The sequence below is a fragment of the Ursus americanus genome, chromosome 26 (genome assembly GCF_024610735.1).
Source record: "Ursus americanus isolate L20-20 chromosome 26, mUrsAme1.1.p, whole genome shotgun sequence".
In the NCBI taxonomy this organism is placed as follows: domain Eukaryota; kingdom Metazoa; phylum Chordata; class Mammalia; order Carnivora; family Ursidae; genus Ursus; species Ursus americanus.
In genome coordinates, this window is record NC_142152.1 from 4142692 (window position 1) to 4398195 (window position 255504).

Sequence of the window (255504 nt, forward strand, 5' to 3'; positions counted from 1 at the left end):
TCTTATTCATGGGCCTCAGTTCGAGTAACATTTACTGAGGTTTCTTTCTTCCCTCCAGGTCTTCCTTGATTCTGTTTCTTGGCTTGGTTGTTTATCCATGGTTCAGCTTTTAGTGAAAATTAATCAATTCTCTACTGGTCAGTTCAGTACAAGAACCATTCATGGGGGCGCCTGGGTGGCACAGCGGTTAAGCGTCTGCCTTAGGCTCAGGGCGTGATCCCGGCGTTATGGGATCGAGCCCCACATCAGGCTCCTCCGCTATGAGCCTGCTTCTTCCTCTCCCACTCCCCCTGCTTGTGTTCCCTCTCTCGCTGGCTGTCTCTATCTCTGTCGAATAAATAAATAAAATCTTTAAAAAAAAAAAAAAAGAACCATTCATGAAAAGCCTACCTTATTTAAGACACTATGCTAGGCACCCAAGATCATCTTTAGAGGGATTAACTAGTGTCTCTATCCTTTAGGAGGAGATGGAAAATTCTACAATAATGCATACAGGTCAGATTGGGAGAAATATTGTAACAAAAGGTTATATGTGCTCTAAGGAGGGAACGATTTATTTTGCCTTGGAATCGAGTAGGGCTTCCTGGAGGTGGTAACATTTGAATTAGTCTTTAGAGCAGAAGCAGGATTTGAAGAGATAAAGCTAGAGGAGAAGTGCAATGTTTTGGACATGTGAAAGCCCATGACATGATTCAGAAAAGGAGAAGACTCTGTTCTGGGTAGAGCGTTAACTGTGTGTGAGGAGAAATGACAGGTAAGTGTTGAAGTTTAGAACACTTTCCATTTATTAGCGGCCTTGAATGCCATGTTCAGACATTTGGACTTTATTCTAAAAGAAAACAGAAAACTGGTAAAAGCTTTTGGACTCCATTTATTAGTGGCCTTGAATGCCATGTTCAGACATTTGGACTTTATTCTAAAAGAAAACAGAAAACTGGTAAAAGCTTTTGGACTGAGAGGGTGCTCCACAATTGTAACTGTACCTTAGGAAGGTAACTGTCAGGGATATGACAAATAACTTGGAGTTGAGAAAGCAGGTGGTGACGGGGGACCCATTGGGGGCTATTCTAACAATCCAGGTATAGATGACATGATGTAGGACAGTGATAGTAGAAGCAGAAGTAAGAGAAGAATCCAAGAGACCTACTAAGTCTAGAATTGAATGTGGTGGGTTACATAAATCACAGAAATTTCTACTTTAGGGTGGTTGGTAAATGGAGAAACCATGGACTGAGATAAGGAAATTTAAGAGAGGAAGGTTGAAAGAGAAGACATTAGTGCTTAAATTGGCATTTTAAATACACTTTGAATATACACACGATTTCTTTAGTTTCTTGAAGAACAAACTTGTTATAGCCATTTACTCTCAATTCCCTTGTTAGAAATACACCCTATGTTGCTTTTGCTTTAAGGCCTTAACGCTCTCTGACTCTTCCAAGGAAGAGAAGAAAAGGTATATTTTCTCTCTCTCACTTCTGAATGTATTTCTATTTTCCCTAATCTCAAGGTATTTCTGAAGAGTATCTTGAGCTTTACTCAAGATGGACTCTTTGACCTAACTCCTCTTTCTCTGGCCATACTCTTGAGGATGAGGCAATTTGAAATCCTTGCTAATGCTTATAAGGATTCTCGGAGGTAGACAGAACTGGCTTTTACAAGGCTAGAACTGGAGCCAAACTGGATTCTTGGATCATGCATCTCCTGCCGGTTATGAAGCTGCCAGCTCCATCCCAGTGGGTGGAAATGGACACCAGCCCCCGAGGAAGTGATGGCTGCGCATGGGCGTCTGCTACCTCTGCTGCTCCCTCCCCTCCATGAGGAAGGAAACCGTGGGCTTTCCTGGGCATTTTTCTTGTCCTCTTAACGCAGGGGGGCTGAAGAGTCTTGGACTTTGGAGTTTGGATAGTGAACCTAAGCCTGGAGGGACTTCCAGAGAGCAAACGGTTCCCATCTCTGAGCAGTTGTTACTTTCTTTCTCCACCCCCCTTCCAGTGCTGTACAGTTCATTCCATCTCCAGAATTTCAGAGCACGGTGGAGTACCTGGAGTTCAAAGCCCATGGAAGGCTTTAAGGTGGAGATGCTGAAATGGGAGGGAGTGTACCACTGAGCTTTCTGCCTGCGAACAAAATATGATTTATATAAATATTCAGACTCTTTCCTAAGTTATTTCTTTATCAGATTTGCATGCCACATATCCAATGACTAGTCCTCTTGAAAGGTGGTGAGGAAGAGTGTTACCGAAATTATAAATATCTACTTCTCATTGATAAAGCTCTTCCAAAGTTTGCAGTATGAATTTGGTTTGCAGTTAAAATTGCCCAAATCCAATATTTAAAAATTCTGGGCAGCAGATTCAGCTCTGAATCTCTAGAAAATAGTGTGTAAAGGGTAGGTCTCTCTAACTAGACTGTGAAGTTAAGGGACCATGTGCTTTATGTGCTTAACAACTTCTTCAGGCCATTTTAGGTCCCATTTTCCCATCCAAGAAAACTGAGAGTGTTATGCTTTTTTTTTTTTTTTTTTGGTTATGTTGTGGCACAAAATTGCTTCTCTAGTTTCAATTCCCTTGATTATTTCAACAAGAATGGCTAAGATAAAAGAAATCTTCAAAAAGGACATAAATATGAGCCTTTCCTGCTGCTTCTAGCCCAAAAGCATGCATGAAACAGTTCCCATATACCCAGCACACTGAAGGGTGCTGTGTGAAATCAAAAAAAGAAGAGCCCGTAGGAGCTCACTGCAAAGTTTCTGAGTGAGGGAAGAGAGGGCTGGAGCAGAGGAAGGGGGAGGCCTCCTCATCAGAATCTCAGGGCTCTGATCCCTTAAAGCCCCATGGGGGAAATGCTCAGAGTAAAAGCCCAGCCTCAGCCCTCCTCAGTCTTTTAGAGATGGAGTAGCAGGGGGGAAGGATGGAGATGAAGTGGCAGACTGGTTTATTTGTGATAGACTGACTGGTTTTAATTCTCCACAGTAGTGGGTTTGAGGGCAGCGATGCAAAGGGCAGCTTCTTCTGATTTTTTTTCTTTTAAATGTTAGCTTCTGAGCAGCTTTCGTGGCAAAATCCTCATCCTTTTCGTGTTTTATAATTCTTCGTGGTATTCCCCCTAAAGGCAGCAGGTAAGTGCTGGGGTCTAGCTCTCCAAGAGGCTGATATTCTCCAGACATGTCCATAGACACTTGTAAGTTGAGAGCCGAGTCCTCTGTCAGACACATTTTCCTTGTCAAATCAAGCCTGCCCCACCTCGCTGACACTGATAGTCCTGGGAGCCAGTTCTGATGCCAACCCGCATTGAACTCCTAGATGTGAGTACACTTTTTTGAAGGGCAGCTTGGGCTAAAACTTGACCTTTCCGAGCTTTGGGAGGTGGGCAGGGGAGCAGAATGTTGCCGGGGAGAGAGAGATTTCCCGGTTATTCCTGCAGGGAGTCTGTTTACTTGCCTTCAAGGGTCACGGCCATCTGAATGGGCTTCTCTGGCTCTGCTCTTGGGTTTGGTTTCAGAGGACCCGGTCCTGTGGAATTCCGCTCCCCATCGCCCTCCCCTTACTCTGTTAGGTATGGGACTTTTCTCCCACAGTACAGTTCAAGATTTCCCCAGGAACACAGCAGCGTGCTTGCAAGAACAGCAGTTGGAAAGGCTGTTTTAAGTGGAGTTTACTGTTGTTGTATAAACCTTCATTTAAAATTGACTATAAAATGTTTCGGAACCTGCCAAACACGCATTAAAATATTTTGCTCCATTTATGCCTATGTGTAACATTTGGTTTCTAAAGAGCTTTAATCAAGTAATCTTCCAAGTAGGAAGTTATTCATCTTTATTGCCAGTCGGTTCTCAGTGGTGGTCGTGGCAACAATCTTTTTATTGCTTCTGTGTTTAGTTGTTCTTTGACATGATAGAAGTCAGCTGCAGTTCAATGAGCTCACTATTTGTGCAACTTAATTGCTTGCTTCCTTCAATACATACTCAATTTTTCCTTTTATGAGCAGGGCTGTTGGAAAAATTAAGCTTAAGGATATAGCCATCCACTGTTAATTAACCTCCTTCCCAAACACATTAGTAAAATAGGTCACATAACTGCTGAGTGCTAAGTGTACTGTTCCTAAGGTCCTCCTCAGCTGAGAAGTGAATCCTGTACTAAGTGAACAAAAGTTGGAACTTTGAGCGTTTTCTGGAAGCGGTGACGACATAAGAATAATGCTTTGTAACACAGCATTCCCTGCCGCACCAACTCCTTGAAGTTGATATATCGTTTGACTTTGTCTGGCTCTATCATGGGTTTAGTTTGTTTTATGTTATATCAACTTTAAAAGAAATAAAAGCCCCCTTCTTTTTTTTTTCTTTCTTTCTAGGTATTGCTTGCTTTCAAAAGAGGATCCCAAATTCAGCTTCCCTTTTAGACAGTGACCGCTGCTGTCATTTTGACTCGCAATTCCGAAAACAATCTGAGTATTTGTGAGGATGTATACGTGTTTGTGAGGAGTATAACAATATGCTCAGTGAGGGAACTTCTCAATTAAAATAGATTTATATAGCGCTCTTATAATGTCTCTCTTGTCAGGGTTATATTCAGATGGAAAATCACTTTAATTGCAGTGGCGAAAGGCTGATTGGAGCTTTGCCAACTTGGCAGAAAATATTTTGAAGTTTATAGACTTAGAAAGAAAAAAAAAGAAAATGTGATAGTTCCTGAATTTGGTAGAAGACAGGAAAATGTTAGGGTCCAGTTTATACTTTTAAAAAGAGCACAGCAAATACAGACAAAATTAAAATGGAATCCTGTACCGGAGCTCAAGTTTGAAGATCCCACTTGTGATACTTACCCTCTCTCTCTAGTTTCCATACTTAGCTTTTAATTAGGAATGAGTAGGGGAGAAAAAAAGAAACCCGCCAACTCTTCACATCAATCTTAAACTGATAAATGCAGAAATTTCTTTTCTTTAAAATTATTACTCAGTTGCAATCTAATTCTTATAGCTATATTTTCTTTAGGTAGAGATCTACATTTCTAAAACCGTCTGCTCTGATAAGATCATTACCAAATAATGGTTGGTTCCAGTACTCTTCCAAGCTTTCAGGGCCTCCCGATTTGGGCGTATTTCTTGCTTTGCACTTACAGTCAGTGAGAAGCATCTTGCAGCACCTTTTTTTTCCATGTGATTTCAGGATATCTATGACACAGAATGATGTCGAAATGTTAACCTTTGGGCGTCTTGTTTTGCCTACCTGCTGGAGGGATAATGATCCTTTGCCAGTCTAGACCCCAGGGGATTGTTAGGAAACTTGATGAGCTAATGCTTTCGGGAGCCTTGAAACAAAAAATGTTTTCCCTGTGTGTTACTTTGTCCCCCTGTAAAGCTTGCAAGAATGACCTCATTCATATTCATTAGTTGTGGGTGCTAAAGGTTATCCTCTCTTATCTTTTGCCCTGCTAAGTCCTGAGATGCAAATGGCAGATTGTTGACACAGGGGAAATAGTCGAACCATCTGAAAGGTTGAGTGTGGGAGGAGGGGCATTGCATTCACACATGCATGTAGGTACTTTAGTCTCTATCATTTGTGTGGATGGCTCACAGATTCCAAATTGCGGGGGGGGGGGTGCTGTAACTTTTGGTGGAGATGGAACTGCTATGAATCAAAGTCAAGGGACTGAGTTTAATCTTTTATTCCTATCTGACCAATTATGATGGCAAATCTCGTATCTTTTAAAAGTAGAAGATACTCTTCTGTAAGAAAGGGAGAAAGTCGAAGTCCAGAATTGGTGGCTACAAGAAAGTATAGAATCTTGAAAAATTCTGAGGCCTTTGGTCTAATATTCTAAAAAACATTCTCACGCAGAGCCCTGTCATCAATCTGCATGAAGCAAATTTGCAAATACTAGGTTTAACTTTTTAAATATTGCCTTTAGAAGAGCAGACCTTTGCCTCAGGAGAACATGTTGGGTCATGTTAAGCTTCTGTGAATTGGTATCTTGCTCATCTTATAGATTCTTTTATTATTTCTTAAGGGTATGTTCCTTATTTCTTAAGGGTATGTTTTGTAGCCATCGTTGATTGACTAGAATTAAGCAAATCCCTGAAGGGAGAGCGGGGAGCCATCGAGATACTTCCTACAATCGGCAGGTGGCGCTGTGGACACTACAGTGGTGAAGAAATTGGCATTTAGGAGGCAAAGATGCAAGGGGGAAAGCCTGGATGATGAGACGATTTGAGCTCCTCTTCGGCTCTTAGGGAGGTTCACAGGGCATCTCAGAAAGCCATAAACCAGTTCTGAATGTGGGAAGCTGCATGGATTAGCTTATAAGAACACTCTCTCTGATTTTTAAAGTCTGCTTTCAACCTGCATCAGTTGATACCTGTTTCAATTCTACATATACGTAGAAACTTGAAGGGAGGATTTTTAAGGAATTTAGAAATCAATATTTACTCATATTCTAAAACTGCTGAATGTGAACTAGGATCTCAAGCCTGGTGTGTTTATAATACAAAACTACATTTCATGCTCACAATATTATCCATTAGGGAAACATGATGATGATGATTAGTGTGATTTATTTAGTTATATTAAAGAGGTAGTGAGGACATTTTCCTGCCATCCATTATCTTCTGCATTCTCAGTTATCTATGACTCTTCTTTTCTTTAAAAGTTTATTTGAAAGAGATTTCTGTAAAAGACACTTTGTGGGTAAATTTTTGCTTCTCTGGAAGTGCTGCATTTAGATGGTCAAGTTGAATAAAGAGATAGCAACAATTACCTCCAAGTGAAGCGTTCCTGAGATAGCAGGAACTTTCTAAGGCTCTCTTGTGAAGGTTGGCACTTGTCTCTTTTTTTCCTGAGACATCAGGAGGGAACTTCTTTTGTAGATCAGAACAGAGACAGATGGAGGTCCTGGGGAGGATATGTAATTTCTCTCAATAAACGTTTCCTAAGCTGAGGCCTCTTGGGAACACTGCCTTTTTACCAGAAATGTGGACTTTTCTCCCTGATGAATTTCTGCTCTCTGGAGCAGCTATTTGGAAGACTTTTCCTCTCTGCCTCCAGGGCTAGAAAGCATGGATGTCCTAATGGTGACAGAGCCCATCTTCCAAAGGCGACGGCTGAGGGAGCTGTAAATGTATGGACGCCAGTCCAGAAGTCAGTGTTAGATGGATCACCACGTCCTACTTGAGGACAAGAAACCAGGGGTGGAGGTGGGGAGAGGAACAAGAAAGTTGATTTAGGACAACATAGCAGCAATCAGGATCTGAGAGTGGGAGGACAGGATTTTAGGGGCGAGCTTCAGTCGTCTCCCAACTCTCACCCAAGTCTAGAACCTCACATGTCCCAGTCTACCCAATCCAATGGGAGCTGAGGCAGGCAGCTGGCTGAGTTGCCAAGGGAGGATGCTGAGAGTGGTCTCTCCACGTGACTGGAAAGTCTGACCAACTAAGGGGACCTGGGAATGGAAACCAGTTTACTGTACATTCAGAAACAGGGATATTTCTGATTCATCAGGGCAGGCTCCTCTCTTATTTCTTGGAACAGATTGCTCTCCTCTGAGCCTGAGCCTGGGCAGTGCTTGAGCAGCAATGAGGAGCATAAGTTTCCTGTCACTTCCTCTTTGGCAGGTTGTGTCTGCAGACACTGGCTCCCATACCCCATAATTACTTTTTCACATTTTTTAATATAGTAACACATGGTTGGGCTTGTGGTGGGGGAACCAAGTGATGCCTCCGGGCCATGAACACTATAAATAACTTCAGGGATTGTTTTATATGGTTAGGGAAGGAAGCAGTTTCTTTCTTAAGAAATAGCTCCAAGCAAAGAAGCAGGGTTTAGGAACAAATAACTTTTCTTTTCGGGAGCCCCTTTGCCTTTCGTATTTCTCTATAGATCAGAAATCTTCTTGGTAATTTGTTTTCTCACCGGGTTGTGACACCAGTTTTTGATCTGAGTGGTTATTGCAGCCATCTTGTCGTTTAGGGAAACGTGCATTTGTTTTGTTTGTGAATGTGACACTGAAAGCGATCAAGTCCATTCTCTAGGGTTAGCTTCTGACTGTGAACTCCCTGACAGGCAGCCCCATGCAGGTGTGTGTGCTGAGTGAAGACCTGTGTTGTTGGAAGGGACTACAGTAAGCAATCTAAGATAATTCTTCATGACTGCAACAAAATTTCTAAATCATCCAAGGCAGAGCAAACTTAGAGCTTCCTGGGAATAGAAATGTTGGACATTTGTTGTGGAGTTTAGTTATTGATCATTTTTCATTGGCAAGAAGTTCTTCCTTTCATTTAATCTTTCAATGTATTTTAAATTTTTTGCTTCTTATTTATTGCATGGAAGTTGACAACAGCTGATTAAGATTGCCTTTCAATAACTGCCCTTTATACGTTTCAATGGCCTGGTCTCTAAACTTGCACATAATTTAATAATTAACACTTAAATAAGGTAAACCTTATTTTTATTAAGTGAAAATCTAATAGAAAAATTTCTACGTATAGAAGAAATATTCCAAAAACACTCTGTAGATTTCACTACAGTGTCTATGCTTTAGCTCAACTTATATTTGTATAAATTTGATTTGTACAATTCCCTTCTAAAGCAGAGCAAGTACTTTGGATTATCTTTGCATTATACATAATGTCTTTTTGTAATATATTTACATTACAGAGAGGCAAAGATAGTAGCCCAGTAGAGGAGATATAGAAGCTACAACTGGGGTGCTTGGCGGGCTCAGTCCATAGAGTATGGGACTCTTGATCTCAGGGTCGTGAGTTCAAGCCCCATGTTGGGCGTGGAGCCTACTTAAAAAACAAAACAAAACGAAACAAACCCACAAGTGTCTTAGGCATTAAAATAGTTTGTTTTACAAATTCATTCACTGAAGTAAAACTATATGGGCAAATGGAGTTGCTTTTCCCTCTTGGATCCTGCATCAGTATTGTATAGTCAGTCTGGGAGCAGGGACAAATATTGCAGTGAGAGGCAAGTCTGTGGGACGGGGCAAGGGGCAATGGGACCCATTCCCAGGGGGAAGCATGAGGAAAACCAAAGTCCATATCCTTCACTCTTTTGGGACAGTATTTGCTAAGCTCTATGGCACTGTGCTCCAGCTTTGCAGTGTGACAAGCAAAAATGGAAATTTCGCCTTCTTGCAAAAAGAAACTTCGTTTGACTTCTCTCCTGAAAAGGTATTCTTCGAGACGGTGGTTCCCTCATCAGAGGGCTCGACCTGGAGGGCCCCTGGCTGGTGTGCACACCTAGTGCTGTGGTGTTTGCATGTGTGATGAGTCACAGAGACTGTGGTTGGATTGTCGTCTTCAGTAAATGATGCTGTTTGATGCTTTTCTTTTCCAGACTTCTCTAGTGCTGCGAATCTGACAGAGCGCACATTTTGACGTGGTGCGCTGACCGCCACAGTATCTATCAAAAGGAACTATGATGAATCAGATAGTGGAGTGCTTATCTGTCACGGTGTAGCAGCACTTAGGAGGGCAAAGGCCGTATTGTTTCCTGGGCCCTATCCCCTGAAACCCTACGTAAGGTCCTACCGGATTAACGGGGCTCGCACCAGAACTGCAAGTGTTTGTTAACTATACAGGCCAGAAAGGCCCTAGCACAAACAATCCCTGTTATCAAGTCAGCCCTTTACAAACAGTATTTCCAGAAAGTACTTGTACCTGTTCTCTGCCATGTTACATTCTTGGAGATGATTACACGCTTATGCTAGGGAATGGCATGTCGCCAAAAGCAGAGCCTGCCTGCTGGACTTTCAATAGTGCTCATTATGAAGGAGAAGAAGTTTCTATTCCTACCCTTGGAAGGAAAAAGGCAGCCACAGATAAAGTGTATGATATGATTACCGTTGCTTTAGATAACCACAAGTATTACTTCCGACATGATAAGGGATTGTTTTCTGTCTTGATCATACAGAGCTTGGCTGAGCCCTTTAAAAAAGAAGGAGGGGGGCATTTTTAAAGGCCGCTTGATCAGTTTGGAACCTGTGGGAGCATGAGGTTGCCACGTAGATAAAAATCAACACTGGTTTTAGCTACCACAGCAATTGCAGTGAGGGTGGGGGAGCCCTGGGAGGAGGTTTGGAAAGGGAGGAGCACCTGGCCCTAGCAACTCCAGCAGAGTGATTTAGAGGCCTAGTGAGGAAGTCCATCAGAATCTGCTAGATGGTTCTTTTTGTTGTGCTAACCTCGTTCAGATTAGGTTCTTGGGGAGAGCTAGAATGTTCAGCTCCTCAGAAGGGTGTATATTACTGAGGAAGATTTACTTTTAAATAGGCAGGCAGGAGTGTTAGCCCTCAATACCTGATTTGCTGGAGCAGATATGAACAGGGAAGTTATGGGAGCGAGGAGAATTTAATGAATTCAGTTACAGAAGGGAATTCTGAGTCCGCTCTTGACAGCCGGGGTGCTACTCTGGCGAAAATTGTTTCAGACTTTCAGTAGCCTTTGGTAGGAAAACCAGACAAGAGGATAAAAGTCTTAAGTTAAGGGAAATTGGAATTATCAAGAGGGAAGAAATGGTATTTTCTCCTTTCTGATACTTAATCAAGTGGCCAATGGATGGATTATTGATTACAACATAAAATCCAGAGGGGAAAAATCAGAATAGGATCTGAGGATTTAAAATAAATGTATATGCATAGTTTGTATGCATGTAAGCATGTATGTATGTGTGTATGTAGTTAAAAAGAAAAACTCCTATTTGAATATTAGTCATTTCCGTGAAGTATCCAAGATATCAAAAGAGGCCAAATGTATAGAGCAGGCTCCTTAAAATGTAACGGGATGTGTTTTGATGCTTTTTGTCCCTCGAGACTGGTAACAGTGTTAAGTATAAGAAAAAAAGAACAGAGGATTCAGTTTCTCCAACTTTTCCACTCCTGTTCCTATGGTTGTTGATACTGCGCTCTGTGGGATTGCATTTTTACCACCTCCTGGTACAACCATTGACAGACAGGGTGGTGAAGGTGGCGGGATTTTTGCCTGTATGAACACTTGTCCTGGCTCAGTTTTAATACTCAGAATGGCACTCAAGGCTGTAGTTCTCCAGGAAGAGACCACTTCTCTGTTTTGAATGGTAATGAGGAAAAAGTTATACATCCCCCTTGACTTGCTGTTTTCAGTTTTCTGTCCTTAATGAGAGATGCAATTAAGCTTGGGAACTTCCCTTTTTGCTTAGCAGGGATGTGATTACCCAACTTTTGGCAAAGTGCTTGGGATTATCCAGATGGAAATGCTATTTAAGAGCCAGGTATTAGGGTTTAGCCTTTTAAAAATTAAAATATCCTCAGATGAGCTTTATTTGTATTTCCCTTACAGTCCTTCATATGGGAATGGCCAGTGATGGAAATGCAGGCTCAGAAGTTTCTGAGTACCAAGAGTAGCTCTCCAGACAGTTTAGATAGTTTCTAGCCAGGGGCTTGGCCAACGAACTGATAAGTACCTTTTTCCACTGTTAGCCCTCTCTTTGGTCTCCAGAACTGAACCCCTGTATCCCTGAATTGCTAGGTTTGTATTAGAGATAGGGCTCCCCCAGCACCCTGCCTGCCTGCCTGCCTGCCCCTGAGTTTCCGGAGGGCTTTTGTATTGGAGAGACCGTCTGACCTTAGGGAGTCAGGGTATTGAGAAGCCACTTGGCTGTGCGGCTGCCTCCATGCCATTATGAGCTGGGTGTAACCTCCATGGAATTCATTTTACTAGTCAGCTCTCAAGTTCTTTATAAATTATATTTCATCTGTCCCTTTATAAAAAGGTTTCTTGCGGACATAATGCTCGTCACTTCCCATTCTTTCTTTACACTTCAGCTCCTGGAGTTCTCCTTGCTAGAGACAGGGATTGGCTCCCTTTCTTGGGAGGGGTTCGAGCGCTCCTGCTGCTCAGGGGTTATGGCAGATTTGCTGTTGTTGCCTTGCTGCCTTCTTTTCAAAGCGCCGCAGGTCACATGATGACTTCCAGGCCCAGATGGGGAGACGATGTGGATAAAAGTATTTAGCAAGAGATCAAAAACTGGGCTGCACTTCTAAATGGCTTGCCTTTTAGAAAAAGCACATTAGCCTCTCACCCAGATGCGGTTGTGGGTAACTGTCAATACGGCACACAGGTGGCACGGTTATCTGGCCATTTACTGCCTGATGCCTTGGTGACTGCTGCCAGCCCTTCAGAAATAGGAAATGACTAATGATGTGGTGGAAATTATGAACCAGGATTAATAAAACTTGAAAAGGAACAGTCTTCAGTGTTTGATCCTCCTTAGAGGAAGTTAAGTCTGAGTCCTAGATTCTTTTCCCTGAGGTGTTCTTCTCATTTCTTCTGATTACTCGGCTGTAGTGGGAATCTAGGCTGGAGCTGGGAACAGTGAACCAGATGGTGCAGGAAGCAAAGCCCTGCTCCCCATCCCTAAAGGTCCAGACGCATGCATGGCTCTGCAGTCCATCTGTGAGGAGCAGTGAGAGGAGGCACAAGTGCAGAATAGTTTTTAAGGATTGAAGCTGTGTGCCTGCTCACGAAGAACTTTCTGGAAAGACTTCATTCACTACCTGAGTGCTATCTCTACTTTCTCATTAAAGACAACTGTGGGACTCTTACTATGTTTTAGGGATTTGACATTCTTCTTTTTAGTTTGGGAATCAAAATGCCTTTTCCTTAAGACCCATGGTCAAGCATTTTTTAACAATACTACAGGCCTATCGTCTCTCCTTTTTCCTTCTTTGGCTCACATTCTCAGCTCCTCTATTCCACATGGAAAAATGCTAAGTAGGCAAAGGGAGAAACGTACATTTTGAGGAAGTAGGTGAAGCCAGTGTGAGGCATAGTGAAAAGAAAACCGAACTCTGGATAGAGAGATCTCAGCTCCAGGCCCCTCTGGGAAGCCCCTTCAAGCTCTGTGAGCCCCAAGATGTCATCTTGATGACGATGGGTCTTGACCAGGTGTCTGCTAAGGACCCCTTCTGCACTCATTAAAACACATCTGTGTGTGATGTTCTGCTCTCAGCCAGTCTCAGTTCCCTTGTCTGAAAATACTCCTGTCTGCCCAGGAGCCCACCCTGTCAGCCCCGAAGAGAGCACAACGGGCAGGTCTGGAACAGTGGGGGAGCACACCCAGTTGCTGCAGCAGGGCGTTAATACTTGGGTGACGCCTGTAGTTTTAAGCCTCACTATTGCTACAGATCATCAGGCTAAGGAAAACCCCAGAGAGTGTTTCTAAACCCTCTAAAGTCAAAATAGCTCTTGAGTTGGCTCGTTAAGGCCAGCCAGGCCACAGAAGAATCAAGCTAACCTGGCCACCTACAGTTTCTGGTGAATCAAAGTAGCCCTAAGTCTTGAGCTAGGTTACGGTTGCCAGAATGTCTCTGTGGCTTGGCAGGATAGGGGCATATATGTTGAGCTTGGGTGCGTGTATATGAGAAAGGGTGTGTGTGTGTGTGCTGGAGAAATAGGAGAGAGACTTAGTAAAGAAGGCAACTGGCTTATAGCAAATTTATGTGAGAACTGGGAACTAAGGAATGAAGCTAAGAAGAGACAAAGTAGCATATAATCTTGTGTATCCACTCAGCATCTCCTCCTGGCCTGCTCAAGGCAGTGAAATCCTTAGTGCTGGTAACAATAGCTGACGTTTGTTGAGTAATTACTAAATGCCAGGCCATCTTTTAATGAGGTACTTAATCTCTCTGTGCCTCAGTTTCTTCATCTGTAAAATGGGGATAATCATAGAACCTACCTCCTGGGGTTGTTGTGAAGAGCAAATGGGCTAATATGGAAGAAAGACTTAGGATTGTTAATAAAGATGGATGAGTTGAAATAGGAGAAGTTGAGAACAGAGCCTGGCACAGAGTATGTGCTCAGTGATAGCTGTTAGCATCTCCATTTTATGCAGAGGAAAGTGGAAGCTTTGACGGGTTCGGTAACTTCCCTGAACTCCGCAGCAGGAGGGAGTTGAATGCAGCAGCCTGACTCTGGAGATCCAAACCTCCGTCTTCCCATTCTGGACCTTCATCAGGGATCATGTCCCTGTTGCTGAACTTTGTCAAGTTAATGCCAGCTGGATCCTCGAGGGCATTTTGGAAAACAAGTTCCTTTAGAACCCAGGACTCTAGGAGGATGAATTTAAAAAAAAAAAATCTTCACTCCATTGCTATCTCCTGGCCTTTTCTCTTGTGCCACCCTAGGACTGCAGTGGGCCCATAACAGTTGTCCCTCCCTGGGTCCTAGGGCCAAGTCTGAGAGAAAGGCTTTATGTTTAAAATAAATCTTTATGCTTCTTTTGGCTCTTACTCCCAGCACATTCCTGTCAATTGGCTTTGTACAGTAATGAAAACAGATGATTTTAAGCAGATTTAATGGACATACAGTAGTTAAAATAAAGAATATCTTTTCCTTTCGCCTTGTTACCTTAGCTATTCCCTTACAAAATAAGGTTAAAAAACACTGGTAGCACAGAAACTGAGATCCCCAAATCCCAGTGAAAATACAATATCTCTTTGAAAAAATGCTTTGATTCGTTCTCTAATGGATGAGTCTTTACACTAGAAAAGCAAATGGATAGACCTGTAAGAGTTTCCTCAAATTGAAGCCCCTCTCCCTGGCTCCTGGGAAATGCTGGCCATGAGGCTAGGGCTTCCTACATTGATCAGTAATGAGAGATGGGAAGACAGTAAGGGCCAGTCTCTGAGCATCCCTCATAGTGGGAAGGAGGATTGGGTCTCACATGGCTGCTCAGAGGGGAGTCCAGGATCCCCTTTCCAGGCTGAGGGGGGACCGTGACCAGGGTCGGGGCCCGACACAAGTGATATGCTGGACAGCATTGTGGTCCATCTCTCCTTTTCTCACTCTCCTTGCCTCCCCAGGAAATCCTGAGAAATTTTACTCAGGGGAAACGGGGAAGTGCGCCCTGAAGATGACCTTGAAAAGGAAAGGATGTATGGGCTGGAAGAGGGAGCTTAGATGGCCACTCGCTGCTAGCCACCAGACCTTGGCCTTCTGCTGTGCGGGTGTGTGCACCAGCCAAGGGTCCTCTTCACGGCCCCCTTGCGGGGCTGCCTCCAGTTCTCCTGGCCAAGACTTGTGATTTTCTCAGCAGCCCCCAACGACTGGGCTCACTTGCTGAAGCTTCTGCCCACTTCTGTGCTGAGGCCTTGCATTGCTCTGGCTCTGCCCTTGGGTGCTTGTCCACCCTGCCCTTGGTTCTGGCATCCTGCTTCCACAGTTAGCCAAAAGGCCAGCCACTGGGCTTGTGCAGCTGGACCTGCTGTGGCCCTTGTCTGGTGCTTTGCAGAGGTTTGCTTTCTTCCTTTTTGCATTGTTGTCTCCAGGCTGGCACTTGACTGAGCCCAACAGGCCATTACAGCCACACAGTCAAACAAAGGTCTTTTAAGAGAACAATTGTCATTTGTTTCCCAGTTGGCATTTCTGGAGATTTAGCAGGATAATCTTGGATGTACGTCAGCAAGCATGAGCAGGAATCATCTTAATCCCTAACAAGGCATACAAATGAATTGGGACTTCATGAGAAGTGTACAAAGAATTTCTCTTTCTCCTTTCTGCTTCTCAGTTCCAGCTGTAGTGGGGTGTTGGGGGGAGGGGAAGTTTCCTTTTGATTCAGCTACCTGCTGCAGAGATGGGGGCTTGGCTTTGGGGTGGTTCTGACCGAATGTACGCTCCTCATTCCTGAAGAGAGCTTCTGCCCCACACCCGTCACAAGTAAATCCCCTGAGGTCTTGGCTGGGAAACATAGCTTAGACTCTTCCAGCCCTTCTTTTAAAGTCCTGCCTTGGGTTAACCTCAAAGAGGTGACTGCTGGATTCCTGATCCCCTTTGGTTTTACAACGGCAAGTGAACTGCACAAGTAGAAGACACGTCCAGCTTTCCTCTAAAAGGGGAGAGAATGGGGAGGGTGTTCAGGAGTCTCCTCTCCGTAGCTCCTCCCCATGACTCCTTCCTCCTCCAGCCGCGCTAGTTGTGTCAGACCTGTCTGGGGAGAGGGGCGTTCCAGGGGGCAGGTTACCTCCTTCACCCACAGAGTGAGGCTCCATGGTGCCCGTGGTGTTAACAGATCTCTCCTTGAGGTTGGGCCAGAAAGGAAGGGTGTGCATGAAACAGCATTTTCCTCTCAACAGTGTAAGAGTTGTTGGGAACCTTTCCTTTTCTTGTTTGTTATGTGATCCACTGTGCTGGTTGTTACTGTTACATCCAGTTTTCCTAGTTTTATCTATATGGAAGATTTCTACCTAATTTGCACTCTCTAAGGTTTTTTTCCCTTCCCATCTATAGGCAAATTGTTTTATCAAATAGAATGAAAGCTTTTAAGAGATGCTTACCTCAAATCAGTTATTCTTTGAAAACTTGCTTTTCTCCCTTTTCCTTTTTTTTTAAAGATTTTATTTATTTTAGAGAGAGAGAGATAGTGAGAGAGAGCACCAGTTGGGGGTGGGGAATGACAGAGGGGAACGGAGAAGCACACTTCCCACTGAGCACAGAGCCCCAAAGCAGGCCTCAATCCCAGGACCCTGGGATCCTGACCTGAGCCGAAGGCAGACACGTAACTGACTGAGCCACCCAGGCACCCCTCTCCCTTTTTCAAAGAATTAAATGAATATTAAATCTGAACGTTTGCATGATTAGTAAAATCTGTGAAAATCATTTGCATGATTAGTTAAATCTGTGATAATCATTTTTAATCCCTATATTTGAACTCACCATAGGTCTCGTTATGGGTTCTATGGATTTCAGCCCACGCACTGCCTCAGGTGGCAAGTCTATGGTATTTTGTATGGATGAAGTTAAGACCCTAGAGAGAGTCCTCATTCTGTAATTCTTCCTCTACACTGTTGCTGAGTGGAAAGTGAGAAACTATACAAACAACATCTCTTTTCTTCTGTATTTCGTCTAACCCTTCTCAACTCATAGTGTGACTTCTGCTACTACTCTTAATGCTAGATGAAAAAGTGAATGTTTCCAATTAGCTTTAATAACTTAGATGACTTTCGTTTCATCTTCTAACCAGAATCACATGGAATTTTAGAAGTGGAAGGCACTATAACACCTAGTCCTAGGATGTCAAAAATGTTTAAACTCGTTTGCTAACTCTAATCTGTTGGTTAGGACTAACTGTCTAGAGTGCTGTCTTGAGAAGACTCTGAGGCTAGGTCTGGGCTGAGGGGGAAAGATCTCTATGATTAGTTAAGAAAACAGTCAATAATGCCTAAAATGGGTAAATCAAGAAATATTTGCATAGCCTTTTATTTAGAAATATGGAGTTGAACTAGCATTTCCAGCTAAGATGTAATAACAGGAATCAGATTTATCCTCCTGCTAAAGCAAAAAACAAAACAAAACCCTAACAACCAAAAAACCCCCCCAAACCCCAAAACAAAACAGACACAATATATGAAAACATACGTTTCAAAACAGTGGGAATTGGGCAGAGAAGGACAGTGATCTCTAAGAAACAGGAATCAATGAGATGAGCCCTATGATTGCTCTACCTTCTTGCCTTGAGAGAGATGTGAAGTCATGGTGCAGAGAAGGAGAACCCAAGCGGAATCTGGTGGAGTCTCTGAACTGAGGAAATGTTGCTGGGAACGGAGACCAGGAGAATATTTAAAGTTCTCAGGGCAGAGTATCGGAGAGAAGAAAGCTGCACAGAGGAAAGCTCCAGGGATCTGCGGAGAGTCCCCATTGAGTCTTCAGCTGAGTACTAATAAGCATTTGCATGTGAGAAAACTAACCAAGGTTGGGGAATGAACTTTTGGAAAGGAAAAGAGGGAGCTCATGCGGGGCCAAGAATCATGTCACTCCCCTGCTGAAGACCCACTGTCTTCAGGACAGGTCTGCACTGGGTGGTCAACCTTGTTGATCATCTCCCATCCCTTCCCACTGGACTCTGATCCAACTTTATTGAGCTATTTTCAGCACTCTAATTGGTTTCAGACTTTTCAAACTTTGCATTGCACGGGTTGTTTCCTCTTCATGAAAATTTCTCTCCTTCAATCTCTTCACACCCATCTTCTTTCCCTGGTTAATATGCTTGCCTTCCAAGTACAGTGTGCGCCCATGATAACTAGTGTTTATGTCACGCATGGCTCTTCTGTATACTGTAATCGTTAGTTTATATCATTGTCTCTCGAAGCGGTGCTCCTTAGAATTCTAGGTATTTGGTAAACATGAACCTCTTTTGGCCCCACTCTTATACCTACAAATATGAATTTTTGGGTGGAGGAGTTTGGTATAGGAATCTTCATTTAACCTGGTGCTTTAGCTATTTTTTTAAGCAGAGCAAAATCTGAGCAGAACTGGTTTCTCTGAAGTCATGAATCTTGCCTCTTTCTATTTCATCATCAGAGCCTACCACAGTGGCTGGCATAGAGAGGGTTCCCAGTAAATAAGGAATGAATGAATGAGCAGGGTATTAAAGAAAGGGTAGGGCATGAAAAAGGGGGAAGACCTTAACAAGAGAATGTGATGATGTATCTAGAGTCTGTGATGGGCAGCTGCAGGAAGTGAGGACAGATCAGCAGTTTTATCTCCCTGAGTGCCAGAGTGAGGAGTAGGAAATAAACTCTTTAGGCAATAGGGATTCACCACAATAACAGTTTAAAGGTAGTGTTTAAGGAAATCTTTCCAGAAGCGGCATTCAGTGGCTATGCGTTGAGAGAGGCTGCAAGCATGTCACCTAAGACAGGGCAGAAATGTAGTCAGAGGGTGGTGTGGACTTGGTCTGGTGGGAACAGAGAGTCTTTCTCAGGAACAAACTCTTACACTTTGGTAGTTGATTTTCCTTCGGGAATAAAGGCAGAGATGCTATCCAAGAAGAGTCCAAGATTTGAGCACTATGTCGCTGAGAGAAATGGTGAGGTCTACGTTAGGGACGTGGGTGCTGGAGAGAGGGGCTGGATGAAGGGTGACTGTGACTTTCACTTTGGACATGTGGAGTTTGAGGAGCTTAGGACATAGGTCCAAGTGAATCACTCATGGGACAAACACTTAATGAGTGCCAAGTAAGTAGGGTCTCCATCTTTGAGACACATACAGGCTGGTGGAGAAGAAATAAATGTAAAATGAAACACTCTAATAATTGAATAAATGTGTATAATATAGATAAGACAGCCTGGGGGAATAGAAGAGGGTCTGACTAACTGGGAATACATAGACTTTGATCTGGACCACGAAGAGTGACTAGAACGTTACCTGCAGGAAAAGAGAAGGAATGGCATTTTAGGGACAGGGAAGAAAGGACATGATGTATTTATGGCAACTACCCTGAGTGGTTGTTGGAACACAAGCTACAAGTGGATAGACTGCTGGAAAATAAGATGAAGCTCTAGGTTGAGGACAGGTGCTAAGCAAAGGAATTGGATTTCTTCTCATGGATAATAGAGTGGAAGTTTCTAAACAGGGTTAGGCATAATTAGGTTTTATTTGAAAAGGAAGCTAGATTGTTCTAGTAGAATAGTGGAGGCTAGATTGAATGTGGGCTGGCTGGTTGCCAGAAAAGAAGGCTTGGAGTTGTTCCAATAATCTAAAAGGATGATGGGTGTCTCTGGCCATGCCAGTGATGATGGAAACATGGAGGCTACATTTGGCGAACAGGTGTATGGACATGGGGCACGGGGACAGAAGCCAACTTCTGTCAGGTAACTTCAGAAGATAACTCTGGGGCTTCTATCTCTGGATCCTGGATCACTGTTTCTGTGACAGATAAATACAAGAGGAAAAGCCTGTTTGCTGTTTGCAATGGAAATGAGTTCTATTTTGGACATCAGGATGGGCTGAATTGTGTTCCCCCTCAAATTCATATGTTGAAATCATAATCTCCATAACCTCAGAATGTGACTATATGTAGAAACAGGACTTTTAAAGAAGTGATTAAGTTAAAATGAGACCATTAGGGTGGGACCCTAATCCAATGTGAATGGAGTCCCCAGAAGAGGGAGGGATACTAGGGATGTGCATGTACGGTGAAAAGGTCGTGTGAGGGCAAGTCAAGGAGAGAGGCCTCAGGAGAAACCAAACTTGCCGAAAATCTTGATCTTGATCTTTCAACCTCCAGAACTTTGAGAAAATAAATTTTTATTGTTAAGGCCACCTGGTCTGTAGTATTCTGTTATGGCAGTCCTGGCAGACTAATAAAGACATGACAAGCCTGAAGTACCTTGAGGTAAACTTGGTGGAGTTGTTGGAAATAGGAGGCTGAGGTTAGGAAGACAAATCTGGGCTGGAAATCAAGATTTGAAAGTCATCAGCAGATGATGAAAGCAGTCCAGTTTACTCTTGTGAAATCTGAATGTGAAAGGAGTTGTCTGTCAGGTAGAGGAGAAGCGTGGGGGGGAAGAGATTTGAGGAAGGGACTAAAGATACAGAAGCAAGTAGCTATAATGATGGGCAGCTACTGGAGAAGGCAGGAGAGGGTGAAGGGTTGGCTTTAGTGAAGAGATAGGGAAGAACTAAGACAAGAACTACTGCTGTGTGTAATTTCAGATGTCAAGGTAGGAACACTTGAGAGGTCAGGTTTCCATGACATTGACAAAAGACAGCTGATTTGGGAGGATAGAAACAGATGCTTGAATATACAACCATAGAGCATTTGTTTTCTCTCCTCCTTTCTGGCCACTGAGCTATGCCCTAATAGAATTAGCATTTCTACAGCATTTGTCAAATAGATTATTTTCAAAATTACATCTATATGCATAAATGCAGTTTAAAGTATGTGTATAAATGTGAGGGTATTACACACATATTTTTGTGGATATGTTCCTTTTTACGATTTTTTTCCCTTTTTTACTCATACCCCTCTTTTCCCCAGTCACCAGTCCTTGGGCTGTAATCCGCAATGATAACCTGGCTTATAATCTCCCATATTTTTTTCTCCATGCTTTTACAACTAAATGAAAATGTATATATGCACAGAGAGAAATATATGTGTTTATTCTTATGTAGTTTTAATGGCTAAAAACAAAACTAGGAATATATTCTATCCAATTTTCTGTGTCCTGCTTCTCTCAGAATACTTTTTAGAAACCCCTGTAAGTCATCTGTTTAATTCATGATGTCCACATACCATAATTTATTTAATACTTACTGATGGAAATTCATTTGTTTTGCTTATTTGTTTTATCTGTTCCAAAAAATACTACAACATTCAGCCTCATATTTTCCTTTTGTTTTTGTGCTTTTCATAGGTTCCAAGGAATGGAATTACTCAGCCAAATGGATATATGTCTATTTAGTTTCAGTAGATTTTGCCAGACTGCTCTAAGGGCCATAATAACATTTTCACCAGCAAAGTAGGAACATGTTATTTTCTTCATTGATCTTGGGCATGGTAGGTTACCCCTCTATTAAAGTTCTTCTGAGAAGTATAACTGACGCTCCATTGCTACTTTAATTGAATTTCCCTGACTACTGTTGAATGTGAGAATTTTATTACATTTGTTAACCGTTTAGATTTGCTTTTCTTTTTTTTTTAATGATTTTGTATTATATTATGTTAGTCACCATACAGTACATCCCCGGTTTCCGATGTAAGGCTCGATGCTTCATTAGTTGCGTATAACACCCAGTGCGCCATGCAATACGTGCCCTCCTTACTACCCATTTGCTTTTCTATAACTCTTGTCTTTTAAGTCTATAGTATTTTTTGCCATACAGAATATACATCTATTTTCTCTTTTGTGGCATTGGGGTTTCCAGTGTTGATTAAGGCCTCCCTAACCATAAGTTGTGCATGGGGTCTCCTGGATATTATTGCTTATTTTTTTTCATTTAAGTCTTCAATATATCTGGAATTCGTTTTTGTGTATCTATGGAGTAATATATAAGTCCAGTGTATTTTTCTTTCCAGATACCGAGCCGGTCGTACCAGCACTATTGGCAAAATAATTCATCTGTGCCCACTGAGTTGAAATACCATTGCCCTCTATTAAATCTTCTAATGCATAGGGATTCGTTTCTTGATCTCAATTCAGATCTGTTTATCTATCCCTGCACCCATATCATGTTGACTTGATTATAGGAGCCTTATATTAAGTTCTGGTATCTGAGGAGTCATGTACTTCCTTTTCATACTTTTCTTGGTTATTCTTGGGTATATATTCTTCCACTTATTTTGTTTTTACAAGCGTCTTTACTGAGATATGATTTATATACCATGCAATTCACCCCACCAGTGGGGGTGGTAGATAGAAGATGAGAACTCCCACCTCTTGTTTGCATTCTCCCAGAACTTAGCCTTGGCAGCAGGCAACGGGACAAAAAGATGAGAAATGCTGACAACCTGTACCTCTGGGGAGGATATCCCTATGACTTGGAGCTCAGGGGGAAGGGGAGCCCTGTGTTCTTGGCTGCACCAGTCTGTTTCTGTTTTGCTGAGCTTTGGAGGGTGAAAGGAAAGTGCAGTCTTGGTTCAAATACTACAGACTCTCTAAGTTCTTACTAAATTTTACTAGATTTGCTTGAGTAGATGTTTCTTCATTTGCTATATGTCCTTAGGCCCATTTCCAGGGAATTAAAATTTTTAAAAAACAATCTTCACCAGTTTTTTCTGGGAGCAGGTCCATGGTACTCTACATGCTATCATGCCAGAAGTTGATTTTCCATTATTTATTTATTTATTTATTTATTTATTTGAGAGAGAGCGAGAGAGAGAGAGAGCATGAGTGAGGGGAGAGGAGGGGCAGAAGAGGAGGGAGAGGGAGACAGAGAGAATCTCAAGTAGACTCCACCCTGAGCATGGAGCCCAAAGCAGGGCTTGATCTCAGGACCCTGAGACCATGACCTAAGCCAAAACCAAGAGTGGGTCGCTGAACTGACGGAGCCACCCAGGCGCCCCTTCCATCTATTCTTAAAGATGATTTTATCCAATTAAAATAAAAAGGCAGTTAAGGTTTTAATTTGATTTGATTATATATTAATTTGGGAGAGAAGTTATATTTTTGTGACGTTAAGTCTTTGCACTTGAAAACATTGTCTTTCCAGTTGCACAGATCCTATTTATATTCTTCAGTGAGACTTCATAGCTTTGTATTTGTTGGTCCTGAGACATTCTTTATAACTTATTCTTTAGTTATTTAAAATTTTTGTCACTGCTGTAAACAGAATATTTTTCTATATTTTCTTTTCTAGGGATTTACTGCTAGTTATAAATAAAAGCTATTGATTTTACATAGTTATATTCGACCACCCTATGGAAGTCTCTTATTAATTCCAGCAGTTTTTAAGCTAGAATTTTTTTTTGCAAGAGAAAGATTTTTAAATGTAATTCAGCTTTAAAACAGTAAATGTGAAAAAAGTGCCCCAAATTTAATAAGCAGAATTAGAAAAGTGTTTTAATCTAAGTTTATTTTTAAGTGTCAGTTAGTATTTCCAATATTAATTAAGAGAGGTGCCTAAATGCCCGTGGAAGCCAGTGGGGCTTTCATGACCAGATCATATTTTTTTGCTCCTATTACAAAGTGCTTCTCCAATGAAGTGGAAGTTTTGCTGTAAAGACCATTTTTACTCACAACTGACAGTAAATATTTCACATAGGGATGAAGGAGCCCTGATGACTGAAATAAAATGGGCATAAGCTCAGTTTACACACTGTCACCAACTTTCCTTTAATGGATTTATAGAGAGGTGAAACTTCCTCACATTGATTTGAATGAAAACATAAAATTGAGATTTCAGTGGTTTAACAGGCATTCTCCCAGCCTTGGAGATAGTCAAGATGCATTAGCCATACAGATCATACACCAAGTGGTGGCAGTGGAGGCTATTCCACTGCTGTCCCTTCTCTGCCTGTCTTGTCTTCTCTCTCCAGTTCTCGTTCTCTCCTTGCACCTACCCCAGCACACTCCTACCTCAGGGATGAATTAGAAGCACAACCACTGAACAGAGTGCAGTCTTCACTTTCTGTAGGCATGCCCAGTGTTCCGCTGATTCTCAGGAACTGCCTCAGTTCCCTTTGGGATAAGGATGAAGAGAGACAGCCTTGAGGGAGAGAGGAGAATCACCTCACCATGAACACTGAACTCCCCACAGACTTGACCCTTTCTGTACTCGTTTCTCATTTCCAGTCTTCTTCTATAGACTGGGAAAGAAGGGGGTGGGTTTTGAGGATTTATTTCCCAACTCCCAAATTTCCTGGTAAGCCTGAGAGGAAGGACCCTGCTGTGGATAGCTTTTTTTAGTTTGTGGGGTTCTTTGGTTTAAGGAGATCTGTAGGTTTAAATGATAGTTCCAGGGCAAGAGGGAATATTCCATCCAGACTAACCAAATGGGAAGTCCTTCAAAAGATTCATGGGAGAGGTGACTTTGACATTGAAGTTGATTGATGTTCTGGTTCATATTCAGTTCAAAAGTCACTGGGAAAGCGACAGTTTAATCAGGATCACTCATTTCTCACAAACCAGAACTATAATTTGAGTAATGACAACAATTACCATATACCAAAAACCAGTATTATTTGTGACCCATGTTTCTAATTTACAAAGTGCTTTCAAGTATGTGTTCTCATTGGATCTTCTCAGATCAATCTATGATTAGGGCTGGGAAAGGTGTGATTATTATAAATTTTTACAGATATAAAACCATGGCCAAATTGAGTGACTTGTCTGAGATCTTGGAGCTAGTATGAGGCAGAGTAGAGCCAGAAGTCATTTTTTTCTGACTTCTAGTCTCGCATGCTTTCCACATTCAAAATCCCAACTCAGAGTCAATGCCTACCAGTGACCTAGTTTTTCTTCAACAGCATCTCCAATTATTAGCTGATTTAGTGAAAACTGTGGGAATTAAGTGTTTTCACTCATGGGATTGACTTTTATTAGTCCTTTGTATTCATATAATATCTTGTTGTGCTGAATATCTTTCAGTGGTCCCTCTAAATTCACTTACTGCCGTTCTCTAATGTGGCCTGTGTCATGGGAAGATGGCTTTTATGGACATAATCTTATGGATTACTTGTCCTCTGAGTCATGCTTGGGTTCCTCCAAAGAGGATCACTTGCAAGAGATCAGAGAATGGAAGTAGAATGAGTTTAAGTATTTATCCTAACCTCCTCTGAAGCTAGGAAGGTTCATTGCCTGAATTCTGGCCAATGGAATGAGGGTTGAAGTTAGATACTCTGCTTCCAGGATACTCACCCTTACTCTCTTCCTCCATGTTCATGATGTTCAGAGCAACCTCAGAAACCATGGGTCAAAGATGGTGGAGCCTAGCCCATCTGGGTCTCTGAAGGATTGTGTGGAATATAACTGCCACCCCTTGCCCTGCCAAATAAATCTTATGTGAGTGAGAAATAACATATTAGCCACTAAGATTTGGAGGTCAGCTGTTTAGCAGTTAGTATTATCCTTACGACTGTACTGCATCTGGTTCGTTTTGAGTGAGTTCCATCTATCACTCCTTAAAAAAAAAACCCAGCCATTTCCTTTAAAATACTGAAATTCACAGCTCATACAACAATGGCTCCACATCAGAAGCAGCTTTCACACTTTTCTGATTGTTGACTCATGACCCTTTAATAGGTTGTGACCGATAGTTTTAAAACATTCCCATTGCTCTATGTGTATTTCATACCCATGTGTAAATACAGATTTGCCCACTGTCAACTCAAAGGCAGCAACTGGAAAAACAATTAATATTACTTATATCATGATTTGATGAACTCTTGATTAAAACTGCCATCAAACTCATCTGAATAGATTGATTATACCATCTAGCTTGTCCTCCCTGCTTTTTATAATATTCATATCCTTCTTGAAGAGGTATAGGGACTGGGACATACATCTTGGCCTGTGACCTTGTGAGGGGTGAATCCATGTATCTTTTTCCTTGCTTTGTTAGTTTTTTTTTCTTTCTTTCTTTCTCTTTCTTTCTTTCTTTCTTTCTTCTTTCTTCTTTCTTCTTTCTTCTTTCTTTCTTTCCACCAGGTTGAGTCCCTTTCTGGCATTAAAAGTACCTACACCAATTTAACTCTAATCCTTCAGCTAGAGTTAAATATTTAAATAAAATATTTAAAGCTCTCATTAGAGATTCTGGCATACAGTAAGTACTTGTTATATGTGTGTGTATATCTCTCTGTGTGTAGTTATTTAACCATTTATCCATCCATCCATGTCTTGAGGCAGAGTCACATTCTCCACTATCCCATAGACTGCTGATTCTTAAGGGAAGAACTGTATCCAAACTTCACAGTGTACTCAGTGGATGGGAGAAGTGAAATGTGGGATCTTAGCTATTTGAGCTGTCATCTCTCTTGTAGACGTTTTCTACTGCTGTGTAACAAGTTACCACAAACTTCAGCAGCTTCAAACACACCCATTTATTATCCCATGGTTCGTACAGATCCATAGTCTGGGCATGGCTTAGCTGGATTCTCTGCTCAAGGTCTCACAAGGCGAAAATTAAAATGTAAAGCAGTCTGTGTTCCTATCTGGAGTCAAGAACCTGCTTCTAAGCTCATTTGGTTTATTTACATCTGTTTATTTGCATCTCATTTCCTTGTGTTTGTATAGTTGATGTACCTGTTTTCTTGCTGGTTGTTGGTCAGGGACCATTCTCAGCTCCTAGAGGCTGCCCTCAGTTCCTTGCTATGTGGCCCTCTTGTAAGCCCTCTCACAACATGGCATCTTATTTCTTCTAAGCCAGAAAGAGATCTCTCTGGCTTGGGTTCTCTGTTCTAGACCCTCTTTTTTAAAAGGCTCACCTGATTAGGTTAGGTATAGTCCAGATGACCTCCTTTTGTTAACTTTAAGTCAGCTGATCTGTGAGCTCAATTATATCTGCAAAAGTCCCTTCATCTTTGTCATATAGCATAACATAATCGTGGAAGTGATATCCTATCACCCTTGCCATGTTCTACCGATTAGAAGCAAGTCACAAATTCCATATACACTCAGGAGAGGGACTTATACAAGGGTGTGGGTCGTTGGGGGTCATCTTCGAATTCTGCCTACCACCCCACTTCACACTGGTTTGTGCAGTGCTCATCTCCCTGCCCTTGTTGACCACTTGGACAGCAGAGTTTTCATGAAGATGAATGAATGAGAGGATGGTGGATTGTAAGCTCTTTGGAAAGAGATGACAAATAGCAATATGGTAAATATTACAAAGATCCTCATGAATACCTTGCCTGTACCAAACGCCTGAGGAGATTGAAAAGATTTCTACTTCTCTGTTGGTGGTTATATACATGTTGCTGCCTACTGGTGACAATAAGAGGAGATCTTGAGACATAATGTTAGAGATCAAAAAATCTTCATCAAGTTGGAACAAATAATTCTTATCGATCTGCTTACTACTTTTGAAAGCTTTTTAGGAATCTTGGGGACAGATCCTTAATTTTAAAAGACACCATTGTCCAAATGTAGGCTATCTGAATTTCCACTTTAGTTCACAAGATTCCTTGAAGTTTTCTCTAGGCCCAATTGAGAGGAGCTGTTTATTGAGTTACAAAGTATGTGGTCATCTGTGTGCATGGAGGGTGAGGGGATGGGAGGGGAGAGAGGGCTTGCTTTTCTCAGCAACAGATTCTATTCTCTATTACTTCGAAGTTTCAAGAGAGACAACCCTGAATGGAAAGAAAGACACACATAAAGAAATTACTTAAAATGAAGTATAGATTTGTCCGGCTCGAACTGCTAGATTATTTAAAGTACAACTTCAAAAAAATACCAAGGACTTGATATTTTCCTCCACTCCCTACCTCTAGGTATTTCTTTATACAAGAACTTCTGGGGTTTTATATTCCAAGATTGCCTCCAGATGCTCTGAAGTGTTCTCTCTCAGCCATTTCCCAGTGGCATTTCTTTTCTTACCTGGGGAGAGGTACCACAGAGATCAATGCCAGAGGGCATTATTGAAAACACTGACCCAGAAGGCACACTCCAGGCCACTGGGAGCATCTGCTTCACAAATGTCAAGCTGGGGGACATCACCAGATGTTAGTGTTGAAATACCATTTAGAAGACAAACATTGACTCCAGGGGCCAAAGGTCACTTAAACAAAGAGCCAGACTGGCAATGAGGCTCAAAGTGAGGGTACAAAAACTAGATTCATGTGACCATGACTCTTTCTGTGTTCTAGCTTACAGCTCATTAGACTTTTCAGGACCATGGAAATTTCTGCATTGTTTTCTGAGGCTTGGATTCCAAGTTCTATCTGGCATAATATCGTCTGGGAGGAGAGAACCGGTGAGGCAGGAAATGATAGGATAAGCACAAATTTAATGTGCAGATATGAAAATAATTTCTTCTTTATATGGAATCTGGGGGATCCATGATACATAATTTAAAAACCATTACACTAGAGGCTTTTTAGGATGCCTCACCAATGCTATAGGATTAAGCGAGATCATTCCTCTTCTTTGTGCAGAGGAAAATATCCAAAAAGTCTTTATGAGAGTAAAAGGATGAGCCTTCTTTTGCCCACTTTGTTTATGGCCCTTGTCCATATTCTTAGTTCTTTCCATTTTGAAGACAATGCTCACAGGTGATATAACACTATGTAACAGTTATCTGCATTGGTTCAGATTGAGGGTCGACGTTGGGTCAAGCTGGGTGCTACAGATAGAAAGAGAGGAATGAAGAAGGGACTGGCTTCTTACTTCTTCAACTACATACATCTAGACACCTATGAAAGACCAACAAGATGCTGGCTTGACTATTTCATACCTTGACCACAAAGCTGTGAATTTGGAGAGTTTTTTTAATTACATCCCCAAATACTTTATTATACCAGGAATAGTGAAGATCAATCAGAGTATCTCAGCTTAAATATTCTGTTCTGTATCTGGGCAACACCCTCCCCCCAAAATAATCATTGATATAGAACAGACTTGTAGAGAATTATTAAAAAAATTACTCACTCCTTAAACATTTTTCACAGACCTGAAAAGAGTATGAGGTGGTAAAATCAATAAAATGGCATTTTTCTTTTTTACTCATCTGGCATACATTGTTAGTTGGCCCAGGTGAGAAGGCTTATAAGAGTGATGACAGTATATTTGAAATGTTTTTCATTTCAATAGAATGTCTTTTTGAACAATCTTGGACTTTCAATCTTTTTTTTTTCTTTTTTCTTTGTTTTTTGTGGGGAGGGGGTGGTGGAGAAACCTGAAGGATTTAACACTTGTTTAACTTTCCAGGCACATAGCATCAAGCCAGCAGAAGAGCTGAGACTAAGCACCCTCGAGTTTTGACTGATTACAATTGGTCTCCCTATTCTGGGCCTTTGAGGATGAGGTTGATGGAGCATTGATGACCAGCATTGATGGGTGCTGGGGAAGGATCCAGAACTGTTTATCATGAAGGATATAGAGCTGCTCTTCATGGGCTCCATCAGGCCTGCAGGGCCTACAGTCACTACTTCAAAACACAGAACTGCTTCTTCAAAAATGAATGAGTGCTCTCCCAGTATTCTGCTTTAAACTGCAGAGGGGATTTGCCTGGATGATGTCCCTTCACCCTATATCTGGTAAAAACAGTCTGATTTTTCATGGGGAAGCTGCCCCTCTTCCTCGGTGAGATCTTATCACTTGGGCGGAGCTCCAGGGTTGGCCACCCAGGAAATTACATTCTTCTAGCCACAGTGACTGGCTCAGGGATGGGCATGTGACCTGATCGGAGTGAAGGAAACTCAGTTCTTGGAAATAGTTGGAAAAAGAGAAACTCTGTAGAGGGTTGTTGAGAGGATAGAAAAATGACCTGGAGCTTCCGGCTTCCATCATGCCACTATATTGGGGGATCCTGCCAGAGAGTGGAGCCAGCAGAGAGGAAAGCTGAGAAGACACAGAGAAGCAGCTTCATGAAGAATTGAGCACCTGGATTCAGCCACGGCTGAGGCCAGAATACCCTTAGACTTTTGTTTTAATGAGCCAATAAACTCCCCATTTATGCTTAAGGTAGTTTGAACTGTTTTCATTTACTTGGAACAAAGAGAGCTTTGAATAACATATGTCCAAGCAGGGATGAGAAATGAAATATCCCTTTACTCTTTCCCATGTTTTCAGACATTCATCTATTTCATTTTTAAGGAAACTCTTTTTCTCCCTTAATAAAGCCAAACCCAGATTCTCTAAAATTATCACTGGGAGAAAGTCTTCACATTGGAAGGAAGCCTTGACCCTGGAAATTCACCTTTCCCTTGGAGATTTCTTGCGCATGCTACTGCTGCAACCACACATAAAACCCCCTTCTCTTAACAAACACATGTCCAGGTTCTGCAAGGTTGGCAATGGCGGGGGGAGAATCTCTCTGTTGGAGGGACCAGCTGGACCTCATAGCCTCAATGCCTGTTCCCCTGATGTTTGTCTTTCATTGATATTATTAAAAGAGTCAGCGTGTTTCCTCACAGGCTTATGTTGAGCAGATGAGGAAAATGGGCCACCCCTGCCTCTTGCTTCTCCTGACCTGTCTCATCCTCACCCAGGATTTATATATCCAATTACACAACCGCCCCTGTCCTCTGACCATAATGCAGCCAGGGCAGACAGAGGAGCAGTTGTTGCAAAGATACACTCCATGCTTCCTTTGCTCCTTTGCTCTTGTTAGGGAACCTCTCCCTTCGAATTCTTATTTGAGGATTATGTGCTCAGCTTGACCTTGAAAACATTTTGGTGGTTAAAGTGTTTAAAGTTGACATTTTTTTCCCCAACAAGGGTTTAGAAACAAATTCCAACCCTGCTTCATTTTCTTAAAGAGTCCCTGAGCACAGTACTGCTCCATAAAATAGACGGATTACAACAGATTCTTGATGAGATGCCGTTCTCTGTGTAGAAGGTGGATGGAAGGTCATATGCGATATTGTCCACTTTGAAACAACTGGTCATGTCAGTGCAGACTCTTCTGGCAGTTCTAACATTAGGGCCACACCAGTGGAACTTTTTTACACCAAAAAAGTTCCTGGTTCTACTGATTAGTCTGGTGGTGTATTCTGTGTGGGTATATTCTTAAAACCAACCTCTTCGATTTCGCTTCATTTGTTCAAATGCTGTCTTCTCCATAAGATCATCCTTAATCATTTATCATTCTCAAACTGGAAGCATCTTTCTTTCTTAAATATTTAGTATTTGTAGCTTTCTCTTTGGCATTTTTCATTATTGCTTTTGTGTTAGAATTGGTAATTCTTTATATTTACTTCTATATTTGATGGCAAAATTCTTGTCCAAACCATCTTTCCCTTTTCTTAACATAGTACCCTACCTCTAGTAGGACCTCAGTTAACGTTGGGTGAATGGAGGATGGGGGCTTGGGGGGGTATGGATGCATAAGTTGCAACACTAATAACCATGTGTCTGCAGATCCTTTTTAGTGGCTGTCTGAAGTTCTCAGGAAGACAAGACACAGACCCCTCCAAGCAAATGGGTGCTATTTATTCTTAGCTGGAAACTTTGCCTAAATTTTTCTTAGGTTTTCTACTCTATGGAGGAAAAATAGACAAAGTAGAAACCTCAGGAACTCTCTTTACCTTTCCCTCCCCCTGTTGAAGACAGAACAGGCTGAAATGGTCTCTCTCCATGTTCTCTTTCTTACACTGGCCCCTCACTCAGAGCTCTCTCCTCAAAGCATTAAGTACCATTAATCTCTATTTCGTAAGCCTCAGCCACGGTAGAGGAAAGAGAAATCATCTCGATAAAGGAACTGTCACTTTGTCGTTTACAACAAAGGCTTTAACCTTGGTAAGAGATTTCTTGGCTTCTTTGGCCGTATGTGTATTCCTGTGTAAGTGTGTGTTTGCATGTGTTGTGAGGTGGAGAGTGATAATTGTATTTCTAGAGTTCTTTAGTACATTATTTATGGTTTTCAAGGAACATTAGTATACATCTTTTATGTACATATATACATGCATAAGCCACAAGAACTCTTTTGGATGGTTGCCTGAACTGCCCATTGCCCAGTCTCATTCTTAGTACCCAACAATCTTCAGGATGAAAGTTGTCATCTGTTTCATTATACAGTGGACATGTGGGAATATTATGATGCCTGAAGCTTTTTAGCTTAAGGAGACTTTGGGCCAAATCCATTCCTAGGGCATTCATGTGTAGATCCTATATATTGGCCCATACTGAGTAACCTGTTTACAATTTCTTTGTAAAAAGCATATGGCAGCCAGTTGTGTTTTGCCTTTTTCAGTTAGAAAGACATATGGCAACTAACTCTCTGGATTTACAGATGTGGGTTAGCTGAAATAGTAATATACAGAGGTGGTATTTTCCTGTACACACTATTGCATGGTAGTTCTCATGTACAATGATTTTTTTTAAACTTATCTCTATTCAGACTAATTACTATTATTTGTATATTATTTATCCAGGACAAAGGTCTAAAGAGGCTTCTATTCTGTAAAATGATTTTGACATACTATTTATTAAAGGTATTAAGGGAACTTTGTTTTAGGGCATTAAAAAGAGTAATTCTACAAGGAAACTTCATAACTGAGAAATTTGTCTATTTGTCTATTTTTTTAAAAGATAATGAGGGCCCAAATATCTATGAACTTAATTGAGTCAAGAAACACACCAGTTGTTAGTTAGTGGTCTTCAATAGCAAGTTAGCTATTCCAGAACTAATATCTAGGTAGCTGGCCAATCAAAAGTTGGCAGTCTTGAAGCCTGTAAGCCAGTGGTTTAGGCTTTCTACTGGCTGGTATCCAGGTTGTACTAATTTCTGTCTTGTAACTCATTAAATACTTCTTTACCCAACTGATATATCACTCACACTATCAAAAATATCTTTAAAGATGCAATTTTTAAAAAAATAGAGACTCGTGAATTAATGCAAAATCTAAAGCAATAGTGAAATAATAGAAACTGGGTGACAGCCTATTATTTTGTTGCCCCCTTTTTGGAAAAAAGGAGCAAATCTAATGGCAAAAGTAAATTGGAACATTATAAAATTTAGATTATTACAGGTTTGTGTCTACAAATTGCCAATCTAGGGGAACTTTATTGTCTGGGCTTTATTCCATTCCTAAATAATATTTAATTAATGAAAGAAAAGGTAAACAACTATAGTGATATATAAGCATTAAACTCTGTCCCAAAGATAATCAGCTTAGTTTCTTTATCTTGAATAAATCAAATGTCAGAATAATATTTTGGCCTTTTTTTCAGATTACAAAAATAGTCATGAGTGTGAAAACAATTAAACTAATGTCTGAAGGTATTCATTAACACATTTGTGTTAAACAGATATGGTTACTTCTCTGTAAGTTCTGTTCGCCTGAAATGAATAACACAGATGCAAACAAACAATGGAACAGAAACAGCAGCAGACAAGTTGAAGAGAGTTTTATATTTTGTTTAAGAATGGAAATGAGTTCAATTTATAGACACAATGAAATGTAAAATTAGGGAATGGAGAAAACCATCACTTTACTAGTTGGATAAAGAAAGCTGGACTTTTATACACTGATTCTGGGGGAAAAAAAACATTTTCCAGGCCCTCTTATTGCCTATTTTATTCTGTAGAAGAGGTATACATACACACACACCCACACATATATACACACACATATACACACATACATACCTTATATGTATTACACATAATTTCTACATAATGTTTATATGTAAATTATATATAAATATATATTTGAACTAGGCTATTGAATTAGTTATAGACTATTGAACTAGACTATGTTGCACCCATTCTCTGCTTTTACTTACATTTATATATAAATATATGTGTTCTGCTGAAACTATAGATGTTTCCTGGTGAAAATCTCCCTCTTTATTCTTAGGTCATCTGGTACTACTTCTTCCCTCTGGCAGTTACCACTGCCAGAATAGAGCCTGGACTAATACAGAGGAGAGGAACACCAGATTTTATCTCGTATCAATTTTTCAGAGGCTACAAAAAGGTTAGCAAAAGGCAGTAACCTGATGTGTAGTGTCAGAATTCATTAATTCATCTAGGGTGAACTGGCTCTCCCATAATAACCCATGTTGGGTGTACCTGGAAATAATGTGATCATTCTGCAGAACACTGGGAAATGATCCAGTGGTCTGGCAGACTTCCAGAACAATCCTTCAAGGCTAGATCTTGGTTCTTCTTCTCACTAGTGATATAGAACACCCAGATTCCAGGGTGCAAAGAAGGTGATGGATGGATGGACATTTGCTACCTGAGAAAAGGAATGGAGGGAACTACTTTCTGGGCAGCCTTTACCCCTAAAAAGGAAGACAGTACTTGCTGATGGGAGACTGGTCTAGTCTGCACTTTATTATGAAGTCGCTTTCTGGAACATTTACTTCAAAGCTCACTGTTGTTATGCTTGCATTCTTTGTAGGTAACAAATTTATACCATCTCCGGGGTAATTCTTTTGTTCACTCAGCTAATGGTTTGGCATATCATTTGACTGTATTTGGGGACAAAATTGTCTTGGGGCGCCTGGGTGGCTCAGTTGTTAAGCGTCTGCCTTCAGCTCAGGGCGTGATCCCAGCGTTACGGGATCGAGCCCCACATCAGGCTCCTCCGCTGGGAGCCTGCTTCTTCCTCTCCCACTCCCCCTGCCTGTGTTCCCTCTCTCGCCAGCTGTCTATCTCTCTGTCAAATAAATAAATAAAATCTTTAAAAAAAATTGTCTTTTTCCTTGATGGTGGAAAGGCTAGGATCTAATGTACATTTGACTTTCTTGACTCATCTCCTTTCACTTTTCCCATGTTCACTATGCTCCAGCCACTTGGGCAAGACCACGCTTGTTTCCACCTCAGGTCCTTGGTACTCACCATTTTCTCTTTCTGGAACACTGTGCCCTAGATCTACAGAAGGTGGCTGTTCTTTGCCATTCTTGCCTCTGTTCACACATCATGTACACATATCATCCGCTCTAAATTAGCCTCCTCCCTCTCCTCTACCAGTCACTTTCTATCAGAGCACCCTATTTTTTTTTATCACTTTCTAAAATCAACCTGCTTCCCGCTTTGATTACGCATTTATTAGCTGTCTTTACTGAAAAGGGATGTCCACCATGCATACCTCTGTATTTGCAGTGACTAGACAGTGAATAGCATACAGTGGTGCTAAATAAATACCAGTGACTAATCTGGATTTTATTTTATTTTTTTTCTTCCAGCTTTATTGAGACACAGTTATTGTGTAAGACTAAACTGGATTTTAGATCCGTGTCCCGCTCACAGAGTTCATCTCTTTCAGAGCAAACTGCTTCCGTCTAGCTGGGGCCTGACTGTTAAGCATTCCAGATTAAAATATTGGTGGTGGAACACATAAAACAATATTTTGGTTGATTTTTCAATAATTTTGAAGATGGTTGCTGAAAGACTAGGAAAGGGATAAAAGAAAAAAAGTGTACTTAAGTGTGAGGTGCTAGGGATTTTCTTGGTTCCACCTCCCTGGCTGGCCTAGGACAGATGTTCGTTGGAGTAGAAATTGCCTTATTTATTTCCAAGCTGTTTGGTCTTTTCTTTTATCATGAGTGGGCCTTTGTGTTGGGAAGGAACTGTTAAGACTTCCTGCTTACTCCAGCATAGACATCTGTTAGTCAAACAGACATTTCTTCATAGACTTCAAATGACTACTTTCTTCTTGTATGAACGGAAATATGCTGACTATAAGAGGGCCAAGGAGAAAAAAAATTTTCCATCGGATATCCTTATAAGGAAAACCGGAGACACGTGCTTATAATGTGCAAACAGCTATTACTCTGAAATAGAATTATTAACATGTATTAACTTTGATAAAAATAAAAACTAAATCACTTCCATTGATATAAACCATTTGTTTTTCAAATGGGATATTCATAAACTTCAATTATAAAATTAATGACAGATGCACAAGAAGTAATAGATCTGGCGTCCACATGCATGCACTGGAATTTGCCCTTTTAAATGTCCATTTCAAAACTTCCTTTTTTATAGGACTGAAGTAATTTAGAAATGATAAGCTTATTCTTTTTGCCTATGCTGTTTTATAATAATTTAGGTCCTCATTTAATCTGAACTGTTTGCTCTTTGCCTTTTCACTTGTACGCCTTATACCTGCCCCCATATATTTTATTTTCCTAGTGACACGAGAGCTGAGGTCATGAAGCACCCTTTTATAAAAAATGAGGAGAGGCTTCTCCTTCCCCAAGATCATGTTTTCATAAACAGTGCAATTCCGGAAGATCTGCATAGTGGAATAAGAAAAATACTCACACTTAGTTCTCTAGTTTATTGTTGTTTTTGTTAGCAAAAACCTGAAAATTACCTTTAAAATAATGTTTCTCTTCCTTTATCAAGTTAAATAGAATTTCTGGTTTGGAAAGAACTTGAAAATTGAGTGAGAGTCCAACTGAGGGAAGATAAACTTTGAGGTGTGGCAGAAACAGCAGGAGTTACGACTTCTTTCCAGTATACATACCAAAGAATAGCATTAAGGCATATCCAGAGGGAACTGTGTCAAACTCATACATCCCATGCAATAAGAAAGATTTATGCCTCCATCTTATGACCATTGGGGGAATGTAAGAATATAGAGAAAATTATTCAGAAATTTGGATTATCTAGGACAGGGATGTATCACCTGGGGTCCAGGAAAACCTGAATGTCATGGATGAGTCACCTGTGACCCCCTGAAGTTATGTGCAAAAATCAGTGTGCATGTATGTATGCTCATTTTTCATTGTTGGTGAGGGGAGTGTCTAGTAGATTTTGTCTGGTTCTCAAAGGTGTGTGACCCCCAAAAAGGAGAAGAATCAAAGCAACAGAGCTAGACTACCATTACCCCAACTCTGTTTCATGGGACTGAATGGACCACGCAATGTGGTTCTCATGTGATCAGGTGAGCTGGGAAACATTGTTCAATGTATCTTACCTGCTGGAGATTCATAAAACGTTAAGTCGTTAAAGGCTCTAGGATGTCCTGAGGTAAAGGAGCCTGTTTTGCTTTGTTTAAACTAGCATTTTATTTGACAATGAAGCCCTCCTTTTGTAAAATACCCGTAAACAGCCCATGGGCACTAGAGTTCCACACACAGAGTCTGACAAATGTTGAACAAGCATGTGTCACCTAGATTCCCTGCCTCTCAGTGTTAAGAGATCTTCCTCGGGGCTTCTTGTTGGAAAATTCTTTCTTGTGTATTCTAAGATAGGACTTGACTGATGAGAAAAATCATATGATCGGAGGGTTGGAAGGCCAACTGATTACAGGTCTACATGTAAAAACAGGTCATCTAATTAATCCTCCACAGGATACTCAAATTATCTCTATGACTATCACGTAAAATGGTATGTCCACAATTTGGCAATCCCTTCCTTCACAGAGAACTCACTAACTCCAGGGCCATTGCAGCATTTCCAATCTGTTACATCCCTGGTCTGGTTCTTTCTCCTGGAGAGGCATCTGTCTTCTTGAGAGCCTGTGTGGTATCTGAAGAGAGGCGGCAGGAGCAGAGCTTCCTGAAGTCTTTGCTTCTGTAGGAAAGCAGCTGCAGTTCCTTCCATTGTTCTCACGTTTGGGGCCCTCACACCTCTGGCACCGATGTTTGGTTTCTTCTTCACCGAGCCTCACACAGGCATTCTGCCCACCCGGGCTGCATTGCCAAGGTGACTGGGACATTTCATTGGAAGAGTGCATCCTTTTCAGTTCCCTTCTCAGGAAACTTCACACATGCACATTTCCATCCGGTGTCTGTTGCACACCCACGTATTCTCTCATAATGAGCCCACCTACCCACAACCGGATGTAGAGCCACTTTTGCGTTACTTAGCCCTGACTGCTCCAAGGTTGATGGAGTTATCTGTCCTGGTGATTGGAATTAGGTTATGTGGACCCTACCTACTCTCTCCTGGGATGAGGGGCCTGTATGGTCAGGAGCTGTGGGGACAGCCACGTGCGTGGAGAAGCTGAGAAACCACTGTAAAGGAAAGATGAGTTAGATGGGCCGGGATAAGCAGAGGAGTGTGTGGTGTGGGGGGAGGGAAAGAGAGAGAACAGCCATTTCCTTCCTTCCTTCCTTCCTTCCTTCCTTCCTTCCTTCCTTCCTTCCTCCCTCCCTCCCTCCCTCCCTCCCTCCCTCCCTTCCTTCCTCCCTTCCTTCCTTCCTTCCTTCCTTCCTTCCTTCCTTCCTTCCTTCCGGCTCACTGGAATACTCCTGATTCTTTGTCATAAATTTTCCTTTATTGCACGAGCAAAAATGTAGGTTTCTATTGCTTACAATGAAAAGATCCTTGACAAAAGGTAACTGAAGGTCTTGGAAGAAAATGAACAGTCTCCAGGGAAGAGTTGGATTATTGCAAAGTTCTCCTAACTTGTCTTTCTTCTTCCATTTTACAACTCATCCCACCCTCATTCGATTTATTAATCTGCCCTACTTCTGTGCCTCTCCCTTTGCTATTCCCTCTCCTACAGTGCCATCCCTTGCAGCCTGCTTAAATCCTTCCTCTTCTTTAAAGATGCAATTATTCCTCTTTTCTGAAGATTTGCCTGACCATTTAATAAATATTTGTTGAATAAGAATAGTCAATCTGATTAAAGGAATAAGAGCATGGTCCCATAAATAAAGACAAAAGTATTACAGACTTTTTTGAGCAAGATAAGAAAGGGAATTGAATGCCAAGGAGTAAACAGAGGACCGTTCCACAAATTACGCTGAAGCTGTCACTCTCTCCATTCAAGCCAAGGAGTTAGGACTTGCTTCAAGAAGAGTTTTGGGCCATAGAAAGAATTTCTCAATCTTCGTAGGATTCACTTCTAGAGCAGTTGTTCCAGAGCGTGTAGAATTTCTTGTAGATTTTAAATAGCAAGCATCTTTCTTGGACCCTTCTGAAGAGGGGGCTCCTGGGGGCCCTTTCTTCTAGAGTCTCTTCTTTAGCATGTGGCAATAAGAGATGTTAATAAAGATTTATTGGAGAAGGAAGGGAATGAATGAATACAGCTTCTATCCCTGAAGTTCAATCACTAGACAAGCAAAAGGCCAGTAGCTTGTTTTGAAGAAATGCTTTATCCGGTGGTTGGAAAAGAAACCAAATATAATCTGACACATATAGAAATGCACAGAATTCTTTAATTTCCGGAGTTAGGCAACTAAAGCAGTTTTAGGGTTGATATAGGGACAAGCAGGCCTAATGCTTAAATGTATGAGCCACTAAAAACAGCCACTACATTCCTGAATTCTTGTGCTCCTTGGCTAGGGAACCAGCATTCCAAAATCCCCAAAACACATCTCCACCATTGGCCAGGGAGCCAGAGTCTGTGCTATCCATGGCGGTATCATGTCATGCTGAATATTTGAAAGGAGGAATGACTACCTATTTATCTTTCTAGCTCATTTGGGGCCACTGGCACAGTGCAGAGACCAGGCGGCCCACCTGAGAATTAGCAAGAATCCAGCCCTGTCGCCAAATCTCTTAAGGGAGTAATACAGAAGGAAATGGAAGCTCACTTTCATTCATCAGTTAAGAGGCGCTTTATCTGTAGAAAGTGAGAGGAAAATGCCAACAACAGCAAAACTCCTCTTGGAGTGTGAAGTGGTGCAGACCCCAAGGTTGTGGGAAGAATGCTAGTCCAGAGCCCCAGGCTCCTCAAGTCTGCCCTGTGGGCAGGAGAGAACCTGCATCGCTGGGCGGTGTGTTCAAGTCAGCAGCTGGGAGCAGGAAGCTACAGAGGGTGGGGTCCACCTTCCCCTCCTCCATTTCTATGGGAACGAAGATCGACAGCCATGCTTTAATTGGGTTCTCAATGGCTGAACATCCTGTAGTGAGATAAGCAGCAGAATCGGACAGTTAGGCCAGCAGACCAAGCTGATTTTCATGAGAGGAAAGGATTTTTTCCCATCTCAACTGGTGTTCATGCCTAGTCATTTTAACCAAGTTAAATCCTGGCAAAGTGATGGAGTACACAGTTGAGTGATTTATGTGTGACTTGGGAAAGGACATGATTGCAAAGCTATTTCTGATCTTTAGTTATAAAATAAACTTCATTTCTTTTACTCCCTTCACTCAGGGGTACTCCTGTCTGAGCAATTATACAAATTTCCAAAGTGACGATAGGGAGTCGGGATGATTAAAATCCTTCCCGTTGGGGCGCGCCTGGGTGGCACAGCGGTTAAGCGTCTGCCTTCGGCTCAGGGCGTGACCCCGGCTTTATGGGATCGAGCCCCACATCAGGCTCTTCTGCTGGGAGCCTGCTTCTTCCTCTCCCACTCCCCTTGCTTGTGTTCCCTCTCCCGCTGGCTGTCTCTATCTCTGTCACATAAATAAATAAAATCTTAAAAAAAAAAAAAATCCTTCCCGTTGGGATTCTCTTCAGACTCGGCTCAGATCCTGCAGGCCTTCCCAGCCTCCCTCTGTACGAATTTGCTCTGCAGCCTCTCTTCTTCCATTTGCACTGTGGTCTCTACCATTGTCACGTTACGACTTTCTGTTCTGTTTCCTATTTGGACAATGAATTTCTGTCAATGCTAATGAGAAACTTCGGTTTTAATGGTTTAGAAGCATGATTCTTATTCTTCTTTGGTTAGGGGTTTATTTAATTCTGTCAACTGAAGTGCATTGGAAGTACAGTCTGGCTTCTTAGTTAGGTCAAGTGCATGAAATTAATCAAATACCAAAGAAGAGGTTGATGCCCAGACACAGCAGGAATGCTCCTGACAATTGAAAAGAGAAAAAACCCATTCAGAGGGATGATTTATCAAGGGGACATAATGGAAAATGGAGATGGGGGAAGGAAAGATTGAATTTCAAAGATGTTGTCTTTAACACTGCAAGAGAACGTGAACAATAAAGTTTTTGTTTTGTTTTTCTTTTTTGTTTGAAGAGCCAGGACTTCTTCCTATGGGTCATCTCTCTGAGTGTCATGGAAACCTCTTGTATAAAGCTGTAAGTAGTGTCCTCAGTATAGAGGACCAAAACTGAGATATCCAAGGACATGAGAGTTGTAGGTGACTTTCAGAGTCGCCTGAATTTTGGCTCTCTGTTTTCTTAAAAAGGAAAGTATTCTGTGATTATTTTCGTGGATAGAAAATTGTGGGAAAAAATTATGCTTACCACCCTCAGAATTCTAAGTCCTATGAAGGCAGGGAAAATGCCTGTTTAGTTTGGAATTAGATCTTCAGGGCCTAGTATAATGTCTGGCCTTGGTGTATATTTGTTAAAAATAATGTCTGAATCAGTAAGTTTCATAAAAATGTAAGCACTTTCAGATTAAAGACACCACACAGAATTTTTATTGCTCGTTACTAAGAGATATTTGATAGCTTTAGTCCTATATGGTGACTATATATGGTATCCACATTGGTTTTAGTGTATGTTCTTAAGAATTTATTACAAGAATAACAGGAAAACCTAACCAACAGCTAGCTGCTTTTGTCATTTCAAAAGATTCTCTTTATTGCAAAACCTATAGAAGTAATAGCAAAGTAATATTTCTTTGAAATAAAAATGTAATCAACTCCTACCTATGATAATTTTAAGGGTCAATCTGTAAAATCTGTCTATACGAATGAAAGAGAGTTTGGATATTGATCATAAAGTACATGGTAAAAGGCCACTAGTATTTGCATTCAGATTTCCTGGAGTCTGTGTTGAGACCAAGAATAATCCTTTTTATTTCTAATGGATCAGCACCCCATTGTGCAAAGTGCAAACATTGTCTTTCTAGCAAGATTTTATTAGTAGGTCTTGATTTGAGTCATTCCCTGACAACATTAGGATGGTAGTTCTTTCTTATATATTTACTGACTGACTGAATGAATGAGTGAATATTAAACAAGTCAACAAATCAGAGAATGCACTGATTGGCTGGCTCCTCAATGCTCCCAGAAGGCAAAGAGCTTTTTAAACCAAATTTATATATTTAATATAAATGACAAGAAAAAAAAAATCCCCCTTCTTTCAAGTTTCAGTTATTTCTGAGGGTGAGGCTAGTCACTTCTGTTAATTACCAGTATAGCATTAAGTACCAAGAAATAGTAATTTTAAGCACCGAGGACTACCTGAACATGCTTAGCAAAGTCATTCCTAGAAGGGAAATCGAATGGAAAATTAAAGTGCCACACTAAGCCTCAAATGAAATCCATAAGCCTGGGCCAATACTTTTGCTTGGAACTCTATTATTAATGCCATTGCAATTATAATTGTGGGCCCACTTGCTGGGGCAGGCATTTGCAAAAAGGGCTGACCTTCTGGGGGGCAACATGCTAATAAGAGAACATCTCAGTTTTCTGGATATAAAGCTGCAGTGCAAAAAGTATATAAAGGACAGAGTTTTCTTTCAAAAGAAAGATAAGCCAGCTCAAAACCACGCCCAGGCACGCAGAGGGGAAACACTGCCTGCTCATGGTGCCATGGCGATTCTTAACAGTGCCTCCAGATTGCCCAGCATCCCTGCTGGGGTTCAAATTCAGGTTCAGGTGGAAGAAGTGGTATTCAGCAATGATTAGTGCTCAGACAAGCTATGCACGAACCATTATTCAATTTGCACGTTCTTGGAAGAGAGGTAGCCACATGCATTACAGGCAAAAGAAAGTGAACATACATTGTTAACCTCTCAAGTCAGGTTTTTATATTATAATTCATTTCTATCACTGGCAATTACTGAGATATTTACTTTAAAAATATTTCCCTTTGAATTAGGTTTCTTTTGAGCAAAGGTCAGAAATCAGTCATTTTAGACTTTTTTTTCTTTTGTTGTAAGATAGTTTGTGATATGGAACATTGCTTTCTTGATGCTTACATTTCTAAACACGCTTTTTTACCTGTGACTCCAAGTTGAACTTGTATTGGGAAATGGGTCATTTGCAGGGCTTTTGACTTTCTGACCACAGAAATAGCCACAAAATTCTACAGAGCTGGAACCCATGGCCATGGTCTTTTCCCATAAGCTCCACCAATAGGGGAAGCCAGTGTTTATTTAGAAATGGCAGTGACACTGAAAAGTGACATGCATTCTGATAAAGGGATAGGATTTGGTGCCTAGAATTCTTTATTGTTCCCACTATTGGGATTTGTAGGGCCCTTGACCTACCCTCTCCACCCTCCCCAACGCTACCCCTGCCAAAACCAGCTCTGAACACTTTCATTAGTCTGAGATTGATAATCAAAACTCAAAGCCAGTGTCCTTTGAGCGCACAGGCAAGGCAAGAATGGCTTTCCCAAGCAATGGCTGGGAAAACAAATATTCAAATAATTTCTGTTTTTTCATAATTTATTTGTTTCTCTTACCACTCTGGTCCAGACTTGCTAATCCCCAGCATTTCTACTTTCCTGTAATGGACAATCATAAATTTCCAGAGAAGTAAGCGTTTGTGGGTCTGCGGCACAGTGACGTTGTTTGTTCAAGATATTTGGAGACGGTGCCAAATGAATAACAAAACATGGTTTATGGCTTCATTTGGCATTGATTTGTGCTAGAAAACGCAGAGTATCATTTCCTCCAGAAGGTTTTGCATTTTTGATGAGAGAAAATATTTTCAACAACAGAATTCTTGAAGAACTTTACAATGTTTAATTTTGGAAATCCTTCAAAATAAAGCAGCTTTAAATTTTTCTTGTAATCTTAAATTGTTGCTTTCTTTTTAATTGTTGCTTTTAAATGGAATCTTCAAAGTGATCTTTCCAAAGAGTATTCCTTTACAAGTAGTCACCTGTGTACCCTGGGGGACACAAACTGACTTGAAGCTCTGGCCATGTTGTTATAAGTATATACTTTACAAGAAACTGGTGGCAAAAAACAGCATTACTTACTGGTATGTGCCCTGCATCTGGGACTGAGCCAGAATTCTTCCAGTGGCCTCAGAGCCTCTGGAGAGATGAATGATCCATATTTGCAACAAAGATAGCTTTCACCAAGGCAGAACTCAAGTGTGAGCCGATCAGAGGACTCATCATGTCCAATAGAGAGGTGGTATAATGTTTTGAGGAATCTACTGCAAATGAATTAGAAGGAAAAATAAATTAAAAAACAAGTCCATTTCTCAGATAAGAATAGAAAGGCCTGTTACCCACCAGAATAGAAAGGGTGAAACAAAGCGTCTGTTGACCTCCTCTCTAGTAATGACTTTACTCTGGTTTCCTGTTTGTACACTGCCTGGAAAAAAACCGTGTAAGGAAATGGAGAGTGTGAATGGGCATGGAGTCTTCTAGAGAAACGGGTTCCAAGATATGTCCTTTTCATATCTCTGGTGTCTGTGGGAAAGGTCACAGGCAGTCTGACGATAAGTTTATGATGCATTATTACATCAAGCCTGAACGAACCAAAAAAGTGCCTCCAAATTGTCTTCAGGCTGGTCTCTAATTAGGAAGACCCTAGAAAATGCCACAGAAGAGCCTCAGAATCTCCGGGGGCGATGCTGGAGCAAGTGATAAGTATTTTATCTCACAAAACTGCACAATGACAAGGAATAAAAATAATCTTAGTGTTAACTTAAACCAAGTCTTGTTTAATGCCAGTTTAGAGTTCTTAGCTCCTAATCTATTTTGCCTGCATTTCCAATCTTTGTTTTGTAGGCCTACCTAAGTCTTTCCTTTGGACATTGCTTGTATTTGTCTTAGTTATAATACCAATGAGACTATAATTGAGTGACCCTGAAATTCTAGAACATATAATAATTCTTTAAAATCAGCTGCTCATCTGCAAAATAAAACCCTTGTGAATGCTCTTTAAAATTCACAACCAGGGGGGCGCCTGGGTGGCACAGCGGTTAAGCGTCTGCCTTTGGCTCAGGGCGTGATCCCGGTGTTACGGGATCGAGCCCCACATCAGGCTCCTCCGCTATGAGCCTGCTTCTTCCTCTCCCACTCCCCCTGCTTGTGTTCCCTCTCTCGCTGGCTGTCTCTATCTCTGTGGAAGAAATAAATAAAATCTTTAAAAAAAAAATAAAATAAAATTCACAACAAGGGGTGCCTGGGTGGCTTAATTGGTCAAGCAGCTGCCTTTAGCTCAGGTTATGATCTCAGGGTCCTGGGATCCAGCCCCGCATTGGGCTCCGTGCTTAGCAGGGACTCTGCTTCTCCCCTCCCTTAACCCCTCTCCCCCACCCTTGCTCTCTCTTTCTCAAATAAATAAATAAATAAATAAATAAATAAATAAATAAAATCTTTAAAAGAATGAAAATTAAAAATAAAATCCACAACCAAATGTAAAAGTGTGGGTCTCCTGTTGGTGGCAGTTGGCAGCTTTTAGAATCATATGTTACAACTCCTGAAACAGACTTCCAAAGCGGGTCCTTCAGGTGGGGTGTCAGGTGTTCAGTTTAATCACATGGGCAAGGGACCACTCTGTAGTGCTTATTATGATTCTGATGCTTTTTGAGTCAAGTTTCTGACACTTGCATCTAAGAGACCTATGATCACAGGATCCTTTTGGATTGTAAGGGTAGGAGAGAAAGCTCAGTATCACTGAGACTTCTCCAAACAGAAATAACACCCAGTCAGAATTAAGGCTTTGGATCCAACCAATGCTGACCTGACTTGTCCTCTCTACATTTTTAGATAAGTTTAATGAACTTCACCATTCTGAGCTTTAGACATACCCTACCTCACCCTTGGGTCTCTCCCTATGAGTATGACTCAGTAAGAAAGCACTGTTCTCTTTGCATTATTTTGCTGCTGGGAAACTCAGGTCATGGGGCCACTTGGGAATTCACGTTAAAAAGCAGAAGTTCTCCTTTGCTTTGGCAAATCCAGATGAATGGATAATCAGAGGCAACCAGAAGATACATTTGGAAAAATCTCCAAAGGTAGACTCCTGTAAATTCAGAAAGTTGAAGAAGTTTGCCATCAGCACATGCCCAGTTTCCCTTTTGGTGCGCTCCTCTCTCTTCAAGATGTACCTAAAGTCCTCGAACTGTTCTGGTCTCCAGTAGGCCTGCGGGTCTACTTTGAAGGTGTAGGGAGTGTCCTAGACTCAGGATCTAGCTCTCAAACCATCCTCTGCTTCAGACCTTTCTGTCACTTCAGTGTATGGAGACGATATGGTCCAAGCTACAAACAGGTTTGCCTAAAGTCGCAAGTAAAAGTGTGCTGAAGAGGACAACAGGGCAAAGTATATAAAATTGAAAGGATCCCAGAGAACCACACTGGAAGATATGCTCTATGAGGGAAAGGATCTTGTCTGTTCATGCCACAATCCCCAGCACCTGCCTGATACGTGGCACATAGTAGGTGCTTTGTAAATATTTGTAGACTTCGTGAACGAACATATTGTCAAGATGTATGGTCCAGTATCAATGCCATTCAGCTAGGCACCCGCTCTTATCCAGCAGGCTGTGAATTAGCAAAGAGCAGATCACCTAATGCAGATTTGCTTTTAGTGACCGATAAGAACTGAGTTTCCTCAGACCAGACCAGGAGGAACTCAAGCCACTGATGGAGAAGGAGAGGACTTAGGGCTTTAAGTTAAAGAAAGGAAAATACATGTTTATTGAATGCCTGTGCTTTGCCCACATTATTACTTTTGTTTGGTGCAGTAGCCCTGAAAAGTAAGTCTTATTAGTCTGTGTGTTTTATTAATGAGGAAACAGAGATCAGATAGGCATGCTAGTAAGAAGCTGAGCTAGGATTTCTACCCAGATCTTTTCCATCCAAAGCTCATCCCGATTAGATAAATTGGTGATGGAAAAAGAGTGGTAGGGGCTCTTTCTCCAAAAATTTGACTAGGTCATAGAATGGATTTATTTATTTATTTAAAAGAAAGAGAGAGAGAACATGTGTGCATGCATGAGCGGGAGGCGCAGAGGGAGAGGGAGAGAGAATCTCAAGCCAACTGTGTCCTAAGTGTGGAGCCAAACGTAGGGCTTGATCCCACGACCCTGAGATCAGGAACTGAGCAGAAATCAAGAGTTAGATGCTCAACTGCCTGAGCCACTGAAGCGCCCCAGAACAAGATTCTTTTAAATGAGAGTGGTTATGGGAAGACAGTTATCAGTATTTCCAGGGTAAACAGGTGTGGCCAGCATTTGCCAGCAACCCTCTTCCTCCTTTTGTTCTTCCATGAATGTCTGTCCATATTCCCCTGCCAAGATGAGATGCTTTTACTCTTTTTACTTCTTGCCGCTGCACAAGGTACATTGTATTTGACTCTGTTGCCAACTAAGTCGTAGGTAACTGACTAAATATCACATATATAAACTGTGCTAACATCTGCTGCCAGAACTGATACCTTGTGGCAGGTACTGATCAAACAAGACAGACTGTTTCTTCATTCGTCTGGCCCTTGACAGAAACAAACGCCGCTGGCTTTGAATGAGGGGACCTAAGCTCTGGAGTTGGCCTTTGCGTTTACTATAGTTGTGTGAGATCCTTCATTGCAGGTACTGTGGCAAAGGTAAAGGAGATGTACAGGAGAGCCTCACACAGATTTCCCTTGGGGAGACCCTGCTACAAGGAGCACAGTGGACTGGGCAAAGGGATTCCCAGACAGACAACTTTGCCATGGCTTCTCCCATGAGATGTGAAGCTGCTTCTGTTTCCTGCCCACTCGTAGCTAAGACAGTGGGAAGAGGAAAGCCAGTGTTCTGTTAAATGGTGGAGTTTGGTTTGAAATAATCTGGCTTAGTCATTTCATTGGGGAATACCCAACTGTCAGAATTTTAGGGTCTTTCCTCTTGGGATGGTGTCCTAGTACATTCACAGTAATGTAGGCTCTTTCTAGCATGCACCTCAAAATTCTTCCAGCCTCTACCCATTACCCACTTTTAAGGCCACTTCACATTTTTAGGACTTTGTTATAGTAGCACCCTACTTCTCAGTACCAATTTCTGTCTTAGTCTGTTCGGGCTGCTACAATAAAAATACCGTAGATTGGGTGGCTTATAAACAACAGAAATTTATTTCTCACAGTTGTGGAGGCTGGGAGGTCCAAGAACAAGGTGCTGGCAGATTGTTTGTTTGGTAAGGGCCCATTTCATAGATGGCTGTCTTCTCATTGTGTTCTCACATGGTGGAAGGGGTGAGGGAGCTCTGGGGTTTCTCTAATAAGAGCACTAATCCCATTTGTGAAGACTCTGCCCTTATGACCTAATCACCCTGGAATATTCTACCTACAAATACCATCTCACTGGGTTTAGGATTTCAACAAATGAATTATAGAGGGACACATTTAGTCTGTGGCAGATGGTCTGTTTTCCCAAAGATGAATCTCATCTTTTTACTGGGGTGAATAAGCCTGGCTCTCAAGGTTCTGAGGCACACAGGGAGAGAGGGCGTATGTTTGAGTATGTGGAGGTGGGGGGAAATTTTCACCATTCAGTATTTAGCCTTTCACTTCATCCCCCTATTTTCAATATAGCACAGCCTCCTTCGCTTTGTCTGCCATTCCTGAATCTGCATCTCTCTGGTCCATTTTCTTAACAGTGTAAAGAAAGTTCTCTGTTCTAGTTTTCTGTTCAGATGGGAAAGAGCCTGCTTGCTGCCTGCAACAAAGAATGGGAAAAGGAGATCTATGTCTGACTTTTCATGCAACCTTTCAGTGAATTCTCTTTTCGAATCTGTCTTCCACCTCTAATTTCAGAGATACTGGTACCTCTCATTTCTTCTAAAATTTTGTTGCAGTCGTCTCCCCTGTATTCTCTTTGCCTTGATTTATGCCTCCCCCTTCGCCATTTTATTTTGATGAGGCTTGAGATAGACTAGGAGGTAAATGCATGTGTTCGGTCTTTCATGTTTAACTAGAAGGCTCCTCCCATGAGCTCTGGAGGGTTCGCTTGGCAGCACTTATTCCTACTGGGGAGGCAGGTGAGGGGTGGTTACAGAGGAGTGAGCTTTTAAACTTTAAACTACATTAAGCTTGGGGGATCATACGTAACTCCATGATTTGACCCTGAAGAGAATGCAGGAACCGCTGCGTGTGAGTAGCCTTAGCCCCACACAGCTCAGACCGTAAAGCACTTCACTTTTTGCCTTGTCACTGAGTTAACTTTTTGAGTTGCCTAGGACGAGACTATGGTTAGGAGATATTGGGATAGGACGATCAAGAAGCCACCAAAAAATGCTAGCTTGATTTTCTTTGGGTATGTAAAAATCTCCTGAAAATTCAATTATTCTTCAATAATTCGTAACCTAGTGATCTGGTTGAGTAGGGAGATTGGTTATATACAGGGGATTCATCAAATAAGTAAGAAATGTTGAGAATTATGAAGGAAGTTAAAAATATAAAGAGAAGGAAGGCTGGATTGAATCCTGTGATGTTGGATTAGATTAGGAGATGGGTTCATCATTCTCAATATATAGAGCTAAATATGGATACATAGATGCAAACCTGGGTACATTTTGATAATATAAATAAAGAACTAAATTTAGATGTAATTCTGTGGCGTGTCTGTGTCTGTGTCTGTACAAATATTTCCTAATTCTGTCTGTTGACAGGACCTGGGAGCAGTAGCACCCCAAGAGTAAGGGATATATCGTAGACCTAGACCTTGGCTTTTAAATACTATTCTCCATTAAAAGTAATCAAGTCTCTTTGAGTAAATAAATGATCAATTACAGGTCTGGGCAGAGGAAACTGGAATATTTTGACATTAGAAAGTAAAGAACGTTCAAGAAATGCTGAGACATATAGAAAGGATATGGAAGCCAGCTTGAAAGGGCTCCCACCGGCCAGCTCTGGGGCAATTTGAATATAAGAATAAAAAATAATAATGGATTACAACCCATTAAATCAAACAGGAATTCACAAGTCCATACTGATGAATAATGAATACGTAAGTAGACAGAAGAGAAAATTCTTACGGTAAAACAGCAACTAATAAATACAGAAAGAATGACAGAATTAGAAAAACACCATTTGGTGTTTGTCGTGGCAAAAGTCGTGGTAATAATCAATTCAGGCAAGAAACATCAGTGGATGCTAGAAATAATGGATTAAAATTTTGGATGAAAGACAGGATATTTATTTAGTGTCAAAGTATCTCCCCACAAAGTAATTTTTAATTACAAAAGGAAAAAGAATAACTTTACAGTGGAGAGTCCTGGCAAGCACCACCTTAAACAAGTAATCAAAGTTAATAACACCAGTAATGAGACAATTTAAATTATGTACCCCCAAAGGGATGCAATAAGATGGAAATTTTTGTGTTCTATTCTCGCAAAAAATTGTAACCTGAATCTGATCATGAAGAAACATGGGGGAAACCATATTGAGAGATAGTCTACAGAATAACTGGGCTGTACTCTTCCAAAATGTCAAGATCATGTAAGTCAAGGAACAACTGAGAAGTAGTCTCTATTTTAAAGAAGACCAAACAGAAATGATAATTAAATACCACATGTGGTTTTGGATGGCCTTTTTTTTCTAGAAAGCAGTGGTTATCAAAGCATAATTCCAAGAACAGAACTTCACCACCACCTGGAAACTTGGTTAGAAATATGAAACTTTGGCTTCCATGCAAAACCTACTGAATCAGCAAGCCTGGGTTTGGGACCCAGTGATCTAGGTTTAACAGGACCTTCCATTGATTCAGATACTCATTACAGCTTGAGATGCACTGCTATAATTGTTGGGGGCAATTGTTAATACTGAGGAGATGCTAATAATATATCAGTGTTAATTTCCTGCTTTCCATGTCATTGTTTTTAGAAGCACATACTAAATTATTCAGGGGTAATGAAAAGTTATGCCAGCAATTACCTCTAAGTGAATCAGAAATAAAAAGTTCTTTATAATATATATATATATATATGCAACTTTTCTGTATGCCTTAAAAATGCCTCAAATAAAATAAAATAAATAGGAGGGGTTAAGTTATATATTTGTCATATTAGGAAAAAAAGTCTGACTCATATTTGTTCCAACTGCTTTAATGTAATCAAATGTGGCACTAAATACAAAGGATATATATTCCATTACATGTATGGTTAAATCTGCAGTGGAAAATAGTTTGTTCTCCCAAGAATGAACCATCTGTGTTTATTTTCAGGTTGAACCAACCCTAAGGTTGCTAACATTCTTTAAAACCATGTTGATGAATGACACAATCTCTGAATCACATCAAAGCCAATATGGTTTCTTTGGGGATTCCGTATCAGAGAGAAAACATTTCTGCTGAATAGCATCTGTCTATCCATATGCAGAAAGAGTCAACACATGAAACTGAAAGATAATTGTTTTCAAATAATTGGCTAGATGACACACACAGCCTCTCATTCTCAACTGCATTACTAATTGTCTGAACACAATCCATGAGCTGATCTTTTTTCTATCACCGTAGATTCTTTGCAAGACTTTCCATTGCACACAACTAAAACACAGCAAGAGCAAAATATAGCCTGAGACAAGTACATATGTTGGATTAGATTCAAATATGCAGGGTTTTATCTAGAAGGAAAAATCCTTTTTGAGTTAGAGAGGAAGTGAATCAGGCCCACGGACCTTGGCTAACTGACCGAGTCACAAACATTGGTGGTTGGTGGTTGTTTTTCTACTTTTGGTTGTCTACTTCGAAGCCATTGTACAGCATCCAGATCCCTAGCTCCATTCTTCCTGGTGTTTCGGCGGTGATGCATTGGTTCTGATACTGTGAATAGAGAGCTCCCTTCCAGTTAGCAAGTGTCCCTTCCCCAGCCATAATCCCCCAGAAGAACTGAATCTGATCAGTTACGTCACAACTGAAGAAGACTACATTTGTCTTAACAAAGTTTATTTACAACATCCTGCTGCTCATGTCAGCACCCAGATTGGGCAAGTTCCACCAAAATAACTTTCAGACTATTTGTACTCAATTAAATGTTTATTTAAAATTTCCTTTGGGTTTTTACTGCTGTAAATGTATTGTTCATTTTTCACATACCAGGCACTGTTGTTTAGTCTCAAGGGCATTACTTGTTACAAATTTAACAACTGTGACATATTAAAAACAACATTTAGGGAAGAAATTAGGGTTGAGAGGATATGACCAGATGTTTCCGTGGTGTTTCACCAAAATGTCACTTAAATGCCAACAGGATTTTAAAAGGAATTTTTTCCCAAAGTCTCTCTACCCACTTGACTGGCCCCCAAATACGCTGCTATCATAGTCGTATTAGAAAACCCATTTAATTTTCATTTTAAGCACAGTTTTCTTGAAGATACTTAAAATCTTTTCACTGTCATTTTTTACAATTCACTATGGCAATAAAAATAATCATGGCTATGCCACATGCTACTTTTGTGACCCAAATTTTCTTATGATTAAAGTAAGGATATTCGTCCTTACCTCCTATGATTGCTATAGACGTTACGTGATATAACGTATGTGACACTCTTAGCCCAGTACTTGGTATGCAATACTAACATATTAAATAATGTTTATGTTATGACAAACAGTGCTAATTATTGATACAAGCAAAGAAACCCACTAAGTGTCCTGGTATATATTTCCTTAGAAAAAATGCAGACTTCCCTGCAAGTCTCTGTTGAATTTCAGTCTTTTGTTGAGATTGTCATTTAGCAGTAGAAGAAGGGCCTATCAAGAAGCAACTTCAGAAGTAAGTCATTATTACTTTTAAATAAATCTGGTGGTAATTAGATGAGACCTCTCTGAGAGGACTTCCAAATTCAAGAGCAATTAGAAAACGAGCCCGCAGGTAAATACAACAGAACAGAGAGACTGTCTGCACCCAAGTGGAGGATTCCATGTTTGCTCTGCTTCTGTGGGAATTCTATTGTTGTCAGAGGGTTAATAGAGCTTTTTAACAGTAGACTGGGGCCCTGGAGTTTTCATGATTTGGCCCACATTCAAAAATATACAAAAATATAAAAGTCAGTGAAGCAAATGCTGTTCAACAGAGGTTTTTCAGGGAAAAGGGATAAGCTTGATCCAAAAATATTTTGGAGGGTGGAGACATTCCAAGCATACCATTCCATGCCTGTGCCAATGGAATGTGGGCACAGCACAGGAACAATGTCCAAGGCTGGAGAGCTTTAGAGGACCAGGGAAATTTTGAGTGAAAAACATAAAGCAGTGAGGAACCTGCCCCCACAAAAGACCGAGTGCCCCTATTTACAGATTGAATAGTGAATTCAAAGTAAAGTTTAGGTCCAGGAACTACAAATTCCAAAATTTGATGCCAAATAATTGTAGTTGCATTTTGCAAATGTACAGCTCTATTCTGGTCACACACACACACACACACACACACACACACACACACACTCTGAATTGGAAGGAGAGATTGAGCAAGTTCCAATTATTACATTTAAATCCCAGACTGGAAATAACATTTTGTCTCTTTCCATTATCTTTGACTCTAGGCTGGTAAAGCTGCCATAATGAAAATTAAAAATAAGCACAAATATGGACTGCTTTTCTATATTCATCATGAAAAGGAAGTAACTTCTAGACATTCCAAAACTTTTTGAAAAAAGTTTATTTGCTTGTTAATGATTGTTGTATTTTTCTTATCAGTGTTTGTGATTCTTCAAGACATGAGAGGATTTTGATTTTGAAAGATCCCCATTATTCGCAAGAACTATATTGGCCCATAGTTTGTGGATATGGTTGTGTCTGTTTGCAGTAGTTCATCTTCATTCCTCTATTGGTAAACTGAGGAAATAAGGAGACACGTGGCTGTCCAAAAATGACTTAGAATTTTTTAATTGAAAAGTTCAGTCAAATGTCTTTCAAAAAATGTTTTGCAAAAACAAACAAACAAACTTGGCAGACTGCTTTACTAAAGAGGCATTTCCTCTTTTTCCTTGACCTGCAAATCTCTTTAACTTGAAGAAGAGCAACTCAGTCTACGGCAAAGAACCATTCAGGAGGTTGCCTGGAAGTGGGACGACTAAGTGTTTCTCGAAGGTGCTCACCTCAGTCAGAATCCCCTAGGGAGCTCTTACAACTTCAGATTCCTGGGTCCCACTGCAGCCCTATGGAGTCCAGATTTCTATGGGCGGGGACTGGGAAGCTGCATATTTAATGGACTCTGCAGGTGATTCTTAGGCATCTTTAAATGCAGGAAGGAGTCTTTTCAAAGTGGAAATTAGTAGTTATATCATAAAAGCCGCTAGTGCTTTCTGTCCTGGCACTCTTCTAGCTTCGAAGAGAGGGTCAGTGGTGCATTGCTTTTGAAAACATTCCAATTTGATCCATAGAGCAAGTCATTTTCCCTCCTCTTAATATTTTCTACATCTGATTTTCTCCATGGGCTCAATCATCCAGTCTTCACACAAAAGCATTTGGAGCTGAGCAGTTGTTATCGTTGGCCATTGTTTTATTCCTAACGCCTCTGCATTACTGGTCAGTGACCGTGATCTGCATTTTCAGGCAAGAAAAGGAATATATACTATCAACTGAGTCACCTGACCCTCGCCAGATACGGAGTGTAGTCTCTTACAACATCTTCTCTAGGGCAGTGGTTCTCGACCTTGTTTGCATATTAGATTTGCTTGGGAAGGTTTAAAACTCCCAACACTCAGGCCACACCCCAGACCAGTGTCATCACAATCCGCAGGGGTCGGCCCCAGGCATCTATGTTTGTAAAGCTCCTCTGGTGACTCCACGGTGCAACTCAGACCAAGAACCATTGTCCTGGAGCATCTGTGGAAAGTGCATGGAAGCCTTTAGGACACCCAAGGGAGATCATCAGTGTTTTTCTTTACAGACATAATTTCTGCTATCTGCAGGACACTCGAACAGGAGGAGAAAGTTTAGGAGGTATTTCTTATAGAAATGTGTTCTTGGGAGAGAATTTTTAAGCTTCTTTAGAACGTTCAACTACTTTTTCAGGAGATCCAGTGTGAAATGCTACAGTGTGAATGTTGAAGTTGTTTCAAGTACATAGACTTACCCATGGTGTGAACCATCCCTGCCTACCTGCAAAACGCCCCTACACCGACCTATCACTGTGTCTGTTTCAGAGAATCTATGAAATTTATCAGTCTCTGGCTATCTTCTCAAGAGCCAGTAACAGATCTCCAGTGAGCTGAAACAGGAAAAGTTGTTTTAAACCATTGACTGCTTAATAAATTAGCACTAGACGGCTCTTAGCCTAATTTATCTCTGAAAACCAGTTTCCCAGGGTATCAGAGCAATACCACAAGAAAAATTATTTCCATTAAACACCACAAAAATGTCTTTCCTGTGATACTTCACTGAAAGGGTGACATGTACGAGATTCTCAGTCACAAAACAGGAAAGAAATGTTTGAAGGTTAAATTAAAAAGTAAAGCACAGTTAAGATTTTATTGAGCTTAAACCCCATGCCTACCCCCTAAACATATAAATCTGTTCTGTGTTCTGTGTCTCCCACTCAGATGGGTGATAAATTTTGGATGCTGAATTCTTCTGTCTCTAAAAATAACGTTTACCTAAAGTGAAGTGCAACATCTGGGTCCACTGGGGGAGCATGAAGTGGCCTTTCAGGTTAATTATTTGTGTGGTCAGGTTAGATTTCCCAACCCTGAAAATGATACCAGTTTTGTTTCTTTGGGCCCCAGCCCACCACAGGTAAAGAGTCCTCTCCCAGTGACTTTCTCATAGATCTGCTCCTTCATGCAGAAGGTTGCCATCAATGCCCCAACATCGAGGACGCAGAGTATTTTCCATCTGCTCTCTGACCTGAAGGACATGCTGTGCACGGAAGTCCCTCTGTTACTGTGGTTAGGAACAGAGTGAAGAGTCACCCAGTGCTGACATAGTGGATACCACCAGAACAGATCCAGATTATTCTCCCTCTAATATTCTCAAAGGAATGTCTCTCTGCCATCTCCATCAAAGGGTATGTCTGCTTGTCCAGACCAGAGAGTAGATTGAGATGGTCCATGTGCATTTTTAGACACGACCCAAGTAGGGGAGGTAAAAAGGCTGGCATTAGATTGATCATGAGAAGACTCTTCCCCTGCCCTTTCTAATATTCTAGTCCATATTCCAAAAGAGGCTAATACCGTGGAAAAAGAAGCCTTATGAAGGAATGTAGTGAGAGCAACCAGCTGTCCAGGGTGACCCTAGGAAATGATGGTCTTTATTTATTATTTTTTAAAATATGGATAAAATCACAGCTGGAAATAAATTTTTAAAATCTCTAGATCTTTGTATAAATTTGAGCCCAAATATTTTCATCCATAACATAAATTTTTCCAGGCAGTGACTCGAGACCTGGGAATTATCTTCTCATTTTTCCCTTTTGCTACCAAATTCTATTAATTCCTTCTCTTCTTTTCCATTTTCTTGACTTCCTCTCTTTAAGCCTGATTGTTTCCTTTTGGTGTATTGTAAAAGGATCCTTTAACCTTTCAGAATTCAAGGTCATTCTGTACACCACAACCAGAGCAAGCTTCTTGGATTACTGCTTTACTCAAATCACTCCTTTCTTTAAACTCCTGCGGCGGCTCTCCTACTGACTACTGAATAAAATGATGGCAATTTACCCTGGAGTTCAAGGCCTTTTACAGTTTGGTTCCAGATCATGCTTCCTAGCTTATGCTGATGCCCGTGTTCCAGCCAAATGACACCTCCACAGCCCCTCATTTCTTTACCTCATCTTGCCCTTTCTTACCTCTGGCTCATATCTTTCTCTCATATCTTTCTCTCTTGCTTGCTTTTCCTCCAAAACCCACTCAGGAGCTCCCTCTTTCTTTCGTTAAGTCTTTTCTGGCCACATTAGTCACAAATTTTCTTTGCCTCCCTGTCCTCAAGCATTTGATTAGAGCTAACTTCAAGACTCTTAACATGCATTGTCTTGTACTATAGTTATTTGGGTACCTTGTTTAGCCTTCTCATTGGAATTTCTGGAAGGCATAAACCACATCCTTACTCTTTAACATGCCTTTTACATGTTGGAGGATGAATGAGTAAATGAAAGAATAAAGTTAAACGCTACCTCCTTCCCTTCTTAATCCTTACACTGAAAAAGTATGGTGTGGAGAACAGGCCCTGGAAAATTCTCTAGTATGTCTTATTTGAGGGTAATCAGGAGAACTTGGCATATCTGAGTTCAGATCAGTTTCCCAGGACCATCTATGTATGCAGAGGCTTATCTCAATGAATGGATACTCCCAAGTCTTTGGAATTTCAGGGATGGAAGGGGGCAGAGGTGTGGGGCTGTAGTCATAAAACATGTATTTTTAAAAATTTAACCAGAGGTTGCATAACTTCCTGAAAATTTGAGGCTCAAAGCTGGCAAGTTTGTGGTGCAGGTGGCTTGGGAGCTGCTCAGCGGGTTCACCTGTGGCATGCTTATTGTGGAAACCTGGCTGCAAGACTTGGCAGATAATTAATTTATAGGCCAAAAGGCAGAAGACACTTAAAAGAAAAAAAAAATACTTCAAAGGATTGAAGTACAAGATGGCTTAATATATGGGAATAGTAGGCCTTTGCAAACTAACTTCTCTTTACTTGAGTTATTTTTGCTAGCAGAGATTCCGGGTAGATATGAGCCTTCACACTTTATACGTAACAATTATGCGTAACAGGATATAAATCTGGTCCTCTGTTTCTCTTACTTGCCATAGTACCACGACCCTGTTAGCATTAACGAAGTGAAGAAATTGTTCAAAGAATGAAGGTGAAAGTGAATTAAGTGAATAATTCAGGGCCTTGAGTCTTTCCTTTTTAAATTTTTGTTTATTTATTATTTATTTGTTTATTTATTTATTTAAGATTTTATTTATTATTTAACAGAGAGAAAGAAAGAACAAGCAGGGGAGGCGGCAGGCAGAGGAAGAAGCAGGCTCCCTACTGAGCAGGGAGCCCAAAGTTTTTCCTTTTTTAAAATTTCAGTTGTCGAGACCTGAACTTGTCAATAATACCTGTATCATCTCTTAATGCCACTTTGCTTAGGTAGCCTCAGATTTTTGACTTGTAACACAAGAGTAATAGTAATTTTGCCTATCCCATGGGATTATAATGAGGATTAAATAACAAACGTGAGAAGTATATTTAAAAAGGATTTTGTACTTCTGAAGCACTGTGCATGTGTTTGCGTGTTATAGGTATGTGTGTGTTATTAATGTAATGCAGCTGATTACTCTCTGGCTTATGTTAATCCTTGGAGACACGCTCCTCTTCAGACTACTTTCAGTTTACGTAGATAGGTAGACGGATGACGATAGATAGATAGATAGATAACAGATGGATGAATGGATAGATGAATGGGTCAAGTGTAATTGTACAAATAGTTATATTTCTACTTTAAATATATATAATTTAATTAGCAGTTATACTTTATCAGATAAAAAAAAATTTGGAAGTGAATCCAAACTAGGAGATTAGGTTGAATGGATTTTACACATATTGTTTGTGTGGCTTTAAATATAATTTTAGGTTCTTTCAATAGTTGGGTAATGTCCTCCAGTGCAGTGCTTTCTAAATGTGGTCCATAGGCCCATGCTGGTCCATAAACTATTTGTTCCCAGGAGCAATAATAATGAGCACATGGCCTCGTTCACTACTTTTATTCCCCCATAAAATTTGCTTGGCTTCTATTCTGGCACAAGCTCTTTAAGTTCTCATGAGCTGGCAAACAATAGTTTGTCAACTATAGTAGCACTGCTCTAATAATACCTTACCATTTGGGCATTCATTCATTCATTCATTCAACAAACATGTATTAAGCAACATTATTAGTTAAGGTAATCCTAGACATTGTAACAAATAAGTGCTGACCTTAATGTGATAAAAACTATTTCTCAGAAGCATCATAGTCTATGCAGGTACTCTTCACCTGGTGCCTTTCTCTGTGGTTCTTGGGAAAATGGCTCCTTCTCTCTTAGGGTTCACTCTTTTCTAGTCCATAGAATCCTCTGCATTTGAATGGCAACGGGAAAAGATATGGTGGGGAAGATGCAGCCATTAGCCATTAACTTTAACTGTTAACCATTTCAACACATCACTTCTCACGTTCTCTTTCTGAGGACAAGTGCCCTCCCTTATCCCCATGCAAAGGGACTAGAAAATATAATCCCTGGCTTTGTAGACACTTCTATGGGTTTTTTGTTTTGTTTTGTTTTTAGAGAGAAAGAGCGTGGGTGCACGTGTGCATGGTGGGGGGTGCAGAGGGGCAGAGGGAGAGGAAGAGAGTCTTAAGCAGGCCCCACACCCAGCACAGCACCTGACTTGGGTCTTGATCTCAAGGTCCTGAGATCATGACCTGAGCCGAAACCAAGAGTCCGACGCTTAACCGACTGAGCCACTCAGGCATCCTGGCTTTGTAGACACTTCTGAGCATTGCTGTTTCATTAGGGGAGGGGAGCAAAATATTTTGGTGGTTACTTAAACCAGTGCTTCTCAAACCATCTGTGGTGAAGGACCAGTTATGTTTTAAAAAATTTTAAATCTATCATAGACCAATGTTTGAAAAAAATCCTATAAAAATGAATTTCTAGAAAAAAAACCAAGGATATATAAAATAAAGTTCGTTTTTTTTATTATTAGATTCAAAATTGCTACGGTTTCTCTCCTTAGCTCATTGAGGACTGAGTGGTAGCCTCACACACAGCACCATTTATGAACCGCACTTGGGTTGCATAGTTCTAGATTCCTGAGGATAAAACTAAGAGTGTACATGGAATTATTTTTCATGTAGGGAAACAGATAATAAACAAGTTAATAAGTAAGATAATCTTCTGTAGCAATAAGCGTTATGAAGACGTATGACCCGGTGTCTTCTGGAAAGGCCTTCTTGAGGAGGGTCTTTGTTACGATCAAGATAGAAAAGCAGATTCAGAAAAATGTATTTAGAACAAAAAGATATAACCATGTTTAAATTTATTTGTTATGTTTCATTTAATTTCTGACTTCAAAATTTTCATAAGGATTTAGAAGGTCGCCCCTTACAAAAACAGAAGGTAAAATAAAAATATTTTAAAATCTTTTTCTCTTTTCCTAAAATAAAATACATATTGTTTTTATAACAGCTTTATTGAAATATTTTTCGGAAACCTTATAATTAACTAATTAAGGTGTACAATTTAACAGTTTATAATATACTCACAGATATGCACAACCATCACCACACCAATTTTAAAATGTTATCATTATCTTAAAAAAAAAACAACACAACACTAAAACAACTCTGTACCCTTTAGCTATCAAATCCCTATCACCCATTGCCACCAGCCCTAAGCAACCACAAATCTACTTTCTGTCTTTTGCCTATTCTTGACATTTTCTATAATTGGAATCAGGTAATATGTGGTCTTTTATGACTGACTTCTTTCACTTAATGTTTTCAGGGTTCAGCTCTGTTGTAACATGTGTCAGTACTACTTTCCTTTTTATGTCAGAATAATATTCCATTATATGGATATACCACATGTTGTTCATGCATTCACCAGTTAATGGACATTTGGGTTGTTTCCATTTTGGGGATATTATAAATAATGCTGCTATAAACATTTGTTTGAGTCCTCCAGCTGTGTTCTTTTAAGATTATTTTGGTTATTCTGGGTCCCTTGCAATCCCATATGAATTTTAGGAGCAGCTTATCAATTTCTATAAAGAACTCAGCAGGGATTCTGATAGAGATTGTGTTAAATGTATAGATTAATTTGAGGAGTATTAGTGTGATAACACTAATAAGTCTTCTGATCCATGAACATGGAATATTTCCATTTACTCATATCTTCTTCAACAACGGTTTCTTTTACTAATTATTTCTAATTTTCGGAGTATTAAGTTTTGCACTTTTGTTTATTTATTCCTAAATATTTTATTCTTTTTGATGCTATTGTAAATGAAATTGTTTTCTTAATTTCATTTTTGGATTATTCATTATTAGTGTACAGAAATAAAATTGATTTTTGTATATTGCTCTTGTATTTTATGACCTTGCTGAAGATATTTATTATTCTGATAGATTTTTAGTGGATTCCTTAGGATTTTCTGTATACAAGTTCATATCATCTGCCAATAGAGATAGTTTTACTTTTTCCTTTCCAGTCTAGATGATTTTTATTTATTTTTCTTGCCTGATTACCCTTGTTCAGACCTCCAGTATAATGTTGTATGGAAGTGGCAAGAGTGAACATGCTTGACTTTTTCCTGAAGTTAGAGAGAAAGCATCCAGTCTTTTACCATTAGGTATGATGTGTGCATTTTTGTGCATGCCCTTTATCAAGGTGAGAAAGTTTCCTTCTATTGCTAGTTTGTTAAATATTTTTATCATGAAAGGGTTTTGGATTTTGTGAGATGCTTTTACTTTATCTTTTGAGATGATCATGTGGTTTTTGTTTTGTATCCTATCAATATATGGTATATTATATTAATTGATTTCCAGATGTTAAAACGACCTTGCATTCTGGGAAGAAATCCCAATTGATCACGCTTTATAATTCTTTATATGTGGTGGTGAATTCAGTTTGTTAGTATTTTGTTTAGGATTTTTGTATACATATTCATAAGAGATATTGGTTTGTAGTTTTCTATGAAATTTATGTCTCATTTTGGTTTCAGGGTAATACTGGCTTCACAGAGTGAGTGGGAAAGTATTACCACCTCTTGTATTTTTTGGAATAGTTTTTGAATAATTGATATTAATTCTTTAAATGGTTTGTAGAATTCACCAGTGATAGTTGATTTATAGTGTTGATTAAATCATCTATTTCTTAGTTGAACTTCTGCTTTTGTTTTATCTATCCATTATTGAAGTGGAGTACTGAAGTATCCAACTACTGTTGTTGAATTGTTTATTTCTCCCTTCATTGTCTTTGCTTTATGTATTTTAGTACTCAGTTTTCAGGGTCATATATGTTTATAATTGTAATATCTTCCTGGTGGATTTATCTTCTTCTTATAAAATCTCTCTCTCTATTGCTAGTAATGTTTTCTATTTTAAAGTCTATCTTACCTATTAGTGTAGCCATTCCAGATTTCTTGCTGTTGCTGTTTGTTTGATACATCATTTTCCATCCTTCTACATTCAATTTATTTGTATCTTTGAATATAACATGTGTCTCCTATAAAAGCATATAGTTGCATCCTGTTGTTTTTTTTTTTTAATCCAGTATTTTTAAATCCAGCCTTTTGCTTGGGCTGTTACACCATTCACATTTAATGTTATTGATATAGTTGGATTTATGTCTGCCATTCTACTCTTTGTTCTCTGTGTGTCTCATATCTTTTTTTCCTTTGTTTCTCCTATACTGCCTTGTTTTGCATGAAGTGAATATTTTCTAATATAGCATTTTTATGATTTTCACTATTTTTTGAGTCATTTCCTTAGAGTTGCTCTAATGCTAATCATATATATGTTATCATATATATATGCTTATCAGAATCAACTTCAGATTTATGCTAACTTAATTGAGTGAGATATAGAAACATTATTTCTGTAGAGCTATATTCTGTTTTCTCCTTTTTGCTATGTATTTGTTATATATATATATATATATATATATTATTGTTATACATATTACTTCTGTAAATATTACAAACCCAATAAAACATTGTTATAACTCTTACTTTACATAACTTTATGACTTTTTAAAGATTTTATTTTTTTAAGTAATCTCTGTAACTCACATTTCAGGGTTCACATTGAACTCTGAGATCAAAATTTGCATCCTATAACAACTGAGCCAGGCAGGTGCCCCAATTTTATGATTTTTAAGAAAGCTGAGAGGAGAAAGGAGAGCAAGTATATAATTATAGCTTTTGTTATATTAACCTTATGTATCATTTTTGCTTCTCTTCATTTATTTCTATGGATCTGAGTTCACATCTGGAGTAATTTCCTTGGGCCAATAAGGTTTTGCTCTCACCCACCTCCTTTGTGCTGTTATTGACAAATACGCTACATTTATGTATGGTTTGGTCCAACAATTAAAAGAAAGAAAAAATGCATTTGCACTATCTTTTGTAATTACATAATTACCTTTACTGGTGCTTTTTGGTTTTGTTTTTTTGTGGGGTGTTTTTGTTTTTGTTTTTTGTCTTTTGTTTTTTTGGTGTGTGGGGCTTTCAGCCTGAAGAACTTTCTTTGGTATTTCTTTTTTTTTTTAATTGAAGTATAATTAACATATAATGTTGTATTCGTTTCAGGGGTACAACACATTGATTCAACAAGTCTATACATTACTCAGTGCTCACCATGATAAGTGTACTCACCATACATCATTAACATTATTATTGACTGTATTCCCTATGCTGTACTTTTCAGCTCTGTAACTTATTTATTTATAACTGGAAGTTTATACCTCCTAATACCCTTCATCTATTTTACCTATCCCTTCACCCACCTCCCATTGGGCAACTACCAGTTTGTTTGCTGTATTTAAGAGTCTGGTTTGTGTGTGTGTGTTATTTTTGTTTATTTATTTTTTAGATTCCACATATACATAAAATCATGTGGTATTTGTGTCTGACTTATTTCACTTAGCATAATATACTCTAGGTCCATGCATGTTATTGTAAGTGGTAAGATCTAATTCTTTTTTATGTCTGAGTAATATTCCATTGTATATATATGCGTCACATTTTTTTTACCATTCATATATTGATGGACACTTGGACTGCTTCCATAGCTTGGCTATTGTAAATAATGCTGCAATAAACATAGGGGTGCATATGTCTTTTCAAATTAGTGTTTTCATTTCCTTTGGGTAAATACCCAGTAGTGGAATTACTGGATCATATGGTATTTCTATTTTTAATTTTTTAAGAAACCTCTATATTGTTTTCCACAGTGGCTGCATCAGTTTACATTCCCAGCAGCAGTGTTCAAGTGTTCCTTTTTCTTTACATCCTCACCAAACTTGTTTGTCTTTCTGATTCTAGCCATTCAGACAGGTGTAAGGTGATATTTCGTTGCAGTTTTGATTTTTCATTTCTCTGATGATTAGTGGATGTTGAGAATCTTTTCCTGTGTCTGTTGGCCTTTTGTATGACTTCTTTGGAAAGAGTTTTTTTTGTTTTTTTTTTTTGGTGTTTTTTTTTGTTTGTTTGTTTTTATGGAAACAGGACATTTTAGATAATATATTGTAGGAACGCTGAGTATTGGTTCCCCACTCTGGGCTTGTTTTTCTTATTTGCTTATTTGTTTAGTGACTATCTGGATTACCTTGGTGAAATCTGTTTCCTCCTTACAGTTTGAAGTCTCTGATGTTGCTACTTAAGGAGCACAGCCTTATGTGTGCCCATAGTCACCCCGAGTGGTTTTCAGGGCTCTCTTGGATGGTCTCTTTTTCTGACTACATTTAGCTATCAAGTGCTACTAGTTGTCAGACGATTGCCGGATTGTTTTCAACGATGCTAGTGCATAAATTGCTTTATTAAAGTAATCAATCCAATTCTGGCTCCTTTGAAGATATAGTTGTAGAGGTAAGTGTTTGAGATTTGCTCTGACTCCAGGTGTTCTTCCCATCTGTCTCTTTTCCCAGTTCTTTTCAGCAAATTAGTCAGCCTGTAGCTTAGCATATATCTCTCATGAGTCTATCAGTCCTCTCCCAGTTTCCTTTTACCACAGCTTCTGTTTTTGGGAGTACCCTTAGGGTTGAACTTCTCTACATTCTATTGTGAATGAAGTCAATTCCTTGGGGAGACATTTGGAACTGTGTGTTCTGTGGACTACTTCTCCCAGGCAAAATCTCTGAGCCATGGCTCTGTGCTGGAGGTGAGGACAATGGCACACTTCTAAGTGACATCCCTACTTTGGAGCTGAGTGCTCAGTGGATGGGGTAGCAGCCCTAGATTTTCTTGGTTTGCCTCTCTTGTCATGGAATCCTTGCTCCCACACACTGTAGCAAGGGCATTTAGGGTCCCAGTATTCTCAGTGGCACCAGGCTCAAGATGAAGCCTTTTTTTCCCCAAAGATTTTATTTTTTTATTTGACAGAGAAAGACACAGCGAGAGAGGGAACACAAGCAGGGGGAGTGGGAGAGGAAGGAGCAGGCTCCCAGCGGAGCAGGGATACCGATGCGGGGCTTGATCCCAGGACCCCGGGATCACGCCCTGAGCCGAAGGCAGATGCTTAACGACTGAGCCACCAAGGCGCCCCTCAAGATGAAGCCTTTATCCCATTCATGGAGGCTGGGCAGAAGCTGAGAGCCCCCTCTATTGGATGCATTCTCCTAGAACTTAGCCTCAGCAACAAGTAGCTGAGGTAGGATGAAAACTGCTAACATTCTGCCACTCTTGGGAAGATAGTCCTCTAACTGGGAACTCGGGGGGAAGGGTTCCCTGTATTCTTGGCCATATCAGCCTGAAGTGCAGTTTCTGTCTCAGTGCTGGGGCTGCAGAGATGATGTAGTTCTTCATTTAAATCCCACAGATGCTTACAGTTCTTATCGGGGTTTAGTAGATATTTTTGAATAAATGTTTCTTTATTTGCTCTATGCTCTTAGGACTATGGACCATTTCCAGAGATTTTAAGTGGGTTTTTTTTTCCTAATTATAATTTTCACCATTTTCATGGGGAACTGATTCTGAGGAGCTTCTTGTGCTGTCATTGCCAGAAGTGAAAACCTTATATGTTAATTTTTTCATTTTCTCATTCGTTCACTCAGTTTTATTGAGTGGTCTGGTGCTGTGGTAGGAGCTGAAGATACAATGGTGAATAAAACATCCTGGAGCTTGCTATAGTGGACAAGATAAAACAAACCAAAAAAGGATTAGAAACAACTTCGGCAGAGGGACCTGTTACATTTTTAATTAATGATGAACGAACAAGTGAATTATATGAGAAAATCTTAAGGAAATTATGGAACTAGGAAAGGCCTGTTGGATTTTACTATAAATAGATTATTAGGACTTTTTTAAAAAGTGGTTTTAATAGAGTACCATAGACAGAAGCTCATGTCAGCTGGCTAAAGAGTGAATGAGAAGTAAACAAGTAGGCAAAAGACGTGTAGCTATTCTTTGAGGAGCTCAGTTTTATTTATTTTTATTTTTTTACAATAATTTTTTATTATGTTATGTTAGTCACCATACAGTATGTCCTTAGTTTTTGATGCAATGTTCCATGATTCATTATTTGCGTATAACACCCAGTGCACCATGCAATACGTGCCCTCCTTACTACCCATCACCGGGCCAGCCCATCCCCCCACCCCCCTCCGCTCTGAAGCCCTCAGTTTGTTTCCCAGAGTCCATAGTCTCTCATGGTTCATTCCCCCTTCTGTTTACCCCCCCTTCATTCTTCCCTTCCTTCTCCTACCGATCTTCCTGCTATTTCTTATGTTCCATAAATGAGTGAAACCATATGATAATTGTCTTTCTCTGCTTGACTTATGTCACTTAGCATAATCTCCTCCAGTGCCGTCCATGTTGCTGCAAATGTTGTGTAATCATTCTTTCTGATGGCTGAGTAACATTCCATTGTATATATGGATCACATCTTCTTTATCCATTCGTCTGTTGAAGGGCATCTCGGCTCCTTCCAGAGTTTGGCTATTGTGGACAATGCTGCTCTGAACATTGGGGTGCATATGGCCCTTCTCTTTACTATGTCTGTATCTTTGGGGTAAATACCCAGTAGGAGCTCAGTTTTAAAGGAAAGGAAGGGAACATTAGCTAGAGAGTTAACAGATTTTTTCTTTCACCAATTCTACCCAACACTGTACACCAGAATTTTCAAGAGAAAGGGATATTTCTTGCATCCAACCAATTTCTCTTGCTTTAATTCTGTGCTGAACAAGTAAGCAGATGATTTAGCTTCTCATATGTAACTGCCTACAGACAAAACCAAATGAAATGGACTAATTAGAAAAATTGAGAATTCATTCTGTTGAGAATTTGTAATTCTCATTAAAAAGGAAGTAATTGGCATATGACACCTGTGGGTTTGATTAGAATGAACTGACCTCCCTTGGTCTTATCACTTCTAGACATCATGACAAACTGATCTGGTCTGTAGGGCAAAGCTCAGACCTACAGCAAGGGTTCTCCTTGCACCTGTCTGTACCAAACCTGAGCCACACTTCATGTTCTGAATTCATAAGACTTGCTCACTGAAGTATTTACATTGTGTTTTATTCACATAACTTAACAGCAAATTCAGGTTCATTTGAGTTCTGCCTCATATTATATAATAGGATCATCTGGTATCTCTCTGGCAGACATTTTTAGATAAAAGAAGAATGGAACTTCTCTGGCAGTTGTTGTTGAGAATGAACTCTGCTAAAGTTGAAATGAAATGTAAAAAGAAGTTAAAAAGGTAATGAAGGATGGAAATAATTAGACATGTGAAGGCCAGAAGATAAAGTTACTATCTTGGCTATTAGGCAGTGGGTGAAAGGTAGCTTAAGACAGTAACGGCTGAAGAAGTATAGAGATCCTAAGGAGAAGAAAGGGATAAATGGGGGTGGAGAGATATTAAAAAAGAAAAGGCAGAGTCAATGAGTTGTAATGGTACCTACTTTCCCCCAGCTACAAAGTCTGTTCTGTGTGTCCTGACAAATACTGAAAATCAGTTTTGACAAAGGGGCACTTCTAAAGGCATCCTACTAGGTCATATAGCTAGAGTACTTTTTTCTCATTTGACTTGTGTTTTTAATCCAGCATGAAATAAGATTCCATTTATTCATTCAAATGAATATTCATTCATTCATTCATTCATTCATTCATTCATTTATTCTTGACCCTACCAGATGTCAGTCAGGTTGTTAGGGACCAGGGACATAAGCAAGAGCACGATAGAGAGGTAGCTGATATCAAGTTAACGGTCACGTATTATTCAGTGTGATAATGTGAGCAAGTGCTTATGGTGTTATGGTAGCAAAGGGGCGCCTAACCCAGACTTGGCAGATAAATGAAGGTCCCCCAAAGGAAGGTTCCCTATTAAGCTGGAATCTCTAAGACAAGAGGATCTTATCTCGTTCACTCTAATGTCCCCAGAACCTAGCACAGTGACCAGCAAGTACTAGAAGCTCAGTAAGAATAAGATGAATGATTGAATTATTCAAAACTCATCTTTACTTCATTTGCTTGATATGGAAATAATCCCAAAAGGAGAAGCGGTCCCAAATCCTGTTCTTTAATTCTTAGTGTTTTCTTATGAGAAGAGAACAAACATATTTGGGACTACTGATGAATTAATCTGTCGTTTATTGGCCCTCGAAGTTTCACGAATATCAGAGTTTTAGTACAAACTCCCAAGCAATTACTGTGGCAACTGAAGTCAATGAAATGTCAAGGAAGTATTGAATAGATCTTTTAAAAGTCGGGGCAAAAGCAATATGTAATAGCAACATTGCAGTGCAAAATACTTTGGGTCTTAACAATTCAGCGAAGCAAGAATATGCTCCTCGTTGAGCTCTTTCAGAATGTGGTTGTAGTGTTTTCACTGGATATTTACAGATAGTTGAAATAGCTAAGAATCACCTGATTATTATTTGCAGCTACTTCCGTGCACCACATAGAAACCACATAGAAACTAGCTGCCAACCCTTTTATTCTAGTGGCTAACATTCAGAAAACAGACAAAACTAACAGCTATCCTCATAGTAAAACTCCCACAAATAGTGAGATATGAGGCAAGGAAAATGAATTTCAAATGAGAAGGTTTACTGCTTAGTAGCTTTTGCGATCTGGGATAAGTCAGTTAATCTTCCTGAGCCTGGTTCCTAATCTATGAAATGCGGATATCATGACGTTGCCTAACCTCGTGTCATTGCTGTGAAGATCAAAGGAGATCATATAAGTGAGGGAACTTTGAGAACTGTAAAAAGCAATGTGATTGTTAATTATTCAAATAATATTATGAATAGAGAATGGAATTCAAATTGTTGGCCATGAGTGTAGTCCATGATGAACCATATTTAATATTCCATAACCCTTCCAGAGCCCTTGACCCTTTAACAGTTCATCACATAAGATACAGAAAGAACCTCATGCTGGGTGAAAGATTTCACACTGGGTAAAACAGTTTCATTTTTTTTTTAAAGGCTAGTCCTCTGATCGATCCAACAACCCAAACTGTGAGCATGTGCTATGTCCTTTAAGAAGGCTACCCCTTTAATCAGTTAGGACGCTTCTCAGGCTCTCTGCAGTTCCCGCAGAAGCTGATATGGAAAACTCACTTACCCAAGCAGCTTCAGTGACTAATTAGACAATCTGCACCAATCTGATAGCTCCAGCTGTTCAAATAAACCCGCCTTGGTGGTGGAAGGCTCAGAGAGAAAGACTGGCAAGGACAGGGTTGGGGACAAGAATCACGTCCAGGGAAGACAGCCGCGCCAGCTGCTTTCCCTAAGCAAGCATCTGAGAAACAGCATCTTTATAAGACTGAAAGAGTTTATTTTTACTATAAGTAAAAGAAACTAAGTACCAGTCACCACTAGCAAGGGTGATCTTTATCTGCCTTTGTTGGCCTGCGAGAAAGAAAAGGAATCTTAAAAGGCTTCAGCAGCTGCAGGCTCCTCACAGAGGACATCTCCCGCACATTGCTGACATGTCTTGGATTTTTCCGACCTTACCTTGTGTTGGAAGAAATTACCGCGGGAGTCAAATGTCCTCCTACACACGTGACCCCACGTGGGTGTTATCAACTACCCCTCACGCAGCAGAATCAGCCTTCCCCGGTCTGGTTCTCGTAAAGGCCAGTGATTGCTTTGTGAAGGGCTTTCTGATCCCCTCCTGGCTTGGAAGCCTCTCTCCCAGCACCTGTGAGCCCTCACCCTGAGAGATGGCTAATGTGCTAATTACTCCGAACCCAAAAATGTAAGCTGTAAACAAATGAGAGCTGTGTTTATAATCAATCAGTTTTATGACCTTCTGATGGTGATGATATCAGTGGCGTTTACACTGGAAGACCGCACAGCGTTCTCCAGCAGCTGGCCGCTTCTGTTGCTTGAGAGCAGAGAATGCTGTGGCCCATTAATTGTAGTCTTTGCACTGAAGGGCATGTTGCCTTGGCCAAATGGCCAATCTGGCTCTTGGAATTGCCAAATAAATTATTTTCAAAAATCTCAAAGTCAGCTTGGATGGTTTTCAAATAATCTGTGGTTTGGGGCCTACACTCCTCCCCCTCCTCATGAAAAACTAAAAATGCATTCTTTCTGAGCTGTAACTTGATATATACATGATTTGAAGACAGCGGGGAGACACCCTAATCCCAAAGAGAGAGAGAGAGAGAGGCTTGGCCTGGATGCGCAAAGAGCTCGCCCCCTCCGATTGCGGACTGACCTTCGCTACGTCATTCTCCCCGCCCTTAAGCCGGTTCTCCACCTGAAGGCGGAGGTGGGGGCGACCCCGCAGCAGATGCCGGCGCAGCACTTTGTTATCAGCAGAGCCAAGAGGATCCATGCAAAGCGTAAATACCATAAAACGTGGCAAGAGAAATGTTTACACCAATCTGTGGTTTCTGATCAAAGCCAAAATTGCTGGGTTCTTGAATGAAAACTTCTGGCCGCACATGTGAGATTTGCAGCTGCCTTTGGCACCTATAAAATATGATTTGTGAGGTGCTGAACAATGTCCTGGGGGTCTCCAAAGGCTGCTCCTTTGGCACCAAGATCCTTTCATATTGAGTCCTGCCAGTGTGTGGATATGCCGGTTCGAGAACTTTGGCTGCATTTTGGGCTTGTTAACAGTGTAAAAGATTTGCCAGAGAAACCCCACATGCATTTTGCCCCCAAGCACCTTGCCCTCCATTTATAGACCCCTGGGAAAACCGAGCCCATCTGTTTCTCATTCATTTACACTTTACTCATCAAAATGTTGGTTTTGGTTGGATTCCTTTGTTTTCATTTCAAGAAAGCTTTAAGAATGTAGAGTGGGGAAAAGATGGGTAATTAGCCAGAAGTGCTGCTGACCTTAAGCTCTCTGTCCTGTTTCTGACATTACCGTTCGGCCGTTGTACAGTCACGCGCAGTATTTTTCCCCATTTTTCCCACTTACTAGTCTTCCTAAATTAAAAAGAAAAGAAAGGAAACGGAAAGAAAGGAAAAGGAATATAGTGCTTCGCTTCTGCTCCGCGACCAGAGATTTGAAAACAATCTAGAATCTGCGGAGGTTTCATGAGGGGACGCTCATGGGAGCTCACATTTTGCCGTTTCTTTTCTCTTTTGTTTTTAGAGAGCCAACTGCTTTTTCTTACATTCATGAACGTGAATGAGTGGCTGGGAATTGTTTATCCCATGGGCTTAGGGAATAGGGAAAAAGAGTCTTTTTTTTTCTTTTCTTTCTTTGTCAAGTACTCACGAAACTATGAATATTTGTGAGCTGCAAGAAAAATACATGCAGTCTATTTTCTGGTCTTATGGTTTTTTAAAAAATCCTCTCAAAGCACTTTTTTTCTTAGCTCTTAGTCAAAATCAGTAGTTGTAGGCATCTTAAGTGGACCTAAATTCCTGCCTTGCTTACAGTTGTAAACTTGCTGATCTTTGGAAGTAGAAATAAAGTTAGTTTACATCCTGTCCCCACCACCAGAAAAAGGATAGATAACTCCCTCCCCAGTTCTTAGTTTACACATTCCTGAATAACAACCATAATCTAAATTGTGTAGGAACATGATGAGAAATATCTCATTTAAAGGGGGCATTACAGATGATTAGGTATTGTATCTGTTATATAACCTTAAACAAGGTTCTTGTGTTAAGTTACCAAGTTTTAATAGTGGTGAACCTATGGCACTATTATGAAGTATCTCAATAACATCTTATGTATTGGTTTTAATGATGTGACAATCAGATACCCATATAATTTGGCAAATTCCTTTTCCATTTTATGTAGTAATGGCTTTACTTTTTGTCATGTGTGCCAGATGGTAGGAGATCGATATAATCCGCAAAACTGAAGTAATTGGACAAAGGAGACCCAACTGCTCTTATGGGACTTAAGAAGTTCTAGAATTACCACTGCAGATATGGCTTTCTGTTAAATACCATTTAAGTGGTGACAACCTAAGACAGGCACTGAGAACCTGTGCTGTGAGAACTGGATAAACCCCAGCGGAAATCGGAAATCTGCTGCTTTGTACTGGCGGTAGCAAGCTACTGAGCCTCCCTCTTTCCTCCTTGATATGGAAGAGTAATAGTGCTCAGTCCAGTTGGTAATAGCCAATTCCCAAGGTGTAAATATCCCACTGTGGTTGGTGTCAGGTCGCCAGATGGAGTTAGGAGAGGCCAGCACTATCAGTTACTCCTAAGCTGGTGCAAGCATTGCCACATTCCACTGACAGTACCCAAACCTTGGGGTTGTTGGGGGTATTAGGTGAGATACAGATGTGAAGTGCTTAATATCCCGCTTGCATATGCTTGATTTCCCTGATTCTAAGGTGCCATCAGTTGTAAGAAAAACCACCATTTAAAGATCGATTTTAATGAAAAATGTTTACTGTTTGTATGTATCCTGTATCAGAAATGAAAAAATTAACAGTTTGTGTTATAACTGAGGCAAGAGCGTTTACCCTGCACTAGGCACCATGCTAAGCAGTGGTCGTATGTAAGAAGCCTATACCACACATGCTTTCAGCTTGTGGCTCTATTTGTTTGCTTATTAAATTAGAAGTACTCCATCAAATGTTAATGCCCTGGGTCTTCTGGCTGTTTCATCAGACATCTGAGCTGTTGAAGGTCTCTCTGTCATACCTTCTGTTAGTCTACTAGGGCTACGACCATAAAATACCACACTGTGGATAGCTTAAACAACAGAAATTTATTTCTTACAGTTCTGGAGGCTGCGAGTCTAGATCAAGGTATTAGTCGGTTTGGTTTCTCCTGAAGTCTCTTTCCTTGGCTTGCAGATGGCTGTCTTCTTGCCGTTTCCTCATATGGCATTTTCTCTGAGCACATGGATCCCTGGTGTCTCTTCCTCTTCTTACAAGGATACAAGTCGTATTCAGTTAGGGCTTCGACATATGAATTTGGGGGGGAGGGAACACAGTTCAGTTCATTACACATGTCTTTAGGCTGTGTTTTAATTTTCTAGAGTTGCCGGAACAAATGACCACAAACTGGGTAACTTAAAACAACAGAAATGTATTCTCTGGAGTCCAGAAGTCCAAAACCAAGATGTCAGAAAGGCCATGTTTTATTCTGAAGGCTTTAGGAGAGGATCCTTTTTTGGCTCTTCTAGCACGTAGTGGCTCCAGGCGTTCCTTGGCTTATGGTGGCGTCACTCCAATTTCCGCCTCCATTTTCACATGGCTTTCTTTTCTTCTCTCTTCTTCACCTGTGTCTTATAATGACAGGTGTCATTGGAGTTAGGGTATACCCAGTTAATTCAGGATGATCTCATCTCAAGATTCTTAACTCAATTATATCTGTAAAGACCCTTTTTCAAATAAGGCCACAGTTACAGGTTCCAGGTAGACATGCCTTTTTATTGGGGGAGGGGGGACCACTCATCCCACTACAGGTTGATTAATTCATCCAATCAAATGCATGGGACAACATCTTGATTTGTACCATAACTAGGTATAGCAATAGTGTCCAGTAAAGAAACTGTTTGAGAAATCTTGCTTTTCATAAGCTTTTGACAAGCCCAAACTAGCTGACACCATCTGAGGCAGAAAGACCTACCTGATCACCCAAAAGCCCAAGATCCCCTTCTACAAGGTAGAACAACGTAGAGTTTGGGCCAAGTTGCAGCTTAGCAACTTAGGGAACTCTGTTTTCTAGCTTCTTTGAATTTTACTGTACTTATGTGACAAGTTTTGGCCACCAGACTAAGGCGGTTAAGGATTCCTTGCCCACATTTTCTTTGCCTTTCATGGTGCTTTTGCAAGGCTAAAGTCGGCTGGACACCTGAATCATCACCTGGGGGGATAGCTGCTCAGGAGAGATGCCCATCAAGGAATATCCTCGCAAAAATATTCGTGAGTAAGAAATAAACTTGTCCTATATTAAACCACTGAGATTTGGGAATTATTTGTTCTAGCAGTTAGTTATCTTAATACTCCAGGTGATGCTACACTATTTATGCATGATAAAGTGCATTTTGTAACGAAATTGTACCATTGGTTCATAAGACAGCTACCACATTATGCTCACATGCTAGGAATTAGTCACAAAGTAACATTGGTTAGGAAAAAGGTTTTGCTGTCTGAAATCAGTTCTGATCTGGAAATGCTATCAAGAAATGTTAAACATTCCATACAACTTACCCTAACTTTCCAAATTCATTTGTTTTACCTTGGAGATGACCGAGAATTGGTAGTAATATTGAAGGATTATTTCATAGGGAAGAACACCATAATCTGGGGAGTAATTATGATATCATGGGAAAGAACCCAGCTTTTAGAGTCAGATGAATTTGTGTTTAGAGGCAAAATACGGGGGTGCCTGGGTGGCTCAGTCTTAAGCGTCTGCCTTCAGCTCAGGGCGTGATCCCGGCGTTCTGGGATCGAGCCCCGCATCAGGCTCCTCCACTGGGAGCCTGCTTCTTCCTCTCCCACTTCCCCTGCTTGTGTTCCCTCTCTCGCTGGCTGTCTCTCTCTGTCAAATAAATAAATAAAATCTTTAAAAAAAATAAATGCAAAATACACCACCTCTACTTCGTGAATTGGGAAGATAATGTAATATTTCTATGCCTTACCTTTATTTATAAAAATGAGAAAATGATGCCTATTTCACACATATATTTATTGTGAGGATTAGATAAAATAATGAAATATTTTAAGTGTGTTTAGCACACAGCTCAATTAATGATTATGACTTTTCTTTTTTTTCTTTTTGCTAATATTGCTCTCATTGTTATCGATTGTGGTCTATAGTTTCTGAATGCCAGACACGATCACTTCCACTAGTGTGTTGGTTGAGTTTAAACCATCTGGAAGTAGCTCGTCAGCTTAGTGACCATCCCCAAGTCTTTCCACCCTCAGGCAAAAAAGATCATCGATATGGTATAGATACCTAGTCATGTTCTGAAATGGATAGAGGAAGAGATCGACCAGTAAGACCTTCCAGGGTTCTTAGAACTTGGTATATTAGAACAGATAAAAACATGAGAATCAGCTGACTTTCTAATTAGGGAATATTTTAGATTTGTCTTCATCATCTCTATTTTGACTTTAATTGAAACTTTGAGACCAACAAGCCACCTGTATGGATCCTAAATGGTGATCAAATGATTGCAAACTGCATGAGGACAGAGACTGTGCATATTTTGTCTACTACTTTGTATCTCCAAAGCCAGCCCTGGTGTCTGGCACATAGTAGGTGTGCAGTGAAAATCTGAAGAATGAATAGATAACCATAGAGAATATAGAGCTGAACCAAAGGCTGCCACAAGGAGTTCTTAGGACCTCTATAATATATGTTAGAGCCCACATGGGCCTGATATGGCCCCGCCATGTTAATTAACTGAACTATATTCCTCCTAGCACGACTTGATACCCCCAGAACTATGCAAAGCACCTTTCCCCAGTGTTACCTGTCATTGTTTTTCAACTCTATTTCATGAGAACTCACTCAAGTAAATAATTCTTGTCTGGCCACCAAAATTACTGAAATGGAGTCACCAGTTATGTCTATTATATTATTAAAGAATCCAAAGCCTAACATAAAGTTATCCCTGCTCTAGTAAAATGGTGAATTAGATTCAACAGCTATTTTTTGAATAACTATAATTCAGGAAGAGGCAAGTGATATGCAGTAGGATATTAAAAAGGGAGAATTGCTACATAGAGAGTGCTGTATTTTAGGGATTTTGAGGTTGTTGTTTGTACTACAGAGATCTCAGGGAAGAGAGAGCATTTTTCTAAGTTAGGATTAAATAGGATAAGACACATGAAGAAATAGTCCTGGGCCTGGCACAATATAATGCCCAGAGAATGTTAGCTAGCTGTGTTTATATTCTTATTAGAGATATTAATATCATCACTGCAGTGAATGTGGTGGTACTCCCCCCAGATCTTCCCTTAGAGCTGAAGACACTAATTCTTCCAGGTGCCAACAGTGTTGACCGATGATGGCTCAGAGCTGAATCTGCCTCCCGAAGTAGCCCTTGGCTGAAAGGAACTTGCTATGTACTGAATTGTGTCTCTCCAAAATTTAGATGTCGAAACCTTAACCCCCATAACCTCCGAATGTGATTGTATTTGGAGATAGGGCTGTTATAAGAGGTAGTGAAGTTAAAATGAGGCCGTTAGGGTGGGCTTTAACCCAATCTGACTGGTGTCTTTATCAAAAGAGATTAGGGTATATATAAAGACAGCACAGGTGTGCATGCACAGAGGGACAGAAGAGTTGCCTGGGCCTGGATCCTGAGGGTGCTGTGAAGAGGCAGTAAGAGGACAACCCTCTGGAAGCCAAGGAGAGAGACCTCAGGAGAAACCAACCCTGACAGCACCTTGATCTTGGATTTCTAGTTTCCAGAATATGAGAAAATAAATTTGTGTTGTTCAAGCCACCTAGTCTGGTATTTTGTTGTGACAGTCCCAGCAAAATCATGTAGAGGTGCTCCACTGAAAATTACACCCCAGGTAGGGGCAATCTGCATTCAACAACTGGTCAGTGAGAGGGGCACAGTGTCCAGAACACTAGCCTCAGTCTGGGACATCTCTAAAGGGCTATCCCAGCTCAGAGCACTCCTGCAGTATTTGCTGAGGCCTTTGGGGTTCCAGTTCTTTCTGTGGCCAATCCTCACTCCCCTTGAGGACTTGTCACTAAGAGTATTCTGCAGTAGGCTTCCTGCCCAAAAATCTCTATCTCAGGATCCATTTTCTAGGGAACTTGGTATATGACCTTTAGTATCAGGAATGGCCTTAGGAAGCAAATTCTAAAATGGGATTTGGGAATGAGATCACCACTGGCTGGCTAGCACTGAAGGCTGATTCATTGGCAGTAGGTGGAGTATGCATAGCCCCTGGCATGTTGTTGCAATATAATTACTAAAACTTCTACTGGTGGTAAACAGCCATGAAACACTGATGAAAAGGAAAGCAATGGTAGTGTGATGTCCTAATTGTTTAAAAGGTTTGGAGAATATAGTAATTATAACAGCATTGGAACTATATGTCTCTTACTGAGGGCCATCAACACACTAGAGAAAAACAATGAGTGGCTGAGGGGTATTAGCTATCAATTTAAGTGCAAAAGTCAGAGGCCCTCTTCAGTAGAACGTAAAGAGGCTCATCTGTTGCAGCCAAAGTATAGAAAAATCGGAGGATGAAGCTCAAGACTTAATTTTCAGGACAACAGACCTCTATAAAAAGGTTGAATTTTCAGCCTTGACAAGTCTTTTATCCGAGGTCAGTGCTCTGGCTGGGAGCAAGTGCGATTCTAGGTTGATACACTTGAGAATCTTGAAAACAGAGATCTCCTTGAGCCCTCTGGGCCTGCAGAAGTGGCCAACTCTGTTCTTTTAACTTAGAACCATCCCATTGCTTAAAGCTGAGGCAGAGGTCTCTGCCTGAAAAGACTTGTATCCTCCTCATGATCTATACCTACCTCCACTGTTGGCTACTAGATTACCACTGTGATTAGGTCACAGTCCAGTCCAGCCCAGAAAGTGCTGGGCTTGCTAAGGAAGGGAACATCTGTAGGAACTAATCAACATGCACTGATCAGTCCAGGAGCCTGGAGAGTTGCCTGGGAGTGGATCCTGAGGAAGGAGGGGAGCGGAACAAAAAGTTGTACATGGGAGAGCTTATCAATATGGGAGCACTCTCCATGATACAGGACTCAACACTCTGGCGAGGATTCCAGGAAATGGTACTAACATGTTATTAATTTAGCTCTTGGAAGCTTGGAGAAAATGATGGCCTCACTAGGTAGAGTAGAAAAAAGAAACGGTCAAGGGCTTAGAGTAGGTTATTCTAGAATAGATATAATACCCATCAGCAAGTTTTTTTACACAAGAGGGACAAAAAAGCCCTCTATACACCAAAGTGAAATGGATAATGCTGGTAAGAGGATACCAGCCGTCGAGTTCAGTGGTGGCTGTCCTTCACAGATGAGGTCTGACAGTAGAAGTTGTCATTCCAGAATAGGGCTCACTGATAGCAGTGGGGAGGATAGGGCCCTTAGACAAATTGAGACTAGGTGGTGGTACTTACCTGTCAGAACCAGGCGAGTACAATGGCCATAACAAGTGTCTGCCAAAGGAAACTGACCCGTAGAGGACTATGGAGCATCCCTTAGAGGGGATTGGGCAGTTAAAAAGCATGTTGCTCAATTTACACAAATAAATAAGAGGTAGAGAATCAGAAAGTTGAGAGTAGCCACCTCAATAAAAAGTCACAATCCTTTTTAAAGAAATGGCGCTGAAATAATCGAATAGCCATAAGAAAATTAAAATGACACTTGACCCTTATAACATATAAAAAATTAACCTGAAATGGATCATAGACCTACACATAAAAGCAAAAACTACCAAACTTCTAGTCAAAAAACATAGAAGAAAATCCGTGTGCCCTTGAATTAGGCAAAGATTTTTCAGATAGAACACAAAAAGCATGAATCATAAAAGAAAAACATTGTTATTGACTTTATCAAATTAAAAGCTCTTGCTCTTCAAAAAAAATACTGTTGAGAAAGAAATACTGTAAAGAAAGCCAGACTGGGAGAAAATATTTGCAAAACCCGTATCTGATAAAGGACTTGTATCTAAAATATATAAAGTACTCCTTACAACTCAGTAAGAAGACAAAAAAATGCAATGTAAAAAATGGACAAGAAATTTGTCTACACACTTGCACAAAGAACATATTTAAATGGCAAATAGAAATAAAAATGTGGTCAGCATCAGCAGCCATTAGGACAACAGATTAGAAGCATAATAGATAGCCAGGATACGTGATTAAAATATGAAAAGTTTTGAAAAGATTAACCATATGAAGTCATGGATGTGGTGCAACTGGAACTCTCGTGCATCTGCTGGCAGGAAAAGTAAACCAGCACGAACACTTTGGAAAATAGTTGGCAATTTCTTATACAGTTAAACATATACTAGTGAAAAACTCAGTAATCCCACTGGTAAGTATTTAACAAACAGAAATAAAAACATCTGTATGCAATGATCATAGAAAGTATATTCATAATAACCCCAGATTGAAAACACCCCAAATGCCTACCAGCTGGAGAATTGGTAAATATATTGTGGTATATCCATATACAGAACACTACTCTTCAATAAAAAAGAATGAGGTGCTGATACATGCAACAACATGGAATCATTATGCTAAGAGAAAGATACAAAAGATTACTGTATACTACATAATTCCATTTATATGGCATTCTAGAAAAGGCAAAGCTATAGTAACAGCAGAGAAGTGGTTGCCAGGAGCTGGGAATGAGGGAGAATTGACTGCAAAGATCACAAGGGACTGTTTTGGGATGAGAGAAATGTTCCATATTTTCATCGCCATAATAGTTATATGGCTGTCTACCTTTATTATAACTCAGTGACTTGTACACTGAAAATGGGTGAACGTTATTGTGTACATTCTTCTCAAAGTAATTAAAAATGCTACATTAAAAAATGTAAAATTTATAAAGTCATGCTCCTTCTCCCAGTGTCCAGATCGGAGTTAGTGTGTAGACTTGGAATTCATAGTCAGAAGGATATATGCTAATGATTCCAGTAGTCCTTCTCCACAGAGATCTATGGCTATTTCTCTGAGTAACCATACAATGAGGAAAGGACAGTTTATGGACATTGGAGAACTGTTGAACACAGGATTCAAACTGAAATTGATGGCTGGGACCTGAAGGTCATCACTGTCCCTCTGTTGGAGAGGTCACAGAGGGAGACCAGGTGATCATTGGGGCCCTGGCCCACATTTGGCTCACAGTGGGTCCACTGGGACCTCGGTCTCACCTGGTAGCCATTTCTCTAACCCTTCGATGCATAATTGGAGTGGACACACATGGTAGTTGGCCAAACCCCGTATTGGTTCCTGGACCTCTGGTAAGAACTACTGCAGTAGGAGAAGACCAAGTGGAAACCTTTGAAACCCCTGCTCCCAGCCCTGGCAGTAAGTAAAAACACTATTGCATACCAGAGGGAATAGTAGAGATAAGTGCCAATCTTAAAGATCTGAAGGATGCAGGGGTCATGGTCTTTACATATCTTTGTTCTTTAGTTTCCCAGTTTGGCTCCTACAAAACCAGACTGACCCTGGAAGATAAAGGTAAACTATCACAAGCTCAACCACGTAGTAGTCCTTGTTATAGCTGCTGTGCCAGACGTGCTATCTTTGCTAGAACAGATTAACATGGACTCAAGTACCTGGCATAAAGCCACTGATCTGGCAGATATATTTGTTTCATCTTCATCAGGAAGGACGACCAGAAGCAGTTTGCGTTCACATAGGATTAACAATAGCATACACTTACAGTCTTGTCCCATGGCTGTGTCATCTGTCACCATATAGCCTGCAGAGACCCGGACTCTCTAGATATGCCACAGGACATTCCATGGTATTGTTGACATCGCGCTAATCAGACTGGATGATTTTGAAGTGGCAAATACATTGAAGCACTTGGTATGGCACATAGTCTATAAAGGGTAAGAGATAAACCTCATAAATATTCATGGACCTCGTATATCAGTAGAGTTTTCAGGAATCCATTGATCTTGACAATTTGTTGCATTTTTCACTTCCTAACACTAATAAGGAAGAATGCTTGGTGGGCTCTTTAGACCCTGGAGGTAGCATATTCCATGACTGGGAACAAGGTGACATGAAAGGTTTCCAGCTTTGAATGGGGCCCAGGGCAAGAACTGGACATATGTGGCACATCCAAGCTGTGGTGCAGACAGACCCCGCCGACTTGGCCACGTGATCTGGCCCCCCCGTGGTATTGCCTGCGGTGAGGAGGGGAGTGATGTTATGTGGAGCTTAGAGCATGTACTGATAGGAGAATCACAATGTAAATACCTCGGGTTCTGAAGCAATGTCATGCCTCCACCATGGAGAATTGTATGTTCATTGAAAACTAGGTCCCAGTATGCTTTGGGTTTCTGATGGAGACAGAGCACCTACCCACGGAAACTTGAGTGGCTGGCAGAAGTGTCCACCATTACCTGGGTTCTGTCGGACCCACCAAGGTGTACATTAGGGTATCCCAGCAGCGAGCCATCGTAAGATAAAAGTGGTACATCTGAGAGCGGGTGCAGCTAGACTGCATGAGCAAGTGGCCCAGACTCCCATGCCGCCCGCTGCTGCTGCGTAGCTTCTTCCCTCATCTCGCCCTGTGGTCACATACATAGTCTCCCACTGGCAGCCGGCAAAGGAAGCCAAAGGCCAAGCGTGGTCATGGATGTGCTGGTCTGGTACGTGGATGTACGAGGAGAAATTCTCTCAGTGAACACGCCTTTGGGCAGCGCAGCACATCATCCCTTTGTGTGGCGGAAGTGGCCAAAGGGGGAGCACACACCAACAGGTGGGCGGTTGCACACCTCCTGGCTGATTGGTCAGGGGTCTGACTGAGAACAGTTAGAATATTGGAGATAAGCAGATATAGGGAAGAGTAATGCGGATGGGCACTGTAAGGTTTGTAAAGTGAACACTGTAAGGTTTGGTTTATTGGGGGGATTTTATTCCTAATCGTTCATTCAGCATATGGGTATACCAAGGTATGTGGACTTCTTTCCATTTTTTAATTGTTTTAATCAGGGGAAGGGATTTAATAGCCATCCCTTTGCAACATATGTTAACTCCTGGTCCCCATCAATGCCCTTTACCTCTGTATTTAAACCATTTCTAAATTCAAAAAGAATTGCCTGGAACCATACCACTGTTCCCCAGAAGGGACAATTGTGAGTCATTAAAGAGTGGAGAGGACACACTCAGCCAGAGGCAGAACCCTCGTTCCAATTAATGAACTTCTTGGAGGAGAGCATAAGTAATTGGTTTTGAGGTTGTTTCCACTGCCTTTGAAGGGCAATTGAAGTGCTCATCAAGACGTGCCAAATGTTTATAGAGTGCCTCTTGGATGAGTATCTGTTTTAAATAAGTGAATTTAAAGGGGCCTGTAACTCACTTAAATTACACCAAGATGGGAGACTGGAGACAGGATATAGCTTCCAGTTGAAATTCCTTGATCTCTGGTTTAGTCTTAATTTTATAGATAACAAAAGCCATCATTGGAAGAACTTTAACCAGTTGTGTTCAAATGGTATTCAGATGGGACACAGGCTGCAGGCTATCCCCAAGCTGGTTGGTTCAGATCCGTTTTCTTCTTAATGCAGTAGCTTGGCATTTGTTGGTCCAATGAACACATGCAGTTTATAGCTTGAAAAGTCTCTTGAGCTCCTGCCTGGACAGAAGAAAAGCAGGACTAAGAGAATGCCATACCCTTATCCCTGGTACCTGAAAACCATGGTGGATCTGGTGAGTCCAGGGAAATCAGCTGCAGGATTTCAGCGAGGCTCATCCTAGGTTTCCCCTTTCTTCCTCCCGGGTGAATGCCAGTTCCTGGTTTTCTGAGACTGTGCTCTTGACCAGCATGACACACCCATTTGAAAGCTTCAGCCCACATTTGGCTGAGGCCTGGGGGGGCTGGGTGACTCCGAGAGACAGCAGGGGAGCTTTACTATAGAAAATGGGGATGATGGAACGGGGCTTGGAAACATTAAGATAAAGAAGGGCCTGGATGTGCAATAAGAAAAGGGACCAGCCTGAAATTTGACTGTATCCTGTCAGTAAATGAAGGGAGAAAGACTAGTCGATAAAGATGGAGGAGGACTGACATGCAGACTTGTCTCTGCCACTAAGTAGCTATGTGGTCTTGGGCGAGTGATTTAATTTTCTAGGGCTTTGGTTTTCACACATGAAGGATTCAGAGAACATCACTAAGGTTATTTTCATTTGAAGTTCTAAAGTTCTCTGATTTTATTTCTAAGAATGTTCAAATTATATCTAATTGTCTTTGAGATTTCAGTCACTTCATAATTGAACTGTGGAGCTGTGTTTGCTCTTATATCTTAAATCTTCACGACTCAGCTTGCTTTAGAAGTAGGGCACATTGCATCTCTCCCCCACTTTCCTCTTTACTCTGAACACCTGTGGACATCACCTTCTTTGTCACCACAGTGCTCAAAACACACAGCAGGAAGATGACCCCTGACCTCATGGAGGCCCTTAGTGCTGCCCATGGGTCCAGTTGCATTGCTCTATTCCAGTCTTTCCCCTACTTTCCTAGGCAACTATTTCACATCTTTTCAGCTTTCTTCAGACCATCCAGACCTTTCTCCTCATCCTCACTCACAGCTGATGAATATGCATCCTGTTCTCCTGAGAAAATAGAAGCAGCCAGAAGAGGATTTACACCAAATCCCATTGCCTCATTTACCCACCTGTCTGCATCTTTGTCTTTATACTCTGCCTCCACTCCCGTTACAGGGGGCGAGTGATCTGTCTGTTAATCGAAGGCTAATGCCCATGCTTGTGCATTAGACCTCATCTCCTCCTGACTACTCAGGAACACCCCTCCAGCAATTGTCCCTTCTTCCCACTTGCTTCATCAATTTTTCCCTCTGTAAGGGATCATTTCCATAGCACACAAACATACTGAAATACTGTCCAGCTTCAATGAAAATTCTCTTTTGTTCCCACATTTCTCCCAACTATTGCTCCATTTCTCTATCACTGTATGCTATAAAATCCTCAAAAAATTTGTTTCTATTCACTGTTAACAATTTATTCTCTGCTATTCTTTTTTTTTTGACCCCACTCTAGTGACTTCTTTGTAGCTATATTCAATAGTCAAACATTAGTCCTGATTTTCATGACCTATCTCAGCATTTGATCCAATTAATCACTCTTTCTTTCCTGAAATGGGTGTTATTTTTTTTCCATTTAGATTCCATGACATCTTTCAGTTTTCATCCTACCTTCCTACTGCTCACTTCACTCACTTTTGCTGGTTGGTTCCTTCTCATCTCCTCAACCCTTACGCAATGGGCTGCTCAAGATTAGTTGTCCTTAACCTCTTCTATTCGGTATGAACCCACTGCCTCGGTGATCTCATCTAGCCTCATGACTTTAAATTCATCTGTACTCTGATGACTCCCAAGTATTTGTCTCCAGCCCAGAAATTTCCCCTCACTTTCAGATTCATATAGCTAGCTATCTTTTCTACATGGGTATCTGATAGGCATCTAAACTTAAGATGTCTAAAACCACACTCCTGATTCTTACCCGCTTTCTTAATCTCTGGCTCTCGTGTAGCCGTCGCATCAAAGTAACTGACGTCTTCATCTCTCTAGTGGCTCAGACCAAAACCCTTGCGGACATTTATGAAAACTTCGGCTTATGTTCCATTATGTTGGTGGTTCTTCAAAATATATCCAGAGTTCAGTCACTCCTTAGACTTCCACTCCTATTTTCATGGTCTCTCTTATTGGTCTCCTTGCTTCTGTTCTTACCACCAGTTTTATTCTCCTCACAGCAGGCAGAGTGGTCTTTAAAACTTTAAATCAGATTATGTGACTCTTTTGCTCATAACCATCCATGGGTTTCTTATCTGCCTGATAATAAAATCTGAAGTTCTTACGATGGCCTGGGATGTCTCTACACTTCCTCCATCAACACCTTCCCCCACTTATACTTCTCTCACCTCATCTCCTACCCCACTGCCCCTCACTCTCTTCACCTCAGCCACATTGGCTTCCCGCCTGTTCCTGGTTCAGTGCCTTGTCCACATGCTGTTCCCTTGGTTGGGCACACTCTTTCCACAGATGACCACAGGGCTCACTATTTCACACCTGCCCTGCACTTCTCTCTGTTTTACCTTCAATCTTTCACTGTAACGTTTATTCATCACCTGACATAGATCTGCTTTCAGTGTTTCTATTGGCTGTTTCCCCTCACTGGAGTGGAAGCCTCACAAGAGCAGAAGCTTATTCTCTTCTGTTCACTGCTGAGTCCTCAGTGCTTACACCTGGGCTTGGCACATAGTGAGTGCCTGATACCAATTTGTTGAGTAAATGTGTGAATGGATGAGAATGTTCAGGCCATGCCCATGGGTTTTGGAGAAATTGAATTGGGAGACACAGGGGCTTAGCCTATTTGGGAGCCAGACTCTATCCATACATCATCTGTGAATATGTCAAGTGTGAAATGGTACAGCTTAGTTAGGAAACATGGAAATGTAGAAATGTTAGTTGATTTACTTGGCCATGCTGTAAGTGTAATTGTAATTCAATGATATGCCCTTGTCAGAAGATTGCTTTATGGAAGTGCTTCTCCGTTAGCTTGTATGTGTGTGTTGTGTGCACACGTTCTCAGTAGCATACCAGATGACAGAAATCCAGAAACCACCATCCTAGTTGAAATATGTGGTCCATTCAATACAGCATTCCCGAGCCAACAGCAATCCAAGGAAATTAGGTCAAAGCAGATATGCACACTTGATAGTACACTGTCAGTTGTTTGTAAGGGTTAGATCTCCAATTCAAACTAGCTTGAAAAAACAAACAAAAAAGGGGATTTATTGGTTCAAATAACTTGGAAGTTTAATGGGTATTTTTAGATACAGCTGGATTGCGGGACTCAAATGAAATAATAACTTTGTATGCATCTCTTGGATTCTTCTTTCTTGGGTTGGCTTCATTCTCAAACAGGCTCTCTGCAAATAATGGCAAAGATAGCTTCAGGCAGTTCCAACCTTATGTGGTCCCTAGCCCTACCATAATTCCATGAAGTTGGCAAGGGCAGGTCAAAGAAGGAAGCAAAACAGGGCAAATAAAAAGCTAGCATTGCTACTCTTCTCCTAATGGCCAATTGTGAAGTTGATTTACTCAAACATTTCAAATGTATTTTTATTTCCTTGAAGTCATTGACATGGATTTGTCTTTTTAGACTCAGCTGTCTTTGATTACCATGTTTCTTAGAACCCCATAATGTTTTGTTTCCTCTGCAACTCTTTCTGGCATAATGTTATTGTTTTTAATAGCATTGATGAGGTTTTAGAAACTTTAGACCAAACACAATTGAAATGCTAGTTAGCCCCTTTGGCGTTGCTGTCATGACTTGATGAAAATTATACAGACTGGGGCCACATCTATGGGATCTGATGCAAGCAGTGTGGTCCTTTGCCACCAAAACAGGCCTCACACCATCCACTGGCCAGAGGCAAAGATTAGTCAAATTCTGCTCCAAAGTGAGATACAGCCTGAGAACAAAAGCCTAGCTTAGGAAATCAGTAGGTTCTACATGCATTTCAGTCACGAGTCTGAGTCCTTCCTTTAACATTGGCCTAGGCCATCCATCCTCTCCTCAGCCTCCTTGATCCAGAGACTGGAATGAGAATCTTTGCCTTGTCCTTAAAGCAGATTGGCCTTTGTCATCATAAACTTACTGTTCTGCTCATCCCTAGTGAACTCTGAATGGAGATTCTTAGGTGGAAAATCAAGGAAATAGAGGTAGAGACATGGCCGGCCAAGGTTTAAAGTTGCAAGCAGCAAAACTAATTTTGCTAATTTAAGTTGGGAAAGAATTTATAAGAAATATTGGATGGACCACAAGATCACTGGGATGGCCAGAGATCCAGGCCAGGAAATCAGCCGGAGTATAGACGTTGTAAGTTGAATTGTGTCCCCCCAAAAGGTATGTTGAAGTCCTAAGACCCATATCTGTGACCTTACTTGGAAATAGGGTTTTAGATATAATCAAGTTAAAATATCATTGTATTTATGAGGGTGGCCCCTAATCCAGTGACTGGCATTTTTGTAAGAGAAAGGAACGAGAGCTTTATCCACAGAGACGTAGCAGAAGACCCAGGCAAGGCCGTGTGAAGATGGAGGCGGAGATTGGAGAGATGCTGCTACCAGCCAAGGAACGCCAAGGATTGCCCACAACCACTGAAAGCTCGAGGAGGCCAGGAAGGATCCTTCCCAAGAGCTTGCAGAGAGAGCATGGCCTCGCCAAGGCCTCGGTTTCAGACTTCTAGACTCTAGAACTGTGAGAGAATCCATTCCTGTCATTTCACGCTCCCCAGTTTGTGGTTAGGGCAGCCCTGGGAAACGGACGTCACCAGGCAGCACCGCAGCGGGAGCCTCGGCCGAAATCACGCTCAGGAGCGGTCTGAGTCGTAAGCCGTAGCTGCTGCCCCTTCCCGCCGCTGGCCGTGCCGCCCTCTCCTCTGGCTCTAGGATGAATCATCTGCCCTCCTTAGGTCTTTGTATTCAAATTCCAGATTGGACTGTCTGACTGGGTAAAGTCTGGTTCCCATGTCCATACCTGGCTGACAAGAGGAGGCAGAAAGCAAGAATCAGGGAATTCAGGAAGTCACACAGAAGGTCCTTCCCAAAGGTAGGAAGGAGCTTCAGATGCTAGATGACAAAAACAAATGACTGTGACACGTATATGCAAGAGTTTGTGAATGGTTCGTTTGCATTTTGGCATAAACTGGAGGAACCGCAAGTTTATTTCTTAGTATCCTTTTAGGTTCCTGTCAGAAGGCGGGATATATTGTATATATCTCCACGGCATATACATGAGAATGTCACATCTGAAAATGCCATTTGTCAGGCATCTCTGCAAAAACCAAGACAGAGAGGAGATCTCGGATGGAGAGGTGGCCCCACCACAGGTCTGGGCGGACTCTGGAGAAGACCTCTTGAGCTTGAACCCTGGTTCTGCCACTTACTAGCTGTGTGATGTGATCATGGTTTAACCTCTTGAAGCCTTAGTCTCCTTATTTGCCAAGTGGGGATAATAATCCCTGGGTCACAGTGTTGTGGTGAAGATCAGATGTGCTAAGCCACATAAGGTACTTAGAACAGTACTTTGTCAGAAGCACTCAACGTTAGCTAGTATCCCCTTACCAAGCTCTGAGCTCTGAGAAACTATCTTTGTCCTTTTGGGGATAGCACTTCTGAACACAAAATTAGTAAAAACCCCAAAACAGTACTCAAAGAGCAAAATCTTATCAGTATTTTGGTTATGCCATCTGCATGAAGATACATGTCTCTGGGTGCTTTGCCCCTCCTGTTCAGAACCAAGATCCACAGATGGTCCCAGTCCTCCAGCGACAGGGGCTACAATGAACACCCTGTACATATCAGATGTCTAGACACAAAAGGGAAAGAGAGAATTAGCACCTTGGGTCTTTGTTGGCAGCAGGGGCGGAAATAAGGACAGGCACATCTCATGGGAGGCATACACCAGTGTAGTACGTGATTATCCCCATTAGTCCTCATGGAGCCTCACAGAGTCCAGTAGTTGACACTGTTGTCCCTGTTTTACCCGTAAGGACATTGAAGCTTAGGGAATGGAGTGACTTGTTAAAGATCCAGAAGTTAGAAGGAGCTGAGTGGCCCGGCCCCTAGAGCAGCCTAGAAGCAGAAGCAGAGTAGCTGCAGCCCCCAGGGCAGGGCAATGAGCACCTGCCATTGAGGGTCCTCCCTAGTCCCTGGGCCACCACAGCTTGTCCCCAGTGATCTTCCAGACCCATTCTGCTGGGAGGCCCCGCAGTGCCTGCCTTCACTGGCCGTGTATGTAATAAATGTCCCTCCAAGAAAGGAAACCTGAAAGGGTCTTGTTCCCTAAAGCCTTGCTACTCAAGGCAGAGTCCAGGAGCAGCTGATTCAGCATTACCCTGGTATCTGCTAGAAATGCAGCATCCTGGGGCTTCCTGCAGACCTCTCAAATCAGAATCAGCATCGGATCTTTTGACAAGGTCACTGTGTATTGGTATATTCACGAATGTTTGAGAAGCACCTTCTCTAAAACATTGCTTGTCACACTTAGCGGCACATTGGGAGTTAAAAAAAAGAATACAGTTACCTGGTCCCCACCCCAAGCTCTCATTGATTTAGCTCTTGCGGGCTGCAGCCTGGGCATCAAGACTTTTGGCTCCCTAGGCGATTCTGTCTTACAGCCGGAAGTTGAGAACTGCTTGCTCTAAAACCTCTACCCAGTGTCTAAACACACGATAAACATGGGGCCGAGGCATGATCTGAAGACTGTGAAATCATGTATGTCAGTGGAAAATACAGATTTGGTCATCAAATCTCAGAGAATTAGAGACACTGGAAGCTTGAGAAACCTTAAGCATAAACTGTGTGTAATGAAATTAAAATTACTACAAGTGATTACTTCTAGCCTTTTCCCTTCTCCTGCTCCCTGCAGAGGACTTGCTGGCTCATGACTTCTCCTTCGCCCGCCCCAGGATGAGGGTTCAATCTCTCATGTGTTTGAATGACATGGACTCATGAGGAAAAGGAGGGGAGAAGGGGGATAAAAGGTAATGGCCAGAGTGGAGTTCTAAGAAGTTTTGGGGTAGATTTGGAAGAGAGTGATATTGGTGACTATGGGTTTTGAGAAGGCTTGGGAGAGGATTAGAGAAAATGTGATAAGAATGAGAATTTCTTTTTTAAAAAAGAATTGTGGTGAAATGTACATAAGATAAAATTTACTATATTAATCTTTTTAAATTAGTTTACTGTTTAGTGGCATTAAGTATATTTGTATTGTGCATGCTTCACCACTATCACTTCCAGAACTTTCTCATTATTCCAAACTGAAACTTGACCCATTAAATAACTTTCCTTTCCCCCTTCTCCCCAGGAGCTCCTGGCAACCACTATTCTCCTTTCTGTCTCTATGAATTTGATTATTCTAGGTATCTCATACAAGTGGAACCACACAGTATTTGTCCTTCTGCGTCTGGCTTATTTCACGTTGCATATAAATTTCTCTTATAATTATTTTTGACCTTTTAGACTGTCCTTTTTAAAATCTGACCTGTTTGACAACTGAACCATGTGTGTCTTGGCTTTTTTAGGGTTGCATTAGTGTAGTGTTGCTTTTCTTGATGGGAAGTGAACTTAGGAGATGATTATCCTAAGAGGTAAGCCAGGCTGAAAGTAAAAATAGGCTCAGAAAAGGTTGAGATAACCTCACTGATGAGAGAGCACACAAGCTTTGCAAGGGAAGATGGATATCTGAGGTTGACAGCCTGTGAAGATGCTTGTAGTTGCTTCACCCAGTTCCCTAACAAAGGCTTTTTGGTATTTCTGGTTGGCAGTGGGTCACATGCTCTTTACCTGCTCTCATTTTTTAGTTCTAAAACTAAAATGCTGTTTTAACAACCATCACCCCCTGCTTTTGGCTATGGGGAGGTTGGTTGGTTTATTTTTTATGGTTGACAAAGGAGGTGATGTGATAAGACTAGTTTTTTTGTTTTTTGGGTTTGTTTTTTTTTTTTTTTTTTTGGAAAAAAAAAAAAAATCTGCTTTGGCTCTCATGAGTAAGCCTTAAAACATATCAGGCATTTCTGAAGAGACCACTTGGCCTTTATCCCACAACTTTTGAAGAATGGGAAGTCAGAGGGACATTGTCATTTTCTTTCAGAGTATTTTAGAACATTATGGTCAACTTCTGAGACCTTTCAGGAAATACTAAAAATAAATTGTCATGTACTGGTTATCTGACTTTGTTTGGGTGGACTATTTGAAGTTGCTGATTCTTAACTTTTTTATTTTGGAAGTACGAGTGGTAATGCCTATCTAAGAAAATTGTGAAAAGAATTCAAGGAGATAGTGTCTTCGTAGAAGGCCCTCAACAAATTATAGTTGTCATTTATCTATGCTGATTCTATACAATGATGTTATATCCTTTGCAGTCATCCACACATTTGGTAAAATTTAAAATTGCGTTGGTGATTGGTGAGGAAGTTCATAGGTATTGTTGCACAATACTTCTATTTAGAGAGCAGCATATTTTCTGTCTTAGGTTGCGTTCACTAGAAGCAGAGCCTGAGGTAGGGATTTGGCTGCTCTTTGGGAAGCACCTATGAGATAATGAGGGAAACAGGATAGGGGAAGGGAAGGAGCCAATAAGATGTAGAGTCAGATAAAGTCTAGCCTTATAGCTTGAAAGGAGGGCAAGGGTGGAGTGCCTGGGGAGGGGGACCTCCAGAGTATTAATCTTACCACAGGATCATCCCAGGCAGCACTGTAGGCTTTCATTCTATAATGGGACCATTTTAGGGCTCTAAAACTTTTGCAGAGTTTGTTGAACTGTCAACAATAGCCAGGTGCTGTGACATCTGTGTCCACTGACTTAAAAATGGCTATGCAATAGATACTCTTTAACCAACTCTTAGTGATGCATCAAACCGAAATTGCCCACAATTAAAAGCAAGGTATTCATTTGTTCATGAATTTAACTACTATTTCTTAAACATCTGTTAGGTGCTCAGAACTGTACTAGGTGCTGAAATAGTGGCCAATACAATAAAAATTATCAATGGATATTTTTTAATTACTTAAAAAAATTATTACTTGAAAACAAGATAGCAATAACCATTTCCTCTGGTCTTTTCAATAAAAAGTAACTAGGCTGCTAAATAAAACTGGGTATTTAAACTATATTTTTGAAAAGGAATGATGCTAGGATTTGTTTAAATTCGTTCTTTACATAGCTAGGCAAACTTGGAAAGTTGAAACTTTAGCAGCAAAAGTGATACTCTGTTCTTGCTTCAAGCTCTTCCTGAGCAGATGTGAAAATCAGGGGAAATTTGTGGTAGGTGGGGCTTTGGAAATTGGTAAATTGCAAATACACCCTTTGAAATCAATCTAGAAATAAATGGTAACTCTGACTAACATCCATTGAACAAAAGATACTTTTAGACACAATAATAAAGAGTTCCTGCAGGGGAATGAAAAGAACTGAAGTTTTTTCTTTCAACTCCTCAGGTTCCTGCTTGTAAGTGTATTTGGTGAAATGACTAGACACACGGAAACAAAAGCAGAACGAAAAATCCATAAACTTCCTTTAACCTTCTTATTACCAAGACCATATTTGGGGATAATAATTGGTGTACTCCATAGGGGCAAGCTGGGAAATGTGTGTCTGTCATGGTTCTTTGTTCATAAGCAGCAGAAATGAGCTTTGGATAACTTAAGCAGAGGGAGAATTTATTGGAAGGATATATGACAGTTCTTAGTATAAAACAGAAAGCTTAGGCACCTGGCTTTGAAAGGACAGGAATCATGGTACTGGAATCCCAGGGTCTAGGGAACAAAAATAGATAGTCTCGTTACAACATCTCTGTTAGGATGAATTGGCTTCCGGAATTTTTTTTACTATGTGACATATCACTTAAGACCCAATCTCAGGGAGAAGGGTGTGTCACCGTCTGGCTAGAGGAGGGCTGGGATCATTCATTCATGCATGCATGCATTCATTCAACGGATATATATATTGATCTCCACTGCTATAGGCCAGGTGCCTGAAATACACAACTTGGCTGACAGCCCCAACACAATGCATTCCGCGGGGGAGGGAGCATTTCTCCAGTGCAAAATCAAAGTGCTGCATTAGAAGTAGAAGTGGAAAAATGGGAAAGATTGCTGGGTGTTCAGGATGGCCAATAAGCGCTGTAGGATGATTTCCTGTAGGTGCACAGACATTTTATATACTTGGATTTTGTTTTTGTTGTTATTGTTTTGTTTATTTTTTAGGAACATTAACTCCTTGAACTTTTTCTTGCTTTTGGAACAAATTTCCAAATTTCCCAAATCAGTGGGCTGTATTAACTCCCACCCCTCTGGAGCCAAGCAGAAGCTGGCCGTGGACGCTCACCTGGCACCAGCAGCCCCGTATCCACACCCCAGCTTCTTGCCCTCAGGGGCCTGATGAGGTCTGATTCAGTTTCTTTCTTCTCTGTCAGGGTGAATTACAGATTTTACCCCCTCCTCACACACACATTTGTCTCAAGGATTCATTTGAGTGTGAAGGTATTCGTTTTCTCGCGCTATATGTTTAATTTCCCATTTTTGTCTACCTTATGAGAAGTCTGGCAATGAGCACATTGTGTTTCCATGTGTCCCTTAACGGAATTTTTCTCCTCTTTACTCTGTTTTATGTTCCCAGACTTAATATTGGTTCAAACACAGAGGCATTTACACTTGGAAGCAAATACGGGGGAGTGACTGCATTACCTAAGCACAGCCCATAGAGGGCTAAGGTAGAGAAGACAGACTTTCTGTTTGTTTGTCCTACGTAAGTCACACAAGTAGTCTTCATTATCAGAGCATTCCTTAAACAGCTTCATTGTTTATTTGTAGATTCATTCACTCATTCATTCAGTTTTATTTCCCAAGCAATTATTAGCCACACTGGCCGTACACTATTTTTTACTTAAATGGAGTTTGTTTGACTTTTAAATGAACTTAAGGGAAGAGGACGTTTTAAGTGAGTTTAGCACAAGTTGGTCTGAGGGGACAAGAAACAACTGGTGGTACAGTTTCTATGAGATCCTCAATCTTGGGGCTGTATCATTGACATAGTGTAAAACTCCAGTTCCTGAAGCAAAACTTAAAATGGCCCCTCGTTCCTGCTGCAGAAACAACCTACTCTTCCTTGGAGCTTTGTCACCTCCCGAGTCCCTGGACAAAGAAGGAGCTTTGTGGGCAGAAGCTTCGAGCGCTCTTTCAGGACCCAGAGCTCCCTGAGTGCGGGTCGTGCTGGCAGGGCTGTGGTTAGAAACAGCAGGATCAAATCTACAACTGGCTTTGCATCTCCTCTACGGTTTAAATTCCAATTCTGTTGGTTGGGTTAATAATCTTTTTTACAATATTTTTTTCCTTCCAGTACAGAATCAAGTCGAGGGTCTGGTATCGCATTTGGTCGTCATATCTCTTTAGCTTCCTTTAATCTGGAACAATTTCATAGTCTGCCTTTATGGCATTGCCATTTTTGAAGAATGTAATCCTCACCACCATCCCTCTCCTCTTTTACTCCTGCCCCCACTTTTTAAAAATAGAATATTCCTCACTTTAGGTTTGTTCGATGTCTCCTTGTGATTTGATTGATGTTATGTATTCTAGGCCAGAGTACTGCATACGTGATATTATGTCCTTCAGGGTATCATGTCAGTTCTCAGCAGTAATGTTAATATTGATGACTTGGTCAAGGTGTTGTCCAAATTCTCCATTATATAAATACTGTTTTCCACCCCACACTTTTGCAATTAATAAGGAGTCCCTAGGGAAGCATTTTAAGATGATACAAATATCCTGGTCCTCATCAAAATTTCCTCCTAGATGTAGCATGCATTGATGAGTCCTGTCTGATCCAGTCTTTATTATCATGGCTGCAAAATAATGGTCCTCCAGCTCCAGTATTACTTCATTCACCGTCAGTCATTGTATTTCACTGTAGCCCAGGGCTCCCTTCCCCCATTTATTTATTATTTACTATTTATTTGTTCTCAGTATGGACTCATGAATTCTCATTTTTTTCAGTGGTTTATAATTCATTGCTGTCCTTAGTTCTACTGGTGCTCAAATTTATCTGCTCTTACTTCTGTAAAATACGAGGCAAATGTAGCTTTCTGCTGTTTACCCACATCCATTCAGATTGCACCCCCTACGCCCCCATATAGAAATCCTGGAGCCACCACTCTGTATGTGACATACACGCACAGACTATATAGCACACCAGGAAACCGACAGTAGGGGCTACCTCGAGGGGGGAGACTGAGAGGGGCTAGAGGTTTGAGGTTGAAAAGAAACTTAATTTTCACTTTGGTAATATTTGAATTTGTTTTTAAATCAGTTACATGTAATGACTTTTAATTATCAGGTTTTTTTTAAGATTTTATTTATTTGACAGAGATAAGAGACAGTCAGCGAGAGAGGGAACACAAGCAGGGGGAGTGGGAGAGGAAGAAGCAGGCTCCCAGGGGAGGAGCCCGATGCGGGGCTCGATCCCAGATCGCCGGGATCACGCCCTGAGCCAAAGGCAGATGCTTAACGACTGCGCCACCCAGGTGCCCCAATTATCAGTTTTTTAAAAAAGCTTGTTTGTTTGTTTGCTGAGTTACTGTAGGCAAAGCCAGATTAATTCGGGTCTGCTACCGTGGAACACATTTTGTTTTCCCAGTCGTTAAACTTTTAAGCTCCATTTGAAAGCTTTCCAGACAGTCTTCATGATCTAAGTGCTATGGCGTGGTGATTGCTTGGTGACATTAGTTTGGGTCTGTTTTTGAAGGCAGGTTTTGGCTACTAGCAGCCAGCAAATTCTGACCCCTGACCTTCAGTTTTCGGACTCAGAGTGTGATTTCCAATGCCAGTGTTAACCCAGGGTCATTTTCACCTGCCCTGAAGCTTTATTCTGGAGAGCTCCCATGCTGGTAGATGGGGGACTGTGCGTGAGGTTATTAGAGCAAGAGCTCATTTCAGCTATTTTCTCAGTCACTTGGCTACAAGTGTCCTGGGTGAGCAACAATGGCAGATTTGGCCCATGATAGTTCTTTGGATTCTAACCAGTTGCCAGAGTGCCTGGCATTGAGTAGCTCTCCTATTCACATTTTAGACAATTTTTAAAAAATCTCTATAAAACCACATATAATATATCCTTAAATTTCTTCTTCACTTAAAATAAACCTATACATTTAAAGCACTCGATCTCACTTCGGCGAGAAATCTCTGAACCCCGCAAAGTCGTGGATGGTCGGGGCTCAGTGCGGAGCAGTCTGTAGCACACAACCCAGAGGGAAGCTCTCTTGGCCTCACTCACAAGCAGCCTTGTGTAATTCTTCCTCCATTAAGCTTGCATGCAGACCACACTGAGCTCAGCCATAGTCACCCTTCTTTGAGAAAAAAAATAATAAAGTGGCCTTATTATAAACATGGGCAAGCTGGATTTTTTTGAGGGGCTTTTGCATTTTGGAGCCTTGTGGTTTTCTTCGTCTATCTGATAATCATTAACATGCACAACGGTTAACCTTCCAGCAACGTGAAACTTTATATCCGAGCTTTGCGGCATCTGTCTTGCAACGCAGACTGAGGTTTGCTGAGGCTGTTTTTATAATCACTGGTGGTGAAATCAGGAAGATGCAAAATGGGCGTGTATTGAAACGCAGTTCATCCCACATTCTAGACCTTAAATTAGAGTGATGAGCATAAACACTGCAAACAGAGTTTTTTTTCCAACTAAATTGAAATTATATTTTAAATGACCTACAATTACCAGAAACCATCTCAAAGCTAGAAATTAACTTCTTAGGCACTGGTCCCAGCAGATCAGCTGTTAAATGGACCATCTTGTGTAGCCGACCTCCCACTCCAGCTTCACCCGCACACAGCCTCGCACGAACCAGGCAAGGTGGAGCCCCAGGGCGGTGCCCGATTTTCATGGTCATGTGACAGGCGTTGGCCAGTGGGATGGTACAGCCATATTTTTACAACTTCCCAAATGACAGTTTCATCCAGGTTCGTGACATTTTGCTGAAAAACTGTGCTTGTTTTGTTTTTAAGAACAAGCGACCGTTTTATTTTAGATTTTAATTGAACTATGTTTATGCAGGTTTTGTCATCTGGAATTTAGGGCATGAAATTGGGTTCAGGAGGAGCCAGAGACTATTCTGGGCTGGTCACCGTATGACCTTGGTTATGGCTCTCACCTTCAGGACTACACAATTCTTGTCAGAACTGTAAGAGATGAGCAGCTGGGCAAGTACCAAGTGCCCTCCCCTCAACATCAGGCAGGTGGCCTAGTCTTTGTTGCCACCTCCCTTTCAGTGAGAGTGTGAGGGTCTTAGGGTCAGCCTTTCTTTACACTGGCTGGCTGGTACACAACTCAGCACGTGGTTGACTTGAATTTAACGCGGTGGAGTACTTTGAAATGTTGAAATTTGTGCTTAGTGTATTTGCGAATGGATTAACTCGTTTGAACCTCACGGCCTCTTATTTCTCCAGGAACTCATAATAAACCTCTCTTCCTTGAGTCCAGTCTCTTGTCTTGAATCCACCCCCTAACTTCCCCAAAGTGATTTTTCTGAAATCCAAAGCAATGCTAATTTCCTTTTTAAAAACCCTTCAAACATCTCTCCATCACTAAGAGCTATGCTGATTCAATCCCTGCCAACTTCTCTGCCTCCCACCCCACACTTCTGCAGCACGAAATTATTTCTATTTCTCCCAGGGCACCACTCTTGTATTCTTGTAAAGCACCTCATGTCATGCCCTGGGTTCTTTCTGGCTTGCCCTCCCTGTCACTTCTCCACTTGGCTAAGTCACAAATGATGTTTAAGTCTGCTTAGACCATGCTGGGACTGAATGTTTGTGTCCTCTCAAAATTCATATGATAAAATCCGAATCCCCAAGGTGATGGTATTAGGAGATACCTTTGGGAGGGGTCCCCTTCAGGAGGTGGTTAGGTAGTGAAGTGAAGGTAGAGCCTTCATGAATGGGATTAGTGCCCTTATAAAAGAGGCCCCAGAGAGATCTCTTGTCCCTTTTGCCATGTGGGGTACAGCAAGAAGACAACGGTCTATGAGGAAGCAGACTCTTACCAGACGCCAGTTCTGCCGGTGCCATGATCTTGGACTTCCCAGTCTCCAGACTGGGAAAAACAATTTCTGTTATTTATAAGCCACTAGTTTGTAGTATTTTGTTATAGCTACCCAAACTGACTAAGGCAGACCACATCTTCTAAGAAGCCGCTCTGGAAACCCCTACTTTAAGGTGGATACTCCTTTTTAATTTACTCGTTTTATAAGCATTGAGTCCCTGTTAAGTACTCAGTGATATTCGTTAATGGAGCTCATTTTGCTCCCATGAATCCCTCTGCTCATCTCAAGGTGTGGGGGAAGAGAAGAGAGTGTCCAAGAAGGAGGAGCTTGATTTCCTAGTGCCCATGAGGGGGTGGCCACATAGGTGATCTTTAGGGCATATTTGGGAGGCTCTATGTGAGAGCTGGAGAAGGGCGAGGTAGAACAAATGGCCACAGCCACTTCTCTTGACCGTGAACTCTATGAGGTTGAAATATGTAACTGAGGCCTAGAGTAAAAATTTGTTTTGTTCATTCTTTTGGACTCCATGTGTGTATTAGACTGACTGACAGTAAGTACGGTTAATAAAGCACTATACGACCATATTATTGACAATGTGCTACTGGTCTTAAAATAGTTATTATGATTAGGGGATCAACTCTAAAGAGAGCTCGTTTTGATTATCTGTGCCCCATGAATCATTTCAGTGATTTGATTAAGTAGTGCTCTTTAACCCAACTTCTGGGGCATTTCTGAGGGAGAGGTGAATAGGTGTAGAATTAAAAGGCAATAAATGGGCTAAAATATCTATCGTCATTCTGTATCAGTAAGAATGCTTTTGGCATCCATAGAAAACCTTACTAAGAGTGTCTTCAACTGTTTTACTAATATAACAGGCATTCTGGAGGTAAATAGTTGTTGGTGGTTGGTAATAGCTCAAAAAAATACCAGAGCTAGTATTTCTCCAATTCTGTGGGCTCATCTCTTGGGGGACCAAGATGGCTGCCGTAGCTCTAGTCTGTATCGAAGGCCAGAAGGCAGTGGCAGAAGGAGTGGTGCTAGTGACATCTGTCCTTTATATCAGGAAAGCAAAGACTTGCCGGAAGCCCCTGGAGAATTCCACTTACACCTCATTGAAGCTGAAACTGTTTCACATAGCCAACCCTAGCGGCAGGAGAGCAGGAAAGCAAATATTTGGCTTTTCTAGCCTCTATAATGGAGGATGCCAAAAGGAGGTGGGTTTGAGGGTGGGAGTTGGGCCACCCGACCAATGGCATCTGCCACATGTATGTCCTCTCATTCCTTTAGAAGTCATCAGCCTTCACTACCACTTATCGGTGTCTTGCTCTTTGGATCTCTTTTAAGGTAGAGCCTGGAAAAAATAAAACCTTGCATCATTTATAAATTTCTCCAATTACCACAGCAGCGGGTAGTGTTGTCTCTGACAGGCTGTCTGTGCCTGGGGAAGAAGCATTTGCCTGTGGTGTCAGAGAAAGCTTTTGAATCCAGTTGTTTGGATAGATTTGAAAAAACGTGCAAACAAAAATGTCTATCCTTGGTATAACTTTTCGCTCTTGTTTATTCATGGGTGCTTCTAAGAGCTTTTGCAAGTAAACCTTCCAAAGCTGAAACTAAGTGTGGTAGGCAAACTATCTCAGAGTTCACGGTTTACGCCACCGATCAAGAAGAAGAACAATCCATTATTTCTGATGACTTAACCTCATGAAGGGGCATGTGGAATAAAGAAGGCGGGTTTCGAACAAGTTCGAAAACGTGAAGGCGCACTGTCTTCCCTCTGCTGGGACACCCACCGACACCTCTCCGATTTGGGAACACATGTGGCAGGATAGCGTACGATTTAGTTGGGCTGAAGGCGGTACAGAATGGTGTTTAAGATGTGGGCTCTGGAGCCAGAGTGTCTACAAGTCCTACTTCTACGGCTTACTAGCTGTGTAACCTAGGACAAGTTACTTAAATTCTCTGTGCCTCCAAATGGAGCAATGATAGTAACTCAGCTAATACACACAAATATATGTAGAGCACTGCGAAAATCTCCCATCACCGAATACACAATAACTGATAACTATTATCTCTCGTTACTACACAATGATATTATATATAATGATAATGCTCATTAGGGCGAGCAGACTCTTCGCTTCTCCACCTTTCCCTTCCTGTTGGCGCGAGTCTCTTTTGGACATTTCCTTGTCACGGAGGAAGCACGCATAAATACTGGTCGCTGTCTAAGTGCTTCAGAGGCAACAGGACTCGGTCACTCTGTGAACACTATGTCATGTAGGATGTGTTATTTTCACAATTTCTCAGAAAAAAGGGGAACTGAGCAGAAAGGTGGAGGAAGTCGTCCAAGCCACACAGCTAGTAAACTTGGAGTTAGGACTGGAACTCGGTTATTTTGGACTCTGGAAGTCTAGCCCCATTGCGGCGTTACTGAACTGAATGATAAGGCTCTAGGCAGCTTTTCGTGCGCATGCCTTTCTCCCTGCACAGAAATTTCTCAGGCTCGGAGGGAAAGATGTGAGTCACTGACCTCTTTTAGGACATCCACACGATTCATAGTTATCCTCTTTTTCTGAAGACTGTTCCAAGGTCCTGATAAAGGAGGGCTCCAAAGGCTATATAAAGGTAATGCTCAAGATAGCACCCCGTAAACCCTCTTACACCGCTGGTGGGAATGCAAGTTGGTACAGCCATTCTGGAAAACAGTGTGGAGGTCCCTCAAAAAGTTAAAAATGGAGCCACCCTCCGATCCAGCAATTTCACTCCTGCGTATTTACCCCAAAGATACAGACGTAGTGAAGAGAAGGGCCATATGCACCCCAATGTTCATAGCAGCCTTGTCCACAATAGCTAAACTCTGGAAGGAGCCAAGATGCCCTTCAACAGACGAATGGATAAAGAAGATGTGGTCCATATATACAATGGAATACTACTCAGCCATCAGAAAGAACGATTACACAACATTTGCAGCAACATGGACGGGTCTGGAGGAGATTATGCTAGGTGAAATAACTCAAGCAGAGAAAGACAATTATCATATGATTTCACTCATTTGTGGAACATAAGGAATAGCAGGGAGATCAGTAGGAGAAGGAAGGGAAGAATGAAGTTGGGGTAAACAGAAGGGGGAATGAACCATGAGAGACTACGGACTCTGGGAAACAAACTGAGGGCTTCAGAGGGGAGGCGGATGGGGGATTGGGATAGGCCGGTGATGGGTATTAAGGAGGGCACGTATTGCACGATGCACTGGGTGTTATACGCAACTAATGAATCATGGAACTTTACATCAAAAACTATTGATGTATTGTATGGTGAATAACATAACATAATAAAAAATTTAAAAAGAAATAAACTAAAAAAGATAGCACCCAATAAACTTTAGCTGCTCTTTTATTGTTACAGGAACCCACCTTCTCTGGGCAAGGTTGAATGGACACCTGAGCCAAGGTGGGCCAGTTGGATTCTCCCAAGAATTTGAAAATTAGACTCTGAGATAGTCCAGTAGATAGAGCATGTCCCTGGAACTGAGTTGATGGCAGTTCAAGAGCAGTGAAGTGTCTGTCTCACCACAGAGGTTGGAAAAGGCAGGCAGTGCTGTGGGGCTTCTCAAGGGTTGGTTCTAGTTCCTTTCAAAATTCCAGCCTTAGGTGTTTGTGAGAAACCCTCTGTCCTAATACTCATTTACCCACATCTTGTTTTCTTCGTGTGTTAAGCTGGCTTAGATTGTTCTTTTGTCAGCAGCAGCCAGAATAGCCTCAGTGAACACCATTTGATTGGGATGTGGGCATTATAGTTACTGACTAAAATAAGTGTTTTAGATTATCTGGGTTCTTTATTTATCATACTCCATACTCTCTTTTTTAGTCCCATAGATTAGGAGTTGACCTCTTCAAAGCCATAAATGTAATTCAGGTACCCTAACACAACCCTGAGAAAGTTTCCACTTTCCCCCGTCAATTGCTAAATCTCAGCAAGGTTAAGAATATACAACATTGTGTCTCTCCACCTAAGGTCTCAGTGTGGGGTGTGTGTGTGTGTGTGTGTGTGTGTGTGTGCACGTATGTGCACTTGGGTCTAAAATTCCTAGAGCTGTGCTTTATTCTTGTGTACATTGCTTTTCAGGAAAGTTCTATATGCTTTGTTCCTCTGAGTATGTTCAGCCTTGCCCGTGCCATCGCTGAGCAGTGAGAATCACACTGTGGCTCCCAGGCCAGAGAAAAGTCCAGAAGGACAGAAAAGATTCATCTTCCAGTCACTGAATTGCATCTCTGTGTGGCTTCCATGCCAGAAATCCTGATGTAGGTGACACAAGCAAGGTCTTTCAGTCTTCATCCAAAGTCTCTCAAGCCGCTAGCTTTTAATACCAGTTAGAGTATATAAAGATACCCAAATGGATATGATTCCTAGAACTTAGTCATTCTACATATGACTTCTTATTACGAGAAGTGTCTTAAGATTTAAAACAATTCAAAAAACAAATTACAGGTTTCTTTGTTTGTTTTTCTTTTTTTTAAATTCAAGTAACTTTTATTTTTTATTTTTTTATAATAATTTTTTATTATGTTATGTTAGTCACTATACAGTACATTCCTAGTTTTTGATGTAAAGTTCCATGATTCATTACTTGCGTATAACACCCAGCACTCCATGCAATACGTGCCCTCCTTACGACCCATCACCAACCTATCCCAATCTCCCATCCCCCTCCCCTCTGAAGCCCTCAGTTTGTTTCCCAGAGTCCATAGTCTCTCATGGTTCATTCCCCCTTCTGTTTACCCCCCCTTCCTTCTTCCCTTTCTTCTACCTATCTTCCTACTTCTTATGTTCCATAAATGAGTGAAACTATATGATAATTGTCTTTCTCTGCTTGACTTATTTCGCTTAGCATTATCTCCTCCAGTCCCGTCCCTGTAGCTGCAAATGTTGTGAAATCGTTCTTTTTGATGGCTGAGTAATATTCCATTGTATATATGGACCACATCTTCTTAATCCAGTCATCTGTTGAAGGGCATCTCGGCTCCTTCCATGATTTAGCTATTGTGGACAAGGCTGCTATGAACATTGGGGTGCATATGGCCCTTCTCTTCACTACGTCTGTATTTTTGGGGGTAAATACCCAGTAGTGCAATGGCTGGATCATAGGGTAGCTCCATTTTTAACTTTTTGAGGGATCTCTACACTGTTTTCCACAGTGGCTGTACCAACTTGCATTCCCACCAATAGTGTAAGAGGGATCGCCTTTCTCCACATCCTCTCCAACATTTGTTGTTTCCTGCCTTTTCAATTTTTGCCATTCTAACTGGCGTAAGGTGGTATCTCAATGTGGTTTTGATTTGAATTTCCCTGATGGCTGGGCAGCTGTGCAAGTACAGCTATGGAATATATTCCTACATAAGACATATTAGTATATATGTATATATATATACTAATGTATATTATTGTTTGTGTATAGAAATGAGACTGTTTTTCTTTTTTAAGTAACAGCCTTCAAGTACAGCGGCTCTTGATCAGGAATATATTTCAAGGTGATCTGGGAAGCTTTCTTTAAAACAGACTTGCCATCTGAGAGTAGGGAAGACAGATATTGTCACAGTTTGGGGGGGTCTCTAAATTGGTGTGATTCCTTGGAGGGCAATTCAGTAGTATTCATCAAAAATTTAAATATACATATATACTAATATGCCTTATGTAGGAATATATTCCATAGCTGTACTTGCATAGCTGCCCAGATATATATTTAAAAGAATGTGTGCTGAAGCATTATCAGTATATGAGGAAAAACTTGGAATATTATGAAGTCACTAAAAGGAGGTAGATTTTATGAAAGTATAGGTAGATCCTGTGAGAAAGAGGCCAAAATAATTAATAAAGCAAATTATAGAACAGAATATGCCTAATAATATAATTCTATCACATTTACATTAATAATAAGAGGAGAGATATGCATATACTTATGGGTTCGTACCCCCTTTATGATATAGATATATACTTCTATACATAGAAAGCTTCTGAAAGAATATATGAACTGTCCACAGGGTTGCCTCAGGGGAGTAAGAAAAGCATATTGTCTCAAAAAGAAATTTTAGAAGTATTTTATGCTGTTTTTGTTACCTACAACTAGAATAGTTTCAGTGAAGACAATTTGGCTGGCATGGACATTGCAGTTTCTGATTGAAGTAAGTGTTTTAGATTATCAAGCTTACTATAAAACACAAAACTGATTCAGGCTTGTTGTAAAAAAGCATTTCAAACAATATAGACATTTATATACAACAAATCCTTTTTCCCTATTCCCCACCTAGATCCCTCTTGAGAGGGAGGGGACTTTCTACTTTTCATGTTGTACCTCTCTGTCCTGTTTTGTTTGTTTCTACCATGAGCATGTATAACTTTCATATATAATAGTCATATTTCACTATTCTAGGATCTTACCAAGACCTATTGGACTGGAAAGTTTGGGGATAGAGACTAGACATATACATTTAAAAATAACTGTCTACATGATTCCGATACGCATTCTTTGTTAAAAACCACTGCTAGCTAGGATCATTTTTTGTGTCCTAAAGACCACCATGACTTCAAATAAAATGTAAAAATTTCCATCATGGAGGTATTCCCATCTCTAAGAATTTAAGTAGCTTTAAAAGCATGAATAAATGGAAATTCCCAAAAGAAGGGCCCATCCCTGTGATATTCTGAAGGATTCGTGGTTGAATTGACCGTACTTGGTAGGAGCTGAATCGTGATTTCGCACTAGGAAGGGAGAGCAACTATAGGTTTTGCACATCTCTATTGTCCACTGCAGTGTCCATTGCATACGTTGCTAATCAATCTTCACATCCGCTCCCAGTGAGCCTTCACATAGCTCAGAATCCTTTTTATTAGAACTCATCATTCCAGATAGCTTTCATCTATCTTTGATGTTTAATGTCGAATGAAATCTATTGTAGTGGCCTTCTGTTTGTGTTCTTTCTAGCACTGTGTCCCCACTTTTTCAGAATGCAAAACCCTTCTTTGCTGTGAGCAACCTGTTCCATATGGGTTTCATAGGCCTGACTCTACTGCCTACTCCAGCTACAGAAGTGGAAACAACACCTGCAGTGCTCCCATAAATCAGACAACCCATCCCATAGGCCATACTGATTAGTACAGGGATAGGTACATGATCAAGTCAGATCAGTGAACTGTTCTTTCCTGGGACTTTCTCCTGGAGTTATTTGGGAAATAAAACAAAACATGTTTCTCTCTTTTGGTTATTAACCTTGTATACATTTTGAGTCTTCAGCTTTCAGCCATCACCTTGTTGGTGATTTAGAAAGAATCCGTTGAAGAACTCCCTGTCAAAGAAGGAAATGAGACAGAGTCCCTATATTGTCATTTATGATCCTTGATCCAGGTGTACCTGAAACCGGATGGATCTTCCGAACCTTCTATTTATGAGGGTTAATAAATTCCCTGAATTTGCCTACATTTGTTTGAGTTAGGTTAATACCACCTGCAATAAGGAATCTTCATTAATATGCCTATTCCCCTCCCTTCTCACTGGGTGTGAAAATCTGTGCTTGAGCTTCTTTTCGATTCTCTATCCTTTCTTTCTATTTGTGAGCTTTTCTTCATGTTTCTTGGCTCCTGTATTTGAGAATGGGACACTCAAAAGCCAGAAGGGGTGGATGATGGTTTGTGGTTGTTATTGTCATTATTAAGGTGAAAACAAGAAATTGTGATTGTAAAGCAATTTTACTAGAATTAGAATCAGGGATGAATTAGAATCTTGATAGGCAATGAGAAGAACGGTTGGCCAGCTCATTCATAGAACCACAGAATCTTAAAGGAGGAAGAGACCTAAGCAATTCAATATTCTCATTTTACAAAAGAGGAAACCGAGACGCAGAAGGTCCAAGGCTATAGAGTCTAGCCTGTAATCCAGGTCTCCCTGGCTTTCTCTGGTGTTCTTTCACTGCATTGTGCTACCTTTATTCTGGGTCTAAAACAGTCGAACTGGATCATGAAACAACTAGATGTAATCTTCAAAATGTATTAGCATCATTACCAATCAGTGAGTGAGTAGTTTCATCAAAATTCAGCATTTACAACTGCATTACAAAGCAGCAGAAGAAAATAAGTAGACCACATTAAACATAACCTCATACTTGACTAAACTGAAATTTTTTCATCTGTGATTCAAGGTCCAGATTTTTCCAATCTTCCACACTTGGTGTCTTTACTCTTTTAAATGTTGAGGACAGTTTTTGAAAGTTTTCTCCCAGCCCTGACATACTACATACATACAGATAGAATAGTGATTTCCTCTTTTCTGTGTGTGTGATTTCCTCTTAAATTGAAACTCTTATAGAAAGGACTACATCAGTAAACTACTTGTGGGGTTATTTTCAAGTAAATAACAGATTATTGGCAGTTCACAAAAAGTCCATATTTATATCTTGAGGTTTTTTTTTTTTTTGTTAACTCCTTGCATTCCTGAGAGAGCTACATGACCTACAGAGCAATGAATCATTTCATTCCAAATACATAGAATCATGGAATTTAGGGTGAGAGGGTTATTTAGAAACTGTTTAGTTCAACATTTATTGATGAGGAACACAAGACCCAGGAAAATTAATTGACTGTATGCCACCATGGGGAGGGAGCTATTATGAATCCTTCCATAATGTCATCTGAAATTAACTTTTTCTTTTAACTGTGAATTTTCATGAAAATTTTGAAGCATTGATGGCAAGTAAGAAAATATATCAAAATTTAATTTTTACTTATTAATATTAATTTAAAAACTTACATAACATGAAAGTACTATTTATTTGAGTGCTTAATTAAGCTAACATGTATTTTCTTACTTTTCTACTTCCCTTCCCAACCACACTCCAAAAAGCAACAATAATTATTCCAAAAACATTTTCCCCTTATTTCATATTTTATAATCTGATGTTAGGGGAATACAATCAACATATATTCTCATAAAATATTTTGTGTCATATGCACTTAACCTTAAAAAGTTGTGTACGTATACTAAAGCATTTGGTCTATGGTCTAATATGCACAATTCCAGAAGCCTGAACACCTCCTTCAGAATCATTGAAGACCTGAAGACCTCTTCAGGTCCAATTGATGAAATTAAGCATGTCAAACACATCAAGCACAGTGGGTCACCAAGCCTCAGAAGCAAAGACTGAAAAAGGACCTCTCCCTGCTCTGCCTCACAAGGAAAGGCAGCTCTTGAATGGGAGAAAAACAATTAGAAAATGCAGGATCTTAATCCAAGAAAAGCCAAACAGGGGAAACAGATGTCTTCTACCTAATTCGTATTTTCCATTCTTTCAGGTGAGAAAGAAAGCTTTGTGGGAACTTGCAAGCCTATGTGTCCCAATGTGGTCTTCCAACCACAGAGAGGTGAGTCTCATACACAGTGGTCAGTAGAGTTGCCCCAGAAGCTTCTAGCTGCCGCAAACGTAGGCCTAGAGTTCTTTTCTTTTTTTTTTTTTTAAGAAGTTGCTTTTTTATTTTTAAGGAAACTTAAATAAAGAACTTAGAAAGTGTGTGAAACCAAAAGTTTTTTCTTTGAACAGTACCAATTCAACATAATATTTACTCTGTTCTGGATTTTGCTAGCTACTAGGGCTAGAAAAATGAAATTCCATTTCTTAAGATTTATTTTAAAGGGTAAATATCATAAGAGTGCAATAATAGATATAGAAAGGTGTTCACTGTAGCATTTATTACAACAGCAAAACATTGGCAACAATCTGAACAACCATCACTATGGAATTTGCTAAATTATGTTGTATCTACACAGAAAAAAGGTTACCCTAAAGAAAGTATTCTATGTTGTTTCTGTTCTAATTTTCAATTGGATGAGATGGTATAGGTAAGAAATTCCAAAACATGTGCTTTCAGAAAGCAATTTTACTGGGGAAGGAGTTAAACATGAAATGCTTGCTTTCTTTCTTGTTTAAACTCCTTCTGGGTGAAGAAATTCTATGCTGTAACAAGACCAGCTGGGGTTCCCGTATGAGAGATTGTTTCTCTAATATTTGTAAGACTGGGAGGAGGAGTTAAGATGGCGGAGGAGTAGGGGACCCCTTTTTCAGCCGGTCCCCCGAGTCGAGCTGGATAGGTACCAGACCAGCCTAAACAACCACGGAACCAGCCTGAGACGCAGGAAGACGCATCTGGATCTCTACAAATGAACATCTCCAGCGCTGAGTATTGAGGTATGAAGCGGGGAGCCATGAACCCGTGCACAGATATCGGAAGATAAACGGAAGGGGGAGGGAGCCGCCGCGTTCGGGCGCCGGGAAGCGGTAGCCACTTCCACGGGGGAGCGGGCAGGGCTCGCGGTCGGCACCCGCAAAACAGCCGACTGAGACCGTGAGCCGGGTGCGCGCGCCACCAGGCATCTCGCGGAACCCCGGAATCCCGGTGCGCTCACTGGATCCAGACTGAGACCGGGAGATCCGGGAGCGCGCGGGGCGGCTGGCGGCATTAGAAACACAAAGGACAGAGACGCGCAGGCCCTGGAAGTGAGGGCTGGGACGCCGGGTGTGGGGCGCACATCCCGGGACGCTGCAGGGTTGAGCAGCTCCAACAGTAACAGAGTTAAAGTGGCCAGAACATTAGTAGAGAACGGGCCGCAATCCTTCTGTTCCGGACAGAGGCTGAAATTCGGCCGCTGCTGCTCTGACTCTCAGAAGAGGCACAGCAAACCGCCAGGGAAAGCCGCCAGAGAACAAAAGCCTGGAAATACCGGCTCAGGGAGTGCCCATCCCCATCCCCCCTCGCAGGGGACACGGAGACCCTACCCAAACAGGGTTGCCTGAGTATCGGCGCGGCAGGCCCCTCCCCCAGAACACAGAAGGCAGGCTGAAAAATCAAGAAGCCCACAACCCGAGGCGCCTGGGTGGCGCAGTCATTGAGCGCCTGCCTTCGGCTTAGGGCGTGATCCGGCGTTCCGGAAAGGAGTCCCTCATCGGGCTCCTCCGCTGGGAGCCTGCTTCTTCCTCTCCCACTCCCCTGCTTCTGTTCCCTCTCTCGCTGGTTGGCTGCCACATAAATAAATAAATAAAATCTTTAAAGAAAAAGCCCACATCCCTAAGATCCCTATAAAACAAGGGGCACGGCCTGGGACCCAGTCAATAATTTGGGCTCTGGAAACCCCGCAACCTCTCTTCATCAGAATGACAAGAAGGAGAAGCCCCCCCCAGCAAAGAAAAGACAGTGATTCTGTGGCCTCTGCCACAGAAATAATGGATATGGATGTAACCAAATTATCAGAAATGGAATTCAGAGTAACGATGGTCAAAATGATGAGTAGAATTGAAAAATCTATTAACGAAAAGGTTACTGAGAATATAGAATCCCTAAGGACAGAAATGAGAGCGAATCTGACAGAAATTAAAAATTCTATGAGCCAAATGCAGGCAAAACTAGAGGCTCTGACGGCCAGGGTCGCAGAAGCAGAGGAACGGGTTACTGAATTGGAGGATGGGTTAATAGAGGAAAAAATGAAAATAGAAGATGGTCTTAAAAAAATCCACACCCACGAATGTAGGTTACGGGAGATTACTGACTCAATGAAACGATCCAATGTTAGAATCATCGGCATCCCCGAGGGGGTGGAGAAAAACAGAGGTCTAGAAGAGATATTTGAACAAATTGTAGCTGAAAACTTCCCTAATCTAGCAAGGGAAACAAACATTCGTGTCCAAGAGGCAGAGAGGACCCCTCCCAAGCTCAACCATGACAAACCTACGCCACGTCACGTCATAGTGCAATTCGCAAATATTAGATGCAAGGATACAGTATTGAAAGCGGCCAGGGCAAAGAAATTTCTCACGTACCAAGGCAAAAGCATCAGAATTACGTCAGACCTGTCTACACAGACCTGGAATGAGAGAAAGGGTTGGGGGAGCATATTTAAAGCTCTTTCAGAGAAAAACATGCAGCCAAGGATCCTTTATCCAGCAAGGCTCTCATTCAGAATTGATGGAGAAATAAAGACATTTCAGAATCGCCAGTCACTAACCAATTTTGTAACCACGAAACCAGCCCTACAGGAGATATTACGGGGGGTTCTATAAAAGTAAAAAGGCCCCAAGAGTGATACAGAACAGAAAGTCACAGCCAATACAAACAAAGACTTTACTGGCAACATGGCAACATTAAAATCATATCTCTCAGTAATCAGTCTTAATGTAAATGGTTTGAACCATCCCATAAGGCGCCACAGGGTTGCAGATTGGATAAAAAGAAATGACCCATCCATTTGCTGTCTACAAGAGACTCATTTCAAACCCAAAGATGCATTCAGACTGAGAGTAAGGGGATGGAGTACCATCTTTCACGCAAATGGACCTCAAAAGAAAGCTGGGGTAGCAATTCTCATATCAGATAAATTGGATTTTAAACTACAGACTATAGTTAGAGATGCAGAAGGGCACTATATTATTCTTAAAGGAAGTATTCAACAAGTGGATATGACAATTATAAATATATATGCCCCCAACAGGGGAGCAGCAAGATACACAAGCCAACTCTTAACCAGAATAAAGAGACATATAGATAAAAATACATTAATAGTAGGGGACCTCAACACTCCACTATCAGAAATAGACAGAACACCCTGGCAAAAACTAGGCAAAGAATCAAAGGCTTTGAATGCCATACTCGACGAGTTGGACCTCATAGATATATATAGAACACTACACCCCAGAACCAAAGAATACTCATTCTATTCTAATGCCCATGGAACATTCTCAAGAATAGACCATGTTCTGGGACACAAAACAGGTCTCAACCGATACCAAAAGATTGAAATTATCCCCTGCATATTCTCAGACCACAACGCTCTGAAATTGGAACTCAACCACAAGGAAAAATTTGGAAGAAACTCAAACACTTGGAGACTAAGAACCATCCTGCTCAGGAATGACTCGATAAACCAGAAAATCAAAAATCAAATAAAACAATTTATGGAGACCAATGAGAATGAAAATACAACAGTCCAAAACCTATGGGATACTGCAAAGGCAGTCCTAAGGGGGAAATACATAGCCATCCAAGCCTCACTCAAAAGAATAGAAAAATCTAAAATGCAGTTTTTATATTCTCACCTCAAGAAGCTGGAACAGCAACAGAGGGACAGGCCTAATCCACGCACGAGGAAGCAGTTGACCAAAATCAGAGCTGAAATCAATCAAGCAGAAACCAGAAGTACAGTAGAGCAGATCAACAGGACTAGAAGCTGGTTCTTTGAGAGAATCAATAAAATTGACAGACCACTGGCAAGACTTATCCAAAAGAAAAGAGAAAGGACCCAGATTATTAAAATTATGAATGAAAAAGGAGAGGTCACGACGAGCACCATTGAAATTGGAAGGATTATTAGAAATTTTTATCAACAGCTATATGCCAATAAACTAAGCAATCTGGAAGAGATGGAATCCTTCCTGGAAACCTATAAACTACCAAGATTGAAACCGGAAGAAATTGATTCCTTAAACAGGCCAATTAATTATGAAGAAATTGAGTCAGTGATAAACAACCTTCCAAATAACAAAACTCCAGGCCCGGACGGTTTTCCTGGGGAATTCTACCAAACATTCAAAGAAGAAATAATACCTATTCTCCTAAAGCTATTTCAAAAAATAGAAACAGAAGGAAAGCTACCAAACTCATTCTATGAGGCCAATATTACCTTGATCCCCAAACCAGGTAAAGACCCCATCAAAAAGGAGAATTACAGACCGATTTCCCTAATGAATATGGACGCCAAAATCCTCAACAAGATACTTGCTAATAGAATCCAACAGTACATTAAAAGGATTATCCACCACGATCAAGTGGGATTCATACCTGGGATGCAAGCGTGGTTCAATATTCGCAAATCAATCAGCGTGATACATCATATCAACAAGAAAAGACTCAGGAACCATATGATCCTCTCAATCGATGCCGAAAAAGCATTTGACAAAATACAGCATCCTTTCCTGATTAAAACCCTTCAGAGTGTAGGAATAGAAGGTACATTTCTCAATCTCATAAAAGCCATCTATGAAAAGCCTACTGCAAATATTATTCTCAATGGGGAAAAGCTGGAAGCCTTTCCCTTAAGATCAGGAACTCGACAAGGATGCCCACTCTCGCCACTATTATTCAACATAGTACTAGAAGTCCTTGCAACAGCAATCAGATGACAAAAAGGGATCAAAGGTATTCAAATTGGCAAAGAAGAAGTCAAAATGTCTCTCTTTGCAGATGACATGATACTCTATATGGAAAACCCAAAAGAAGCCACTCCCAAACTATTAGAAGTTATAGAGCAATTCAGTAACGTGGCAGGATACAAAATAAATGCTCAGAAATCAGTTGCATTTCTATACACGAATAACGAGACCGAAGAAAGAGAAATTAGGGAATCCATCCCATTTACAATAGCACCAAAAACCATACGTTACCTTGGAATTAACTTAACCAGAGACGTAAAGGACCTATATTCTAGAAACTATAAATCACTCTTGAAAGACATTGAGGAAGACATAAAAAGATGGAAAGATATTCCATGCTCATGGATCGGAAGAATTAACATAGTTAAAATGTCCATGCTACCCAGAGCAATCTACACTTTCAATGCTATCCCGATCAAAATACCAAGGACATTTTTCAAAGAACTGGAACAAACAGTCCTTAAATTTGTATGGAAACAGAAAAGGCCCCGAATCTCCAAGGAACTGTTGAAAAGGAAAAACAAAGCTGGGGGCATCACAATGCCGGATTTCGAGCTGTACTACAAAGCTGTGATCACAAAGACAGCATGGTACTGGCACAAAAACAGACACATAGACCAATGGAACAGAATAGAGAGCCCAGAAATGGACCCTCGGCTCTTTGGGCAACTAATATTTGATAAAGCAGGAAAAAACATCTGGTGGGAAAAAGACAGTCTCTTCAATAAATGGTGCTGGGAAAATTGGACAGCGACATGCAAGAGAATGAAACTTGACCACTATCTCACACCATACACAAAAATAAACTCCAAATGGATGAAAGACCTCGATGTGAGACAGGAATCCATCAAAATTCTAGAGGAGAACATAGGCAACAACCTCTACGACATCGGCCAAAGCAACCTTTTTCATGACACATCCCCAAAGGCAAGAGAAACAAAAGATAAAATGAATTTATGGGACTTCATCAAGATTAAAAGTTTCTGCACATCCAAGGAAACAGTCAGAAAAACTAAGAGGTAGCCCACGGAATGGGAGAATATATTTGCAAATGACACTACAGATAAAGGACTGGTATCCAAGATCTACAAAGAACTTCTCAAACTCAATACACGAGAAACAAATAAACAAATCAAAAAATGGGCAGAAGATATGAACAGACACTTTTCCAATGAAGACATACAAATGGCTAACAGACACATGAAAAAATGTTCAAAATCATTAGCCATCAAGGAAATTCAAATCAAAACCACACTGAGATACCACCTTACGCCAGTTAGAGTGGCAAAAATAGACAAGGCAAGAAACAGCAATTGTTGGAGAGGATGTGGAGAAAGGGGATCCCTCCTACATTGTTGGTGGGAATGCAAGTTGGTACAGCCACTCTGGAAAACAGTGTGGAGGTCCCTTAAAAAGTTAAAAATTGAGCTACCCTATGATCCAGCCATTGCACTACTGGGTGTTTACCCCAAAGATACAGACGTAGTGAAGAGAAGGGCCATATGCACCCCAATGTTCATAGCAGCAATGTCCACAATAGCTAAATCGTGGAAGGAGCCGAGATGCCCTTCAACAGATGACTGGATTAAGAAGTTGTGGTCCATATATACAATGGAATATTACTCAGCTATCAGAAAGAACGAGTTCTCAACATTTGCTACAACATGGACGGCACTGGAGGAGATAATGCTAAGTGAAATAAGTCAAGCAGAGAAAGACAACTATCATATGATTTCTCTCATCTATGGAACATAAGAACTAGGATGATCGGTAGGGGAAGAAAGGGATAAAGAAAGGGGGGGTAATCAGAAGGGGGAATGAAACATGAGAGACTATGGACTATGAGAAACAAACTGAGGACTTCAGAGGGGAGGGGGGTGGGGGAATGGGATAGGCCGGTGATGGGTAGTAAGGAGGGCACGTATTGCATGGTGCACTGGGTGTTATACACAACTAATGAATCATCGAGCCTTACATCGGAAACCGGGGATGTACTGTATGGTGACTAACATAATATAATAAAAAATCATTTAATATTTGTAAGACTGACCAACCTAAATCATTGAGTCAGGGAGTGCCCCAGCTGGACGTAATTATTCTGTGTAGATGGGACCCTGGTAGATTGAATTATTTTGAGCATCTACCAGGGTACCTGGCTGGTGACTGTATATTATGGGATACTTCATTCAGGACATTGAAAGCAACAGGCATTGGTTTAGAAACAAAAAGAAACTAAATCTAGGTTTACTTAGAGTTACCTTTGCCCATAGTTCAATTATTAAAACATGCATTAGTACACATGAGGCTTTCTTAAATCATCAGTGGTCTACAAATGACAACTGTGATAAACTAATGAAATCTTGACTATCTGGAGAGGTGAAGCCTCACTTCGGATTCTGGTCCCTTTTAGTTTGTTTTCTTTCTGTCTCCAGCATTTGCTGTCTGTTTCTTAAGGCTTTGTCCTTTGTTCTCATCTTTTGGCAGCAGGATTTCTCCCATTCTTTCTGTACTTTCTCCAGATCCAGTTGCTAAAGAACAAGGACCTTGCATCTGAGCTATAGAGAAGTTATATGCTGCTGCCCCATCGTGATTTCACTACTCTCTTTTGACCTCTGTAATTTGTGTAATTCACTTTACTCTGCGTGAGCGTGGCAACTGTTCATTCATTTATTTATTCGTCAAATATTTATGGAGTGCCTGCTTTGTACCACATCCTCTTGTACAAATAGTAAGATTTGGCTTGTACTCTTTGGCCATAAAACAAGTCTCATAAGTTACAGAGCCTGGAAAATTATTCAGAATGTATTTTCTAAAAACAACTGAATTAAATTAGAAATCAACAGCAAAAAGCTACCTAAAAAATTCTCAAATTCTTGTATTGCACAATGTATTACTAACTAATTTATGGATCAAAAAATCAATTACAAAGAAGATATTTTAAGCTGAATGATAATGAAGATATTTCAGATTAAAAGGAAACAGGTAAAGCAGCGCTCGGAGGGAAATTTATACTTTTAAGTGCTTATGTTAGAAAAGGAGAAAGGCTTAAAGTCAATAATCCACGCTTCCACACTAAGATAACAGAAAAAAAAGAGGAATTTTAACCAAAACTAAGTAGAAAAATTAAACTAATATAGATAAGAATGAAAATCAATACAGAAAATGGACAGACAATAGAGAAAAGTAACAAAAGTAAAAAATTTGTTCTTTGAAAAGATTAATAAAATTGATAAAATATAGTTAAGGCAATGAGAAAACACAAGCCACTGTTGTGTAAATGAAAGAGAGGTCATCATTACAGATCCTAGAAGTATTAAAAGGATAGTAAAGGACTGTTATGAATAATTTTATGCAAATAATCTCAAGAACATAAATGAACAGGAAATCAAAACAATACCTCATTCTTGGAGATATTGCAAAGATATTTGACTTCATCACAAACTTGAAAGATACAGGAGTGGTGACTTCTTCTATCCCTATCTAACTGTCCCAAATGAGCTGTGAAGGCAGCAAATCTTTTTGGAGAATGTCATTGGATTCTTGAGAAATTAATTAGGTAGGAACTCCGGCCAGCTGCTATCCTAGATGTGGGCTCTATCTAGTTTGCTACAGCACTGTTTATCATAAATTGGGTGTTATCTTACCAAGCTCTAAGGTTGAGTGTGCTTGTAGCACTTCCTCGACAGGGCAAGTGGGACCCATGAGACTGAGCTCTAACAGACCTAAAGGTACCGGTAAGCTGTGTGAACATATGATGCCCATTTTAAGTACTCCCACCTTTGATGTACAACCATATCTCCTTCAACCCACTGGTAAACTTCATGGTGGGAAGAGCACCGTATGACCATTTAAATAAGAAAACAAAACATTAACCCTGATGTAAGGGTGGTGATTCTGCCCTACATGCAGACTGCTGTACTTACTAACCTCAATTGTGTGTGATGATAATGATGAATTGACAATGATGACAAGTGAAAATGATGAAGAGAAATTCTCCCTCTGGGCAAAATTTTAAGTGGTACATCTTTTTGTTCACATTTCCTGGAAAGAGAGATGTCCTGTGTTATGAGTCTAAATTGATTATCAGGGGCTAATGATTGTCTGGATGGGCAGAGACTAGAAAAAAATAATACTGGAGGTTTGGCAATAAGAAGGTCTAGGGGCAGAGTAAGTGGATGGAAAATTTTGACATACCAAGGGGCAGGTGGTAGGAGTGGCCCGCCCCAGGTGCAAACGGTTTTTAGAACATAAATCAACAAAAGATTTTTTGAGGGAGGAGTATTGTAGCACTGACATTGTTTAGAATTGCCAGCACATGCTGCTAATAAAAAGAAGACAATTTATAGTTGCCTGTATTATTATTTTTAAATTCTCTGCAAACAGTGCACCCCTTTATCACCTGCACCTGGTGAGCCACTCCCATTACCCTGTCTTTGACCCAGAGTGTGACAATATTTGTGAATATTTATGAATGCTGACTAAGGATCTTCACAACTGAGGACCTTCTCAATAATCAAATGGCCAAAGGATGGACCACATGACCCATTCCATGGAAGTCAATCAGCAGCCAATTTCTTTGGTCATTCTAGCGATTGCTCAATGAGTTCATGGAAAGTATGGCAGTAGGGATGGAAGTTATGTATGGGATCTGGCCCCTACCTCTGAAGGGTACCCAGTGCATCAACAGCAGATACCAACCCTGAGCCCTGCTATATCACCATATCTCAGTATCACTAGCCAGCCACCTGGTGGCAGAATAATGATATGGGACTCCTATTGTTGGTAGGGGCAGGAGTGTATCGTCTTTGGAATAGACAGTCTTAAATGAAATAGTCTTGCTTAAAGCAGTCTACTTATAAAAGTAGGAAAGATATAAATGAATGAATGAGTGAATGAGTGAAATTGAAGAACAGCATAATAGAGATAAAAGTAGAAATACTTTTCTTTTAAACTGTAAAAACCACAAAAAAGATTTTAGTAATAAAATCAAAAGAACATAAAATGAAAAGACTTATGAAATAAACAAAAACTTTTGCTATTCCATTTATAGCTTACTACAGAACATCAAATATATTTGGTGTGAGAAAGGCAACAAAACAGCAGAAAAGAAGGAATTACTTGGGAATTCTACCAAAACAAAAACATATAAATAAACTTGAAAATCTTGATGAAATGTATAATTTTCTAGGTAATTGCAAATTATAAAATTGACCAAAGGAGATAGAATATCTGAAATGGGCTAATAAAAGAATAAAATGGTTTTCAGTGAAAATCACAAAAGGTAGAAAAAGTGTGGAAGACAAAGGTAAGAATAAAAAACAAGGGCAAACCATTGAAAATAGTAACAAATAAGGACAGCTGTTAACCCAACTATATCAGTAATCACTTTAAATGTCAATGGTCTAAATACATCAATTAAAAGACAGAGATTGGGGGTGCCTGGCTGGTTCAGTCAGTGGAGCATGTGAATCATCTTCTCAGGGTTGTGAGTTCAAGCCTCATGTTGGGTATAGAGATTACTTAAAAAAAAAAAAAAACCTTAAAAAAAGACAGATATTGTCAGAGTATATAAAAAAACATGACCTAAGTATGTATTGTCTATAATAAACTCACTTTAAATATAAAGACATGTATTTATTAAAACTAAAGTGATGGAGATATACCATGCTGACTCTAATCAAAAGAAAGTAGGAGGAATTTTATTAATTTTAGACAAAGCGGACTTAAGAGCAAGGAAAATTATCAGGGATAAAGAGGAACACTATATAATGATAAAGAGGTCAATACTCCAATAAGACATAGCAATCCTTAATGTCTATGTGCCTAACAGCACAGCATCAAAATATATGAGGAAAAATTCATAGACAGGCAAGGAGAAATAGATGAATCCCCTATGACAGTTGGAGACTTTAACACTTCTCTATCAGAAATGGACAGATCCAGCAAGCAGAAAATCAGTAAGGGCATAGTTGAACTCAACAGCACAGCCATTCAACTGCATATAATTGACACCTTTAGACTACTTCATCCAATGACAGCAGATTAAACACTCTTTTCAAGCTCATATGGAACATTCACCAAGAGAGACCACTTTTTGGGCCAAAAATACAACTTAACAAGTATAAAGAATAGAAATCATACAATGTCTGCCTTCAGACTTTATGAAATTGAGCTAGCTCAATAATAGAAATGTCGCTGAAAATTTTTAAAATATGTGGCGATTAAATGGGACAATTCTAAGTAACACATGAGTCGAAGAGGAAATCTCAGGAGAAATACAAAAATATTTTTAGCTAAATTAAAATTAAAATATAGCTCATCAAAATTTGTGGAGTAAAGTGAAAACAGTGCTTACAAGGAAATTTATTGCATTAAATGCATATATTGGAAACAAGAAAAATCCAAAATTAATAGTCTAAGATTCCACCTTAGGCAATTAGAAAAAGAAGAGCAAATTAAATCCAAAGTAAGCATAAGAAAAAATCCTAAAAATTAGAGCAGAAATTAATGAAATTAAAAACAAGAAGTCAATAGAGAGAATTAACAAAATCAAAAGTTGGTTCTTTGGAAAGATCAATAAAATCAACAAGACTTTAGCCAGCTAACCAAGAAAAAAAAGGGAGAAAACACAAATTGCTAATATCAGAAATGAAAGAGGGGACATCATTATAGATACCATGGATGTTAAAAGGATAATAAAAGAATATTATGAACAACTCTATGCCCATAAACTTAATAACCTAGATGAAATGGATCCATTCCTTGAAAGACAAAATCTGCTCACCTCCTCAAGAAGAAATAGATAATCTGAATAATTCTGTATCTATTAAAGAAATTGAATCAATAATAAATAATCTTCCAAAAGAGAAGGCACCCAGCCTAGATGAGTTCACTGGTAAACTCTATCAAACATCTAAGGAAGAAATTATAACAATTCTCTGTAATTTCTTCCAAAAGATAGAAGCTAGAGGGAGTATTTCCTAATTCATTCTATGAGGCTGGCATTACCCTCATACCAAAACCAGACAAAGACATTACAAGAAAACTGCAGATCAGTATCTCTTATGAACACAGACGCAAAAATTCTCAACAAAATATTAGCATATCAAATCCAACGATGTATAAAAATGTACATCACAATGAAGTGGAGTTTATTTCAGGTATGCAAGGTTGGTTCAACAATCAAAAATTAATTAATATAATCCATCACATCAAAGACTAAAAGAGAAAAATCATATGATGATCACAATAGCTGCAGAAGCATTTGACAAAATCCAACACCCATTCGATGGTAAAACCTCTCAGCTAATGAATCATCGAACTTTACATCAAAAACCAGGGATGTACTGTATGGTGAATAACATAATATAATAAAAAAATATTATTATAAAAAAAACTCTCAGCAAAGTAGGAATAGAGGGGAACTTGTTCAGCTTAATGAGGAACATCTGCACGCAAACAATCAAAACAAAACACTACAGCTAACATCATACTTAATGGTATGAAACTCAAAGCTTTTCTGCTAAGATCAGGAACAAGGCAAAGATGTCTCCTCCCTCCACTGCTTTTCAGCATCATACTGGAGTTCCTAGCTAGTGCAATAACACAGGAAAAGGAAATAAAAGCTATACAGATAGGGAAGGAAGCTATACACTGTCTTTGCAGATGACATTATCTTCTATATAGAAAATTCAAAAGACTCTACCAAAAAACTCCTAGGACTAACAAGTGATTATAGAAGGGTTGTAGGATATAAGGTTAATATACAAAAGTCAATCACATTCCTATATGCTAACAATGAATAAGTGGAATCTGAAATAAAAAACATATTATCGTTTATATTAGCAGCCCCCCAAACCAAATACTTAGGTATAAATCTTACCAAACTTGTACAAGATCTACTTTTACAAAACTTTTTTGAAGAAAACTACAAAACTCTGATGAAAGATACCAGAGAACTAAATAAATGAAGAGAGATTTCATATTCACGGATTGGAAGACTCAATAGTGTCAAGATGTCAGTTTTTTCCAACGTGATCTATAGATTAATGCAATCCCAGTTGAGATCTCAGCAAGTTATTTTATGGATATTGACAAACTGATCCTAAAGTTTATGTGGAGAGGAAGAAGACCCAGCATAGCCAACCAAATATTAAAGGAGAAGAACAAAGAAGATTAGTATTTCCTGACTTTAAAACTTAATATAAAGCTACAGTGATCAAGACAGTGTGGTATTGGTGAAAGAACAGAAAAATAGATCAATGGAACAGAATAAAGAGACCAGAATAGGTCCACATATATGTAGTCAACTGATCTTTGATGAAGGAGTGAAGGCAATGCAGTGGACCAGTAGTGCTGGACGTCCACACGCAGTAAAAGTGAATGTAGGTACAGACCTTATACGTTTCAAACAAGAGTTAACTCAGAATGGATCGTAGCGCTAAATGTAAAACACAAAACTATAAAACTCCTAGAAGGTCATATTGGAGAAAAATCTATGTAGCTTTGGGTATGGCAGTGACCTTTTAGATAAACGACCAAGGGAATGATCTGTGAAGAAATAATGAAAAAGCTAGACTTTGTTGAAATTAAAAATGTGTGCTCTGATAAAGACGGTGTCAACAGAAAGAGAAGACAAGCCACAGGCTAGGAGAAAATATTTGCAAAAGACACATCTGATAACAGATTGTTATCCAAAGTATATAAAGAACTCTTAAAATCCAGCAATGAGAAAATGAACAACTCAATTAAAAAATGAGCCAAAGAACTGAACAAACTATACCAAAGAAGACGTACAGATGGCAAATAAGCATATGAAAATATGTTCCGTATCATATGTCATTAGGGAATTGGGAATTAAAATAATAAGGGGGTGCCTGGGTGGCTCAGTCAGTTAAGCGTCTGTCTTCGGCTCAGGTCATTATCCCGGGGTCCTAAGATTGAGCCCCACATCAGGCTCCCTGCTCATCGGGAAGCCTGCTTCTCCCTCTCCCTCTGCCTGCCATTTCCCCTGCTTGTGCTCACTCTCTCTCTCTTTCTCTCAAATAAATAAATAAAATCTTTAAAAAAATAACTAAAAATAGTAACAAGATAACTTCATACCTATTAGAATGTCCAAAATCCAAAACACAGACAACACCAAATGCTGATGAGAATGAGGAGAAATGGGAACTCTCATTTATTGCTGGTGGGAATGCAAAGTGCTGTGGCCACTTCGGAAGACAGTTTGTCCATTTCTTACGAAACTAAACATACTCTTATGGTGGGATCCAGCAGTTGTGCTCCTTGTTATTTACCCCAATGAACTGAAAACTTATGTTCACACAAAAAGCTGCACATGGGTGTTTACAGCAGCTTTTTTCATAATTGTCAAAATCTTGGAAGCAACCAGGATGTCCTTCAGTAGGTGAATGGACAGACTGTGGTACACCCAGACACAAGAATATTATTCAGTGCTAAAAAAGAAAGAAGCCAGTCTGCAAAGTTTATGTGCTGTATGGTTCCAACTATATGATATTCTTGAAAAGGCAAAATTAAAGAGACAATAAAAAGATCCATGGTTGCCAGGGGGAAGTGGGGGAGGGATGAATAGATGAAGCACAGAGGATTTTTAGGGCAGTGAACATATTCTGTGTAATATCATAATGCTGGATACATGACATTATACATTTGTTCAAACCCATAGAATGTACAACATCAAGAGTGAATCCTCATGTAAACTATGGATTTTGAGTGGTAATAATGTGTCAATGTGGGTTCATGAATTACAACAAATGTACCAAAGCGGTATGGGTTATCGAGAGTTGGAGAGGCTGTGCACGTATTAAGATAGGAGCTATATGGGAAATCTCCATACCTTCCACTCAATTTTTCTGTGAACATAAAACTGCTCTAAAAAAAGTTTATTAGAAGTGGAAAAAGGGACAAAAATAATATATGATAAAATTATAGACCAATTTCTAGAGAGGAGCAAAGATAATTAACTAAAGGAATTTTTTTTTAAAGATTTTATTTATTCATTTGACAGAGAGAGAGACAGCCAGCGAGAGAGGGAACACAAGCAGGGGGAGTGGGAGAGGAAGAAGCAGGCTCATAGCGGAGGAGCCCGAGGTGGGGCTTGATCCCAGAACGCCGGGATCACGCCCTGAGCTGAAGGCAGACGCTTAACGACTGAGCCACCCAGACGCCCCTAAAGGAATTTTTTTTAATAAAATGGCTGGATATAAGATATTTGTAGTATTCTACACCAGCAGGTAGGAAATGTACAGCGAAAGCAATAAAACTACAAAATCTCAGGAATAAATCTATCAAGAAATGCGTAAAACCTATGTAAAGAATACTTTAAAACCTTATTCAAGAACACAAAAGAAGACCTCAATAAATGAGTATGGAAATTATGTTTCTGAATAAGGAGGTTTAACACTGTAAAGCTGTCACATCAGTTGCAAATTAATAAATTCACATTTTTATGAACTTCGAAAAGTGATTCTCAAACATACCAGATTTTAAAAAATGAATGAGGAAGAACAAGGTAACTTGACTTCTCCAATATCACCTTATTCTGTAAAGCTATAGTAATTAAAGTAAAATACCATTAGCTCCTATATAAAGAGAACAATTGAACAGAATAGAACATCTCCAAATAGATGAAGAAATTAATTAGAATTTAGTTTATAATAAAAATGGTATTTTTAACCAAAGAAGAAAGAATGAGATGGTGTTGGAACAATTTAGAAGAATAAATATAGATATCCACTTCACACTATAATAATTCCAAATGAATTAAAAACTTCAACTTGAGAAAACAAAATTGCAAGAGTATTAAAGGGAAAGATGGAGGAATATTTCACTGGGGTAAGGTCTTCCTAAGCAACACACAAAACCTAGAATCCATGAAGGAAAAAATATTGCTTTTTCTCTCATAAAAATATAAAGTCTTCCTCAAAGACACCATTTAAAAAGTTAAATTCAAACACAAATAATAGAGTGAGATAAAAATATTTGTCAAACATGTAATTAACAATTAGTATCCACAAAATAAAAACATACCTTACAAATATGAAGAAAGACGAACAATCCAATTGAAAATGGGGAAAGAATATGAATAGGTTATTAACAGCAGAAAAGAACAAATGGTCCACAAACATAAAAGGATAGTGAGCCTTGCTTTTTATGAAGGAAATGCAAATAAAAACAGCACTGTGATGTCATTTTTTACTCAGTGGATTGGAAAAAAATTGTAACTTGGTAATATCCAGCATCAGCAAGTGTATGGGGGAAGTAAATGCCATCAGACAGTCCTGGTAGAAATGTAAATTGATACCTTTCAGGCAGTATCCGTCTACATTAATGGATCTTTGACCCAACAAGGATTCTATGTTGAAGAAATATTTGTGTCCGCAGAGACATTAGGAAAAAATCCTCTGTATCACTTTGATAAAAAATTAAATACAGTTTAAATATCCATCGGTAGAAATATGGTTGGATAAATTATAATATATCAGTATTATGTGCACCTGTTAAAAAGAAACACGTTCAGTCAAAACAAGTATTATTGAATAACACATACATTGTGAATCCATTAAAAAGGCAAACGAACACCAAAATCTATATGGTTACATGTCCCTGTGTTTATGCCAATGTACAGAGAAAGGACTAGAAATTTACAGACCAAATTGTTGACTTTGGATCGTCTTTTGAGAAGGGAGTTGGAATATTGGAGAAGAGGGTTGTTTTTATAGGTATCTGGGTCCTTTAATTCAAAAGATTTCCGGCTGTCATAGCTTTTGGCTAAATAATCAATAAAATAACCTCCTTGTTTCTCTAGGATGCTCTCCTGGATTTATCTCCAAGCTCCATTAGCAGATGCTACAGGCAAGTGGGATCTGAAAGGACATGCAGCATTTGCAATTGTCTCTCCATCATGGACAGGTTAGCTTTGGGAATTGTTGGGGCTTGGTTTATTGTTTCATATATTCATTATCCTTTCAGTCCGTAAATAGTATCCTGATGAAGCTAGACTCTTGGAGAGTTAACATTTATTTAGCAGAGCTAGCCCCAGTTTCAAACTCTGGATTAAAATCTGGGCTGGGCTTGTTCACTGATCACTCCAGGGGAAAAAATACCCTGCAGTCACTTGTGTCATAATCATGGCCTCAATTGAGTAATGAATTGGCCAGTCCTATGTAGTAATCAAACTCTGAATTTGTGTCATGTTGAATCACCTTTCTTCCCCTGGTTGAATCGTGCTTCTGCTTGACCCTTCAGCGTGGAGGAGGGATCGCTGCCCATTTCTCACCTGCCTTGCATTTCTCCTCCTCTCCCCACCGACTATGCAGGGGACCCAGTGGCAGGGATGACGGGGGACTTGGCGGGTTCTTACTGACCGTTGCTGTCAGAAGCTGACTTTGCCATCTCTGGACCTTGCAAGTTCTTCTGTGGGCTCCTCAGAGGCTCCCCTCCAGGGCCACTGCAAGTTCAACTCCTTTTGAAGTGGGCAGGGTCCCTTCTTTGGTCACTCTGCAGCCTCACCGATCACTCGGCTTCCACATTCTTCCACTTTCTCGTGACCACTGGCAGAACCTTATTTAGACAGGGCAGGGCTCCATTTTTAATGACACTGGGACAGCATTCTTCTGTGGATTTCACACATTTGGGGGGCTGTCACTGCACTGGCTTGCAGTTATAACTCTGCTGTACTGGCTGTTAGTCAGCGTCTCGCTTTTTCAGTCTCACGACTTGGAAGAACACCCGTCAGGCTCTCTAGATGCTCCCTTTGGAGCCTGTCTCACTATGACTAGGATAAGGGGCAGGTACTCCTCTCTCTCCCTCCCCTGGTGGCAGGAGGGCTGAGCAGTGGGAGCCACCGTCAGAAGTGGACCCCAGGAAATCCTCTTCTCCAAAGCCCCACTTTAGGCACTTTCAAGGGATGGATCCCAAAGCCCAGTGAGTCAGACCCTCATGGAGGCCTTGTCTCTGCCCTTTTAAGTCCGCATTATGGATGAACATACCCACAGTTGAGAAATCAGTTCTTAATATTTTCTTGAAGTGTTTACATCTTGGTCTGCACCTTCTGCTGGGATTTCCTTTCTGTCTCATCTTGGTGCCTCAGTAGAAAATTTCAAATTAACATCCCGTTTCCATTTGTTTGCTTGTCTATTGTAGCAAACAATTATTGAGCACCTTTGGTATGCCAGCTATAGCTACAGTGATGAATCATTTGAGAGCTTTAATTCCTATGAACAAGAGAGCAAAAAAATGAGTAGTTTTATCTCCAGTCTGTGTTTAGCGACCCAGTTCAGAAACGCCATCCGCTCTCCTTACCCGCACTGGTGCTTTGTCTCGTTTTCTTGGAGCAGAAGCTCCTGTACCACAAAATGTATTTGGGTTAGTCTTGATCAAAACATTTACTCCTGGACAAAGAAAGAAATGAAGAACCAGCATCTTCTTCGTAGCACGCACCGAGCTTGGGGCTCATGAATAAAACTGATAATAACTGAGTTTTGGAGCGACATATACGTGTTTTCAATCCTGGTTTAACTATCGTGCAGGGGTCTTCATCTTTCCAAGTTTTATCAGTCGTGTGGTGTGACGGTTAATTTTATTTATCAATCTGACTAGGCCACAGCGAGCCTCGACATTTGGTCAGATATTACTCTGAGTGTGTCTGTGAGGGCATTTTTGCATGAGATTAACATTTGAATTGATAGACTGAGTAAAGCAGATTGCCCTCCCTTCCACATGTTAATAATAATGGCAACATCAGCCGCTGCCCACTCTGCACTGGTCACCGGTCGGTCACCGTGACAGACACAGAGTGAGGAACGAGGAACGCAGTAAGCCCCCTTCCCTTGTGAGTTTACATTCAGGTGGTAGGGTGAGGGGGACAGAGAAAACAAAACACCATCAACATCGGGAGAGCAAATAACTGAATAGAAAACTAACAAACTGCAGATGTGCCAGGAAGGAAATAAAAAGGTGACGAGAGAGAATAATGGGGTGTGGAGGGGACTTAAATGGTGGTAAGGAAGGACACAAAGGGGAGGTGACATTTAACCTGAAACTGTGAGGATGCGCAGCGGCCATCCACTCACAGGGTGAGGAGGAAAATTCCGGATAGAAGAACAGAGTCCCTGAAGCAGAAAGGAATTGGCCCATTCAGGCAACTGAGAGAAAACCAGGGAGTGCGGGATGGAGTAGGGAGAGAGTGCCATTAGGTGAGGTGACAGAGAAATGGGGAGGAGTCAAGCCATGCAGGGCCATGGAAACCATAGTACAGAGTTTGGATTTTATTCTAGGTGTAAAGGGAAACCAAAGCATATCTTAGGATGGAGAGTAACATGAGCCAAATTCCATTTTAAGAAGATCTAGCTTTCTTGCTGCGACAGAGAGAATGGGTTAGAGGGGGACCAGAGTGGAAGCAGGTAGAGAAGGTTGCATTGGTCTTGCTTGAACAAGCAAGATTTGATGGTGGTTCCAGTTGCGATGTGGTGATGGAAATGTGGAGAAAGTAGCAAATTTATGTTATAACTCAGAGATAGAATTAATAGGATTCGCTAAGGGATTAGAGGTGAGCTAAGGAAGCTGGGACAGAGGAAGGATCGTCTTGATTTCCAGGTTTAGTAAATAAGTGGCTGATAATGCCATTGTCTCCAGGGACTGATTCTGAGGACATAGTAGGTGGGCAGGATTAGGGAGGGAATAGGAGTTCTGTGTTGGGTGTCTTAAGTCTGATATTTCTGTAGAGTGTAAATAAGACTATTAAATACGTTAGCCCAAGCCAGTAGTTCTCAAACTTCAGGGAGCATTAGAGACACCTGCAGGGCTTGATAAAACAGATTGCTGGGCCCACCCCCAGAGTTTCTGGTTAAGAAGGTTTGGGTGGGGCCTGTGAATTTGCATTTCTAACAAGTTCCCAGGTGATGCTGATGCTGCTGGTCCAGGGTTCCTACTTGAAGAATCACTGGTCTAGACAGAGGATAATTCTAAGAGTCTGGAAGTCATCGGCATGAAGATAACATGTAAATCCATGGGACTAGATGAGATTGCCTAATGAGGCTGAGCGGAGAAACAAGAGAAGGAGGCCCTGGATTACATTTTGAGAGGGATTAGTGAAGAAAGACCCAATAAAGGCAGGATCAGAGAAGAAGGAAAACGAAGAAAGCATGGAATTTCAGAAGCCAGAGGGTTTGAAGGTTTCAGGTCCAGACTGACTGAACATAACAAATACCGTTGAGAAACAGAATAAGAACGGGGCAGTGAAGCGCCCATCAATTTACCAATATTAGTACTTCTGTGAAGGGCAAGTACTTTACAAACAGTATCTCTCTGAATCCTTCACAAACCCCACCAAAGGAGTACAGTTAGCTGAATTTTATAGTTAAGGGAAGCGAGGCTCAGAGATGATACCTAGTTTGTTAGGGCAGCAAAGGGTCTAACGCCCACGTTTCTTCTGCTAGCATCCTGGGAAATGAGATGCTCGCTGCATCCTCTGCTCACAGCTAGAATCTACAAGGCAGGACAAGCTTTGGCAAAAGCTTGAAGGAGGCATGCTGCTCACTCCTCCCCAAGGCACTCCCTACCTTCTGGCTGCTCCCGGACAACTGCGACAGCGCGCTCACCTGCTGTCCTGGTTGACTCCCTGCGCCTTCCATACTCGAGACCCACCTGCACCTCGTTCCTTGGCAATAGCATAAACCTGTCTTATTACCAAATGATAATGGATAAAAGTGGGTGCTAATTGGAGCTGTGCAGTAAAGGCTTCACGATCACCTTTCTCAAAGGGCGGAAAGCCCTGATTTGCAGCGCTTGGTGATTTCCAGGCATCACTGGCTGATTTCAGGCTATTGGTGTGACGAGACCATTTGATTGGGAAGAGATGCACAGAGTTGGTCCTCTCAGGCCCTGGGAGCTGGATCCAGCACACTGCTGGAATGAGTCAACATGGTGATTTTCATGTCACATATTTCCATTCTACACACAGCCTTCTGGAGACAATGTCTTAACCACAAGTTGTGGGAACTCCAGGCCATCTGCCCGGCCATGGGGGGAGATGTTCAGAACAGGGAGGCCAGCGTGCAGTTTCTACCCGTAACTCGAAGGCAGTCACCTGCTTCCTCAATGTCCAATCTAGCCCCGGAGCAGAGGGAATGTCAGTTTAAAAACTGGCATCCGTATCCCTCTTTGGTTTCCAGGGTTCAAAAATGTTCTTTTATGAGGATTACAGGCTTGTTCTTCTTTGGTGTCAGCAGGCGTTTATGATGGCTGTAGCAGGAATGAGAATTTGGGTCTGGAATAAGCCTTGCTGTTTCTTGCCAGGCTGCAAAGGTTTATGGGGGAGACCAGACATATGTCTTGCTCACGCCCATGTGCTACTCTGTATCCGGAATCAGAGGAGGCCACATCCTCGCAGAGGCAGGAATGGCAGCCGAGGGCTCAGTCCCAAGGCACAAGGGAATTTTAACTTCCTCACGTAACTTCCATTTGCTCTTACTCTTTTATTCCTAAAAGCGCAGGTCACAGAAGTAGTCCCTGGGGAGTTAGGTGATGTGAGATTATGGTGGATAGTGTTGTAATGTTACCTCACACCACTTAAGGGGAGGGAATCCAGTCGGTGGGGAGTGGGGACAAGTGGGAGGAAGCACGGGCCTTAATGGAAAGAAGAGAGGAGCAGCAAGAGCTGGAACTTGGCATGACTGATGTGGAAGGGGGAGAACAGGGCTGTGAGGTGGGCTGAAAGAGGTGTTTCTTTGCAATCTGATTTTATGACCGTGTGTTTTGCAAGTGGATACAGTTAGCTCAGGGATAAATTCTTCTAGGCTCAAGGTCGTTTCTCCGAATTGGTGGATAGAGAAGCCTGAGAGTTACACTTCACTGCCTTTTAGGGAGCTGATCACATGGTCAGGTTTTACCCCTAAAGGAAGCTGGAAGGACTATGGTACTGGCCAAAAGGCTTCTAGAAAGCACTTAACCATAGGCTATGGTTGATTTTACACCAGCTACGCCAATTCTGATTTCTGAGACCAGTTGTTTCATTGTGCATAAATTACACAGACGTAAACATCCATGGGCTGCCAGGGGTGCTCATAGGATGATACTTGAAAGTCACATACTCTCATCCAGTGCTCTGGGTGCACATTTGCTCACACATGCATGCATGCAAATGTGTCAAAATAACACTAATATTTATAATAATACTTTGCAATTCTACACTGCCTTTCATCTGTAGATCTCAGGGTTCTCTGCAAGCATTCATTAATTCTCCCAACACTCCTCTGAGGGAGGTAAATATTATTATCCTCCTCTGTACAGATGAAGTAATTGAGGCAGATAAGTGATTTGCCTCAGGCCAGTTAGGGAGTGTGGGTGGAGGGCTGAGATTAAGAGCTCAGAGTTCCTAGAGATGTCCATTAGGGAAGAAGCCCAGCGGTCAAAACACAGAGGGCACCGTGAGCTGTTGGAGGGGGTCACTTTGTCCCGTGAAAACCATCACTATGGTAGTGAAAGTTGCTTATTAAACATCGACTATGTATTGGTGCTTTACATATGTTATTTCCTGTCCTCATATTAAAACTAGAATTATCCCCATGGCACAGATGAGGAACTGAAATTTACAGCGGTGAAGTATCTTGTCCAAGATCACATAGCTAATAAGTGCCTGGGCTGGAATTCAGACCTAGATCTGTTTGCCTCCCAAGCCCGGGTTCTGTCCCCGCAGCGCATACCTCATGTTCATTTGAAAATTGCAGGGAGGCACCTTTCTACCTTTCTAAGTCTGTTCCTTTAGACTTCGAGCCTTTATTTGTCCTGCCTACCACCAATTTCTTTGCATTTGATTAAGTTTTGAGACTAATGCTTATAGCGTGTCTGATCTGGACAGACAAGTTCTAAGCGCAGGAAAGGAGAGCCTCTGAGGTAAGAGGTTTACATAAGTCAGAAGAAAAAGCATTATTTATAATTACTTTTTGCTTTATTTTGTGTTATTTCTGGTGAATGTGTCAGTTTGGCATCTCTTGACAGAATAAGAAAATAGCCACAAATCGGGGGGAGAAAGAGGAAGTTGGGGGGCAGGGATATGAATCCTCTAGGGAGAGCCAGATCTCCAACTGCACTGTCAGGAGAAGAGTCAATGAAAAAGCCAAAAAGCCAAAGGTCTTAGACACGTGAGATGAACGAAGTTTCACTCTGGTCTTGGGTCTGCTCAGTCAGGCTGCTCTCAGGAGCTCGGCCGATTCCCAGACTTTCAGAACTCAGCCTGCAATCAGAATGGACTGTCTTAGGTGCCGGGGCAGCCGTGCCGTCTGTGGAGTTGCCCAGGACTTGCTGGAAAGACCTGGGAGCACGCAGAACTACCGAGGCGGCAAGGCGCTCAGGAAATTGTGCAGTTCAGAGACGTACCCCAAGGTGCCTGCTCGTCAGCGAGCCTGACCCGGGCAACTTGGACAAAACTCAGAAGGACCAGCCTGGGGCCACCATTGCCTAGTCGGGGGAGAGGGATGGGACGGGGGTGGGGGTGGGGATGGGGAGAGGATGCTCCCAAGATCCAACCAACTAGACAGAATCTGCCCCCTTTGGAATTAGACTCTGAGAAGTCAGCTTTGTAGTGTGATACACGTCGTAAGCAAGAGAAGGAAAATCGAGCTGGAGTCACAACTCATTTGAAACTGTATTTTTCTTGGAGAAGTGAGAACTAGCTTATAAAAGTCAGTGATTATACAGGAATCTGAACCCAGCTGACCTGTCTGTTCTGTTTGAATTCTTTTATAATTAGTTTAGTAGTGATCTCAGTGTCCCTTCCCAGCCGTCCTCTCTCCTCACACAGTCTATACCCAGTTTCTACCACGCTGTTGTATGTGCTTAAAAGCAAGACTTTAAAGAAATTACTAATTCTGTTTGATTCAGAATCCGCTTACCTGTCACGTGTGTGCCTGTTTGTACACACACCCAGCACGCACACCTGAGATATATACGCAGGGCTAGAAGCACAGGGACCAAGAGAGAACATGTGCCATGTGTGTGGAATAGGATGGCCAGTCATCCTGGCTTGCTGGGGAACGAGAAGTTTCCTGGGGTGTGGGACTTTCAGTACTAGAGCCAAGAGAGCACAGGGTAAACTGGAACGAGTTGGTCACCCTCGTTCGCGAGGATGTTCAACTGAAGGTGAGCCAACCCACATTTTTAAGGCATCGGATTTTTGAAATGCACTAAACTGTAACAGGCACTTCCCAAAATATAAACGCCAGCCCACCTTCCACTGCCGCATGGTGTAAATTAGCACCTACACAATTTACAAGTAGCTATAAATATTAGAAAGCCTTTAACAGAGTCCAACATTAATTTTTGTCTATCTTGAAGTCAGAGAATAAGGATTCTCCTGGTGGTCCCCCCTCCCCCCACCACCCCATAGGAGCGAGTGAAACAGAAAAAAAAAAAAAAAAAAAACCTGCGGTGTATTCTGTACTGCCATATAAACACTTTTGAAAAGTGTTAAGTGGAGGGCAGGGCTGGTAATGGGACTGTAATGGTAATGGGCTGAACGGAAGAGCCCCCACCTGCTTTGAATGAATGCAGGAGCTCTGGGAAGCGGAGGGTCCAGTGGGGAGCAGCCGGACTGGGCGATGTGCTTCCACACCCGTGCTTAACCACATAATCATTAAACTGCAGAAACCTCTCCTTGTAATCCTCTCCTATAGGACAGCGGGGAGTGTTAGCATATTTGAACTGCTTCACATTCCTTCTTGCCTACTTTTGAGAACATACTACATTTTAAAACTTGTTGGTTTCTTTCATGTTTTATTTGACCCTATGTAATTGCATTCCTGAAGGAATAACAGGCTCCCCTGGTGATTTACACCCTGTATTAAATGTCAGTTTTGAAGAGACACAGTTAACTGTTTGGTTTAACCTCTTGCCTTCCCTCTCTCTATTAGCTCAAAACCGAATTTGAGCTCCAGCCCTTAGAACTCTGAGGGAAGGATACAAAGATAAAAAAGAAGTGGAAGCAGCAGCAACGTTGAAGGGAGCTTCTGAGCTCTAGCCGCTTTTCCCCTGTGTAGCCAGTCACCAGCGCCGAATAGAAAAACATCCCTTTTCCTGGTGGTTCGTGCTGTTCGCTTCTGCCCCAGCACAGTTGTGAGGACGGTGAATCAGAACCACATCCTGGACGAGCTGGCATTCTGTTTCATATTGCCACCCACTGCTACAGCCCTGGGGACACCAACAATGGCCATAAACTATGGTCCTCCCTCAACCCTGCAGTACCCAGTGAGCCGCGTGTTTGAGGAAACTTTGGAAGAAGAAATCTGTATTAGTAATTATCTAATTTCATTTTACTTTTTTTTATTTACCTACTTCGCTTCTGTGATGTTATTATTGGTTAAAATGTTTCATTTGCCCTTGTAGATTCACTTAAAGTATATTTAACAACTGCTCAGTCACCTGTTGTGAGCTAACTATTGGGAAAATCTTTAAATACAGCCGGGTGCGGCGGCATATTCCCTTATGTTTCTGTGCATGTGTGTGCTTAAAATCTAGAAGTAAATATATCCTGTGTTATAACTTTACAGGTGTAACTCAAGTATCGTTATTACTTTCAGAAGTCCAAATAAAAAATATGGGCCAAAGGGATTTTATGTTAGAAAGAGTTATCTATGCAGAGCACAAAGTAAATTCGTCCTCTGCTCTGCTCTTCCTACTCCTCTGGCTTTTCTGCAGTGACCACACTCTGTTGGGCTTGATTGAAATGACTACAACCAGAGGGCCCGGGTGGCTCAGTTGGTTGGGCATCTGACTTCAGCTCAGGTCACGATCTCGGGGTCCTGGGATAGAGCCCCGCTTCAGGCTCCCCGCTCAGTGAGGAGTCTGCTTCTCCCTCTCTGCCTCTCCTCCTTGCTCGTGCTCTCTCTCTCAAATTAATAAATAATATCTTTTTTAAAAAAAAGAAATGACTACAACAATACTAGGAAGAGAAGAAGTAGGAAGTAATGACCATAAGGACAATCAGACTCAATTCTCTGGGATATGAAAATGTAGCCTACTGTCATCATATCAGCACCTGAGACTTAATCCCTGACTCCCGCTCTGAGGCCACTTACATGCCATTAGCTAAGCCATTTGACCTGGAACTCTTTGTCTATTGGGAAAAATCCAGGCTGCCTTCTGGGATGAGATAGTTTGTTTGACTCTTTGTGCATGTATTTATCTCAGTCTTATCCCCCAAGTTCTTTATGGTGGTTTACAAAATAGATAAAATAAAATAATGAAGAAATCAGGATGAAGGGGGAAAGAGGTAGGACAAGCAAGACAATCCGAGTAATGAGTGTTCATGAAAGACATTAGTCAGCTGTAGAGTAAAACACAATCATCCATCACCAACCGCTACTGGAACTGAGAGTCACTGCAAAAATAGGATAGTTAAAAGACACAAGTGCTAAATGACATTACTGTCAGAAACCATTGAGAATGGCCAAGTGTGTCTTGTGTCTCATTAAAAGTGATGCATATTTTCTAGTTACTCAGTTCTGCCCAGATGGGCCTTATCTCCCAAAAATGATGAAAGAAAAAAGCTGAAGTTCATATTCCATTCCAAAATGTATCTCTCCAATAGACAGCCTTTTAAAAAAAAGATTTGTATTTATTTATTTGAAAGAGAGTGAGAGAGAGAGAGCACACATAAGGAGGGGGAGGGGCAGAGGGACAGAGGGGCAGAGGGGAGGGAAAAGCAGACTCCCTGCTGAGCAGGAGCCTGATGCGGGGCTCATTCTCAGGACCCTGAGATCATGACCTGAGACTAATCCAAGAGTCGGGTGCTTCACCCACTGAGTCACGCAGGTGCCCCTCCAATAGACAGCCTTTACACTTGATTATCATTGATAGTTTCCCTTAGTGCATTATTATTATTAATATAATTATTGTTTGTATCATTAGTCTTTTTTTTTAAAAAAGATTTTATTTTTTAACTAATCTCTACACCCAACATAGGACTGAAACCTGCAACCCTGAGATCAAGAGTCATGTGCTCCATCAACTGAGCTGGTCAGGCGCCCCTGTTTTTATCATTATTCTTATTGTCATAATTCTGATGAGTATCTTGTTACATTTGTAATGCTAAGAAGTCTCTGGACCAAATATAGGATGATAACCATAGTTTATGAAGCTGTAGAAAGAACCTAGGACAATGATTTCAGTGTCTTTTTATTTGAATTACATCAGCATAGAAAAAGACCACAATAGAGTCTTCCTTGTTATTGTGCACATTAACAAAGAATTCTTGCCAGAACAAGACACATTGTGTTTGATGACACTCAAATTTTCATCAGCAAAAAAAATCCAGTCATGACCATTTTATGAATGTGTGCTCTAGGAAGCAATTGCTGGAAACTTCAGGGAACCCGTATCCATCAGCAGTTGGTGGACCTTTCTTTGAAACCCTTTGACCTCAAAACAACATCCTAAATTAGCATCATGCACGACCAACCACCAGGTGTCAATGTGGGAAATGACCCAAGTGGCTGAGATTGCACACTGTGGAGGTGTTGAGATCTGGGCTCGAATCTCATCTCCTCCACTTCCGTGTTGTAGCCTCGGTTGTCTTATAGTAAAAATGGGGCTAGAGGAGTAATTAAAGCTCATAAAGTTGATGCAGGGATTAAATGAGATAATATATATTAAGGATTAACATAGTGTGTGTGTGTGCATGCAGTGTGTGTATAGAATGAGCACTGAAAAAATATCAATTATTGATTCTATTTATAAACACTAGCTTTTTAAAAAGATTTTTATTTATTTATTTGAAAGAGAGCACAAGCAGCGGGGAGGGGCAGTAGGAGAGGGAGAAGCAGACTCCGCGCTGAGCAGGGAGCCGGTCACCGGGCTCCACGCAGGACCCTGAGATCATGACCTGAGCGGAAGGCAGATGCTTAACCGCCTGAGCCACCCGGCGCCCCTAAAAACTATCTTTCTATCTGTGTTAGAAGTTTTTGTACTTTTTGAGGAAGCCTTTGTACCTCACTTAATGATTGATTTCATGATGTTGTAGGGCTACTCTTCGATGCCAGTGTTTCAGTCCCTCTGACCCCTGGCCCTGGAATCTGAGGCAGAAATAAAAGCACATATTAAGTACCCAGGCAAATTTGATATTGACAGCGTACCCACTCCTTTGTAAGGTAGACACTCGTTATTTCCTTTCGGAAACTCCAGGTTGTCAGATACTGGATTTTCTTAGAGTGGTTTTCACAGGGCAGGGTTAGCAGTTCATCATCATTATTACTGTTTGCAAAGAGTCTTTATTTTTATTGTCTGCTAGAATTCTTAATTTTTATTGTTTGCAAAATTTTTCATTATGTTTATACTAATCCTTTTTATATAATCATATACATAAAACGTATCTTATTTTATATAAGGATATATCTTATAAAAGTAATTAAATTGCAGAAAATGCAGGTAGCCAGAATATTTTTTTGCATAACTTCACATCAAGAAACATATTGACGACTATCCTTTTTAGTCTTTTGTCTATGCAAATACACATATGCACACGTGTGTATATATATTTTTTTAAATGTATATTCCACATGTTTTAGAATCTGACTTTCCCCCTTATCTCTATATCTTGCACATATTTCTATGTCATATTAAATACTTCCCTACAATATAATTTAAGTTTCTAGATAGAATTCCATTATAGGTCTATATCATAATCTATTTAATAATTTCCCATTATCAGACAACTTTTTGCAATTATTTCTAAAAACTACCTTGTCACAAGTACAATTACCTAACTGATGTTTTTTTTTTCCTACTAGACTTGTGACTTTAAGCTTTTCTGACTATAACTCTCAGTAAGTACATGGTATTCTGATTCAACACTTATCTGTGCATATATGCTTGTGCAAACACATGCAAGTAAAAAAATGTCATGAAACAGAACTCACTTTCTGGTAATTTGTATCCTATTCTTTTCTGTATCATTTTAAGGAAATTCTGGTCACAACCCACTACATTTATTTCAGGACTCACAGATGAGTTTTTACCCTCCACTTAAAAAGGGAAGAGGGGCTGTGCTTAGCACACAGTAGGCATTAATACGTTTGTACTGAATGAACAGCCTCATAGCTACATCTTTGTATCCATTCACGCTAACTGCTTTGGCAGTGTATCAGGGTTCTCCAGAGACACAGAACCAATAGGAGATATATATATACAGTTGACACTTGAACAACATGGGGTTTAGGGGCACTGACCCCCATATAGTCAAAAATCTGTACGTAACTTTTAACTCCCCCAGAACTTAACTATACATAGCCTACTGTTGACCGAAAGACTTCCTTAATAGCATAACAATTAACACGTATTTTGTATGCTTTATGTTTTATATACTTATAAAATAAGCCAGAGAAAAGGAAGTATTATTAAGAAAATCATAAAGGAGGGAAATATGCTTACAGTACTGTACTGTATGTATAGAAAACAATTCTCGTGTGAGTGGACCTGAGCAGTTGAAACCATGTTGTTCGAGGGTCAACTGGATGCCTCCTGTTGGTTATGTAAATATCTCTTACTGGTTTTATATATATACATATATAATATATCCAGGAGATTTATTATGAGGAATTGGCTCACACAACTATGGGGGCTGGGAAGTCCCACAATCTACCATCTGTAAGCTGGACACCCAGGAAAGCCGGTGGAACAAATTCAGTCAGCGTCTGAAGGCCTGAGAACCCGGGGATCCAGTGGCAGAAGTCTCAGTCCAAAGGTAGGAAAAGATGGGATGTCCCAGCTTGATCAGTGAGGCTGAAGCAAAAGCAGGGGGAGGGGAGAATTCCTCCTTCCCCTGCCTTTTGCTCTATTCAGGCCTCAGCAAACTGTACATGCCCACCTACCAGACTGGGGAGGGCAACCTAGTTTTCTGTACCTACCAGTTCAAATGCTAATCTTATCCTGAAACACCCTCATGGACACACCCAGAAGTGATGTTTAATCTGGGCCCCTGTGGTCAGTCAAGTTGACACAGGAAATTAACCGTCACAGGTAGTACAGTGCGTAGTGACTCCAGCACTCTAGGCAGACAGCATGAGTGTAAATGCTGGCTCTGCCACGTCCTAGCTGGTGGCCATGGACAAGTTACTTAACCTCTCTGTGTCTCATTTTCCTCACCTGTAAAATAATAGTGCATATCTCCAAAGATTGTTCTATGAGTTAATTTTTTTTTTAAGATTTTATTTATTTATTCGACAGAGAGACAGCCAGCGAGAGAGGGAACACAAGCAGGGGGAGTGGGAGAGGAAGAAGCAGGCTCACAGCAGAAGAGCCTGATGCGGGGCTCGATCCCATAACGCCGGGATCACGCCCTGAGCTGAAGGCAGACGCCTAACCACTGTGCCACCCAGGCGCCCCTATGAGTTAATTTTTTAAGCACTTAAAACAGTACCTGACATACAGTAAGCAATATGTTTTTATTAAGTAAATAAATGGGAAATTCCTGGAAGCTAAATGGTTGGGTCAAAGGGTATGTAAAAAACATAAGACTTTTTTTTTAGATGTATTTATTTATTTGAGAGAGAGAGCACACACACGTGAGCGGGGGGAGAGGCAGAAGGAGAGGGAGAGAATCTCAAGCGGACTCCCTACTGAGTGTGGAGCCCTACACGCAGCTCTGTCTCCCCACCCTGGGTTCGTGATCTGAGCCAAAACTAAGAGTTGGACACTCAACTGACTGAGCCACCCAGGTGCTCCAAAACATAAGACTTTTAAAGTATGTTGGCATACCTATTGATATAAATGTACTGGTGTACCTATCCTTGTCTCTTCCACCCTTTCCAAAGCCTGAACCCGCTTTTATCCCCAGCAGTCATAACAGACTGGTAGAAGTAGGGTACTAAGGTACCGTTCCCTGCTCTTCACTTCCCGGAGGATGTGTTGGGCTGGCTAAGAGTTAGCAGGTGGTGACTCTTTCAAGTAGTGGGAAAAAGGAAGCAACAGCCAGTCGCTCAAGGACAGAGACCCTCCACAGGATGCCCACCCACACTTGGCAGAACTCTCTGGCAGAATCAGGGCAGGCAAAACGCCAGGGTGGGCAGGAGGACCTAGTAGATGTTTGGGTGATGAGGAGACAGACTCCCCGGCCAACATCCCTCCCTTGGGCACGTATTTCCCACCACTACCAATGCCACTCTGTGACTTCCTTCTAGCTCTCTAAGACCTTGTCTCAAATCTGCAAATAAGCACCTAAATCCTATTTAGTTTGTGGCCAGTATATTTTCCTAGCAGCTGAGTAGTTTTGTGAGAACTGGGTGTCCACCTAAACTGCATACATGCGTGCACACACATGCACACACGTGTGCACAGAGCTGATAGCTTTCTGTTCTGGCATTTGGGGAAGTACAGAGACGACTCTAGCCCCATCCTGTCTACAAAGTCTCCCCTAACAACTGCAGCCAGGTAGATTGCTCCTTCCTCTGAGGTCCCACACCAATTTTAGGCACTATCTCAGTATTTAGTACTTAATTATATGCTCTCTGGTTCTAGAAATGTCTCAGGGTAGCATTAGTTTGCCCCAGCCACAGTGTAACTTGTTTGAAATCCACCACCCTGTCTTATATTTCTTTTGGATTCCATCACTGGCGTGGCTTATAGTCGGTTTTTAGTAAATAGTCAATGACTGATTGATGCAAGTGTGAACTGCATGGAATTTGCCCTGAAATGAAATTACATTAAGAAAGATAAATTTTCCAATTTTCACAAACTAAATTAAACCTAGATCAAATACTGAAATATTAAAAATTAAGCTACTAGAGTAAAATATGATTCAATTTGTTTATACTCATGGAACGAATGAAATGAGCCCAGCCTGTCCAACCAGGACATGAGCCCAGAAGCCATGAAAGGAAGACAAGATGGATACACTTGATAATAAAAAAAAATTAAGCTTCTCGAGGGCAAAGAGCTTTTTAATTTATGAAGCACATGTACAGGTCAAGAAGACGATGACAATTCCTCCACCCAACCCCCAAACTGTAAGAGGGTGGAAATTGGGCAAATTTTCCCCTTCTGACCTTTGTTCTTCACTCAAGCACAAAAGATTATTTCACCTCAGCTAAAATCTTGATCTTGCTCCCTCTTCGAATCCTGTCTTTATAGGTATGTCCTCCTCCCTTCTTCCCTCCTCTCTATTGTCCTTTACACTCTGATTCTTGGAAATGTAAGAAGAGAGGGGCTTTTCGGTGGCGCCGGAGGAGAGAGAGCTTGCTTTGAACTTGCAGCGGCTGGCGGAACTATTAAGCAGTGACTCTCGATGGGCACGCCAGGCACTGAGGATGTGTTGGCGTAGCGAACGCTATCGCTGTCAGAGGCTGATGCTGGCTAAAAAGAGGGTGGCTCACCTTCCCCGAGTGGCCTGCTCTACCCGAAATTCAGTATATGAGGTGATCCATTGAGACTTTTACTGTAACACTACAGTCTTGGAAAACTTGGAACATCAGAAATTTTGTGCAACAATTCACTTTAGGGTGAAGAACTGAAGGAGAAAATCAAGCATCGATTTTTAATTGTGTGTTTGCTTTCCAGCTCTGATTTTATTCAGAACAACAGAATCAAACCAGGAATGTATTTTTTTTTTCTTAGTGCTAAGTGAAAATGAGTCTTACTAACATTGCCAAGCAATTGAAAAAGGGCTACTGTTCAGAGAGAAGATTCCCAAGACAGAGGAGGAGGCAGAGGTGAAGAGATGAGCTGTGTTGGATGGCAGTGTTGAGGATACCAGTAATGAGAGCGACATGTAAATAAGGAAGTCACTGAAATTGATCTAAGTTCATTTTAGCTTCTTTGGGAACACATTAAAAAGTATCATTGTTTATCAAGCGGAAAAGAAAAGTTGATGGCGAAAGAGAAGCTTATCTTTTGTAGAGTGTGAACTATTACAAAGAATAAAGAGGAATTAAAACTAGCTGGTTAGAGTTCCTTTAGAAACGCCAAAGTCCTGACATTCTGATTGTTTCAAAGAGCACCGAAAAGACACAAACAAGCAAAAAGGGATGCCTTTTTGTTCCTTTAGGGTTTCTTTAACATATCCTGGAAATGAAGTTTTCTCAAACTTTTGTATTTAGGAAATTTGGAAAAGAGGGTGTTTTTGTTTTTTTAAGATTTTATTTATTTATTTATTTGAAAGAGAGAAAGACAGCCAGCGAGAGAGGGAACACAAGCAGGGGGAGAAGGAGAGGAAGAAGCAGGCTCCCAGCGGAGGAGCCTGATGCGGGGCTGGATCCCAGGGATCCAGGATCATGCCCTGAGCCGAAGGCAGACGCTTAAGGACTGCGTCACCCAGGCGCCCCTTTGTTTTTGTTTTTGTAAAGCTTGCTTGTTTGTGTCCATTCACCTATATGCAAGAAGAAAGGCAATATGTGTATATAATATTGTCCAAGGATATGAAAGATTTAAAGATAATAGAATTCCAGGGGCGCCTGGGTGGCACAGCGGTTGAGCGTCTGCCTTCGGCTCAGGGCGTGGTCCCGGCGTTGCGGGATCGAGCCCCACGTCAGGCTCTTCCACTATGAGCCTGCTTCTTTCTCTCCCACTCCCCCTGCTTGTGTTCCCTCTCTCGCTGGCTGTCTCTATCCCCGTCGAATAAATAAATAAAATCTTTAAAAAAAAAATAAAGATAATAGAATTCCAATTTGCTAAAGGAACAGACCCAAGCATGACAAGTCATATGAGGGTCTCAGGTTGAACGTATGAGGAACCCTCTTAAGTCCAAGGCAGTTTCCTCACTGCCTTAGTGAGCTTGGGACCACAGGTCAACGAGCTCGTTAAGGTTGTTTCCAAAGGGTTCCGTTCAATCTGGTTAATGTAAATACTCCACTATTTTTACTATTTGGAAAGTAAACATATTAATATTGAAAAATATGATCCACCATCTCTATTTTGATAATATTAAAAATACTTCTATATGGCATTATGTCAATTGGGAAAAAACTGGGATTCCTTTGCAGATGAGATCAATGTCTTGAAGATATGGATTTTACTGAATCATTAAAAGAGACAAATACATGAAAGGGAAAAATGAAATACAAGCCAATGGGAAGTACATTTGTGGAGGAATGGATAAAGTTAATGGTGTTATTTGCTCATAAAAATATTACTGAGAGGAGTCAAATAACTGTTTTGATTGACTCAGGAGGGTATCACAGTTGGAGGGCAATTTCAGAACCTGGCAGAAGAATAAGGGAGGAGTGGTTGGTGGATTCTTTGGTATTCGTGGCCATTAAATGCTCTGTGACTGAGATTTTAAGTATAAATGGGAGACTATTTTTAAAATACAAGCAGTTGTTGCTTAAAACATTTTCTCTCTCTCTCTCTCTCTCTCTCTCTATTGAAGATAGTTTTGAGATTAGTGTGGAAATTTGCTCATGGACAAATTCGTCCTGGTGTTTATAGCCACAATTTAAGCAATCATTGCAGCTAGGAGAATTCTACCTTATAGCATAAAAGGAGATAAACACATTCTGGGTATCCTGGGCGTTTAGACTAGCCAGCTGGCTCTCACCATGTCAGCTTCCTTTGCCATTGTAGAGGCTGCAGTGCTATCATGTTAGAGTACAGGACTGGGCAGGTGACAAATTTAAGAGCTAGACCTGGGTATGACCTGGATCTGGGGCTGCTTAAACACAAAGTTTAAGAGGACAGGAGTTTCCGTTGCCCTGCTCAAGAAGCTCAGGTCAAACCTGTTACTTCTGCTGTTTGGCCTACATACCAAGATATATGGTTGCACCAAAATACTTGTTGACAATATTCACTACTTACTCTAGGGCAGGTGTTCCTCACCAGGGATCTAGAGGCTCTTAAGGGATTCAGTGAATTCTCTGAAATTATATGCAAAATTTGGTGGGTACGTGAGCATATGTGTTTTTCCTGGGTATTGTTCATTGAGTTCTCAAAGGGGCTCTGGTCCCAAAACAAAAATAAGAACTGCTTCTGTAGGAGGGAAAATTTCTCCAGGATTTTCCCAATGAGCGAAATTCAATAATTTCTGGCTATGTTTCCTCAGAAGAATTAAGTTGAACAAGTTAAAACTTCACTGTATTTTCCTTTTTGTACAGAACAGTTTTTTGTTTATCCAGATTTAATCTTCCTATCTTTAAAAAAAAGTATGTATTAGTTCATTGGTTACAAATGAAATACATATTTAAACATTCTATTCAAATGAAATTATATTCTATACTGCAATATTCTATTTAAATTCTAGCTATTTTAACCAAAATATTTCAAACACCATCTCAGCAAGAAAGAAAACTATAGCTTTCTCCAAACCCATTTTCAGGAAATACAAAATAATCAAATTTTTTATCACTGAAAAGTAATTAGAACTCTTAGTTAATCACTTAAAAAGTCTTAAAAAAAAAGAAGCATAAATAATAAATCGATATAAGAGATAAAATGGAAAAATAAAAATGCTCAATTAAGCCCAGAGAAGACAGAAAAGGAGGACATAGAAACTAAGACCCTAGAGAGAAAACAGCCAGCAAGATGGTAGAATTCAATGTGGCGATACCAACAATCACTTTAAATGTGAATGATCTAAACATACCAGTTAAAAGACAAAGATTTAGATTCAGTAAAGTAGCAAGACCCAAATACATGCCATCTATAACAAACGCACTTTAAATGTAAAGACTAAGATTAAGAGTTAAAAAATGGAGAAAGGTATAACACGAAAATGCTAACTAAAGGAAAGCTGAAATAACTATGCTAATTTTAGGCAAAGTAGACTCTAGAATCACAAAGATTATCAGGGATAAAGAGGGACATTTCATAATAATAAAGAAGTCAGTTTTCCAAGAAAGTATAATCCTAAATGTGTATGCATCTAATAGTAAAGCTTTGAAATGCATGAGGCGAAACTGATAGAAGTAAATAAATAAATACACAAATATGCAGTTACACCTGCAGACTTAACACCCCTAAGTAACTGATATAACAGACAGAAAATGAATAAGGATTTAAAGATTTATTTATTTATTTTAGAAAGAGAGAGAGAGAGAGCTGGGGGAGGAGCAAAGGGAGAGGGAGAGAGAGAATGTCAAGCAGACTACCGGTGCAGGGCTCACTCACACGACCCTGAGATCATGACCTGAGTTGAAATCAAGAGTCAGACACTTAACTGACTGAGCCACCCAGGTGCCCCAAAATGAATAAGCACTTAGATGACCTAAACAGCACTGGCCAGCAACCGGACCTCATTGACTTTTGTCGGCCACTGGTTCAAACAACAGTGGAATACGTATTCTGTAGTGCACCTGGAACATTCACCACCATACCCTGGGCCATAAAGCAAACCTTAATAAAGTTAAAAGGATAGAAATCACACAGAATGTGTTCTCAGACCACAATGGAATTCAACTAGAAATCTAGAATAGAAAAATGTTGGGAAATTAAACAACACCCTTCTAAGGAACCATGGGTCAGGAGGAAAGGGAAATTGGATGCACATCGGTGAGCCGCTGGGCCCGGGCATGGTATGAGGGAAGTTGGCATGACCGCCAGTGAGGCGGAAGTAGGGGCCAAGCCCTCAGGCCCCTCAGAGAAGGAACGCCATGAGATGTGGGGACGAAATTCAAGCAAGGGTGGCGTTGTGGGTGTGGGTTGGGCACCTGAGTGGCAGAACCGTGTATGGAGAACATCTGGGGCCCCTGTGGTATTGTTCGCAGCCCTGTTGCCCAGCCTTTCTTCCTCTGTCTGCTGTTCTGCTGTAGTAAATGCAGTGATGTCCGTGGGCCAGGTGTGGACACCAAGTCAAAGGACAGCAGAGTTGCGTAGAGCACTCGATTCTGAGCTCTTTGTTCTTGATCTCTTCCCTTCAACCCTCAAAGTATCTCCTACTTTGCTTTCCCCATTATATCCAATCCTAAAAATTAGAAGTATGGTTTCTTTACTACATGGCAGACACTACACTAAGCATTTAATAAACGTTATTTTATTCAGTCCTCACAAAAAACCTTGTCAGGGAGACAGTCTCCTCTGTTTCACAGACGCGTCAACTGAGGTGCAGAGAGATTCAACAGGCACATAGCCGGCGAGGGGCGAAGCCAGGACTCGACTCCTATTGCGTGTGATTCCTGACACTCTCGTGCCCGCCATGTGCTGCTTCCTGCTGTGGGAGCTCACTTCCTGGCTCTGGCACTTCTGAGTGTCTAAGAACACGAAGGTCTGAGGGGATCCGAATGAGAAGCTTTCCCCGTCCGCGGGCAGAACTTTGGAGCATTCAGAAAGCCCAAGGAGCTTTTGGCGCGAGTTGGGGAAGCAGTCATGTTTAGGCAGAATCATTGGACACCCATTTGTAGTATCTTCACTAATGTAGGGCTAGGTTTAAAAATTCACAGCCTCGGGGCGCCTGGGTGGCACAGCGGTTAAGCGTCTGCCTTTGGCTCAGGACGTGATCCCGGTGTTACGGGATCGAGCCCCACATCAGGCTCCTCCGCTATGAGCCTGCTTCTTCCTCCCCCACTTCCCCTGCTGTGTTCCCTCTCTCGCTGGCTGTCTCTATCTCTGTCAAATAAACAAATAAAATCTTAAAAAAAACAAAATTCACAGCCTCGCCCTCTCCAGTAGGCCTCTCACTGGACTCTAGCGCAGTGGGCCCCTGGGGCAGTACGCTAGCAGGAGGAGGAGAAACTCCCCTTGGACATGCATTCTTCAGGCTGGGACTGCTGTGACTACCTGCACAATACTGGGATTAAAGACAAAAATGAATCATTTAAAAATCTATACTCATTCTTCTCACCAGGTGATAGAAATATTGAAGGAGAATAAGGAGGATACTAAACTGGATAGGAAAATATTTATGTAGGCAGAAAAAGTAAAGGGCAGGTTGTTGGTGGCAAAAATATAAATGTGTGTACATTTCAGCATGGTGTTTAAGCTTTCCACCCCTGGAGTTAGACAGCCTGGGATCAAAACCTGTTTTTGCTGCCTACTGGCTGTGTGGCCTTGGGCTTCTGTTGCTTTATCTCTCTTTGCCTCAATTTCCTTACCTCAGAAATATCCGGAATAATAACAGTGTTTATTATTACACAGGGCTATTGTGAGGACTGAATGAACATATGTGTGCGTGTGTGTGTGTGTGTAGGAAGCAGTGTTTGGTACATTTCTAGTTATGGCTGTATGTCCAGCACTATCACAGAATTAAAAACATTTACGGGATAGTTCAAGACTCAAAGAAATGAGGCTCAAAACATTTAGCTTCCTTCCAGACCCTGATCAATTGCACTTTCGTGAACTTCCTAAGACCGTAATCTTTCCCTCTTTCCAAGCTTTGGGTAAACTACTAGTTTAGCGCTCATTCCATTTGGAGCAGTGGGTGGTTACTTGTGTAGCTGTCTCATGGGCTGTCCGTGGTTGGGCTCTCTGAGAGCAGGAATAGGGTCTTGCTCATCTGTCGCCGGGACCCCCCCACCCTAGCTGCAAACACAGATAGCACTTAGGATAGTGCCTGGGACTTAGCTGGTCCTCAATAAATGTTTTTTAAATTGAACTGAACTGAATTGAAGTGCAAAGACTGGCCCACTAGGGAGAAAAGAGGCAGCTAGAAGAAAAGTGGGGGTTTGCCGCCATTGGTCACGCAGAAGCAGGACTGTCCCTGTCCTCCTACGTATTTGAATGAAGGGCGTTCAACGCCGCCAGCACGTTTGGGCACAAGTGAGCCAACTGAGGCCAGGTGGGGACAAATCATCCTTTACAAAATAAGAACTGGGAAGCCTGCTCATTTTAGGAACTTCGGTCCCCCAGATTTTCGTCTGTATCAGGCTCGGAGATCCCTGAGAAGCTGTTTAGGAAACTGTAGCTGGTGCAACTTTACTTGTGCAAATTAGTGTGAGCTAAAGGAGGCCTTTGGACAGACTCAGCTGTGATGCCCTAGTCAGAAGCTCATAAAGTTCGGAGGGGTCAAATGTGACAAGAGTGTGTCTAGCTTTGGTCTCCGGAAGCCTGAGCAAAGTCATGGAAACCAGATGCAATCAGGGCTATTATCATGACTCCAGAGGGATCGGCCTGCGAGTATTGTTCGTTCTGTAGCACTGGCATACACGGCTTGCACGGCGCTCTCTCACACCCACTCAGGCTCTCGCAGACAATCCCATGAACTCCCAAACACTGAGACACACGCGTGCACACACACACTCTTGTAGGAGCCATTTCAGAAACTGCATTCATCAAGCACTTGCGTAGCAACCGTTACTGGGGATCCAGAAACCGGCTTCTTTTCCGTATATAATGTCACAGTGCTGAGTGTTTCAGTGTTTGGCTACCGAGCTAGTAGTTCTCACCTTTGCATTCGTCTGTCAGAATCTCTTGTGGAGTGTTTAAAAACGAACTTCCTGGGCCCTGCGCCTTTCGAAATTCTGACTCAGCAGGTCTGGGGCAGAGTCTAAGAATCTGCGTTTGGCAGACAAATCAATAAGAGGCCACCCAAAATGAATCACACTTGGAGGAATGATTTTCTGCGGACTTGTGGGTACTTTTTTTTTTTTTTTTAAGATTTACTTATTTATTTGAGAGAGTAAGAGAACGGGAGGGAGAGGGCCAGAGGGAGAGGGAGGGAGGATCTCAAACAGACTCTGCACTGAGCGTAGAGCCAACACGGGGCTGGATCTCACGACCCTCAGATCACAGCCCGAGCCAAAGCCGAGTCGGGCACTTAACCGACTGTGCCACCCAGGCGCCCCTTGTGGCTGCTTTTTAAGGTCTGATAAGTCTACTGTACATCTTAGCGTTGAGTCAATGAGGAGACTGTTGAGACCTTCGTGGCAGCCTGGTTGACCTTGTCTGGGATGTGCCAGCATGCTTCCCTTCCATGTTAATGGCGTAAGAAAGCCTATATTGAAGAGTGGGGCATCATACACAGTTCTCCCTGCAATGAGCCCACTCTCCTACTAGTGTCACACCTAGTGTCTCGCTCTCTCTCAGCAGAGATGGCACTTGAACCCAAACCTTCTGATGTCAAGCCCAGTGTGTTTCACTGCACCACAGTTGTCTTCACTGGGTGACCCGGAGTCTCATAAAATGAAGTTTTTGTGTCAGGTAGTATTAAAAATATTTAGCAACCAGTAAAACAGGTGCAAGCCCCTCAGAGCCCGTGCAGATGAGTGCTCCCCCCCCACTCTGTGGCCCCACCCACCACTAATGGTAAAGTACCGTTCAAGATGTTATCACTTGGGACTCAGGTCCCAAATTAGGGGCGGAAGAGAGAAGCAGGAAATTACCTGCTTTCACCCGACTTCCAGGACACTTGACAGGAAATAGAAAATGATGACTAAAAATGCAAGTTCACTCTTTTTTTGAAATAGAGTAGAAGGACTGAATTATCGGGTTGGTTTCCATGGAAATGGTGACAAACATGTTCCCCCCTCCGAACTACAGCCTAGACCCATGATCTAACAAGTGTTCCTGTATTTATGAAGGTAAAAGGCCACAGTACTGAAAATCATGACCGTCCTACAGATTTGTGAGAAATGCTGGCCGAATCTCAGGCACCATTTGGTGGTCACTGGTGTGCTTTACTATCCCGTGGGGTAGCTGAAAAGTCACCAGTAGAAGCTCATTTCCTTCCTATAGAAAATCACCCCCTTCTGGGCTCAGCTGCAGACACCTGGGATGATGAGATTGCGGGGGTCTAGCAAGGTGACTGGTGAAGTCCCAACTAGCCTCACAGTCTGGCCTGGATCCAGGGCGGGTCAGCTGTCCTTTGACCCTCTGTCAGGGTCTGTACGAAGCCCCACGTGGGGGAGGGTTGATTTTCTCTGCAGATCGCAGTTTAGAAAAAGCTCTGGTCAGCCACAGGCTTCCTTCTTTTTCTTTTCCCAGCTTCACATTCCCATCTGGTGGACATCTTCCCTATTCTGTCCTGAGTTTTCATACTTCATATTGAATCCTCTTAATTGCACAACTCATGAGTCTCTATTTTCTTATCAAGTTGAACTTTCACTTTTGATGGAAGTTTCTAGCCTTCGTCTTATTTTTTTTTTCTGTGCAGCCATTTAAGTGTGGAGATTTATTGTCCTAAGTGCTCCATTTCTGACTTGAAATGATTTCCGATTTTAAATAACATTCTGATTTAAAATCCCACACTTAGGGGCGCCTGGGTGGCACAGCGGTTAAGCGTCTGCCTTCGGCTCAGGGCGTGATCCCGGCATTCTGGGTTCAAGCCCCACATCAGGCTCCTCCACTATGAGCCTGCTTCTTCCTCTCCCACTCCCCCTGCTGTGTTCCCTCTCTCGCTGGCTGTCTCTATCTCTGTCGAAAAAATAAATAAAAATCTTTAAAAAAAATAAAATAAAATAAAAAATAAAATCCCACACTTAATACAGCAATGCCTAATAACCGTGCCCACAAAGTATTTAATGTAATTGGAAAATATTTTATTCTGGCTTCACTTCCCTTAAAGCATTCCAATATCACTCATTCAAGGAGCTAAAATAGAAGCTTGATCTCAGAATTAATTGGAGATTAACACGGAATCCTAATTTTAAATGTATCAAAGGAAAGAAAACAATTTAGACCCCAGTGTACATCAAAGGATAATTCTATCTGGCACCGTACAATGGCTTTGTGGCAGCCTAATCTCTCACCACACCCCAATGCTTCCATAGCTACCGCACCACAGAAGCCACAACAACATCTTGAGTGCCGTTCCCTCACGCAAGGAACACTCTCCCAGTGCACCGTGGCTGGGATTTAATTAATTACAACTATTTGCAAACTCTCAGAAGCTTGTTACACATCAGCAGAAAATCTCCAGCAAGTCAGTAAGTAGCCTCTTTGGAAGTCATTGGTGACCTGCCTTCTGATCGCTTGTCACTGAACGCTGATCGAACCCTGGCAAGGAAGCCAGCTCAGCCCTCTGCCCTGCTTGCAACCTCTGCGGTGGGAGAGGCCCTCTAGGCCCTGGGGCGCTAGGCCACAGGGATGAGTGAGAGGCCAAGAACAAGGTGGGAGAGAACTCAGAGTCCAACACCAGCTGCATGCAGGGTTCAAAGTGGTGTCAAATGTCAGCACTTTGCAGCCAGGAGGTCCCTATGCACATACCTTCTTCTCCTAGGCAAGGTCTCTTGTGCATTTTTCTTTTTTTCATTTATTTGAAAACCTTGCAATGCAGAGGAAGGGATTATGTGCTGGGAGTGTTTCATTTTCAAATGTTTTTGCACATAGCTTTTTGCCTCCCACCAACATTTCAATCACCCATAGTGAGTTTCACTAGCAAGAAGTTTTTCATTTAAAATTTGAGTAAACACGATAAAATCAAAAAGGATTCAGCATGCCTAATTCTGAAAGACAGAATTCTGGATAAAGTAACCATCTTTTGGTTGAACCAGACGAACCGGAACTTCATCAACCGGACCTTAAGTCAACCTGTGTATAATTTGAGACTTTGGTAGGGGAGTGAAATTTAGGCCTTGAAGAGTAAATTTGTATTTCATTAGGGTGAAAATATTTTAAGTGTACCTTACTTTCTGACCGTACTTATTGAAAAGGGTATTCCTTCTGCTACTTCCCCCCCCCCTCTTTTTCTTCTTTTCCTGGTAAGTGTCACTAAAACAAAATTTTTAAATGATCTTCCGTACAACTCCTGAATCATCTTTTCTCCAGCACTCTCTGCTCTGAACTTCCAAATATTAAACCTCGAGTGGCTTCCACTGAAGTACGGCCCGGGGCTCCTCCTGCCTGTTGCGGAGAGCCTTGTCACTGTTGGTTTCAAACACCTGTCACAGGCAACCTCCCCTCGCAAGGGCTAAAGCGATTACTGGGCGTGCAAAGGAGGCTAAATCCTTCACTCTGGGGACAGCCAGTTCCAAGGGGACACCCCTCCTTCCCCGTGCTGGAAATGGCTTTTTATCTCAAAGAGTTTTTAGCTTGAACTGATAAACAAAAATACGTTGTTAGTGAGTGTTTTCCTGGGTATAGTGTGTCCCTCAAAGCATTTTTCTGAAGAGGGAAATGTTAAGCTCTTGATAAATGAAAAATAAACTCTTGTTTTCCAAGATAAATTATTACAACAAAAACTTTCTCTAACCTAAGAATCTAATACTCATCTTCGGCTTTGCATGGTAGAGTTTCTCTAAACTGTTGAATGCAGTGCTCGCTTCTCAGACCTTGTTTTGGTAAAGGACAAGGAGAGCATCTCCGAAGGGTGAGTGATTACCTTATCCTTTTACCGCAGCCCCGGGGATCTTAACCTCTTTAAGCAGTGGCATGTAAGTCTTGAGGACACCCAGAAGCTTGCCCCAGGCTTTAGACATTCTCGGTTAGAAAAGAAGAAAGAAAGGAAAAGAAAGACCAGCTAGGGTATCAACAAGGCAGAAACAGAATAAGCCAGGTAGTTAGTTGCATTCTGATAAGGCTGGAGATCTTCTACAAATCAGGTAAACTGACCTGCAAACCAGTGCCCTCGCTTGGGCAGAGCGGCCTCTCCTGTCCTGGGCTTTGTATCCGGGGCAGTCCTTCTCCGAGCGCACTCAGTGGCAAGCAGAGGTAGAGACAGGCTCTTTCCCAGCTTCTCTGAGCAATGAGCTTATTCTTTCACTTCTACAAACCTTTTTAATCACATCTTCTTACCTTTCCTTTGTGCATCAAAAAGAGGTTATCTAAAACTGAATTATAACCATCTAGGTTATAATGGCTATGTCATAAAAACTGGAATCATCACTTTTAAGAGGATTTTATCACCAACACTTTATAGCTCTTGATTGAAATGAAATAATACACATAAGGAATGCTTGACCTCTGAAATGATACCCCAACCCTTGCCGAAGGGAAGCCCGCTTAAAAGAAAAGAAAAGAAAAGAAAAAAGATCGTAGAAAAATGCTGTTCAGACCTAGAAGTCAGAATGCAGAAAGTTATTCCTTTATTAAGACTCTGCAAATTGGTCTTATTTTAAACCCTTTTATAATAAAGCCCATATGTCAGAGTGATGATGTCAAAACCCTTAAACTACACTGGTAAATTGAAAAGGTAATGGAAAATGAAAGCTTTTATTCAAGGGTTTTGTTTTTGTTTTTGTTTTGTTTTGTTTTTGCATTTTGCTGGAAGTGCTGCCTATTAAAAAAACATAAATAAGGAAAACGAAAGTATACTGGTATATCTAGTTTTAACTTTAGCAAGACAGTTCTGACTGTCTTACTTTATGACTTGTTCTCAAATTAAAAGAGGTTGTCATGTAATATCATCTATAAAAAGAATACAAAAATAAAAGGCAAGAAGGGCGTATGCCTGGAGTTAAGGAATCCTTGATCTGAAGTGGTATGATTATAGTTCACGTTTTTTCTTACTTTTTTAGTTTTCAGAATTTTCCAATTTTCTTACAGTGAATATTTATGACTTTTTAAATTTAATATAATTTTGTTTAAAGTGTAAAAAGGTTTCAATCATGTTATTTCATTCTTGGGTGTTTCTTTTAAGATTTTATTTATTTATGTATTTAGGTATTTGGGAGAGAGAGCACAAGAATGCACTTGCATCCAGGAGGAGGAGCAGAGGGGAAGGGAGAGGGACAAGCCCGTTTAGTGCTCAGCGCGGAGCCGCTTGGGCTCATCTCTTGACCCTGCGATTTAGACCTGAGTTGAAACCAAGAGTCCACTCTTGAACTGACTGAGCCACCCAGGCACCACTCATTCTTGGGTGTTTTGAATGAGAAATTTTTGACCGTCTTTCCCCTTCTCATTCCTCTGCTCATCTCTGGATTGAGCTCCTCTTGGGTTGCTTTTTCGTCCTCTCATTTCCTATCCTTCTTCTCCTCTTTCTTCTTCTTCAGTCAGCGTCCTCAGCGTGGGACTGAAGTGCCTGCCTATCCCTGGGAGGCTTTTATGGAAAAGAGGCCAGAGAGGGAAGGAAACTGGTCCTGCCTGGGCCAGGAAAGTTCCAACTCTATTTCAGAGTTGAAGGGTTGAGACCAACTGCCTCACCTTACAGAGGAAGGAACTAGGGTTGACCATGGAGTGACTTGCTCAAGGTCACACCACCAGTTTGGGGCAGAGTAGAAATTAGAACCCAGGACTAGTCTTACAGCTGGAACCTGTGAAAGGCTGTGGAAAACAGCAAACAGAAGCATACAAGGAACAGTGAAGACACCTAATGTGGTAAGGAGGCTGGATTTTTCTAGAGAGTACTGCTGACTGTGGTTTGGGGTGTGTGTGTGTGTGTGTGTGTGTGTTTCATTTACTCACCTGAGCTAGAGATATAAGCACAGAGAAATGTCTCTTTGCTGTAAGAAACACAGCAGCGTCCAAGCAAGAGAAGCAGAAACTGGCCTGCAGCCTCCGTGTCCTGGGAAACAGAGGCGCTCTAGCCACCACGTCTCAAGGGTGCCTCTTCAGCTGTTACTGCCATGTAAGAATCTTCTTATTTGACAAGAGAAGTGAAAAATTAAGATTTTTCTGTGCAATTTCCCAGTTTTAAAGTGTTGATACAAATGTTTAAAAGTCCTATTTAAGCCAGGCAAAATACAGCAGGAGCTTGTAACCCTTGATGCCAAACGTGAGGACGGGGCAGAGCTGCCGCAGGATCTTCGAGTGAAGATAAGTGTTCGGGGACCCATGATACAAGAGGGGTGGGCGACTACCTGGTGCTCGATCTCAGAGTGAGGTGGCATCAGCGTACACGGTCAGCGCAGGGACGGACTGGGGCACTGGGCGTTCTCGGCAACTGCTCTTTCCATGCTTTTCATATCCTGTCTGGTTTTCACAAACCCTTTTACACTAAAAGCAAGATGAAAATTGCTGCATCCTTGGCTTATCACTACCCTCAAACTCTCCCTAACCCTTGGTAGGAAGCTGTGGCAGCAGAGTGGGATCTACTTGGATCCAGGTGGGAAAATTTGAATATAACACACAAGTTCCCCAAAACGGGTGAGCTTCTACTCCGATGCCCATAGAAGGGTCCCTTCTTGCCGGGTATGGGAGTCTGGTTCTGTTTTGTTCCCACCTTCATTTAGAAAAAAGGAAATCCTCTCCATGGCACAGAGCTGATGTATTCATTTTATATGCCTAACAACTGACAAAGACCACGCGATCGCATTCCCTTTGAAGCCAGCTCGTGAGAAAAGGCGTTGTTTAATGTCGCCCTGCACATCGTATCTCGTGAGCCTCAGAAAGCCCTGGCCGCCATGGGAATTCATGTGTGCTCTGGAGAACAAACCCTCCTGAAGGAAACAGACGGCTCTAGAGTTTGTCTTTGCTTCTCCTGCCAGAACATTCCGGCGGAGCACCACGGAACCCTATTGGGTGGTTTGGGGACCTGGGTAAATTCTGTGAGGAAAATGAGAGTTCTGCTTTTGTTTTGAATATTCTACCGTTTTTAAAGAAGCAGTAGTTGAATTTAGAGTCATTGTAAATTCAGTTGCTTTTACGTTTTCAAATCAAAAAATTATATGTCCTTTCAGAGTTTGCAGGGTTCGTTCTTGAGCACAGAACAATCTCTTTGAACGAACTTCGAGCTTGTACTAAGGACTGTGACAATTTTACTAATGCTTTGCGCGTAGTAAATACTCAACTAATAAACAAAACTTGTTACGTATGATGAAATGTTGAGCCTCCTTGACAAATGTTCACCGCATGATAGAAGGCGATGGAAAAGTGCCATGCACAGAGCATCCAGGGAAGCTTTCCTACCCACCAGAATGAAGGGAGACGCCAACTTCTTCATGACTGATTCCGTAAACTATTTAAGCATTTTCCTAGCCTACTGTTTGCTGCTGCTGTTTTATAGCATTTAATTTACAATTTATTATGCCAGCTTAATATGAGAGATTTTTCTTCCTTTTTTAAGAAACACTATTTAGACTGACTGAAGATGTATGTTCACCACCACTGTCCACTCTGGGCTTCACTGTCTCTGGCCTGGACTACTGTGATTGGCCCCCCTGCTGACTTCCTGTTTCGTACAATCTACTCCGGCACACCATTGCAGTCTTTGTGAAATGCCAGTCTAATCCTGGCCTGTGACCCACTAGATAACGAGAGCTATTGAGCACTTACTGCACCTGGCATTGTGTTAAGCACCTTAAATTCATTATCTCATTTAATCCTTGTAACAATCCCATGGGGTAATCTCCATTTTACAGAGAAGCAGAGGGAGGCTCAGAGCGGTTAAGTAAATTGTGCAAGTTAATTGTAGATTACATTTTGACTTCATTCATCCATTTAATGACACATACTCTCTCCACTTGCAGCCCCACAGCGATGATGGCAGGACACAGTAGGCACGGTGACACCTCTGTCACATGCTGTCTTCCCTGTCCGGAAGGCTCTTGCTCTCTTGGCACTCAAGCCAGTTCTCCCCGCTGTCTTCCAGATATCCTTCCAGCTCCCCACTTAGTCCTGACGTTTCTCCAGCATGCCTACTGCTTTGCTATTATAAGTTTATCTGTCTTTCTCTTTCATTAAACGTCATGAGGGCTGGGACTTAACCATATTGAATTTGTTCATTTACACAAAGCCTGGGAAATAGTAAGCACTCAATAAATCTTTATGAAATGGGTGAATTCTGAGGTCCTCAAGAGTGACTTACTGATCTTTATATCCCCCAAATGAAATTGCAGTACCAGGAGGTCAACCAGGAAGGGGCAGATTGACTGAGAGGCAGTTCCAGTGGTCTGGGCATTTGGGATGTCACAAGCCATGGGGAAGAGAATCAGTAGACAGAGATGCTAAAGCTGGAGATAGAGAAACCCAACTGGGGGCCAGCTGGACAAAGAGGAGGTTGGATATGGAACAAGTAGAGATGGGGTGGTGTGTTAGTCGAGGTACTCCAGAGAAGCAGAGCCAAATATAAAAAGAAATTTATTATAAGGAATTATGACTTACACGATTATGGAATTTCTCGGGATCTGCAGTCAGCGAGCTGGAGACCCAGGAGAGCCCCCGGTATAGACAGTTCAGTCTGAATGTCAGCAGACCAGAGACCTGAGAAGAGCCAGTGTTTCAGTCTGAGGACAAAACATCAGGAACAAAACTGATGTCTCAACTCAAAGACATTCAGGTAGGAGGAATTCCTTCTTTACTTGTGGGAGGGTCAGTCCCTTTGTTCTTTTTAGTCCTTCAACTGATTTGGATGGGACCCACCCACACTGGGGAGGGCAATCTGCTTTACTCAGTCTACCAATTCAAATATTAATCTCATCCAGAAACACCCTCACAGACAAATCCAGAAAACTGCTTGCTCAAATATCTGGGCACCTCAAGGCCCAATCAAGTTGGCACGTAAGATTAGCCATCATATATGGGGAATAGGATGGAGTAGAGTTAACCCTCATGGGCACTGACTTCCAATTAGAGTACCTCTTCTAGCTGCAGGTTGCAGTGGCCCCATTTGATGTGGACAGTTCTTAAAGTCTCCCTTCCTGACAGTCAACTGCCCAAGGAACCTACCATCTCCCACTACTGTGCCCTCAGACCTGCTCCTTCTGCACACTTCCCTCCTGAAACTTTGAACAAAACATACCTTACCTTGGAGTCCCCCTCATTCATCCTGATTCTTGATCCTGGCATCTAAACAGTTGCGGAGACCTGTCAATTCTTCCTATCACATGCTTCTCCCATCTCTCATTCCCTTCACTGTGTGTTGCTACTTTCTTACTTATACAGGGATGGCTCTTCAATTTTTAAAGAGAAAGGAGGGTTGAGGGTCACAGTCTGGTTGCAGAAGAGGTTAAGGAGACTAGTTTTGAAGCAAAATGAAATTATCTTTAGATTGTATGTTACAAATTAGTAATACAGCAGTTTTATGTAAGTATACTTTACATGCAAAGTGTTCATTGTCTCCATCAAATTATACATATATATTTTTCAAATTTGTGATAGAGATTATGATAAGGAGATCCTACTCTGTACAGCAACTATTAGAATTGTTTCTTAAACATTTTCTTTGACTCCAAGTACTTTTTCTTTTGTTCCTGGGTAAGTCTTCCTAAAGTACAATTTCAATACCATTACTACCCACAAACCTTCACTGGATCCTCACAGCCTTCTAAACAAGGAACAATTAGTCTGTAAATGGATTCTATGACCCTTTGAAATATGAATCCCACTCATTTTTCCGGCCGTATGTCGTATGAGTCACCGTTGCCCCTGTATCAGTCAGGAATGCCTTTGGCTGCAAGTAACAGAACATCTAATGCTGGCTTAAACAAATAGTTATTTTTGTCACATAATCAGAAATTAATAGGTCTGAAGTTCAGGGCTGGAGCAAGTGCTCAGTGATGGATCCGAGCTCCTTTTAACTCTCTTTTCCATCATCCCATTATATGATTTTTGCTTATTACCTCATGACCTCAAGATGCACTTCCAGACATCTCAGTCACATTCCCAGTAGGAGGCAAGGGTCAAAGCTGAAGGAAAGTGCATGCTAATTGAGCCTGTCCTGTTTTTATGGGTGAAGTGAATACTTTCCCAGAATCCTAACCCAGCAATCTTCTGCTTATGACTCAGCGGTCAGAAGGGTGTCACACAGTGGAAGGTGATGAGGTGGGGGGGAGGGCAAGGTTAAGGGTGGAGGTGGGCCAGCCAGTCAGAAGTACCTGCCGTGTACACACCCACTGCACTTAAGCAGCTCACTCACCTTATTCCTCATCTGTTTTCACATCATTTCCTCCATCTTGAATGATCTTTGTCCTGCCCCATCTCTGCTTATTGAAGGGCTCTCATTTTGTTTAAGTCTTGATAAAATACCACTTCATCCAAAAAGTCTTCCTGGTCTCCTTCCAAGCCCCTCTGACAAAATTTCCCCTTCAGAGATCAACCACTGTTTGTATTTCTACTATACCTAGAATCCTCACACTGTACTATGGTTAATTACATGTGTGTTATCTCCGCATCTATATTTTGAGGTCCAAGAGGACAGGGAGCATGTCTCATTCATCTTTGTATTTCCAAGGCAACTCAGCACAGAGTAGGTATTCAATAAATGTTGGATGAATGCATGCATATTCTGTAATATTCCGTTCTGAACAGTCAAGTCTGCAATACCCGCACTGTGTCTATAATGGTGCCTCTGATCCAAGTTAAAGGAGAACATCTGCAGTCCTCTGTGAATATTGGCTGCTGTCCTCTGTCCTCAGCCAAAGCAGGGACATCTGTGGTGACAATGTGACTATCTACCAATGCTTTTTATGTCCCTCTGCCCAAATGTGCAGCTGTTTCCTGGGTGGGAAAGTAAGGAAACAGTAAAAATCAGAGAAAATAACAGCAATTTTAACAGGAGACTTGTGAGGGGCTTAGGTTAAAGTTAAGAACCTTGAAGTTGTGCTACAATATAAGCAATAATAATATTAATGCCAGTTAATACCATTCATTAAACCCCTCATGCCACACACTGTACTTTATATGCATTAACTCATGGACTCCTCTGAAGAACATACTCCTTTATTAAATAAGGAACCAAGACTCAGAAAGATTAAACAATTTGTCCAGGGTTCCATAGCCTGCAAGTCCCAAACCTGGGCAGATGCTCTTTACTTAGTGCAAGTCTGTGCGGGAAGGGGTGTTAGTTCTGTTTTGCAGATGAGAAAACTGCAACCTGGAGAAGTGAGTGAGTTGCTCACAGCAGTGCCGTGTGGTGGTTAAGAGGATGGGCTCTGGCGTTGGACTTGCTTCTGTGCCTCCGTTTCCTTATCTGTAAAACAGGGGTGACAGTTAGCTCATAGGTGCCTATGAAAACAAAATGAATAAGTACCTATATGGAGACTGGCCTAGGCACCTAGTCCAAACCAAGTATTCAGTAGCTCTGGGCCAGGGCTGCCACTAGCCTAAATGATAAAGTAGCCCGAGGACCACATACTCGGTATGTGGAGCAGGAGAGAGGTGGGCATTCAGATGTGCTTTGTCCTGCTGGAGGAACGAAATCAGTGCTACTTTCTGGCTCCTGGTGGTAAGCCCTATTTTCTCCTCAAAAGGGACCCTTAGTCACCCTGCATCAGATTCACACTTTTTGAACAAATTGGCTATGTCTGCACTTCCGTCCACTGCCAGCATTAATTGACCCAGAGAATTAGCAGGCTTGTGATGTTGGGAGTGTTTTGAGAAAGGACCTTCATTTGGTACATGCTGAACTCTGTGGAGTAACCTTCGCTATTTCCATAGGATAATGCCATTCTGTTTTGTTTAAGCTACTTTTCTCATCTTGGTAGCCAGGCTCCAAAGATGCTGTGGCAATGGACCCTGGCTTCTGGCATTCACACCCTTCCCTCATTGAATCTAGGCAGGCTTTATGTAGCCAAAGGAATATGGTAGGACTGATTGGTTTGACTTTTGAGGCTAGGTCATAATAAGCCTACTGGCCTCTGCCTTCAGTTCCTTAAAAGCTCACGCTGGTGGAAGCCAGCCACCATATGAGAAGTTTAACTACTAGGAGACCACCACGCTGTGATAAAACCCAAGTTATCTGCGTTGAGAGGCTGCATGGAAAAAAAGAGACCTCTGCCCCGCCCGCCCCCCCTCCCGTCCACAATCCCAGCCATCTAGGTGAGGTGGCAAACCCTTAGGGAAGAAGCCATCTTGGACATCTAGCCCTGTTGAGCCTTCAGCTGTCTGTAGCCCCAGCTGCCCCCTGACTGCCACTGCATAAGACCCCAGGCAAGAAGTGCCCAGCTGAGCCCAGTCAACCTACAGAGCCACGAGAGATGACTTAAGTTGTTATTTTCAGTCTGTTTGGGGTTATTTATTATGAAGCACCAGATAACTGAAACGTTCGTGATTCCCCAAGGCGGCTGGTGCAGTTACGGTCAGATCCGAACCACAGATGAGGACTGTAAGCTGTTCCTTTTTATTAAATTAGATTTTGTGGTAAATATACGAGTCAGGACCAATTGAAGTCTATATGCAAAACTTTTGTAATTCTTTCTGTTTTTCTTAAGTCGGAGAAATACTATTCTAACACCACCTAGCATCGTATTACATGTTTATGTGCCTCTTTGACTATTATTGTGTGTTTGAATATAAGCTCAAACATGGCAGTGATTTCGTCTGTTTTATTCTCCTTTGTATCCCCAATACTGGCAACAGTACTTGACCTACAGTGGGTCTACAATAAATATTCGTTGAATTAGTAAACACTTGGAGAGAGAAAAGATAAATGGATAAAGTGTTCATATAATAAATACATTTAGCCCATAGAAAACTTCCCACCTTGGCTTCAAGAATAAAATCTGACTATGAAGATATTCATAATGTATTAAGTAAAAAGGCTAGTTTTTAAAAATCAGCTTGCAAATCAGTAAGTGCAGCAAAGTTACATTTAAAATGTTTTTAAGTGTATGTTTATGAAAAACAACAACAACAACAAAATGAGTCCACAAGTATTTTCATCGCACTGTTAACAAAGGTTATCTCCGGGGGAAAATGTCACAAGGGGATTTTGTTTTTTCTTAATGCCTTTCACGTTTTTCTAAAATATTTAAAATAAAATTGTATTAGTTTGGAATCAGGAAAAATGTTATTTAATAAAAGTAAATTGGAGTATTGATATACCTATTGTTTTATGTATCTCCCGTTTGAGACCACAAAAAGTAAAGTCTTTCAGTTTTTTTCTCAACCAGCGGCACACGTTCCAGATGTCTTTGTCACAGCTTTCCTGACTTTCAGGGGAGACAGAGCACAGCACTTCTGCTCACATGGGCAACAAAATAAAAAGTAGAAAGAATTCGTTTGCGACTCAGGTAAATTCCTAGAGCACCTCCAGCGAGCGAGGGGGGATTGGTTGTGGAGTAGTGGACAGGGATGAAAATGGAGAAATCCATGGCTATGATTTGAGTTTCTCAAATAGAGCAGGAAATACTGTATTTATAATTATGTGGAAGCGAACTTTGTAGCCTATTGTGAAAGTGACCCATTATAGAAAGCACCGGAACATGCTCCCGGTAGCAAATTCTTGTTTGCTTATATGTCTAAGGTCCACGTGAAAATGCCTTGAAACTCACCAGAGAATGGAAGCAAAGTACTTGCCTTTCCCCTGAGAATGAGAAACTCTGTTGGAGAGGTAGCACACATCGGGAAGGAGCGGGACCCTGCCATTTCTGAATGTTTTCTAAGTAGCAAAATGGTGACACCACCACTTGTTCTACCCAGCCTTCTACGATCTGAGACGAACAAATGCAACAAGAGTATGCAGAGCTGCACTGTCCATGAGCAACGGTGCTGGAGCTCAGATATGCTCCTGGTGATGGATGTTAGGAATTCCACCTCTCTGCCTACAGACCCAGTAGTACCTCTTAAGGTGACCCTCGTTGGTCCTTTAGATGTTCTGTCATTGGGAACTAAGCATTATTTAATGGTGAAAACGCTTTCTAAAGCATAGATCAGCCTCACTGATGACCAGACACTGAATTTTTTTTTTTTTTTACTCGCTAGTCTACTGATTTATTACAAAAGAAATTAAAGGATACAAATCAACAGCCATGTGAAGGAATACATAGGGGGAGGTCCAAAACAAAGGAGCTGCTGTCCTTGTGGAGCTCGGGGCTTGGGGACACATGGAAGCATTCTGCTTCCCCAACCTGGAGACTCTGACCAGACGCTGACTTTATGTATCATAAAGGCTCCTCAAACCTGACTTCCCTCTTAGATTTCCCATCTCCATTAATGGCTAGAAACAACAGAATCCTCCTTACCCTTGCCTCTCTTTCTGCATATCCCTCATCTGGAGGTTCTTGTCAACTAATCCTCAGGAAAGTTTTCAGATTCTAATTTCCCTTCTTTCCCGGTGCTGTGCCCAGAGTTCAGAGTCTTACCACCTCTTACCACAGCCAGTGCACCAGTCTCCTAACTCCAGTCCTGACAAATGCTTTCTGGACATCTTTTCCACCAGATTAACGGGTGTTCTCTGAAGAAGAAGAGCAAGTCTAACAGACTTTTAAATTTCTCAAAGGGCATTTCTCCTGGTAGGTGCTCAATAAATGTTTTGTGCTCACTGATTTGCTTGCTTGCCCGAAGAGTAGTATTTGGGGTGGAAAAAGCACTGGGCCTGAGGAACTGAAGATAGGGTGGTGGCCCATTGTGTCAGTTTCCCATGGCGGTATATGAAATCATCCCCAAACTTACTAACTTAAGACAACAATTATTTTATTTTTTTTCTCACCTTTTCTGTGGATCGGGAATTTGAACAGGACATAGTGAAGTTACGTATCTTTCCTTTCTGATGTCTGGAGCCTCAGGTGGGAATATTTGAAAGCTGGGGGTAATGCAACAGCTGGGGACTGGCATCACCTGGAAGCATCTTCATTCACATGGGTGGTGGTTGGTGCCGGCTGCCAGCTGAGGCTGCGGCTGGCTGCCAGCCAGAACGCTTACGTGGGACCTCTTCATGTAGCCTCTCTGCTTGGGTTATTTGCGTCTCCTCACAGCCTGGCAATGGCATTGGGTCGTAAAAGTAAGTGATTCAAGACAACCAGTTGGCAGCAGTATCACTTTCCTGGCTGAATCTCGGAAGATATACAGCTCAATTCTGCTGTAGTCATGGGCTTAGCCGGTGTGGTAGGCAGAATAACAACCCCCTAAAGAGGTCTGTGTCCTAATCCCCAAACCTGTGACTATGTTACTTTCCCTGGCAAAAGGGACTTTGTGATGTGATCCAGTTAAGGACCTCGAGATGGGGAGATGATCCTGGATTCTCTGGACGGCCCAATGTAATCACGAGTGTCCTTATAACAGGGAGACAGGAGGGTCAGAGTCAGAGAAGGAAATATGAGGTGGAAGCAGAGGATGGAGTGATGCTGGCCAGGCATCAAAGAATGCCAGCAGCCTCTAGAAGCTGGAAAGGCAAGGCAACAGATTTTCTCTAGAGTCTCCAGAAAGAACATAGTCCTACTATGACCTTGATTTTAGCCTGCTGAGATCCATTTTGGGATTCTGATCTCCAAAAATGTAAGATAATAGATTGGTGCTGTTGTAAGCCATTAAGTTTGTGGTAATTTGTTGAGCAGCGATAGAAAATTACCATCTTTCCACACTAAGAGTGTCGGTGTCATGTTCAAGAGCATGCGAGATGGAAGACTTTGTTGCAGCTAGCTTTGAAAAATACAGCCTGCCACGCTCTACCACTAAGTAGGTAATTGTGGGTTCATCTCTCCGGGTCTCAGTCTCTGCTTTTACAAAATGAAAGGTTGAAATGAGGATAACAAACCTTCTGGAACTAAAAGTTCCCTGGTCTTTTGGGACCTTTGGAAAGGGAGATGTAGTATTCCCATGCGAAATCATAATAAATCACGACTGGTATCCTAAGTCCTTCCTCGCTGCTTAGCACCCTCTATATGCTACCCTAAAGGGAACAGGAGTGGAGTGCCTGGACCAGAAAACCTCAGCATGTGTGGCAAATTTCCTATGAGATAAGATTTGAGGAAGGATTTTTGTTTTTGTTTTCAATTTCAAAATATTTAAAGAAGGAAGGAAGGAGGGAGGGAAAGAAGAGGGAAGGAAAGAAGGAAAAAACTATTGACTTTTTGAGGCAGACCGTTTCTTGTTCATTATTGGAACCTTGGCACCTGGTAATACAGTCTAGAAGATAGGCAATCTCCAAAGAATGTTGAGTGAGAACAAAAAGAAAAGACAACCCAAGATTCACTGGTTTTGTGCCTGATAACTGTATGGGGGGCGCCCAATCCTTGGTGGGTCACCAGGCACAGACCCTTTCACCCTTTTACTCTGGAAATTATCTCAGTAGTCTTCCAATTGGCCCCCTTTATTCTATCCTTGCCCTAAACACAGCAGCCAGACTGATTCTGATAAAATATAAAGTCGATCATGCCACTCCTCTGCTGAAAACCCTCCAGAAGCTTCCTGGTTCACTTGTCATTAAAGCCAAAGCCCTTTCCAGGGCCAGAACTAGGTGAGGGGAGGGAGGCTCCCAGGACACAGCATTTAAGGAGGTGCTGACTCTCGGGGGCCCACCCAGCACTCGCACCACTGTCAGAGGGAGTGCCTCCTTAAATAGGGAGCCCTGGGTGCCTCCTTTGCCTCAACCTAATCCTAACATTGCCTCTTATGGTAAGATAAGGGGAGGTGGGGAAGGAATAATGACAGAGGCAGTGTGTGGCCCCCAAAACCTAAATAATGAGCTCTTTGGTCCTTTACAGAAAAAGGTGTTGACACTGAGACCATACACCATCTAACCTCTCACCTCCTCTACCTGTCTGACCTCATCTCCAAATACCCATCCCCTCCCCTCCTTGGCCCACTCCGCTCAAGTGTACATGCCTCTTCCCTGTTTCCTGAACACACAAGGCCACTTCCACCTCAGAGTTTACGCTGCTCTTCCTTTTGATGAAGTGGTTTCCCCACTGTCCATGTTTCCGGGTGCCTCATCTCCTTCAGGTTTCTGCTCAAATACTACCTTTCCTGTGGAGCATTCCATGACTGCTCTATTAAAAGTCAACCCCATTGCTATGTCTCTTTCCCACTCTATTTTTATTCTTAGCATCCAGGTCCATCTAATATGCTGTGAATCGTTCATATTTACTTTGGTGGTGGTCTGCCTTTCCTGCTAGACTGTAAGATCCAGGTGGACAAGGATTTGAATCCATTTTTCACTGCTGTGTCCCAGCATCTAGAATAGTGCCTAGCATATGTGGATGCTCGATAAAAAATTGTGAAACGAATGGACATCGTGAGGCAATTTGTGGTATAAAGCCACGGAGAATAGAGAATTATGGGATATTAGAATAAACAGAGGTCTTACTAAAGGGATCAGCAGACTATAGCTTGCAACCTATGTTCGTATGGTCTGTGAGCTAAGAATGATCTTATGAATTGAATTGTGTCCCTCTAAAATTCATATGTTGAAACCTAACCTCCATCACGTCAGAATATGACCTTAATTTGGAAATGGGGTCATCACTGCAGATATAATTAGTTCAGAGGAGGTCATACTGGAGTAGAATGGGCCCCTAGCTCAAGATGACTGGTGTCCTTACAAAGAGGAGAAATTGGACACAGACACACAGGGAGAATGCCATGTGAACATGAAGGTAGAAGTTGGGTGAAGTTCTACAAGCCAAGGATCACCAGAGATTGCCATGGGACAGATCCTTCCTCATAGCCCCTGAAAGGAACCGACCCTGCTGACGCCATGATCTCGACTTCCGGCCTCCAGAACTGCAAGATGATAAGTTTATGTTTAAGCCACAGTTTGTGGTACTTTGGTAAGGCAGCCCTAACAAAGGAATATGAATGGTTTGAACATCCGTAAACAATTGTAGGAGGAGAAAGAGGAAGAGATAAAGGGAAAGGAAGGAGGAAGAGAAGAGAATGGGGGCAAGATAAGGGGAGGTGGGGAAGGAATAATGACAGAGGCAGTGTGTGGCCCCCAAAGCCTAAATAATGAGCTCTTTGGTCCTTTACAGAAAAAGGTGATGACACTGAAAGTTTAGAGATCATCTAGTCCAGAAGTTCATAACTTATGAAGAAATGGCAACCTTCGGAAATAAAATCACTTATCCACATTCATACGTACAGTATGAACTGGTGTAGCCATACCCAAAATGAGGCTATCTGACTTCAAGTCTATGTTTTAAAAAGCACTCTACACCGACTACTGCACCTTTAAAAATCATTTCGTCAATTCCCCTTGTTTAAGTTGAAGTACCAACATGTTACTAAGAAGATGTTTTTATCAATTATCCCCCCCAGCAACCTGAGGCCTTTACAGAAACATACCATCATTCATAATTTTTTTGAGCAAAGTGATGATCCATATTTTTTTTGTTTTTGCTTTTGGGCCCTGCCCTCCAGCAACTCATTTTCTGTGATACTGGTTCTCAAACTATAATTAAAACATAATTAAAGATCAAGAACAGATGTCTGCCTGCTCTCTGGAGCTTCCAGAGTATAGAGTATGGTATCATGGGTTTTATACTAAAGAGAAATAAAAGAGGAGAACTATCGGTTGAACAAACCCACATACAAATGCTAAAGTATTTAAAATAAAGTGGACCTGAACTTGTGGCAGTTTTTTTAATACACCTATAACACAGGGAGCAGCAAAACAAATCTGTTCTGTTTTCATCAGCTCCATGACTTGATGGTATAGACAAAAAAAGACCTGTGTTCTTGCTAACTCATCTTGGGTGAGACATTGAACCATTCGGAGGAGGGTCTCAGTTTTGCCCTTTGTTAGCTGCTGAAGATGAGAGCGCTTCCTACAGAGGGTTCCTGGAGCGGGTTGCTGGAGTGGAGGGCAAAGGTCGTCTTTCCCTTCTAAGGCTGCCTCATTAGTTGAAGCATAGATGCCGCTAATAAGGAACTGAGTGTATAAATTTCTGTTATTTTGCTGGTGAGCCTGAAATGTGGGGGAAATGAAAAGGAAGTGAATGGGTTAAAGACAGTTTTCCAGCAAAGAGTATATGAGAACACTGAACATCCCAAATGTGGCTGCTCTAATTCAAACTCACATACTTTTGCACAGAATGTACAAGTACCATAGGAATTAAATTTTCTTAAATCTGAACAAAATTTGCTTTTTTTTTTTCTTCTCTAGTATTCCTTCTCTAAAGCAGGGATCTCTTCTGAAGTTGAAGTCTGGTGTTAGCTGGGTGGCTTTGGGCAATTGACTTAACCTCTCTTTGTCTTTCTTCAAATGTTTAAAAGGGGGTGGGAGGGAGGGAGGGAGGAGGAGATAACTATAGTATATAAGCCATAAATCGGTTCAAGAATTAAAAGGAGATAATGAAACATGAAGGTACCTAACGATGGTCGGGAATCCAAAGTATATTGATTTCCCATGTAAATATATGGTTGGAGAAAATACGCAAATATTCCCCTAATTATAATTATTTACACAATTGGTCCTCGTGTAAATGAATGTGGAAACCCATCAGCATTTATTTTCATAAAGAAACACCACTAGCCCTGTGTTCTGTGGTCCGCGACTTAGCTTCGTAGATACTCCAGCATTCGATCTACAAACTGAGAATCTCAGGAGTCTTAGGTGGGTAAGTGGTGGGTACAGCTAACATGGGGCAGAGCAGGGACCTGAGTTCCGGGTCACTTTTCTGCCCTTCTGCCAGGGTCCTTCCCTCTATAGGTGTTGGCTCTAAACAGAGAGACATTTCTGTTGTCTCAGTGGAGAGTTAACGTTTTGCTCTGGCGGTGCCTGGGTGGCTCGGACTCTTGGTTTTGGCTCAGGTCAGGATCTCGGGGTCCTGGGATGGAGCCCCACATTGGGCTCTGAGCTCAGTGAGGAGTCTCCTGGAGATAATTTCCCTCTCTCTCTCCCTCTGCTCCTCCCCCTGCTCCCGTGGGGGCGGGGGCTCATGTGCTCTCTCCCTCTCTCTCAGATAAAGTCTCACAAATATTTTTTTGCTCTGGACTGTGAAAGCTGTGTACCACTGAGTCTGTGGGTTTCTGTGTGTTCAACTTGGAGACATTCTCCTGATAAGAAAGGGATTTGCATGCAGCATATTCTCTAAGTTTTTAACCATTCCTGGGTCCAAATCCCTTTGAGAATTTGATAAAATTACACTCCCTCCATGCACTTTTGCATCTGCTTCCATAATTGTATGCATAAATTTTGTGGTTTTCACAGATCCTCTAAAATCCATCTAGAGATCCTTAATGATGCCACTTAGCAGGTTTAAGAATATCTAATTTAAAGAGATTAGCATTTTATTTAAATACAAGAAGGAAAGCCAGCACTCACTTTTATATTCCCCTTGAGACCTTTTGCTTTTCAGTCCTCCAGTTTCTATTTGTCTGTTTGTTTGCTTGTTTGTTTAGTTCTGTCTAAAGCTGAGGACGTAAAACCATACCATCCTGCCTTCTCAGGTTCCAGCTAAAGAACTAATCAGACGCAAGAGCGGCACAGCGCGTTTTGGTCAAACTGAAGACATATTGACCCCTTACCTGCAGCTGACACCCTAGCACTTGTGATGGAGGAACAAAACGATTTTCGGAATGAAAATCAGAATTCTGACGCGAAGTCTACAAAACCCAGCCTGACATGCCCATGTACTGAATAAAGGGGTCTTCTTGTCATGTTTCATTGTTACCTCTCTTGAGAGAAGCCGGGCCCCCCAGGTTGTTTGGCCATGACCCGCCGCCCCACCAGACACCATCTGAAACCTCTTCTGACCACCTCACACCTCTCGCTGGCCTTCTCCGTGCCAGGTCCCTGTTCGTCCTTTCTAGCCTTATTAATCTCACTCGCTGGAGTGACACGGACTTGCAGGTATCACCCTGGGCTTGGCAAGTAGACACGCCGGATCCCAGGAGCCCAGGCCCCGAGCAAGCTCACGCCTTCCTTACCTGATGGGGCAACCACACTCTGCGGCCTGGACAACCTATCAGAAAGATGGCCCCGGGAGCGGAGGGGGTGGCTGGCTAAGGAGGGAAGCTTCACAAATGCTAGCCAAATTTAACTCTCTGCGAGTGGAATTGGGACTCCAGCACCCTGTGCCCCAGCACACCCGGGGGCTATGCGGCGCGGGTGGGGGATGCCCGGAGCAGGAGCGAGCCGTCGCAGGAACCGCGTGACAACTCTTCCTCCCTCCCTCCCTGTCTCCCTTATTATCCCCCCCCTTCCTCCAGAAAGAGCCCGGAGTTTCCAAGTCGAGGCAGACAAAGAAAGAAGCGGGAACTCGCGACGTCTGAGGAGCCACTCTCGCGGTCGCGCGTTAATTCTGTGCGGACGGCCCGCCCTGGTGGCCGGGGCGCTGGCTGCGTAGTCAAGCGGGGGTCAGGGGAGCCGTCGGGGGCACAAAGCCTGCAAACCGCGTCTGAGAGCCGGGCGAGCCCTCGAGGGAGGCGGGTGCAGCCGCAGAGCTAGGAGGCCCGGAGCCCGAGGCCGCGGCGCGGCAGGAGGCTGCGGCGGCGTCCCCGGCCCGTGCGGACACCTGTGGCCGCTCCCTCGGGCGTCGCCGCCGGCACGCGAGGGAATGTGTCTGCGGAGCGGGCGCCACAGCCTCCCGAACCTCCGCCTCCTCCCGGGGCCCTCGGACCTCGGGGGACGCGAGCGGACGTTTCTCGGAGGGACCTCGGGGGAAGCCCACGGCCGCGGCGGACCCGAGAGGGCGCCGTGGGGCCGGCGAGGCTCGCGTCCCCGGCCTGCTACGCACCTGCAGCGGCGAAGGGACAGCGTGCCTCGGAATTTCCGGGGCCCGCACCTCCTCCCGCGTCCGCCCGCGGAGATGAGAGCTGGGTGCATCTCCGCTCTCCAGGAACGCAGCCTCTCCCCTCACTCTTCTTTACTCGAGCTCGCGCGATCTTGGAGCCTGGCCCTGGGGACGCAGGGTCACGCGCACCTAAGAGCTGGGACGCGGCGAGGCGCTCCTCCGAGCCCCGTTTTCTCTCTTGCTATCCTGTCCCCAGCCCGTCGGCAGCCTCGTCCCCAAACCCAAGGTTCCCAGAATCTGGAGACAGAGCCCATTTCTTTCTCTGAGGCCCTTATCTTTTCCTTGGGCTTCAGGCAGTTCTGTCCTCAGAAATACATATCCGGTGTCCCCGCCTTACCCCCTAGAGACTGACACGTCGTAAGGCCCTCTGCGAGCCATTCAGCCAGAGAAGCCCAGGAGGGGAGGAGCTGAGTCCAAAATGCAGATGCGTCCAGGAGCTGCAATTCTGGCCCCGAGGCTCTGGCCCTCCCTGGGCTTGAGAAGAGTGCAGGGCTGGTGCGGAAGGCCCCTTGCCCTCTGACCTTGGGCCGCACTGTGCCCCAAAGGCCCGGCCTTGCTTGCTGCAACGGCTCTTCTTTGGGAGGCCCCAGAGCGGGCTCCCTGAAGCCCTAGGTCGGTTTCCTTGGTGCCGTGGCCACCATGGAACTACAGACTGTGCTTCTCTTAGCTTTGTCCTGTGCAACCCCCTGGTCACCGGAGGTGACTAGAAACACTGTCTCTTTCTGGTGGGCTTCAGATGATGGTCAAAGAAAAGAACCATAAGGAATCATTTCAAAAGCATATTTTTACTAAACTTTTATTGAAATATAACACAAATTTAAAAAGTGCCCAAATCTCATATATACAACTGGATGAATTTTCACAAAGTAAACATCAACAAGCATTTCTGAACATTTATTCCATCTATACATAAGCCCTAAGGGGATGACAAATAATACCCATCTATTCTTGAGGAGAACATTGGTGAAAAGGATTTCCCCTCCCCCCCACCATGAAATATTTAGACTATTTGTAAACACACCCAAGTTTTATTTGTACAACAAAAATTTCTCGGATCACGTATCCCTTTGGACAAAACTCTCCTTGCAAAAGGCTAGAAAGCCGTTAGCTTGAATTGAGCTGTTAGGTGGTTAGATGGACTTGCCCAATTGACATCTGGTTGGGAAACCATAACAACTCATTTGGTACAGGCTGATGTCTCTGCCTCCAAAACTCATCCCACAATGACCCTGCATTTTTATCCAAGTCACACAGTTACTGCACAACAGGGAGAAATATATGCTGAGATCGAAGGTATTCTCAGGTTTTAACCTTCTTGACACATTACATAATAGGCTACTTCCAAGCAGCATCTGCTATAGAAGCAAGTGGGTACAGTTGACTACTTTTTAGCAGAGGAAGCTTAAAACAGGGAGAAGACAAATATCCTTCCCTGTATGCCAATGCCATCCTCTTTGGAAAGGGAGGAATTTCAATATCCATGCCCTGTCTGCCATCCACATGTTAAACATGTTAAGACATAAAAGCAGTCTTTTCATCTGTCTGTGCTCTCTGGGATCTTGATTAGAATTCTCTGTTCTTTTTTGATGGTCTGTTTTGAAGGATTTTTTTTAAGTTCTGTATTCCAGAAAGTAGCAAGCCAATGATTTATATTATAAAGAAAAATTGTTAAAAGTCAGAGATGTTAGAGATTGGAAAAATCAGAGATGGAAAATGTTTCAGATATGTCATCTAGTCTAGTATGTCTTTGCTCTTAGTAGTTCATGCCTGTCCACTTTGACAGTTGTTAGTCATCTTGGCAGAGATCTGTTCATGGGTCAGACTTATATAAACAAATCATAATGAATGTTAACTCTGTGCGTGCCGACGCACATAGACAGCCTTTATCCAATCAATACCTAAGACGAGTGCAGCCCCAATGATTATAAAATAAATGCAAGCTCTAACCCCTTCCTTTAAAAGGTTAATCATTAAATAAATAAATAAATAAATAAATAAATAAATAAATAAAACTCAGTGCCAGAGTGACTTTTGACCTACTTCGCTCATGTAAATCATTACCTTTGTGAAGAAAAATAGCTAATATTTGCTGAACACTTTATGCCTGCCATTTTATTATATTAACTCACTTAATGCCTATAAGAACATTATGAAATAGAAATTGGTATTCTCAGATTATAAATGAGCAAACCGAGACTCTGGAGGTTGAGCCATCTGACCATGATTTTAGCTAGTGGATATTACTATTTCTCCATCTTGGGGTCTGAGAAAGACCTGGGTGGAACTTGGTCAGTCCTCACATATTACACTGAGGAAATTGAGACCCAGCAGAGGTAAGCAGCTTCCTTCTCAAGATCACCACTCTTACCCCTGGGGAAGTTCACAGAAAGTCTTGCCTTAAGGTGGACTATGTAATGAGAATCCCGGGGAGGCAAGCTTCCAGGTCTTGCTTTTGTTCTGTCTTCTGAGCTCTGGGAAGATATCCTGACATTCTCTGTCACCATGTGCTGCAGCGGCTGCCTTGGCCTTGGGAACCCCCAGGACAAGGCTTGTCTAGTCAGAAGCTGTGGCCATGGGGGTCCATCCCTCTGCAAGCCCAGCTAATGGAATTTGGAGGTGTAGACAAAATGACCCTGACTGAATTTTGGGTCCCCGACCTGCTAGCTCTGTGACCTTGAGAAATGTATATGACCCCTCTAAATTTGATTCTCATCTGTAGAACAAGGATTTTATGAGGGTTGTTGTGAAGACCAGACAGCAAACATGTAACAAATGAAGTATAAATTAGAGCAAAACGAGTGGTCCTGGCCAGTTTCAGAGATCCCTTGTAATTCCATTTCCAACGTAACTGTCTTACTGTTTCTCAAAAGCCAGCAATATTGCTGGGGGATTCGTTCACAGTATCTCTCCAGAGCTTCCACAGATCCTTAATTGGCAAAGAAGGTTTGATGACTTGATGTGGTTCTTAATCAAGGACCTAGAAGTAAGGACAACTACACCTATAGGATTAGAAATCTTTTCATTTGCAAAGACCTATTTGGTGTGTTCTGGGCATAGTAATACTATAATTACCATATTTAACAGCTTATAAAGCACATACCAAGCGTATGCCTTGCCTGTTTAATAATGTCTAGGTATCAGCCTTTTAATGGTATCTATCAGCCTTGAAAATATAAGTGAAATAACTTTTGAAACAGTAGTTCTCCAGCTTTAGTGTGCTCAGAATCACCAGGAAACCTTGTGAAATATGTAGATCCCAGGCAGGCAGCCAGGGCTTGGAAATCTGCATTTCTCAGCATCTCCAGCCTTGTTCTGAGGCTTATGCTCCTCAGAACATACCTTAAGAAAGGCTGTCCTAAGAGCTTTCTGTCCAGGTACTCTTTCCTGATGCTTCCCAGGAAAAACCCAAACAAATGCCTTTCATTTAGCAGTAGCAGCAGAAGAGCAATAGTTAGCTCTTGAATTACAATCGATGGCTCCTCCTAATCTATATGATTTAAGGGCACAGCTTCATTTGGTGCAGCTATATTATATTCTACTAAAACACCAAGATTCGGGGTGCCTGGGTGGCACAGCGGTTAAGCATCTTCCTTCGGCTCAGGGCGTGATCCCGGCATTCTGGGATCGAGCCCCACATCAGGCTCCTCCGCTATGAGCCTGCTTCTTCCTCTCCCACTCCGCCTGCTTGTGTTCCCTCTCTCGCTGGCTGTCTCTATCTCCGTCGAATAAATAAATAAAATCTTTAAAAACAAAAACAAAAACACCAAGATTCATAAGTAAGTTTGAGATAGGGACTGATTTCCCTCACCAGCTCTGATCACGAGGCTGTGATGGATTTAGTTCACTAACCAGCAAGTAATTTCTTCTTTTGGCATGAGAGATTGGAAGTAAAAAGGAAAAGAGGAGTGAGTAAAGGGAGGTGATAATAGATGGTTTGCGCCATCTCCAATGTGGGCTAGAAACAAAGCTGTCCGAAGAGAACTGAAGCTGAGTTCTTCCACCACACATCTGAAGATTCATATCGGGGTCTAAACAAGGTATTTCAGGTGGCTTAATTAGAAACTCTGGACTATGAGTGTCACACACTCATGGGTGGCCCAATGGCCACTTTATTATTTAGGCTTCAGCAAAATGAGATAATAGCAATTATCTAAAAGGATTTAGGTTAAAAAAAAAAAACCCACCTATTATCTTGTGCCTTAAAAATAAAATAAAGCCCTGCTTTTGAACACAGCATATCACTGTTGTTTTTGAATTTAAATATTAAAGAGCACATTTTGTTAATGACTAAAACAATACTGACTATTTTAGGGGGCTTGGTGAACATTTAATCTGTCCTTACTCTAGGCAGTGTGCTGAAGTGCGCTTATGACTCTTGGTTTTTGCTCAGGTCATGATCTCAGGATCTTGAGATCAAACCCAGCATCGGGCTCTGTGCTCAGTGCAGAGACTGAGACTCTCTCCCCCGCACTGTGCCCCCGTGTGCTCGCTCGCTCTCTCAAATAAATAAAATAAAATCTTTTAAAAAATTGGTGTAATTCTGATTATGTTGGAAGCTGGAGGTACCCTGTCAGTCATCCTTTCAGGGTGGTGGTATTGCCCTGCCCTGTTTAATAAGAGGTTTCTAGAAGAGTTGGGCTCAGGTGTGATTTAAAATGAAAGAAGATAGGTGTTTAATGAATTTCAATTAAAAAATGAAATCATTTTCAAATTGAAAAGGGGAATGGAAACTATCTGTCCTAATCCTTTCATTCTGCTGTTGAGAAAACTGAGGCCCATAGGATTTAAAGGACAGGCTCAAAGCCATACAGCTTGTTTCTGTTGTTTGAGGCATTATGAGGCTAAAAGACCTCACAGGCCTAACTTGGAAAAAATGGCAGGATGCCTTGGCCCTGCTCTCACAGTTGTCCCCCGGATTTCATCCAATTCCAACAGTTGGTAATCTCTGTTCCACATAGAAAGTAGTTCCTGTTTTCTAAATATTGAAGGTGTGTAAATGTGAAAGTTTTTATAGGTGAGGTACCGAGGACCAATACCTGTTTAAGTAAAGAAATACCTACACGTTTTGCTGGGACAGTGAAGTATAGTAGCTCTCCCAGCGTAAGAAATCCAGGACAGGAAAGGCTCAATTCTCCAGCATTTCCCCGGCTACCTGGAGCTCAGGGCTGTGACGCTCAGCCCCGCCCTGCAGTATGAGCTCAGGACTCCAGAGCAGAGCCTATGATTTACTTCAGGGCTCTGGGCAAGTTCCTTTAACCTGGCTGTTCTTCCCCTTCCGTGTTTGTAGACCAGAGAGATGATGCTGATATCTCCTGCACTGCTCCATCAGAGACACCGTGTGAAATTAGCTCCTGTTTGGGAAGGTTTTAAGCACACATTCCACCTCCCTGCTAATATGATTACTAGCACTTTCTTGTAAGAAAGGGCCAACTCCTCACCCCTTTCTTCCTTTAAAAACAGAACAAAGGGTATCTTTTCTTGTCTTCCTGTGGCCACAAAGGTCGTTGCTTTAGTGGTTGGTTACCTCCTCTGAAGGTCAGTTGGCTGAGTTTAAGTATTCTCAGGTGTGCCACAAATCAACAACAACAACAACAACAACAATGACCTCTGTGGTGGTTCTTAAGAGGGTTTCTGACTTATAATAAGGAGGCTTTTCTAACTGTGAAAACATGGCCCCAGCCTGTCTCCATGCCACCTCTGTCCTCAAGTGTTAGGCCTGGGGTGGGAGGGGAACTCGACTGTTTATTGGGGCCATCTTTCTGACGGTCCTCGCTAAGGCTTTCCACAAGAAGCACTGAAAACGATGGTTTGGAAGGAAAGTCACCTTTCAATAGCCAAAGAGGTACCTCTTAGAGCACACAGTTCTGCGCACAGCCTGTTTCTCACTGTTTGGAAATCCTTTAACAGTTTATGGAAGGCCACTCTTTAAAGCGATCCAACAGCTCCTTTTTCCATAACCTGAGTTTAGAGGTGTTTCATTATCTCTAATTACTCGGGGTAAATGGTGATTACTCAGTGTTTTAATCATCAGTTTGGGCAGCAGTTACTCTAAACTCGGGGAAGCCCAGACTCCCATGGGTATTTTTGGAAGGTACGGCGACTAGTCGGTGCATGCTTTCTAGTACGTCTGCACGTGGTCCCAGGTGAGCCCCGGCCTCTTCCCCGAGCTGGAGGCAGCATCGTCCCGGCCCGGCGGCAGCTGCGGACTCAGGCGCAGCCGGGCTTCCGGGACCGCGGCCTGCGAGGCGAGGCCCGGCGGCTGGAGGGGAGGATGTGGGCGGGGCTCCCATCCCAGAAAGGGAGGCGAGCGAGGGCGGAGGGAAGAAGGGAGGGGCTGCCGGGGACGAGGAGGAGGAAGGAAAGAAAGAAAGAGAGCGAGGGGAAGAGGGGGAAGGAGAAGATGCACGAGGGCAGAGGAGGAGGGTGGGAGGGAAGGAGAGCGGAGCCCTGCCCGGAAGCTAGGTGAGTGTGGCATCCGAGCGGAGGGACGGGAGCCTGAGACGCTGCGGCTGCTCGGGGCTGGTATCTCGCCTCTCTCCCTGATGGGATTCCCGTCCGCGCCGTCTCGAGCCTGCAGCGCCCCAGTCCTTGGCCCTTGCCCAGGTTCACTGCAGCCCTTCAGAGGTCCCCAGGAGCTGCTGCTGGCGAGCCCGCTACTGCAGGGACCTATGGTGAGCAAGGCTACCCGGCGAGGGGTGCCGGGCAGAGGGTCCGGGGAGCGTCCCTGGGGGGAACAGCGGGGGTGCTCAGCCTTTGGCCACATCTAAAGGTGGCCTATTTTTCCCCCCACGGTGGTGCTAGAGGTAGGGATGCTGGCGCTGCAGGACACTTCCACATCTGCTACTGCCTCTACCCTGGCCACTTTCTCCGTCCGGCAGCCCCGGGCGATTTCCACCTTCGGTAGGTTCGGGGCAGAAGAGATGGGAAGAAGAGGAGCCTTTAGTTGGGGGTCGCTGGGAAACGCTGCGAGGTGTTGCGTGGAACGCGTGCGGGGGCAGTGGCGTTCGCGATCCCCGCACGGGAAGGGCCGGGAGAGAAAGGAGTGTCGGCTCCGAGGTCCGGACAGTGTGAGGGGGCCGAGGGACTGCGAGGCGGAGGAAGAACATCTAACCAGGGCTGGTTCTGCCGCCGCCAGAGCGCGGTCCTGATGCCTCCGGAGCCTGCGCGCCGCCGGAGGGGCTGCGTCGAGAGGAGTGTCACCCGACCCGGGCCCCAGCCGGCGGGAGCCCCTGAGAGCACGCGAACTGCGGCTGCACGACGCGCCCTACCCACAAGCTGTTCTCATGAACTTGCAGCATCCAAGGAGCCTCTCCCCTATCATTTCCTGGTGTAGGGTCTGTAGGGACGATGGTCGGGATGCCTGGCGCTCCGGGCACGCGTCTTCCTGCGGTGTCGTGGCCCATGGGGAGTCGCTGACGAGACGCACTGCGGGCCGAGGCTCAGACTGGTCCTTCCAGCCCAGAGCCGACCGGCAAGGGTCCTGGGATTCCCGGGTCCCTGCGGACCCCTCCCTGAGGGAGCTGGGCCCAAGGCCTCAAACGCTTCCTGGGCACCGCTTAGGTGGATGGACTGTGAGCATCGCAGTTTGTGGGCAGAAAGCTTTGTGAGACGATAAACCCCACCAAAACATAGACTTGGTAAACTGAGGCCACCTCTGGGCAAACTTCGGCGTCGGGAGAAGACTGGTGGAGAAGTAAAGGACAATCGCCACGAGTTGCATCCCTGTCACCCCTTCCCCCCAAGAAAAGTTCTGGAGACTAACGTCCTTTTGGGCTTTTGTCTTTTATTAATTAAAGAAAAAATGGGGGGGGGGAGAATTGCGTGATTAGAGACGAATCCTACGGAGTCCGAAATTGAAACGACCCGCTCTCCGTCCAGCCTCCAGGTTTCAGCGCCGTGCGCTCCCGCAGCCGCCGGGGAGGCTCCTAGGGGCAGAGGATAGTCCGGGGATCCCGGGCGCCCGCCCCTTCCACCGGCCCTTCGCCCCGCGGGGACTGGCTCTTCTCTGTCTGCTTTTCCCATTTCTACAGCTCCTCCCACGGGGCATTTTTAGGGTTCCAGGCGTCTGGAAAAAAACCCTCTTTGCTCTCCCAGCCCTTTCGCAGTCCGTCCCGGCGGTGGCGCGGGAGCGGGAAAAACGTAGAGCCGCTCAAGGAGCCGCGCGACAGTCGCGCGGCGCCGACGGTCGCGCAGGGGCGCCCGCGGCCTCCACACCCCGGCCGGCGGTGTGGGGCGGCGCCGGGCAGCCGGGGCTCGGAGGGAGGGCTAAGCGCTTGATTCTTTACTCTTCCTCAAACGCTTCCCGCGAGTGCCGCCAAGAAGAAAACCAAATTTGTGAGGGAGAGAGGCGGGCAACCTGAGCCCCCGGTCTCTGAAGCGACCCGGGGCTGGAACTTGAAAGCGCCTCAGGGAAGGGAGGGCGGGTGCAGCGGCCTTGGGAGCGGGAGTCTGGGGTTCGGGACCCCGGGGCGGGCTGGGGCCGAGGCAGAGTCGCGCGGGGCAGGTTTTTGAAAAGGCCCCCCGTGCAGAACGACCCACGCATGCAGCATCTTCCGTTAGAGTCAGGACATCCCGGTAATTCCTTGAGCTGTGGGTTGGTTAAGATTCTTGAAGAACTACTTGCTGCGACTCTGCAGCTGGTGCAAAGGAGGAAGGGGGTGGGGGAAGGAAGTGGCGGGGGGAGGAGTGGTGGTTTCAAAAATAAGACAATCTGGAGAAAGAGACGGAGAGACGCAGACACAGAGGTCGAGCGCAGGCCGAAAGCTGTTCACGGTTTTCTCGACTCCTGGGAACGCGATGGGATTTCCTTTCTGAGCCGGGTCGGGAGTTGTAAAACCTCAGCGACATTAAGACCCGAAACTTGTGATGCGCCCTTTCCGCAGCGACGTCTCCTTTTGAGTCCGCCCCTCCGCCTTGAATGGCTGGAGGACCGTTTTCTTTGGGGATTTGCTTTGCTCGGAGGGGACCCCGCAGCCGACGCGGTCCGGAGATTCTCTCCGAAATGGAAGCGCGGAAAATCGCCCGGAGGCCGCTCCCTCCCCACTTTCCCGCATGGATTTCCAACTAACACCTCCCCCTCCGGCCCGGTGCGTGACAGGGGCGGCAGCTTTTGGCTAGGAGCTCGAGAGCCAGCCCGGCTCGTCTGAGCACTCGCAGGCGTTCGCCAAGGGGTGACTGACTGTCGCTGGGAGCAATATTTGGCCTTGCGGAGACCCCGGGGAGGAAGTGGCAGGGTGCGCGCGCGTGTTTGTATGTCCCTCAGCGCTTTCCTTTTTAAGTGCCCCTGGGTTGGTGAGGCTTTGAGCTGCGGAGACGCCGCCGCCCCCGCTCCCGGCCCCATTTGAGCCGTGTTCGCGCTACAGGCGCAGCCCCTACAGTGCACCCCAGATCCTCCGGCTTCAGGCCGCTGGCGCGAGGGCCCAAACCGCAGCACCGAACGTCGCAGGTAGAAGCGAGGACCGCGTCCACCGCGCACTGCGCAGGGGGACCGACCGGGGGCTGCGCCGAGCGCGGCGCGGAGCTCCTCCCGGACCGCGGGCGGCTTTGGCGGCCGGCGCGGGGGTTGGCCTCTCCTGGAGGGGGCGGGGCCGCGGGGGGAGGGCGCGCGGGCCCTTTCGCCGCCCGCCGCGGGAAGGGCGGGCTCCTCCGTGCGCGGGGCGGGGCTTCTGCGTTCACGTGACGCAGAGGGGCTGGAAGAAAAACAGAGCCAGTCTGCGCCAGAGTCTCATTATATTCAAATATTCATTTTAGGAGCCATTCCGTAGTGCCATACAGAGCAACGCACTGCCGCAGCTCCTCTGAGCCTTTCCAGCAAGTCTGTTCAAGATTGGCTGTCAAGAATCATGGACTGTTATTATATGCCTTGTTTTCTGTCAGTGAGTAGACACCTCTTCCTTTCCCCGTCCTGGGATTTCACTCTGCCCTCCCCACCCCTGCTCGCCTTGTGTCCCTCCCGTCGGACCTTTTTTTCCAGAGTTCACACTCCGCTTTCTGGCAGCGCTGTCGCTTTCTTCTTGGCCGGGCAGCCGCGGGGCTCTGAGCGTCCGGTTTTGTTTAAAGTTCTGCTTGCTCCCGCTCGTACTCTCAGATCGTGTGCGTTGCAAGAAAGGGGAGCAAGAGGGGGCTAAAGAGATGAAAGGTCCGCAGCCCGGGGTTGTACTTTCTGGGCAACCACACACACACACTTAACTGGGGAGCGCCCAGCGCCCCCGTGCTTGTTCCCAGCTGCTTGTCAAAACTCACAAGAGGTCTCTCTCGGAACCATCCCCGCTCCCCCACCTTCCTGGGAGTGAGTGAGCGGGCGCGATCAGATGCTTTTTGCTGGGCATTTCAAACTCATCAGCCACAGTAAAATAAACCGTCAAGCCACTCACTGGGTCAGCTCCTAGACCACGTTCTCGGTCTCAGCCTTTGGACCCCGCCGCCCTGTATCTTCGCCCACCCTCCTCCTCGGAACCAGCTGGAAGTTGTGGAAGTTGGGCTCCGAGGGCGGAGGAAGAAGGGGGGTGAAGGAAGAAGGAGAGAGGCTGAAGGTCTGAAGTGGAGAGCCGATGGCATTTTAGTTCTCCCTCCCCCACCTTTTTTACCCCCTCAATGTTAACTGTTTATCCTTGAAGAAACCAAGCTGAGATCATGGCTCAGATAGCAGTTGGGACAAAAAAAGATTAACAGGATGGAGGCTATCTGATTTGGGGTTATTTGACTGTAAACAAGTTAGACCAAGTAATTACAGGGCAATTCCTACTTTCAGGCCGTGCATGGCTGCAGCTGGCGATGGTGGGGGTGTGTGAGGGAGAAGACACAAACTTGATCTTTCTGACCTGTTTTACATCCTGACCCTCCATCACTAGCCTTATATGCATATGCAGAGTCATCTCTGTTTCTCTCTAGTTATTGGTGTTTATTTATTCTTTAACCTTCCACCTCCTCCCCCTCCCCAGAGACACCATGATTCCTGGTAACCGAATGCTGATGGTCGTTTTATTATGCCAAGTCCTGCTAGGAGGCTCGAGCCATGCTAGTTTGATACCTGAGACGGGGAAGAAAAAAGTCGCCGAGATTCAGGGCCACGCGGGAGGACGCCGCTCAGGGCAGAGCCATGAGCTCCTGCGGGACTTCGAGGCTACACTTCTGCAGATGTTCGGGCTGCGCCGCCGCCCGCAGCCTAGCAAGAGCGCCGTCATCCCAGATTACATGCGGGATCTTTACCGGCTCCAGTCTGGGGAGGAGGAGGAGGAAGAGCAGATCCACAGCATCGGTCTGGAGTACCCTGAGCGCCCCGCCAGTAGGGCCAACACCGTGAGGAGCTTCCACCACGAAGGTCAGTGCCCGCCGAGAGTCCCCGGCGGGGGAGGGCTAGTAAGGCTGGTCGGTGGGGCAGTGGAAGCCCTGGGGGAGAAGAGTTCAGGTTACATCAAAGCCCCAAATCCTGGAGGCCGGGGAACAGAGCTGCTTACCTCCAAGAGCTGTGGCTGAATTTATTTTTTGGAGACAGAGGGGAGGGGTTCGGGGGAAGGGCAATGACACCACTCAGACTTGGGCTAGCCCCTGTGGTGTGTTTTTGCTATATCAAAGCCTTTTCTGCCAGGTTTTCTGCCCGTTTTTTTTCAAAGCACCTACTGAATTTAATATTACAGCTGTGTGTTTGTCAGGTTTATTCAATAGGGGCCTTGTAATCCGATCTGAATGTTTCCTAGCGGATGTTTCTTTTCCAAAGTAAATCTGAGTTATTAATCCACCAGCATCATTACTGTGTTGGAATTTATTTTCCCCTCTGTAACATGATCAACAAGGCATGCTCTGTGTTTCCAAGATCGCTGGGGAAATGTTTAGTAACATACTCGAAAGTGGAAGAAGAGGGAGAGGGTAGTTGTGTGCATGTTTCCTCCTGCCTCTGCTCTGTTGCCCCCCCCCCTTTTCTTTATAACCACTTGTAAAGAAAACTGTGTACACAAAGCCAAGAGAACTTTAAAAAGGGAGTCTGATGGTGGTGGAGTAAGGAGTTGACACATGGAAATTATTAGACATATAAAGGAGGTTGGGAGATACTTTCTGTCTTTGGTGCTTGCTGAATGCTAGCTAAGTTTTGCTGGTTTGCTAGCTGCCCATTTATCTGCTCCTTCAAATTAGAAGATTTGCTCATTTCCCCAAATAGGCTGCCACTATGTAAGCAGAATTCAGCACTCATCACCCAAAGCTTCTTGACTGAAGCTCTTTCTTGACTTTCTGATCTCTCAAAAAAGTTAATGTGCTTTTATTTTTTTCTTTCTTTTCCCTTTTTCTTTTCCTCCTTGACTGTGCCTAGAACATTTGGAGAACATCCCAGGGACCAGCGAAAACTCTGCTTTTCGTTTCCTCTTTAACCTCAGCAGCATCCCAGAGAACGAGGTGATCTCCTCCGCAGAGCTTCGACTCTTCCGGGAACAGGTGAACCAGGGCCCTGATTGGGAGCAGGGCTTCCACCGAATAAACATTTATGAGGTTATGAAGCCCCCAGCAGAAGTGGCACCTGGGCACCTCATCACACGACTACTGGACACGAGACTGGTCCACCACAATGTGACACGGTGGGAAACTTTTGATGTGAGCCCTGCGGTCCTTCGCTGGACCCGGGAGAAGCAGCCCAACTACGGGCTGGCCATTGAGGTGACTCACCTCCATCAGACACGGACCCACCAGGGCCAGCATGTCAGGATTAGCCGATCGTTACCTCAAGGGAGTGGGGATTGGGCCCAGCTCCGGCCCCTCCTGGTCACTTTTGGCCATGATGGCCGTGGACATGCCTTGACCCGACGCCAGAGGGCCAAGCGGAGCCCCAAGCACCACCCACAGCGGGCCCGGAAGAAGAATAAGAACTGCCGGCGCCACTCGCTCTATGTGGACTTCAGCGACGTGGGCTGGAACGACTGGATTGTGGCCCCACCAGGCTACCAGGCCTTCTACTGCCACGGGGACTGCCCCTTTCCACTGGCCGACCACCTCAACTCCACCAACCATGCCATCGTGCAGACCCTGGTCAACTCTGTCAACTCCAGTATCCCCAAAGCCTGTTGTGTTCCCACCGAACTGAGTGCCATCTCCATGCTGTACCTGGATGAGTATGACAAGGTGGTACTGAAAAATTATCAGGAGATGGTAGTAGAGGGATGTGGGTGTCGCTGAGATCAGGCAGTCCTTGGGAACACACACGTTCCCGTCCACTCACCCACACACTACACAGACTGCTTCTTTATAGCTGGACTTTTATCTTTAAAAAAAAAAAAAAAAAAGAAGGAAAAAAAACCTAAACATTCACCTTGACCTTATTTATGACTTTACGTGCAAATGTTTTGACCATATTGATCATATATTTTGACAAAATATATTTATAACTACATATTAAAAGAAAAAATAAAATGAGTCATTATTTTAAAGGTACACTGTTCCTTTTCTCTTTAATTCTTTTTCCTTCTGCCCCCATCTCTTTCGAATGAGATTTTTTTTCCTGTTGAGGAGGGGCTGGGGGCAAGATGGAAGTCAGAGGGTGGTAACTGGAGGTGGTTAAGTTGGAGGGGCAGGAAGTAAACTGATGGTAGAGAGATGGTAATTGCCAGGATGAATTGTTTTCCATTTCTATTTAATGTTAACAAGGACGCAGTATCCTCTCCCATCTGGATGACACATGCCTTGGAGAAACAGTGGGATGAAAGGAGTAGGCCAGATTAAAGACTCAGTTTTGGGTTCCTTGTACATCTTCTGTTTTCGCTCACCTGTTAGAGGTGCGTCCCAACTGAGTGTGATGGATAGAGTCTCAGCTCTGGGGAATAATTCCCACCGCAGCTTTTATGATCCCTAGGGTGTCTCCAGCTATGATAGGCACCAATGTTGTATTTTCAAACCAAAACTAATTTGCACGTGTGTTTGTGTTTGTGAACAGGATTTGGGGGTGGTGGTGAAGTGTGTTTTATTCAATAGAAGAAATAATGTGCCTTACCTTTGAAAAGTTTGGTGACCATATTTTAATATACCACATGGTCGAATTCTCCAGTGTTCCTTGACTTTTTCCGCTTGTCTCCTATTCCCCACATGAAGGCCTTCATGGAGTTCAAAATTCTAACAGATTGGGCTGGATGGCAATGGGATCAGAAACTGAAGGGTCAAAATTTCTAAGTAGGCACTGTGAAAACATTGTCCTTTATGCCATCTCAAGTCAATGCCAGCTCACCTTCTCCAGAGCTGGGCAGAAAGTGAGATACCTAGTGGATGTGCTGTTCTGAGCCAGGAGAAACCCAGTTTTTGGCCAAAAAAGAAAATGCTAATATGTTGAGTATCCCTCAGTTAGGGGCCGCCAGTAAGGCAGAGAGTCCAGCTCTCTGGAATGACATGTATATAGAAGCTAAGAGGACCAGAGGAAGAAGACCTTTGCTTTTTCTTACTTGCCACTGGCGACTAAATTAAGCCTTGGCATTTTGGCCTGCTTAGGTTCATTTCTCATGTGTGTACTTTTTCCTGCATAGGCTTGGGTAGGTTTGGGGCAAAAGCTGTGTCTTTGTATAGACTGTGTGAGGTGGACTGAGAGGAGTGCCTTTCTCCCACAAGAAGGTGGAGGTACCAGTGGTAGTGGGGGGTGGGGGGGTGTGTGCACCACCTACATTCATGTACACAACTCTTCCATGTGCTCTTGGGGGTGGGGTAGGTGAAGCAGGATTCATTTTTGTTTTTAATTACTGAAGTCCTACAATCCTCCAAAAGGAGCAGCTTAGTGGAAACCAATAAAAATAGAAGTGGAGCGGTTGCCAAAGCCCCAGCTCCCCAGAGAGCGCAGGTGGAGAGAGGAGATCAGAGCCCCAGGCAAAGGCAGCAAGACTCCACAGTTCCTCCAAAACTCCCTGCAAAGAGGGATACTTCTCCCCCTCTTCAAGCCCCCCAGGTCGCTGCCCCTTTGATTAATGGTATGGAGGTCGAATAAATCATTTAGGGGAAGCCCATTATGGGTTCCCCTCAGGCAGCCTCGATTTGTTTTGCCCGATTTCCAGCAACTTTCTGAAATGTCCGTGTTATTGGAAAGGAACTCGCAGATCTCTAGCGCTTGGACAAATTATCAGAGGGCGAGTCCCGAGCCTGGTGGCTGCCGGGCTCAGGTCACTTTCTAGCAAACACTCTGCCCCCCAACCTCCCCCTCCTTCTACTGGCTTATTTTCAGGAATGGATAATGTTGTTTATTTGTTCAGCCAAATATTTGGTCTGGGGAATTTACCGTGAAATTCTGTGAATTGCATATACCTAGTTAACAAAATAGTCCTAATGCCACAAATGCTAGCATGAAAAACAACGAGCTATGCCCAGCTTTAACTCTTTAAATTCTGTTTGAAGGCATAGTCCTGAGGCCCGGGGAGACAAGGAGTTGAATGTGTGTGGAGATGATTTAATTCAGGGTTGTTATATTTTGGACTAACGCTCGACCGAGTACTCGCTTTTGGATCAAGCCTGTTCTCTCCCCGCACCCCCCCCCCCGCCCCGTCTCTCTTTCCCAGAGAAATGTTCCCTTTACTTAAAGATGGGGAGGGAGAATCGTTCTTGAGGAGTTCAGCAAACTCGTAACCACATCAGAAGAGCTGCTTGGTCGATCCCTGCCCCACCTTTAAACTGGAACCGGCTTCCTAGGAGCTAAGAAAAAAGAGGGGAAGGGAGTAGGGGCCCGGAACGCATCACACATTCCCCGGCTTTCGTTGCATAATGCGCTCAGAACCTGCCAGGTGACCTGCTGACTTTGTTTTCTGTCTTGACCGTGCTTCATTCCACCACCCCCTCGCCGCCGGGCAGCACCACACTGAGAGGGCTCTGGGCAGCCGCGGCGCTGGCAGACCCCAATAATCACCCGGCCTTGGACGGACGTCAAGATCCGGCCCGACAGGCTCCGCCCCGCGCCTGCTCCCGGAGCTCCCCCGGCCCGCGGCGGCGGCGGCGGCGGCGGCGGCGGGGGCGCCAGGGGGCGTCCTCCCCGCCGGGGACTAGACGGTGCACGCGGCGGCCGCGCGGGAGATGCGCCGCGGGCTGGCTGCTCTCAGCCTCCTCCTAGCCGGACAGCAGATTTCAGGTTCGGCACCCCCCCCCCCCCGGGCTGACCACCCGTCCCGCGCGTCCGCACTCTGGGCCCCGGGGCTCAGGTGAAGCTCTGCAAAGACAGATGGATCTGATTAGTGCACGCGGGTCCTGAGGGCGGGTGCTCGGCACATTTAACGTGAAATGGGGTCAAGCGGCCGTGCAGAGCGGTGGAGTCTGGGGGAAGGCTCACCGGGTGGAGGGGCGTAAGAAGGGTCGAGATCTTTGGGCGTTTTCCGTGGGGGGCGGAAAGCAGAAATGAGGGAGCGAGGCTCTGCTCGCACATAGCTCATAGTGGGTCTGCATCTTGGAGTGACAAACTGGGAGCGTGGGTGAGTGGAGAACAGACCCACTGACAGAGGGTCCGACATCAGGCTTGTCCCTCTAGCTGCCCTCTCATCCTCCTTGGGATGCACAGGGCGCTGGGGTCCAGCTGAATTGCCTCCACACCTCCCCATTGTAGGGAAGGAGAACAGAAGAGGCCCAGGGGGTGCAAGAATGGGTTGACTGATTTCTTTCAGAAATGAGAGGCCAAGCCCATAATACTTGACCGCACCTCAACTGACCTGCTCGGGGCCTCTGGGCCCATACCTTCACCCACCAGCACCCAAAGACCAGAGCTCAAAATGGTGACCCCTAGGCTGAATCAAGGAAAATAAAGCTTGAGGCCCAAGTCTCCAAACTCTTTGTGCTCAGTGATACTTTTGCTTCAAGACACAGCAAGTTGTATAAAATGTAGGCACATTCTCTTTTTGGAGTGAAAAGAATAATACAAAACAACGTCGGTGACCTTCCATTACCTGAGAAATCAGAAAGTGATTAGTATGCCCTGGAGGAATTCAGGATAACTGGTGGACTGCCAAAGCAGAATTGATGCAGAATTATCCAGGCATATTATTTGAGATAGACTAGCACCATTCTGAAAACTGGAAATACATTCAGAGTGGTTACAAATGGGGCCCCCGTGGCCCCATTTCCCCATGTTTTCAACACTTAGTGGCAGAATAAATACACGAATCAAAACTGCAGTGGTCGCCCATGAAGCAAAGTGGCTAGTTTTAGGAAAAATTGCCAAGTGCTCTAATATTTCTTTAAAAACTGGAAAATTTGAAAAATAAATAAGAAAACTCAAGGTATGCAACATTTAGTCCATCCTAGAAAAAGAAATCGGAGTGTTTGCTCACTGAGGAAGCCGCTTGAATTAGAATTCGTAAATCACTTTACCTAAGGTATCAACTGAATCAAGTTCCAATTGTCTCTGCTTTTTCTCTCTCTTCAAAATAGTCTCTGAGAGCCCTGAGTGAAAATGTAATTACTGTTATATTGTTCAGAACTATTCAGAAAATATAATACTATAGGATTCATTACTATAGAAATGTTTACTTCAAAAATGTGAAATTTGAGGAAAAGAAGACAAGATGGAACAATAATTTGCTGAGTTTTGTTACTAATGAGAATTTCTTAAGCCCGGGTTTCAGTTGGTTTCGCCACAGTTTCTGAAGAAAAGATCTCGTTGATCTCTCTTGAACTTTTATAACCTGGTTTCTAACAGAAATATTTAAAAATGACAAGCCCCCCCCCATAAGTCCTTGAATCCCCTTTTGCCAGGGTGCAAATAGATTCTGATTTTGCAAATAGATTCTAGTTTCATTGTCAGTACCTCAGCAATATGTTTTTTTTAGTTTTATTAACTGAATCCATGGCCAGCAGATAATTTTCCTAAGGACCCACAGCAGACTGACTGAGAGTTTAAAATACTGGATTCTGTTCTTCACTCCTGACATTGTTTCTCTGTCCCTCTGGCACCAGCGACTGACTCCATCCTGCACATAGTTGCCCTTGATTCAGTCGAGAAAATGTATGACTCTGCTTATCTTAAGCTTTATGCTGATTTAATTTTAATCCTTGTCATTTGGTTTTCAAAGCAGTTTTTATTAAGGTAGGACCCAGGGGAAGAGTCCAAATATATGCACTTTATGAAAGTGAGAGAGAAAGAGAGAGAAATTTTCTAATTGAATTCAATTTGGCTTAGACTTATATTGATTATTCTGAGAAATAATGTAGTGCTGTTTTTCAAGGATAAGAATAGGTATGGGGGTGCCTGGGTGGCACAGCGGTTAAGCGTCTGCCTTCGGCTCAGGGCGTGATCCCGGCGTTGTGGGATCGAGTCCCACATCAGGCTCCTCCACTATGAGCCTGCTTCTTCCTCTCCCACTCCCCCTGCTTGTGTTCCCTCTCTCACTGGCTGTCTCTATCCTGTCAAATAAATAAATAAAATCTTAAAAAAAAAAAAAAAGAATAGGTATGGTTAAGGGCATACCCGATATCCCTTGAATTCACCTAGGATTCCAAAGTAGAAAAGGTGTACATTTCGAGAACCGATTTATGAACCCTTTGGAATTGGTCAGTGAGGGCTATATAACCCAAAGCATTAACTTCCCCTCCAGAAAGTTCAGACGCAGGTATTCAATGTGCAATTGGAAGATCTCATTCTACTTGCTTAAATGCAACCATGTCTTTCTTCCTTCTATTGTTTCTAGTCTGTATTTAAATATTTTAAAGAAATTTATAAGAAAGCAAATTTACTTGGAGACTCATCATCCTAAAACAACTGTTTATGTTTTTCTGTGTTGTTTTTCAGCTTTTGTTCATATGTTTGCATATTTTCATACAGCTTTTAGTTTTTGCTCTGTTTTTCTTAATTTCAGAAAATTAAATAACACTAACATATTTAAGATCGCAAATGTATGGTTTATGTCCATGGTAATAAGGATCACCTTGCCTCCTTTGTGAAAGCAAGCTGGGTATAAAACTGACACAGTTATCCTCAGGTAATTTTAAGTAGCCTGGCTATAATTTCCAAATTTCATTAAGATTCTTACTGATTTCTTTAAGTCTCAAATGTTGTGGTCCCAGTACTAAACAGAATGCTCCTTGGATTACCTGACATCTAGGTCTCAGACAATTTTATGCTAGAGGACTTGTACCCACCTGATTTAGTCATCTGTGGAATACGTTCCTTCTCTGGAGAAAGTCAGTTGTGACCCAGAGAAGGACAGACATGAGAAAGAGCTGTCTCATACACTCAGAAGTCATTGGTTGAGCAGTTTCCTACTGGACTCAACGTGCGCCCCTCATTTTCTTACCCTTGCTTACTGCACTGGTTTTCTTGGAAACTGAGGGCGATGGGACAGGGAGGCAGAATTATCTAAATACAGAAATCACCAAATGGAAACCTATTCAGTTAGGCTACTAGACTCAGAACCGACCTTGACACTTGGAACCTTCAGATTCCAGTTGGTTGGGGTCAAACACAAATGTGGAGTTGCTGAGTGATTTCCACATGCTTCTTTTGTGTACCTTAACTAGGGCAGACAAAAGATGTTTTTCCAATGGCACTCATTCTTTCGGAGGGCTGACCCTTGAAGGAGCAAACTAATCTCAGGTGATTTTAAGGTTTTAGGGCACTAGGAGAACTTTTAGAGCATGGAGAAGTAATTTGTTCAATGGTACCTTAAAAGAGTTAATTTATCTCCAAAAGGTGAGTTCCTTTACTATCCTGAGTCCTTCACTTCCTCTGAGATCAGACTAATAATTTGCATAGCAAAGCATTCCCTTTGCTTGGATAGGAGGGGGTGGGGACCATTAACAAGGAAAGTCACTTTTCCCACAGTCTTTCACAACTCGGGAGTGTGCGAAGTGGGTTTGATCAACCTTTCCCCTCCCCTGAACTCCAAAAGCTCAGACTCTTTTGCTCATTATCTATCTTGAGATCGAGCAGTTTTTCCGGATGGAAGAGCTGTAGGATTTAGCATACAGTTGTTGAGAGGACAGGTCTGCTGAGTGTCCTTGTTTGGTTTGGCCAGTTAGTGTAGACTTACAGGAGAAACTTCAGGAAAACAAACAGACCCCACTCACATCCCTCCTCCTCTTCTTTACAGACACTGCATTTTATTTTTAATTTAAAAAACCCAGGTAAATCAAGGAGAGGGTTTTCATATATCGATGACTCTGTGCTTGGGAGTTAGATTTATCTTGATATGATGTTTGTCACTTGGTTACTCTGCTCGTTCTACTCAGAGTCATACAGTCAGTTAAATCATAGTCTCTGAGGGCCTGCACTAGGTGTAGGTCATTGTTTATTTGCTTGTTACTTAACGGTTCTCCAGAAGGAGCTCATAATTAGTTTTATTTTTTTTAATTTTTTAAAATAATTTTTATTTTGTTATATTAGTCACCATACAGTACATCCCCAGTTTTTGATGCAACGTTCCATGATTCATTATTTGCATATAACACCCAGTGCATCGTGCAATACATGCCCTCCTTAATACCCATCACCGGCCTATCCCAGTCCCCCAACCCCCTCCCCTCTGAAGCCCTCAGTTTGTTTCCCAGAGTCCGTAGTATCTCATGGCTCATTCCCCCTTCTGATTACCCCCCCTTCATTCTTCCCTTCCTTCTCCTACCGATCTTCCTATTTCGTATGTTCCATAAATGAGTGAAACCATATGATAATTGTCTTTCTCTGCTTGACTTATTTCACTTAGCATAATCTCCTCCAGTCCCGTCCATGTTGCTGCAAATGTTGTGTAATCATTCTTTCTGATGGCTGAGTAATATTCCATTGTATATATGGACCACATCTTCTTAATCCAGTCATCTGTTGAAGGGCATCTTGGCTCCTTCCACAATTTAGCTATTGTGGACAATGCTGCTATGAACATTGGGGTGCATATGGCCCTTCTCTTCACTACGTCTGTATCTTTGGGGTAAATACCCAGTAGTGCAATTGCTGGATTGTAGGGTAGCTCCATTTTTAACTTTTTGAGGGACCTCCACACTGTTTTCCAAAGTGGCTGTACCAACTTGCATTCCCACCAACAGTGTAAGAGGGTTCCCCTTTCTCCACATCCTCTCCAACATTTGTTGTTTCTTGCCTTGTCCATTTTTGCCATTCTAACTGGTATAAGGTGGTATCTCAGTGTGGTTTTGATTTGAATTTTCCTGATGGCTAATGATGTTGAACATTTTTTCATGTGTCTGTTAGCCATTTGTATGTCTTCATTGGAAAAGTGTCTGTTCATATCTTCTGCCCATTTTTTGATTTGTTTATTTGTTTCACATGTATTGAGTTTGAGAAGTTCTTTGTAGATCTTGGATACCAGTCTTTTATCTGTAGTGTCATTTGCGAATATCTTCTCCCATTCTGTGGGCTGCCTCTTAGTTTTTTTGACTGTTTCACTGGCTGTGCAGAAGCTTTTTATCTTGATGAAGTCCCACAAGTTCATTTTATCTTTTGTTTCTCTTGCCTTTGGAGATGTGTCATGAAAAAAGTTGCTGTGGCCAATGTCAAAGAGGTTGCAGCCTTCATAATTAGTTTTAACCAAATATGCCCCACCGTAGAGACCCACCACCATAAGTACAGAGGACTTTTCAGAGTTCTAGAAGATTGAATGCTCTGAGGTTCAAATTTACATGAGATCTACTGGGGCTTCTTTTAATCAGTCACAGGGATCTGAGGGAAGAAACCAGGCTTTTAACAAGCTCTCTCAATAAGAAGGGGCAATTACAAAAATATAAAAGATTTGCGGCTAGAAGCCAAACTGTGATTTTGAGTTGAAACTATTACATTTTGAGCATTTGTGGGAGAATCTAAATCTTGCCATGGCTCCCTGAGATCAATGATGTTGTATGACAAGTCATGGTGACTATAGGAACAGTAAATTCAGAGAAATACTAGAGGAAGAGAATGACAAGCAGGACAAAGTGATCCGCGGTCTTTTCTGCGGGGCTCTACACATTGGCAGAGTTTATAGGCTTCTCTAAGAGCAGCATGGCTCTGGAGAGGGGAGAGTAACTAGGTGGGGGAGAGTCCGGAAGGGGCTTCTGTTTTCCCTAGAATAGGAAATGTGAAAAGGTACTCAGGTTGTGCATACATAATTAAATATAAATACCCAGACTTTTAAACAGAAAAGTACATGTGTCCTAAAAGAAACATGAATTTATATAGAATTGATTGTATCCCTGTGTTGTAATGCTGGGATGCTGTTGTTTTTGTTTGTTTCTTAAAAGGCAGAGATACGAGAATAGGTAGAAGTCTAGCATCGGTGGGAAAATTATGTTATGATGAACTTGAAAATGTCCCCTAGCTTAACTTACTGCAACGCTACAATCTTCTCGAGCATATTGTATGGCACTTGAAAGATGTTCAGGAGGGTCAATGAATGAGGAAGACTAGTCCCTCAAGTTTTAGCGTAAAATAGTAGACTGGCCTTAGCAGACATGAAAATGTTATAAAATGACAACTATAAGAAGCTCTTGTTATTAGATTATGAACAGAAAAAAGGGATCAGTGAAATAAGCAGATAGCTCAGAAATAGATTTAAGATATTGTTAGAGCTAGACACCTGACATTGTTAAAGACTAAAAATATATTACTGAACTCTACATCCGAAACTAATGATATACTATATGTTGGCTAATTGAATTTCAATAAAAAAAAAGACTAAAAATATAAAAACTACAGTAATAGGCCGCAGGCGGATTTGGACTGAAGGCAGTAGACTGTCAGCTCCTGTATTTAGCCTGTGTTCCCCAAAGGATTTTCCTTGAAAAAATAGTCTCAAGAGCTTTTTTATGAAAAAAAGAATGCCGTGACCAAATATACTTGGGAAACCCTGTGAACTGTGTTACCCTCTTGGAAATTTACAATGAATGTTCCCATTGTAAAACCGTTGGAAAGTCTCACAGGGAGAAACCTGCTTAACTGAGGTCAAGCAGTGATGCTTCAACTTATTTAACCATAGCACCTGCCCCCACTTTGTCCCACAGATCTTCAGCCCTATAAGGCTTTGGCCTGATTGGACCTTTGCCCATCTCTCTGAGGACACTTCTGGCCTCTTTTCTTCTTGTTAACTAGATGCCAGACACACAGTTCTTCTTTCTGTTGTTTAACCACCAAATACGTTCATTCCTGCCTTGAATGTTCTTCTGTCTGCTGTTCCCTCCTCCGGCTAAGAGTTTCTGCCCCAAGGTCTTCACAAGGCTGGCCTTCTGGTTCAGTTGCTGCCGACTCCAGTGTCTCCTCAGAGAGGCCATCTGTGATGTGCGCTTCTCGAACAGCTCCTTCCTTCCAGCCTGCTCAATCACAGGATTCCAGCTGTGCTCTTCACTGAAAGCTATACGAAATTTTCTCTCTGTGTGTGTCATCTTCTCACTGCAACGAAAGCTCCATGAGAGTGAGAACCTTGCCCCTCTTGTCTTCCTTCAATCATCCTGTCCCTAAATGAGGCATCTGCCACATAAAATACATGCAATGTAGTTTTATGTAGAGAGATGGAAAGAGATCTAGAAATAGAGATAGAGTGGGGGGAGGGAAGGAAGGCAGAGAGAAAGTATTTCGCAGATCACATTTCACATTTTTGGAAATACTATTTTGTGCCAGAGAAAATACCAATGCTAAATTATCACTTTGAAAAAAAATGCGCAATGTCACTAGCAGTTAAAATGCAAATTAATACCACATCAACTTTATATTCTAGCTCCGTTTACTCTAAACAGTTCATGTAATCCCACCCATCAATTGCTGATGTTTCTCTGAATGGATCCATTTTTTTCCCCCTGGGGCATCCAAGGAAACTGCAATCCGAACTATAAAATTGTTTATACTCTTTGACACTTTGGGGGACACATTGCATATAAATAATCTATAGAGGAAAACAGTATTGTTTTCAATAGGTTGATATCCACACTACAAAGATTGGAAACAATCTTTCTATAATTGCTAAATATGACAATAGTGTAAATTACATCAATACTTGGACTTGTTTATTATGCAATAGTGAATGAGAGGAGCAGAACACAACATATATGGGGCGCCTGGGTGGCTTAGTCGTTAAGCGTCTGCCTTCGGTCCAGGGCGTGATCCCAGGGTCATGGGATCGAGCCCCCCATCCGGCTCCCTGCTCCACTGGGAAGCCTGCTTCTTCCTCTCCCACTCCCCCTGCTTGTGATCCCTCTTGCTGGCTGTCTCTCTCTCTGTCAAATAAATAAATAAAATCTTAAAAAAAAAAATAAGGAACACAATGTATATGCCCTCTGATTACGCTGATGTGAAATGTGCACCCACCCACTAAACACAGCCAGACAAGACACTGCAATAAAGCATATTAAATTTCATGTTAGCTGCAGTCTGTTCTCTGTAAAGTTAAAAAGTTGCTGAAAGAGAGAGAGAGAGATTGGAGTTTGTCTTCACTGAGGAGAGAAATCCAGTTCTATACATGCTTTATTTGCCTGAGGTCAAAGAGAGAAAACTTAAATATCCTTTCTTTTTTTTTTTTTTTTAAAGATTTTATTTATTTATTTATTTATTTATTTGGCGGAGAGAGAGACAGCCAGCGAGAGAGGGAACACAAGCAGGGGGAGTGGGAGAGGAAGAAGCAGGCTTCCAGCGGAGGAGCCTGATGTGGGGCTCGATCCCAGAACGCCAGGATTACGCCCTGAGCCAAAGGCAGACGCTTAACGGCTAAGCCATCCAGGCGCCCCAAGACTTAAATATCCTGATGGAAAAGTGCCCAACTGATCCTGGTCAGCCTTGCAGGGTAAGTCTGAGCCTGTGCTCCCCCAAGCGTTTCTCAGTTATCTTACTTAGCTGTGCTCTGAGTCCTTGGAGAAGCAGAAGGTTACTCTGCACTCTGAAGTCTTCAGCATAAATTACACGGAAGACAATAGTTCCTACACCTTGAATTTATTAGCTCTGTTCTGTTGGTTTCAATAGTTAACAAACACCTGCTGTTTAAAACTTTCAAGAGCAAAATCTTTCCCATGCAAAGATTAGCTAAGGGGCAAAAACCTGGCCCCATATTTACAGGGTGCTCTGGGGTCCCAGTCCAGTAAGGAGTGAATGCCAAAGTGCTTGGCAAGAGTGTTTGATCTGAGGTACCAGGATCCGCTGGTGTATACGTGAGCTCTGTGGATGAGCGCTGGGCCGAGGAGAGCTGTTACGTAATTATAGCATCCACAGCGTCCGACGCGCCACCAAGCCGAGCCTCAGAGTTTGCACTGAGAGTGGGCGTCGTGAGGATAGTGAGAATTAATTAATGCTTATGACGACTTGTCCAGATTCATGGGAGAAAAGCACTCTGTAAAAGACTGTGTGTTAACGTGTTTGGGAAAATGATACCTTTTTTTTTTTTTTCAAGAGCTGATTGGGTAGAAATGTTGTCATTGTGAACATTCATTTTAATTCATTTGACAGTTTTGAGCAAATTCTTTTCTCATCGTGCAAGTCAGGTTTATTTGGAGTATAGTGAATATTTTGACAGCATACAAACTTGAAGAATTGAGATTTGACCTGGCTTCATATACGTAAAATATCATCATTCTCATCAGTGAATAAATAGAATCAATTGTTCAGTTCATGTATGTCTTTAGGGCACTTCTTTATTGTGTGCAGAGTAAGAAAATATAGTCTCTGCAAAATACCATACTTTACAATCCAGGAATAATTTTTACTGAAGTTTGAAGAAACAGAGTGGCTAGCAATGTATATTCACATACAATTTTCATCTTGGCTTTTAAAAAAATCGAAAGCATGACATAAAAAAATATGTTTGAAGTGCTATCAATCGAAATTTATCATTTCAGGTGATAAATCTGACAGCTGGCTAAATTATCATTTCAGATGATAAATCAGAGAGCTGGCTAAAGAATTGTTCATGTGCTTTCTTTTAGAGTATTTAAACACTGGAGGCAGAAAATAAGTAGGGTTAATATAAAGTTGAACAATTGAAATAAATTGCACACAATATTTGTAATGTCATTAGCTCACCTACATGGCATGAGATATAGAAATAGTTTTTATTTAGTAGATTACCTATAATTTTAAAGACAACATAACATGAGAATATAGGGCACCTGGGTGGCTCAGTCAGTTAAGTGTCTGCCTTGGGCTCAGGTCATGATCTCAGGGTCCTGGGATCCAGCCCCACATCAGGCTCCCTGCTCAGTGGGGAGCCTGCTTCTCCCTCTCCCTCTGCCTGCCACTCCTCTTCCTTGTGCTCTCTCTCTCTCTGTCAAATAAATAAATAAAATTTTAAAAAATACAAAGTAACATGGGAATAAATTGCTAACCGATGTGTACTTCCATAGCTTATGAACCTGCATTCTAGGTGTATGGGACCTAAGTGTGGGACCTAAGTTTAGCATGGTTCTCAGCTATGTATGGAGAAGCATGTCTGGTGTTCTAGGGAAAATTATTCCCAGACAAGGTGTCATCCTCCTATTTAATTTAGAGTAATTGTTTTTTTAATATTTAAGAATGATCCTTTTTTATTATTAAAGGAGATGGTTAGAATATCCTTACTGTTACACTGTGATTTTCCTGTAACAGATGCTTAACTCAGCAGTTCCAGCTCATTCATTCGTAAGTGTTTCATAAGGCTAAAGGCACTAGTAGCAGAGCTGCAAAATACGGAAAGTTACTCAGGTGCTGGAGACCACAGATATTACAGATTTTGTCCTGACTTTAAATTCTGCTTACATTTGGTTTAAATGATTTGATAGTTTTTTATCCTTTTCTCAGGTGTGCAAATTATTCTCCTCTTTAAATTGCATTTTCAATAGAAAACTGTACCCGGTCTGTTCACCCAGGGAAATACAAAGATGTTACAGAGAATCTTGTGTCATCCATTTATAAAGTCACGAATTTAGAAACCCATTTTGTTGCACATTATAATATTTATGGTTTTCAAAATGAAAGGATGATTTTGTGCACAAAGACTGAAATGCCTCAAAATGAGAATTAGGCTAGGTTACCAAGGAAACCTGTGAAGACAGGGTGGGATGTGTTAGGGGTGAATTTGGAACAGCCCGAGGGGGGAAAAATCAAACCAAGAAGAAAAACTGTGATGGGATTTGATTTGATGAAAAAGCCAATTCATAGTAGAAAACAATTTGTGTTTAGCTTTATATTTTACATTTGATCAAGTGCAAGCAGGAAACCAGAGCAGATAATATATATGAGGGCAGAAAACTCAACTGGCATGAGGAACCTGTGAAAGCTGAGATAATTGATCTGGCAGTATTCAGATTTTTAGGTTCTGATGATTAACACCCGAGGGTCAAAGAAGAATTGGGTAAAATCTCCACAAAGTGTGAAAGCAACATTCTGAAGAATTCAGAGTTCACTGACTAAGATGCCTAAATAAAATAATAAATGTATTTTTATTTATTTATTTATTTATTTATTTATTAAAAAATTTTTATTTATTTATTTAACAGAGATAGAGACAGCAAGCGAGAGAGGGAACACAGCAGGGGGAGTGGGAGAGGAAGAAGCAGGCTCATAGTGGAGGAGCCTGATGTGAGGCTCGATCCCATAACGCCGGGATCACGCCCTGAGCCGAAGGCAGATGCTTAACTGCTGTGCCACCCAGGCGCCCCATAAATGTATTTTTAAAAAGAAAATTAATCAGCTCACCGATCTAATGTGTGGAATGACTCAAGTCTATCACAAATTGTCTTAAATATAAGCTTTCATAGAGCAAGTGAAATTTGAACTAGACCTTCGAAGTTGAGAATTGGATCCCTTCAGAAGTTTCTGACCTGCTGTATCCCACATGGACTTTGAGGCCATTTTCCACCAGTGTCCTTGACTTGCACTGCTTTTCCACATAGATTTTTGTTTCCAGGTTCCTCACGGGACAAAACCGTACTGAATTATTATGGCAGTCTGCTGTGACTGTACCACAGAGGGAAAGTAACTGATTTTGTAAACTGATACCTTGACCTTGCCCCTGAGCAGACAATGCTATAACCAACTTAGCTAACTAGTCACAGACCTAAGTAGATGAGCTTGGTTGACTGAGGGGAAGCAATAAATTATGTTTGTATTGACCTTAGTAAACCTTTTAATTCCTTCCCACATGATATAGTTCTCAACAAATTGGGAAAATATGGCCTAGAGTCTTGGTAATTGCACAAGCGTAGATCAATGGCCATGGCCTGTAGCATCGGTTTTATGCCTTGGTGTACTCAATTTCATCATCTGCAGGGGTGCTTAAACTCCAGGCCATTCCCTCTCATGGGCCCCAAGAGGATGCTGGCCTTTTGTTGCCTACAATGGTGGGAGGGAAGGGACGTGGCCTCCTGCCCCATTAGGAGGAAGCACTGTTCCAGGTATGTCGGGGGTCAGGGCTGACAAGAGGAGGCCTGGAAGTTACTGTTGCATTTCCCCTAGCAGCTGTCTCTCAGAATGGCAAGAGGGACCCAATTTGCCCCCTCACACCATTTATTTGGCTGCTGGTGGCTATCGACTTGAGTAGAAATCTTCCTGAAGTGTCCTGGGCTTTTGGTCTCTGCCTGTTCACTAATAAGTTGCTTCATGGTCCCTCTCTTAGTTGCAAAGGGGGATGCACAAAACACTTCCATGACTTCCAAGTTGGAATGTTTATACCATTTGTAGGAAATCCGCTCCTTCTTCCACTCAATACGTTAACTGTTGAGTAACTACTATCATGTGTCACCACTGTAGTTAGCAGAAGGCATACTGAGTAAGAGTCAGCTTTTGCTCTGGAGGAAGTTCCATCTATTTGATGACACTGACATGTAAATACATAACGACTGTCTTAGTTTGCTAGGGCGGCCATAAGAAAATACCACATTCTGGGATTAAACAGGAGAAACATATTTTCTCACAGTTCTGGAGACTGGAAGTCCAAGATCAAGGTATCAGCAGGTTTAGCTTCTCCTGGAACCTCTTTTCTTGTTTTGTAGATAGCCACTTTTCTCCTGTGTTCACACATGGTCTCTCCTCTGCATGCACACAGCCTCGGTGTGTTTTTGTGTGTCTAAATGTCCTCTTCTTATAAGGATACCAGTCATATTAGGGCTCACCCTAAAGGCCTCATTGGAACTCAATCACCTCTTGAAGACCTTATCTCCAAATACAGTTATATTCTGAGATACTGAGGGTTAGGGTTTTAAAAGTGAATTTTGGGTGAACACAATGGTGAGATAAGTGATAACAGGTATGAAAAGTTTTATGCGAACTCAGACGGTATCTTGGGACCAGAATGAACACCAGTTCTCAATATTACTAGAGCCTGAGGCAGGTGTCACTGTGGCAATTTCTTAATGGAATTAGGTCTGTGGTTATGATCATTTGGCTAGCATCATGTATAAAAAATTCTAAATCTGAATGTTTTAAAGGTGGGACAAACTCTTGCCTCTTCCCCACATTTACACTCTTTACTTAGCCCTTCCAGGTATTCAAGTTTGCAATCCTTAACTAAATGGATAAGGAAAAAGAGAAACATTTTCCTAGCCACCCCATAGTTTGCCAAGCCCTCCAGCCCCCATAAAGTCAGTGAACTACATTATTACACACCTGTTGTTAATTTATTTTATCCAATCTTCTCTCTACCCATTTTCATTTACTCTTCTCCCAGCCAACCAAGAATCAGAGATGGACTCATCGAGTCACATACCTCTTCACAACTGTCCCTATGGCTACGTGAAGATATAGCCAAAATTTTGAAACGACTACTTAATTTCCTGTTAATTTCTTAAACAACACTTTCTTCTACTACTATGAAACTGAATCTTCTCCATTCTGTTCTAATTTAAAATTACACATGGTTGTGAGAGATAATAATCAAGACCTACGATCCTTCAACATTCAGCTTGACTGCCAACTGGCAATGTTTCTTGGGATATCCTGGTTAAAAGAGCAGGCAGACAGAATCCGATGAGTTAATTCATTTCTTAGCATCAGGTGGTAGGTTACCACCATTTATAATGTGGACGAAATTGGTGAGTTTCACTGTAAAGGAAGGATAGATAAGTGGGCAGGTTATATCCAGATACCCAAAGTACTTTATGATCTTGGTATTGCTTATTTTTTCTGTGATGGTTTAAAAATAACATTTAAAAAACCCAATATGATAAAAATTAACATTTTCTGGTAAAATATAAAAAAGGTGGAGAGTTTCAGTAGTAATCAAAGAAATGCCAATGAAGCAAATATGAATTATAACATTTGAACTCAGTTTGGCAAAGATTTAAAGACTGATGATATCCTATATTTGCAAGAATGTGGGAAAATGGGTACTTATACATTATTCATGGGGTATAAATTTGTACAATTTCTGGACAGCAGCCTGAAACTAGAAATCAAATATAAAATCCCACTTCTAAGAATTTATCTTAAGTGCACCCAATACAAATACACACACACACACACAAATCATCACAACATTGGAAACAATTGGTGAAAAAATTACTAGTGACTTAAGTGTCCATTAATAAAGAATGGGTCAAAATCATTATCCATTCATATAATGGAACTCTCTGTTGCCATGAAAAAGAATGCGTCATAGCAATATTCACTGGCATGGAAGGATATTTCAATAGCATATTGTTTAATTTTAAAAAAGCAATATTGAAAACAACTGTATAGGACAATTCCATCAATATTAACTTAAGTATATGTATCTGTGTGTGTGTGTGTGTGTGTGTGTGTGCACAGAGAGATGATATCACAGGGTTCAGTAATATAGTTACAAGGACAACCTCTGAGAAATGAGATTTGGGTCATTTTTACTGATTTAGGGGACTCAGAAAGACTGCATATTTTCATTGTATCATCTTTATAATTATGAAAAAGGAAATAAAATATTTGACAAAAATATACTTCTTGGGACCAAGATATTTACCAAACAGTTCTATTTTAACGCCTGATCTTATAAATGGTTGGCCTGCTCAAATATTTTCACTTTTTCTTTAAGACTTTTTAAAAAATTTATTTGAGAGATAGAGCAGAGTGGGGGGAAGGGGCAGAGGCAGAGGGAGAAGTAGACTCCCCGCTGAGCAGGGAGCCCTATCCAGGGCTCAATGCAGAGCTGGATCCCAGGACTCTGAGATCATGACCTGAGCCAAAGGCAGATGCTTAACTGCTTAACCGCTTAACCGACTGAGCCACTCAGGTGCCCTCATATATTTTATTTTTATTTACAGGCATAATTCTTATATGCAGAATATTATTGTAGTACACCTTGAACTTCCCTTTTAACAAGTGTGAGGTATTCCAACAGTGGCCAGTATATTAAGAATCTGTACATGTTCATTGAAGACAAGTGTTATGGTCTGAGTTATGTCCTCCCAAATTTATATATTGAAGTAGAACATGACTGTGCTTGGAGATAAGATCTGTAAAGACATAACTACATTAAAATAAAGTCATTAGGATGGGCCAACCCAATATGACTGATGTCCTCATAAGAACAGGAAATTTGGGCAAAGATATGCACAGAGGAAAGGCCTTGTGGAGACCCAGAGAGAAGGCAGCCATGTATGAGCCAAGGAAAGAGGCCTTGGACGTAAACAATCCCACTGAAACCTTGATCTCCAACTTCTAGTCTCCAGATTCCTGAGAAAATTAATTTCTGTGTTTAAGTGACCCAGTCTGTGGTGGCCCTTTTTTAATGGCACACCTAGAAAACTCATGCAGTAAATAAACCTACCTCATCTGTAATCCCTATTGAAAATCTTATTTCTGTTCTGTAATATTTCCAAGTCACTTAAACATATCTGAAATGAATGGTCTTAAACGAATTTTATTAAACTGCCCAAATGAGTTAAAAAAAAAAAAGTAAGCACCAACTTCAAAATCTTACACCTGAAAAAAGTTATCTAAGGTAGAAACATAAATATAACACCACAGAAATGAAATTATGCCACCCTTAGATAAAACTGGATTTGGCAAAGAAATTTATATACACAGGTGTGGAGTTGTTCTGCAATTTCAATTAGATAAAAGTATTTGAAATAGAAATATGATTTTAATCAAGGCTATATCTTGTAAAATTAAAGAATCTACTTACTGTTTTATCCCATTTATTGTTTTTGTGTATATGGTTTTCAAAAATTTTTCATAGGAGGAGGGAAACCTCACAATCTGGAGAATTTAAAAAATGGAAGGAAAGGAAACTATTTCTTTAAAATATTCTTGAATCGGCGGGGCTTTTAAAACTTGTTAGTGACAAATGAAGTCCATATAGTAATTTTTATTTAGCAATAATCTAAAGATTTTAGATAAAGCTTTTACGTTTTTTTTTTTTTAATGTAAAGTCATATTTGTAAGTCAAGGGTTTAATTTTACCAAAGGTATGGTAGCTACTTAATGGTTACAAAGTATGAAATCCTCTGGAAAAAAAGCTACTTTTAGTTAACATATGTTGGATCTTGTGTATTTACAGGAAATGTTTCCATTTAAGACCATTGATACATTAATAGTTTCCAGGCACGTTTTATGACGGCCTAAGTTTGTAATCTTTTGAACAACTAGAAAAGGATGTTTTTAAAATAAGCACTTAGATTTGCCTGGATCTCATTTATAAAGCAAGGGTCTTAACTCCGAATGTCTCTGAAATCAAATGGTGTCCCGAAGTAGTGAATTCCCCAGAGGGATGACCACAACATTTCCCATTCAGTTTCTCTTTACCATCAAACTTCCTAAGTCTCTTGTACCCTTGTGTTTTCTTTCTGGAAAGGTGGTGAATGGATGCCACAGTGAGTGGAAGTTGTCCCTCCAGATGCTTCAGGTTTATTCATGGATAGTCTGTGATTTTACTTTTTTTAACTCTCTTGGAGAAGTTGCTAGTTGTAAATCATTTATTACAGTACTGCTTGAAAACTCTGTGCTCACTGACGCTGGGGTTTGGCTGGCATCTTTGAGTGGCATTAGGAGGCCCCAAGAATGGGGAACGGATTTGGTGGAGAAATACGAATGTTTTCTCGGGAACAGGTAAAGTACTGATGACCTTAATCATTTTGTCTTCCAGTGTGTAATGAAACGCCCTAGTGGCCAGGTGAACCCCATTGGGTGCTGTGTGCCCCCTCTTTGGGGGAGAGGATCTAACTCTTCCTCTCTCTAGATCTCCCTGAACTATGGGAGGGGACTCTCACGTCTCCAGTGTAATCCAGTTCCCTGGTTTCAGAACTTCTCAGGAGATGCTGGCCTTCACCCTGTAGGCCTCCCAAGGAAGGGAGAGGGTAACTGGTCCTCCAGCTCAGAAGAAGGCCTTTAACTAGCTCTTTAAAATGGTGAGAGATATTTCTACTGTCAGTGCAGACTGAAAAACTCATTAAGGCTCTGAGAGCCGCGAGCCGGGGTTCCCCAAGGTAGCTTCCTCATTTTAAGTGTCTTAACCTGTCTGCATAACTTCAGAAGGAGAGGCAGACGTCCAGATTTCCCCTAGACTTTCTAGAAAGTTTAGGTAGCACAAAAATACAGTCTGCACAGTTACTCTGTACTTGGTTACACTGTACAGTCACACAGGACTTGGGTACTTGCTATAAAATCAAAGGACCCTCAGCTTAAGCTCCACAGTGCAGATCCTTGAGGAATCGGTCCCCTGTCTCCCCTAGGAACCCATTCCTCTGAACCCTTATGGCCTCCTTGGACACAAGCCCGTTCATAATCGTGTGACAAGGGACCATGTCTCCCCTGTGTCCTCAGTGCTGAGCAGGGTGTCTGGTACATAATAAGGCCACACTGAGTCTTTGAAATAAATGCAAGTAACTGAACCAAGTTGATCTGAAGGATCGATGTTCTTGAGGAGACCCTCTAGGTTACAAAAGCGGCACATCCCTAAGCTTCTGAATTCAGAAGGTTTCTGTTGCGTGTGAGCAGTGCGCCAAGTACTATGGGGCTGCAGAGAAGTCTTAGACGGAGTTAATTCCTGGTCCCAACGAAGCGCCTACAGCCAATCGGAAACCCTGCAGCCCCCTAACCCCGTGCTTCCTCGGACCCCTGCCCTAACTCTCTTCTGCCTGTCCAGGTTCTCGCAGCTCTTTCCCCACCTCAGACTCCCCATTTGCCCTCTCCCCTCTGCCTCCTGGAATCTGCTTGTGCTGAGGTCACTGTGTCACAAATTCAATGGTGACTTAGTAGCCCTCCCGCTGGGAGGCTGAGTCCACCTGCAGCAACGTTCCCACGAGTGGCCACCCGCTCGCTTCCACTCTCGGCTCCTGGTTTTCCAGTTTCGGACTGGTCCCCTTCAGGCTCCTTTGCCAGTTCTCCCTTCTCTTCTCAAGTTGAAGTGTGGCTTTTCTTAGACCTTTATCTTGGATTCTCTTTTCTCTCACCACTTTTCTGGTTATTTCAATCACAGCTGTACATTAGATGCCCTCGGGGAGTTATTTTAAGCTAGGCATCGCTAGACCCCAGAAATTCTGATTTATTTGGCCTCTGGGGGGTGTGTGTGTGTGTGTGTGTGTGTGTGTGTGTGTGTGTGTGTGTGTGTTTCAGGAAAGAAAATTCCACAGGTGATTCTTAGCACCTCTTGTAGAACCATGGCCCTGTCCCACCCCCCCCCCCCACTCCCCATCTCTTCATCTCTGTCTTTCTTTCTCTAGGTGAACTCATCCCCTCCTGGCTTCCATATGCTGATGACTTCCAAATCTAAATCTTCATCCCAGAGCTTGCCTTTGATTCCAGATCATTGCATACCAGTGCGTTCTTGGGGGGCTTAAAGGCATCTGGTAAGATTGTCCTAAATGGGAATCATGGTTTATTTCTTCAAATCTGCTCTCCTCCTGTTTTTCCATGTCAGTAAGTGACATTGTCCTTTGTATAGTCCAGAAAACCAGATATTCTCCTCGACTCCTTCTCCTTCATCTCTCATACCCAACGAAGCACCAAGTCTTGCCAAACCTGCCTCTTAAATACACAATTGCTGATAAGCAACCATTTTTACTGCAATAAAAAGGCAATTGCAAATGATTGAACCTAATACGTATTCACTTTTCTCTATTTCAGTGACAACATGTTGGTCCAAGTGCTGGTTCTTCAGATGGCTGAAGTACCTTTCTTACTGGCCTCTCTGCATCTGTCCTTGTCCCTTCTTCCATTATTTATACTGTCTTCAGACTTACCTTTTTTTTTTTTTTTAATGCAGATCTTATTACCTCATACCTTCACTTAAAATCCTCAGTAAGTTTTCAGTGTACTTCGAAGTAGATTTAAAAGTCTTAACTGGCTTAGAAAACCCTATATCATCTGGTCCCTTTCTCCTCTGCACCTTATTCTAAGCAACCGTTTTCCTTACCTGTCCTACTCTGATCACATCTCACTGGGCTTCCTCAGGTACCTTTTGATTTAAGGACTGTGCACATGGTAATTTTCTTGGCCTGGTATGCTTCTCACTAATTATCTTGTTGGGGTAGCTCCTGTAAATTTGTCATATCTCACTCTAAACATCACTTGTGCTGGAAGCTTTGCCTGATGCTCCCCACTAGGTGAAGGGCCCCTATTATGTATCCCAAGACTCTCAATTATAGTGTGAACCATTGTTGTTATTCATTCTGTAAATTGTTGTGCAATCATTTCTCCAATAACTTTCTCTCAGCTAGACAAAGACTCCATGAAAACGGGCACTATATTCTTCTCATTTTCTGCATATCCTCGACTTTTAACACGGTGTCTTAAATTTGATAAATCCCCAATGTATGTGCATTGAATACATGAACAAGATGGGAGAGTTAAGACACAACTGTGAAAAACAAATACCAGAAAGTATTTTACAAGTGTCAGAGTAGAGGAGTAGATAAAGCCTGGTGGGGGTTGGGAGAGAAAGAGAGATTGTCCTGGGTTTTTCATGGAGAATTTCACGCAGAAGGTGATATTGGTCTCGGCCCTTTACAGGTAGTAGGGTTTTTCGGGGATAAAGAATGGCATCATAGACAGAAGGAAAAGCAGGAGCAAAGGCATAAAGGTAGGAAAAGATAGAGTAAGCTTGAGGAATGGCAAGTGATCCCACTGCTGTTAGGATAGGGTAGGTGCTGGGGAGTAGCTGGTAAGACGGCCAGGACATAGAGAGGAGAAGGGAACAGGGATGGACAGCCTACGGAGTTTAAACTTGTCATTTTCAGCCACAATCCCAGCAGTGTTCTGAGACAATTGATCTGGCTTTTGTGGTCAGGCGGAGCTTAGAGCACCCAAAAACAGTTGGAAAGATTGCAGTAAACTTTCAAGAGATAATGAGAACCGGAACTCAGGTTGTCCCAGTGGGCGTGAAAGGAAAGCTGGATCTTGTGCTGGAAGCTTTGCCTGATGCTCCCCACTAGGGGCTAGGATACCAGAAGGGACATTGCTAGGCATTTGATGACTGCTTCTAGGCAATGACAACAGAAAGAGACCAAGCTCAAACACTAGAAGAAAGACACTTGGCCCACAATTTCATAGGAGCCACTAGTTAGAATTTAAGGCGGAACTGATGATTGCATCGAGTGTCCATTCTGCAAAAGCTGCAAGAATTCATTCATTAGAGAAACGCATTCACCACGATTCCCAACTTTCTATCCAGTGTCCGCTCTGTTGGCATGTTCCCAACCATCAAAGTTGTTGAGGTGGTTTATAAGCTGATTTCTAGAATGGCAATTATAAATATAAATATATATACAATACAGATATTTTTTTGCATTTTAAAAATTCTCTTCTTTTCCCAGACAGTGGTTATGGCTCAATCTACTTTACAGGTATGCGGGAGCCTTGCAAATGACTATTTCACATTTACTGTGTAAACTAGTGACTCAGTATGTTTCTTTAGAACCAGATATGTGTGGTTTTGCTTCACTTGAGGAATTCAGTAAAGAACATACTTCATGTCAGCAGAAACCCTCATAAATCTCTATAGAGAAGGACATGAGTAAAACCTTTTATAATCACATGGCTGCGTGGAATCCATTTCCTTTTCTTTATGGAGCCGCTCTAGATTTTTCTACATACCTCAGAAAAAGCTCATTCATGTCTAGGAGGTGATTTTGATAAGGGGCATCACTGTCATCTTTGTCTTGAGTTTACTCTTCAAGATTAAAAAATGATTGAAGGAGAAAGTAAAATTCGAAAGGTTGTTATTTTGCTTTGTGTGTAAGAGGTACGCATTTTCCCTCTAGACGGAGCTCCAGGGGGAGTTTGCCAGGAAAAACAAACAAGGTAGTTTCTCCTGCAGAATGGCTGAGCTTCTGTATCTGGCCCTATGTATATAAACTGTGTGTCTTGGGATAGAAAGTCTTTCAGAAGCACAAAAACATGGATCCAAGAAGTAGGGAAGAGAGCTACTTTTCTTGCAGCTGCAAAAGACCGTTTACACGATACTATTTCAGCTTGGATATTAAGCTTTCAAATTTTCAGCATTAAAAACATTTCCATAAATTTCATCTTCTGGCTATGCAGGTGTTGGCTCAGAGAAATCCAGATTAGTAAGATTAACTGAAAGGAGAGAAATGGCAGGAGGAAGTCCCAGACAGAAGGGTTTCTGCGGGAGACACCTGCCCGGCTTGGCATAATGAGCTCAGCGGCCTGGCAGAATCTCCATTTGAATACTTTGGTTGGATTGATGACCTTTTGTGGCTTTTGTGGCATGGAAAAACATATATTTTTTTTCTGAATGGAACACTATATGTTCCTCTAAAGAGTCCTTGGCATTCTGTTGTCTCCCGGCCTTTCTTAGCGAACTTGGGGAGATTCTTGGACGTGCGTGATGTTAGAAACAAATTTAGAACTTCTAACTCTCATGTTCTGTGGGCCGTGTTACAAAATTTCCCTAGGAAATTGATGTATTATTTATCTAAATTTATACTTGAAATGCAAACCATTTCATGTCGTCACACGGATATTTACTTAGCAATAGTAGGATATTCCTTAGCATTAGTCTTTAAAAACATGTTTTTGTTTCATTTCCTAAATAACACCATTCCTGTGTGTGTGTGTGTGTGGTGTACGCACGCATGTGCTCTAACCTCTGAAATTTGTCTTATTTTGTTTGACTTTGGAAGACTTTTGAGGCCATTTGTCATGTCTAGTGATCAGTGGACAGAGACCGCGTGTCCCAGAGCACGCAAGTTTGGAACTGAGGTGGTCACCCCTGGTTTAATAGCAGCCTGAGCGCTCCCCGTGGCCATGTGTTTTAATACTTCCCTTGCTGAGTAGGACTAAAAAGCATTGTCCTTTCAACTGACAGATGACACTTTCTTGGAAGGAAAAACTAACAGTGTATGTCTGAGATCAGAATTAGACTTCAGAATAACTTTGATAGGACCGAGGAATGAGTAGAGCAAAGCCCTGTTCGGTGGCAAATACATTGCCTGGTCACAGAGCAGCCCCCCCCCCCCCCAACTCACCCCCAGTCGCCTGCTTCCACTCAAACCTGACTGCTTCCCAGGACAGCGTGCGCTGCTCGCCTGCGGCCCTGCTTACTGCCCACTTCTCTTACACGCTCACAGGGCAGGCTCCCCTGAGGTCATCCGGATCCGCAGTCTTCAGCTGACCTCCATCTTCTGACCACTTTTCTCGCACTTCCACTGACAGTCACTGAACACTGAAGGCGTGTGCCTTCTTTATTCTTTCAACACAGATTTGTTTTTCTCCCTCTCCCCTGTCATGATGGAAAAGATGTTCATCCTTCTACCTAAAGTCAATCCTAAGGGTGTTCTCTGAATCCCATCCTTTCTGGACTCCTTATGGCCCTCTGATTTTATCTACTTACCAGCTCTTGCCTTTTTCCCCTATCTTCAGCTTCCCTGCCTGTCTTAATTTATGCCACCACAATCTCCCCATCTCTCAGCACCCCTAATTTGTTTCTCTGCACATAACGTTGCCTTTTCCAGACCATCCTTCACGAAGCTGTGAGTTTTCCAAAACATAAACCCGACTGTTTCATGTACCCCCCTTCTTTCCCTTCCACACTGGGTTCCCCTTGGTTATTAGAATAAGACCAAACTCCCCTGCACACACGCACGACATTCAGGGCTTTGGCCTTTGCTGAGCTCTAGGAGGAGATAAGAAATCACCTCTCCACAAACTAAACAGCAGTTTGGAATCGTGAAGACTTTTATGTTAAACTACATTTATTTATTTATTTATTTATTTATTTATTTATTTATTTTTAAAGATTTTATTTATATATTGGACAGAGAGACAGCCAGTGAGAGAGGGAACACAAGCAGGGGGAGTGGGAGAGGAAGAAGCAGGCTCGTAGTGAAGGAGCCTGATGTGGGACTCGATCCCAGAACGCCGGGATCACGCCCTGAGCCGAAGGCTGACGCTTAACGGCTGTGCCACCCAGGCGCAAACTACATTTTTTAAAGAGACAATTTCTAGCATATATATACGTAGCCTAATGTTAAAGGGTCGAGAGAGAATTTCGGAGTTTAGAAAACTTAGGCTTTTCTTTGCAGGCATGCCAATAAAGAATATTGTTTCTGACATTTGCACAGTCTCTAAAAACCATATGCCTTTTTCTTTTAGATGTCTATGATCCACGCTGGGACAATTTCTTGTGTACAGAAGATACGATTCATAGGGGAGGTTGGTTGGTAATCTAGAAGCCATGAGTTCTAATGATAGGAAGTTGTCGGTGTGAGGTATGCGTGCGTGCGATCTCTACTGATTTCCGAAGCTGTAAGACGGCGACAAAACCATTATACCACCTCCACGAGTGTTTGTGAAGCAGAACTAATAAGAATAGCAGGTTGTGTTATAGGATATTAAGATGCCTTGCAAATAATCTTTTTCCTTAATAATGCGTGATGATTTACGAGTCCTTTGGAGTTGCTTTTGATCCCTGAGGTTAGCCCTTATGTAATTTAAGCAAGAATAATCAGATACAAGGTGGTGATATTTCCTGCTTCTCAGTGTATGTAATGTGATATACGATGCCAAGTAAAACCATGAAATTGGAAAGAAAATCGGCTGATATTTAGCATTTATGACTGTCATTTTGCTTTCACAACTCTTTCCAAACCTCAACTAATTAATTTATACACATCTCAAAGGGAGGTGATGATTATCTGTTTTACAGGTGGGAAGAAACTGAGTTACTTGTTAAAAGCCTTGCCCCAGGCCACAGAGGAGGGGGATGTTTTGGTCCTGGCCTAAAACCTGGGCACTCCTGATGTCCAACTCTGCGGCCTCACACGCTCTTTCAAGGGTGCCTCTGCTCCCCTCTGCAGCAGCCTCGATTGCTGATTAAATGAATCTTTGACATTGACCTTCAGTGGCTAGAAAGTTGAAGCTGATACGTTTTGTGATTCATGTAGACTTCATGGGTCCCCAGAAAAACCAAGTTCAGGGAACCTTGCTTTATGTGGGGGATCATTTTTAGAGAGAACATAAGGGGCCTGCCTGAGGGAGTAAGTAAAAACGTGATAGATATACCAGAAAATGCTTCTGCTCCAACATGTGAGTGAGCGGTAACTGATGGGCTGCGTAGCTCCCAGTAAGGACATTTAAGCATTTAGTGTGAAATGTGAATTTTGAGCGCACTCGCCCTACCTAGTCCAAGGTGATGAATTGTAAACTTCTAGAGGGCAGAGATGATGGTGTAATTCCTTTGTACCTGCAAACTGAGGATGACAGGTTAGACAGGTTGTTCCAAATGCTCTTTGAAAAGGGACTGTCGGAGGTCTTAGATTGCACGCATTCCTCAATTTACATAACACACATATCCCCTCAAGTTTCTCTACGTGGGTCATATTTTTAAAGCACCAGGAGATTTTTGCCTTTTAAAGGATCCTTGTTTTGAATCCATTTGCAAGTGAACTAAGCTATTGTGATAGAGACGATTGCTTCTGAATTAATCTCTTGTGCCGATTTGGCTCTTCAAGTAAGTGAATTTTTTAAAAGCAGAGCCTTTCTGTGACCTTGTCACAAAATGCAGCCTTGATATCGCTACCAAGTGGAAGGTAGCAGGGCCCCTGGAAGAACAGGACTTCTAGAGACATATGTCTCCAGGTTGCACTAGAAACTTTGTCAGTTAAGACTGAGTGACCATGGGCAATTTTTCTTTGGTAAGCTTTCCAAAGAATCGAACGGTTTTATACAGAGAATTTTACCTTAGTCAAGGAACACTGACAACTTCAAGGCAGTTCCAAGGCAGTTTACGCAGAGCTCTCTTATTTTCTTAATATTTGCATGGTGTTCCACAGCATAGACCGACCACAGCTTGCTAGCTCATTCATTCATTCATTCATTCACTCATCCATTCTTCTAGTAAGGGATGTATTACCCTTTCCCATTTTTTTTTTTAAACAAATGATCTTGCAAAGAACATCTTCATAGTAAGTGTTGATGTATTCCTATTATGTATGTAGGTCTAAAAGTGGGGTGACTAGGTATGTGTGTTTTTAATTCCAGGGACTCTGAAATTGTACTCTAAAAAGGCTGCAGCACTTTATAGGCCCATGATCACTTTATCAGAGTGTAGGTATCCTGACACCATCGCTCATACTGGGATTGCCGAATGTTCTCATTTACCTAATCTGCTGCATGAAAAAAAAGCCTCTCAGTGGTGTTTGTATTTGTCTTCATGTAATTGCGGGTGAGCGTAATAAGCAGACGTTGCATGTGTACGAGACCAACAATTTTGTTTCTGGCTGATTGGAAAGGAACAAAAATCAGGCATGCAATTTAATCCAACCCTGAGGCTGAGAACCTCCTTGATAGTCTCCTTTGTTACAGTAACTTGCAGGATGCTGACCCGACTTACTTGTTCACAGCACATTGGAAAAAAATGAAAAAGCAGGTGCAGGCAGTTCCTGTATGGCCTCTAACTTGATTGAGACTTCTGATGATCAGACGAGGATTATTGGTTCTAGGAACTGGAATTGGTGAAGTGCTTTTAAACAAAGCCTAAGAAAGAACTGAATTTGAAGGAACATGAGACTAAGATCTTAAGGGGAATAATTTTTTACCCCTGCGTTCTGACTTTCAGCTGGAGAATCATTCGTTGCCATGACATTTTGACTGTGAGAGTTGGTAGTAGTTATGGGCTTAATCACTTTAATTCATGGTTTGAACAGCCCACAAAAATTTGGCCTGTAGCCTTTGGAAGAAAATGACCCTTTAAATGTGTTGTTGTTGAAAAGAGAATCATCTCTGTACAAAAATATTAAATTTGATAACAAGCCTTTCCCTATAAGTCTATCTCTCTCTCTCTTTCCCTCTCCGTCCCTCCATCTCTTCTTCACTCTTCTTCTCTCCCTATCAGTCAATTCTACTTCTTCCTTCTTGTAAGAAGCATTTTTCAGGTCTAACCTTGCTTAATCAAGAGAGAGAAAGAGTAAAAAGACCAGAACATAAAAGCAACCTCTTTTTCGATTTTAAAGCAACCGTAATTTTATTTTATTTTTTAATTGTTTCAAAGTTTTTATTTATTTAAGTACTCTCTACACCCAACATGGGGCTCAAACTCACATCCCCAAGATCAAGAGTCACATGCTCCTCCAACAGCCAGCCAGGCACCCCAAAAAAGGAAACTCTTTTTACCCTACAAAGAAATGATTGTAATTAAAACAATTTTAAGGTGTTTTTTTGTTTTTGTTTTTTTCCTGTTAGCTTCTTATAAGTGTAGTGTAGTTTCTCAAACATGGACCACTATTTGGCAAACCCTGGGAAAGTGGGATTAAACCAAAGTACAGATAGGAGGAGAATTTGTGTCTCTTGGAAGAACAAAAACATTGTTGCCAAGGAATCACAGATCGTGTCTTTCTTTTAACTAAGGGTTTATAGTACTCCAATTAGTATTTCAAATCCTGTTTTGAAGAAGGGTCTAGTCAAACTCACCTCCATAATCAGAGCAAGAATATTTAGTACAAAAGGTAAAACAGTGAAGGTAGCCCGATCTTATCACTAAGCTCATTTTGGTTAGGGTGATTTGGTGGGGGAGACGATGGTGGAGGACAGACGTGGGACAATGGGAAAGGACAAAGGGCCAGCCAAGGTGGGGAAAACTTGATGTGCTGTGTAGGGGTGGTCTAGCCATGAAAAGTAGTGGTGGCCGAGAGGACTTTTAGGAGCAGAGGAGGCTTATTTTGAATTACATATTGTTTGCAAATTTGTGTCTTAAATCCCCTTCATTTCATTAAAATTTCAGTAAAACCTGCCTACACAAAAAGACTTTGTGTAAGTGTGCTTATTTTAAAAGTTACTATCCGGGGCGCCTGGGTGACTCAGTGGGTTAAGTGTCCAAGTGTCCAATTCTTGATTTTGGCTCAGGTCAGGATTTCAGGGTCCTGAGATCGAGCCCAGCAAGGAGCGCTCAGTGGGGAGTCTGCTTGGGATTCTCTGTCTCCCTCCCTCCTTCTGCCCCTCCCTGCTGCTTGTGCAATCCTGCAAGCTCTCCTGCACATTCTTGTGCGTGCTCTCTCTCTCAAACAAATAAATAAATATATTTTTTAAAGATTTTATTTATTCATTCAACAGAGAGAGGGACAGCCAGTGAGAGAGGGAACACAAGCAGGGGGAGTGGGAGAGGAAGAAGCAGGCTCCCAGCAGAGCAGGGAGCCCGATGCGGGGCTCGATCCCAGAACTCTGGGATCACGCCCTGAGCTGAAGGCAGACGCTTAATGACTGAGCCATCCAGGTGCCCCTAAATACATATTTTTTAAAAAGTTATTACTCTTCTATTGGAAATTCAGAAGAGTCTCAGTTGGCTGAGTCAATGTTTTGTAGAGGAGAGACAACGTGCATGTGCTATCTAAATGATTCATAGATTGAATTAATTATTGGAAGCGGGACCTAGAAGTCAGAGATTGTAGCTCTTGAATCTCTCTAACCATCCCCCTCCCTCATCACTCCACTTCCTGCAACACTCTGGGAGTTAGAAATCATTGGGTGAGGGAAGAAGAAAGAGCAAGGGATTTTCTACAAAATGAGAATGGTCTGTTCAAGCTGATCCTAACTGGACATTGAAAGTTGCATCTATAAGTAGGCAGATAGCCAAATTCCACAATTCCACTTTGCATTTGGGGAGAGGCACTCCTCATAGAGAAAAGAACTATCTTCCCAGGCTTGGCTCCAAGACCAGATATAACTATGGAAGATACAAAGCAGTGGAGATACTGTATCAGGAATTAAAATGTATATAATCTGTTAAGGATATAATCAGTTAAGTGAGCAAAAAAAGTATGTAAGATGATGTTCATTGAAGAGATTTTTATAATAGACAAAATTGTAAAGAACTCCCTATTTGGCAGATGACATGATTATCTGTGCAGATAATTCAAAGGAAACTACAAAACTGGATACTACTGCAATTCATGTGAGTTTAGCAAGGTTGACCAATATTGATCCACAAGAGTTAGCTGTATTTCTATACAGTAGCAATAAACAATTAGAAATCAGAATTTTAGGGGCACCTGGGTGGCTCAGTCGTTAAGCATCTGCCTTCGGCTCAGGGCATGATCCCAGAGTCATGGGATCGAGCCCCGCATTGGGCTCCTCTGCTGGGAGCCTGCTTCTTCCTCTCCCACTCCCCCTGTTTGTGTTCCCTCTCTCGCTGGCTGTCTCTCTCTCTCTGTCAAATAAACAAATATTTTTTTTTTAAATCTTAAAAAAAAAAAAGAAATCAGAATTTTAAAAAATGTCATTAAAAATAGCACTAGAAACATGAAATATCATACTTAGGTACAAATCTAACAAAATAGTGCCAGGATCTGCACGTTAAATGCTACAAAACATGCTGAAAGAAAGACGACCTAAATAAATGGAAAGATATCATATTCATGAACTGAAAACTTCATACTGTGAAAATGTCAGTTGTCTTCCGAGCTGACCTATAGATTTAAAACAGTATCACTCAAAATCCCAGTGGGATTTTTTTTGAGAAATGTACATGCTGAATTAGACTTTGTATAAAAAGTCAAAAGAGCTAGAATTTTGAGAAAAAAACCCTGCAATTTGAAAAAAGAATAAAGCTAGAGGACTCCTACTACCCGAATTCAAGCTTTATTACAAAGCTGCGGTAATCATACAGTGTGGTATTGGTGAAAGGACAGACATAGAAATAGAGGGAGCAAAACAGGGATTTCAGAAATAGGTACCCCAGAATACATTTATATATGGCCAATTGATTTTTCAAAAAAAAAAATTGAGATAATTAAAGATTCACGTGCAGTTTTGAGAAATTACATAGAGAAATCCCACTTCCTCATTATTCAGTTTCCCTCCATAATAACATATTGCAAAACAATGGTGTAATGTCATTGATTCAATTACACCGAGTCAATCCATCCCTCTTGTTCAGATTTCCCTAGTTTTACTTACTTGTGTGCGTGCGTTTAGCTATGTGCAATTTTATCACATGTGTAGGTTCATGTATTTACCTCCACAGCCAAAGGACTTACAAAATACCGATCTATCACCACAAGGGGATCCCCTGTGTTTCCCTTTTGTAACCACACCAATTTCTTCCTCTCACTCTTATCCTTAACTTCTGGCAACCCCTATGTGTTCACCCTCTTTATAATTTTGTCATTAAAAAATGTCATATAAATGGAATCACATAATATTTAACCTTTTGGGATTGGCTTTTTTTTTTTTTTTTTTTAACTCAGCATAATTCTCTGGAGATTCACCCACGTTGCTTTGTGTATCAATACTTGGTTGCTCTTTGTTGCTGAGTACTATTCCTTGGTATGGATGAGCCTCAGTTTGTTTAACCTTTCACCCAGGAAGGACATCTGATGTGTTTCCAGTTTTGACTATTACAAATGAAGCTGAAATGAACATTCTAATATAGGTTTTTACATGAATACAAATTTCCATTTCTCTGGGGTAAATGCCAAGAGTGCAGTTACAGAGTCATATGATAATTGCATATTTAGTTTTTAAAAGAAGCTGTTAAACTGTTTTCTAGTCCTGCTTACATTCTCATCAGCAATGTTTGAGTAATTTGGTTCCTCTACATCCTCACCAGCTTTCGGTAGTGCCACTATTTTATTATTTTAGCCATTTTGATGAGTGTGTAGTGAAATCTCATTGTGGTTTTAATGTGCATTTCCTTGATGGATAATGATTTTGAACAGGTTTTCATGTGCTTATTTACCATCTATATATCCTCTTTTGTTAAATGTCTCTTCAAGTCTGTTGGCCATTTTCTAATGGTTTTTTTTCCCTTACCCTTGAGGTTAGAGGGTTCTTTGTGTATTCTAAATATTAGTCTTTTGTCAGATACATGATTTGCAAATATTACTCCCAATCTGTAGGATTGTCTTTCAACCTCTTAACAAAATCTTTTGCATAACAAAAGCATGTTTTCATGAAGTCCAATTTTTTCATTTTTAAAATTAAGCTTTGGCAGTCTAATCTAAGAACTCTCTGTCTACCCCTAAATCCCAAAGCTTTTCTCTTACATCTTTTTCACAAAATTTTATAGTTTTAAGTTCTATGTTTGAGTTCGTGATTCATTTTGAATTAATATTTTATAAGGTACGAGGTTAATGTTCCATTATTATAATTATTTTTTGCCTATGGGTGTTCAATTGCTCCAGCATCATTTGTTGAAAAGGTGACAAATGAATTTTGATAAAGGTGCAGAGTCCATTCAATGGAGAAAGGATTATATTTCCAATAAATGATGCTGAAACAATTAGACACCCATGGCAAAAATAGGAATCTCAACCCCTACGTCACAGAGTATATGAAAATTTAGCTCAAATTTTAGATTTAAATGTGAAATCTAAAGCTTCTGGAATAAAACAGAAGAAAATTTTTGTGACCTTGGGTTAGGCACAGATTTTTTAGATACAATAGGGAAAGCCCTCTCATAAAATAAAAATGTTGATGAAATAGAATTCATTTTAAACTTCTGATCTTTGAAACTGTTAATAAAGTAAAAAGACAAGCCACACACTGGGGAAGGTATTTATAAAACATATATGTGACAAAAAACTTGGGTCCAGCTTATGTAAATAACTTCCAAGACTCAGTTACAAGTATGCAAAAATCTAATAAGAAAATAGGCAAAGGATTTGAGCAGACACCCAAAGAAAGTCAGATGGCAAATTGGCACAGGAAAATGTAGTCGACATCTTTTGTTATTAGAGAAGTGCAAATTAAAACCACGAGATACCATTCACCTGTATTTGAACGACCAGAATAAAATAAAACAACAACCACCAGCAATAACGAATGCTCACAAGGACGCAGCTACTGAAACGCACACGTTGTTGGTAGAAATGCAAATTGGGACAGCCGCCAGGAAAATGTTTAGTAGTCTCCTACAAAGTTAAACATATATTTACCGTATAAGCCAACAATCCCTCTTGGGCATATTAACCCAAGAAAAGTGAAAACTGCATGCAAATGTTCACTGCTGCTTTATCCATACTCACCCAAACCTGAAAACAATCCAAACGTCCGTATGGACATTTTAACCTAAAGGTTAAAGCTGGTAGATAGATAAATGTGGTATATCCATACAACGGCTATTACTCAGCAATGAAAAGGAACAAATTAATGGTACAAGAGAAATATGAATAAATCGCAAATGCATTATGCTGAGTGAAAGATGGCTGGCTTAGAAGCCTACATACCATGTAATTCCATTTTTTTTTTAAGATTTTATTTATTTATGTGACAGACAGCCAGCGAGAGAGGGAACACAGCAGGGGAGAGGGAGAGGAAGAAGCAGGCTCCCAGTGGAGGAGCCCGATGTGGGACTCGATCCTGGAACACCGGGATCACGCCCTGAGCCGAAGGCAGACGCTTAACGACTGCGCCACCCAGGCGCCCCTCCATTTGTATGACATTCTGGAAAAGGATGTCATTATAGTAACAAAAGAGACCAGTGATGGACAGACGCTTGGGGTGGAGGGAAAGATTAAGCAAAGGAGCAGCAAGGGAGAATTTTGGGGGGTAATGAATCTTTTCTGTATCTTCACTGTGGTGATGGTGTTTATCAAAACTCATAGAACAGACATCGACACAGAGGGAACTTTTTCATGCATAAATAAAGAGTGTGGGGCACCTGGGTGGCTCAGTTGGTTGAGTGTTTGACTCTTGATTTTGGCCCAGGTCATGATCTCAGGGTGATAAGATCGAGCCCCTCATTAGGCTCCAGACTTTGGTCTCGTCTTGGGGACCAGAGCCAGCAAAGCAGTCTTCTCCCCTTTGAGAAGCATGTGAGCTGCCACTGGGTCGATGCCTTTAATGCTGAGCTGGCTACGCCCTGGGTAGGCACCTGCCAGGGCATTCGTGTGAACGGAGGCGTATAGGCAGATATCGTATCTCTGGGAGCTTCATTTCCAGCACAGGAAGATACCTCACTTAGCTAGCCCTCTAACAACCAGTGTGTTGATATTTGTCCTCAAATCCAGCTTCCTTCCTGGCTCCCTCTCGTATTTAGAGTTCCTTCGCGGTTCCCCCTTTTACCTGGAGCCCAGCTAGCACATTCCTTTGGTTCTCCCTGCTTCACCGCACTTGCGTGTATGCTGGACTTTCCCCCAAGTTTATCAAGTTTCCTTCTGGGCATCTCCTTGATTGTTCTGGCTGCTGTTCGCTCGGGCTGCTGGCCGATTCCTGTCTCACGAGCCTCTCTGTTTCTGGGTCATTACTCTCCACCCCGGTCTCTCTTTCTCTGCATGCCTCTCCCTGTCTCTCCTTCTCTTGTCTCCTGCTTCCTCTCTTGCATTTGGGCTCTCAGCATTCTACAGAGAGGTCTGAGGGTCGGTTCTCACTCACACCCCGCATAGCCAAGATATTTGTAATGACTCCACAGCTGGTACCAGATGTCTGCGCCAATATCGCTCATGAATATAAATGGTCAAGTGTGAAGATTATAAAAGAATGTTATTTGGATTAGCTTTGTAGTGTCTTTTTTATACATAGGAAGAGACAGCATGCGTAGTGGTTAGGAGTGAACACTCTGGGCCAGATTACTTGGGTTTGAATCCCTGTGGTGCCACTTTCCAGCTGTGGGACCTCAGCTGAGTTACTTGACTTTGTTGTGCCTTGATTTTCATATCTGTCCAGTAGGGACTCAACTGGTATCTATCTCATGGTATTGCTCAGAGGCTTGAACTGGGTTTATTAAAACCATTTGAGGAGCGCCTGGCACATTTTAAGAGCCACATAAATGCAATCTCTTCTCATTGTGGGATAATTCCACTTCTGTAGGCCGTGAAGATGATGGCGGAAAGAAGCATTAACTACAGATGTCAAACATAAACTGGGGAACGAAACCGTTCGCAGACGAGGATTCTCTGTGACATGAGCGAGAACGAGCAGGAAAGGTGGAGGGCTGAGTACTGAGAAGGCAGTGGGGTACTCTCCAAGGATGAAAAAGTTCAAGCAACTGCCCCAGAGAGAGCACTTTCTCTGGCAGCTTTTACCTATGTGAGGCCTGGAAAGATCTGGAACCCAGAAAGCTGCTTGCCCTGTTCAGTGTCGTGTGTGTGTGTGTGTATCAGGTTGGGGAATGGGAAGGAGGGTCGTTTCTGCACCAATGCTCAGTGAGCTGGGCAAAGGTTATATTAATAAATGCCATTTAAAATGCACTACCCCTATTATCTAAGGGGCCCTGCCTTAGTTCTTGGTGGATCCGGACTCAGCCGCGGGAGAAACTTAGCTGCTAGGAAAAAGTTAACAAACCTTATTTTGGTTTTTGAAACGTAAACTCAAGACCCTGAGGAAATTATTTACCTTTCATGTTTGGCTCTGTTCTACCTGGCTAGTGATTCAGACACAAATGCACGATCACATCATCACATCGCCAGAAAACAGACAGAGGCGGCAGAGGGCTCATTAACGCTGGACATGGCACAGGGAACGGGCTCTTTCCGCGGCGCGCACACGGCGCAGGGAGGACATTCTCGAAGTTCATTATCCATTCCCAGCATGCATCCGTGGAAGGCAGTGGACTCTGTTTACACGAGCACTCGTCTGTTTTCCTACAGCAGTGCTTTCTGAATCCTTTCCCTCTGACCCGAGGATTCCTGTGTATGCCCTCCCACCAAACAAAAACAAAACAAAACAAAACAAAAACTCAAGCAGCTGGCAGCAAACTGGAGGAAGGAGATTGGATCAGCAAAATGTGCCCAGGAAAGATTTAGCTACAGATGAGATAGAGGAATAAGGTGTGAGGGTCTAGGCGGAGATGGTCCTGGAGCTACCTAGGAGGGCCAGAAGGTCATCGTGGAACACGTGCCTCGCTCCAGGATTGCAAGACGGTTCAGCGTATTGATTTATTTTTTTTCAGGCAAATAATTGAAAAATGAAATTAAAAAAAAAATTCCATTTACCCTAACTTTCAAGAGCATAAAATACTTGGGAATAAATTTCGCGAAAGGCACGAAGACCTCTACTCTGCAAAACTACAACCACTGCTGAACTAAAATTGACAAAGCGTCAGATACTGGAGACTTACAGCCACGCCCCGGGGTTGAAAGTCCAGTACCGTTTAGCTGCCAGCCCTCTGCAGATTGGTCTCTAGAGCCAGGGTAAGCCCCATCACGATTCTAATCGGATCTTGGGGGGTAAAAATTGACCTATATATTATAAAATTTAGGTGGAGAAACGAAGGTCTGAGAGTTGCCAAACAACCTTGAAGAGGTGGTGTTTCGTGTACCTTAAATATTGATGACTAAAGTGTGCTTATTTGGTTTAACGATTTAAGCTCATTTGGGGAAAAAGCTGAAATACTAACTGATATGCCCAGGGGTTTTATTTATTTTTTTTCCCCCTCTCTGTGAGTGTTTTCCTGGTGGTTAATACTGAAAAGTAATGCAGTTACAACTGCATTTGGCTCTTGGTTGGCCGCCTTCCTTTCTTAATTCAAAAGTTGGAAAGGGTGGGCGTGGAGGCGGAAGCCAACAAAACAGGTGATTTCCCCGAATGCTTCTGTTCATTTCTAAGCGTACAGAGCTCCAAAAATGGAGCTCCTGCGCACACAGCTCTCTAAATTTACTAACAAAAGCCCTGTGTAAATCTTCAAAGGTGGTTTATATTTATAACTGCTTCCTAACGTCTCCCGCTTTGGTCCTCTCTTTAGACATGCTAACCATAGGGTTTAGTAAACTGGGGCTGTTTAGAGAATGTTAGAGAATATTGGATTAAGGCCAAGATGTGTTAAACTTCTAAATGTAAATATCTACTAACATCCCATGGCGAGTGGGAATGCAGCTCGCATTTATATTTACCATTGGCTTCCATAAATGCACATTAGCTGGGCTGCAAAGTAGACTGGATATAAAACTTGAATGGAGCTCCTTTACTATGTACAGTCTGTGAGTGGATGTGAATGGTGATGACAGCTGCTAGAATAACAAAATTGAGGAGAGGAAAAAGGATAGCACAGCTCTCATCCTGAGCTCAATTGTTGCTAATTGGAGGACCAGTCTCAATATCCAGGCGGCTTGTTCTGGGCTCAAATGGCAGACAGATGCTCTAAAGCCCTTGGGCTCAGGTATCTTATAATTGTGGATCCAGCCAAGGACAAATTTGATTTGTAGCCCACATTCTGACCTCTCTATAGTGCAAAGTGCTGGGAGTTGTTCCCACTTTGCCCCTCTCTTTCAGATTGTTTCCATCAGAGTCCCACACTCCCAACTGCTTGTCGATTTCCAGAACTATGTCCATATTTTACTAACAGCCCTCAGGAGGTTGGATTCCAGAAAGAATGATGGGAGAGAAATGAGACCAGAGGAGAGGAGGACAGACTCTCTGTAAAAGCCACTATGAAGCTGACCCACAGGCTATTTGAGGGCAGAAAATGAAGAACATTAGCTTGGGAAGTCTATAGTTCTGGGAAGGCCCCATCTACCTCTCCACTGTAGATTTTTGGGTGGGTAAAGTCAAGTTGAAAAGAATGGTGAAGGCATGTTTGAAGGGAAAGAGGGTCATGAGAACCACACACAGTGTGCACTCTATGTATAAAGGGGGTCGTGTGTGGTGACAATGGAGAAGATTTAAAAACTGATTTTGGATTATGAGCCCCAAAACTTTTCAGTTACTGGATGTCACAAGTACCTCTCAGCAAAGCAGCCCGCCTCGATAAATGCCATCACCAATACCTTGGTCCTCGGGTATTTATCTTTAAAATAATAGCTCCTACTGATGGTTAGGCTTATGGGATGGAACCCTGAGAAGCTGCCTGTCCCAGTCAGGACACAGCCTTGGTACGACAGACACCACACACACACACAGACACACACGTGCACGTCGAACACAACCAGTATAGACAGCATCAGGACACTGGTTACAGCTTCTGCCGAGTTCTTTTTTTTTTTTTTTAATGATTTTTTATTATATTATGTTAGTCACCATACAGTACATCCCCGGTTTCCGATGTAAGGCTCGATGATTCATTAGTTGTGTATAACACCCAGTGCACCATGCAATACGTGCCCTCCTTACTACCCATCACCGGTCTATCCCATTCCCCCACCCCCTCCCCTCTGAGGCCCTCAGTTTGATTCTCATAGTCCATAGTCTCTCATGTTTCATTCCCCCTTCTGATTACCCCCCCTTTCTTTATCCCTTTCTTCCCCTACTGATCATCCTAGTTCTTATGTTCCATAGATGAGAGAAATCATATGATAGTTGTCTTTCTCTGCTTGACTTATTTCACTTAGCATTATCTCCTCCAGTGCTGTCCATGTTGTAGCAAATGTTGAGAACTCGTTCTTTCTGATAGCTGAGTATCTGCCGAGTTCTTTACAAGTTAGATCTCCACGGCCCCAGGCATCTCACCTTTCTCTTTAAGTGCATTTATTGAGAATAGTGCTATTATATAGAACAATAGAAATATAATGGGAGCCAAAAATATAGAAATATATATATATTTATTATATATATATATATATATATATAATAGCACTACTCTCGATTTTTAATGTAAGAGGCCTGTAAAAAGAAATCTGATCAACAGGCAAGATACTTCTCTCATCTAAACAATTAAATGTTTATTCGAAATCTGCTATGTGTCGGACACTTCCCTAAATGTAGAGGAGCTTACAATGTCAGTGGGGAGAGAGACATGCTAATGAGATGCATTGGCATCTAGCCATTTCTTAATCTGAGACTGAAAATAAGGGTCAGCATTACGCCTGCAATATTTTCATACGAACCATCACCCACGACGAACAGATGAGAAAGGGAAAATTACACAGAGACAAGACTATAGGGTCATAGAATTTGGGGCCAGAACGAATCTTGGTGATCACAGGCTCCAAACACTTCATTTTACAAAGGAGGTATGGTGGGGGGAAGGACGTGAAGTGGAGGTGGGGGTAGAGACAGAGGGTTTCGTGTCTCGGAAGAGTGAGCTACTTGTCCAAGGTTATATAGAATCATTGGTCTGTGCAGGTGGATCAGAAAGAGGCACGCCCTCTGGGCGGACCAATCAGGAAAAGGCCCCTCCTCTGCAGGGGAGAGTAAGTCTTGGCAAGAGCAGCAGGTCCCTCCCTCCCACCGTGGCTGGTGTACAATGAACCGTAGGCAGGGGCTGTGAGAAAGCTCACTTTTCTCTGATCCTGTCACCATAGTTGGGATAATTCTAACTTTTAAAAATTGTACTTTCCCCCCCTCTCTGAGGTTCCCTGCGTGAAAGCAATATGCCTATCACAATCTTTGCTGATTTCAGCATATAACAAAAACCTCTTTATTATTTTGTGTTGTTTCAAGAGTTTCAAAAGTATGCTTCACCCTAAGCGTGAATCCATGCTTCTTATTAAAAATATAAGATTAATGTTATTATATTTTTAAAAAGTTAAATGAAGAGAGAAACTTTAAAATCATATAAAACAATATTTTTGCTACTTTTGTGTTGTCAGGAGGGCCATCACATTTTATATTTAAAAATCAAATATTTGATTGTAGGCAGTGACATTAGGAAGTTGACCTAACTTACGCCAGTCAGTGTGTGTGTGTGTGTGTGTGTGTGTGTGTGTGTGTGTAATCAAAAAAATTGTAAGGTGAAAAACTCATTTATGAAAGAAATATAAAAAATACAGCCTTTTTGCGGGCAGACCTTTGGAGGACTGCCATGAGATTTATCTTTTTTTCCAACTTCCTTTTCTGAAAGATTTTATTTATTTATTTGACAGAGAGAGAACACAAGCAGGGGGAGCAACAGGGGGAGAGGGAGAAGGAGGTTCCCCACTGAGCAAGGAGCCCTACATGGGGCTTGATCCCAGGACCCTGGGATCATGACCTGAGCCAAAGGCAGACGCTTAACCCACTGAGTCACTCAGGTACCCCTTTCTCCCAACTTTTTTTTTTTTTTTTAAGATTTTATTTATTTATTTGACAGAGAGACAGCCAGTGAGAGAGGGAACACAAGCAGGGGAGTGGGAGAGGAAGAATCAGGCTCCCAGCAGAGGAGCCTGATGTGGGGCTCGATCCCAGATCGCCGGGATCACGCCCTGAGCTGAAGGCAGACGCTTAACGACTGCGCTACCCAGGTGCCCCCCAACTTTTTGAGATATAATTGTTACATAGCATTGTGCAAGTTTCAGGGGTACAACCTGATGATCTGATACATTTATAAATTGCACACTGATTACAAACATAAAATTAGCAACTGCTTCCTTTCAATCACATAGTTACCATGTCCTTTCTGTGGTGAGAGCATTTAAAATCTACTGTCTCCCCTCTTAGCAACATTCAAGTCCACAGTCTTTATATAACTTTAAATTTCCTCATTTTGATCATAAGGATTTTCTTCCCCCAACTTTAACGTTATTTTTTTCTAGCTTTAAGGAAATAGGAACTATATGGCATAGAAAATTTATCTTTATTTCTAAGGATTCTTCTTTGAGATCAGTCCCCCTTAATAATTAATAACAAATTCTCCTACCCTTCTCTTTGAAGATACATATTACTGTCACCGATGACTTGCAACCAGTAATCTCTAGATAATTAGTGTTGTTTCTTTGGAATTTTTGCTAATAATTTAGGATTGAAGATTTTTCTTGGCATATCTCTAATTCTGGATCTTCCTGTTTGTTTCTATAATTACAGTCTTGAAAATATTTCTCCCATTTTCTTGATGCAATTTAACTACAAAAGTTAGTCATTGATTTTGTTCCTGTTTGTTTCTGGAAAGCTTGTTTCTTTGTGAATTAAAGATGAGGAATACTTTTTCATTTGGAATATAGTTTGTTTCCTGACATTTGTATAGTTATTGGTCACCAAAATAGTAGTTCCTTATTGGTAAGTTGCAGTTTAATATAGTCTCAGTTTCTAGACACCAAATAATTGAAAGATAAATCATTTAAAAAATAAGATTATTTTAGTTATATTTAATATTTTTTAAAAAGACCCTGAAATATTATAATATTTCAAAATGCTTTAAGAAGTACATTAAAAGAGGATGGCAGTCAAGATAGGTTTAGGATTATGGATTTTTGCTCTTCAATATGATATATAAACTATAAATAAAATATTATGAACCTGGGGGCATGTGGGTGGCTCAGTCAGTTGACCCTCTGACTCTTGACCTCAGCTCAGGTCTTGATGTCAGGGTCATGGGTCCAAGCCCCACATTGGGCTCCATGCCGGGTGTGGAGCCTACATTAAAAAAAAGAGAAAAAAAGTCCTGAACCTGGATTTCATACATTTTTTGTGGACTCAATCTCATTGACTTCGTTTTCACATTTCCTATATAATAACCCTTGGTTTACCAGGATATTAGGTTAGCCAGAATATATCCCATTTCCAACCCCAAGAGCAACTAAAACAACAACAACAGAACCCACTAGATTTAGTAATAAATAGTCTTTCTTTCATTCAGAATGCATCACCTTACTGAAATATTCCTAACAAATATTTTGATCATGGTGAATAATTTTCTTTTCTGAAAGTTATACTCCAGCTTGGTTTAACCTCAAAACTGATTCTCCATATTTGTATTGACAGTCCAGTGTGACTGACTGATTGCCCTAATGGTACTTTTAGGGATAAACATTGTAAGTGTTTACTCTGTAGTAAAGTAAATAAAACTCAACGTAATCTCCATTAAAGCCACCCCAAATTATACATTAATAGTATCTGTTTCCCCAACCCAGATTGCAAGCTCAGGGTATGTCCCAAGGTTGTTATATTCCACTTTGTGTTCCCTGATTCATCCAGCCTAGGGCTTTGCATGTGGTGAGCACTCAAAATGTTTATGGATTAGAAATAAATAAACACATTTAAAATAGGCTTTGGAAAGCACTTCCTTTACAGATGCTACATCGGGCCTCATTTGGCACCAACAAAGCCTTCCAGAGCACTCTGTTCTGCACACAGCCTTGTGTTTAATAGAACTGGAGAGGGATGGAGCAAGAATGGGGGTCTGGGACCTGGGTTAGCTTAGGACCTGACACTGAAATGTGTAGACCTTCCAGAGAATAATGCGCCAAGGCAGATGGGGCAGGGAAGGGTGTGGGGAAGCGTTAGTGTCTTCTCCGAACCTGGTGCTTCCAGGGGGCATTCTTACCTCTTTGGGGGCTTCTTTTTCGAATCTGTCAAATACAGGTATATACTGTGGGCTAGGGAACAGGGCAAGAGGCCAGTGCCCCTCAGATGTCCATCTGCCCCTCAGATGTCCATCTGCACCCGAATCTGCTGGGCATCTTGTGAAAATGTGGGAAACCTTGGGGTGAGATCTGAGATGCTTTGTCTTGGCTATTTCCCCGATGATGCCCGTGCTGCTGATCCCTGGACCACATGCTGAACAGACGGGCAGGGATCTGTTTGAATCACATGTGCACATCTAATCCTACGAATGGAGTACAGCAGGCCCTCAGGAACTATCTGCTGAAAAAAAAAATCAACAGTTCTAGATTTCATACCCAAGCTGTCTCAGCTTTCAATTCAGAACTGGGCCCTTGCAGGAACAAGTAAGGATTTTGAATTGCAGACACTTTGCTTTTAATATCAAAAGCCCGGTGGACTAAGAGCACAGAGCCTTTACCACGAGCCACAGAATTGGGAACGATGGCTGGTTTCCAGCTCTAAAGGAAATATGACTTCATCTAACAGTGAGGAAGGAAGGATTGGAGACACAATGGGGGGTGAGGTCCTAGCGGGTGTCTAAGAAGGGGTCCTTGCAAACCACATGCTCCAGGGTTCAGGCCCCAGAGGGGGTCCCAGAGCAGAAAGGACAATGACCCATCTCCCAGGGTTTAGTACAGGGAGACTTGAAGATTCACCCCAGAGCAGCACCCGAGGGGTGGATCAGGAACGGAGAGGACTGCCTCACCGGAGTCCGGAGCTCCCTTAGAGAACTTGGACTGGCAAGTCTGCTGCTACCTAGGTTAGCAAGAAATGAAGTCTAGTTATCTGAGGAGGTGCCTCCCTGAATTTTTAAACTTGCTCCAGATGCCCGATATGAGGCTCCACCGGAAGTGGAATAAAAGCATAGACAAATAGAGGGTTGGAGTAAACAGACAAGTCCCAGAAAATGCCAGACAATTGTCCCGTGTTCGCAGCAGCAATTTCCCCGGGGTGTCTCGTGCCTGGCTGATCTAATGAATTGGATTTATTTGCTTCTGAACCTAAGCTGTTGGGAGGATGATGAAACATTCCCAAGAACTCCAGCAGGTCTTCAGTGACCCAGGCCAGGAGGAACAGCCAAATGCCGAGTTCACACGCTGCACGCAGACCGTGGTGTTTTGCTCCCTCAGTGAGGACCAGAACTGACGCGAGGTTACTCTCAAAGACGGAGCTCTGACAGTTCCCATTTAAGACAAAGAACTGGGCAAGATACAAACAGAAACCTGCCTTAAGGAAAGCAGACCAGAGGAAGAGGACAGAGTGCTTTGGCTTCGTGCTTGCTTTTTACTCTGAGCCCTTCACCTCGCAGACCGAGGTCAGCACCTGACCGCTCTGCAGCCCTGCCCACCTGCTGCCCGCAGGGTCCCGCGTTCCGCGTCCTCCGCTCCACGAGATGAATGGGGAGTCTGAGAACCCGGTTCCAGCCGTGCTGGACTCTTGCAGGCACGAGTCCAGTCGCAGCATCTGGTGGCTTGGGAGGGGCGTTGGCCTGAAGCTTGGAAAACTGTTGTGACATCCTTGTCCTCACGAGAGGCAGCCTTCTGCCACGGCCTCCTCTTGGAGCTTCTGCACTACCCAAACTGGCAACTGTCGAAGTGGGTGGGATCATGAAGGAAGTAATGGCAGGACCCGGGGCCCTGGGCCTTTAGAAGGAGTGGACTAAGAAATCAGTGTCCTGGAAGATCACAGGCCTGTTATGGCTCTAATACTTTGTCTTCTTGGTAATTCCCTCAAGCTTTGATCTCCGATTTGTCCGAGGACTTTGGACTCCATGCATTGGGTCCGCTTGCATTGGGTCTCAGACTTGGCTGGTAGCAGTTCAGACCAGGCCTTACCTCAAACCTGGTGACTAATGTCCAGAGGTGGGACCTGGAAAGCCTTTCCCCCCTCTCCTTCCTTCTTTCCCTCCTTCCTTCCTTCCTTCCTTCCTTCCTTCCTTCCTTCCTTCCTTCTTTTTCTTCATTTGCCCTCCCTCTCCCTCATCCTTCCTTTAAAAAATAAGCTGCTCAGCTGTTTTCTGCAGACCACTTCGGAAGAGCGGGGCAGCAGTGGTGTCTGTGAATTCCCTCTGAGGTTTTCTGTGCTCTCTGGCCATGCCCCTGACTTCTCTTTGGCCTCATGGACCATGCTTTGATGTCTTGCCCAGGCATTCCTAGCAACTACCCCTGCCCCTGGTCTTGGCCTTTGTTATTTGTGTCTCAGCCAAGGCGAGAGAGAGGAGGGCTGAAGATCGGACCCTTGGGAGAAAGCCTAGCTTGGGGTCGTGGTGCCTGGCACAGCGGACAGCAGGGGCCCGAGGGGCGGTGAGGGAGGGAATCATATGACTGGCATTTCAAGAGAGGAGAGCAGCTGAGGGAGGGAGGCAGACATGTCAAAGAGCCTGTGTATCTTTGGAGGAAGGGCAATGTGCCGCAGTACCCGTGGGTGGTGGAGGAAGCAGCCAGATAATGGGGGACAGGGAACGCCACTTAAAGGGAGAGGAAGTTGCTTCCTAGTGTGGCCGCTATGGGCAAATTAGCTCCGTTTTCCAAATCTCAGTGTCCTCATCTGTAAAATAAGATAAGAATAGTTATAAAATTAAACTATTTGCCTTCAGAGGAGCCAAATGCAAAAAACAGGGCTTGGCACAAAGTCAAACTCAAAAATCATTTTGTCCCTCCTCCTTCTCCTCCTCCTCTTTTTTCCTCCTCTTTTTCTCTTCAAAATCTTGTTACAGACTCTACTTTGCAGTAAGGGCGAGCAATTATTAGTATTATAGTTGCCAGAGACATTGACCTTGAGTTAAAATTATAATTTTCTCTGGGTACACACGCCCCCCACCCCTTAAATTTTACAGGTACAAATGTCTTCCTTTACTGTGCAGCTTAATTCCTGTGACTCTTCGCATCTAGGCAGGTGACAAGGATCTGAAATCATACTGTGTATGGCCAAGCAAAGTTGCTGTACGGGCTGAGTCTTCTGCTGCAAGATGTCTGAAAATGTAAGTTTCTTATAAGGCAGAGTCTCCTTTGTTGCTTTGGATACTCATGGCTTCTTCGCTCAATCAGGATTTGTTTGTTTTGTTTTATTCCTTAGGCGTCTTGGTTATCTGTGTTGTGACTTATTTGAACATACGTCGGCTTTCCTCCATTTATCGGAATCTCTACTAGAAGTGAAAAGAATGGGGGAGAAAGCATATTGCCTCACTGAGCCGAAGTTATTATTGTTATTTACAGCGACAGAGAGGAAGGCGGAAATAACAGCGATTTGCTTTTGGTGGTCTTCACACGCAGGTCAGGAACCGAGGACTGGACTTGGGGGTGGAGAGGTACGTCACCAGGTCACCAGAGGCAGCACGCTATTCTCCTAGGTTTGCTTTACTATTCTTAGAAGCTCTTTCAGTGTGGAGCTGATGGCTTCTACTTCTCTTCATCCACAGCACTAGACCTATAGATTGGTTAACTTTATTGGCTTCTTTTTTATGCATCACAACAGATATCGAGTCTTTAAAACATGGTGTTACCGTGCCTTTAATGTAAGGGTGGAAATTGCCACCACTGAAAAATCTTGACATCACTCAACTTTCTGGGACCCTGTTTTGGTTCCCAGGGCATCTGAGTTCTTAACGTACCTTGAAACCTCAACACATCGCTTATTGCTTCCAGATACCGAGGCCATCCTCTCTTGGAAACGCTGTGCTCCCCTACTCAATTGCAAACAGTGGTAAAGGAATGCTATATTGGTGGCCTATTGTTCTAGCCTGGCAGCCCCTGGAAGACATTTGTAACATGTTTTTTAAGTTTTGGATTTTAAAGCGAATATTTACAGGGTCAGCTGTGTAATGTTTTTTCACTAATTAGACTAAGTCCTTACAGTTCGCCCCTCCTTTGTGTTGTATGTTTACTGTGACCTATATAACACGCAAAGATACATAAAGTCTTTAGTAAAACACGTAATAAGTAATTAAGTAACTTCATTATTGAGTTCTTGGCCAGGGTCTTTTTAGCCACATCTCCCTCCCTTCCCTTCTTCCCTTTGTTTTGAAGGCTCTCCAGGCCTGTGCCTTCGGGGACCCATAATTACTCGGCCTTTGTTCCCAGTGGGCCCTCTGTTCTCTGGGCCCACCTCCCTGAGCGATGTAGTGGGTCCAGGGGTTTTATTCTCCCATCCCTTGAGGGGTCTTGTGGCTCTGTTGAATTTCAGGCCTGGGATTTCCAGAGATCTTCGCTGGGCAACACTGGGTGGCCTGGCCTGCCTCCTTTACTCTCAGTGCTATAGAGCTGTGAGCAAAGAGCATTAGTGGAGGAGGGGAAAAAAAACTGCCCACCAGCTGGGGTCTGGAGTGCAGTTCCACCCTGGGTTGCAGGATTCCTGGAAAGATGATGTCCAGAACCTGTGCCATGCTCTTTGTAGGACTAACTAGGTACTGGTGTGTCACCAACATCTGGTTTTCCCTGGAGATGTTTACATGCAACTGTTCTATGAAATCAGTCCACCATGCAAACTCATCCTTCTGAGAAAATGTGTGCAGATGATTTAACTTAATGACTTAGTTGAATTGAATGGCTTCCAGTTGCATAGTAATGTGTTTTGAGAAGTTTTGAAGGAGAGAGAGGAAAAGCTGGTTTCCCATCTCGTTCAAATAATTTTCCATTCCTCAGGGGGAGAAAGGAAAGTCTGAGAATCCAGCAGAATTAATGCAGGTTACCCATTACTTCATTTTATAATGTTTGGCAAGGAAAACATGTAAGTCAGTTAAATCTGTTTATTTAGCTCTTCCAGGCATTCCATGTGGATGGGGCCTGGGTTGGAGGGGACGGTGAAATGTGTTTTTGCTGAGATGCCTTACTCCCTTACTCAAGAGAAATAGGTCTGTTTTGTAAGCAGCGCCCACAACACCTGGATTCTAGCGGGTTCATTAGGGACCCAGGGGTTTCCTTGAGCATTTGTGTGCCGCGGGCCCTCCTGCAGATGAGGAACCCGAGAAGCCCGTCTCTGACCCCTCAGGCTGTTATGGAAAAGCTGGGCTTGGGGTCACCTGTGTTCCATTCTTGGTTCTGCAATCTGCCAGCAGTGTGACTTTGGGCAAGTCATGAAATCTCTCTGCATGGCCTAAGGAGAATTCCCCGCTTCAGAGGATTGTTGCAAGAACCGCATGAAGCAGCCGCTGTGGAGAAGCCTTATAATCTATAATCCAGTATAACAGTGCATTCCCACGTATCATTCATTCTTCACACGGATCCTAAGAAGCATGTTTCCAGCTGGAACGTGGTAGCCGAGAGGGCAGAGAATACATAGACCATCAAGATTCTTTGAGGGAAAATACTGACTTCTCAGACCTTTTCCAAAACGCATGAGCTGTGCTTGAGGAAAGGTTGCCTTATAGGAAGGAATCGACGCAGTAGTTGGTAGGGCCATCGGCTGTGTTTGGGTCTTAACAGCATCAGGTGAGCGAATGGAGGTTGCGTGGGGCAGATGAGGGTGCCGGTGCTGATGACGTCATCGGATCACGTGCTCTGGTCAGACCCCCCCCCCCCCCCCCCCCCCCGCTGGCGCTCACTTGACTCATCTCGTTTCTTCCCTACAACCATTGACGCTACTTTGATTCTTACTCCATTTTACAGAGGAGAATTCCTGGAGAGGTTAAGAAACGTATCCAGGTTTACAGGCTAGAGAGCCGCAGAACAGGGATTCAAGCTCAGGTGGGCCTCATTTGCAAGCCGACACCCTTAACTACCGCTAAAGGGAAAGAAATAGAACAAGGCTTTTTTTTCTCCCTTCCCTGAAGGTCCCATACAGAAACTTTCTTTGCCTCTATAAATTCTATCAGTAAGTAGCTCCTGAATCCTTTAGGATCACCTAGAAAAGGAAAAATAGGAAGGAAGGAAGAGATTATGCTACGTGGCTGTAATTACTGTTGCTTACCATGAGCTAGAAGCAGGGTCACCTCTGAGAATCCCTAGTTCTCAAGGGCACCTCTGGACTCTCCGTTTGGAGATTTCAGGACGGGTGTTAAAGGGCAAGACTGCCCTCTGTGAGGACGGGCACTGTTTTCCGTTTCTTTAAAACCCTTTTATTTATTTTTAAAATTTTTTTTATCTTTCAGAGTGAGAGCACCTGAGGGTACAAGCAGGAGGAGGGGGGTGGGGCAGAGAGAGAACCCCAAGCAGGCTCCATGCCACGGTGCAGAGACCAACCTGGGACTCAATCTCCCAACCCTGAGATCACCACCTGAGCTGAAATCAAGAGTCGGATGCTTAATCCACTGAGCCACCCACGTGCTCCACTGTTTTTTGGTTTCTAAGGATTCCCTTTAGCCTCTAGCTCAGTGCCTTGTACATCAAACAAGAAATGTTTGGTGACAAAAAGAAGCTGTAGAAATGAAAGCAAACCCCCAAATCTTCCCTCGAGACCCTGTCCTTTTGTCACTTCTATCAAACCAGCCCTGAAGTTGGTGGCTCGCAGCATCTCATAGCTGAAGTCTGGAAGCAATCTCTGCATTTTTTCTGTGGGGCAGGTCCCTGCACCCTACCTGGTCCCCTGCTTGGTCAGTGTGGAAGCTTTCCTTCCATCTAGCTGTGGATTTGAAATGTCTGCTGAAGTTACTGCCCATCTGGAGGAAGGAACAGATGCAACCAGAAGGGACTGGAACGATTTGGCTTTTCATTCAAGACTTTTGGTTCTCTGTGACCTTGTTCTTCTCTAGTTGTGTTTCCAAACAAAGTAGACAAGTATGGAAACCCCCACAAAAGGACTAGAGGCTGCTGTTTTGACAGAGGGACTGATTTATACATGCCTCATGGTTTCACTGTGCTAGGCCGCTCTTTTCATCTTCTTTTCCATCCTGTGACCAACCCCACGTACATCTGGACCGTCGCGAAGGCACCCCCAGGAGTTTTAGTGGGGAGGGGGAAGATGAGCCGGGGTGCTGTGACTGGTGCTTACTTTCTCACAGCGTGTGACAAAGATCTGGGTGAGACCTTGGTGGAGCTCCTGCGGCCAAGCGGACGATGAACAAAGCACTTCAGGGCACACGTAAGCCACGAAACGAAATCCCGAATCCTTCTGTTAAAGGACTCTAGTCCAAGTACTTCATGCTAGATGGCAGTGAGGTCTGTACTCGGGGGAGACTGTCCCAGCTTCTGTCTTTTACTCCCGTTGTTGGAGCAAATGGGTATGTCTTATGGATGACATCCGTCCTGGGTAGTTTTGTAGGTGGTTTACGGAGTGTTACGGTTTCTACCGTCTTCCTCCCAAAGCTCAGGTGGCCCCATCTTCTTGGCTTTGCTACTTACCAGCTGTTTGACCTTGACCCTTAACCTGTAAAAGCACTATCCAAATTTCAGACACTTGAACTCTGTAACTTTAGAAAAGGCAGGTCATTGTTAGTAAGCAGAAGACGGAATAGAGAAAAAATATTTTTTATTTTGTTCAAGTAAGGTTTTTGGTAAAATCATATAAATTGGAGCTCTTTGCTGTTGTACAAACCATTTTTGAATATATAGGACTCATTAGTGTGACAAAACAATCATAGATTAAACTGATGTATCAGTTTACAATTTAAAAACTAGAAGCTGATTTATTTTGTAACCACATTTTCGCAAGTACTATTGGCATACTTCTAAATCCATGGTCAAGATGATTAAAAAGCTGAATTATGATTGCTTTCCACTGCTTAGGTAACATTTATACAGTTATTTTACTTATTTAGAATCACCAAATTACAATGATTAAATTACCATAATTAATTATAGTTAATCAGAATTATATAACATTCTACTCATTCAGTTACTTCTTCATAAGCTGTAAAGAACAATTTTTTCCCCTAATTTAAATACCTTGTATTTAAAGGGGAGTGGGAGGTACAACCTTCCAGTTATGGGATGAAAAACTCAGGAGAATAAAAGCGCAGCATAGGGAATATAATCAATGGTATTGGAATAGTGTCGTACGGTGACAGACGGGAGCTAAATTGAGCACAGCATAATGCACAGTGCTATCAAACCACTATGTTGTACATCTGAAACTAACGTAACGTGTGTCAACTTCACTCAAATGCACACACACACACACACACACACACACAAAAGCCACTTGAAATTTTTGTTTGAAACATGCTAATATTACGTTATATATATTCTATTCCAGTAAAGTATTTTAAAAGTTAAAAAAACCCCAAATACCTTATATTTACATAGTGCTTTGTAATTTTCAAAGCCTTTCGCAGACACTACTTAATTTGAGCCTTCCATAATCCAAACTTTCTGTGCTTTTCCTCTCAAAATAACATGGGAGGTGAGACACTGGTGACTCCAACAGGCCCACAAAACCCAATGCCAGGTTTCCCCGAAGAGCGTTGTGAGGTCAGAGTCTCTTCATTAGATGCTCTTCCAGCTTTCTGCCCCATATACAGCTGTGCATGTATATGAGTTTCTGTGATGACTTAGTAAATGTCTTTCTCTTCCAGGAGACTTCCACTGCCGAGAGGGCAGGACCATTCGGGTTGCTCCCTTCTATGGCCCCAGCTCCCCACCCACTGCCTGGCGCTTAGTAGGTGCTCAGCAGAGATCTGATGAATGAATGAATGAGCTCAGGACAGTGCTTGTTACCAGACACAGAGTCTATTTCTTTGAGGCTTCCCGGGAGGAGTGTCCTGGGGTCTTACTCTTGCAAACAACTTTGCTTCTCTGAAACAGTCGGTTTGTTCTTAGTGCCTGGACCCTCTCAGCTGAGTCGCCATTCACAGTCTCCTTCTCTTGCTGGCAGCTGGAAAACATTGAAATAAATCCTGGCTGACCCTGAGCAGATGTGCAGGACTTCACGGCATATACTTTGTGCCCTGGCCACCTTCCTGCTTACAATTTATGCCCTGTTCCGTATTTCCCTCTTTCCTTATTTTTCTTTACCATCCTTTTGTTTACTAGAATGCATATTTTATGTGACCTTTACTCTTATCTTCAGTATATTTGGCAGCAAGTCAGGTTATAAAAAATAGTGCTCAGATGAATGGCCCTTAATGTACTGGGGGTCAATAGATAAAAGGTTAGAACTTCAGGAAAGATATTTTCAAATGACAGTAATTTATTTCAATTTTTAAAAAAATTTCATGGTAAAGCAATGATAAAAATCGATGTTTACTCTGAGATTCTTGGAGTCTAGCAATATAAGATCCCTATAATTGCAGAGAAATATGGGCTTATACTGTCACCGTAATGTGTAGAGGATGTGTGAGAAAGAAGAAAGTCATCTGAACAGTGCCTGGCCTGAGAGATTGCGTGCTGTCTCTGTTGGTCTGCTTTTATATTCCTTTAGCTCTTGGAGACATGAATAAAGTAGGTTCTTGTCTGGCCCACCTCTCAGTTTTGCTTTGTCTTTCCTCTAGCCTTCAGGGATCTCAATGAATGGAGAACTTCTTTCCCACGTGGAAAGCTTGGTCCAGCCTAGATCTTCTCCCGCGTTCTTTTGACCTAAGTGCCGTCTGACCCATAGCATCCCTGAATTAAAGCTCAAAAATAGTTCCAGCTACAATTGCCACGGCGTTCAAGCAACCAGATTTGTAGCCATAGCCTTCTCCCTGTGCTTTTGAAACTTTTGTGACACTCCCCCCCCGCCCGTGGGGGCAGGGAGCTTTTGTTTACCCGTGAAGCACCACTTTCAGTTATACTCATGATTATGTGACTTTCGGTATTTGCTATGTCCTCACTCTTGGCCAACACAAATATGTTATCACATTCGACCTTCCTTAGCATAAGAATGACTTTGGAAGGCCACAAGATTTTCTAATAAACAAATAATGAAGGAAATGAGAGCACCTGCAGAAGGAAGGAAAAGCTCCAACTGCAGATGAGGAGATAAGACATAACAAAGCCATCCACGTTCCTGTTAAGTGATGGTCCCTTCCAAGAATGCAGAATGCTATGACCGCTTGTATGGAATGCCTGCCCTGGCACGCTCGCTCCAACACAAGCAATCCATGCTAGCCAGACCGGCGGTACTGTCTGATCCACTGTCAGCGGCATGAAACCCCACGCATTTGCCCCAGGGCCTCCCCTGACCCCCACCCAGGAGGCCGAGGAGAAAGCTCCCATACCATTACACTGGAAATTAACTCTTTGAGGGCAGCAACCACAAGAGCTAGTCCCAGCCCTTTTCCTGTTCCCTTGATGCCCACTCCCCCTCCCCCACCTGCCACCCTTCCCAACTATGTAGAGGTCCGTTTATGAAGACAGTACTTAGGGTGGGAGAGGGGCTCCCCTCTTCTTCTTACTAAGGAGGAATATTTTAGCCTCTATTAGCCTTTGTTCCATCCTCTGAAAATAATCCAGTTAGTTTAGAGGATCGTTCTGAGATGAAGCATTGACCTTACCTTAGTTCAGGAAGTTTCTTCAAATGTCCACTGCCTCATAGATTCATTAGGTTCTTAGGGAAGTCTCTTTTTTGGACCTTGACCACCACCACCATTACTGAGGGAAAGATGGGGAAGTAGTGGGGGGAGGGATGGAAGAGAAAAAGGGGAGAGGAAGGAGCAAACTAAAACTTTGTAAAGGTAGGTGCCTGGTATATTTTGGAGTTAGCTTGGTAAGGAGTTGCTAGTTGAGTTGCGGGCAAGTTTTTTTTTTAACCTGCCTAATATGTCCTGAACCCCCACTGCTTAAGAAACTGTGAAGGTAGAACTGCACCTAGACAAGAGGGGGCGCGCATAACCAGCATCCCACATACAGTGATGGTCACCAGCTTTCTCCCCGAGAGCCTGCCCTTACCAATCAGTGACGTTTGCGCAGCGTCTGCAGGAAAGACCAGAGTGATGGGGACAGATGGACTCCGTATCTGCCCCTTCTAGATTAGGATACACAATGATGACATCACCGACTCAAGCAGGGACCGCTCCAGAGTGTAGTGCGGCATGCTGACAGGGAGAGCTGAGTACTCTTTTCTTGGGTGAGGGTGGGCAATGGAATGGGGAAGGGAGTGGAGAAGACAGAGCTGCTGAAATGAATAGGGGAGGGAAAAGGCATTGGTGCACGGTAGGGGGATATAGAATATACAAGAACCTTCACTCTTTGTGAGATGAAGTCATAGGAAGCAGTGTTTTAACAAAGTCTCTCCTTGCACCTGTTAATGTTTAACCCCCGCTGAGGTGGGCTCCGGTAATTCAGCCGGACATATCTGCTGAGTGTAAACGGTTTTCTAGGTTTCCCATATGCTGTTTCTGTCTTAAGCTATTGATACTTGCAAAGAAAAGGGGGAAAAAGTTTAATTCAAGTGTATGAAAGAAGCCTTCCTTGTCTTCAGTTCCCTTGATGAAAAGTTATGCGTTTTAGATAAATTTGACGAAAACAAAGGGTTTAAAGAGTCTCTCTCTGTTTTGAAGATTGTTGCTCTTGGTGATGATAAGTTAAATTGCAGAGATGAAGCACAATCTGGCCATGGCTGCTCAGTGCACAGTCACACTGAAATTGTCCCTGTGTCTGCCAGGTGCTTGGGCTCCTTAGTACACATTAGGATGTGTTCCAGAAGGTTTTCATCCTACAGCCCCCCAAAAAAAGTTTGATAATGACGGTCACTATTTTGAACTGCGACGTTTATGATTGTGGCACATTTGATGTAGACATGAGGACTTTTTTCCCTAGGTGTCACAATTTGTCACTTACAAATTCGGAGCTTTCTGAAGCAGCCCAGCGGGGACGTGTGTAAGGAATTCGGTGTTAATGTTTGCTGTCTTCTCTAACGACTCCTGCTTCCTACACCAAACCCCACACTTGTTCCCACTGAGATTCTTGGAGTCTAGCAATATATTAGAAAGGTTTCGCCTTCTAATAACTTTTTTGTGCTTAATTTGGGGCTTCATAGTGATCTTCCTTCTCTGTCCTTATTCAAACCATCTTTACTTCTGTGATCTCTTTGCCCAACCCCTGCCATAACAGTCTTGTCGCTCCTTTACCTGAAGCTGTTCGGCAGTCTCTCCTGGGGCCCACAGGACAAAGCCCCTGGGAGGCGTTCTTGCTTTGTGGGCTTTTCCAGCCCCATCCCTGTGGGCTCCGCTCCCGGCAGTGTAAGCCCCCACCCCCACCGACTCAGACCTCGAGTTCTCTCTGCTTCCCCTGGTGATTCTCACTCCGTGCTGCCCTAACGGTCTCTCCCCTTCATCTGTTCGTCCACCAGGTAAGCGAGTACCTTTGGAAGTGCAGCCAGCACTCTCTCTAGTCACCAAGCCATTCTTTCTGCTTTCACCTTGCGTTTGCTTCTGTCCTAGCCCAGTAGGACCTCCAGGCTGTGTGTTCCAGCACAACCAGACAGGTTGCTGAGTAATTAAATACTTCCACCGGACCTGGGGACCCCCAGAACCTCCTGGCGATCTAGCAATGAAAGGGTTACTGTCTGCAATAGCGGAGGGCCCCCTGGACCCTGCTCAACACTTGGGCACTCACTATCCATTTGGGTTGGGTAGTTAATTTTTTCAACCCCCCTCCCCCATTACATTATTTCTACCCTTTGTGGCATTGCCTGTTGCATTTACTCATTTTTCTATGTTTCCTTCTAAATTGTAGCTTCTCAGAAGGTCAGGACACAGTCTTCCCCCACCCAGAATCTCCAGCATCCGGCGCAGAAACTGAAACAAAGTGGGTGCTTCATAAATGTTGAATGAGAATGAGGCTGTCTCCCGGGGCCGGGTGGGGCGGCTGCAGCAATGATGTGAACTGGTTGGCTCGGAACCACCCTTCTCTGGAGACATCCTCTGGAGTTTTCGTCGTCCCGATTGTGGGAATGGGTGGCGGGGGTGGGGGTGCTAATGGCATCTAGGTGGTGGAGGCCAGGTTCTGCTAAAGATGTATCATGAGCTGGGCAGCTTCCATCACAAAGCCTTATCTGGTCCAAAATGTCAGTCATCAGTGCTGACGTTGACCTCCTGCCTTGGAGTGTTGGCAACGTTCCTTTCCTCCATCTTGGGGTCTCATCCTCCCCTCGGTTAATGACTTTTTCTCCCTATGTTCCCCCATTTCATGGTTCTGGCAAGTCTGTACCTAGGAACAGAAGAAAATCACAATTTCTTTTCTTTTTCTTTTCTTTTTTTCCTCTCCACTCCTGCTGCCTGAGGAGGTCCCTCTAGACCTTCCCTCTGCCTGTGTCCCTTCAAGGTTGAGGCCTCTCCCTTGGTTACATGCCCCAAAGTGAAGGTTTCTGAGCAGTGCGTAAGATGTGAAGTTTACTAGCACAACCCGACAGACTCAAGACAATGTTTGGGGTCCGAGAGAGAACTAGCGAAGGAGAGGACATGGGAGTCTAGATATTTGACTGTGTCTAAAGGATATCAAAACACTCGGTGGAACACGGAAAAAACGGGGCCGCCCGCCGGTTTTGTTTATGTGGAATAAGCGAATTGTTTCCTCCCATGTGAGTGGCTGGTTTTGTTTTATCTTTCTGTAGCCACTGTCCCCCTTCTTCCCCACAGAACAACTAGGACTCATTCTTTTTTGTGATCATTGCTTTGGCTTTTTTTTTTTCCCTTTTGATTTCTTCCAATGAACTCTTATTTTGCTGCATAATATCAAAATATTTTCTTCAAAGACAATTTCCTTTAAAAATAAACTGTTATCAGAAGAGAAGCTATGTCCACAGCTGGTAAAGGCATGATTAAATAATCACCGTATGGGGAATTGAAAAGCAATTTCATAATATAGCTTCGGAATCCAAAGAGAAAATCGAAGGAAACATTCCAGTTAGTTAAGAAAACTTTTAATCAAATGAAGTGTTTGAACTCTGTTTGGTTTTTGGTTTTTTTTGGGGTTTTTTTTTGGCAACTTGCTGTATGTACATGTTTTACTTGGTGAGACTCTGTAAGAGGTTATCTTAATACAGTTATGGGCTTCCTGAGAGTTTAGTTAACCTTCTAATTACATATAAAATAGCCTTGCAAATAGTTACACTAAATGTTTTGGACATAAATTTGAACATGGGCCCTTATCTTTACTGCCAGTCTCCACCATAGCTCTGTTTTTTTTTACTTTTTATTTTATTTTTAAAAATATTAGTCTAAGAGGAAATAAGAGTATTTTAAGAGAAACGCCTATATTCTTTAGGCTCAGAGAGTGACATAAAATCTTCTATGCATGCGTAGTAAAGATACAGAGAAAGAGAACAGTTTTTGAGTCAGAGAGGCTGGGGCTCTGCCAGGGACCAGCGTGCAAGTCTCAGAAACCCCCTCACTTCTCTGGGGCTTAGTTTACCTCATCTGTAGCCTGGGTACAATGCTACCACCTTTCAGGTTTGTTCTGTGGACTTGAGTTTACTAGTGCAAAGCCCTCGTTGAAGTGCATGCCATGTCTGGGGTGCTCAGAAAAAAATCGCTGTCATTATTAACCACAGTTGGTGATTCAGAGGCAAACTTTTTACAGAAAAGTTTTCACTTTGAAACTGATAAAATGTCGGAGCTACCAAAGAGGAATTTGTGAAATGCGTATCAGAATTTCTAAGGCCACCACTGCACAGATTCTAAGCTGAACTACAATTTAATGCCTATGATTTTGGGACCAGTATACACTGACTTCAGGTGAGAATTCCTTGATTTTTTTTTTTAACATCAGTGGAAATCCTGTACTAATACCGGATAAATTAAAACACTTTACATACCTGTAATTGTGAGACATTGTACGTTTCGCTAGAAAATTGTATTGGTATGTTTATAAATGTTACTGTATTATGAGCCCAAGAGTTTTAATTAAGACATTTAATTATGAAACTTTACATTATTTAAATACATTCAAAATAAGAACAGTTTGGACTTTGCAAATTGATTTAATTGTATAAGATGATAAGTGTTTCATAAAGCTCCATTAAATCTTGAGAAAAGATAAAATAACTTAGAAAAATCTTCCCAAATTTTGTGAAATGACTTTATTTTTACTGTTTCCATGTAGCTTAGAATGTTTTGATATTTGTGCATACACTAAAATAGTCAAAGTTGTATGTTCTAAAACCATACTGAGCTTCTATAAGAGAGCTGACATATGCTTTGGAATTGCATTTGAGTCGCGCCTTCGGGAAGTCATTTAATCAATTTATATAATACAGTATTTGTAATGCCTCTCCAAAGCATATTTAACTGTATTTGATTTCCCATGGAAATTTGAATTTTATTTAAATACTTGTATGTCATTTTTCATATTTATCTTGAAAACACCATTTAACATTTTGCAAAGACTCCCATTGGTATTAATCCGATAGGTTAATTCCAGCGAATTTTAATTAAATGCTTGCTCTTTACCTTTCATGGGAATGCTGTATCATACCGGTATATAAAGTTTAGGTTGGAGGTACTTCAGTGAAAAGATAACCTTGCCTATCCCTGCCCAACCTTAAATGCCTGTAGAATTTTTAAAGAGCGGATGAGTTCCTTCTCCGATTCTAAAGAAGAGTAAGAAAACTAGTGGCACTCAGATCAAGAGAATCGACCTAGTCTTAAAGCTTATTGCTTTGTACTTGTGTCTTATGAACTTTGAATTGAACTTCTGCACAGGATCTGATCTGGATGAAATGTCATATCTGAGACTGATCCTTATCTCCTAAACGTTTCCTTTGTTTCTTTGATTCTTTGGGCTTTACCCTCTTATTTTATTGTGAGTGGCCCAGAGCTTTGATCTTGCAGTAAGCTCTGGCTTGCAACACAAACCTTTGCTTTGGTATGACACACAGAAGGACATGGGTATACTCAGAAAATCTAAATAGACAAGAGGTTACTTCTTCTGAAGGCAAATGGGGTAACTTCAGAATTTATTGTCTCCCATTACATTATGGGAAACTAAAAATTCACACGGGTATTTCAACGTTAAGAAAGCACACCTGTGAGAACAAGTTTGATGTACAGTGTGTATCTGTTTCTCATTTCATTTACAATTGTTTCTTGGGTTCTACGAATTAAAATTTTCTTCTCTGCGTTGCTGCAGACATAAAAATTTAGAGCCATCTTTCAGATTCCAAATTCCTTTCTGGTCCAAAAATTAAAATAGTTTCGAAGCTCTACAGTGAGTACAAAAATGATTAATATACCCAACACAAAACATATCATACATAGGTGTTTTTTAGCCTAAATAATAATTAGAAATGCCAAATGTATAATATAAATAGAAGTTATAAGTATTTTGTTTGCAAATAATATTTCCTATTTCCTGACTATTTTAGATTTTTCTTACTTTAAGGGAAAAAAAGGAGCATAAAATTTTCTGAACCATATAGTTCATCGTCTTCAGTTTCAGAAAATGTACCCAATAATCATGGATCAGAGGAACATATTTAGACTAACAGACACCCTACCCTATACCTTGTAGATATGAATGCACAATGTACCTCTAAAATTAAGCGTGTCTTAAACAGACTGCTTTAACACTCAGGTACCTCTAAAGAGGCTTGGGGAGAACTTCCAAGGGTTTCTTCCTCCAAGAAGATCTACTAATACGTTAATTACAAACCTGTAAGTGTGGTTTTAAAGGAAATTCTCTTGGCTTTCCTATCTTCATTTAAGCAGAAAATGTTAGGTAGCAATCCAGATTCAGCCGTATGACTGGATTAATGGCAAATGTATCATTTTGAGACGGACGCTGACATTTTATGTCCCTCCAAATACAGGCAGCCAAGAAATTGATTTCACATGTTTAATAAATGCATGATAAGAATGGGAAAATTTTATTTGCTGTCATCAGACATTTCTCTAACAGACATTTCTCCTAGCAGTTTTCATTAAACTTGAGAATTGTAGCTGAAGGAGCTAGTTTAAACATAAAATGGTAGACAACACCGAACTCTGAGCTGTGGTAAGGAAGCAGCCTTCTTATTATGACTGTTCTGTCAGTCTTCTGTTTCAAGGGTCAGAGCCTTTGCATATGCTGCTCCTTATTGATATATTTACATACATACTTATATTTTTTTAAATTGGCATTCACCCACTTAGCTACTAAGCAAGCACTGAACTTTGGCCAGTGGGTTCATAACTTGAATTCAAGCTGTAGGTAATGTTTGTAATTCTAAAAATGCCGACATTTGTCATTGTGAATTATGTTTCCTTTAGGAAATTCCTTGACTAAAGAGAGGCAGTCATTTTTGACACTAGTCAGATGCCTCTGTGTTGACCCTCCTGCCGAATGAGACCGGGCTCGCTAGGTTATTAGTATTTAAAAAGAAATAACCATCCAGTGTAGCATTTCAGTAAATAATGACCTACGAAACTTCTTAGGCATATTCCTCCCATTTGCCCCCCCACAGCAATGATGACAGCGTTTTTCTGTGTCAGCCGAGCAGGGGCTCCTTGTTCTTCATTCACATTTTTCGCTTAATCCGATGTCTTTGAATTCCTTGCCTTGTAAGTTCCTATATATAAAGATTAGGAACTGCTTTTGGCGATGCGGAATTACACGCTTTTAGATGAAATTCAATCCTTTGTTAAAGGTTTTGCTCAGAGCAACACTATTTACTCCTTGTTGAATTTGGATGACACAGAGAAGAACATAAGTTAACTGGGAACAGAAATTGTGTTACCCAATTTAAAAAGAGCTGTAACAATAATTTTGGGAAAGGCTAGAAATATTAAACATCGGTGAGTTTATTTAAGCCTTTTAAGGAGGAAAGGAAATACAGGAAGATAATTAAAAGTGCAGGGCTGACTTTCCCTCTGGAATGTCTTTGACTTGCCTGCCTTCATATAGGTTATATCATAATGAAGGTTGGGGATTGAAAAAAGAATTTCTGGTATTTAAGGAAGTGATGGGATTTGGGGACTCTTGGTACTCATCTTTGAGTAAAACAGATTTTAAAAAAATCTTTAGGAGTGAAGAAGAAAAGAATATTTGGATATCATCAACTATTGGAAGTGGTTTTCTTTTGACAATTTTCCAAATATAATAGGTTAAAAACTTGGAGAAACACTGAAAAGTGATTACAGTCTCCCAAATGATTACTCTCTCTGACCACTTATAGACCAGAGGGGAGGTTCATACCTGAGATTTAAGATGAGACCCTTAATATTTGGGTAAAGAATTCCAAAGAAACAGAAACATGGAGGTGACGGGTGGGTTCGAGGATTGGGAATAGGAGGGATGTCTACACATTATCCATGGGGGAAAATACTGAACAAATATTCAATTTGTTCACATGGCAGGATTGAAAGTTTTGTTCCCTGTGGCGTACAAGCACGAATCCTTAGACAATCTCTTCAAAATTGGCTGAATGATCCCTTGAGCTTAAAGGTAACAAATTCTTGGGGTCTCCGAGTTATTCATTTTTACATCTTTAGGCCCTTTTCAGCAAACAGAAAAGGCAAAAACCCTCCTTCCCAGGGGCCCCCTTTGTTGTTCTGTGTGTCCTTCTCTGCCGTTTGCATCCCAGATGCATTTAGCAGATTTTTGTTTTGGTTTGTGCAAATGAACTTCATCTCCAATACCACGTCCCTCCCACTTCTGAATCCACTCTTAATGGATAACCCTTACTTCCTTGTTTCCCAGTCTGCCCTCTTGAAACATTTGCTGCTCCACTGTGTTTAACATTAGCATTGGATGGTTCTCAGGATTCATTCAAAGATGGGAAATGAGGTTTGGGGTTTTTTTTTTTTTTTAAGTTGACTTGGCTGGAAGGCACTCATATACAAAGGATGCCGGGAAAAGAAAATGAGCAGACATTCTAGGGAAGTGAGGTAATTGCACTGGGCACAGGGCAGTTCCGGAAGGTCCCACTCAGAGTGGGCTTCAGTGTTACCAAGCATGAATCTCCCAGTTCCTGGCTGGGTGCCGTGTGATGGAAAGGGCGTTGTAAATATTTAACCTCTCTCTCAGTGAACAGCTCTCATCCCCAGTAAGTATTATTGACTGATCAACTATTTGCTCCTGGAAGAGTCCTTCATTTATTTTTTTCTTTTTTGGAAACTAACTAGAAAGAAAAAAAAAAAAAGACCAGAACACCATGACTTCATTGGATTGAGACCCAGACTTCTCTGACAAACCTCACTGAAGAGGAAACCGGAAATGCTTGACTGAAGAATGTCGATGGCTGTTTCATGTGTACCCAACTCATAATATTTGTCTGGGGAAAAGCACCAATGTCGGGGAAGTTAACATCACCAGGAAGAACACAGACCAGTAAGCTCTGAGAAGGCCGGGACTGGGACTGTCCTGACCACCACCATATCCCCAGGTGGCGGGTGCCTGGTGCAAGCTCGCAGAATGGCTGAGTTACCCTGCAGGCTGCAGTTGCCAAATCTTTGGCTTGTTCCTCTTCTATGTCATGTGTATTAGGCCTAAAATTTGCTTTGAAATCACAGGAAGAAAGACTCTATATAAACCAAGTGGCCATTGTTTTCCTTAATATGATGTCACACCCAGCCTCCAACCCGTTGCAGACAACAATTGAACCAAAGCAATATCTGTCACATGCTGCCCGAGGTCAAGTTAGTTCATCTCCGTGCCTCTAGCCTGGCATTATGTAAAGCACTGAAATAAAGGCAACGAAGTATAATATTTCTCTGGAGGTACAAACTTAATAGAAACACAATTTGAGGTGAGAGGCCAGAGAGAGGACTGTGTTTGATTTCCTCCAAAGGAGTAAGATATGCTCAGACACAGAACCAGTCTTCTGCAAATTCCTTTTTTTTTTTTTTTTTCTTGGTTGAAGTTAACAGGAAGAGGATTTTGGCCTTCTGGGTTGTTGTGGGCAGGGAAGGCTTGTCCTCACTGGCAGAAGGTGGTTTCTGTCTCTTGGTTAGTGCTGAAGCTCAGACACAGCCACAGAGTCTAGGTGAGTGTGTACTGACCTTTTGGTAAAGGTAGGGGCAGACAGAGACTATACATTTTGAGCCTCATGAAAGTATCCTAGGATTGGTGAAATCTCTGAGTTCATGTATTTTAGAATTTACAGTGAGAAAAGGAAGTGTTCTTGCACGTCCCCAACATTGATGAAAAGTGTACCCTTCTCACGATAGTGTGTCACTAGGTCTTCACGTCGTTCAGTTATCTCTGTAGCGGATGCTTATTTAGCATCTGTTATGGGTCAGGCTGGGGCCAGACAGGCATGATTCCTGCCTTCCTGGAGTGCCTATGTTGAGCATTGAAACAGTTATCAATGGATGGGCATTTTACTCACACTCTGAATGAAATACTATATTCAGAAGCTGAAGACCACTTAACAATAGCAATGAGGAGGAGGAGAAAAGAAAGAGAAGGAGGAAGAGAAGAAAACTCAAGAAAATAAAGCCTAAGGCAAAAACCAATAACAAACCCAAAAGAAATCCTGTGTTCATCAGTAGCAGACAGGTCAGCCCAGATCCCTGAACCCACCTTGCCACCTTTAGAAATCCCGTCACACATTATTTGTTCAATGGACACTACGGAGTGGGGCCAGCAAGAGAGCCAAGCCTTGGGTCAGTCTGCAGATGTTTGCCATTCTTCTGGGGGGTTTCCCCCTGACACAAACACCTGCTGAGGTAACTGGGACTTGCGGCAGCCCCACAGAAAGCAGAGAAGGGGACTCCCATTCATCTTGCAATGCCAAGTTCAGGCCACATGTTCAGTACCCCTTGCCTTGATAAGATTCCTCACCGGCGATGATAAGCCTATTTTTCTTAGTTATGTAGTGCCAGTGGTGAGGGTCCTCCTGCTTTCCTCCCTTTCTTGGGTCTGTGCCCAGCAGAAGGGAGGGTAGAGGCCACATATGACAACAGAATGTCCTTTTCTGCCCATGCCCTGCTTCTTCCAGATGCATCTACAAGCAGTGCTTGGGACATGGCAGCCATGCAAAGAGTGTATTGCATAAATTAATGAATATATTGTTCAAGGAGTAAGCCAAATGCCTTACAAGGCACGTGGGAAACTCAAAGAACAGAATGGCCAGTGTGGTGAGCGGTACTCAAGCTGGGGACCATGCAGGCAACATGGGCCCCACTCCACGGGTAGCAGCAGCTTAGTTCCGGTGGAGTATTGCCATGTGGGGAATATAGGTCCAGTGTTGCTCAATCTTCTGATTTTTTTAAGAGGACCCAGAAATCTAGACTTATTTTTTAAAAAATCTAATTTAAAAAATGTTGCTATCACTATTTTGAAAAACACTGTGTAGACCAAACATACATACCTGTGGGCCAGATGCAACCCAGGTCTGCTAGTTCATAGCTCTAGCAGAGATGAAAACAGAGGGGCCCCTGCTGGGAGAAACAACTTTGTGAAGGCAGTGATTTTGAAAAAAGTTGTTTGGAGTCCATATTCATGAAATCATTTGGTCTATATCACTTAGAGAATGTGCTAGAGACTGTGGGGTTCTAGGCAAACTGGTTAGGGGCTCTCTTTGGCCTCTGCTGCCTTCCCAGAGCAGGAATCTGGAGTCCTGTTGTTAGCTCCAGGATGTGAAAACTCTCCTGCTCTCTACTGCTTATGCTTAATTTATCTGAATTAATGCAATGAATTTAAAATACTTTTGTGTGGGTCTTTCTGCCTGGTGATCGATGGAGGTGCCAACTTAGGCCACGCTCTGAGAATGATCACAGCAAACAACAGTGCTTGTCCCAAATATATTTAATGATAAGTTTAGGGGAGGGATAGAGAACTGAGGCCTGATATCATTCTGGGAATGAAAGAAAATGGACTTTTTTATCCCAATCAGCACAATGCAAATTTCCAGGGTGTGACCTGCAAAGAATATCTGTGACCCTCTTTAGTTCAGAAATTCTAGGAGGAGGCTATAGCTGTGGCTGCCACCACTGGTTGAGCTGGTCAGCAGGAAGTTTGGCCTGCCAGATAAAAAGGAGGGAACAAGGAAGCCCTTCCCCCTCATCCACCAATTTGTCCACATGCCTCAGAGCCTAGAAGTGATTGGCCAAAGAGAATTGATTTTAAAGAATTTATTTTTACTAGTCTGTATTAGATATGGTAGGCCACCTGATGCTGTAACAAATAAACCCCTAAACCTCAGTGGCTTAACACACACACACACACACACACACACACACACACACACACACACACACACACACAAACACACACATATTTTTGCATTGGCAAAGTCTACTGGGTTCTCAGGGGATGGTTTTTGTGAGACTTTCCTCCAAGCATAGAATCTGGGATTTAGCTCCTTTCCTTCAGGGCCTCTGCTGTCCCTTGGGGTGGCCTTGAGCCCTTCTCCTGGGGTAAGCAAAGAGAGAATTGATTGGCCTGTTTTATAGCCAGGCCTAAGAGTAGCAATCTTTACTTCTGTAATATTTTATTGTCCACAACCTAGTCACATGGGAAGCTGACACATTGCCTGTTGACCATCTGAGCAGAGGAGGGAGGAACGTGCCAACATGCCCTTCACTCCTTCCCTTCATTTCTCCCTCTCTTTCCTTTCATCTCTTCCCCCTTATCTTTTTTTCTCTCTCTCATGCTGATAACGACTGGCCAACCGCAAGAGCAGTGAAGCCCAAGTGATAACAGGCTGGTAGCCTGGCTTTCCATGAGGCTGGACTTTAAAAATCAGGGAAGCACGATGGTCTCCTTCAGATAGCACAACAGCTAATTTGTCTCTAATCAGGGTATTGCTAATTTCTCACTCAGTAGAGCTATTTTCATAGAATTCCTCTTTCTTTTTCTCCTACATACATGCTAAGATGTATGTAGACCCGTCCTATTTTATATACACAAAGGATACCTTACTTAATTTCTTCTATTTCCATGATGGAGACAAATCATTTTAATTCACGATTTTTTTGCAATTTCAAAGTGGGTTCCGTCAGAGGACCTAAGGGCACCTCACAAATATTTAAGTCATTAACATTCATCCAAAGGAGTTTTCGAGGTAGCTAAACCGAGCATCGACCTTCTGTAGTTTATAGGAGCGAAACTGAGTCACAGAAGAGTTAAGGGATGTGTCCATGATCATTCTCAAAAGGAGTCATTATTGCCAGAATTTCCTAAGACTTTTAATCATCTAGTTTCCCAAATCAGATCAGAATTTGTATTTAAACCCCTTACATTACGCTTGCAAAAATTAAAGTGTATTTTTGTTTTATGGATTTTAAATATGCATTTTTGAATCATTGCTACTAAAATTACAGGTCCTTTGTCCTAATTCAGAAATGGTTGGGACATATATTTTAAAAGTTCACTCAATCAAAGGTAAAATTTTGAAAGCCACAAGGTCACGTTAAATGTCCAAGCAAGTGGGTCCTTTTTGTTTGTGAATCTGGCTTCCTGGTGAACCTGTGTTCCTATGAAAAAACTCTAAAAAACATGTCTGAACTTTGAATGCAATTTACAGAGTGTCAGTAAGAGGTGGTGTTCTCAGTACAAACAGCTTATGTGGGGAGGCAAGGGTATTCTAACCAAGTTAGGTGAAAAATGACTATTTAATGCACTGAATTTAGAATTGTTAAATAAAAAAGATAGGCTTTTGAGTAGGCTTAAAGTGACAGATTTGGGGAGGGTTTATTGACCAGATGCAGTGAATCTGAGATCAATTAATTTTGCTTTGAAGTTTGTTCGTGATCCAGATCTTCAATAAGAAGGTAGTTTCCAAATCACTGGTCTGTGAACGCGGCTTGTGATTAATTACCCTTTTATAATCTTAGGAATTCTGTTCTTTGCTATTTTTTGAATAACTCTGACTCCACGGGGAGTTGTATTTTGGCTGGTATATTTGGAACTGCTAATAAACACCTACTTCCTGTTTTTCTTACTACTGTGTATAGCAAATTGTAAAATTACTCGTATTGCCATCTCTGTTTCTTGTGTGTTTAATCAGCCCTGATTTATGTTGTGGGATAATCTGCATCAAAGAGTCTTTGCCAACACATTTCTCATAGCTTCAAAATGTAAGATACTGTATCTTCCTATTGCAGTACAAACTGGAAGGATGATAGGAGAAAGTATTCCATTTCATCAGCACAGAAAAATTGGATTGTAGTATCATGAGCCCCAAACAACTCTTGGAAAGAAGTTAGTGTATTTTCACTTTATTTTCTTACATATATTTTTGAGGTCAACAGTTTTATGCTTTTAGGAAGACATGTGATGGTTTAGAAGGCGCTTTTCTGTTTTCCATTGAGGTGTAATTTTTCTTGGTAAAGTCTAAACAGCGTATTCAGCTAATCATAAAAACTATTATTATTACTCATCTCGGGTTTTTAATTTGCAGAATGTTCTGGTTGCTTTGGTTGCTCACGCTAGCCTGGCCAGCACTGAGACCTCTGGCTTGTATTGTGTGGGCTGCAGGTTCATGTCGAGGTCCAGGAAGTGCTGACCTAGGATAGTTTGGGGCTTCCCACAGAACATGAGGCACCTGGAGGGCACCGGCTCTGGGTCTAGCACTGGCCCCAGGAGGAGGTGACGCTCTTTGCCTTGCAAGTCTAGACAGCTACTGAGTGAATGATCAACAGATATTCATTCTCTTTTGCTGATAGAAAAGCATAGAGAGTTAATGAGTCACTGGTGCCCTGAATCTCTACCCTTTTGCTACTCTTTTATCCGAGCTCCACCCCATGTTCCTGGTGACCCAAGTGGCAATGGAAAGCTTGAAAATGGTATGAGATATTACTTAGCAACCGTCTACAAATCTGGCACTGCACTGGCCATGGGGCAGTATTACCCTTGGAGGTGGACAATTGGGCCCCTGTTCTAGACCCCCTGCTTTAGAGGATGCTGTTAAGACCCTTCTCTGCTTTGCTCTTACCAGTGGGGCAAGATATTTTGGGGGGTTAAGAAGTATCCACCCAGGGGCGCCTGGGTGGCACAGCGGTTGGGGCGTCTGCCTTCGGCTCAGGGCATGATCCCGGCGTTATGGGATCGAGCCCCACATCAGGCTCCTCCGCTGGAAGCCTGCTTCTTCCTCTCCCACTCCCCCTGCTTGTGTTCCCTCTCTCGCTGGCTGTCTCTATCTCTGTCGAATAAATAAATAAAAATAAAAAAATGTTTAAAAAAAAAGATTAAAAAAAAAAAGAAGTATCCACCCAGAGCTCACACCCAACCCCTCCATAATCTGAGTACCCAGAACTAGAGAATTCCTGCCCAATGATCTGATATGTCTTCCAGGGCCCATGAAGGCCTTGTTCCTCATTCGTTCTCCTGAGGGGTGGATGGTATATGTGTGTGTTGGGAGGATGGAGTTTGGATGTGAAGGGTGGGGCTTCTAGACATAGGCACCCCAGACCCTTACAATGTAGGATGAAGCAGGTGATAGGAAGAGAGGGGGCAGGCTAATACCAGAGGCCTCCGTTTATTTTCTCGTCCTGGCCAGGAGATGTTAAGGGCAGGCCTGTTGTGCAGGACCAAAGGCAGGTAGGAGATTGAAAGCCTGCCTGGTGCTCCCCATGTTTCTTTCCTCTCCTTTCACCTTTTTAACGCTCTTAATGGCATTCTCACATCATCGCTTCTCCCCTCTCTGCAGCTGGCTTCCCAAACCATCCTTCTAACCTCTCTTCACCAAATTCCAGACTCCCACCTTCAACTGCCTTCTTGTCTTCTCTTCCTGGAGGTCCCATCAGCACCTGGACTGTAGCATGTTTAAAACCGGAAGGAGAATCAGAATCGCCCACGACCAGCTTCTGTGTTTGAGATCTCTGCTCTGGCTAATCGCACCGCCTCCATAATCAGCCAGGCAGCCGTATTCAGAACCAATTTTGACTTCTTGCTCTCCTCTACTTTCCTCATGTAATAGATTCAAACCTAATGAGTTAACCCTGGATGCCAGTGCCCTGAACCTCTAGTTCGCCTCCCTCCTCACTGTTGCTGCCTCCCAGGTGGGAGAGGGGGGTGGGATTCATGGCTGCTCACCTGCTCACCCAAAGGACCTCTTGGACCCTGTCTTCTCCTGCTCTGCTTTAACCCCCACCACCTGGCCAGGCTCATGTTCCCAGAGGAAAGCAGAAACGCTCGTATCGTTCCCCTGCTCAAAGGAGTGTCATTTCCTGATCAAATTTAGCAAAAACTCCATAGCCAGTCATTTCATACTTTTATGTTTCCATGACATACAGATTCTATATATCTTTTTGATCAAACCATTGTGATCTATCAAGATTTAAAAGAATACCCAGAAACCTATCTTGTGTTCTCAACTGTAGTGAATATGTTTTTTTCTTTTTGTTTTTTAAATGTATTTTTGATTGTATAATACTTCCGGACACACAAGAATAAGGATGGACAGCAATAAGGAATAAGATGATGAACAGCATGTACTTAGCATTCGGCTTTACCAGATCCCAAGATCACGCTGTATTTGTTCCAGACTTTTTTTACATTTAAGAAATATAATTTTGCCAATATTGTAAAGGCTTCATGGTACCCCAATTCCATCCTTCTTTTGCCCCCAGAGGCCACCATTACCGTGAAGTCAGTGTTTATTATTACCGTACGTATGTTTCTATGACGTACTTATGTATCCCAAAATATATCTTATTACTTTCCAGGTTTATAAACTTAAAAGTCGCATCTTCAAAGTTATAATAATTGAGCAATGACTTTGTTCTACGTATTATTTGGCAGCGTTATCCATGTTTATTTCATTTAATGACTGTAGGTTGTTCCACTGTTTGAATATTTCACATTTATTTATCCATTTCCCTTTGATGGACATTTATGTTGTTTCCAATCCTTTGCTCTTTACAAACACTAAGTACGTGCTTTGTCACGCGTGCCACCTTATATCTAAGCGCAGGAGCTTCTCGAGGGCTTAAAAGTGGAATCTCAGGGTTACCGGTGTGACCATCTTCATCTTGCTCAAGAGCGCTGCATGTTGTATCTGTTTAGGTTCCCACCAGCAGGAGAGGAGGGGTCCTGCTTCTCCACCGGCACTTGTGATCGTCAGATTTACAAAGTTTTGTGAAGAGGGTCAGGGTGAAATTGGATCTCGTTGTCTCCATTTGCATTTCTCTGATTTTCCTTCGAGGCAGTTTTCTAGACAAGACACGTGAAGTACAAGCATGATCTGTGAGAGAGCCATACATTTCACAGTCCAAGAAGAAAGGTACCATAGAATTAAGAGACAAGACACAGACAGGAAAAAGAGATATGCAACACATATCACTAGTACACAAAATTAGCATCCCGAACATATAAAAAAGAACTCTTGTGAATTTTAAAACCAGACGACTCTGTAGAAAATGCATAAATGTTATGAACAGGCGATACTCCAAGGACGAAATCTCACACTGTCCTGGAACTCAGTAAACATTTGCCGGTTATGACATGAATAGAATGAATGGCCAAAGCAGATCTCTGCAGGTGTCCGTGTCTTCACTGGGTTCCAGGGACACAGACTACAAGAAGGAAATGTGTGTGGGGGAAGTTTGATGAGGAGTGGTCTCAGGAGGAAATGAGGAAAGCGGGATTGGGCAGAGTGAGAAGTTGATTTGGGAATTCTGCAGCAGGACGGTCCTTCACAGGGGTCCTGAACTGAGGCAAGGGGCTGGGCCTCTATGTCCTTGCCTCCACCAGTCACTGGTTACAGGCCTCCCCAGGGAGGGGAAGTAACCTTTGGTGGGGCAGATCCCTTTGGCAGAGAGACTGTCCGAGGAGACTTTGGCCAAGGGAGAAACTCAGCTGCGAGCCATCTGTAGCCTAGGCTCCCGGCAGCTGGGGGAATGAGGCGGGAGCTGGGTGGGACGCCACCACGGCCTCCACTTCATCCACTATTAAGATCCAGTGACTTAATCAAAGTATCGTGATTCAGAATATTGGCTGAGGAGTCAGAGAGCCCAGAATGGAGTCCCAGATCCACTACCTATCCAGCTGGGTGACCTTGGGCGAGTTAATTCTTATTGCTCTCAGTCATGATATTCTTTCAGCAAATATTGAGTATCCAAGAGCACCTTCCTTGAGATTGTTGTGGGGCATAAGTGAGTGAATACTCATAAAGAGTTTAACGCCCTCCTGGCACGTGTTTAATGCTTGATGAACGGTAACTATTATTTATTGTCATTGCTAATACTTGCAAGTAAAAGCCTGTGTTTCTTTTGCTCTGTCGCTGCAGTACAGCAGGGCCCTTTCTCGGAATGTGTTTCTGTGGCTTTCCTAGATAAATGGAATACTCATGGGGTTAGTGGGATTTAGAGCAGGCTTATTCTCTAGTCTAAGCCTGTAAGTGCCTTAACCATTTAATAAAACATTTCCTGGATTCATATTTAAAACTCAACTGACTTCCCACTCCTCCAGGCCAATTGTTATTTTTCTCTTCCTCTTTTCATATGTCTCAATTTCTGTAACAAATGGGTAATCTCAGGTAAGAGAAATAATTCAAATGCCCCATCTCCACCTTGACCCTATCAGGTCACTATGGTAAACAGCTTTAGACGTTAGAAAATTATGTCCTTGTTATAGTTGGGTAGAATCAAATAAATGTTAGAGCCAGAATGGACCATAAGCCTTAAAGATTATCCAGGGTAATGGCTTTCTTTTCTTTTCCTTCCTTCCTTCCGTCCTTCCTTCCTTCTCTCCTCTTTCTTTCTTTCTTTCTTTCTTTCTTTCTTTCTTTCTTTCTTTCTTCTTTCTTTCTTCTTTCTTTCTTTCTTCTTCTTTCTTTCAGTAGTGGGACTCTAACTCCTCTCACCCCTTGCCACCTTTTTAAGAAATGAGATCTTATGCAGCAGCCCAGTATTTGGAGTAAGAAAGCAGACCAGCTCTGGTTGGAGAGGGGATGACGAGACAAGACTTGCCCCCTCTGTCTGCTCCTCGCAGTTCACCTTTGGCTAGAGCTGTCCCTGATGTATCTCTTGGTCATGGCTAAAAAAAATTAAAAAATTAAAAATAAATAAAACATTGCTGTGTAGTCTAACAAATTCATGGTAAAGATCAAGGAATGCCTATTTTCCTCCTCCCTCACTGGCTGCTTCTCAATCTCTTTTGCTGATTCCTCCTCTTTTTCTGCCTTTGGGGCTCCTCAGGACTCCATTCTTGGACCTCTCTATTTCTGAAGTCACATTTTGATGATTCCTTCCAATCTTATGGCTTTCAATTCTGTCTGTATGCTATCGATTCCCAAATTTATATCTCCACCCTAGACCGCTCTCCTGAACTCCAGACATAGTCCCAACTGCCTAACCGATCCCTTTCCTGGATATGTCATAGCCCCAAATTACCATGTCTCAAATGGGACCCCTGGTCTTCTCATGGAAGGCCTGCTCTATTTTATTTAATGCAACTCTGTCCTTCCAGTTGCTCCATCCTCAAAATCTTAAGGCTCCTCTCCCTCTCACGGTCCACATCGAAAACATAAGGAAATCCTGTGGTCTCCATGTTCAAAATATATTTTGAATCAGATCACTTCTTCATTTGCTATGAACCTGTCTCATATCATCCTCATCTCTCATCTGGCTTTTGCAATACTATGGCCTCTTAATTAGGGTGATAATATAATTTATCATCTGAATTGGGACACTTTGAAGACTCAGAAGGGAGGAACATTAATAGTTGTACTGAGACACATTGCCCAGAATCGTTTTGGGCAAACAGAAGGTATGGTCACCCTACTCTTAACTCATTTTCCTTTCTCTGCTCTTTCTACCTGGAAGTCTTGTCCCAGTATATCACAATGGAACCCTGTTCAACTCTAGCTTTAGATCATATCACACTGTTCTAATCCCTTCAAAGGACTTCATTTCACTTCAAGTAAAAGCTGAAGTCCTTCCGAGGTTCTGTGCCATCTGCTGCCCTCCGACCTCATTTCCTACTACTCTCCTTCTCTGCCTTTCTCTCCAGCAGCCTCTTCACTGTTTTCAATCGTACCAGGCACGTTCCCCCCTCAGGACCTTTGTATTGGCTGTTTCTTTGCCTGGAATGCCCCTCCCCTAGACATTTGCATGGCTGCATCCCTTAGCTCCTTCACAGGTCACTTGTCATTGAGGCCTATCCTTACCATGTTCTTTTAAATTATAACCACCCTCTTTTACTCCCCATTCCCCTTTCTTTGCTTTAATTTTTTCATAGTACTCCTCTAACATTGTATATAATTTACTTATATTTATTTTCTATTTTCAGCCAGTAGACTATAAGCTCCATATGGATAAGGGATTTTTTTGTTTTTTTTTTGTTTTTTTTTTTGGCTCGGTTTCTGCTATACCTCCTGAGCCTAGAGCAGGGCCTAGCATGTAATTGGAAATCAAAAAATATTTGTTGAAAACTGAGTGAAGAAGGCAAAGCTTCAGAAGATTAAAAAGCCTCCTTCAACCCCTAGAGGAGCTTGTGGAAAGTCCAAATCTAGAGCTAGAGTCCCTGCCTGCCTGTCTCAAGAGCTTTGGTTGGGCCTACAGGACCAGGACGTGCAGTAAGGTATCTAGACCAAACTGCTGATTGCTCAGCTGGCCCCTGTTACAACTGGGCACTTACTCTTGTTCAGGTCTGGATGTCATTTCTGAAATCTGGGTACTGAAAATGGTATTAGAAACAGATCAGAAAAATTCATGAAGAGCTAATTCCTAGCAGAAATAATTCTTAGTTTTAAGAGCAGCGATGTGAAAATAAATGAAATCCTATTTAGAGGTCGATCTGAGAAGGATTTCTGCTTCAATCCTATTGAACTGGAGATTTAATATAGCACTTTTCATGGTGACTGCCTCAGAAAACAGAATAGTCCTAGGACATTGACTGTGTTTATAGAGGAAAATGGTAGGCTAGAGGCTGAGTTCAACAAATGCTTGGAACTCTAGAAATCTCAGTGGTTCTACTTTCATCCTCTATTTCTTTGAAAATATAAATCTTGCCTTCCTGCAAATAGTAGGGTGATGAGTGAGTTGACTTTTCAGTATTAATATGTGAATTGCTGTTGGTAATGTGTGACTTCTCCCATTTCCTATGTCTAAAATGTCCTCCCCATACTCTTTCCTAAGTTCCTTCCAAATAAGAGTCCAAAGGTTAGCTATTTCCAATAGTTTGAAATATTTACATGTTGCTTTGTATGTTGTATGTGCTTTAAAAATGTTATTGAACTATTTTCATGAGAGTCTGTCTTGTGTCTCTAGTTAAACTTAAAATCTTCTCAAGGTAGAGGACAGGTCACTATGTACCTTTTCTATTTTATTTTTTTTAAGTTTCTCTTAAATAAGGGTATTTATCATATAAGGGCCAGGAAGAGAATGAGAAAAACTTGATCCCACTTTCAGTTTTACTTTTACTACCTATATAATCTCTCTGTAGTTTAGTTTCCTCATTTGTAAAATGAGAATATTATTACTTATAATAAGAGTAATAAAAACTTCAGTCGGTCGGGCAGAATATGGAGTAAATAATGAGTGTATTAGTACCCATTGGGTTGCCTGTCCTGGATTCTCGCTTTTGGGGTAACTGCGCCCTCCACTGCCTGGCCCCCTCCCACCCGCACCATTACAGTGACTGGGCTCTCGTAAGCCACGCTGGCGCCCTGTGACAGCAGCCTCCCTACCTCAGCGGCTTGACAAAGGTCGCGTGGGCACCTGACCAAAGAGGCTCTTTACATACTGGGAATTAAGACCAAGAGACTCCAGTCTCCTATGACCTTCCTTTTAAACAGAGAAGAGGCAAATTCAGAAGGTTTCGGTGGGTGACATTTTTTCCACCATTCAGTGGCATCAGAGAGAAAGCAGCTCTCCAGTTAAAGAGTAAAATTAAAACAAATGAAAGAGAGAATGTGGGGAGTTTCCTGGACTAGAGCATTCTACTTCCTCATTCTTCAGGCCAGGCCGCATTCCTGCCCTGAGGTCAGGGAGACGCCCTGGTATCCCCATAATCAATTACTATTGTTATTATTATTTGCTTTATTTAGCTTGCATTGGTTTCTGTGACAACCAAGAGTATGCTGGATGGTCCATTATATGTGAAAGTGATTTGGAAATCA

General features: G+C 42.2%; 1 protein-coding gene and 2 long non-coding RNA genes across 10 annotated transcripts; all 3 read left to right on the forward strand.

Moving 5' to 3' along the window:
- The first annotated feature begins 9070 nt into the window (after window positions 1-9070).
- LOC123800644 (uncharacterized) lies at window positions 9071-166198 on the forward strand. Of its 2 annotated transcripts, none has more exons than XR_006781971.2 (4): window positions 9071-9168; window positions 106295-106363; window positions 123023-123126; window positions 165982-166198. It is a non-coding gene; the product is annotated as an uncharacterized LOC123800644 (long non-coding RNA). The 2 variants fall into 2 exon arrangements; XR_006781970.2 differs by lacking the exon at window positions 165982-166198 and adding an exon at window positions 131124-131756.
- A 7500-nt stretch (window positions 166199-173698) lies between these two features.
- On the forward strand, window positions 173699-180530 carry BMP4 (bone morphogenetic protein 4). 3 transcript variants are annotated; one of them, XM_045810515.2, is made up of 4 exons: window positions 173699-173789; window positions 177078-177202; window positions 178321-178647; window positions 179632-180530. In XM_045810515.2, exons 1-4 carry the CDS (start codon window positions 173728-173730, stop codon window positions 180486-180488), a joined length of 1371 nt encoding a protein of 456 aa, XP_045666471.1. In that variant the 5' UTR covers window positions 173699-173727; the 3' UTR covers window positions 180489-180530. The 3 variants fall into 3 exon arrangements, with proteins under 3 accessions (XP_045666471.1, XP_045666468.1, XP_045666470.1); XM_045810512.2 differs by having other exon boundaries at window positions 173725-173998; window positions 178268-178647; XM_045810514.2 differs by lacking the exon at window positions 173699-173789 and adding an exon at window positions 176277-176413 and having other exon boundaries at window positions 178268-178647.
- A 2591-nt stretch (window positions 180531-183121) lies between these two features.
- Window positions 183122-247383, forward strand: LOC123800565 (uncharacterized). Of its 5 annotated transcripts, none has more exons than XR_015721760.1 (6): window positions 183122-183402; window positions 201828-201953; window positions 226620-226708; window positions 226804-227035; window positions 229814-241940; window positions 242621-247383. It is a non-coding gene; the product is annotated as an uncharacterized LOC123800565 (long non-coding RNA). The 5 variants fall into 5 exon arrangements; XR_015721762.1 differs by lacking the exon at window positions 242621-247383 and having other exon boundaries at window positions 229814-240172; window positions 241853-241940; XR_015721763.1 differs by lacking the exon at window positions 242621-247383 and having other exon boundaries at window positions 229814-236327; window positions 238101-241940.
- The last annotated feature ends 8121 nt before the right edge of the window (window positions 247384-255504 follow it).

Excerpts from the sequence above, each read along its gene's own strand:
- BMP4 (XM_045810515.2), top strand. The coding sequence starts at position 173,728 with ATGCACGAGGGCAGAGGAGGAGGGTGGGAGGGAAGGAGAGCGGAGCCC. Across the intron at positions 177,203-178,320 it reads ATATGCCTTGTTTTCTGTCA|TCCTGCTAGGAGGCTCGAGC; the intron begins GTGAGTAGACAC and ends TATTATGCCAAG. Across the intron at positions 178,648-179,631 it reads GAGGAGCTTCCACCACGAAG|AACATTTGGAGAACATCCCA; the intron begins GTCAGTGCCCGC and ends GACTGTGCCTAG.